The 212,247-nt window shown below is 40.3% G+C and overlaps 2 protein-coding genes across 6 annotated transcripts; both read left to right on the top strand.

Annotated features, from left to right (window-relative positions):
• Positions 1–29,966: 29,966 nt before the first annotated feature.
• CLMN (calmin) lies at positions 29,967–104,771 on the top strand (the record flags this gene model as incomplete). The annotated part of the gene is made up of 13 exons (XM_080619442.1): positions 29,967–30,048; positions 84,178–84,239; positions 87,196–87,291; positions 88,530–88,613; positions 91,227–91,319; positions 92,585–92,775; positions 94,579–94,772; positions 95,729–95,811; positions 97,260–98,570; positions 99,545–99,726; positions 101,251–101,311; positions 103,012–103,073; positions 104,618–104,771. 13 exons carry the CDS (start codon positions 29,967–29,969, stop codon positions 104,769–104,771), a joined length of 2,655 nt encoding a protein of 884 aa, XP_080475568.1.
• A 15,206-nt stretch (positions 104,772–119,977) lies between these two features.
• On the top strand, positions 119,978–188,009 carry DICER1 (dicer 1, ribonuclease III). Of its 5 annotated transcripts, none has more exons than XM_080617243.1 (29): positions 119,978–120,115; positions 136,049–136,114; positions 137,033–137,133; positions 144,631–144,823; positions 145,659–145,821; positions 146,240–146,370; positions 147,288–147,422; positions 148,201–148,361; positions 149,738–149,906; positions 152,017–152,489; positions 156,294–156,426; positions 157,404–157,646; positions 157,744–157,898; positions 159,317–159,449; positions 159,900–159,975; positions 161,149–161,288; positions 163,152–163,331; positions 164,181–164,394; positions 164,726–164,879; positions 165,920–166,102; positions 166,409–166,514; positions 166,615–166,790; positions 167,080–167,863; positions 169,279–169,434; positions 173,098–173,980; positions 176,014–176,282; positions 178,749–178,911; positions 179,003–179,078; positions 187,943–188,009. In XM_080617243.1, exons 4-29 carry the CDS (start codon positions 144,680–144,682, stop codon positions 187,962–187,964), a joined length of 5,622 nt encoding a protein of 1,873 aa, XP_080473369.1. In that variant the 5' UTR covers positions 119,978–120,115; positions 136,049–136,114; positions 137,033–137,133; positions 144,631–144,679; the 3' UTR covers positions 187,965–188,009. The 5 variants fall into 5 exon arrangements, 4 of the variants coding, with proteins under 4 accessions (XP_080473369.1, XP_080473368.1, XP_080473370.1 ...); XM_080617242.1 differs by lacking the exon at positions 187,943–188,009 and adding an exon at positions 179,364–183,799; XM_080617244.1 differs by lacking the exons at positions 176,014–176,282; positions 178,749–178,911; positions 187,943–188,009 and adding an exon at positions 179,364–183,799.
• Positions 188,010–212,247: the final 24,238 nt, after the last annotated feature.

The following is a 212,247-nucleotide window of genomic DNA, read 5'->3' as shown; positions in this document are numbered from 1 at the left end:
TCTTCAGTTGCGCAAAGCAGGCCAAGCGAGCTTGCCTGGAGGGCTGAGTGTAGCCTAACTGTTAATACTGCTACATTACTGCTTTCAGCATGGCCATTGCAGCCCATTAAGGATGAAATAGCTGGAGATTGTATTTCTTTCTTGCTCACGCCTTCACATGTATAGCAGATAAAATTCTTCACAGAATCCATATTGCTGAGTGTGGCTTTTTGACTGGAACATTACAATACTGGCAAAACAGTAAGTGACAAGACATGGTTTACACCAGCAAAACTGTGTGTTTTTAACAACATTATTTTTTTTTTCCAGTGGAGTACTAAGACATATTGGCAGCAATATGCTTTTACTGGTACAACTATGTCATGCAACAGGCTTTTTTTACATGCCTATATATCTATACCATGACACTCCTGATCAGCAATATTTGTAGTGTCAGGCTCGTCTTAGTGAATGCAGACACTAGGCAAGATGTTGGTAAGTAAAAGCAGTTTAAGCTCCTCTCTGTCTCAGCTCTGCTTGTTCCTCTCAAAATACGGGAAGATGATGAGAAATGTGGCCACTTTGGCATTATTGCTTAATTGACCCAGGGTGGCATCTTGGCCCCAGAAAAGTAAAATCACATTCAAAGAAAACAAAAAAATCATTCAACTCCCAAAACGTCCAAGGCAAAGCCAAGGAAATAAAAATAAAGGAAAGATGCAGCGGCAAGGTTTAAAAATGTAACAGAATAATAGCATTTATATATGGAAAATAAAATGGGTAAATGTCAAAGGAAGTGACAGCTTTCTAACAAAGGGAAGAGGAAAGTGAGGTGAGCTGCAGAGAGAAATGCCGCACCTGAGAGAAGAGGAACAACCCAGCACGGAATGGGCAGGAAGGAGAGGGCTACCCATGATGTCAAGTGCAGGGTTGGCCCAGCAGGAGGGTGACACAAGGGTGACAGCTTAATGCCACAACGGGACTTTTGTGAAGGCACGGGATGGGGCTGAGATCTCTGCTCTGCCTGTGGCTGGGTCACGGGTGTCCTCTGGTCTCTGGGGAAACCAGGGTCAAATCCTGCTGTCTCCAGGAAATCACTGCAAAAACTGCCCTTGGCTTTCATTGGTGTTGCAGTGCAATGGCGATTTCACACTTTAGGAATCTGGCTCATAAAAGTGAAGAGGAGCGGGGGGTGGCTCAATGTTTTCCATGGCCAGCTATGGGTACCTGACCTGCAGGAGACCCACGAGAGGCAGGACTCAGGGTTGGAGCGAAGGCACAGTCTCAGGCACAATGATGTACCCTGCTGGGTATGGGAACCCTATTCTGCTGCTTCCAGGGGATGCCAGTGCCACCTCCCTTCCACCCTGGATAGCCAAGGTGCAGTGAGACCTCCAGGAGCTGATCTGGAAAAAAGGGATAAACAGGGCTCCACAGTGCTTCCTATGGGTCTGATGAAATTGAGGTCCCTGATACATGCCCTGAAGCAGTTCTGGGTTTCCCAAGGGGAGAGGAGGCAGCAGAGTAGCATCTTGGGCAGTCAGGCTCCAGCGTGGGAATAGCCATCAGTGTGGAGAAGCACACCCACGCTGTGGATCAGCCTGTTTCCTCGGAGATGAGCAGGAAAACAAAATGCCTTCTGCTAACAGTCATGTCTAGAGATACTTTTTAACAACATCTCCTGTCAGGAATCACACCCCTTGTGGGAGGAATTCCAAACTGATCTTCCATGTTGTCGCTGTCTTGCTGTGTCTGGCTCTCCAGTCCTCTTTTGGCAGCTAGCCGGGGAAAGAGTGCTCCTGGCACAGGGGGATCCCCTTCCCCCATGGAAGAGCCAGAGGCTGCACAGCTGCTCCAGCCTGCCAGGCAGGGAACCTCGGGGCTGGTGTCCAGCAGACATTTAGCAGAACTAACTCAGGATCCTTATAACCAGCAGTGATTTAATGGCTCCAGTTTCCCTCCAAAACTAGCTCAACAGTGTTGTCCTGCAAGGCTGAGGCCAACAGAAATCAGCTTCTGTCCATGCCTCTTGCCACACAGCATCCACATGCTGTGTCTGTGCTTCCTGGGCTATCTCCATCTGCCTTGGACAGTCCCAGCCCTTCTTTCAGCCCCTGCCATGGGGTGCTGGTGAGGGGCAGCATGGCTGCATGCCAGCAGCACAGTCCTCTCCAGAGGGCACCCAGCAAATTCTGAGGAAAGCTAGAGGGGAAAGTGTGTTGGAGAGTAAGGTTAAATTCCTGCATGAGCGCAGTCAACCCTTGCTAGTGCCAGCCTGGGGAATGGTGGCCAATGAGTCTGGGTATCTCCTTTCGGTTCAGAGCAATACCAGAACATGAGCTTTCATCCCAGGATGAGCAAGCTTGGGCTCTCTTGCCTTCCTGGGGCCAAGTTTTGAGAAGAGCTCTTGTACACAGTGCCCTTTCTTGCAGTGATGAATGGCTTGTATTTGTCCTTGATAGAAGCCTGGCCTTGTCTGAGTAATTTTTACACTATTTATTTTAGGCACTAGCCATCCACCTTGGTTTTGCTGTGGGAATAGCTAAATGCAGCAATTAGATAAAAGTGGTGCAGAGCCACAATATTTCATGGTGTATTTTGCAGCCCTGTCCCCTACCTCCCCTGATGCAGTTGAGTGTGCTACCCTGTGAGCTGGCAAGGGTCACACAGGTGGGGATGGCCAATACATGCATTGCTGGGTGATTCCTCCATGACAGCAAAAGGGTGTTTAATTTCTTATGACAGAAAACAGGTTCAAGAGAAGAAGACTTGTGTTAAGGAGGAGGAGAAATATAAGCATATTCTTCGGTGCCACTTTCTTCCCAGCCTCTGAAAATGGAAGTCAGCATCCTGGAGAGCTGTGTTGGACCAAGCCGGTAATCCAAGGTAGCAGATGCTACTGTGAACACGGGTTTCATGCTGTCATTGTCTGGAGCTGGATGTCACATTGCTCTGGACATCTTTGCCTATACTTGGGGCAAAACTTGGGTTCAATAAAAACTGACACTAGGTGTATCAGGGCACAGGCAGTTCTTGCTTGTGCAAATCTGTTGACACTGGAGAGAGACAAAAGCCAGAAGATTTCTACTGGCACCTAACAAGTATCTAACAAAAATCACACTCACGTGTGCATGCCATGCTGCTCACTCTCTGCTCGGATGAGCACTGGTAGAAGTGTCAGCAGCTGGCACAAATAGGATCACTTCTATTGTTAAATCCATTCATGTTAGTCTCTTACCTGAACTGCTCCATATCCAGGGTCTTCACAAACAGGCATATTGCCATAGTGCTGGGCATTCATTCAATAGAAAAGTGACACATGAGAGGGGCTGGGACAGGACCATGATCTGCAGAATGAGAAATTTTCTGATTTTTTAATGGCTTGTGGGTTTTTTTGGAGGACACGGCTGATAGGACCCTTCTTGGAGAGCCCATGTGCTGACTTTGGATGCACTTACGTTCCCAGTTTATATCTCCAATTTGCACTGCTGCTATGAGAAGCTGTTCTGAGGGCACATGAGCGTGCATGCACACATGAAGCTGTGCATGCTTCTCAAGGGAAGGTGGCAGGCTCCATTTCCTCTACTCCTTTCATACCATGGCCTGAAACATTTGTGTTTAAATTCTGTCACATCACGTAAAACCTCTGTTTCAACTGGCCAAAACCAGCTGCTATTTCTTCTTTTGTTTGAAACAGCAAAGCAAAACAGTGTTTACTTTAATTCTTGAGAGTGTCACAGATAATCTGTGGGATGGAGCCCTCATTTTCCATGCACTCTGAAACCACTGAGCGTCACGCACAGCTGTCAGTACCACAAAAAATGAAATCAAGTTGCTCAGCTCAGACAAAAGCAGATTAAAGTTCTGTATGTGTTTTCCTACAAGAAAAAGGGAGGAAGGGATGAGAAGAATCTTAATATAAAAGAAATGTGAGGATTTTAGACACTCACTAGAGGATAAAAGAATCTGAAATCTGCCAGTAAAGAGGGATCTGTTGCCTTCCTGAAGCTGGGGATCTAATTACTCTTTCCCTCCCTTCATTATAAAGCAACTATTGCAGAACATAAATGACCTTGTAGACTCACTAGATATTCCTGCCAAAAAGCTTATCCATTATCAAGTAATACATTTTCTGCTTGTGTAGTTCCAGTGTGCTCTTTCAAAAAGCAGCAAGTTCTCTTCTGACTCCCTTATCACATTTCAGGATGCCTTTAGTCATGGGACTCTGCTTATTCAGTAGTTCCTGTCAAATTTACTTTTCTAAGCAAAACTTAGAGTTCTTTGAGAATTGCTTGCCTGTTCCCCAGTGAGGGAGGTGTTGGGCTTGCGCCTTCTCTCACTAAAACATATTTGAGGTTTGCTATTGATTTCGTGGAGGCCACAAAGGCACAAAACAATACTTCTCAAGACCAAATCTCTCTGGAGCTATGCTAATTCACACCATCTGAAATGTCTTTTTGCAAGAAACCAGCAGCAAAATCAGCATTTGGGAGCAGCACTTCAGAAAGTTAGAAAGCAATTCTAATTTACTGCAGAGTTCAAATCATCCTGGCTGGCTGTACGGCTACACAACTTGCATATCATGAAACCAGGGTCTCTGGTAGGAAATAACTTTAGAATGACATTCTGTGATTCTATGTGATCAGAAAACAGAGTAATTCTTGATAAACAGTAAAACCCTCAGTACTAGAAGCAATCTGAAATGGTGCAACTGCACCCCAGTGCCTTCAGGTGACAGTCATGACCAGCCCTCCCTCCTGAGCTGTTCTCAGCAGCAGCTCAGGACTGTGCTAGTTAGCATCAGCTGCAACCACACCATGGGCTATCCCAACAGATTAACCACATCGTAGACGACCAAAGAGTGGAAATGGTCACTGAGAAAAGAAGTACTATAAACGTATTTTAGATTCCCATGTTGAGGTAAATATGTTGGCCTCTGATGCCAGAACCTGCGTTTGAGTACTTTGCTTCGTGATACATTAAATGCCAAAATAATTAGAGATTATGGCTTTGTTAAGTGAAAAAAATATTCACTATTTGTGGCTTATTCACTATTTCTGGCTTACAGAGGAAGCATTTTGTTTGCTCAAAGCAACTCCTAAATGGGATTTATGCCCTTAAGAATATAGCTAATTGCTTTAATTTAAGAAAAATTAAAATTGCTATTTTTATTGTGTCCCACATTTTATTCAGTGATAATGGTACTTGAATTTTTATTGTTACTGTAAAATATTCAGGCATTTGAGTCCCACGGGGGGATGAAACACCAACCGTTCATGTGCGATGCATTGTCTATCGGCAGGTTTGCAACAAAAGAAGAGAAGAAAGAAGGGCTAGCAGCAAAAGCGTCCCAGAAATGCAGAAAAATGTTCTGTTTTTTTTTAAGATGTTTCTTGTTAGGATCTGTCAGTTATGACAGCCTCCCCAGCTTGCTGAAATACTGAGTGTCCCCATTCACACCAGGGTCATTAATGGCTGTCTCATGTGCTCTGTGCACCCAGAGGAAGGCATGGTATCTCTGCTGTTTTGTGGTTTCCCTGAATTTTGACACAGAGAAAGATGGTCTTTCTCTGTTCTGCATTAGATATTTCTGGCTTTTATTGGCCTAAGAAGTCCAGTGTCATCACAAGGCTGAGATTCATAGCTCTTCCCGCTTCCAGTCTCGCCTCCCACCCATTCTCTTGACACATGGGAAAAGGGCAACATCTGAGCATGGTTTAGTAGAAGTCCAAGTCGTTGCTCAACAGGCTACATAAATGAAGCTTGATGTGGATAAATAGTCCACTTCAGCGGCAAATACTTTGGTTTTGGCATTATTAAGGTTACTCTTTATTTCTCATTGCAGATGGGGCCAGAAAGTTTTTCTGCAGGATTTGGAATGACCAGTACCTAGCTCATTATGTTGTGGAAATAATAACAAATACTTGAAAGAAGATCCCCTTCAAGATTATTGCCACTGTCCCCACTTACAGAGGTACAGGGAGGTAACATAGGATGCTACCTATGTTACCTACTATGTTACATAGGAGATAACACAGGGTTTCCCGGCAGCACAAGGGCTTCAGGATGACAAGGCTGGTGTGACAGGTCCTTCATAAGAAGCCCAGTTTTGGGGGTGGGGAGCTTTTCTTGAGCCGAGCACCTTTCTTGAGCCAATGTCACCCCAGTGAACTGTGCAATGCTGCTCAAGGGAGAGAGATGCCTGGGATGGCACCTAACTGCTCAATCCCCCCACATGCTGTACCACAGTCGGCATGTGACCCAGCCATGGGCAAAATGAACCTGGTTTATGGTTTGCTTGAAGGAATCAATCAACAACCCCCACTGATTTTGCAGGAACGGGGCTTCTGGCAAAATATACAAGAACCACGCATGTATTGGACCAAGCAGTCCCTAACAGCTCGTCACAAAGCTCTCCATGTTGGTTTGAACAGAATGAATAAAAAGTAAGTATTTACAGCTTCTGTTTTCATTTCTATTGATCAGTTAAATTTTTTCTTCTTGTTTGCAAATTAGGCAGATAATATTTGTTTTTTAAACCAGCCTTTTCCCTATTGATAGTATCCCAAAAAATCTATTGATATTTTTGAGACTACTAATAAAATAAATGACATAGAATAGCTTTATAACTAGCTCTAAACTAACATCCACATCTATCAGCATCAGAAGCAGCAGATTCTGCTTTCAGGTGAATTTGCATCTTGTAGTGGATTTTTGGTTTTTAATCTGGGTCAGGCTAAAGCTGCAGCGTGTGTTTGTGAGGGGAGAGAGGACTTTATGAATGCCCTTAGCACCGGAAAAAGCTCAATCAGTGTTACCATTTATTACACACAGGATATGTTCTTCATCTGGGAAAGACAACTTAAATGATGGGTGGATTTTTATGTCTAACAAAGCATTAACTGTGATCTAAACTTTGCCTGCAGTTACAGTATTTAGAGTGTCTCTTTCCTGTGTGGGTTCTCTGATGTCTCTCTCCTCTACCTGGCTACTTATTTAACATAGAAATTGCAGGAGCATCTTATATTTGTGACGACTTCTTCTTGGTCACATCTGGTTGAAACTGGTCCATAAATTCAGAAGTTATTATGGGAAGGGCAGATAGAGAAGCACAAGCACACACACATGCGGAGTGTGATCACATAAGCCCTTTTATCCAAGCTAAAAATAGAAAACCAATGAAATACCCCAAAATTACTTGAAAAGATGAAGCTTAGGCTGGAGGCAGACTTTTTTTCATCTCCTGTATTAACCATCAGCATTTTTCTGTCTGCCTGTGAGGTGCAGGGCAATCCACTGGCCCAGCAGTAGTTTCTGTGGTGTGAACACTGTGCAATTGTACCTCAGCCTCATTACATGATGTTAGTACATGAATGCAATTGTCACTTTTGGGGAGGAAAAGCTGCTGGTCCTACCCTGTACAGCTAGGCTGCCAGATCATCCCTTCTGCACAAGCCCCTCCAGGGAATGCCACAGTCCCCCCAGCTTACATATTTGGACATCACAAATAGCCATAGAAGAGGGATTAAGCCAAGGCTCAGATGAGATTTTCTGTTGAAATCTGAATTGAAATCCTCACAGCATGGCCCTGTGGGGGCTGGGAGCATCCAGCTGATGTGCCTATGATGGTACACCACTCTTTACCCCTAGGACCTTCCCCAGGACAACAAACCCACTAACCCATAAGACACCAAGTCCATCTCTCTAAATGAAGATGACATACCCTTATGCACCCAAGTGGGGCATGGCTTATCCAAGCAAAAGCCATTGGGTCAGTTTATCAAAGAGTAGCTTTTTACAGACATTCAACCTGCTTTGCTTTGTCTATCAAAAGCCCAGGATTTCTTGGTTTTGTAGAGAACTCTTTGCATTCCACCTGCTGCCTGCCACAAAGCTGTATTTGTGCTGCAATGCAAAACAGAGGTGGCTGCAGAAAAGCACCCAGACTGCCCCCACAAAAGGCCCTAAATGTGAGGAAAACTTAAAAAAAAAAGAAAAAACAGGAGGTGTAGCTCAGCCAATACAAACATGTACGAAACAGCAAGGGTTCAGAAGAGAAACCAGATTGCTGTTGAAATAGCTGGTTAACATTTTTGTCTGGAAGCACAGCTTCAATAAAATAGGTAAGGAAACCAGCTAAGGACCCCCAATGGCAAACATATTTATTGAGAATCCAATAAAAGTCTCAGAACAAATAGCCTGAAGGACCTGTAGACACAGCCTCTGCTGTAATAAAAATGCAATACAAGGCATGAGGGAAATGGTACGGGAAAAGGGCTCCTCCATGAGAAAACCAAACAAGAATCCCAGAGCACAAGGCCTGGAGACACAGGCTGAGATGTAATAAAATAACTGCCATTGGGGAAAAAGAAAGGAAAACAAAACATCTAACAACGGCACAAAGAAGCCCCAGATACCCCAGCTAGTCTAGAAAATCACCACGAGTTGCCATAAAAACACATGGGAAAATAGGAAAAGAATAATGGCTGCAAAGTGATCAACTCCTGCAGGTACCTAAATGCAGTGCATAGGCGAAAGTCCACAGGAAGCCATGTCAGCTGCAGTAAACTCTGAGGGTGCCTAGGAGACAAAGCTGTAAAAGGTGACAAAACAGCGGCCTCAGAGAGGCTAAATCTCTGCTGTGGAGACAGCTTTACATTAAATGCAAATGCCTGCATTGCACAGAGCTGCGGCTCTTGTGTTATTAATTTTGGTCAGCAAAATATTTCAGTAGGTACAAAAAGATGCTGGAGAACTTATGTTATAAGTGCACAGGAAAAAAATGTTTTTAGAGATATCTGTTGGCTCAAAGGGTTCAATCTGTACCTGCTTATTATGACTTTTCATGTACCATAAAAGCACTCAGAAAAATGGGCACTTATCGGCAAAGTCAGTGTCATGCTAGGTGCTGTTAACAAAAATGGCATAAAATACAGGTTTGTAGGAATAAGCAAGATTTTTTATTAAGGCAAATGTGTAAATTGAGAAAGAGGGTGATTTTCATTTCCTGGCTTCAGTCGCACACTGCAGGTCATGGCCATAAAAGTGCAGTTGCCTGTCGCAAGGCAAGAACCAGCATTCTCAAGCTCTGCTGCTGCCTGGACCCCTGCCCTGTGAATGGAAAGTGTGTGTAGACAGAACAGGTCTATGCTGGCATGTCAGCAGCACATCCTCCTGCCTGATGGCAATTCAGCGTGCCTCACTGCAGAGAGATGTTTCATTACAGGTAGGTCTGCCCCAGATGTTCCTCATCGCTGGCCCTTGTTTTATCATCAGTTCTGCTTGGGTTTGGGTGAGGATGCCCTCAGGACAACCCAAGGTGCAGATGTCAGGTGATTTTCTCCAGATAAATGCCAGCCTTGGAGGAGCTGTGGCACATACTCATGCTATGGATAACACAGCTCTGCATCTGGGATTTCTGAGTTTCATGCCCAGAGACTTTGATTTTCTTTTTTTTTGTTGTTAAATACACATACTTCTCCTGGAACAACAGCAGAGTTAATTTGTTTAGAAATGCACTAAAAGTTGGCAGTAACAAAGTATAGTTTTGTTTACAAGCCTCTGAACCAGGAAACCTAACACTGACAGTGCTAGGTTAGACCCATGAATCCACTTGTCAGGTTCTACTTGCTGCCAAAGAAGTATGTACTTTTCCAACAGTTGTTCTTTCATCTGTCTGTCAGCTCTGTTCCTTGCACCAATCCCTCTCAACAACTTGTATTCCTGCAGTTGTACTTCCTGAACTGGGCTGCAGTGGCCCTGGGGCTTACTAGACACATGGTTTAATAGTATAGGATGGTATCTTTCAGATTTCTGAACAACTCTTTAGCTGAGCAGCTAGAGGGTGTTCCTCACGGCCTAGATCTCTCCAGCTCCCATTGACACCTTGGGGTAAGTTTTGCCCTCCTTGGGTTACTTCAGGTTATAGCCACTCCTTCCAGTTGTCAGTTCTCCTGACATGGATTTATCCATCATTACCCAAGTAGTTTCCATCTGCTGCTACACCACAAATTGCCCTGAGGACACAGCAGTGTCTGCAGTTCACAAAGCTATACGTGCAGGGGTGCTCTCATCACATGCAGGGCTGGAAGGAAGAAAACCCAAAAACATCACTTACAGCAGAAAGGTTAAGCTGTTACGTCTGTGGTCCAAAAGAGTGACAACCTGAGCTCATTCCACCAAGTCTCTTGCTAATCTGGTGCTCTCATGGGTGTGAAATATTATCAGCTGTTAGAGTTATTAACCAGTGTTAACCAGGTAGTGCGTGCACCAAGCTGTGTTTAAGGTTAACTATGCCATTAAGGGCTTACAAACTCAATTAAAGATTCTAGTGCTCAACAGTTAATAGTTAATTTCTGCAGATGTCCTGTTTTCAATTACTATTCATATATAATGCAAGCAGCATGGCATCACACTTCAACTCAGGCAGGATGATTTGTTTTTAAATACATTTTATACCACCAGAAGGTCTCATTTAATTGTGTAATACCCAATATTTAGTATTCCTGGAGTGTCTTTGAAATTCCTCTTAAACCCCAAGTATTTTCACCTTTCTTTTTCTATTACCATCACTGCTCCTCTCCTCACTTGTTCTTATCTGACCCTGCAGGGGTATGGAGGTGTTCTCTGTGTTGTGCCATGACCCTGCTCCCCGATGGAGAGGAAGGTGTGCTCAGAAATGGCCTTTCTGGTCCCCACAGCCACAGAGAGAGAATTGGAGACTTTCTTTTTTCCCCTCTCATTTGAAATGATGTGGAAGCTCACAGCCATCAAAGTGACTTGAGGAGCTCAAATGCAGATTTAAAAACTTATATTTCAGCCCCCTGAGTTTGGAAAATTTTAAACAATGAAAACCCTCTCGTAAGACTGACTCTGATAAGGGAACATTTGACTAAATCTGCAGATGGAGTTAACTCAAAGTTCTGAGTCCTGGAGTTCTACCCAGGTGGAAGGAAACCTGTTACTGTCAGTAAAGAGAAGGAGTGAATAAATCAGCTCTCAACTAATGAGACAAATAAATTCATAACTTGAATTACCCTTTAGGAAAAATCAATTCCTTTCTATACACACAATTGTGATATTCCTCCTGAGAAATACTCCTATTTCAGCGAAGAACATGAATGCAAGAACCTAACTGCACATGCAAATAAATCTAAGCTTATCATTAAATTTAAGTTAAGAATATAATTAAATTGAAATTAAATATCAAACGACTTAGGAATTACTCATGAGCTTGACATTCAGTCATTTAAATGCAATGTTGAACTGAGGCCTCTGGGAGGAAAGGACTTGGGGAGATGCACACTGCGCTAGGCTTCCAAAACCCTATGGGACAGTTTCACAAGCATTTTCAGCCATCCAGTGACTGCACTGTTATTAAAAAGGCATGTCCTGCCTCTTTTCCCTGCCATGCTTCCCCAGTACAGCAACCAACAGGTTGTTTGGCCAACAGCATCAGCAAACGGATCTGGACAAAAAGCAATCCTACAAAACCTCCAGCCATTTTCAGATGGGTGTGTGCTCTGATTCATCTAACTGCATGGCCATGCGATTGCAGGTGCTGGGGATGGGATGATCTCACCCCTTTGGGTGGCTGCAGAGTCTTCAGAAGGTCAGGAAATAAGGATAAGGAAACCTTTTGTGTTCTGAGGGCCTGTTACAAAGTTCATATAACTTGGGAAGTCTCCGCAGCCACTTCTAATCTGTTCTGTTGCTTGTGACATTGCGGCTCTTTGAGTCATTCTTCCAGGTAGAGGAGCTTTTTGGAGGATATCTAAGGAGATGCTGTTCTTTTAGATTCACAAAGGTGCAGCTTCAGTGCCTCCTGTGCCTCAGTGGTCTCTGCAGAAAAGGTGTGAGCCACTCAATGGTATCTACTTTCTTCTAAAAGAAACATGAACAGGAGTCATTAACCCTGGTGGCATAATTGTGCTCAGCCATTGTAAACTGAGAAAGATCGCTGGCAGTGTCCAAGGCCAGGCTGGACAGGGCCTTGGGCGACATGGTTTAGTGTGAGGTGTCCCTGTCCATGGCAGTTGGGTTGGAACTAGATGATCTTAAGGTCCTTTCCAACCCTAACTATTCTATGATTCTATGATCTGAACAAGAGGTTAATAGAAGAAAGGTACAACTTCAGCTATTAAATACAAAAGAGGCAACGCTAAGTTCCTGCAGTGGCTTATCTAAAAATTATCATAGATGGAGATAACAGACGGTTGCGGCTCAGAATTGCCTAGATGTCTCTGAAGTTTTGGGGTGAGATCCATCTTTACCAGATGTACACAGAGGTTTTACAGTGTGGGTAGAGCTGCCCTGGGCAGAAGTCTCACTCTGGTGGTTGTCCAGAAGCTATGGGAGAAATCAAGCAGGATGCTAGCACCCATCCTTATACTCAGTGTTCTTGCTCCAAACGTTAGGGGCACTTTTCAACTTTGGCATCTCCCACAGAAACACAGACTATTGGGCACCTCTAAATGTCCGATTTAGTCCCCAGAGGGAAGAGACCAGCCCACACAAGCCTGTAAATGGAGAGCAGGTGAGGGGAAGAATGACGCATGTATTTCCAACCCTAACTATTCTATGATTCTATGATTCTATAATTCTATGACAGATATTCAGCATGTTCTTCAAGGCATCCCTGGATGAGGTTAACTTGGGCCATGTGAGTATAAGCAGTGCAGAACAGATACAAAACCATAGGATTTATCTATTAAAAAACAATATGTAGCTGACTTTTGCCTTCACGTAAGCTAGTGAAAATGAAGGAACAGACAATCCTGCTTAAGGACCTGTTTCCACTTAGTGCAGAGCACCTCACTATGACATCTGTTTTTATCAAGCATTTATTTTACAATAGTGGTGGCACCTCTAACCAAGACCAGGCCACCAGAGAAGAGAATAACCCAGCTCCCTACAAAGAGACAAAATCAACTGGCAACTTGAAAGGGTTTCTCAGGCCTCATAGGATTTTTTTTTGCTTTTTTTCTTTCCCAGTGGAGACTCAGAAAAGCACTCAAGTGGATGGCAAAGTGTCTCACGAGTACCTTGTATAATCTGGCAGCCACCATGTTCCACATCTAATTTCATTACAGCATGTTGAATGTTTTTGGGTTTTTTACAATGGTTTTTGCACCTTTAACAACATGTTGATTATTGCATTCTGAAATAACTCACTTCTTTAAGAACAATTTAAGTGAAAATTTCATTTAGAATTGCAACACCTGGAGAAAATCAACATCATGTGACATGTAGGCACTTCTAAACAGGAAATACTCCATTTATTTTTTTAGCTGTGTTTGTGTAATAAAGTCTAGCATCCAAGTGTGAGGAACACATTTTCTTGTTTTATTAAACAGCATGAAAGGATTTATTACTTCTCCACTAAATGCACTTCTGGCACCAAATGGAGCTGGACAATAATTGTCAGGCACTGAGTTTAACATTATGAGAAAACACCTTTGGTGGAGTTCAGAGTTTACTGTGTAATGAAAAGTACACCTAGATGGTGAGGCTTCCTTTGAGAATTTGCTTGGTGAGTGTAATCTCAGGTACTGCTGCTTAATAAATCGGATATTTTGAAACAGAAATTAAAGCACTGAAATAGTATCTAGGAAGGATATTTTTCTTTTCCTCCTCCACTATGTGAAGTTCCTTGAGAAGGAAAATAAAAATAGAGGGAATAGGAGAACATTCCTTTTACCACTCAGCAGGTTAGGGCTGTAAGATGCTCTTGAGAGTGTGTATCCTGCTTGGGACTTTTCTCCCCCTCTTCTCTGATCTTCCCTGACTGCAATGGCTGCTCCTGTTCTTGTGGTCCCAACCCTGGCTGGAGCCAGTCATGAAGGACTTTCCTCTCTCTGTTTTATTTCCTGCATTGCAAGGGAAAGGTGCCCCAGGCAAGGCAGGAACCTTGAAGATGGGCTTGTTTGGAGAGAAGTCATCATGGGTGTCTTGCAGATCTGCAGCAGCATTCTTGTATCCTGAGGAGTTCCCCAGAAATGAGAAAAGGGAGAGATGTGGTTAAAATCAAAGTCCTGTTCTTCAGAAGATGAGCAGAGGGGACTGACCCACAGTGCTCTGCTAACAAGTTCCCTGCATCTTGTACAGGCAAAGGCGCTCATTCAAAGTTTGTGGAAACCATGGGCAGCAGAGCTTTATCCTGTCTTGACAATGTCACAAATGACTACTCAGGGTTGAAGTAAGAAGATGGCCCTATATATCTCTATGGACCTGGACTGACAAATCCTCCCCTCCAGGGTCTCAGTGGAGCGTTGCAACACCCAGCGCATGATTCGTTTTCCCCCAAGACTGGCAGTGCATGGGTTGGGGGGTTCGGGTTAACTACAGGAATGGGAAAATGCTTTACACAATCCCCAAATTAGGGGTCCTGACAAATGAAAAAGCTCACCCACTAACTGCTGTTCTGTTGGGCAGCAGGATCCAGGGACCACAGCACATCCCACCCAGCTGCCCTGGTGGGGAAGGCAGGAAGATGGGGAGGGGAGCATAGGTGGGCCTGGTCCCCCTAATGCAGGGAAACACTGAAAAGCTTCTTTCTGAGAATTACCAGAATCTTTGTCTTTAACACACAGCTCCTTTAGTGATCAGAAGATGAGTAAGTTGGGTTCTAACCAGGAAACCTCAATTTTTTCTGCATTGCACCTGATGTATCCCTATAGGGTACTTTTGTTGTGGTTTAAACCCAGACAGCAATTAAATATCACACAGCCACTCCCCTCACTTCCCCAGTGGGATGAGGAGGAGAGTCAGAAAAAATGGTAAACCCATGGGTTGAGATAAGAACAGTTTAATAATTAAAATAGGGCATAATCTAATGCTAATAGTGCAAAAGAAAATAACAAAGAGAGATTTAAAACAAACAAACAAACAAAACCAAAACCAAACAGCAGTGATGCACAGTACAATTGCTCACCACCCACTGACTGATACCCAGCCCGACTGGAGCAGTGATGGGTGGCTTCCAGCCAGTTTCCCCCAGTTTATATACTGGGCATGATGTGCTGTGGTATGGAATACCCTCTGGCTAGTTTGGGTGAGGTGTCCTGTCTCTGCTTCCTCCCGGCTTCCCATGGCTCTCCTCACTGTCAGAGCATGAGGGACTGAGAAGTCCATGATCAGGGTAAGCACTACTTAGCAACAACGAAAACGTTGGTGTGTTATCAGCATTGTTCTCAGACTAAAGCCAAAACACAGCACTGCAACAGCTACTAGGAAGAAAATTAACTCCATTCCAGCCGAAACCGGGACAGTTCTAACACCCGCAGCGCCGAGCGCCCCACGCCGCAGGCAGCTCGGGCCCCCCGAAGCAAGCCGAGATGCAGGCAGGCGCCAGGAGAGGGCAGCGGTGCCCGGGCCTGGGAGGTGGCGGCGGCTCCCCCGAGCTGCTGCCCCCGGAACCTGATATCAGGTCTGTCCATAGGCAGCTAATACCTAAAAACGCGTTCCTTAGCTCTAAACAAAGGAAATCAGAAGCAATGTTAAACATAGCGTGTCAGCTTTTATACCACTCTCTGTTTAAGGAACCAGGAAGGCTTCCAGCACAGAGCAGACCAATTCATATGCCTGCTTAGTAAGAGGTTCTTGCTTGCAGTTTTTGATTCTGCCAGTGCTAGTAACAATTCCAGAAGACAAGGTAGGACAAGATGCCCCTTCTGGCAGATCCCAGCTGACCAACCCTGTGCTCCCATTTTCCATGGTGAATAAGAGCTGCTAGGTATGTTTTCTTGCACTGGCAGACTGGTAACAACTGATGAGGAGAAGGCTAAGGTATTCAACAACTTTTTTGCTTCAGTCTTCACTGGTAATCTCTCTTCCCACACCTCTCGAGTGGATAGACCGCAAGAGACTGGAGAAGCAAAGTTCCTCATACTGTGAGAGAGGATCAGGTTCGTGACCATCTGAAGAACTTAAACACAGATAAGTCTACAGAACCTGATGAGATTCCTTAGGGAAATAGGAGATGTGGTTGCCAAGCCACTCTCCATGATATTTGATAACTCATGGCAGTCAGGTGAAGTCCCTGGTGACTGGAATAAGGGAAACTTTGCACCCATTTGTTAAAAGGGTAGAGTACCACGGGAACGACCACCTGTCAGCCTCACCTCTGTGCCTGGGAAGATCATGGAACAGATCCCCCTAGAAGCTGCACTAAGGCATGTGAATGAGAGGGAGGTGATTTGAGACAGCCAGTATGTCTTCACCAAGGGCATTCAAATGATCCTTTTCATTTGGGTGTACTACAGATCTCATTGGCCATGAAAGAGAACCACAAGAGAAACAAACTGGAAACAAAATAAAAACAACCTGCCTATTAATATCTGCTTCTTGTACTTACTGAAGGAAATACAGAAAATCACAGCTGCTAAATAAAGTTAAAAGATAAATGTCCAAAATTGTTTATGCTTTTACACACTAATATCTTGATGCAGAAAACAGTTATGCATCTAATTAATTTTACCACTATGATAACCCCAGTATGGCACATTTGCTGTAGGTATTTGCATTTTTATAGAAACAGAAGCCATGATAAAATCTTTCGGTGCTACCTCAGTTATTGCAGGATATTACATCCTTATGACCATGTGGGTAAGTGACATTTTGAGGAAAATTATGGTAATTAATAGATATTATACGATCAAGACCTGATTATAAATAACAAGGTCATTGCTAAAATGGGGGTACTTTCCTACCAGTTTTAAAATTTGTCTGGCAAAAAAATAGGTCAGGCCACCCTACATGGCATTTGCAATATGCTTCCAGGCAATTCTGAAATCAGTTTGGAGGAATACATTTAAAACTTGTATGGGATGTATCATATAAATTACAACCTTAGGGAACTCAGATCATATTTGTGTGATTCCACTCTGAGCATGAAATTGTTGTTTCAAAAAGCAGAATAATACCTGAAACTAGGAAGTCAAATGTGAGAGAGAGGTAGACAGGAAATGTCCTGAGAACAGTCTTTCTCCTATACTATAGGTATGTATGGGAAATGAATGGTGAACTTTCCATGGAGTTCGTAGGGCTATCCTCATTACCTTCATAACCCTGCCTCCTCACAGATCATAGATGTCTCCTTGTAATCAGACCCTGGAGACACTTATCCAGGACATCAAGCCTTCATTTGGCAGAAAAATTACTCCTTCTGAGTACTGCAGTTACACACACACAAAGGCACACACTGTATGAAGGCCTGTTCCTACGGAAAAATGCGGCTGGGATTCAAGCCATTGCTTATATTTATACTTGGTCTGTTTTTTCATAAGAGGTCTATCCTGTGGGATACTGGTGATAATTCTTGGGTGACTAGACAGCTCCGTGCCTGGAGACCTTTTCCACAGGCAGAAAACCCTAGCCTGATAACTCATATTGGCGACACTGAAGTCTGGTAGGAGTAAAAATAATTACAAGTATTTTTAAAAACGTGTCTACTTCCAAGTTTCTACAAAAAATCTAGAGCTGGCAACGCTTGTCATGTTTTAACAGACTGGACACTGCTCGTGTCTGACAGTTCAGCAAAGCAGCTAGGTGTCCTGAGATATGAATGACGGCAGGGATGGAGGGAGGGAGAAAAACATGATCAAAGGTAGCAGTTCTTCCTAGGTGGGCCTGGAGCCTGGAGGTATCTTGGTCTAGAGAGGTGGTCATTATAAAACAGGTGATTACATCACTGTTAACCAGAAAATGTTACCTCTCAAAAGGAGAAGGAATCAGGAAGATGCACATGGCATTGTCTAAATGTATAATGATCTAAATCCAAGCCAATAAATACACAGCCAGTCTCCAAGTCAAGTCCTCTCCAGGATCATCCCCACAAAACACAGGCACATTGCAATAATTCCATCATCCCAATGCCTGGGACCTGTGCAGGAAGAGGTTAATTCCCTCTGAGCCTTCATGGCACAAAGTAAAAGCTTTTGTTATTTTTGTTTTGTTGGTTTGTTGGGGGTTTTTTGTGTTGTTTTTTTTTTTTTTTTAAATTGTGTGGAGAAAAAGGCAGGCTTTAAATATTTGTGTAGGCTGCTTGGCAACAAATTGCATGTGATCTTCATAAAAACAATGAGTTCTCATAGAATTTACATTGTGTTCAAACTGGGTGCTAATGGCTCCTCACCAATGCTCAATGGCTGGTTTGTGGGAAGAAACAGCAAGAGACTGTTATATTGTGCATTGTGTGCTGCTACTCCAGCTCTGAGAAAGACAGAGCTGTCAGAAGTCAAGGACCAGGGTGGGAATAAAGCTGTGGCTTTTACAATACATAAAATGCATTAGGTGTGACCTGACAGTGGTTGTGGTTGTGGTTGTGCACTTAAGGCCATGGCTGTAGGGGGTAATCTGCTCACACAACATGGTGCTCCCAAATATAACTGATGCCTGCAGGCCTGTGTCCTTCATCCTCAGGAAATTTGCTGCCTACCCAGTATTTTTGCTTCAGAAATTATGTTCTACTTGTCTGTGGTAAACACACTCTTAAACAGATTGCAATCCTTCCCCTATCAAATGAGAACTGATTTAAACTGTTAGCCATGCAGGAAATGCAGAGCATAGCTGCACTTGCACTGCTCAAAGATCATTGAAATCAGCTCAGAGGAGTTCAGAAGGGTAGAGGGGTTAAGCATGTGCAGCACCAACTGGGGTTGTTCTGAAGGAGAATGTAAAAGGAGTTGAACATAGGTGTACCTGAATCCCTACCTTAACATCTGCATTAGTAAAATCTCTGTCCAGTGTTGCTTCATTTTACCAGTCAAAATACAGCCATTGCTTTATGATTACACAGATGATAATGAAACCACACAGCTTTCCTGAAAATTTCTCCACGTGAAGACATGCAAGTGTAGCAGCTCACAAAAGCTGGGAGAAGTAGGGCATGATAAGCAAATAACATCCAGTCCTGTAAATAAGATAATAAGAATCCAGCAAAGTTAAGCTACTTACATATAAACATGTATGCTCTAAAGTAGAGCCAAAGCCAAACTAATGTCTAGATTCTCTAAATTCAGGTGCTCTGAATTCAGTGAATGATGATGATAACTCCCTGTGGGTGTGTAGCTATTTATGCTTTAACTCTCAGAACATATTTCAACAAGGAAAAGGAGCTCTTGAAACTGTCATCCAGTAGCAGGACACCCACTGAGTATCTGAGCCTCTCTCTGCAGATACCACGTGAATATTCTGAGTCTTTGTGAAGTAGCAGGAGAGGAGCATGAGGTTCCTTGTGCACAGATGTGTACGACTGGTAGAATGGTGCTGAATGAGAGAAAACATGTTCACATGTTCATATTTCACCAACAGCATTCTTCTGTTTTCTCCCATATTCATTAATTCCATATATATGTGTATGAATGTACGTGCATAGACGATTTTATACACACCAATGACAGAAAGGCCATACAGGCTATATACATATTCTGGTATGAACTGTGCTATAACAAACATCTAACATCATGTAGTTTCCAATCTTGTGGCAATGGTTTTGTCTATAACTGCAGGATAACCTTACAAAAAATGGACTATGCGTTTTAGTGACTGTCTTGCTGAACCGATAGCAGAGGATCAAATTATGACTATCAGTCAAACCATTCACCTTTGTCAATGGATGTAATTGCAATCTGTTTGATAGCGAGGAAAAAAAAAAAAGCCATCTGACGGCAGCTTTGTAGGTTTGTGAATGACTAAATTAGTTCCCACTGGCTGAGCACTAACAGAAAACTCTTACAACTTCCCTGTTGCTGTTACTACTTTTGCATTACTCAATAGCTCCATTTTCCAAGGTAGAAATCTGTAAGGAATGGAATTAAAACTCTTTTGACCTAGTCTGTGTAAGACCTGGGAAGTGAAAAAAAAAAAAACAACAATACCTTTTTAAGATAAATCTTACTCACAAAACTAAAGGCAAAGGTCCATTAAGGCAGATCCTCTGGTATGGCTTTTATGTTACAAGCCATTACACTTCGCATGATCAACCTACTTTTGAATAAACTGCACTGTGTTTGAGTATGCCACATCTTCTAGAAAGGCATGCTCTGCCTCTGACGACATTAAGAGTTACCAAACTGTCATTTTTCTAGACGACTGGCTCACTATTAAAATCTTCTCATTCAGATTCATCTTGGCTTCAGCTTCTGGCCACTAGTTTTTGTCTTCCTTGTCCCTAGGGCATTTGAAAAACCGTTGATGCCTGTTTTCTTCGTAAGAAGAAAACTAACTATCTGTGAAGAGCCCTGGACATTTTGCTTCTTCATGAAACGCTTCAGTGATATTTCACCAGTCATAAGGAAGAGCTCCTGGACAGATACTTTATTATTTTTATTTTTTTTTAATCAGTTGCGCAAGAAGATGCAACAAGATGTGTAAAAGCAGGTAAAAATTGCTGAACATGAAAGACAGAACCCTCTAACATGATTACATGTGGCCACACTTTCACCTCATCCTGGAATCTCGAAGAGTTCCCATAAAAGTTTGCTAAAATCAAATAGGATAAGCCATTGACTTGTATAAAAACACATGAGGTGTAACAAAGAAAATCCTTGACTGTTCAAGCCCCTGGCAATTGGGCAGCCTTACCAGCTCTTATCAAAGCTAGGAGATTTGATAGTTTTTTACATCAGCAGTTCTACAATTCTGGAAATAGATACTGCTGTTGGGACTTCCATTCAAACCCATCACTTGCTACTGTGTTAGTTTTGGCTGGTAAGAGACTGCACCAAATGTCTTGTCTTTTCTTACCAGCTCTTCTAAGAGTGTTTTCCATCCCCAAACTTTATTTGCAAATTACACCAGCTGAATTTTGTACTGATACTATCTGCCAATCCAAGTCAAGGGAGCTACAGCATAACTGGATGTGTTCCTGAGCCTTTCTCAGAAGTGAAGTACAGACATTTCTGTCAAAGCTGACTTAAGAATATTTACCAGTGACGATGCCTCATACTCTTGTCTTCCTCCTTAACTGCTATTCATTTTTGCAAAGAAGTTATTAAGCCAGGGAAACCAATGCATAAATGCACAAAAATCCATCCATTTCTTAGCCCCTCAGCACTCGTCTCTGCAATTCAGGATTGACTGGGAAATAAAGGGGGAGGTTGGACAGGGGAAGAGGCAACTTTATGAAATCCCCATGCTGAATCACTTCACTCTGCATTTCTCTGCTCACGCACACACAAAATACCTACAAACTGAGCACATGAAGTTCCTTCTGGTGCCACACTCCTCACAGATGCCTCTTCGTTTTTTTTCCAGATTCTTCTGTTTACAGGACGTGTTTGAAAGCCAGAGCTTGATTCTTATCTGTTCTTGTCCCTTTTATGAAACACACAGTGATAGGAAGCAGGCAACCACTCCTCTCTAGAAACATGTCCTTGCTGGGGTGCTGCTCTCCAACTCAACACCAAGGGCCTTGCTGACCTCAGCAAAGCAGGGAGGTCAAAATTTGCTTAAGCAAAAGTTTGACTGTGTATTCTCTAACATGACTTTTGAAGTGATTAGTCCTTAATGATAGTGGTTAGAGGTTGATAAACCCTGATCATAGAATCACAGAATCATAGAGTCATAGAATCATAGAGTCATAGAATAGTTAGGGTTGGAAAGGACCTTAAGATCATCTAGTTCCAACCACCCTGCCATGGGCAGGGACACCTCACACTAAACCATGTCACCCAAGGCCTCATCCAACCTGGCCTTGAACACTGCCATGGATTCATTCACAAGTTCCTTGGGCAACCCAATCCAGTGCCTCACCACCATCACAGTAAAGAATTTCTTCCTTATATCTAACCTAAACTTCACCTGTTTAAGTTTGAACACATTACCCCTGGTCCTATCACTACAGTCCCTGATATAGAGTCTCCCTGATGAAGCATCTGATAGATCTCGCAGTTAACAGTGGTCAGGTGAAGTACCACCAACCATGATGCCTGAACTGCCATCTACAGCAACCACAAGGACATGTCTGACATCGGTTGTGCTCCTCAAGGTCACGCATTAAAACATGGTAAAGAGAAACCTTCAAATTCATCAATCTCCTTCTGCTAAGGAATGACTGATGGGTTTTAATTCTCCCTATTTTCAGAGGCTTCTGGCAGAACTGTGACATTAAATATTCAGTGAAATACAAGAAAGGCTTGAAAATGCCTGCTTTGAAAGAGCTTGGAACCATTAGTACATCTCGTACTGCAAAAATCTCTTCCTGGCTGGTTATGCATCAGTCATCCACTTCTTACCTCAAAAAAAGATCAGCTTATTTATCAGCTACGGGGAACTGCCCCTCCATTTGAAACATGTCACTTGCAAAGCTACTGCTATTTGAGAACGCCGGGAAAGGAATCTCTTCTCACATCCTTTTTCCAATCAAGATTGCTTGACATTGGATGTAAAATTGAAACTACTTCTTCAAATATAAACAAATAGGAGAAGGGTTGAATTACTTCTGAAGGGAACTGCATTGACAAGCGCTTTAGCCGAATGTTGCATTTGGAAAATACTTGACATCTCAAGTGCTGTGAAAGAGGTCAGGCAGTTTAAAAGGAGACTTCTTGCTTGCTTGCTTCTAAGAAACTCATTTTGTTATTACGATGAAGTACGCAGAATAGATCACACGTAATTCATTCTTCCACAAACATTTTATTGCAAAAGTATTCAGGTTGTTTTCTATAATATAAAATATTACTTCAGGGCTTGTAGATTTTGTTTCAGGCAGGTTAAGCCAGGAAATTACAGAAAATTGCAATGTACAAGAGATTTGAGATCAGCAGATGGAAAGCTGTGTATAAGAGCCAGCAATGTTATCATTACTTTACAGCATCTGCAACTGCAGTGTGTAAACACTAATAACTACCTGTTTCTCTGCTTCCAATCCTAGTATTCATGGGGTAAAAACGAGGCCATGCAATCTCCTTTTTCTATCTAAAGCATTTACTTCAGATTGGTGTTGGAGACAGCTGATTCATAATTTATACTGTGCTAAATATTTATAGCTATGTCCAGAAATAGTCTTTGCCAGTGAATACTGTTTCAGAGGCCTTGACCTGTAACTACTGTGTATATAGCAAAAGTACCCCAAGTTTCTCTAATCAAGATAATTCAGGCAGAAGAAGGTAACCTGAATAGCTAGGGTCACCTGAAGCAGAACATTGTGCAGCAGAGTGAATAGCCCTCAGCAATGGATGGATTGCTCCTTCTTGCGCAGCTTCAGCAACTTATAAAGCTCAACAGGATCTTGCCCTCAGGCATCATCATCTACAGAAATATCCACCATACCAAATCATTGCTCCACTGTCCCTCTCTTTCCATGAAGTAAGCCCCTACACAGCATAGGCTCCTCCATTTCTTGGGTCATTGTTCAAGCTGCTGCTTGTACCCAGCTGGCATCTCCAGCTTTTCACGGAAATCAGACAGGATGAAATGATGAAACTCGTGTTATGGGAGTGGGTTGTGAAGAGTTGGAAACTCCCAGGAGACATTCAAATGCTCTCAAGATGAAAGCCTTACTTCATGAGTCTTTTTCCTGGTCTTTAGGGTGCTATACAACAACAATAGCTGGAAAAATGATCCCCTTACTGCTACACATTGCAACCTTTGTTCAGTATCTACTGAAGCAACAAATCTTCATAGCATATTGAAGCGTACAGAAGGGAATCTGAAGGTCCTGAATTCAGCTGGTGACAGAGAGCAAGTCAGGCTGAAAGGCACAGAATTACACAGTACTTTCACAGAGATGAGGCCAACTCCATCCTGAATCCATCAGAAATGAGGAAAAATAGGAAAGAGGAAAAAGGGAAGAACAAGTTTTCAAAAATGAGATAAGTGTTTACTGTGTGAAGTCCTCTGTGAATCAAGGAAGTGTTTTCCCCTAGTAAAGGGAGAGATTTTGAATGAAAGGCCCATGGCAACAGAAACAAAACAGCTCCACAAGTACATGATATTCAAATGAGCTTTACATTTCTCTTTTTACCAACTTCAGACTTCATGACGGTACATCAGAAAAACAAACTGAATGTAAGAAAACCAGCCTGCAGGCCAAGGAAGGACTTTCGTCATTGCCTCTGTCATGCATGTTGTCAATAAATCACACCTTAAAATAAACCATGCTCACCAAAGCAAACGAAAAAACAACAACAGAGGAAGGTCTCGGAGTGACCCACACAACCCTGCTCCCACCACACCAGCTGCCCCAGTGAAGAATCAGAAGGACCTGACCTGCACAGCTCTTGCACGTGGAAGCTGTTCCTGATGTGAAACGATCACCCCAAAAGACACAGTCTTCAAAATACCACTGCTGACTGGAAAGCGCGTTTTGCTACTAAGTTGGTACACATAAACTTCACCTTGGTAGCAAGCAAATAAAACAAATCCAGCTGATCTTGCCCAAGGGAGAAGTCACCATAACTCCTGGCATTATTCAGAGATGTGTGTGATGAAACTTATTTACAGCACATAGAGACCTTTTAGCAAGTCCCATAGACTAATTATTGCCATTATGTGGCAACAGTTTCATGAATCAGTGTGGTTCATCAGTGTGTCCTATGTGGTGGACTTCTGGGCGTCAAGGAAGGAGGAGACAGACACAACAGAGTAAAAGAAGAGAAGCTGGTCAGCATCCAGAGTTTGTACGTGTGCTCAGCAGCACATTGAGGTAGGGACAACTGTCACCACACCTCTTCCTCTGCTAGCATATGAAAGGGACCAAGGGGAGGACTGGTTTAGTGAGGTTTCTCCTGTTTCTAAGTTGGCTTCTATTTTATTGACTATTTCACTCTTATAAATTAAGTCATTGCTTATTATTAACCTTTGGTTGGAGAAGTAGAACACACATCTTAGTGTACCTTCCATTGCCTTTAAAGAAGTCATGAAAATCTTATTTCATAGCTTATCTGAGGTTTTTTTTGCACATGACCTCACTTCTTCCACTTAATCCTACTATTACAATCTCTGTCACTGCTTTTGCACCTTTTCCCGAGTGTCTCTTGTTTACTAGGTTGAATGAGACTGTCTTTTTCCTCCTGACTTTTCTGGTGCTTCGCTTTGAAAGTCTGTTTTACACAGTACCCCTCCCATTGTTTACATGTGTGTGGGCAGACAAGCCAGACTAAGGGGTGACTGCTGTCAGACAGGGTAACAGAAACAAAACTTTCATGTAGCTATTCATCTGGCACAGCTAATGAGTCTTTTCTCACAGTTGGCACTCCTTCATGGTTCAGATATGGTCTAAACAAGGGAAATGAAGAGTTGATGAGACCTATGGTGGCATGATTATTGCCTTGAAATGGAGTCACCATTCAGGTCAGGCTGTATCTGTACCTATAAAATATGAGTTAAATATGAACTTGGATTACTTTCCTGTGTTACAGACTTCAACTTTCCTCCCTTACCTCATTCAGCTATAGGGTAAGAAAGCCTTTGTTTTCAGTTGTCTTCCAGGAAGACTTGAGAAAATCTAAACAGATTAAAAATCGAGTGAGATTCACTTTCTCTGTAGCCCCTTCAATGAGCCACAAGAGACTCCAGGGCTATGTCAGTAGTGTAGGGGCAGGACCCAAATGCCCACCACCTAAATAGTGTTTGCAGAAAACACTGGTTTGGGTTGAATATACACAATGTGCTCATATAGGCATACCTATTGCAAGATGGATGTCTTTTTCTGGTTACCATTAGTCTGGAACTGATTTAAACAAAGCCAGAAAATAATCCACTCCTGGAATGACTGTTCATATGGGAAACTCTGCTTATAAAGCCAAAGCAATTTAGCCACAATGGCATAAATATATTCCTTAATTCCATTAATAGCTTCCTTTGTGTTAGACATCCTCCCTTGCCATTTTAAGCAGGAGCCGCATGGTATTGTCCATCTGGACAGGCACAAAGTCTAGATATAGGAGTTGAGGGGTTTTTTGCTACTATCAGGCAATCTTTAAGTATACGTTTTCTTCTCAAAATGAGAATTCAACTCATTAAATCACTCACAGGTAAGATATGCAACGGACGGTAAACTAAAAGCTTTTTAATATCTTTATCCTACATACACTATAAAGGAAAGAGATGAAGGAGATGTAGAACAGTGGTAAGTTCCCCATGAACTTTCTATTAGACTCCCTCCTTCTCCTATGTGAGTAAAATCTTTTTCTAATAAACCTGTTATTATAGTTCAGAGTCTCTGCCAAGTGTTTACAGTGTTGCCCTAAGTAACAAGTCTGACTGAGCCAAGGGACTTAATTAAGTGTAACCTGCTTTTTCAGTTACGGAATTGTCCTTAAACATCAAAAGGCAAGTGGACTTCAGTAATAAAATCTGAAATCACTTTTGGTTTAAGGGAAGTTCTTTAGTCCTCACTGTATCAATCAGTTACTTCTTAGAAGGCATATAGTATTTTCACAGGTAGTTTCCCACAACCATTTACAGATTTTATGCCAAGTAACATAACGTTTGGAGTTCTGGCTTTATGTGAGAATCTCAGATTTCATACTTTCTTCTTGAGCTGATTCATAGACCACACGGTTGCAGGGAAGAACGTAAAAACTTAAACAAAAATGTTTTATAAAGGATGCCCCTTTTGATCTTACAATTTTTTTTAGTGTCCTTACAGTTTTAGAGTCTTAGCTTTTCATTTGGGAGCACTTAGTTATGCATATATTGCAATTTTTTTATGATCAGCTCAGAGGAGGTTCTACCTATGAGGGCTTCTGCTAACTGCAAAGTTGTTTTGGGGAAGGTGCTGAAGACCTACCTGGAAGTCTTAGATGGACATGCAGGTTACACGGCTGCTGCCTCCCTGGACAGAGCTGCACATCTACTAAGTGAAACTGGACCAGAGTTTTCATTCACAGTAGCTCATGGACCAGTGTATTAATGTAAGATGAGATCAGTGCAGCTTTTATTGATGTGCGGGGCAAGAAACTGGAGTGGCTGAACTTGCCAGGTAGGCCTGGACTCCTGGCCAAGGCTGAGGTCCTGATTCACTCACAGGAGAAGGGCAAGCTGCCCTGTTGCTTCGGCCTCCCATCTGCACAGGAAGAGTAGGCAGTCCCAGCCTGTGCTGCCTGCTTGGCCACGCTAGCCAGAGCCATTCTGCCTTCAGAGGATGAGGCTGCCCAGAGCAGATGCTCTTCCAAGTAAGAAAGTTTTAATGCCTTTCTCCTCTCCCTAAGCAGAAGTTTTAACTTCCCTGTGCCCACATTGTTAATAATTTACATCTTAAACCCAACCTCACTTTGAGACCCAGACTGTGCAGGTCAAATTCAGCTATACCTGGCAGGCCTGGAGATGTCAGAGGCACACTCTGCCACATGGCAGCGGAGCTGCGCAGCTCTCACACAGGGGCAGGGACAGAGTGAAGGCAGTAATTAGCCCCAGGAAAATACGAGAGAGCACTGAATCACAACTGTGACATCACACATCAGGTGGGGCTGGCAGTGGGGAGCTACTGGATTGCTTCCTCTGACCTTTGCTCCTTCTGCTGCACCTCAGTTTCCACCTTCTCCATCAGCAATAGTGCGGCCAGCAGGACTAAGGAAGTGATCATCCCCCTGTACTCAGCACTAGTGGGGCCGCACCTTGAACACTGTGTTTAGTTTTGCGCCCCTCACTACAAGAGAGACATTGAGGTGCTGGAGCGTTCAGAAAAGGGCAATGAAGCTGGTGAAGGGTCTGGAGCACAATTCTCATGAGGAACAGCTGAGAGAACTGGGGTTATTTAGCCTGGAGAAAAGGAGGCTCAGAGGAGATCTTACTGCTCTCTGTAACTACCTGAAAGGAGGTTGTAGTGAGGTGGGTGTTGGTCTCTTCTCCTAAGCAACAAGTGACAGGAGGAGAGCAAACAGCTTCAAGTAGCACCAGGGGAGGTTTAGCTTGCATATTAGGAAAAGTTTCTTCACTGAAAGGGTTATTGAGCGTTGGAACAGGCTGCCCAGGGAAGTGGTTGAGTCACCATCCCTGGAGGTATTTAAAAGACGTGTAGATGTAGCACTTAGGGACATAATTTAGTGGTGGACTTGGCACTGCTGGGTTTACAGTTGGATTTGATGATCTTAAAGGTCTTTTCCAACCTACACAATTCTGTGATTCTGCTGCTGAAGGTTGCAGTCTGTTCCACTTCTCCTTGTTCATTCACTTTCGTCTCATACCAACTCCCTTTCTCCAGCTGGCATACTGACCATAGTTAGCAGCCACTGGGAGGTCTCAGGAGCAGGAGCAGGACACTGCAGACTGGAACAGGCTATCTAGAGACCTCATGCAACCCCGGGTGGTGGAGGATGCCCACATATGTTGGGATAAAGCCTCAGCTTTCCCCATCTAGCACTGGCAGCAGCAGCGTGAACTAGGGACCTTCAGCCACCCCTTGCGGACAGTATTTCACTGATGCTGAGAAGTCTTTCACGTGCTTTTCCCACAGCCACACCGGCTCAGTTTCCACTTTCACCTCTAAACACAGTACTGATGCATTCATCCCACTTGGATAACAGGTTCTCCCAGTGCAAAATAAAGTCAAAGCACAGCACTGTGATTTGTGCCAATGCTGCCTGAGTTTAGAAGTTCTTTTTCCTTTTCATAAGCTTCTGCTTCTCCTTTTTGCATTCAGGTTTATAAACTCTCCAGCATGGTATTCTTAGGTTTACATGGTGTCCTTACCTTTGTGCAAAACTTTTGAGCTTTGATATGTAAACAGCTTGAAGATATATCTCCCACCCCAGCTCTTGGTGATAAAATTTTAGGATAGGTGACTGGTGCCTGTTATAGTGCTGACAAATAGTTCACCTATGAGATGCTTTATGGATGACTCCATTTGATTCTGAGATGTAATAGAGATTCACCAGTGTGGGCTGTGGGAAGAGTTCCTGAGCTGGGTGAAACAACTAGTTGTGTGTTTACTTGGGATCACATAAACATTTCCAACTTGAAAGAGCCTCAATTTCTAGATCCCACTTTGTTTATATGCAACTTTGTAGATCTTGGCTTGTATGTTTTGCTAGTCTAACTAATGATGCTATACTAGTCTGACTGGATTGTGTCAAAATTTGCTGTTTACATTATACAGTCTTCATGGTTTGAAAAGAAAACAGGCACAAAAGTACAAATAGTGGTACACTATAATGAAATGCCTTGCATGTAATGAAAATGCTCATGCTGTTCACCAAGTTTGTAGAGCACAGATGTTAGTGATACTGAAGAGCCTTGATAACAATTACTGTCCAATTTTGATGACAAACTGTGTAAATGAAGATATTCAACGTGAAAATTCACCATAAAGGAAATGTGACAGCCTAAACCGACTAGCAAGAGCAGGCTAAATGAGCATGCAAGCAGCATATTAGCCCTTTTAATGAATAGTAGTGCTTATTTAATCTCCACGAGGAAAACCCCTTTGCCGTTCATACTTTCTTTTTTCATTTCTGCCGTGGATGCATGACATTTATTCCGGAGGATGGCACTTCTCCCCGTCCAAGCGCGCAAGCAAAAGCGGGCAGAACCTGAGCACTGCTCGCAGCCCCCTGCTGCTTCAGCAAGAAAAACGTATTTATCCAGAGTGCCAACAGGCCGTTCCCGGGCGGGACGGGGCGAGAGGCCGGCGGGCGTGGGGGGCTACAGCAAGGCCGGGCCCGGACACGCCTGCGCTCGCGGGGGGGTGGCCGGTGCGGAGGGCGCTGATGGGGGAGGCGGTGTGGGAGCCTCGGCAACGCTGGCTGGGGGGGCAAAGAGGTGGTCGGTGCGCAGCTACCCCTGGTGTGAGGCACGGCCAAACCCCCGCCGCTCCGCTCCGCCCCAGCGCTCCTTCGCCCCCGGGCGGGCGGGCGGAGGGAGGGAGGGAAAGCGGGAGGAAGGCGGGCAGAAGGGGAGGGCCTCGGGGCGGGGCGGTGTGGAGCGGAGAGGAGCAGCCCCCCCCCCCCACCGCCCGCTCCGTGCCCGCCGTCGGTGCCGGTGAAGGCGGCGGTGCCGGCGCCGCTGGCTCCCGCCGCCCCGCTTCAGCCCGGCCTTGCGTCCCCATGGCCGGGCAGGAGTGGGACTGGTTCCAGCGCGAGGAGCTCATCGGGCACATCAGCGACATCCGCGTGCAGAACCTCCAAGGTAAACCGACACTCCCGGAGAAACCCCTCCCTCCGCCCCGCGCCCCTTCCTCTCCATCTCCCCGGCCTCCCTTCCGCGTCTCCCCCCGTGCTCTGCCGCGGGGCTGTCCCGGGCCCCCGGCCCCCCACGACGTGGGCGGTGCGGGGCTGGGGGAGGAGGACGGCGGGGCCAAAGTTTCCCCCGTGGGCGGCGCCGGGCCCGCACAGCCAGCGGAGAGCCCCGGCGCTGGGGCAAGCGGCACCGGGACCCGCCGGAGGGATGGGGCGCGGGGGCTCCGCGGGCGCTGGGGATGCGGTACGGCACAGCCCGTGTCCCCGCCCCGGGGCCACCCACCGCCACACACCGCTGCCTGCTGAGGGCTGTCGGGGGGTGTAGGCTCCTCTCACCTCGCTCCCTCTCGGAGGGACCGCGCCGGCTGAGGGATGCGGAGCGAATCGAGCGGTGCCGGGGGTCGCCCTCCCTCTGCCCGTTCTTCCTCCTGGAGCCTGGCAAAAAGGCGCTCCGGAGCCGGGGGCAGAGCCCACTTCGCCCGGGAGATGTGGAGGCACTCGGCCGCAGTCAGGATGCGGGTCTTGGTCCGTATCGGCACAGTCTGAAGCGAAGCCGACGGCTATCTGCGTACTTAATTTAATGTACCTCCCGTAAGCTACTGTTGGATAAACATGGGCAGAGTTTATAGATAAATCATCTACGAAATGCTTCCGTATTGTGCCACAGGCTGTGGTAGTGGAAAGGATGCAAATACCTAGGTTTGAATGTAGTTTGATATCAGTGTGGTAGTTCCTCCAAAGTTATGTTTGCCCCTCAGGAGCTGACTCTTCGTGATTGGCAAGGACAGCAAGAATCGATGAAAGAAGAAACAGCAGCAGTGGTTTATGGGAGAATGGTTGGTTTAATGTAACATACCAATCTCAATCAACAGCTCACACTATACTGCAATGTATCTTCATGTTCCATAAAATAATAGACTTGAATTACAGGTCATTATCTCTTCCTGTTTATGCATAATGATATTAAGGCACTGTCTACTGGCAGAGGCAGTGTAGTTGCTGGAAATTAGTTTTGGTTTGGCTTGATTATAGCAGATGTATAATTTATCAGAAAAGAGACTCCAATTAGCCATTCTGTCATCTCTGATGTTGTATCAATGCTGTAGCTGCTGATGGGTGCACTCCACAGTATTTTGACCTGTATCACCATAACCATTGAAATTCAGATTTTGAGTACTGCCAGGGCTGCTGATTCCAGGTTGAACTCCCCTTGGATTTTGTCAGTCTCTCATTACAGTGTAATTCTACATTTCTGACTGCTGGCTCTGTCTTTTTTGGTTCTCTGTGGTAGCGCGGATGGTCTTTCTCTGTCTTCTTGGTGCTCCAAGCTGTACCAATTGAACCTGGTTTAATCCTTAATTCATGGGCACTTTTTGAGAAGGAATAGAGAAGAAATCTGTTCTTAGAAAAAGTAGTATGGTTTTGGCTTTGACTCTCGGACATTTGTGTAAGAAGGAGTTAAACTCATTTCCCTTTCTGGAACTTAAAATGAATTTGTACAGATGCACACAGCCTTATCTAAAATTCCTATAGTTCTGTAGGAGAATGTCATCCTACAGAGCAAATTCCTTTGAATAACATGTTCATGAAAAAACACTCCTGTTCCTCTCTTACTATATGAGAGTTTAGTTGTCACTACTAAATAGGGTTAAAAGAAGTTTTATGTCCCATGTGGGCGCTTATAAGGGAGAAAAGGTCTTCTGAGATGCTGCTCCAAAGCAAATGATAATATCTGTCACTTACAGTGTACATGATTTGTAACACATTATCTTTTAGAGATGAAAAACATTTTACAGATGGTGAGTCTGATACCCGAAGAGTGTGATTTTTGTTACTCAGGAGCTCAGTGGCAAAGCATGGTGCTTCTCATCAGGATACTTTCTTGCAAAATGGCAGCATATGCTCTATGCTCATATGTAGTAATTAAACTTTTCCTGCTTTATAATTCAAAATTCATTCTCTCAAAACAATGAGATCTGGATCACTGCTAGTATCATAGTCTATCAGCTGTAGAGTGAATAACAGGTTTGTTGTGCTAGAAAGTCACGATTCTAGGATGAAAAACTAGCTGAGGATTAGGCAGAGGCTCCAGCAGCACTGTCAGAGCTGCTGCAGGGCCCTGCTGCTCAGGGCCACACAAAAGACCTTGGGTAGGGAGGGTCCCTGTCAGCTGCAGTGTCTCCTGCTCCTTCAGTGCTCCGTAAAGGCCAGCTGTATTTAGGGTATGGTTTGTCTTATTCCAGAACACTCCCTTGCAATGGGACATTTTTCACATGTGAATGTGGTTCCTTGTCTCTGGGAACCCCATGATGCAAATATAGACCTAGGAGGGAGTATGTTGTAAGGAGAGGACAGGAGGCAGCAGTTAAATATTTGTGGATATGAGTAATGCATGAAAACACTGGCATGTCTTTGTGCAGAGATGGAGACTTCTGCTGATACTCGGAACCAGTCAAATATAAGGTCTTTCAGGTCTGGAAAGCAGAATCATTACATTCATGCTGCATCTGAGCTGTCCTGCCCAGCAGCTGATGGAAGAGCCCAAGGAGATGAGTCCAACTGGTAATGACCATAAGAAACTGTACCAGTAGCACCTCAGCAGCCTAGCTGGTATGAAAGTTTCTGCAGGCATCATGCAGCCATCTGCTGCAGCAGTTTTCCATACCCTTTCCGCTTTCTTTTTTAAAAGCTAAAATTATTCATTTATCTTAAAAAATTCTTCATTATGCCTTAGCTAAGCTGTATAGCACTGCTGATGTAAAATACTATTTGAAGATGGCATATGCTGTTTCAGTCTGTTGCATATTCCCTCTCTCGTTTGGTAGTTCCACATCCAGGAAGGATCCAGGATTCCAGTTACTGGGAAGTATCTGCTCTCATGGGAATGGTTTTGCAGTGGTATGATCCCACCAAATTGAGATGTTCTAGGTACATGTGCTCGGTGTAGAAGTAGCCTCAGGAGCTGTATATTCTGTCGTGTAAATGATGAGAGAAATTATGGCATGTGTGGGGTTTTCTGCTTTTTCACAGGGAGACTAGAACTGACAGCCAGGGGTGAAATTTGCCAAATGGATTAGACTTAGGGGGGGAGAAAAAAAGGGATGGTTTAAAAAATGGAATTACGTTTTGGTATTTAGGCATAGGCATATGATGATGGGGCTTTTATTTTCCCTTTCCATCAAGGTCTAAGATTTTCCACTTTATTTTTCCGATGGAGGAAGTGATAGTTCAAAGCTGTTGCAGGTAAGTGATGCTAAAAGCCAGGCACACTGCTTCAGTTCTTGACAGAGGTAATTTCAGAGAGCAGAACAAAAAGTGGCAATCTGATGGAGGAGAGGGGAGTGTAAAGAGGGAATGAACAGAAATTATGGTCATGCACAGACCAAGTTGCTCACTCCAGGTCTGTTTGGTTTCTAAATGCATTTAATAAACTGATATTCTTGTGCTCTTTTTTTTCTGCTTGTATATTCTCCCTAGTGAATTTCTCCACATACCGAAAGAGAAAAATGGAAAGCCTCTGCCCAATGTAGGAGCACATCATCAAGCATTGGAATGCTCAATAATTAATTTCCTGTCAGGAGATGGGTTTTTTTCTCTTTCTTTCATTACACCACCAGTGGGAACATTTTGTTACAACGCAAGAATATTTTAAAACCTTCCCTACTGGAAGCTTGATTTAGGATCATGAAAAATACACTCCTTTATGTGATGGATTGCGCTTACTAGGAGGAGGCAACATCCTCAGCAGGAATCATTCTCTTTCAGATATTTTGGTCCTGTGCTTTGCAATAGTCTGAATGTATGTTTATAGTACGTATCTTTGCTTGCTTTCCTGGGAAAGAAATATGTGGAGATGAATACTTGTGCAGTCAGATGTTTTGTCCATCTCTGGCAAACAAGTGCTGTTACCACCATTGAAAGTAATTATGGTTTGAATGTTCGTTTTGCATATTACAATAGAATACATGGGCTGGGTGTGTAGAACTCTACTATTCTTCTATCAGAGGACTAGACAAAGAGCCCAGAGTCCTGCTCCTTGTCATTTTGCGACTCAGAGTTTGATCCAGAAACCACAGAAATACATTGATATTTATTCCTTGATTTCAGTAGGTTTAAATACTTTTCTGAGCCTCAGGCTTCCTCTGATGAGGGTTGCATGGCCTTCAAGCGTATTTGGAGGGCTGCATGGGAATATATTGTGTTAGAAATAATGCCTCCCCAAAACAGTGACAGGCTGGAAGAAATAAATGGACCAGTACCAGCCCCACTGGTTCCCCGTCCTTGCCTAAGTTTGTACTTTTGGGTGAATCAGTCATAATCTCCCAGGACTCTCTGATTTTGCCTGTCTTCCTGTTTGGATTGTTAAGATCTAGATTTTATAAGCTTTGGACAGTAGTAACTCTACTTGTCACCGATAGCTCAAAGGAAGCTGAGGTTTGTGTCAGGTCCCGAAGCCTTTGTCTTAAGAGGTAATACATATGCTTAACTCATAAAAGTTAACTCTGGGTGTGAAAGTATCTAGATATCTTTACTTTTAGGGGCTTAGGCATCTCTGATGGGCAACCAAAGGCAGGTGCTATAGTCAGTCTTGTTTCTGTCTGTATTTTTGTTTATCCATTTATGTATGAAGCATAATTCTTAAGACTTTTGTATTTAACTACAGAGAGTAGTATTTTTCTTAAATTACAGCAGCATTCAGCTGTTTGCTATAGTCTGACATGACTTTCAAACACATGGAAATTTGGCAAATAGGACACCTTTGTTAATGTATCCATTCCTTCTGACAAAAGTAAGGTGCTGTAACTGTTCATTACTTTAACTCCTCCATAACTTGTTGCCATATTCAGCAGGATTTCATTCTGTCTGTAGATGTGTTCATTTCAGTGGAGCTCTTTGTAGATTAGGGTGATATTTGGAAAGACTAAATTGCCTGGAGAACCACTGAGTGATCCTATTCAATATAAAAGTGGAGATAAATAGGCCTGAAAGTTACAGATGCAACCCCCCAAATAAAGATTCAAATCTGGTTATAAAGAGCCAAACATAATGCTGGAAACATAAATCTTGTGGTGGGGATGGTCTTTGTGAGTGCACTGTCATACCTGACAGTGTTTGTCAGGAATGGAAGGAAGACTCACCTGCTCCTGAAATAGGAAAACCTGGCAGTGAAATAAAGAAGCAGCGAGAGGTAAGGCAAAGTACAGATTGCATGTTTCAGCATGCAATTGTAATAAGGTCAGTGGCTGATTTCTCTGACAAATTAGAAGTCTGGGCTCTCTGTCCCATTGCATGGGTGATATTACACCAAATTCAAATCATGCCTGGTAGCTCTGCAGTCAAGTGAACTCTTACACCCACGTATTAACGCTTCATCGTATGAGAGACTGTGTTTGGCATCCAAGCATGGACCTGGATTGAGGCATGGGGTTGGTCTGCTGTCAGTTGCCAACATCACCTTCTCTGTCTTTCCTTGGTGAGCTGTTGTTCAAGCATTGACCAGCCTCAGTGTTTGGATAGCTGGTGACATCTCAGACCGTACTACTTGCCTGAGGTTGGATGGCATTAGTTTAAAAACGAGTTTAAAAACACTGTGCTAAAACTAGCACTGATTTAAAAATATGATATACTTATCATAGTTTCTTCTTGCTTTTTGTTTTTTTTTCCACTCACCTTGGACAGAAATTTAAACCATTTTATTTCTCCAAAAGAGAACTTCAAGGTTGTGTCACTTAAATCCTGAAGTATGCGTAGCATTTACTTTGAAAATACTACAAAAGGGTGACTTGATTTCCTTTCTCCACTTTGAAGACATTTCTATTGGACTAGAAAAAGCAACCTTGGATATTTTAGCTTGTCAGTGTTCATTTAAACATTATTTGTTTATGTCCTGTGCTGTTTAAACTCACTGTTATTATAGGGTAATTGTTCAGGGCATATGTCTAAAGGGAAAGAGTGAAATATTACCTGTCTTGCCATCTAGAAGTAAGAAAGATTCTTAATGTTATGTACTCAGGAGAAGAAATTACAAGATAAGCAGTCATATTTGTGTCACTGCTGGGGTGGTGAAGTCCTTCACAGCACCTTTTAAGAAATAAGGGTATTTTTCTACATGTCTCTTTACCTGCTATTCTATTTTTATGTTTGCACACTAGTTAAATACGGGGACTGTAGGTGGAGGATTGCAGGATGAATTTTACTTCATTATAATTGCGTATTTCTGTGCAAACAGCTGAGCTCTGTTTTAGCTGTAGTTTGAGGCTTTATAGCCATGAACGCAAGCTTAAGTTGGCATCTTCTAAGGAGGCTCGTAGTAGCAACAGCCTGGGTATCTAGAGAGAGAATGCCTGTGGGCATGTAAGTTCCAAACAGAGAGGATTTTTATTTTTTTTTTTTTATTTTTTTTTTTGCAAAATGAGAAATCTAACTTGATCTGAAAAGATGTTATCAAAAATACTTAAAAGACAACTCAAGTATCTATGCCCATTACTTAATTTGATGCCATCATTCAAGAAATATTTGTTGAAATAGTGTAATACTTTGAGGGATTCTATTAATTATTTTCCACTATTCCAGATGTGTATTAAAACATATTTTATGCTGTAGCATCTTAAAAGTTACTGGTGGGTTTGTGGCTTTTTGGACAAGTGGACTTCTCAGTTTTCCTTTTCGCTTTTGAGTTGGGTTAGAGACTTGTAGTTGGTTGTGAAATGAGTTTCAAATGTCTAATTAACCACCATCACAGTGGTTGTCATGGCGCTCCTTTTCTTATACTGGGACCCCAGGGTTGGTGCTCCATGTTTTAGCCAGATTTACATGGAAGCTCACATTTAGGTGCTGCACCTGAGGAACAGCTCTCCCAGGTGGCTGTTGTTCACTGGCTCAGCAGTTGCAGTCTCCAGGTTAACAAAGAGCCCTTAGAAAAAAGTATTTTGATGTTGCACCAGGAAGAAGATAAGGGAGAAAATTAACTTCAAATAAACCTCACATACATTGCCTACATGCATCTCCCACCACCACTGCCCAGTTTACAGTTGCTGTCAAGGATAATTCACTTGTTAGCACTTCTGAAATCTGTGAAATGCCTCAGATGTGCACTAATCATGCAATTGTCTCTTAGCTCTCCAGTGCTTACAGTAAGCTTACATTTTATTCTTCCAGCTGTTTTTCCTGTGTTTTCTTCAAGCAACCCAAATAACAGTACAATAACAGCCTCAGTGGTCAGGCAGCCATGTGCTATTCATATGCTTTTGGAGTCATATCACAGCCTGAACTGTCCGTTGCATGGGACTCCAGCTGAAGCTCTGAATTACAACCAAAGCACCTGGGACTGGTTATGTGCATGGGTTGTCTTTCTGTTGTGCACTATTGGTCAGACAGTACTTTGCCATTTTGGTTTAGTCTTTGCAAAGAACCCCCTAATGTATACCAGTAGGTGTTTTGCACATGCAGTCAGTGTAGTTCACATCTAAGAGCTGGTTATGCTTCTCGTGGCTCAGTGAAAAATGGGAAGGGCAAGAGAATCCTGGCATTATGACAAATGAAAGCAATGCCAACGAAGATAACTTTGTTAAAAACTGATCCTTTATATGACTGCATCTGGACATGTATGTAATTAAAACTGTCTGGTTCTTACTGATGTGCATGATAAACAAGAACTGCATTTATAACTTAATAAAGATATAGTATTTATAAATAACATAGTATGAAATGTCCACTTCAGACTTACTGTCTGTGATGTGTGTAAGGAAAGAAACATAAATCTGTCTGGGTTCTTTACTCAGGGAGAGTAACAAAGCAAACAGAAGTAGTCAAATAGGGAAGAGAGAAAATTATCAGAAACCTCATGATGGTGCAGGAGGGACTATGGCCAGACCTTCATGTGATACTTAAAATTGGTTAATCATAAAAAATCCTGCCGAGATTAGAAGATGATCTTTCAGAGTCAAAATTCAAGCTTATTTTCCCTTTTTGACAAGGGACTCAGTAGTCCTATTTCTGATACAAAAACCAGCAGTTACTGTTCAGAGTAGCTGGGAAGCATTTGGTCCCTGTCCTTGTTCTGAGTTCCATGCCAGGTAGGGGACTTCCTGGCCTTGGTGATTAATGCACCTGAACAACATTTAGTTCCTGTTACTCCCAGGGCTTGTATCTCTTTTTGTTTTCTTTTAAAGATTTCCCTGGGTACAGGGCAAGGAGTGGTTTGAAGTTACAGGGACTCTTGTGTGAGTTTTTCCATTTCTGCCCATTATAAACAAAAAAGTTGCTAAGGGACCTAATGTTAGTTAAAAAGGACTTGTGCTCAAGCTTCTTACAGAAGTTAATATGATTATTGACCTTGACTGAAAGAAGACAGAATATGGATTTTTGCTGGTTAAGCTGCATTTCTTCTTTTGAAGGTAGAGGGTCTTTTTGATGTATTCAGTGCTGGCCTTTAAAAACTTTAAAACATTGTGTGTTTATCAGAAGGATCAAAGAAGATACTATATATAATTGTCTCAAAAAACTGTGTGTATAGAGAGGAAGCACCATGTTTTCATTGTTCATACAGCTAAGGGACAGAATAAAGTCCTTCATCTGTAATGCTGCAGCTGACCGTATCACTCATCATGAGTTTATTTTAATGTAGGAACCTGGAGTCGTACCAGTGTGACTACTCTGAAGTTGGGAAGTGGCTGTGACCCTGTGGATGGTAGCCCGTGTCTGCAGGAGAAGGACAGCAGATGCTTCCTGTCCAGTCCCAGATATCACTGGGAGGAGCTATCTTCAGGTGCTGAGAGATCCCGATGTAGCTGGGGGGGGCCTGGAAAGCTAATACACATCTGTCTCCCAAGGCTGTTTGGAAACTAAATCGATGAAGCAAGTTATATTCAGTTTTGTTTCAACCAGTCAGATCTTGGGTACCTTTCAAGTCCTTGCCTTCCTTTAATTTTTGGGGAAGGTGATTTTCTTTAATGTAGGATCACAACTTTTTCATGCGTATTCAGTCCTTCACTTTTAATTTGGGACTGATTACAAAAACCAGTTGTAGAGATGGTCTGGATGCCTACAACAAGCTCAGATGAGACCCCTATGTTGCGTCATTCAAGCCGGTAGACAGCTTTGTCATTCAGGCACTTAATTATGAACTGAATGTTCACTTGAACTCTTATATTCCCATTTCACTAATGAGCCAAAACTTAGGAAGAGTGACTGACCACAGAGATCCTGCAGTTTGGGTTCTTCGAGCCAAACTTTCTGCTTGTTTCATTTGTCACACTAATGATCAGATTTAGAGGCTAAATGCAGGAAGTGCGTGGAAAACACAGCTTAATGTGCTAACGTGATGTCCACATGACAGAAAGATTGACATGGGCTACCCACTTCATTTTGGCTTGCTGGTCCTGCTACACATGTGTGTTCTCACATGTTGCATCTTCACAGGAGGATGAGGCTGTTACAGTTGTGGAAGTAGCATTTAATAACTGTGGGTTTTACACAGAGGGGCCAAGCTTGAGTTCTGGTACTTGGATAGTGTTGATGCCCATATAATATGATTCCCACTGATAATATGGGCTTTCTTGCAACTGTTTTGCATTTGACTCAAATAAATTGAAATGTGTTATTACTACATTCTAGCAGGGTTTTATTTCTCTTTTTTTAGTGTCTCATGGTTTTGATGTATTTCTCTAGATGACACCCTTGTGTTAGGGTTGGGGATCAAAGGCACATGAAAGCCAGAGGATTTTTTTCAAAGTTATCCAGACAACCTAATTACATATTTTTCTGTGTGTGAACATTGAAAGTTTTGGTGGAGCAGGACTTGAACCTTGGTATTCTCTTTTCAAGCTGACCATTGTAACTACCTGGCCAAATTCTTCACAACTTATTGATCTCTCCTTCATCATCTAGCATGATCAGTAAAAGCTAACAATATCATCCAACAATTCACATGAACTGTAATACGTGTATGCTGCCCTCTCTATCGTAAACTTCTACAACTTGATGATTCACATGAAGCTACAAACCCATCTTTTGTCTCAGCATGTGGTATTCTCATGTTCAGTGGTGTTTCCTTCTGGGTTTGCTCATGCATGTTGGTGTTCTCCCCAGCACACACCAGTTGGTGTGAAGGCTGACTGAGTGCAATCAGATTTCATTTTGGCTTGGCTTAGGGTTTGTTTTTTTTTTTTTTTTAAATGCAAGAACAAAATGTTTGTGGGATGGAATCAATCTGCTTGCTTCTACTTCTCTCTGTTTTGAAGATGTATTTTTTGAAGTCTCATGTTGATCGTCTTTATGAGTTACCATTTATCATCTTCAGGTAAAACCTTTTTTTCCTCCCTAAGTGCTTTGGAATTACCTCAGTCAAGATCTAAATCAGCTGTGCATGCTCTGCCTCTTTTTCCTATGCTTTCAGTTCAGTGAGTTTGTTCCAGGAGTTTTGTTTGCTTTGGTTTTAGTATGTGTTGCTATAAAGGAGATAAAGTGGAGCTGGGGAAGGAAGAAAACTTGCTGCTGTAAGCTGGAAGAGATTAATTCATGATTAACATCTCCAGGAACTATAATTTGTTTTCTTTGAGGAATGTATACTAATAAAAGCTTTTCGTTTGCATGCATAACTGAATCAGATTAAATTTTATCCCAGCCTGAACTTGCTGTCAAATCATGCTCTTCAGTTCTCTGAATCATCCAAATGTTATTTTAACAGAGAGCAGTGCTATATCCACTGTCCTGAAACCCTGTCTTCCTTGTGCAGGGGTCTGAAAGATCTTGGTGGGGTAGAGAGGAAGATCAAGGGAGAGCTTGCTTAGGGCATGGATGAGGCATATTTATTTTGCATCTACCTAAAGATGACTGCCTGGGTGATTTTATGTTCTGCAAGAGGAGGAAGTTAGGAAGTTAACAGAAACAAATTAGAAATAGGAGAGCAATTGGATTCTGTTTTTCTTTACTGCAAAGGTCATAGAGGAATGAGGCAGTTAATTGCCTCACCTTGAAATGTGGTTTATAAATGGAAGCTCTGTGATACCTGAGTGTGTAAGCTGCCTTGACTTGAAGCCAGTTGGAGCCGGTGTTTTGTGGAGTTAGAGCCATTCTGACCTGCTCCTGGGAAACTCCTTTCCTTCTTTGTTTTCTTTCCCCAGTTTCCCAAGCTCTTTGGTATTTGCCTGCTGATCTCCATCTAGGCTTGGCTTCATAGCATGAGCAGAGGGAAGTGTGCTATTTAGTCTCATAATTCTTAGAGATGAGTTACTAATATGTAAAAGAATGAATAGATGACAGGTGCTTTGCTGAGCCCTTTCCCCCCACTTTCTCAGTCTTTCCTGCCACCAGAGCATGGGAAGTGCTGAGACCTGGTAACTCTTCAGATAGCCTTGAGTCTTCCCTTAGCAGGGCCTTACCACTGCACATGGGCGCTATCTTGCGATCAGCATGTGCGTAGAAGCTGATCCATTGCTTAAGGCTTCTTTGGGAACCTCAAAGAACAATAATATCCTATTGACTGGGATTTTGCTATTTATATCCATCAGCTGAGCAGCCACCTCCTCTGCCTGCTCCCTAGTTGCCAACCTGGACCATGTTGTCAGTTGCATGGTTGACAATATAATTTTTAATTTTAAGGCAAATTTGCTTGAGAAAATTAGAAGGGCAAATGCATTGATGAAGAAAGGTATTTTTCATGCTTTGTTAACCTCATAGGTTTTTGGACATCAGGCAAAGAGACTGGTAGGAAGCTAACCTAAAAATACAGGCTATCATTAGAAAACAGTACAAACCTATAGCAATGCAAAGAGGAAAACAGGTACATCACTTATAGGTATGTTTGTGGAGAAGTGCTGACATATACCTGTCAGATTAAAGACTGGATCCTGACACCCACATACTCTCACAGAAATGTATTCCTTCCTTTCTTCTTTCTTTCTTACCCCCTGCCATATTTTTCTGAAGCAGATTTTCAGTATATTTGAGTAGAAAAGGTGTCATCTTCTTCCAGAAGAACCCTTCCCTGGCTTTGAAACATAGGGAAAAACATGTCAAATTTAGCCTGGTATTTTCTAGGCTGCTTTTTTAAAGGTAAGCCTTTTAAGAGAGCCTGTACAATTTCCTTCTAAGAGAAAAAATACAGTCAAACCTGTGGGAGTCTGCTCGGATGAAGTGAAAATACAGAATAGAAAGCAATTATTTCACTGTGAGCTTTTATGAAGAGTTTTTAGGCCCCTATCAGAAATGAAAGCATGTTAATAATGGAACTTAGTTATAAAGGGCAATTGCTTTGGCTTCTCTCCCCATTACAGGGAAAGGGTGTTAAACCTGGTCAGAATCAGAAGAAGCCACTGCTCCAACTTGGAGCTTTTTTCACATATATTAACACAAATCACGTAGTTCTTTGGTATTGCTTGACTGCCATCCTGCGTGACCAGAAACCATTTTCTTTTTTGAAGACCTTGCTAGCGTATCCACCAGGGAAGCACCATATAGCTCTTGGCTTACCAGTTCCTTCTCTGCAATTTGGGAATGTGGTTCTGCACAGCTTCCCTCCCCTGTGATATCACTCTCCAGCTCTGGCTTTTGAGGTTTGCTAGTGCATATATACATCCTCCTTGTTAAAGCACTGTGAACAAGATACAGGGCATGCTCAGCAGTTTAACATGAACTAGGAATACTCAGAGAAACAAGTATTTTTTTCTGAAACCATTTTTTAATTATAGTGAAAGCTTTGCCCTTATAGAAAGTTTGGAATATTTTTGGTACCATCTGGATACCTAAGCTTGGACAGCAAATCTCTTCTGCCATAATGACGACAGTGTATAATACTGTGTTCTTCTAACCCGTGTCTCATTAATGTGGAAACACATGGATTTTCCTGCAGAATGTTGATTCACCATCTGTGCTAGTATTCTTTGTATGAAATGAAAGACTGCCCTTTGTGTTGCAATTGCAGTGGATCCATTCTGCTTTTACTAACTTCTCTGCCAGTCACAGAAAAAATGAAACTACACCAAGCAGTACTTCCTGCTAATGTTTATTTACCTTACTTCCAACGTGAGAGCTATCAAAATTTATTAAAGGTGGACCTCACAAGATAAAGTGACATTTTGTTGTTGTTCTCACTTTGCCTTTCCCATGCTTTGGCTTTAATTTGTTTATTTGGCTTGTAAACCCCTGGTCTTGGGGAAACTGCGAATTCCTTGTGTATTCCTTGTAGGTATCAAAACCTAAATTGGAGACTGTGTAAAGTATAATAACATTTGTAGAGTTTAAATGGTATAGGTAGATTTAAAATAGTATAGGTGAGAGTTGCCCATTGAATGGCTTGCAGCTTGGTTTGAGTTGTGTTTCACCTCAATTATAAAGTGGCATAGAGGTTATTTACCTTCAGAGTTGGGCACTGGCATTTTGAGTCTGGTCCGAGTCTGCTCTAAGTCTGGGGATCCTCAGCTTCATTGTACTTCTCCACTGACATTTGAACTGCTCTTTAAATTCTTCTGCCTTCGTTGTGTGGCCTTTTAGATTTAAAGATTTATAGTTACGATTCTTACATAGAAGGTGTTCCAGGGCAGTCTTGTCTCTTCACCGTCTTGCGATTTGAAGTATCACGAAAAAGATGTTTTACTTGCTCAGAAACTTTATTGCATTATCATATAATCGGTAGCTTCATTCATACTCACAAGTACTGATGCTTTCCCATCAAACCCAGTGATCTTTAATCATCTTATTTTGTCTTCATCTCTTGCAAATTCTTCTGCTTTTTCGTATTCTTGATGCTGAGAAACAGACTGGACATCTTTAAGTCAGTAAACAAGCATATTAGCAATAAAAATGTAATCTGTTTCAGTAAATTCATCAATGTAGTATGACTTTGCACAGTACGATTAAGGGACAGATTCTGTTTTCTTGCACTTTCAGTAGTTTTACTTCTACAACATTCTGCTTTATGGAAGGTACTGATTTGCATTTTATTAAAGAGTTTTTAAGATAATTTTGATACATCAGTAAATACTACCAAAGGGGGAAGAAAGGGCTTAAAAAGAGATTCTTTCTGATGTGTTGTGAAAGGGATACAGGGCTAGACTTCTCTGAGAATGCTGCAGTAGAAGACAGTTACAACAAGATAGCCAGAAGAAGACTGCTCTGTAGGGGCTGGAGTCGGACAAGCTGGCAGAGCAGAAAGACAATTGATCCCCATGCTTTAGAGGCAAGTCTCATCTCTCTTCAGATGCAGTGAATGACTTGTAACTGGATTCAGTAACGAATTAGGAACAGCAATAGTGAGGCCTTTCTTAGGTCCTTGAGGCTAACTTCCGGTCCTGTCTAGCAAAGAGTAGTAGAAGCAGCAGTGGCTGGCAGTGGTCAGCAGGACATGATCAGAGAATTGGTTGGAATAGCATTTTCTGAAATGGGAGAATGTGCATAGGAGATTTGAACATGTAGGTAGATGAAAGCCTATGATTTTGCCTGCTGGGATGAGAAGATCCAAGGATGTTCACTGGGGACATGGAGGAGGAGGTGGTTATGGCATAGGAAGCAAAAAGATATTTTTATGCTTTGTTCATGACTTAGATCCACCAAATTGTGCACATGTGCAAACCTTTGTAACTGTAAGCTGTTACACTTGCCTACTTGTCATATCAATATCTTTGACTGCAACTAGGATCTGATTTTGCACCCACTGAATTTTTTGCTATTGAGCTCAGAGGGGCTAAATCTGGCTACTGCAGCAGAGGAGCTGCTCAGCTCTGCCTGTCTCATGTGCACAATTCTGCATGCTAAGGCTGAGTATGCAGTGAGGGTCCTCCAAGGGCTACAGCATCTATATTTATATAAATATATCTGCCTGCAGCCTAAAAACCTGAATATGTAGAAATACATACAAGAATTGGATACAGATCCTTGGATCAGCCTGATATCCCATGCACTTGTCCTTGGTTGGCATGTTGTCAGATGGGCCAGCAGCACATCTGTGCAAGAGGGGCGATGGGGAAGCCCCTAGGTGAATGTTACAACAGCTTTATGTGTGTATTTTCCTGAGTGTAGGAGTCATGATTGTGGCTTCTGGCTTACTTCTCAGCAAAGCAATTAGCGAGTCCGAAAGGTCTTGCCTCAAGGCTCTCACAAGCCATGAATTATGCATTAAATTCTATGTCCTGCCTTCCATTTCTCTAACAGGATCTTTCAGAAGATTGTGTAATGTCTTATTTTCCCCTCACATAAAACTGTGACAGCTTAGTGCCCAGATCCAGGGCACAGGAAAGCCTTCTCTTCACTTCTTTCTCTTTTTTATTCTTTTTTTCAGGTGGCATTTGTGAAAGAAAATGCTTGTTGCCAGACAATAATATCTTCAGGCTATTCAGTACCTTCCCATATGAGTCCTGAGAGCAAGAGCAATCTGCTGGGCATTCAGCAGCAACAGCTGCTGCCTGCCTGATACCACTGCAACACAGATTTAGTGTTTATTTACGGTACCAGAGAGCAATGAACCTGGCCACTGCTACTCTGATACGGAGCAGCTAAGAAATAATGTAGAGTGTGTTGACATGAATACACTCAAAAGTTAATCCAAATTAACTTCCCCAAAGGTTGATTGATTAAGCCACTTTGGATGCTGGTATGATGGTTTCTCTGCAGAACACAGGTGACTCTACCTCAGGTGCTTATAGTTAAATGTAAACTGAACTAGGGATGCTTTTTTCCTATGCTAGCAGTTTACTGGAGACAAGCACAGGTCTATTGCTGCCTGTTTGAAGTTGATTGAACTCCTGACAGTGGAGCTGGATGCAGAGCAGTCAGGAGGGTGGCAGAAGAGAGGACCCTGACCTCCGAGTTCAGGCTCTCAGGCCAAGCATGTGCTTTGTACCAGGATCAATACATATGGAGCTGCTCTCAGGCACAGTTGCTGGCACTGGAGGCTGTGCTGGGAGGGGCAGGCAGAGAAGCAGTTTAGCTGGAAAGGCTGAACACAGAGCCCTGCCGGAGCGGCAGGGCTAAGGCTAATTTGTGGGTAATTCTGGCTTTTGCATTTGTTGCCGCCTTGAGGCAGTGAGGAGGAGCTGTGTGGCTACTCTAAACAAAAATAGGCTAGGAAAGAAGTTTGTGTCTCACCAAGAAGCTCACTGAGGATGCCTGAGCTCTTCTTAATAACAAGGGTGCTGAAAAAGGGACACATGTCTGTTTGTGTGTCTATGCTTACTGTACAGCTGACAAAGCAGGGCTATATACCTTAATGTGCTTGGTTCCTGGAAACACTTCATTAATCCTCTCCCTTCTTTAGGATGCTCCAGGGAAAATTCTGCTTCCCTAAACTCTCCTGGGTAGCCCTACACTACCCCATAGCTGTACATTACCTGTTCATCTGCTGGTCCAGGGCATACAATTATTCCTCCAGCCTCACAGAAAATGCTCCCTTAATTCAGTGCTGTGACAGTGAATACGGAATGAAAAATGGCTTTCAGCCACTTCAGGAGCTTGCTGTTGCTTCTCAGGAGTCCCGGAGGAATCCTGAATGGCTGCGAGGGAGCCAGCTCGTTTCTCGCATCAGTTATTTAGGATACAGTCCCACTCACGTCAGCGATGGTAATTCCAGGCAGTGTCAGCTGGGAGGTAATTTGGTCCCAAGGCCCATCGTTTGCTGCTGTGGATTCTTTGTGGATGCTGGGATTGCAGCATGTGGGGGTGGAGGAACTCACAGATCCAATGCTTGTGCTGATAAAATTGCACAATCTTTCTTTTCAGTACCGGTGTTACCATCCCTTTGTTGCCTTTCTGCACTGAAAATCTTGTTTAGCTACAAAAATCAATGATAAACCGAGGCAGCTCTTGGAGTTCTACTAAATGTAAAATTTAATGGTTAGGATGAGAAGTATTTGGGCAGTGAAGTTGCTGCCGTGACATAAGCAAGGCAAGGTTCGTAGGGAGAGGTAATGTCTTTTATTAGGCTGGCTGATAAGTTGCTTTGTTGTTTTTCCAACTCCTGTTTGGCCTAATAAAAGCTCCTGCCTCACCTCAGACTTTTTTTGGTGACATGCTTAGCTGAGTAATAGAAATCACTGAAGTCAGCCTAGTGTAAGTGGTCATGTTTCCAGACTGCAAACTATGAAACAAACAAGTTCAATGTTAATTTATATAAATCCAGCTTATTTATTGCCTTGTTTATGTTGCTTTTGTTGTCCAATTTGTGACCTTTGAGAAAAAAATTATGTTCTTTCATTTATATAGAGTAATCCCTTGAAAATATGTCATTGCTTCATTAACATGACTACAAATAAGTAAGATTACAGCACTGACTGACTGAGAATGGCAAGTAACCACAAAGCACAGCCAGTGCTTAGCCTGACTGCAGTTGCAAAATATGATTTTTTTTGCCTTGATAAGTAGCAAATGGATGGATTAAACTAAAACTGTAAATAGGAGAACATTATTTAGCCAAGCTGCCATAACATGAGTTCTCTGAGGTCTGCCTAGTCCCTGAACGAATTCACCCAGCAATGTTCCATGGTAAAAAGCAATGCATAAAATGAACCTATGCAGTTTGCAGGCTTGTTAGTAGTTCCAGCATGTATAATGTATCAAAACAAGAAGTTTCCGTGCTTGAAATGTAAATATTACAAATCATACATACATTTTTCCTAGCTTATTTGACTGTGTAGGGTGAGGTCTATTTGAAGTTCATCCTATCTTTGTTGATGTATGCATGGAAAGTACTTGAGGAGTACTCCAGCAAGGGGGCATGAAGGAAGGCTGGGAGATGCCTGGGTGTTTCCCAAGCCCTCACCAGGCTGTTGACGTTGCTCCAGGATCAGACGCTCTGAGGAGCAGCGTTAGCATTGAATTCACCTTTTCTGTTCTTGTGATGGCTAGCAAAACAGAGTGGAAATGTACTTTAATTTACTAAAGAAAGATTGAATTTACTAACAAAAAAAACACATTTGGGAGAGCTTCAGTCTAAACAGCAGGGAGGTTGTTTGGACTGCTCACTTCAAAACTATTTTGGCAAACGTTTCCTTGATGAAAATACAGTCTACTTGTATCAGCATTCACTGTAACTGCCGGTATTACATACCTGGAAGGTCCCTTGTGTTGACTTAGCATTCATTAAAGCTGTGTGTTTCTCATAGCTGTGACTTAATGGCAAGCACCTTGAGTCATGGCATTTTGCAGTGGCTGGATGTGATTCCTGAACTGAGCTGTCCTGTCTCCTAAGACCCCTGACACTGCCTTTACAATTTGGGCTTAATGGGTGGCATTTCTCTCTCTTAAGCCCTAGTGGTCTGGAAGTTGGACTTCCTTAGCTGGTCATGTAGACTTCCTCTGGAGCTGTTATTTTTCCCTGGTTTTGATGGTTGTTTGCAGTATGTGGGAATATGAAATCATAAATGTTGGGCTGGGAAAGGACTTTCATTTGCTGTGAGAGAATTAGGCTCCATTTCTTGCCTCTGCTGTAACACCACAGACACAGAAAAAGATCTGGGGCCAGCAATGTAAACACGACGAATTGCAGTGCAAACCCTGCTGCTACTGGGATGGCAGAAGCGGCAGGGGGGAGGCAGAGGTCCCCGATTTCCTTTTGACAGAGTCAGCAAACACTAATCCTTCTCCGCCAAGGGGAAGTTACCCTACTTGCTCGCAGGGATCTCCTGGTCATGTCAGCCTGTGTTTAGGCACCACACATGGTAGGAGAACAAATAAAAGAGCAGAGTGCTCTCAGCTGACACCTCCTCTCTGCCATCGTACGTAACCTCTGCCTTGTTTAGGCAGCTTGGCTGGTCATTTTGATTATATTTTGCTGGCATAAGCTCCTTTCCTTTTTCTGTTTATACAAGAGTGTGATCCATCTATTAATTGTATGTGGTCCTTGCTTGCTGTGTCTGCCTTAGGAACCTCCAGGTTTGCACATGTGCACCATCCGTAATGTTACGGGTGAGTTGATTTCCCCTTGCCACTGTGTATTCCAAATTCAGTCTTATCTGCTTACCCACGTTCCTTGTTTTCTTTCCTAATGCAGTGTAAATATCAAGTGCTTATGGACATGTAAAACTGCACTTGTTAAAATTGAGTTAATCGGGTTAATACTGAATTAATGGGGCAACTAAGTGAAAAAAAAATCCTGGGTATGTTTGGGATGTTCATCTCTGGAGCAAGGCAGAGTTACTGACTTACTTGGCAAAGATCCATCATGTTTCCAGTAGGCCCAAAGAGCATTTTGCTATGGAAAAGAATAAGCAACTCTACCAATTCTGAGTTTCTGTTAATCGAAGAAAACACTTGCCAGGTGATTTCAGGTTTTGGCATTTTTCCCATGTTGATACTTTGTGCACTTGGCCTTTCTTCCCCATCCCACCAGCCTGTAATCATAAGGTATCATTAAATATCATTAAATAACTTCCGACAAAGTCGGAGCTCTGGTAGTTGCAAACCTGTCCTTGCAGACCTCGTTGCTTGTCATAGCAAAGCATGCAAGTGTGGAGCAGAAGGCAATTCTAGTCCTTCCTCCCACGTCGAAGAGAATTTTTGTGTGTAGAACTTGAATAATACTCAGAACGTAACTTTGTTCTAATGATGCTAACTGTTTTTAAACAACTACTGAACTGGTATTGCCAAAAAAACAGTGGAAAGCACCCACAATACCCACTCACATAGGTGCTAACTGTTTTCAAGAGCCGCCTAGCTATGGTCTCTCTGTCACTTCTGCCTTAGCATAGTGTGTCGCCTTGTACGTGGCTAAACTATGTTGAGCTTGTCTGGAAAGAGACCTGAAGTGCTTCAGGGTAGTGGCTCAGTGTGTGTGTGTGTATAGCTATGCAGTCTGGATCAAACTCTCTTTGATTTTAAGCTCTGCTAATAATTAACCCTCAGCTTCTAGTAACTATCCACCATAATGATAACCACACTGCTGGCTCTTGTCCAGAAGGTTATTAGGTACGTGCTACACAGCATATCCCTCCCACTCTGTGTCTGAGAGCTGACGTCTCTGAATGTGAATGAATGTAAGTCTAAATTAAGGACACTTCCTAGTGTCTTTTTCCGAATTCTGTTACTTTACAGGCAGATGTCAGTTCACCTATCCTTTGACCTGTTATGTCAGGCTTGGGGATCATTCTTCTTGCAGAGACTTCCTGAAAGCTCTTGAGCACACACTGTGGGCTGTGCTCCTGTGTTTGCGTTAGTGATGGTGCTTTTTCATGTCAAACTGGTTTGACTGTAAACTGTGTGAGGTTAAGTCCACATCTGTTTTATCTAGATCATTTTTTTCTTCTTCCATGTTATGTGAGGGTGGTTAAGCAAAACAGTAGCTGGGTTTCTCTGTTTCTAATCACACTTTTTCTCCAGCTGCTTGAGGTATGGAAGATGCAAACAGGCAGTAAATGTGTTTATTGCTGCCAGTCACTAATGCTTTGGCAGCTCACGTAGAAAACATTACTAAGAGGCACAGAAATTAATGTAGTTTTTGCTTAAAATATCATCTGCTTTAAATATCAGCTGCTCTTGCTGGTCGGATGTTTTATTTTCTTTGCCCTAGCTGTGTTCCCTCAGCTGATTGTCATCAGAGCTGAAATCCTGGCACAGTTGATTTGTGATTGACATTGACCCACGTTCTGGCGGCTGAAAACTAAGCAAGGACAAACTTTTCATTGCAAACCAGAGAGAGCTCACACAGTCCAGAAGGGGGAAGGGGAGCAGAATACTCATCTTCCCGCTGTGCCTGCTGCCTGACCCAGTGTGGTGACCCCACATCTTGCTCTGCATCCTGAGTCCCCCAAGTAGCCAACTTATGGCCTCTCCTTCAGTGCATGTGTGAAGTAAGGAGAAAACTGAGCTGTAGTTAATCTTGTGTTTCTAAGCAACCAGGTAATTCTCTGCAGCTGATCCCTAAAAGGAAATTCCTGTTTTCCCGCACCCCTGTTCAGCTGCGGTGAAGGACACCTTCCTCTCTGCCTTCTCCAGCTCCTGGGACATGAGGACCTGAGGCAGTGGTGTCTGAGGATGGTTACATCTTCTCAGGATTTCTCCAAATGTCGTGGGGGAGGGCAAGGAAGCACAAAAAGGGAGCTTTGTTAATGGTCTGTGACAGGTAAGGGTGAGTTCATTGCAAAATCAGTAGACTAGAGGGAGTGAAAAAAGTTTAAATGTTTTACTTGGAGCTGAACTGAAAGTTATAGTCACAAGTGGGGGCTTCCTCCGCCCCCAAAAGCATCACAATGTCTGAATAATGTGTTGAAAATCCTGTTTACAGTGAAACCTGTTTGCTGTGGAGTTTTGGTGATAAAAATGACTGAATTCTGTTCTGAGCCCCTTGGAATGATTTGTAAGGGATTAGCCTTTTATTAATAAAAGATTTCTGAACTTGATACTGTAGAAATAGGAGTTAGAGGAAATACAGATCAAATGAGATCTCTGAGCTTGCCTGCTGTCTGAAGAATATGGATGCCTGGTTGAGGCTTCAGAATAATAATTATTAGACCTTTTTTTAAGGAAGCCACATGAACAGTACAAAGCAGTTATACTGCAGGGACCTAAGTCTGCTCAGCTCCACCAGTGAAGGTGACATGTAGTGAGGCCGGAGGTGTGCAGGAATGCTGAAGGAAACTGGGCAATTAACCTGAGTCCCAGCCCCAGCAGGGAACCTCAGCACCTGTTCAGTGAAGCAGGGCTGGGGAACTTCAGAAATGCTCCCATGGGTCCAGGGATGTAGGCTGCCTCCTGAAGGCTGCCCATTTGACCAAATATAAATGCTGGTGAGACTGAGTGGAAAAACCAAGGAATACTATGGTAGTCAACAGGAGGGAATATGGTTAAGAGAAAGAGGTGTACCTTGGCCATGTTGGACAGGTGCATCATTGCCTTAGTGTTTTGGCTTTTTGACTTGCCTGGTGTTTGGTAATCTGAAACTCAACAGAGGACCAGTCCTGGTTGTCCTGTATGTTGACAAATATCTGCAACAGTGGCCAATAGCATATGAGATTCTGGATCAGATTGGTATTTAGGTCTGATCCAGCCTTATTGCTGTCCAGAAAATGCATGCTAAACCACCCTGCATGAGGGCTTTACAGCTTGGTTAAACAGATGCTGGGAACACATTTCTTTAGAATTTATTTAAGCCTGTAACAGGCATGCACTTTTACAGTGTGGAGTATTGGAGTACGTAAACTTTTGACAATATTGCCTCAAAGGGTATTGGATTCTGAGTTGTAATTTATGGGAAGGGTACTCATGAGATGAACTTGCCTTGGCTATGTACCTCTTCACTGACCCCAGGAGAACCATTAGAGCTGCACTTCTGTAATGGCCACGTAGCTTCTTCCCAGCATTGGCCTGGCACTTGACTGGTTTGCCTACTTGTAACACAGATAGATACAACTAGACAGGAGTGGCTGTCCTGCCCATCATGCAGCCTGCACATGACAATGCATGGAGGAACACAACCGGGGCTGCCCAGAGGGGGACAGTTTTTATTTCAAGGCAGGAAATGCTGTCAGGGCAGATTACATGAAACGGCCAGGAAATCTTCCAGTGAACTCATTTTAATCTTAGGTCTGGATATGTTTTATCTCTTTTCATGCAGCCATAGGAGAGCATGTATCAGAGGGCTGTGTGGTTCACAGCCTTCCACTCCAGTTTCAGTTGTGCAGCTAACATCAGCGTGGCAGGTCCTGTACCATTACGTGAGGCTATGGGTAGATAACCAAGGAGTAGTGTCTGGCTGATAATCTAGCAGCATGTGCAGAGCAGTAGGAAGCACAATGAGTTTCTTCCTCTTTGTAGCTTTGCTGACCATGGGCAAAGGGAAATATTAATGGGCAGGAAGTGCCTGAGAAGAAAAGAGAGATTAAAGCTGTTGTAATTTTGGTTTGGGAACATGGCAGAAGCATTCTAGCTGACACCACTGGAGCTGTATTCGAGGTAGCTGTTTTCTGTCAGGTGTGTCTCCTCTCAGCACTAGCATGGGCTTTCATCTGTCCTTAAATTAGTGATAATTAGAACTTATTATTTATTTTTTAAACAGCAAAATGCAGCTGAAAGCAATTACCCCGAATTGCTAATTTGTGTATGTACACCCAAAAGTGGAATCTCTTCATCTCAAGCCCCAGTTCTCTCTGGAGTCAGTTGATGTGTTGTTGCTACTGTTTTTTACTTCAGTCTTGGATTGCATGATACTTGGTCTTTTTAGTGGTTTCTCTGAAAGCTACAAAATATCTTCTTACAAGTGCTGTGATCTTCTTGAAAGCATGATCTCATTAACTGTTAGAGAGGCCTCAGTAAAGAGAAGATGTTCTTTGGTTTTGGAAGTAAAGCTTAAATTGCAGTCGTTGACATTGGGAATTACTCAATTCCTGCAATTTGTGACTAAAATCAACCTGAATTTCTATTGGATCTCAATTTCATCTGTGAACACCATCATCCTTTTTCAGCACACTAAAGGCCACGCAGACTGCTGTTCTTATGCAGATAAATTCATGGTATAGTTCAGCCCTGACCTCTGCAGCCTGAAGTCTCAGACTGTTTTGAACTTTAAAAATTTAATTCAGAGATACCATGGCTTCTCCTTCCATTTGCATATTTTTATCCTTGACAGTGTAGGAAAGACTCAAAGTTGCCAAATTCTGCCAGTGGGAAATGGCATTTCTGATACTGCAGGCACAGTCTTGTGGAACAGATTGTTAGGTGGGTTGAAAACTGACGGGACCACCTTTGGCTGGACTCCAGAGAATCAAAGGGCTTTCATCCAACTGGCACCAAGTAGTGAACAGAGTACCCAGGGCTCAGTGCTGGAGTCACATTGCTTGACATTTTCATCAGCAGACTGGTGAAGACAGAGTATGCCTTCCCCAAATGTCAGCACATCAATGTGGCACTAAATTAGGGGGAGAAACTGACATGGCAAATGGGAGAACCTAAATCCAGAGGGATAAACCTGGGGACTAGGCCAACATGAAGCTCATGGAGTTTGGTAAGAAAAAGTAAAGCAGTCTGTACCTTGGCCAGAACAGTTGCTTGCACTGGTAAAGGCTGGGAGGTGACTATGACTTGCAGCCCATCTGATCTGGATGTGGGTATTGCCATGGATGCCCGAAGATGCCAGTAGATGTGAAAGTTGTGAACTATCCAACAGTCCACCCTGATTGTGAATAAGGCAAACCTTCTACTAGACTACATTGAGAAGGTCACTGCCACCAGACTGTGGGAAGTTATCATGAGCTTCTACTTGGTTACTGGGAAGGCCACAGTTGGAGTGCTGTTTCCAGCTTTATCCCCCACCCCAGGTTAAGGGGGCTGTGGGGAGTGTCCAGTGGGGGACTACAAAGATGATAAGATGACTAGAGCATGTCGTGGGAAAATATATTGCAGGCTGGACAGAGAATGGATTGAGAGCAGTCCTGAGGAGAAGGACTTGGGGATGTTGGTCGACGAGAAACTGAACATGAGCCAGCAGTATGCGCTTGCAGCCCAGAAAGCCAACCGTATCCTGGGCTGTGTCAAAAGGAGCGTGACCAGCAGGTCAAGGGAGTGGATTCTCCCCCTCCACTCTGCTCTGGTGAAACTCCGCCTGCAGTACTGTGTTCAGCTCTGGGACCCCCAGCACAAAGAGGGATGTGGACTTGTTGGAGTGAGCCCAGAGGAGGGACATGAAGATGATCAAGGAGTTGGAGCACCTCTCCTATGAAGACAGGCTGAGAGCTGAGCTTGTTCAGCCTGGAGAAGAGAAGGCTCCAGGGAGACCTTAGAACAGCCTTCCAGTACCTACAAGAAATCTGGAGAGGGACTTTTTACAAGAGCCTGTAGTGACAGGACAAGGGGTAATGACTTTAAACTGAAAGAAGGTAGATTTAGGTTATATATTAGGAGGAAATTCTTCACTATGATGATGGTGGGACACTGGCAAAGGCTGCCCAATGAATTTATGGCTGTCCCATCCCTGGCAGTGCTCAAGACAAGGCTGGATGGGGTTTTGGGCAACCTAGTTTAGTACAAGGTGCCCCTGCCCATGGCAGGGGGTTGGAACTAGGTAATCTTTAAGGTCCATTCCAACCAAAACCATTCTATGATACAGGCTTCCAGAGGTCTCTTCTATCCAGCATGCCTGTGACTGCATGAGGAGTGACCCGATGTGCATTTGCATAGTCTGTATTTTCGTGCTGTTCTTGAATTTTGCCTGTTGGCAATTCTAAAGGAGACCTGAAAAAATATTAATATGCTAAGGCAGACAAAAAGCCAATGAGTAATTACCAATCATTAAAACAATTGCTTTTCTCTGTCTGAAACAGCCCAGTTTAAAAAAACAAAACAAACAAAACAAACAACAAAACCAAAACCAAACACCTGAAGGAGGAAATCCAAGTGTTTTCTATGCCACCTAATTTTAGCAATGTTACAGAACCACCTGCCCAGAACCAAATGCAGTGTTACAAGCACCTAGGAATGTCTTTCCAGAGATCCAGAGAACAAGACCTGCGCCTGAGCTCAGTGCCCACTCTGCACTCTGCCTTCAGGCTTCTGTTCCCACGACCAGGAAATGCCAACTGCAGCATGATTGCTCCTCAGAGAATATTGGTTGTGACTGATGCTGCAACATTTTATCCTGTAGTAGTGAGAACTCACTCATAAGTGGAGGTAGGCAGCAGACTCTTCCATGATCTGTTTTCCAGCGTTTCCCCCAGTTTACTAAGTTACGTATTTGGAGGAACTTTGTCTTCAAAAGCACTTCTGAGATTATTTTCCTTGTTTTCACATCCTTGTCTCAAATGATAAATCCACCTTTTAGCCTGAGGTATATCCATAGTACTTTTTGCTCCCACTAATGAAGATAAGAGCACTTCTGGCTACGCCAATGGCACTTAAAAGCTGCCAGGCTGGTGTGGAGGAAAGCGCAGCTGCCAGCTCTACTGCAGACCTTGCACGTGTCTGTGGGTAGGACAGCTAGCCTTCTCTGCTGCGCTGTAACACAGAGGTTTCTGAAGTAGAGAAGCTCTCTACTAGAAGTTCTAGCTCTCGCTCTGCCTGGGTTGGTGTGCACCGTGCTGTGTGTGCCCAGCCAGTCTCAGTGAGAGAGCCTGCTGGAGCTACACCACTGAGCCGCCGTGGAGGGGCTGCCAAGGATAGCAGCAGGCTTTGCAGCTTCAGTGAGAGCAGGGATTTTAGTAGGCTTCACCTATGGAAAGTGATTTTGCAGGCATGGTCTATATTTAGCTGGCTTCTGTTTGTGCAGCATGAAGTCATTGGAACAAGATAAGTTTATTGTTTCATTTCCACCAGTGTGGAATCTTGCAGCTAATGCAAGTCAAATCCCACGCTCTGAGCACAGCTCCTGTTTAACCATGTGGCACGTTTCATCCTGAAGCAGCTTATAAAGCTGAACTAAAAAAGAGAGAACCTTCATCTGCCTGTAACGTGCCACCAGCATGGGGAAAACAGGGCAGTTGTGCGAGTCCTGTGCAAGGCAGGGATGTGCCTGTGCTGTGAACACTTCACCCAGTGAGAGCCACAGTGATTCAGGACCAGTTTGTGTGCGTTTCACATGTCAACCTGCTCTGTGTGTGTCTGAGTGAGTGATCTTTGACTCTTCTAAGCTTTTTCTTACTTACGAAAGTCTTGTTCTGCTAGATGTTGTTCTGTTCCTAACTAAAGAATTAGTTTCTACAGAATACCTACTGCCTTTTAATTATTCATTCCTTCAGACATGAAATAACCAATATAAAGGATCCTTTTATGGTTAGCTCTATTTAAAAGGTAGCAGCCCCTTGTGATTTTGATATTTCATGCGTGAGCAGGGACTGATTTCTCCTATTGGGCCTCCTTAGATGGTGCATCAGCTGCTGCCTTTGGGCAGCCTAATGCGTAGATGCCCGAGGGGCATTTTGTTCATTTTGTCCTGACCTGAAATGTTATAGCTGGAGTGACTAACCTCGTCTAACCACAGCTATCTCAGAGCAGGATCAGAAATGGGTTATGCATTGTTCTGGTTGTCTGATAAGGAGGGGAACTACCTCTGTAGATCTGAGCCACTTTATCTGCTATGAGACTGAAAGAAAAAACAGAACGGAAGAGGAACAGATAACTGTGTACCAAGATTACAGACGAGATCAAAGACTGAATGGGGAAATCACCACCAGCAAAACAGGGGGATAAGAATGATAAATGCAAAGAAGAAAAGGAGGAAGGTACTTACATCTTCAGCCACTTGTGCAAAACAAGTTCCTCTGTACATCTTTCGGAGTACGATTAGGATGAGCAGCTAATAAAATGTGTAAATTAACTGTTCTAGATCAACAATATGCATACTTTATTCTGTGTCTTATCAAAGGGTAAGTAGAGGTAAGGACAGAAGGGAGAGAGAAAATGAATGAACTCTTAAGATGAGGGCTTCTCTTGTAGTACAGGCATGCTCTCTTGGAGCAGCCCTGCAGATCCACAGGAAAGAATGGACAGCCACCCTGTTAACATACATCACACTTATTCGGTTTATATCACAGCTCTATGTTATGTTTTTAAATGCTTTTAAAATTCTTAAGTTGTTGTCATGTTTTTTTGTTGGTTTTTTTCATAGACACAATCAAAAGATGAGCTCTCATCCTGAGACCTTACAAAGTGCTTGTGAAAGGCGGTAACACTGAGGCACAGACAGATCTATTTGTTTGCTTCTCTCATGTTGGTGGCATATCTCAGCCATCCTCTGTTCTAAATACCGGATTGCGAATATTTCTGAAAATACAGCCATTATATACAGCTGTTGGATCACTGAATGTTTGATTGGACATATCATAATTTTCCATCCCATGTGAGGACTCATGCTTTGTTTATGAAGTGTCTCCAGTCTGGACAGCAGCAAAAACTCTGTGTGATGTGTGTGTGACTCAGGAGACTAAACAAAATGGCTCAAGGGCTATTAAGGCATATTTTTACATACAGTTTAAATAGAAATAAGCCAGTGCTGCTGCCAAGACAGGCAGAGCTATAACACACCCTTTCCCCCTTGGCTCATACAAGTGTTTGTGTGACTGGATGGTGAATTGGATCGAGTGACCAAGTTAAAATAAACCCTTTTGTCCACCAGGTTAACTTTAGCTGGCATCAAATCCTGCATCTGGTTTGCCACAGAATCACAGAAGCATCTAGACTGCTCTTTCCTATCTCCCACTTTGCACAGAGCATTTGGGTTTGGGAATTGCTGGACAACAGTAAGCAAATCTTTGCACAGGGGTGCCCTCATTGGGTATGTAAGCTGTGAATCTGTGATAAAGGTAGGGAAAAACATACATCATTAAGCACTGGGTTTAGTCATGTAGCAGTTAGAGAGGTAGTTTAATGTTTTAGTTACAACCACTGTTTCCAAGACCAGGTAATAATGAATGATGTGATTGAGTTATAAACCTATTCAAATATGATATTCATATTAAAGTAATAGATAACACTTGTTTGCTTTTAAAGATGTCTCTCCATACCTTCTGTGAGGGTATCCCTTCCCTTGTGAATAAGCTCTGATCCAGGCTTTTGCCAGCCAGTATATTTACAGATATAAGGGCTTTAGGTTGCTTCTAGACCTTCACTGGCCAGGAGCTGAAGTGGAACAGACAAAATCTGCTCTTCTTGCTCTGTATTCAGATACCATCAGTTGGTATAAAAGGAAGTCTGAAGCTGGTCCTTGGTTGGATTGCAACTGGCTGGGCTAAAATCCGAGATGAACCAAGAACAGACTTGATGTTAAATTTTCCGCTCCTTCTGTTTGATACTAGGATGTGGTGCACAGGCTAATGTGTGACAGCCTAACTCATGAGGGAAGTATTTCCTAATGCCCCAGCTCATTAAAACCAGGGGTTATTTTAACACTGCCTAGCCCATTAGCTGTTAATATTGAATGTAGGTTATTATTGTATGATAAAACAACACAGAGGTGATGGAGATCACACATGGGCTCGCAGTTACTTCTCTGCTGAAGTCGCCAGAAGGTGCAACAAAGAGTTTGGCAGCTCTACACTTACATGCCAGCTGCAGGAGACCAGATACTAACTGATGTGGTCTAAAACTTGTTAAGGCAGAGTTAACTTGCAACTTGTTTTAAATAATAAAGCTGCTAGGTTAAGTTTATGTTAATTCAGCATTTTGTATGATGTGGGTTTTAATCTGGTTCTACAAGCTTTAGGATGTATTTACTGTACTGTTGAACAAGCAGCAAGTTTCCTTTGCTGCATATGCTATTTACTGTATTTATTTCTGAAGATAATGAAAATTAATTCAAAATTGACTTTACCTCACAAAGCTTTTAGGAGGCAAATTGTCGGCTAGGGAAACCAGCTTCGACCCAGTATCTTGGTGAATGATATTGGAAAAATTACTAAAACCTACATTTGGGACCCAAATTACTGTATGAAATGAAGAAATTGAATGCGTATGGGGAAAAATGTCTCTTAATTGTTTTTCTTGTCATGTGTCTTGGAATATCAATAAATGTTAAAAAAAAAAAAGACATTTTTGTAAGGGTGAGGGTGCATTTTTCTGAAACCATTAAGCAAATACTTCAGCTGTTTCAGAATGCAGCATAAAAACTAAGCTGGCAAGGGAATAAAAGATGATGGAAGTAATCCAGTTAAAAAAAAACCCCACCAAATGTGTCCAGAAAACACTGGCAACTTACTAAAGAAATACCCAGTGAATCATTTCAACAGTTTGTTAAACAACAGGTACATTGTTTGGGCTCCTAACATGTAAGTGACCTGAAATCTCCAAATAATACTTTCAGCTCTCGAGCTGCACCAGGATGCCTGTCCTTTCCCATGAACACTACCAGTCTTCCTGTGGCACCTTCTTAGCTCATTCTTTTCCTGCTTTTGTGCCAACAGAGTAGTCTAAGGAATATCTCTGGAAACATGGCTGCAGGGCTTATGGCCTACTCACAGTTTGAAGATATTTTTCAACTAGCAGGATTACGTTTGGGGTTTTGTAATTAAGAACTTCCTTCCAAGAGGAACTTTTTATTCCTTATGATTGAATATAACTCAGTACACTTTGCATTTAAAAAACCCCAAACTATTGTCAACACAAGATAGATAGCACTAACCAAAACTTACAAAATTAATGCTTCAGTAAATTGCAGTTGTATTGGATAATCTTTCTTTGGAGCTACAAAAACATCTGAGATGCTAACACTGATGTGAAGACAAAATCTAGAGACTGATATATACTTAATAATGTGCATGAATACTTCCTTTTCTCTCTTTCTTCCTTTCACTCAGAATCCTTTTTGCATGCAAAGTGTTATTTTCCATCATTTTGCAATTACATGGCTCTTTTTGATGTGTCACACTTGCACACTTTCCACAAGCTCTCTTACTAAGGAGTTGTTCCCAAATTCTACAACAGGAGTCAGTTGTTCTTTTGGAAATCTTAACAAATAGCATTTAGTCAGCTGAGGAATCGTGTACTTACTGATGAGAGTGATGCTTTTAAAAGGAAGTGTCAGGCATAGCTGTTTCCTGATTGTTTTGAACTGAAACTGAACATTTGAACTGAAAACAGTGATGCTTCTGTGGATGCTGCTTTAGAGAACCTTTCATGCCCCTGAATTATTTACAGTGTTGGTTTGCTGTTTTGCTTTTCTATCTACTTTTTGTATGTATGCAGAAAAAATGAAATATAAAATGCTTGTGGTTTGCATCCACATTTTCCCCTTGCCCTTGAATAAAAGAAGACAATTTTGTGTCACAGTAGTGTAAGGGGACATTCCTACTGGACATCAAATTATCAAACCTGGAGAAAGAGCCAGAGAAGTAGTGAACAAGAAACCACAAGAACTGCTAAAAAGCAAGATGGAGCAATTTGCTTTCAACATCAAGAAAGAAATACAGATTACAGAAAGCAGGAATTTGGAGAGCACCAAATCTGTGTGCCTAGTGAGATACTGTCTAACCTTGCAGTGTTTCCACGAGCTGGTCTTGGGAGTGTCCCAAGTCTTTCTGAAACCAGCCTTTTCTGATCTCTTCTGAAACGTTACGTTTTCTGGTACTTGGTATATGTAATAGAGTTGAACTTGTCAATTTAGCAAATAAAGAATAGAAAGAGAAAGCAAAGTAACACTAACTAGTAAGATTATGCATCCAGCAGAAACTACCTGAAAAAAAGGGCTTCTTGGCAGAAAATGCATGTGTACATGAGGAAGCAAGAGCAGAGCCTGAGTCAAGAGAGGACCACAGGGAGAAAAAAAACCAACAAAACACCTTAATCTTGTTTTCTGGTGGTAGAATGGTGAAGCAGATTACAAGCTGGTGAATTTTGCCTGTTCAAAGTATATGTTGCATCAGTTTTTAGTGGGGTGGAATTTTTTTTTTGGGAGGGAGAGAGAGAAGTATGCATGTTGTTTTTTCTTTTGTGACTTGATTCAAGAAGCAGAAGAGGGATGGATGGTGGGATAACTTGTGGAACGTGTAACTCTATATCCTAGAAAACACTGAGAATCAACCCTAGAGAAATGCCTGTAAATAGCAAAGGCAGGTGAACTCTTCAGGGAAGGGATAAAATAATACCAGCCACTAGAGTGGAAAAAGCTTCCAGGCTGCAATTAAAGGAGCGCAAAGAGATTAACAAAGATAAAGTAGCATCTCATCCACTGTGTGTACTTTAGACGGTGGCACTCAAAGTACGAAGTAAAACTCCTTATTGCAAGCTGGGGCAAGGGAGGGAGTAAGGACAGCACCATACGTGTCCCAGGATGGCAGAAATCTCTGCAGGGCAGTACTGGGTGGCTGCAGAGTCTGGGGAAACCTGGATCTGGGCAGGCACAGTGCTCCAACCATGACATTGATGCTCCTGGGGTCTGCCCTGCTGTGTTCTGGGATCTCCTCTCATGGCTCAGGTGGTTTAGCAAACAGGGATCATTCTGACAGAACTGGGTTAGCAGTGAGTTTCTCTGCAGTTTTTTGAGAAGAATTGGCAGGAGGGTACAAATCTGGGACAATGATCTGGGACACTGACAGTACTGATGTGGAGCACAAGGGCATGCATCTACAAACTGGCGCCCAGAGGACATGCGGATTGTTGAATTAGGCCTCATTTGGTCTGTAGCTTCATAACAAGTTAAAAAACTTCTGTCTCTGTCTAAAGCAACAGAGTAGAGGGCAGAAGTTACCCATTTCCAAGGACTGATATGCCTGGCACTGCCCATACTACTAGCTCCAGGCAGGGCAAAGGGTTTCACTGTTTTAAACTAGGAATGAGTATACTGGTTTGCAAAGCTAGCTGAAACACCTGCTATCACAAACTTGTCAATACAGACAACTGCAGACATTAACTTTGTTGATGAATCACAGTATCACAGTATCACAGTATGTTAGAGATTGGAAGGGACCTCAAAAGATCATCTAGTCCAATCCCCCTGCCAGAGCAGGAACACCTAGATAAGGTTACACAGGAATGTGTCCAGGCGGGTTCTGAATGTCTCCAGAGAAGGAGACTCCACAACCTCCCTGGGCAGCCTGTTCCAGTGTTCTGTCACCCTCACTGAGAAGAAGTTTCTTCTCAAGTTTAAGTGGAACCTCTTGTGTTCCAGTTTATACCCATTACCCCTTGTCTTATCATTGTTAGCCATTGAGAAGAGCCTGGCTCCATCCTCATGACACTCCCCCTTTATATATTTATATACACTAATAAGGTCCCCCCGCAGTCTCCTCTTCTCCAAACTATAGAGACCCAGCTCCCTCAGCCTTTCCTCATAAGGGAGATGCTCCACTCCCTTAATCATCTTTGTCGCCCTGCGCTGGACTCTCTCCAGCAGTTCCCTGTCCTTCTTGAACTGAGGGGCCCAGAACTGGACACAATATTCCAGATGCGGTCTCACCAGGGCAGAGTAGAGGGGAAGGAGGACCTCTCTCGACCTACTGACCACCCCCCTTCTAATACACCCCAGGATGCCATTGGCCTTCTTGGCCACAAGGGCACAGTGTTGGCTCATGGTCATCCTGCCATCCACTAGGACCCCCAGGTCCCTCTCCCCTACACTGCTCTCTAACAGGTCGTTCCCCAACCTATACTGGAACCTGGGGTTGTTCCTGCCCAGATGCAGGACTCTGCACTTTCCCTTGTTATATTTCATCAAGTTTCTCCCTGCCCAACTCTCCAGCCTGTCCAGGTCCCGCTGGATGGCAGCACAGCCTTCTGGCGTGTCAGCCACTCCTCCCAGCTTAGTGTCATCAGCAAACTTGCTGACAGTACACTCAATTCCCTCATCTAAATCATTGATGAATATATTAAATAATACTGGTCCCAGTACTGACCCTTGAGGCACTCCAATAGATACAGGCCTCCAACTGGACTCCGCCCCATAGACTACAACTCTCTGGCTTCTGTCCTTCAGCCAGTTTGCAGTCCACCTCACTACCTGATCATCCAGACCACACTTCCTCAATTTAGCTATGAGGATGCTGTGGGAGACTGTGTCAAATGCTTTGCAGAAGTCAAGGTAGACCACATCCACCGCTCTGCCATCATCCATCCACAATGTTATTTCCTCATAAAAGGCTAGGAGGTTGGTCAAGCATGACTTCCCCTTGGTAAAGCCATGTTGACTGCCCCTCATAACCCTCTTATCCTTGACATGCCTTAAGATGGCATCAAGGATAAGGTGTTCCATCACTTTCCCAGGGATGGAGGTGAGGCTGACCGGTCTATAGTTACCCGGGTCCTCCTTCTTGCCCTTTTTGAAGACTGGAGTGACATTTGCTTTCCTCCAGTCCTCAGGCACCTCTCCCGTTTCCCAAGACTTGGTAAAGATGATGGAGAGTGGTCTAGCAATGACTTCCGCCAGTTCCCTCAGCACCCGCGGGTGCATCCCATCTGGACCCATGGATTTATGGATGTCCAGATTGCTCAACTGGTCCCTAACCCATTCCTCATGGACTAAGGCAAACCGCTCCAGTGACCTGACTTCATCTGAGGTCTCAGGAGTACAGTGCTCTTCAGGACTGCCTCCGGCAGAGTAGACTGAGACAAAGGCGGCATTCAATAACTCTGCCATCTTAGTATCTTCTGTCACCAGGGCACCCATCCCATTCACCAGTGGGCCAACCTTGCCTCTGGTGTTAGTTTTATCAGCTATGTATTTGAAAAAGCTCTTTCTGTTGTCCTTGACCCCTCTGGCCAGATTTAATTCTAAGGAGGCCTTAGCCATCCTAGCTGCCTTCCTACATCCTCTAGCAGCAGCCTTATATTCCTCCCGAGTGGCCAGCCCCTCCTTCCATGACCTATAAACTCTGCTCTTCCACTTGAGCATACCCAGCAGTTCCTTATTCAGCCACGCAGGTCTCCTGGCCCTCTTCCTTGACTTCCTACATGTCGGGATGCTCAGCTCTTGAGCTTGGAATAAGCAATCCTTGAATGCCAACCAACTATCTTGGGCCCCTTTACCTTCAAGCAGCCTTGCCCATGGGATTTCCCCTAGCAATTGCTTGAAAAGGCCAAAGTTTGCCCTGCTAAAGTCCAAGGTTGCAATTCTACTTGCTATTGTACTGGTCCTACCACACAAGATCCTGAATTCCACCATCTCGTGGTCGCTGCAACCAAGGCAGCCCTCAACCTTTACTGCTTCGACCAGACCCTCCTTGTTAGTGAGGATGAGATCCAGCAGCGCTCCTCTCCTGGTTGGCTGATCCACCATTTGGATGAGGAAGTTATCATCCATACACTGGAGGAACCTCCTGGACTGTGGCTGGGTTGCTGAGTAGTCCTTCCAGCAAACATCAGGGAAGTTAAAATCCCCCACGACGACCACGGCCTGTGACTGTGAGGCCGCTCTCAGCTGCCTGTAGAAGGCCTCGTCAACTTCCTCACCCTGATCTGGTGGCCTGTAACAGACACCCACAACAGTATCGCCCCTGCCAGCCTGCCCCTTAATTCTCACCCACAGACTCTCAACTCGCTCGTCCCCTGTCCCTGGACAGAGCTCAGTACATTGCAGCTGCTCTCGCACATAAAGAGCAACCCCACCACCCCGCCTGGCTGGCCTGTCTTTCCTGAAAAGGACATAGCCCTCCATGACTATATTCCAGTCATGCGAGCTGTCCCACCACGTCTCTGTAATTGCCACCAGATCATAATCTCCTGACTTAACACAGGTCTCCAACTCCTCCTGCTTATTTCCCATGCTGCACGCATTGGTGTACAGGCATTTCAAGGAGGGAGCTGAGCTCACCAATTTCACCCTAGGATTATAGGAGGCCTCCCAGTCTTCATCAATCCTAGAGTGCTGCCCCACTGGGGCAAGCCCAGTTACAACCCCATCCCCCTTCGAATCTAGTTTAAAGCTCTCCAAATGAGCCCTGCTAATTCATGCCCCAGCATCCTTTTGCCTCTGTGAGTTAAACCTTTCCCACGTGCCATCATCCGGACTGGAGCCTTATAAAACCAGCTGTTATCAAAGAACCCAAAGCCCTGCCTAAAGCACCAGTCTCGTAGCCAATCATTTACAGACTGAATTTTCCCATTCAGTCCCACATCATCACCGGAAGATGGAAGAAGTGAGGAGAATCATGTTCAGGTACAATTTGAAGCAAGAAGTAGAAGGGGATCTGACGGAAAAAACATGGGTTGGTGCTTCCAAACTGAAAGTGGAAATTCAGGTGTGCTATATTGGCCACTGACCCCTCATTCATCCATGTTACAACCTGAGAAACTGTAAGCTGTTAAAAAAAATGTATTCTCCAAAATATGTGGATTGCTGACAGCATTCCTCATTGTGAAACAATTCCACCCTTTCACCTCCATGTCTGATGCAGATACGGAGTCTCAAAGCTGTAAGAAACTGCTGATGAGAGTGTCCAGACCAGTACAGGTCGTTTGAGGTTTAAGGACTACAGAGTGAGAAGTTCCTGCTCAAAAACTGCACGTGGTGGCAGATCCTGTGAAGGGGACATGTCCTTGGGAGTACAGCACAGGTGGCTTTGTGGAAAAAGTGCTTGGATGTGCACCTTATGTGTATGTCATGAGACAGGTAGTTGCAGCGCTTGGGGACTGAATTGCTTCCCTAATAAGAACACAGAGTCCATTTTGACAGCTGTGGGGTTCTTCTCTTTTGCTTCAGATGCTATTCCTGAAAAAATACCAGTTAAGAAATACTTTCCCCTCTCTCCGCCCCTGCCTCAGAGAATAGAGGCAGCAATGAGTTGCTTTGAATTGAAAGAGCATTCTCATGTAGCACCATGCTGGCAGAGTTTATCAGGGTGAAATTCTTAGCTTGGTAATTGACTGATAACTTCTCTGCCCAGAGCTTATTCCAAAGTTCCAGGATGCTCTTACAGGTCGAAGGCAAGTACATTGGTCAGTAGGTGCCGGCACTCCTGGTAGCTGCAGTTTTCTTTAAAAAACACTCAGTTGATATTGTAATGCTTCCTTTTTGAAGCAAGCAAATACCATGGTGACCTTGTCTGTGAAGCAACTACATTATTAGCGAAACCTTTAATAGCAGCATTTTCCATATCCCTAGCTGTTCAGCAAACCTACACTTTAAGCACAAGGATCGCTCCTTATGAAGAAAGGGGAAGAAGGGTGTTCATATAGCCTAGTCGGCCCAAGGCAAAGTAGCATTTTCTGATCTCTGAGATGCAATTAGGAGGCAGGCTGAACTAAGCAGACCTGCAAAGGAATGGAGAAATAAATCTCCGGAGGATGCTGGCATCAGTGGAATAGTGCTCACAATGAGGGTAAGAGAAAGTAACTGCCTTTGCATTCTAGTCCACATCTCAAGCAGGCTGTTTCTGTCCTAAAGATATTATCTGTGGTGACCTGTCTGAGAATAATTTTGTAGCGCTTTCCTGACTTTATTTCTGGTATTTGATTTCCCATAGAGATCTGGAGTCTGATGGATTAGACCTGTTTCTGGGAGTAACTGTGGCAGTCCTGTCTTGGCCAGGAAGGGCCCCATATCTGGAATGTGCTTTCCTTGGCAAGCTCTGGGTGGTGGCAACCTTCAGAGTGTGATAGGAGACCTATTTATTTACTTTGGTTCTTATGCTTACTGTAGGGGTTTTCCTGTGTGTGTTCAACTTTGGATGCCAGTACTTCCTTCCCACCCATGGGCTTAGTGATAGCTACACCCTGTAAGACATACACTGCAGAAATTTTTCATGGCTGTTTTATTAACAGACAGCCGGTTTAACAAGGCCAGCTGTTTTATAAATAGGTAATACATTTTGAATTAATAAAGTCATTTGTTAAAGCAGTTGACTATACCGAGTAAAAGTGAGTGAAAACCTCTTGGAGCAAGAAACCAAAAGGGTTGTCTTACCTAGGTTCTTCCACATCACCGCTTTTTTGTTTTAATGTTTTTGTCTGTCTAAGGCTGGGACCATCCAGAATCACTTAAAAAAGACTGTAAATTGATGTCTGTCTGGAATTGATGTTAAATTTCATATTTAAGTCATATTCTTACCTGCAGTGGTGGAAGCCCTACTGTAGAGTGGGCAGAGTGGGCAATAGTAAAAAAGAAAACCAAATGCAGACCTCTTACCTTCCCATGAGCACACAGATTGCTATACAAGCATAAAACTACACAGGTTTCTCACTTCATCCCTAACTCACAGGACCTTTTACCCAAAATGATCCTTTGCTTCAGCCTATGGCTATGACAGAGTGCCTTCAGCCCAAGTTCTCTCTGTTGTGTCCCACAGCTGAGACTCATCCACTGTAATACCTGATAGAAGAACATACTGGAGGCCATGCAGTCACACCAAAGATCTGTCTAGCCAAGTGTCTCTATCTGACAGTAGCCAAAAGCAGGTGCCTAGTATAAGTAGTTTTTACAATTTCCTCATCTACTTTGCCACCACTTGTAAACCAAGCACTTCTAGAGCCAGAAGGGAGTTCATTGTAGTTAGTAAACATGGGTCGATTTCACTTCTGTGAATGTGCCTCCACTTAAGCCCTCACTAAATGTGTTGAATCCACAGCATTTGGCAGTGTGCCCTTCCAGAATGCATCTATGTTGTGTGTGAAGAAACAATTCCCTTAATTTTGTTTTTAAACCCGTGGCCTGGTGTTTTCGTTTGACATTCCCTAGTTCTTTTGCTGGGAGAGACACAACAAATTAGTCTCCCTCAGTGCCATTTATGAGAGACCTCACACAGAGAGAAAGAAACCCTGTCAAGTCTCCCTTTCTCCAGATCAAATAATCTTACTCATGACACCTTCCTTGTATCACAAGGTAAGAGACTTGTTTGTCACTGAAAAAATCCATCTGCCAAGTAGCTAGTCACAAGAGATTAGCGTGATGTCTTCCAGCACCTCTGTTCTGGTAAAGCATAAAGAAGGCAGGGTAAAGGCTGGTATTACCCACCCACTTTTTTTCAGAGCCAGCTCTTCGTAGGCAGAGGCACAAAACAGCAAGCACTCTGCCAAACCCACTGCAACTTGAAGATATTGTTAGGAAACTTGCCAGGACCAGCGCTGCCTCCTAGTTGTAGGTGGATATTGGCAAGAACTTCAATGCAGGGTAACCAGAAGAGATGCTGGAAATATGCAGCTCTTTCTTCATCTTGCACTCTTAACAGTGAAGTATTCACCACCACTTATGCTTTATGCTTGAAAAAGCTAAGACTAATGCATACATTAGTGCCTGGGCAGGGAGAAAACTCATCTCCTGAAACCAAGCACCATGATGACTTCACAGATTTCCTCCACTGGTTCCCAGCAGCAACTCAGAAATGTGTATTTCATCATAGCTTAGCTGGGGCAGCTCCAGATCCTTCTTTTACAAGTGATTGTTGCTCCAGTGCGCCAGGCATGGTACAAAGTCAGGGTACAGTCCTTGTTCTGGAATGCCTGTGGTGCCTGTTCAAGTGCCAGCTGTCTCAGATTTGAAGAGCATTTAGCAGTAGTGCATCTCTGTTTTTAAGCCAGAGGTCAAAAATGCATGAGGACTTGCATCCATTGACTTTTGTAAGTAACTTGGACCACAGGCTACTGTTGTTGCACTCTCAGTTGTTAAAAATAGATGGATCCTGAGAAATTACAAGACTTGACTAGAGCAGGCAAGTTTCAGGGATACTGACTCAGCACTGATTAGCCCATCTCTGTACTTGAAGAACAAACTGTTAGTACAAGATATGAGTGGAGCAACTGTATTTAGAAACATGTTTCCAAGGAAACATTAGTTTCTCTGGAAGACAACCCTGAGACATGAAATTTTATGTGACTCTTGGGACAAATGTAAGTTTGAAGACTATTTTTTCTATTTTTTTCTTCCCCTCCCTACTTTTTATAGTGAGTACATTCTGCTCCAGATTTATTTGCTTCAGATCTGTATGGTAAAATCTATTTTAACTGCAGAGTCCGATATCTTGGTGACTTTCATTAAGAAAAGGGCCCACACAAGCTGCAGTTTAAAGATCCATTGCTTGCATTGCAACTGAAATCAGCACTTTCTAAGCAACCCTTGCACACCATGCAATGTGTGACTTAAAGAGAAAGGCTCAAGATTTAACTTGGCTTCTTGTATGACAATTGATAGGTCAAGTAACTGTAACTTGTTTGTAGAATTGGTATAGTGATAATTTCTTTGTCCCTAAAATTGCAAAGATGAATTTACTGAGCTTCTAGAAATCCAGAGAAAAAGGGCCAGTTCATACTGGCCCAGAGCTTTCTCTTTGACTAGCTCATCCTCCTGAAACCAGACAGTTTCATTCCTTATCCCCTTGGCAGCTTCCTTGCTGGGCAAGTTCTCTAGAAGTCTGTTGGCTGTCACTCAGTGCGCAAAGTTTATGTTCTTTATACCAAGGAGACTTCTGTTGAAATTGCAAAAGTCAAAGCTTTTTCTTGCCAGCATGTTGTTGTAAAAATGTGCCCTTTACTATGTAATAATACTTCTATACCTGGTTGTATCTTTGGTTATATATATATGGTTTTTATTGGAGACAGTGGTCTGGAAGTATGTAAGTGGAAGGAATTACATAACTAAGCTTTAAAATCCTATGTTCAGTGGACACAGAAGTAAATCAATTGGGTAATACTTTGCCAGCAGAGACATACGAGCCACTACTGGCATTTGTAAAAGTCAGCATTTATCTCCATTTTTAGGCCAAGGTAGGAGAGGGCAGATAAAGTTTGTTCTTGGGAGTTTGAAAAGCCCATGGTCCTTGCTTCCCATCTGTTAATGTCAAAGAGCCTTTGTTTGCTTACACGTGTGAAGTTTAATGTGACCCTCTGTGAAACAGCTATAAAATTAAACCTTTTCAATGTTGTAAGAACAGAGTAGCTATTGCTTATGTCATAATAAAATGAACTACAGATTAAATCTGTTTGTTTCAGCAGACAAATAAAAGCTAAATCGTGATGCCTATCTTTAGCTGTGGGTGCTGTCAAGGAAGAGCCTTTGTGGGACACAGCTGCTCCCAGAGTGCTGCAAGATGTGAGATGAGTGGGGGATGGAGGCTCTCCAGACCTTGAAGAGGTATGCAGCTTGTTGTGGTGTCATGGCATCAAATCCTGATTGAGTTATGTGCTTAGAGATTTCTGACAAGCTTTTCCTACTTAATTGCCACCCACATATTTTATCTGGGATAGAATTGTAAGTAATTATATTGCTGACTTTGGTCCATACTTGCTTTCTCTGCATTTATCACCTGCTGATCTCCAGCAAAGCAGGAAAAGACCTCTTCTAATGACGTGTCTCTACTCAGATGGTCCCCAACTACTCTGCACACACCACAGAACGTGAAAATGAAGTGTGTGCATGTTATCGGCATTGCTATTGCTGACCATTTGAAAACAAACAAGTGAAATAACTGGTCTGGCTGCCAGATGCAGCTGTTGTCAATCGTGTGAGCTGACTGGCAATAAAGCAGCATGGAGTAAAGTTATTTTTCAATCAAGTTTGGCTTTACTGTACTAATCCACTGAAACTGCAAAGGCTGTTTTCAGTAAACTCGTCACTTTATTAAATGGGAGCCAAAGCCAAAGGAAATCCACTTAAGAAAGAAAAGTTAAACAATGTAATTCTGCAGCTGTAGAAATAAATTGAAATGGAGAAGATATATTTTCAAAGCCATTTTTACAGCTAAATTGCAGTCATTATTATTATTAATGGAGAAATAAACTAAAAGATAATAATAATGAAAAGTTTCACTCTCTTCTTCCAAGTGAAGTTACACCAAACAGAATTCCCACCCTTACTTTCCTGATGACTTGCTTATGAATGTAATGTTGGTGAGCAAGGGAAGAATGGTCTGCTGATGAAGTTCACTTGTAACTTTTTCTCTTTGGTCACCTTCAGTATGATAGGGTTAGTAGGTAAAAGGTGCTTCTGTCTTTACAACTTTACTGCCCTGGGGTTAGGCTTAATACAAGTGCAAACAAAACTAGCATAAGAGTGGCACACTGTTGTGTGGCATTCTTGTTGGCATTCCTTTCTTTACTGTGTAGAGCACCTCCCATATAAAGACAGGCTGAGAAAGTTGGGTTTATTCAGCCTGGAGAAGAGAAGGCTGTGTGGCCTCATAGCAGCCTTCCAGTATCTGAAGGGGGCCTACAAGGGTGCCAGAGAGGGACTATTCATCAGGGACTGTAGTGATAGGACAAGGGGCAGTGGGTTAAAACTTCAACAGGGGAAGTTTAGGTTTGATATAAGGAAGACGTTCTTTACTGTGAGAGTGGTGAGGCACTGGAATGGATTGCACAAAGATATGGTAAATGCTCCATCCCTGGCAGTGTTCAAGGCCAGGTTGGACAGAGCATTGGGTGACATGGTTTAGTGTGAGGTGTCCCTGCCCATGGCAGGGGGGTTGGAACTAGATGATCTTAAACTCCTTTCCAGCCCTAACCATTCTGTGATTCTATTATTCTATGTTGTTCATCAGGAATTGTGATATTGTTAGATGCATCAGAAAAATCATGTCATGAATTGCTTATTTTCTAAACATTAGGGCCTGGCTGTGTAGTTGTCACCAAAGTATCTGCCTATGCAGTCAGTATTTGTAGGTTAATTTCAAGATCCTTTCAAAGCATGAATGATTCCACTCTTAAAGATGAGAAGCACAGAGATCATGGAAATTTGCCTAAGGTATGAAAGGGATTCCTCTAGACATCTAAGACTTGGAGCCTTCTCCTCACCATCTTCTACATAGTACTTTTTAATAGAGGTCATACCTTCCTAGCAGTATGTTGTAGCCAGATCTAAATGCTGTTTGTCTTTGAGAGTCCTTTTATGTTTTTTTAATGATACCTCAGTTTCAAAGTAGCATCTTTTGCTTAAAGACTTATTGTTTCCCTGCTACCATGCAAGAGGCTGCAATCAGGTAATTGCGTTCCTTTTTTTCTCTCTCTATGGAGAATTCATTGTGTTTCTAATCCTGAGGGGAACTGACCATGTGATCATGTTTTAGTCATGATTACTCAATTCTTTGGTCTGACTTTGCTTGTATCCAGTGTGCTGTGAGTGCTGTGATGAGGCTACACTTCAGACACTGCCACAGAGTCCTTGGGATACTTAATAATGTCTTTCCATGACCCCGAAATGACAGACATTGGGTATACTTGGACTCAGGCTCTCAAAACATATGAGTCAGGTCTCATATTTCTGAAGTGTTTGGTTTGCCTTAGGTAATTTCATACACCTGTAAAGGGTAGAAACTGTTCAGAAGAGTTAAACTTCTCACCTTAAAACCAGGCTCTCTAAGCAGGTGCTGAATGGTGTGAGCAAGGCACTGATCACTGCATACGACCTTGACCATCTGCAAAAGCTTCTCAGCTTAAAGCACAATGAGAAGACAGAATGGCTCTGGCATGGCTCTAATACAGCTCTGTGAGACACATGGGGTTTTAATAAGAATCTTATACACATTTTATCCAAATAGTACTAAATCAGCTTTGTGTAGGTCTAAGCATAAACGTGGCGCTAGTAAAGAGAACATCTTGTCATCTTCTGTCTCCCAAAATTCAATATCCATGCTTGTACTGGCTCAGCTGATCTCAGTGTTGTTGCTAAGGTGTTGCTGACATCAAAGGGTGTGTTGCATGCAGCTTTCCTGATGCTTTCAGTGTCTTTTCCTATTTTACTGGATTGTTAGCTGAGTTGCTGTAGGGAATTGGAGTGTGTAGTCCCAAAGCAGTGGTGTCCTCACTGTCCTGTTCATTGCTCATCCATCTCACATCATACAGATGAAGAAAAATGGAGGTCAAATAGTGATTTTTTTTTGTTAGAGAGCATGCAGATTCCAGGTCCGTAGGTACTTGCAGGCCTAAAGAAGGTGGTTATCTCACCTGTTAACCATATCCAGCACATAGCAGCAGTCCTCTGTGCTGAAACTGGCAGGTGTGCCTGTCAGAGGGAGAAAAAGAGGCAGAACAGGAGCTGACTGATAAGGCCTCTTCTGACTCCTACGGCAGTAGGAATGCTGTCAGTCCTCATGCTCTGCGTTATTCTCATTGCATAACATTCATGATTTGATGTGGGAAATTAAAAAAAAATGCAAGGAACACACACTAATCAGAATCCTGTCGTTCAGGCTTGAGGTGAGAGATGCGAGGCAATGCAAGAGCAATGCAGGGGGGAGAGTGAGCTAACGTGATGGTGTTTACAGTTATAAGTACTCTCAGGCCAAGGGCTGATGCACACTCTCGGCCAGCTCCGCTGCCGAAGCGCTGTTTGATGCCTTCTCTTGTGCTGGCAAAGTGTTTGCTAAGGTTCTTAGTGCCAGTGTGAAGCTGTACTATGTTAAAGGGTATGTGAAAGCATGCTTCTGCATGGTACAGCTTTGAAGTACCACCAAGCAGGCTGCAGTGACTGAACGGTTCCTTGTCTTCATCTCCCTAATAGTCTTGGGGAGCAGCCAAAAGCACCAGGAAGCTTGGAAAAAATCATTTTAATTGCCATTAAAAGAAAAATAAAAGTAGGGAACTGTTTCAAAGGCTGTAGAAAGCAGAACCTCTGACAAAAGCTCCTTCTCTTTCCAAAGTGCCTTTATTCCTTTTGTGCTATGGACTATGGCGTTTGAAGGTCCGCCTTTCTCTGCAATGTCTGATTACTGTTCTTCTGAATACGAGCTAACATTGCAAATAAAATGGCTTACATCCCAGTTTGAAGTATATCACTTAAATCCATCTCAGGAGGGATCGTTATGTGTGTTGAGCACAGTTCAAAGCAACAAAATACCTGTTCTTTCCATAAGGGATTTTTTCTTTAAGGAAACCCTTGTCTTTTGGAAAGATGAGATGCCATCTTAATACACCATTGAGTGTATTAAAAGAAGGGCCTGTTGCTTGCATTATAATTAGTCGTTGAAGTTCTTGGTGCTCCTGTTTTTTCCTTTGTAATAGGAGACAGTGCTATGTCTTGTTCCCAAGGATGTGAAAGTCTGATAATAAGGATCACAGAGCTCATCGGATTGAAGGTACAGTGCAAACACAGACTATAGCTATGTAGCAATGGGCTTTTGCGTGAAAGAAGTTTGTTGTGTTATGAGCAATGTACATGAGGAATGCCTCTGCTAAATTTTGTTTTTGGAAATGTCCGTAAATAACACAAATACTTACTTTGCACTTTAGTCCAAATTTTTTCATGTTTGCTTTTTCTTCTGGGTGGATATTCAGTGTGGGCCATGAAGGAGGAAGGGTGAGTTTTCATGGTTCCTGTCATGTTCTTGTTTGAATTTTGGAAGAGAGTTGCAAAAAATAGAGTAGCAGAAAGGTGGTTGTTGTGCTGGAGGTTACAGGTGAACTATTTAAGGACAGAGTGAAGAGGCACGAGAGTGTCAGTGTTGAAGATGCATACGGTGTCTACAGGTTTTTGTGCTCTGGTCTTTTCATGGCATTGGTTTAATGCCATAAAATGTTCTGAAATGTCTCTGAACCAGAGAACCTGTCTACATGTTTCTTTGGGTTTTCATCCTGGCAGATTAGCTGAAATATGCCTTCAGGCATACAGATAAAAATGTGGAGCTGCATCAAGACCTTCGGTCAGTCACTTTGAGGGCTGCATTGCCACATTCTGGGAGCTTCTTAGAAAGAACTGGGATCCTGAGTCTTACAGCAGGCCTCAATCCAAGCCTGGTCCAAGACTTACGGTTCCCTGTGCTACCTGAAGCAGTGCTCACCAACATGCAGAGGGGACCAGGCTTTCTGCTGTGCTGCCCACAAAGACTGTGTTAGGGTTACTGGGGAGCAGAGTTAGGGTCAGAGGCTCATGGGGGAAGCTACCTGACTGACTTAGCTGAGCACTAAAAAGCTTGCCATCCTTGATCTGCCTGTACTATCTGCCTGTACTATTCTGTGGCAGCTACCCTTTTCTTAGAAACATAGGTGTGCCTTTCTTGAAGCATACCTACTAGAAGATCATTTAATGGCAACTCCGCAGGGATATCTACTGGTCACCGCTAGGTTCTTGCATCTTAAAAAGGACTCCTACTGTAGTTTCTGCTTTTTAGCCATTTTAGTCTAGTTTAGGCAGCTGACACTCTGCCTTCATCTGTTTTTAAATGGCAGTTGCCTTGCTCTGTGGCACAGCACCTTACAGTGCAGCTCCAGTCTCTTAGGTTGTGGTTTTGGTTTTATTTTCCTCTCCATCCCTCCAAGAACGGTCTCATACTCTCTACCTCAGATCACGTCTCTGTCTCACAATAGACAAAGCTTATTCCTCCAAAGCTACAGGATTTGTGCGAGTTAATATTAATCTCAAAAAATCTCTTCAATCTTTTGCTCTTAGAGCTGCAGGTATTTCTGCAAGTTTCTAATATTCATCCGACTACCACGCTCCTCACTCAATTTCTTCTGTGCTGCCTAATGGCTTTTATAAGAAGACACCAAAGGGATATATAAGTAGGAGAGAGGCAGAACACGGTGATTTTTCACTAGGGAGACCCATCTGAGGTGGCTCCCTTTCTTAAACAAACCAGAAGGTTTTGGTGGTCCATGCAGTGGGTTACTCTTTTTGTGTTTTAATTCTGTTTTTGAAGTACTGCACACATATAATTAAGTTTTACTTCTTAACATCTTCTAGTGCTGGCTGGTACTGTTCAGAAGCATTTCTTGGTTTGGATAATGTACTGACCGGGTAGTGTCCCCAAGTTGTTTGGGGATAATAGGGGAAGTAGAAAAGAGAAATGCAGAAGCCACAGACACCCCAACAGGCAATTCTTTGTGATTTCATGGCTTCTGCAAGGTAATTCTGTGTTACACATTTGTGGTTGCCTTTCCTTACTTGATTGTAGAAAACAAAACTACTGTCTTATGAGTACAAGTTTCCCACAGGTAAAGAAAACTATATGTCTCTGGCAGTTGTCTCCTCAGCCCTTCTGTACCACCCTATAGTTCTTTGAAGGTCCTGGCTACTAATTGCGAGAGTTCAAATTTTGTGTTAAAGACTGACTCCTGTAAAGATGCTCATGAAGTTGCCCATGACTTTTGTTGGAAGTGGATGTGTTGCTGCTCTCCTGCACCTGTGTTTTCTTCCTTCCACTCACAGATTCAGTTGCAATGGTTTCACATGCATAAAAGTGCAGTTAACCACCACCCTATTAGCATTAACTGCCGAATATAGCAAGCAGTGGGACTCTGTGCACATGCTAGTTCTCATCTGACTCTGCATGTCAAGAAATAACCCTGACACATAGTGTGGGTTTTGTTGGGCTTCTTTGCTCATCTCAGATTATTCAGGCTTTAGCACTGTTGTCAGAACTGATGTAAAGCATAATATCCTACTGAATTTCAGCTTTTGATGTCTTAGCAAAATTAACCAGCCAAAAGGACTTTTTTTTTGCTCTTTGGCAGGAAAAAGCCACAAACAATAAGGAATGTTTCACATTCCACAGTCTAGGCCATCTAGGTTTGCCACAACAAATAAGGGTAAATGCCGAGCAGTGGAAATGCTGGACTTTGTTACTTGCCTTTACTTGGTTGAGGTAGGATGGCTTCTGGAAGATGTTGTTCTTTTCTTCTTATTTGAGCATTGAGATCTTCAGTTAGGAGTGATACGTAGATACTGGTGCAGATATTGGTATAGGTATGATGCATTCTCCATTTGGGAGGGAAAGGGCTGTGCTAATGCTAGTATAACCATGCTGATGTGAACTTGATTCAAGAGCCATTCCTCTAACTAACAGGAAGATGAGGCCAATTGGCACCTGGTGAAATGCAGTGGCTATAAATTTGTTAGGTTTAGAAGGGCACTCCTGATTTTATTTTTAAGCAAGTGAAAAGAATAAAGTCAAGTTGATAGAAAAGGTGCAAGGGGAGGTTGAAATTAAACTAAAGCATTTGAAGCAGAGTCCAGCAATGGCAAGGGTTGGACATTTTGCCCAGCGCAGAACTGGGGGCCTAAATGCCCCCAAGAAACATCAGCAGTCCCAGGAGGCGAACCATCGGTAGGAGCAGCAAACAGCACTGGAACATAGTGAACCCTGGGCTAGGAGCAACAAAAAACTAAGACGTTGTTGATGTGCATTGCTCCTAATGGCCATTGCTGGTAATAGGAAAACCTGTTTATTTTCATGTATGGAAGGAGGCATTATTTTCCTTGTACAGCATGGAATATACCACAAGAGGTAGTGTGCACAGTCTGAAAATCCCTTTCTGGGTCAACACTGAAATCACTCGTTAGATGAATTCCAAACCCATTTAATTTACCCTAATTAATGCTTTGTTGGATCCAGTAGCCTTTCCAGTAGACACTGATGTTTGTTTCATTCAAAGTATTCAGAACAAAATTGTATTTCTCTTTTTTAACATTATCAAATTTAGTTTCATAAGAACATTCCTGGTATGTAAATGAGAAATTTTGTTAATCTGTTCAATAACATTTTCCATGTGTATAAAAAGTAATGAGAACAAATATGTTTGCTTTGTGATTGAAGGGTACAGGGGGGAAATCTACCATCTGCCACTACCAAATTAGTTTTCAAGGGGGAAAAATAAATCCCTCTCATTGGAAGCTATTTTGATCATCTCTAATAGTAAAATTTTATGTAGGATTTCTCTTCCAGAGCTCTGTAGAATTTACAAGTAAATTCATCTTTCTGATACGCTGGTAAGAGGAACATCTGCCTCAGACATTGTGAGGATTAAAGCATGAAGAGTTTTTCCGAAACCTCATGTTCATCCTGCAATATTTGTTTGGTGTATATAATCCTAATATACCGATTGCAGCAGTAAATATTTCGCTGTAACCAGACCCTGACATCCAAAGGAAACCTGTTTAACTGCAGCTAATGAAAATGTAATACTCGTGATCCTGCAATGTTTGTGTTCTGCAGCACCAACCTGAGTTTTGAAGAACTTTCAGCCAGTAAGATTCAGCCTCTGCAACTTTGATGGAATGAAAAAGCTTCAAGCTTTCAACACCTGCCATAGAAGTTTAATAAGGACCCTAATAAATGGGTTGGTTTCAACAAACAATTAACTTAACAACTTCATCTGGAAGGCTTAGAGGCCCCATTTCATGGGAGGTAACTTGAGAGCAGTCTCATGTTATATAGTGCAGTTAATGTTTCCTTTAGAAAACCAGAGTTTTTAAGATTTAATATTTCATGTGCTCCAAATTACATAAAATTGGCATATGGTACACAACAAAGCCTTCAACCCCTGTATAGATGAAAAAGAAAATTTGTATTAATCTTCTTAGCTGTTTGAGAGTTTCTTAAGCACAAGGAAAATACACAATTCCCAGGAATTCAGAAGCTTATAAAATGAATTTTGTGGGCAATCTGGAAAAAAATATTCCCTATACTTTGATTGTGCCTTTAAAATTCACACTCCTACAAATATGGAGATTTTCTTGTAGGTACTGAGCAGTGTAGCTGGACTGCACCATATACACTTGAGAGGAAGTCTTTTCTTACGTTACCTTATGTTGTGAGCTATCTTTTCAGCCTCTTGAGAAACTACGTAATAGAGATTAAGTTTCTGAGGGTTCATAGTTCAATTTACTTAATGTAAGTCTGTATTGGGATGAAGCACTGCCTACTTTGCACATTTCATCTTAAACTCTCCATTTATTTTGCTGTCAGTTGCTACCCCACTCCCCAGTCTCCCTTTCTTACCACCCCTATTTTTTTTGCTCATCTCTAATCACACTTCCCATGTCAGATGTGTTGCTTTCATGTGCCCTGTCTTTTGTCTTTGTATCTGAACTTTGTCCCATGTGTTGTGCTTGAACAGTGAAAGGTCGCGTAGACAAGGATCTATGCTTCCTTACAGCTGTCAGTATCCTGTGCCTATTATCACCCTCCTGTACCTAATGCCTGACTGTTGTAAGTAATGGCATGGCCTGTTGCGTATACAATTACTTTCATCTATATACACACAAAAAAGGTAGAAGATGCTAGGATTCATGTGTCTCAGCTGTACTGTATACAGAAGCTCAGTGAGGCAGATCATAGTCCAATACCAGCCTCTTTTTTGACACCAAAATTCAGCCTGGCTACTCAATGCCATAGGTCTGAGTCTATGTAAAAATGCATTAATTAAAAAAAAATAAATAAAAACTGTTCTCTTTATCTAATGGTATTGCTGGGAGAGCCTTGTCATGATCTGTAAAACCATGTCTGGAAACACACTCTTCAGTGTTTGAGACACAGTAGCACAAGCTTGGAACATTGCAGGCAGCAAATGAGCAATTTTAGGTAAAACCATTTTCAAAGACGTCACTCTGTCTTCCTTCATGAACATAAAGTTTTCAGAGAAAACACTATTCAGAGTTGATAGTATGATGAGTAGTAATCAGAAATACTTGGGCTGAGTCACAGTGTAGGAACAGCATGAAGCCCAGTTTAAAATCCAGTTCTCATTTTATTTAGTGGCCTGAGTTTGAGTTGTTCAAAAATAGACTGTTCAATGTGTGTTCTTTAGAGACTGATCCATTGCTTGGCTGTGTGAACCACAGTTTTGGGGTGAGGAAGGTGAAAGGAGAGGGATTTGCATTTTCCAAGACAAGTGTCTGAACCACGTTTCATTTTGGAGTTAGGTTCTAGTATTTTAATATCGCACAGTTTCCCATATATTTTTTTTGTGTAATAGGAAGTGCCATTTTCTTCTGATCTAAGACTTCGGCAGAAGCTTGGATACCTCTGGAGCCATACACATTATAAGCTGGTCCTATGGTAGCCGTTGATTACTGATAAAGTGAATATATGATGATTCTCCTGGGAAGTTACTGCCTCTGAAGCCAAGGGCAGTCAAAACATCCTATTTCACAGTTAGGTGGCCAACACCACCATTCCTGTCATGAAAACTTGCTCAATGTTAATAACAGGTATATCTTGCATCTATAGAGGTTATAACTTGCAGTGGAAACAAGGAAGCTGGCTTTTGTGTGTGTTATAAAACCAGTAGTTAGTAAGATACCTTCCAGGTAAGTTGCAGGTGGGTCTAAAAGCCAGCTTGGCCTGTTGTGAAGGTTTTAATGTCATATGATGATGATATCCTGGATGAAATGCTAAGAGCTTTGGAAACGAATTCAAGTGAACTTCTGTAATATACATACATGGAAATCTAGCAGTTTTCTGAAGCTACGTAATTACATGCTGACAAGTATTCCACTCACATCAGCTTCCACATTTAATAGTTACTTGATGTGCCCAGCCCCATGGTGATGTGTCTCAGAGGAGTATTCATAACTGGTTCTGCAACAACAGAATAAATAGTATTTAAAAGTAAATCAATATTTGCCATCTAATTTGCTGTTGAATGTAGATGCTGTTAGGGGATTGGCTTCTTTTAGGTATTGCAACGGTAGTGACCTTTCAGGAGACTTGAAGAAGGAGGAAATGGTATTATCAGTAAATGGCTGAGGAATTTCTAGGCTGGTGGAGAAGGAAATAGTGCCGCTGAGAAAAGCAGCCGAACTCTGTTGTCCATTAATAACTTAACCTTGAATTTACCCAAGTGGTTTTTGAACTAGCTTAGCTTTACTGTATGACAAATGAGTTGCCTTTACTGTAAGATTTTAGGTCACAGTTGTGGGCAGAGAACTGTGTGGGTTATACGATAAGCTCATCATCCTACCAGTACACCTTTTGCTTCTCTAGGGGTTTCTTCCCTTCTAAATTAATGCAGCAAATGCCTGTCAGTGCCTTAACTGTGTACGTTGATATAAAGCTGTTCCTTTACAATATCTAAGACCCTACTGTAAAAGCATATTGCAGCTGAGCTTATTGGAAGAGTATGGAAGACCCAGCTTCTGTGTGGTGGTCAAAATTTCTCTTTGTAATTTTTCTCTTTTGTCAAGGTCTGAGTTGAGCTCAACCAAAATGGCAATTCCTAACTGTTTACTACCTTCCAGCTTTACATCTTTGAATCCAGCCCTCACAGCAGACATCCTTCTTTTCCAGCATAGGGTTTGTGTGCAGGCCAGCCATATGGTTTGTGTAATTATTATTTTATAATGGTGTTATTGCTCTCTAGCTGCCCAGTAAACACAGTGCAGTTTCAGTAAACTATATACATAGGCATAGGAACTTTAGACTTGAATGATTTTCTTCATTTTTATACAATAGTAGGTGTGAAGGAGAAAAAAAGATTACATTTAATTTATAGGAACTATATAAAGTTTATATAGTCTCTACAATCGTCTCAAATGAAAAGGTTGTGGAGAAGAGAGGCTGTACTGAAACTGGGAGGTCCACAAAGCTGGAGAAGAATAACAGTTAAAGGCTGAACCCAGGACAGGCATGTCAGTAAATACCTGTGCTGAACTTTTCCCACTAGCTCTATCATTGAGCATATGGCCTGCATTAGAGGTTTGTCTGCTTTACGGGTTTTATAAACACATTTCCTCCTCTTTCCTTTTGCCCATCCAGTTACTATTGCTTTAGACTATTATAGAATCAAATAGTGTCTGTTCTGGAGTCATCATTCTTACTTGAAAGAGGCTGCTTGCTGTAGGAAGGATCACTGATTGGCGTCAGAAACCTGGGTATACGTGCAAGTGCTTTCCTGAATGAGCCTTTTTGGGATTTTTTTTTTTTTTGGTGTGTGAGCTCCCTGAAGCAGTAATACCAGTTTGGCTCACCCATCCTTTGAGGCATATGTGCAGCTCTAATTTGCTTCCATGGTAGAATTTCTGCAGCAAAATTAGGAGCCAGTGTGTGCTCAGTTTCATGGATGATCTGTAAATAAACACAGCTCTCTTTTTCATCCTTATTTACCATGAAAATGAAGGTTGCCAAAGTGACTGGTGAAAAATTGGACTGAAAACCAAAAAGCCAAGGCTCTGATGAAATCAGAAAACATGAATTTTGCTTATGTGTACCTTCTGTGTTTCCTCTTTGATTCTGGTGAACAGTGGAATTCTGTATATCCATCCCATTTGATAAGCTCCCCTGTCCTCCCTGAAACATGGTGCTGCCCACCTGAGAATTCCTGAGCATTTTCAGACATGCTTAAGAGGCGGCCCTGTTGCCTGCCACTGCTGCGCCTGTTCTGTCTTCCCCTTTGCACCAACACATGCATTTGAATAAAAGTATATCTGGGAACAGATTTGGCTTAACATTAACCTCCACCCACCCTCAAAAGTTAATTTTAACAGATCAGTTGTGAAAATTGCACCCTAGGTGACACATAGCTGTGGATGAGTGAGTGCTTGGAAAGCCAATTCTGAGGTCAAGGTGTTGAAGGAAGGGAAGCCCAGGAAAGATGACACATCTCTTAGTTTATTGTACTTTGAGATTTGTAGGTGGTAAATGCTGTGGGTTTTTTATAGATATTCTGGAACTCTAATATAACTTACAGTTTCATTTGTAGAGAGCTGTTTCAAATCTGTGCATATTTTTCTAAGATATCTTAAAAGAAAAGCCAGCAGCAATAATTAGCTTGGCATTTTCCATGTTTTCTAAAGCATTTAAAGGGTAATGACTTTTTTAACCAATCTCGCATAAAATCAGGTTTTACAGGAGTAAGAGGACTTAAAAGGCCTGAACAGCCATCAGTGAAAGATGTGATTCATGCTGAAAGCTCTCTTCCAAGGCATCAAAATAAGGAAAACAATTATACATGTGATTAGAGACTGCTGACCTTTAAGTTAAAATGATCAAAAGGAACAATATTAAAATCTGATTTACATAAGCTACTACTTAGTCTACAATTAGTCTGACCAATAAAAACAAACCAGACTTTTACAGAAAGTGATTTCCCTGTAGGTAGGTTAGCTATTTTTGTAGGGCTGAAGAAACACAAAATGGTTCTAAAATGTATTTGATACGCTCTGTGAGTAAATTGAAATACAGCATATAACTAGTTTTAATGGGTTTTGTTCATAAATTGCCAGATTTCCTTAATTCAAGTGAAATTTGAGAACCACTTGAGAATAATTGTCTCCACAATGAAATATTACTTTGTCAGTCTACTTCATTTATATTAGATATATGGTTTACTTTTTTATATTAGAAAGTAAATGAATGTTGGTCAGTAATATGATTCCCCTTACACTTTTGCTGTAGTTCACTATGGAAATGGATTCAGGAAATGGCAGATGTGATTAAAAACTCTTCAAGAGCTGTTTGTACAGCACCTAGCCTGTAGCACTTCTGGCAGGGAGCAAGCACTCCTCCTCTTACTGCAATGAGTAATCTTACTGTAAAATGATTCTTCAATGTAGGGACTTGGAATTTTGGTTTTAAGTGCACTAGTTAGGAGACTGGGAAGATGAGATTTGATGAGGTTTTTCCATTCATAAGAATGAAGACAAAATTGTTGTGTGGCTAATGTGGTCCTGTTCCTTGTGCATACAAGTAAGTACATTGGAATCCACGGCAGCCCAATTTGCATGAGGCATCAAAGCAATAATCCTATAAATGGACATAGAAGGGTCAAGCTGCCTGCTCAGAGGCATCACTGGGGAGCTGTGCACGACACGTAAATATTCACCTCCCAAAAGCTGCAGTGAAGATTGCGAAACTGAAGAGAGATTTCTAGATTTCTTCCTACATCCTTTAGAATGCATCTACAAGTGCACAGCTCATGTCTGGGCAAAGAAATTGTATAAAACACCATAGCTCAACCTTATATTTCCTGATTTGGAATATATTTGTTTTATTCACAGGGCTCTCATGAATTCTGACTTCTTTGTGCATCAGTTTTTGAAATTTCCTACAAGATTTTCCTCTTCTGGAAAATTAAGTGCTGTTTTTTTTGTTTCTGGTATTTCTAGTGGAACGGGAAAATGTACAGAAGAGGACCTTTACCAGATGGATAAACCTACATTTGGGAAAGGTAAGACTGACAAACAGCCTAGATATTGGGATACAAGGACCAAACCATAGATGTATTGCAGCCAATGTCTTTTAAAGCAGTTTAAATTTGGAAACAAAGTTGACTTCCGTGCATATGGGGATGTTTGGAGGAGAATGAGGGGAAGCTGAAAGCGTATTTCTGGTTAAAAAAACAATGCTTTTCAGGCACAACAAATGCTTGACTGGCTTTAGTTCACCTCAGGTGCATTTAAGCCCGAGTTTAATGTTGTCATGAGGCTAGAATTTTCCCATAGAACATACTCGTATAAAGTCAAGTATGGCTGAGACTGCTCTGAGGTGATTGTGTTCTTCCCTGGACTGGAAGTTCAAACATTGGAGGCATCATGGCCTATGTTCTTCAGAACCCGGCTTCATCCCACAGTTGCATATGGGAACCGTTCATTACTTGTCAGTCATGAGGGCAGGAGGGCTGTATGATGGGATCTTTATGTATCCCCTTCCACTAGAGAACTAATTTTTGGCCATCATATTTTTAAGATGTGATTGTTTCTTAATCACACCCTAATATGGCTATTAAACCTAATTTACTTTTCTTATTGATAGTAGTGATAACTCTCCTGAGTAGTCTGCCACTTGGAGAATGATTTTCCTGCTGTTGAGGATGGAAAGAGAAAAGAAAACATTCTAATATTCCTGACACAGAAGCAATGCTTAGTGCAGGATCAAGGAATGAGACCAGCTTCCTAATCTAGAAAAAGTCGTAACTTGGACTGGAGTTTGAAATTCACAGTGCTTTTAGTATCTGTGTCTGAATTTCATAAAGCACAGACTGGGAACAAGTTTGGGCTACAAGCTGACTCTCAGTATAGTTCCTGTAGTTCTTGGGAAGTGATTGCATTTCAGACATAGTAAAGTAAAGGAGTTCTAGAAGAAAGCCATCACATACATAGTTGCTTAAGTCCTCTATTCTGCACTGAGTCTTGCTGAAGAAATAAGGGGATCCTCACTGGAAAGTCAGAATAAGGCTAGTAGGAAATGTTTTGACTAGCAGGTGCTCCCAAAGGTCTCTCAGAACAAAGGCAGTGTTACATGATGCCTTTGTGAATTGGGATCTAGGGCTTTATACTAGCAGTAATTTTGGAAGTTGAATGAAAAGGTTGTCAAATATGTGAATGTGGAGAAGGTCTTTGATTTACAGAAGAAATTAGATCATTAAAAGGCTATAGGATGCTGTTAATTCTGCCTTGCCAAACATGTGAAGTCTTAGAATCTGAGTGGGCAGGTGGACTGTTTTCTCTGGATTCAACCAAGAAAAGTGCTTCTCTGAAGAAAGGGCAAAAGTCTGCCCCTACATTAAATGTTTTTCCTGGAAGTGGCGTAGTAAATGTACCTGTGTAAATAACCAAAGCTTTGCTAAAGCTCTCTCTAGTTACAGGTGATTCTCTGAGGACACCCACTGAGGAAGGTGACCTTTATCCTCAAAGGAGCACTTCTTGCAGAGTGGCTTGTTTATTTTAAAAACAGCAGTGAAGTCTTCTTGTACTTCTTCAGGAAACTTACGGTGTGCTGTGTCCTCTTTTGGGGCAGACAATCCCATTTGGGTCATCTTTTGAGAGGAACTGGCTCTGCTGGTCATGGGATAATTAGGAGTAGACTGCATCTTCCAAGTTCTGGTTGCTCTTAAGTAATGAAAGGAAAAAAAAAAAGGTTTGGGTTTGAGGCTTTCAGATAGGTTATTTGATTTTTAAATGAAGGATACTTTGCTTTCTTTCAGTATGGAGCATTGTTTAGTACTCTTGGCTAGATTAAAGGCTAGTAACAAAAACACATGGTCCCAGTTTGCCAGAAGCAGTGCTTAATCGAACAGTAGTGCATTGCCCAACCAGAGATGAAAAGATTGTGCTCTTTAGGGATATGTAAGTGAGTGACACCTGAAAAGAGCATAATTGCTGCAGCTGGGACTACTCCTAAGGGCTGAGCTGACTTGGCTGTGTGCCTCATAGCACACACATCATGAGACACTTCGGTGAAGTGAGGAGATGGTTCCCTTTGGAGAAATCTGCTGAGAAGAGAGAGACACAATAGAAGAAGCTGCTATTTAAAGTAGGAAAAGAAATGGGCAGCAATGGAAATGAAAATACTGGGAAACAGAATGACGCCACCAGAAACCTTATAGAGGAGACATTGTGGATTGCAGGCTTATTTCAACATAAAGTGGGATTTGTTTCTTCTGGACTTGTCGTAGTTTGAGGGATCAGCACCCAACCCTTGGGTGGTTACTTCCTAGGCAGACTGTTTAGGGTGAGACTCTGTTATGGGAAATCTGGAATAAGTCCATGTCTGATCTCAATTACATGAATACTGTACCTCAGTTCTAGCTCTGACATTCCTAGGCCAGAATTGCCACTGATATGAAGAATAGAGCACCTCCCGTATGAAGATAGGCTGAGAAAGTTGGGGCTGTTCAGCCTGGAGAAGAGAAGGCTACGTGGAGACCTCATAGCAGCCTTCCAATATCTGAAGGGGGCCTACAAGGATACCAGAGGGAGACTCTTCATTAGGGACTGTAGTGATAGGACAAGGGGTAATGGGTTTAAATTTAAACAGGGGAAGTTTAGATTGGATATAAGGAAGAAGTTCTTTACCGTAAGGGTGGTGAGGCACTGGAACAGGTTGCACGGTGAATGCTCCATCCCTGGCAGTGTTCAAGACCAGGTTGGACAGAGCCTTGGGCAACATGGTGTAGTGTGAGGTGTCCCTGCCTATGGCCTAGGGGTTGGAAGTAGATGATCTTATGGTCCTTTCCAGTCTTAACCATTCTGTGGTTCTGTAGTCAGCCCTTTCTTCCTGCAGGCTAAGTTTTACTTCTAGTATCTCAGTCTTGTAAAATTCTCCTTCTTACTCTCTGAAATCATAGTGACTTATCAAGCAGTACTGCTTTAAAAGCTGCCTGGGTTTTTTTATTTTCTACACAGCGCAAGCCTCCTCTGAAGGTGAAAGATTTGTTTGTTGATATACAAGATGGCAAAATCTTGATGGCACTACTGGAAGTCCTGTCAGGACAAAAGCTGGTATGTATACGTTAATGCTCACATATTCCATTTGGAGATCACCCAAGTCATGCTACCAAGAAAGGGTATATTTGCTGTATTTTTTTTATTAATGAATTCTGTTTCTATGTTGTCTGATATACGCTTAATAGGTCTGCTGATGCTCGATGTAGTTGTGCGTTTAGTTCTGGTATCCTGGCTAAGACTTCATTAGTCTTACTTATAGGGTATAAATCAGAAGAGCAAAGCTTCACTTACCAGAATCTTTTTCCCTCCTCCTTTCTTTGTAAGAGCTGTGGAAAGTTGTACATACCAGAAATGGAAACACCCAGTACAAATATAAATGACCAGCTAGAGTTAACTTAATGTTTTCTTTCTCCTCAGTCCTGTCAGCAAGTACTCTCTTCTGTGTGGATATCACACTTGGATAAGAGGAAACCTGTTCTGCAGCTGTCTCACCACTGCAGATGCACTCAGCCGATGATGCTCTACAGTGACTGAGCCATCTGCATACTGCAGCACGAATGGCCTCTGCGGTCACACATTCACAACTGCTTGTTTTGTAATACTCTTGCGGTTTTGGGGAGCTGTAGCAGAAGCATCACTGTGTGTGCATTCACAGAAATTGCATTGAAAGCCAGGCTGGAAAGGAATTGAAGGGGGTGACACCTCATGGTAAAACTGAGGCTGTGCCCAGCAGGTCAGGGAGGAGAGCAAGGAAGGAGGTAAGGTCAGCTGGCTGGACTTGTTGCACTGGCAGTTAGGTGTTCCTGCACACGTGTGATGGAAACTGTGAGCTAAAGTGGAACTGCAGGAGACAGGCATGCAACAAATCTGTTTCATTTCTGCCAAAGTGAAGTTATCTGCCTCCCACCTGCCTGTGCCTGCAATGAAAGCTGCTCACACTTCCTAATTAGGATCATACAATTCAGTTCAATTTGAGAAAAAAGATAAATCCACTATTATGAATTTTCAGGTAAATTTGATCCTGTGACTGAACATGATTGGGGCATGATTACATAAATAATCAATGTGGCAGGTTGAAGAGAGTGATAACATCTGGAAAGCAGGAAAGCTAGTTGCTAACCCTGTTTTGCTACAGCAAGGGCAGATCATGTAGTTGAAGCACTTTATTGATCAGCAAAGATGACAGTAATTTTACATAGGTAGGTTACCTTAGCCTTATTTTGCCTCTGTGTCAATAGTTTTTAAGCTTCATATGACATGTTTACAAACAGTGTGGCTTTTATTTTTTCTAGATGCACGAATACAAATCATCAAGCCATCGCATTTTTCGTTTGAACAACATAGCCAAAGCACTGAAGTTCTTGGAGGACAGTAATGTGAGTATTTCCAAAGGTCTTAATGTTTTCTCTCCACGTATGTTGCAAATTGTTATTGAAATTGTAATTAGTCTGATGTGCTGCGTGTAAGTAAGAGGAATATACCACTTAAAGGCATTATGACTTACCTTAGCAGCAAGGCTGAAAAGCACATAAAAATCCGCAGCGAGAACACCTACAGAGTCTAAAACAAGGATTATTTCTTCATTTTATAATGTAAATGTTCAACAGGATTAAAGGATCAGGAATCCGGTATTAAAAGGAAGTAAAAAGAAATGCAAGTAATTCTTATGAACTGGGTCTTAGTGGCATTGCTTCAGTTCTGCTGAAGGTAGATGATTTTCTTTTGTCATTAATACTTATAGTATTACAAATCATTTATTTGTCTGGCAAACTCCTGCAGCAGCTGATGGTGAATCAAAGGCAGGAAAAAAATAAATCTGAGAACATGACATAAAAGTATAATTCCAGGAATCAAAACCTTATAAGGATATAACTTCCTTCGTAGTCAGTGTGGTATTACTGCAACATCACTTTCTATTGTAAGTGACAAAGCAAGATGAAAGCCTGTAGCTTGAAATTATTCATTCTTATTTATTTATTTATTATTTCTCCCATTAGGGCTTTTTTTCAAAGCCCTGTGGATGTGGCTTGTGTTTTGAAAAATTGCTGTTCTTGAAAAATGCAAGAAGCAATGGGGTCAAGAGAAATCCCAGCCATGTAACAACTCATATATATGGTATACCTAGATCTTTCAGAAGGAGAAAACAATTATGAGACTATGTTCTACAAAGAACTGCAGTAGGGTTTAAATTTTATGGGTGAGGAAAGATCCAGTGTGTGCTTATGGGCAAAACCCTGCCTTGCATGGAATGCCACAACAGCAACTGATGTCACTTTGCTGCTTCCCTACAATGAGCTTAGCTCTTGCTCCGGATATTGTGGCGCCATGCTAGTCATGCAGGAGAGTCACTGAGAACCCTCTGCGGGAATGAACATGATGTGAGGTTCTTAGTGGATCTCTTACAACCTCATGGATGTGGGAGGTTTAACCTCCTTTGCCTTTTTCCCCCGGAGATGATGTGAAAGGTTAAGAAGTTGTCCAGTAACTTCGAGGTATTCCAGTCTCCTTTTTGAAACTCCATCAGTAGGGGCTAATCTGGCCCTCAAAGTGTATGTCTATGTGTCCTCCTATAGAACTGCTGAGAAATATTTCATATGTTCACGTATTTCTTAACAGTTTCCCAGTTGATGCTTTCTACCCAAATGCAGCTCAGTCCCACTGGCAAATGATGTATTTTTCTCTTGGTTGATATTACAGAGCTGCAGCTGGAGCATGTCTAGTTGTCAGGAACTCACTACAGGACAACCTAGAACCAAAATGAGCAAGGCCAGGCCTTGCTCCAGGAGGAGCCTTAGACACAGGCAGCCTTTTAATTAGTACTGCTGAAACACCTACTTTTCTATGGATTTCTTGTTTCCTTAAGGGTAAGCATCCAGTATCTTGTAGCCAGGTATCTCTGCTGAGCTGGGTGACAAACATAAGCAGCAGTGCGAGAACAGAGCTGACACTGAGAGCAGTTTAATGATAAATGCCACTCACCATTTTGAAGAAACTGCTATTCAGACATACTAGGTCTTAAAGGTCTTCCTATGCCAAATACCTTGGAGCTAGCAAGAAATCTGAGCCTTGAAATACGACAGCTAGAGGTGTCTTCTTGCTAAGATTGAAAACTGTTGTGCAAACCACTAGATAAAAGTTATTTTGCTTTCCTTTTTTCAGTTTAACCAAACTGGTTAGTGAAGGGTGGTAATGAAAGTGTTGGCAAAATGCCTTGGTTGCCAAGAGCTTCAGGGTTAGATATTAAACCACAGTGGATAGAACTCATCAGTGAACGCTTCTGTAGAACCAGGGCAGCAGGGTAAAGCGCTGCTAAGTGATTCTTCATGCACAGGATTTCTTAGTGATAAATGAGCTGTATGCTGGGCTTTAACTCTGTCTGGGTGCCATGTGTAGTACAGACAGCTTCCTTGCTTCCTCCCTTCTCCACGACCTTTGCCAAAACCAAGTCTGTGTCGTCGAAGAGAATAACATCCTGGTGTTATCAGGTGGAACAAACCACAGTGTGGGAAAGTTTGCTTGGATTAGGCAACCCTATCCTTTGCTAACTGATTTAACCAGAACTCTGTGACAAGCTATGTGAGGTGAGATAAGCAAGGAGAAGGGAGATGCGTAGCAAAACAGAAGTAAGCAGAACTTACTAGGATTTTATTTTTGTATGAGAAACGACTCTACTTTTTAAGAATAGGATCCCTTGGAGGCGGCACCGTCTTGTTCAATTTTTATAAGGAGGAAATGCATTTGTGGTCCTCAGGATGCAGAATTGGGCTCATTTCTGTTCTGCAGACTATGCTGGGGGCTTGAGATAGGAGTTCCATGAGCAGGGCATTTGTGATCAGGGCAAATTACCAATAACGTAAGGTTTCAGAATTGCTTTTTGCGTGCTCAGTCAGTGGCAGAAGTGTTCTGGACATGCCCGGAAGTCTGGGTGCATTTTTTGCATTTACCTTGCTTCTTTGAATTTGGCTCTGAATTTATGATCTCTTCTACAGGTAAAGCTTGTTAGCATCGATGCAGCAGAAATAGCAGATGGAAATTCCTCTCTGGTTCTTGGACTAATATGGAATATAATCTTATTTTTTCAGGTAATACAACTTGAATACTTTAATCATAAGTGAACAATCTTCCTGATATCAATCTATTCCAGCTGAACACTGCTTTTCAAATTTATTTTTCATCCTAAAGAACATAATTAAACATGTCAAACCTGAGCTTTTGCCTCCTGATTTTATACCTGCAGCTGTTTCATTTTACTTCGTTTGAGCTATTTTGGTGTAAATAGGAAACAATTTAAGCCTTCGTTTGACTTGGACGAGAGTTAGAGCTTCAGATTACCACTTTCCCTTCTCTCCTGTGCCTTGTCAGGGTTCTGTTCCAGATTCCCTGGATCTGAACCAATGTCTTGGGTTTGGTTCCAGGTCACAGTTTATTTTCAATAACCTTTTCTGGATTTGGTACAATGTGGTGGGAAATTCCATGTAGAATCACTGATCTCCAGAGGCTTACTCAACATGGCAAAAATTTGCAACTGATGTAGAAGACCAAATGAAAGATCTTGAAGGGCCTGGAATTGATAAAACTGATTCGAGCTTGAAAATTGATTTAACCCCAGGCTTAGATTAAAACTGGTCTATAATCTACATGTATTTTGAAAATTACCTTCTAGACAATACCAAATTGTAATGAACAGAGAGAGATGGCAGAAGGGTTCTGCAACTCTTGTAAGACAGTGAGGCTTTTCCTTCTCTTTCATTTAAAAGATGACGATAGGTTTAAAAATTCATCTCAAAGTTGCACTGGGGTTTCTCTCCCTGGCTAAGCTCCTCAGGCTGAACAATGCTGCACATCACCAGTTTGGCCAGATGGAGTCACAGGCAGGGATGCTGCAACCAGAATCTGCTGTGTCAGCAGCAGAGGGCACGAGAGACCTAAGAGCAGCAGAGTTGATAATTTAGAATCAAATGTCAATGCTGACCAAGGACAGGAGTGCTGCTGCAGGTCACCGTTTCCTGACTAAAAATATTTCACTCAAGCAAGACCTGTGAAGAGAACAATTTCAGTTAAACATTTTTGTCAAGGACATGTTTCTGTGCTTTTTTAATACAAGTTTGCTCAGTTCAGCCTGCACTGGTACCTTGCCCTTTCTGTTTCCCAGGGTTGGCAGCTGGGCTGCTGCTGGCTGTCATGCCTGTGCAATGCAAGTTGAGAATTATAATGGGCAGGTCTGTAACTGCCTCTTAAAATTCAGTTATGCCACTGTTATCTTTAAAGTTTTCATGAGAACAAGTACCGAGTTCTCTATGCAGCCAGTGTTAAACAAGAGCACTGTGTGTTTTGCCTTTTATTGCAGATTAAGGAGCTGACAGGCAACCTCAACAGGAACTCCTCCTCCTCCAGCCTGTCCTCCGGGCCCAGTGGTCCAGAGTCAGACACATCCCACCCCAGCACTCCTAGCGTGGAGAGAAACATGTCCATTACAGTGAAGGATCAGCGGAAAGCCATCAGAGCCCTTTTAATCTGGGTACAAAGGAAAACCAGAAAGTAAGCTAATAAACCCGTGTACAAAATCGTGTTTTGCCACCTGCCCTCTTGAAGCTGAAACTTCCTTCTCTTTCCTTTCTCTTCCTCTTTGCCCTGTGTGTGTGTTACTGTTCATGGTGGCTCCTTCTGCTTTCTAAGTTTGGAGGCGCAGGGTCTCTGCAGGGGGGTATTACTGCTATTACCATGTGTCTACAGCAGCCATCTGACCTTGAAGCTGTGTATGCTGCTGGCTTAATGATTTGAGTGTTAAATGTTAACTTGCACTAATCTGCTTGGCACTGTCTAAAACAGGATAGTTCCCTCCTCCTCCTGCCCCCTGGCTTTCCTGCAGTCTGTTTGATATCTTTCACTAAGTAAAGGGTAGGCATAAACAAGGGGTGAACTGAAAACACAAGTATATTGAAAGACTTCAGCAACAGCCTTTTAAATTAAGCGGCAGCCCTGAGGCAGCTTCTCATGTGCTGCAGAGTGCCTTGAAGGACAGAGCCCCTATTAAAGTGGCTCTTTCCTCAGAATTAGAGAGGGGAAGGGGTGAATCTTAAGTCGCTTCTCATGAACATGTAATGTTTGGATGCATTTCCATCACTCAACACATCTCTCTATAATAAAAAGGCAGTTCTTTCACCAAAGCATTTTGTAGAGTAATGCTTTAGCCTGGCAGAATTAGGTTAAAAAACTTTAATGTAAGACGTCTAGTGCACGTGTAAATGCCTAGAATGTATTTTATATGTATTGTTACCTGAGGTGATGACTGCCAGAGAGTATTAAAGAGGGCATGGGTCAAACTTACTTGTAAGTTGGATAGCTGAATAGTTGGCATTTCTGTTTGTTGATGGATTTTTATGTCCAAATCTGTCTATGAACACAAATGTTCTGTGTCTAGTATTGAAAATACAAATCTATATCTTAAATACTTGGTCCTGCAGGTCACATCATCCCTTGGTTATCTTCAGTGAAGCTAACGGTGCTTGTTCTGCAAATAAACCTGTCCCATCAAGATCTGTAGTTCACTGCTGCCAGTGCAGACCATAAAGAAACCACAGGTTTAGTCCCAAAATAATGCTGATACTGTCATTAACAAGGAGGTGGTACAAGGAGAGTGAGGACGAGATAAGTAAAGGCCGTAGGCTTTTCAGTTCAGACAAAGAGTACAAATTGAAAACATAGGAGAAAATTGTTCTTGCAACTTCACTATTAGAAGCATAATAGCATCATTATAATCCTGTTATGCAGTGATCTGTGCAGAAGTTTCTGTTCTGGGGCTGTACTTCATTGCAAGTTTGACAGTTGTTTTTTCCTCCAAAACTTTGAGCATCTAACACACTCGTGGTTTCTACATATACTGGCACCATTTGCATTTAGCAAAGCAGAGTTTGCTGCTGTAGAAGGCCAAGTACACAAGAATGTGAATCATTCATGCTTATGTTTTTAAGTATTTAAGTGTTGGCAGTCTTCCCAAGCTATGGCATTAAAATGCTGGAGAGCAACAGAAACAGGAATCACACAGACATTTGGTTTTGTGAATGTTAAATGTGGTTGCTGAGTTCTCGAGGGCTTTGTTTTTACTAACTGCTTCCTACAGGCAGGTTGATGTCAGCTGTTGGCCACGTTGATCCAGTTTGTGAATCCATGTGTTTTATGGATGTATTTTGTGTGTTTCAAAATCCAAAAAGATCTCAGATGTGACTAGTGCAACTTCAGCAACCTTACTTCTAACCTTCAGGAGGCTTTGAAAATGATGATGCTATTTCTTTGGATTTTGTAACACAACCATCCATGTGAACTGTGTGTAATTCTGTTTAGGTACGGTGTTGCAGTTCAGGACTTTACAAGCAGTTGGAGGAGTGGTCTTGCTTTCTTAGCTGTCATAAAAGCAATAGACTGTACTTTGGTAGACATGAAGCAAGCACTGGAGAAATCAGCTCGAGAAAACCTGGAGGATGCTTTCAGCATAGCACAAAACAAGCTGAGTGTTCCTCGGCTCCTAGAACCAGAAGGTAAAACGCCTACATCAACCTTGTTGGGTAACATTCAAATTATAATGAATTCATGAATATTGCATTGTGATACCTACCAAAAACCTCCCAGTGATTAAGCTATTGACATGATCAGTGTGTTAGGCTGATTGATAAGAAAAATAAAAAAGAATTGGTCACTGGCTTGTAGTTGTATGCTTCCAGTCATGTTTGTAAACTACTTGAGGGCAGAGATTTTACTACCGTTTTAGTTGCATATGGTGGTCTTGGTTAATGTTTAGATGCTATGTGACATCTGCATTACTAGTGGGCATTAATCACCACCCTGTTGTGCTGAGAGGTTTCTCAATACATGAGCACCGTTTTGTAAGACCTACATTCTGCAGACACTAAACGTCACTCCAGGATGAAGTGTATCAGTCTGCCATACCAGGAAAATACCTATTCAGATGTGTTTTCATCTCCCGGTTTTTCCCTTACAATGCATATCTACACGTATATATATTTATATATGTAAACATAAGTATACATGTGTGCATATAAATATATGTATATAAATTAAGCTTCTTGCAGTGTTTTTTACTGAACTGTACTAGACAGGTATTAGGCCTTGCTTATATGACTGAAAGCACAGATTGGTTATGTTTGCTTTCATGGGTCACCTGTAAGGTGATTGGGCCATCCTGCTAAAAATAAACCTCTGTGCTGTCACTCAACAAGATCACTGTCTAGTGACAACAACATAAATGACAGTATGAAGGTGGATGAAAAGGGACCCTGATCAGGGTTCGGTATGTGTTTGGAAGTAGGAAAAAATTGATAAGAGATTGAGAATTCTTTCGAGTACCATCAACAGTGAAAAGTACTTCTTTTATCTGTCAGAAAAGTGTTTGTAGCTGCTATTTCTTTCATCATGAAGGCAGGATAAATGTTTGATGATCTGTTCCTCTGCAAGCACCTTGTGTCTGTCTCCATAGATATCATGGTGGAATCACCCGATGAACAGTCAATTGTGACGTATGTGGCACAGTTTCTGGAACACTTCCCGGAGCTGGAAGCGGTATGTGTTTAGTCCTACATCGTGTCATTTTTTTTTTTTTTTTAATTTGCTTTGGTGTACTTAATAAAGTCAGACATTGCTGTATTTATCTTCTAGGTTTCTATTTAAAATAAACCACAAACTCAGGTTTAATTTTTCACAATTTTGTTAAATCCAGTCAAATGGACTTTCATTGGTGATTGCTAAAATGCTTTATGTAGAATTGTGCTTTTAAACATTTACATGCAGTTATAACTTTCAGAAATTAGACCTGGTTACGTAGGGTTCTGCTAGTGTATTAGGCTTAAATAAGGCTGAATTTTATCGCTTCATCTATGATGAATCATTGGACTTTAAATTTCATTTAGACTTCTATCTTCTCAAGTTTGAGGACCACAATCAATCTGAATTTATCCAGTATCAGACACAAGATACCAAAGGCTGGATCTTGTCAGTGCAGCAGTCAAAAGCCCTCACTGTAAGCATGAAATACGTTGCAGCTTAAAGGGCCAGGACTTCAATGCAGACTTTATCAAAAACAAAGAACTGAGGAGTAAGTAAGGGCTGACAGTGTCAGGGATTGACAAAGGTCTTTTGGAGAAACAGAGGGTAAATTTACAAAAGAATTAAGGGATAGGAGACAGAAAATGCAAGTTAAAATGGGAAGTCCCAGGAACTGGGGAAAAGATTTGCGTAAGTTGAAAAACTCTTCTGGAGGCTACTTGTAGTTCCAGACAAACCAAGTTCAACATAGTCTTTTTGGTTTGAAAGGATCCCTAAGGGACTCAGTGTCCTTCTAGTATCTGGGTAAGTTTGTTGCTAGAGTATATGCACATAAATGATTGCTCCTGCACGAAAGGCATTTCGTCTCCTTTCTTGACTGAAGGTTCCAGTTGGTATGAATTTTGTAGTTTATAAAATTGATGGGCATTACTAAAGTCACTGGAATTAAAATTATTATAATAATCTAATTACTATTTTTAGATTAGATGAGCAGTAAGATTTGTTGGCATTAAGTCTTGTGGGCATTTTAATGGACAAAGAAAAAGACTACTTTTTTTTAAATACAGTCTATTGGAATGGAATGAACTACTATATTAATGTATTTCACAGTGAATTTAGTGGGCTTGTTAGATTTATTTTATTGCCAGGGTTTGGGATTGTTTCAAAAAGCCATGTCAGTTGTCACTACAGGTGCAGCAGGGAGAGATGAATACACTAACAACTGAGGAGTAGCCTTGTCTGCATTCTAATCTTTCTGTACAAGTGGCTTCTTGACGCTCAGCTTTGTTCAAGCCTCTTGACTTGCCAAATTGGTTTCTCTACTTTCAAAATAAGTGAGTCATGAATTGGCCATTCACAGGGTAGTGAGGTAATGAGCTAAGCAGTTATTCTTCCTGTAGTGTTTGGGAAAAGTAAAATGGTATCTGAGGTATGATTGTCTTTTAATGGTGTATCATCACTTGTAGGAGGACTTTACAGATCCTGACAAGGAGCTTCCAATTGAGTCCACATATGTTCATATCAAAGATACACCATCAGAAAAAGAAAGCAAAATCTTGATTTTAAGTGAAAGCGAAGAAAACATGTATACTGTTAATCACGAAAGGAGTCATCCTGCTCCTCCAAAGGTTCATATTCATGACACCCCTGACAGAATCCTGTCAGAAACCGTTTCTGAAAAATGCAATGGGAAATTGAATCACATGTCAGGTGATTCACAGGAAACGTTTGAAGAGGAGCCTCAGAGGCCTACCTCACTGAAAATTGCAGGATCTGTCAGTTTAGAATCCAGTTCTTCTTGGGAGGTTCTAAGTGACAAATTCACACCAGGTGAAGGGGGCATGTCTGATGATCCACTGAAACAGAATGATGACCTTTCTCCAGCTGTTCTGACAGATCAGAAAAATTCTGTTGACTCTTTCGAAGACTACTCTGAAGAATTAACTAAAGAAACCTCTACTGAATATGACAATGAAACTAAGAGCCTTTCAGCCAATACTTCTTCTTTAAGTCCATTATCTTGGACTTCAGGTATACTTACAGATGAATCTATAAATAAGGTAGAAGAAAGCAAACCCCAGACTTCAGTTCTTTTACCAAAAGATACCTCAAAACAAGAAGATACGCGTAAGTATGTTCTTCATCTTCTAAATGAGGAAATACTGAATATTCCACAAAATGAGCATACAGAGCAATCACCTACCTTTGAGACGATGGAAACTAACCATTGTTCACTGAATGGTTCTGATCTCAAAAGCCAAGAATTATCTACACAGCATGAAACACCTGATGACTCTCTCTCAGATATACCTAAAAGTCCAGAGGACCTGGACAGCTGTGATGAAGTTGAGTCTTCAGCTGAAGTGCTGCCAAGTTCTTCGAAAGTATCTGTAATACCCCATGATCTCTTTTATTATCCACATTATAATGTTCCCATATCAGCAGTTTTGAACGCTTACCTTGAGCCCTGTATTGAAGATTATGATGCTGGAAATGATAAAGCTTCTTCTGCAACAGTGACAGATGTTTTACAGGAGGAGGGCTTACCAGAACAGGACCACAAGGAAGATGCTCCAGAGCCAGACTTAGGGAATAAGCCAGATGTCCCTTCATCCAAAACAGATAGTGAGAATGGCAAGGAGGAAACAACAGATATTAACAGTCATGTGAATTCTTCCAGTGAAAAGGAAGTGGCATTACTAGAAGAGTTAGAAACCGAAGAAGATGGCAAAAAGGTCACCAACCATCAAGATTCCACTATTCTACAGCATCCTGAGGTATTTTATTTTTTGTTACTACCAGCATTTCTTTGTGTGTATATAGGGGATTCACATCTGACTTTAGTGGTTTTCATTTGTTTTAATTTTGCCATGTTTTGTAGAAATATGTAACATATACTTGGTTTCTTGTCCCGTAACACTGTTTGCCACAGCCCTCTACTGGAATGAATGGAATTGCAGATCCCTGAGAAGTTCTGACATTGAAAGAGAGAGTAATTCCTAATATTAAGAGTACTGCAAAACATATGAATTTTAATTATATTTAAAGTAGTTTGAGGCTCCTGTATAATCGTTACACATAAAAATTATCACAGAGGGTATTTTAATAACATGCAATGAGATGAACAGAAACTATCATTGCTGATGTAGAAGGATACAGGCAAAGGTAATTTTTGGCTGAATCTGAATAAATTTGCCTACAAAAACTTAAACCAATTTGAGTAGGATAAGTTATATGGGTAAAATGAAGGCTTTTCTACACTGAAGGAGGAGGAGGGGAGATTTTTTGTAATTATTCAATATATTGGATTTAGGCAATTTGCTACTGCAGCTCTTCTTGCAGACATTTACTGTGAATTGACTTACATGTTTTCCAGTGCAGTAATTTTAGACAGTATTATTCAGGAATGAGTGTCTATTTGATGTTGCTCTGCATGTTGCTTAGACATGCTGGGCATGTTTTGGTCCTTACACTTACTAGTGTACTAAAAAACCTAACTAAAAACTAAACTAAAACCCTACATAAAAAGAACTGACAACTAATTGTATGTATGTTGAACTGATGATGCCTTATAGCTGAATATATCCAAAATGACTTTCAAGAAATGAATTGCTTTTTGTTTTTTTTAGTGAGACTTTCAATCTCGTACTACATGCAATTTAGCATCTGAGTAGGCTGCACCAGTAAAATACTTGGAAAAGTGAGGAATCAGCGTTGTTGTCTAATGCAAAATGTTTCTTAATTCCAACAGGATGTAGTAGAACATGTAGAGGATTTATCAATAGACATAAAGAGATCAGAAGAAGGTAGTAGTGGGGAGGAAGAAGAGGAAAACATGATAGAAGAAGACAACTTGCAAATCTCAGAAGCTGCCACAACTACTCTGTCACAAGATAAACTGGAAGAAATTGCTGGTTGTCAGGAATTGACCAGGTATTTCACATAAACTTTGTCTTAAATGCACCTAACTGGTATGAATGCCTGGTCTTTTGGAGCGTTCCCTGTCTGCTGGATGTTTCTTGCAGACTTCTCTTAGGAGCAGTGTACTGGGACTCATTGGCTTCTTCCTCTGTTTCTCTTAAACATGTTGAATGATTTATTGCCAATGGGGCTTGATTTGACTTTGCTATACAAACTTTGCTACACAAAACCCAACTGGAACTCCATGCATTTTGAACATGGCAGTGTTACAACTGTTTTTCCAACAGAAAGAGTTTTTTCTAACATAGATGAAATAATCTATGTGCATTATGACACTATGTAGAAGCGTGACACTGCTTCACTCCAACAGATATTTGTTAGACTTTTTTTCAGTCTGTGAACAAGTCAACAGCCTTGTGGTAGATTGACCTTGCCTGGCCACCAGGTGTGCACCAGGCCACTCTCTCTCTCCCCACCCTCAGCAGGATAGGAGGAGAAAATAAGGTGAAAAACTGATGTGTTGAGGTAAAAGCAGTTTGCCTCCTTACCTGATGAAAAAAGCAAAGGCCACATGTGGAAGCAAAGCGGAAGGAGACAAGAAAAAAAAAATTATCTACTTCCAGTCAGCAGGCAGTGTCCAGCTACTTCCTGGGACGTAGAACCTTGACAGGCATAGTGGTTGCTTCAGAGGACAAATGCCATACTAACGTGTATGTGTCCCTCTGCCAGCTTACTCCTTTCTCTTAGTTTCAATTGCTAAGCACAGCGTCATATGGTATGGAATATCCCTTTGGTCAGTCATGGTCAGCTGTCCCGGCCGTGTTACCTCCCAGCCTCTTGCCCAGACCAAGCCTGCTGGCCATTGAGGCAGGGGGTTAGAGAGACAGCTGAGGTGCTGTTCGAGCAGTGCTCAGCAAAAGCTGAAGCATTGGTGTGTTAGCAGCACAGTTCTAGCTATAAATACAAGGCTTAGCGCTACAGGGGCTGCTATATTGAAAGTTAACTGCACCCCAGCCAGACCCAGTAAAGCTAATTTTATTCCATTCTTCTGTTCCCTCTTACATTCTAATTTAGTTCTTAGGTAATGTATTTGAGTGGGACATGAACTATAATTTGTTGATGCTTATCACTGTGGCACTCTAGTGAATTTGAGAAAATTAGAAAAACCCACTGTCTCCTTCAAGCTTTCTGTTCCCTACAAAGTCTGTCAATTCTTTATTTATAGACATCCATAAAACCTGGGGTATACTCTCACTTAGATGTCAGTGATGTCAAAGATGCAAGATACCATCAGATACCATTTTTCAGAAAAGATTGTAATTTGAGCATATGGATTTTTTATTGTGGGTCAGATTTCCCAAAGCCATTTTTTATATTACTGATAAATTCAAGTCCATATTCTAATACATGCTACCGTGCATATTCGTGGGTTTGCATAGTTTGAAACTAGCATGTGCAGTTGCAGTGGCTGTCTTTGAAGTAAAAACAAAACTTAGCTTTATGAATTTAAAAACTTTGCTTTTACATACATTTCAGAACCAGTGATGGTGATTCCAACATTTATCTCCGAAAAAGATCTCCTAATACTTCTGAGGAGGTAAGTGTGTGAAATTTGCCTATCGCTGTTTCTCTATTTCTCTTAAACTCAAAAAAAATTCACATACTGGAAGAGTCTACTCTATATAGAAAGCTCTGTAATAATACAAAGCTGTGTGACTTCTAATAATTCTAGTGCCAAAACCAGGCATAGCTGGAAAGCTTTATTGAACTCTCCTAAATATATGGAACTGAACCTTATTGAACCTTGAACAAACCCACAAAGAAGTAGCTAATACTACAATTAAATGTATTGTAACTTTGAGGCTTAATTTGTCCTAACCACTTTGCTTCTTTGAAGCTGCCTTGATTTGCTGCTCGAGTTTTGTTTTGTTTGTACATTCTTTGCATGTTTGACGGTGTGCTGGTCACAGCCCTGCTAAAATGCTGAGTGTCTTTTGAAGTGTACTTTTTAATGAAAAATTGGGTTCTTTCCCTTTACTTCATAGTAGTGCTGTATTATCTCAATAGGAGCTGCTAACCCTAGAAGAATTTTGGTTGTAATGTGAAACTGCATCCTCAATGGCAGATGTAATTCATAGAATCATAGAATCATAGAATAGTTAAGGTTGGAAAGGACCTTAAGATCATCTAGTTCCAACCCCCCTGCCATGGGCAGGGACACCCCACACTAAACCATGCCACCCAAGGCTCTGTCCAACCTGGCCTTGAACACCGTCAAGGATGGAGCATTCACAACCTCCCTGGGCAACCCATTCCAGTGCCTCACCACCCTCACAGTAAAGAATTTCTTCCTTATATCCAATCTAAACTTCCCCTGTTCAAGTTTGAACCCGTTACCCCTTGTCCTGTCACTACAGTTCCTGATGAATAGTCCATCCCCAGCATCCTTGTAGGCCCCCTTCAGATACTGGAAGGCTGCTATGAGGTCTCCACACAGCCTTCTCTTCTCCAGGCTGACCAGCCCCAACTTTCTCAGCCTGTCTCCATACAGGAGGTGCTCCAGTCCCCTGATCATCCTCGTGGCCCTCCTCTGGACTTGTTCCAACAGTTCCATGTCCTTTTTATGCTGAGGACACCAGAACTGCACACAATACTCCAAGTGAGGTCTCACGAGAGCAGAGTAGAGGGGCAGGATCACCTCCTTCGACCTGCTGTTCACGCTCCTTTTGATGCAGCCCAGGATACAGTTGGCTTTCTGGGCTGCGAGCGCACACTGAAGCCGGCTCATGTTCATTTTTTCATCAACCAACACCAATTCATACTGGTTTATTGAGAACACACTATACAACTGAGCTCTGGATTTTTATTTTCTAAGTCAGAAGGGAGGGACAGCATCATTAATCCGGGCATGCTCAGCAAGGATAGGAATATGGCTCTTTTTGGCACAAAATAAAACACTGAGCATCCCAATGTTCAGTGAAATGGAGATTTCACATAGATGCTTTAGGTTTGCAGTGCTGTCAGAGCTACTGACATATATATGAATGAGGAAGCTTTTTCAGATGAATGAAAGCACTTGAAAGCAAAAAAATATCTTATTTCACACTTTTTCCCGTTCTGTGTGTGTACCAGACTGCGGTGGTAGATGTCCTGGCAGGGAATAAATTTATATGCACACTTTTATTTTATTTGAGCAAAAGTTAGACTTACTGTGCATAGAACACACACACAATTACCATCTTTGTGAGATTCTGGTTTATTTCTATTTTTATATAATCTATTCCTGTTTTGTTTAAGGAAACCTACGGTGTAAACGAGCAGAAGATGACAGATATGGGTGAAGATCCATTGATCATCAGGTGAGTGATTCTTATTCAGAGAAGCCTTTTGCATGGAATCCATAACTCCTAGGTACTTCTAACAATGCTACAAAAGGAAATTACCTGTAATGGTAGAGATGACGTCATGTCTTGTGTAATGGTTCAGAGTCCATATTTCCCGTAGGTATAATGTACAAAACTTCTTTACTGCTTGATCTCCCCCTTGACTAAAATGCTTTCTCTTGACTTGAGAGGAAAGCTTCACCTGTCTAAGCAAGATTGTGAGCACTTTCCCCACATGGTGGATATTTCAGACAAAGACAAGAGTGGGGTGACTTCAAATGTGAGGTCTTCAGACAGTGATTCCTGGTTCGGAAGACTGTCTAGACAATGTTTAGTGTGGTCAGTGCTAAGGAAATACAATACTTCAGTGGAGTTCTGGCCTCTGTTAGAGCACACAGGAGTTTTTATTATTTGTATGTGTGTTTAGTTTAGACTTAGGGTGATGGATCCTGCATGCAGAACTTGTATCCCTTTGGTATTAGGACTTACATATCTATGAGAAACAAGGATTGATTTAGATTTCCCCTCCCACCTGATACTGGTTAGTACCTCCCAGAACTTCTAGTTAAAATAATGGTTGCATTAAATGCAGAAAACACAGAAAATATTGTTGGGATCCAGCATCCCGGTCTCACTTATGCTTCTGTTAAAAAAAAGCAAGCATGAATATGTGTCACAGTTATGCCTGTTTGCAGACTGCTGATATTGAGCAAGTTTTGTGCAATACTCAGGTATATATCCAGTATAATATCTGAGCAAATAGGATGCCTCAAACCAGAAAAAAGGACTCATTAAAACAGGCCAAAAACCAGTTTTCTTCAAAAGTACATTTACAAAAAGTCTACTAGAGGGTGATCCATATAGTATTACAAAATCATAAAATGAGTGTACCATCTTGTGCCTTTTTAAGTAAGTCCTTTTCTTTATGAGAGCTCAGTGGGCTGACAGACTCCATCAGGCTTTGCCCTTATGAACTGCAGCTGGAATTTCATAAAGCTGGAATTCTGGCGTTGTCCTGCAAAACCCCAACTGCTAGTTGGTTTCTCAAAGCCTTAATTTTACTTTTTTTAATGTTCTGGTGTCTGACATGAGAAGCTCTGAAAGTAGATGGCTTCAGGAAAAGGTATCAAGTCAGATATAGTGTATGAGTAAAATTGTGAAAGTGTGGTATGTGTTGCCCATAGCTATGTTTACTGTTCTGGATATAAAAGGCATCTTTTTAACTGATAGAAATTGCCTTAGGTCAAACAACTGTACTGTAACAGCATGTGTTTAAAGTACCTGAGAATTTGTCTGGAGTTTTCAGAGGATTAATGGCTATGTACATTGGCTCCTAAGGGAGCGCACTGCTGAAGCCCATTATGCACTTCCTAGTCTAGCTTGGACTCCAACTGACTATACTGAAATGGTTCATTAAAGTGTTGTCTTTTAGTCGGCCTTTGATCTTTACACTAAATATTAACAGTGAGGGGAGTTTTCTTCTTTTCCCTGCCTTTTACCAAATTCTCTCCTGTTTTCAGGAAGAAAAAGGACTTAGAAGCAAGTGAGACTCCAGCACCAACTCATGAAATTACAATTGTTGAGCAGCCAGAGCTATTCTACTTCATCATTTTCTTCTGGGTGCTGGCCTACTGCCTTTTACTCCTTCCACAGCTTCTTAGCAACAAAGTTTGATCTCTATGATGTGTGGAAAAGTAATGGATGGTGGCCGGATTGCTTTGTGTATCTGCATATGAATATGTTCCTTCAGGTGAAGCACAAACAGAAATGTAGGACCTGGTATTTGTCTTTATTATCAGGTTGTCCTCAACTCCTCTACTGTTGTGCTATGACAGTGTCTTGGCACATTTTATATTATGATAATTTTGTAAATATATATAAAAATTACCTGATTTAGTAGATGCAATTTTGTACATTTGTGCCTTGCTTTATAAGATGCTAAATAAAACCAGATAGTTATCAGTAGAAATATAAACAATTCAGAGCTCTAGTCTTCAAAAATTATACTTTATGGCTTCATTTGCTTATGTAGGGCCTGACAGCTGTGGGAGAGGGGTAGTGTTGACTTGCCCATGAATCAGCCCACCTGAATAGAAATGTTTCGTCATGTTTTCCATGGAATTCTTCAAGAGAGCTAGAGGTAGAGCGGAGCTGCAGGTGGTGGAACACACCCCAAGAATTGATTACAATTCCAATGGCAATCCAGTGGAGCAACAAAATCAGGTTAAGGGTTTTATTTGGGTAGGGGAGTTTGGGTTTTTAGGATTTAAATTAATTTTTATTCTGCATCTTCTGTTATGTTTAATTTTCAGGAATAAGTTGGGTGTAGAGAAGTGTGAAGAACATACATGCTAGCTGCTTCGTAGGAGGGATCATATGGGAAATCTTAGCCCAGAAACTTCTGTAGAGAATACCTGAAGAAATACATGTTTTATATGTTACTGATAGTGGCCATCTTTGGAAAGATGTTCAAGAAGCTTAATAATTTATCAGGAACAGATACCATGGGTTTTAGGGGTTTTTTTGTTGTTTTGGTTTTTTGCTTTTGTTTGTTTTGGGTTCTTTTCTATTTAAGCACCTCACTGCTTCTGAGGCTGCTTCTGCTTCCTTTTCTCTGCTGCTTTTATTTACCAGATACGTGAAGATTTCTCATTCTTGAAGATACAAAAAATAATAGGTAACCTAATTTACTGAGGCTACTGTTAAGGTGCAAGTGCATGGTAAAAGGATTAGAAATATCCTTTAAGTGCTCAAGTCAATAGGGGAAAAAAAAAGACATATGTAAAACTAAATACGGAGAAATGTTGACAGCTGGTATTGACTTTCTAGTGCAATTGAATAGACTCCTGCGGCTTGTCCATGAACACTGTTGAGCCACTTCTGCATCTTGTAATTTTTGTCCACATAGTGATCACTTTAGGATATTTGATTTAGGATTTTTGGCAGAGAAGGTGTACCGATGCATTACAGGATAAAAGGGAAGTTTTCAAATTCAGTTTAGTAGCAGTAACTTTTCTCCATGTGACTTACAGTGAAGTCACTGTTTTGCATCAGCACATTTTTAGTTTCATAGTATGCTTTATGAGACTACATCGTGTTGCTGCTTCCACGTGAAAATTTGTTAGGTTGGTTGCAGTGTGCTTCATAAAACGAGGGGCTTCATAATTTACACCGTGAGAAAGTTACAACACATGAGTAGAAGTTTTACATATTTTGTTTTAGCATAAGGTATATCTCTGCCCTGGCTTAGTTTTCAGCTAAAGTACCTGGGATTGGGACACATCAGATATATAGCAATTTATTTGCAGGTATTTTAAACCTGTTTGTAGTTATGTTACCTGCTGGGGTAATCCTAACTGTCCACCACACTTCATTGTTCTTTATAAGCTTTTTGTTTCCCTGGGATTTTTCTTCCAAGTTAGAATTTAGTAGCAGCAATGCATGGCAGGAGATCTTGAACACTGAAGATAAAATTCTGATCCTCTTTCAGTCAACATAAAACTGAGATCTTTCCTATTTTGCCCTGTCACTGTTGACTAGAGATTAAAAATAAGATCTTTTGTGCTTGTTGAGAAAGAGATCCAAACTTCCCAACTTAATTCAGTGTAAATCAACATAAGTAAAAAAAAAAGTTTTTCATTTTGCTGAAGAAAATTTTCACTATTTTGAGTCATCTGATTTTGTAATGCATGAACCTGTTTGTGCTTGTTGAAGAAGACAGTGGTACTTTCTTCCAAAAGGAAACCTTATTAGAATTTTTCAAGATGCTTTCTTGAAGTAAGCTAAAATATAACATTGAAGGGCCATTGCTTTTTCTCTGAGAGAATAAAACAATACAAGAAACTTTATATCCTTAATCTGAAAACCAGTGAACACCAGGCTGAGGTACAGCAGCTATTTAATAGCAGCAAGTAGCAATGTACGTTAGTTCAGAGCAAAAGCATTGACAGCTCTTCATTATTTGCCACTTTTCGAAGGCTCATTTCATTTCTGACAACTTTTTCTGAGCCTTTTTCTTCTTTCCGAGCCTCTCTGATTCTTCCATGTTTCTTAGTCTTCAGCAGAGATTATCTGGGGTTAGATTACAGACTCTTCATGGAGCTTTACAGCTATCAAAGTTCAATCAAGTAAGCTCCCTTCTGTATTCTTCCTGCTATGAAAATGAATCAGAATGAAGAGGTCTTTGGCTGTCTCATCTGAACAACTGTCATCCATAAACAATGAAAAAGCTAATGGGAATGCAATGATGCTGGTAATTTTATTACACAGTATTTTCTTCCAAGAGGGAGAAACACCAAGGTTTTCTTTCTTACCTCCCACTGATGAACAGTGACTGAAACAGCAAAATGAGCAGTTTAAATGTCAAACAGCATCCAGCAATTGTCTTGATCATCATCTCTCAATATTGAAACTCATGTACGCTTTCCAGCCTATCCCATTAAGAAATGGAGATTGTTTCTTCCATACAAAATAGATTTAAAAAGTACTAAATTGGTCCACAATTTGGACTGAAAGTTGCTTTCCATATTTGGGGTTGTTTGTGGTTTTGTTATAACAGAGGCAGTGGACCTCACTCAGCTGTCCCATAGGTAAGAATATCCAGGATAAAGAGTTAAGATTGATTATACTGGTATGGTCAACTGTGCATAAGAAGAGACTGTACTCTTCAGGAGTTTTGCCATTACTTCGCACTGCAAAAATGGCATCTGCACAAACAAGCAGCTTCTCCCACTTACGTTGACTTGTAAGCCTGCATCTCTTCCACAGTGCAAGATCCAAGCCCTGTGTAAGTGCCCTATTCTGAAAACATTTCTTGTTGTCGAACTTCGTGTCCTGTTCTGAGCTAACAGTCTAAAAGCCTGACTGTGAAGCATTCATTATGGCAAAGCCTATTTTAACTTGATGGCTAGAGCACTGGCTTGAAGTAGTGGAGGTTTTAAAGGCTGGTGGATGATCCATCATCAATCCATTTTCCATAACATATGTCTGAATAAGGAAGTTTTTCCTGAATATTTGTCTGGGTTTTTGAAAAATGCTAAACTTGAACTGACTGCATTTGGTATTTTGATTTAGCATCAAATTCAGATACACAAGGGCACTGATCTGTTAAGACTGTTTCTAAAATCCATTGTTGTTGAAGAAATGTGTGGGTAGCAGAGTATTGTGAAGTGTAAGTGTCAGGAAGTGCTTGAGGATCACTGGATAAAGGATTGTGTTCACAGAAGTGCCATTAAAGACTGAGAAACAACTATGCTGGATGGTTCAATGTTATTGTAGTCATGTAACTTAACTGCAAAATGTTTCATTGTGATTTTATTGGAAGTGCAAGGAAAATACGCTATTGAAGACAGAACCCCACTAAAAATTTATGGGACAGACGTCTTAGAGTTCAATAAATTATTTAAACAGTCACATAATCTACAAAAAATTGAACACAGCCTTTGCCAAATTGTAGGAAATGGTCAGTGCAAAGATAGGGCAAGCACAGATTACAGTAAAAAATGACAATCACTTTTCAATGCCATGAATATTTTTGACGGTTGAGCTCTAAAATGTATTTTTATTGAGTTTCTAGATTGTCATGAATGTGTCTACAGAATTTTATGCAAAGCTTGGGAGTTCAGCTGTTTAAAAATGATTTTTTTATATAGCAGTGATTATTTTATCTATATATTTAATAGTACTGTAAAACCATTTTAAGAGTACCTATAAAATTCAATGTATGTGATATGATTATTTATTAATTACAACTCGTGAGAATGAACATTAAGCTATGCATCGATTGTGTCATCCATTTGAAAACTGGAACTACAAATAGTAGAAGAGTTTGTAATGAACAGTAACTTGAAAAATGTGGGAAATGATTGAATATGATTGTGTGATTCTTAAAGCTGCATAGCAATATATTATTTTGTGATGTTAAACTTTCAGCTACAGTTGCAAAGTATACTGTGATTAAGCTACTTTCTTCCATTAAAACTTTCTGAGGCTGAAATTTCTACATGTTGGTATTTGGTGTCTAAATACAGTTAAATCTTCTACATCTTCTGGAGACTCTCAGTTTACTCCAGCCCACTAGACCGACTGTAACTTCTTTATGCAAGCAGTGTTCCACTGAATTTACAGGGGTACCATGCAATACCCAGTGATTTTGTTTTTTAGGGTTTTCTGCATCAATCCTTCCAGAATGAGAGCTTTAGAAGATTAATTTGACCAGTGTATTTGGGATCATACTCACCTGTCTAACAAGATAATAGTTATAATAGTGCATTATCACTTATGCTAGCTTTAAGTACTTAGAGTCCCTTCTTGCCAAGTGCAAGCTTGAATGCATTTAGTGATGTGTTCAGCTCCTCAACTTCTGTGGAAGTCAATGCAACCCATCTTTCTGCTAAGCACACACTACAGGATCTGTCCTTGAGGGAACTTAAACTGGGGTTGATAACACAGGCTAGGAAATAGCTGTAGCCTCTGCATTGCCCTTAGCGCAGGATCCCCTCAAATCCAATGTACACACACAGTGCCACTGACTTCAGTTAACCCCAGTATACGAATACATTTGTTTGCCTAAATTCTGCAGGATCAACCCTCTCTTTCTTTTAGGAAGTTAACAGCTACTTCCATTTTCTATTAAGAGAACAGCAGCAGGGAACAAATGGCTGGAAGATGACGGTGAGGTTATAGGCTGGGATGTGGACATTAAAGTTCCCAAACCTGTACAGCTGAAAGCTCTTACCTTGACAATAGTTTGCTTGCTGTTTTCCATTGAACTCATAGGTAGTGGACCTCAATAGAAGTAAAAAACCCTTAAGTTTTGTTATTTCCACACTCTGCAGTTTTTTGTCAGGTAAATAACATCAAATTCTTCCCCTTGACATGTCAGTGATAACACTAATTTACAGCTGCCCAACTTAGGATTGTTCACGTTACAGGTTTGTATCTAAACAGGAGTTGCAGTATGGCTTGTTCCCACCCCAAGATCATGAAATTATTCATGCAGGAGGATGGGAGGTAGATGTATGATTTGGAAATGATTTGGAAAAGTCATATTCTGAATGGGATGGCTTGCTTATTCTGTCCATTGCTTGACATGACTCCAGAGCTAACAAAGGGTGAAAAATTAACCCTTTTATTTTCAAGTGCCATGTTCATTTCAGGGTTAACTAAAATTGTGGAACATCAAAATATTTCTTTTCTCCTCTAAATGTTATACATGGGAAACTTCCTTCCACCTCAGTGGCACTTTTGATGACTCCTTTCCAGGTAGCTGCTACTGCTGATATTGGAAAATGAGACCTGTAGTATTTTCTAACCATGAGGGGAATGTTTCTGAACATAAAATGGGCCCTCAAGTGATCAGTATACTTCTTTTGTCATGAAAAGGTTAGAAGGAACAATACAAAAAATTTTACCTCGGCGAGAAATACTAAAACCTACCATTCCAAAAAAGGATCCATCCTCACTGCTGTGTTAGTTCAGGTAATATTTTATTCCCCAAGTAGTTTCATTACTTTCACTGGGCCTTCCTGGAATCTCCTTGATTCATGGAATAGATTTCCTCTGTGTCTGAGGACCAATTTGTACAGGGGGATCCTGATCTATGGCCATTATTAAGACTGTAAGAGAAAATCACTACTGTTTACTTAGAAATGACTGGTCTGATTTAAATCAAGTCACTTTCAAATTCTATGCTGCTCATTTTTTTTTGAGAGAAATAATGCAATCACCTTTTTATGTCAAATAACTTACACAGGTCAAATAAGTATATTTTTATTGTAATAAAAACTCGACTTCCTTGTCTTAAACATATTTTAGTAGGCATACCACTGTGCTATTGTATTCTGCTGTATAAAAAGCTGAATAAACATTTTTACCCTTCTTGTTAAGAGTTCTCCAGTTTAAAGTGTACTCTGGAGTGCTAGTTTGCTAAAGAGTTAATGAGGGACTTCTTATCCTGGAGAAATAATTTATAAGGAAGGAATGTGGTATTTAAAATAAATGTTTCTCTTTGGCAAGTGATGGAGAATGATAGTTATTTAAATGAGAACAAATGCTGGGAGGATTTGAGTGGTACCAAAAGATACACTGAAGGAGATGCATTTTAATGTACTTTCAAATACATTCCTTCTGAATGCTTTCAGTCAGTGGTATGTATTGAGTGTTTGCACTCTGTTGCTCAAAGCTAATTTTCGTGAGAAATATAGTCTTCTGTATAACTGGTACACTAGAAAAGAAAATGTTTTTAGAAACTGTTATGCCATAATAAGAATAGTATTTACTAGTGAATAGTTCCAATTTATTTTATAAAATCTCCAATTTTGAAATAAATGGACAGGCTTCCTGTATACAATCTGTTATCTGTGCTTTTTTCCTTTTCCTCATGAGAAAATATCTTCAAACAGCTCAGGAGAGATCACCATTTAGTTCTTATTTAAAAAATAAAAATTATTATTAATAATATAATAATAAATTGGTTTTGCATTATGTATAGTACTTATTTTATATATTATATTATATATTCATTTTCATGCCCAGAAATATTTCTCACTTTTTAGCTGAGAAGATTTTAGTACATAAACACAGCAAATTCATAAAGTGCATTGTTTTCCTACTTACCCAAAAAGTGACTTTTAATTTTGGCAAGAATCTAAACTTTTATTCCAGACAACAAACAGAATTAATTTTAAATTTTTATAAAGGTGAAGATTTATTAATTTACCGATGCCTAGAAATTGGCATTATAAACACAAACCATGGGAAAGCTTACAAAACCAGTTATGCTTAATTACTGACTGTTCTTACAATGCAGTTTATCTGGTGTGTTTCTATATAAATGCTTAGACATGGATTAACAGATTACTAGGTGCAGTACTGATTCATATTTACTATATCCTTCCCCCTACACCTTAATTCGCTTTGCAGTATATGAGAAAATGAAAATAAAGTACAACAGAGATGCAATACAGTTCAGAATGAGCCCCATGATGATGAAAAATATATCTAAACTGGATAGAGCATATATAGTATATGGGGAAGGGAGGAGGAGTGCTGCTTCTCTGAAAGTTTGGTGGTCATCACGCTTTAGGAATTGTAAATATTCTTCTGTTCCTTCTACAAAATCAACCACCTCACATGCTTTGAATGTATTTCTTACAACAGCTGGAGTAGCTGGTGCCTGCCTGTTGAACCATCCTCTCCCACACCTAATCTTTGTAGGTGGTAAGAGAATATTCATAATGCTGTTAAGAATTTGGGATATTTGCGTCCAGTCCTGTTAGCAGTGCTGACTTACTGAGTCATAGAAACATGGAATGGTTTGGGTTGGAAAGGACCACCAAAGGTCATCTTGTCCACCCCCCTGGCAGTAAGCAGGGACACCTTCCATTAGATCAGGTTGCTCAGAGCCCTGTCCAACCTGACCTTGAATGTTTCCAGGGTCGGGACATCTACCATTTCTTCATTACCGCATCTTTGAAGTTTCTAGATACAATTTCAGACCAGTTACTTTTACTGGTGTCACAAGTGATACTTAAGTAGATACTGAAGCGGAGAATAAAAAGGTTGTAATGTTGGGGTTTTTTGGGGTTTTGGTTGGTTGGTTGGTTAGGCGTTTTTTTAATACTGTGGTTAGGAATTTGCACGTGGACTGCGGGGAGTGAAGTTCAAATATGCAAAATGGTTCAGTTCAGAACACAGGAGTAGAGTAAGCTTTTACAAGTGTATGGGATCCAAACTTCAGTTCAAATTCAAATACAGTAAGATAGGAATTGTTGGACTTGATTTAACAGCACTGGGATAAAAGTCATTCTGATAGAAACTGCAAAAATAATCTCCCTTACTCTTGCTGTGTAAACACAAGTTTTGTAGCTTAGACAAGATGCAGATGCAGCATAGGAAACATACCCATCTGGATCATGGCAGCAGTAAAAATAAGCATAGTGTTTATTTCAGATAAAGAACCATATGCCAGTGTGTGTACCCAGTATGCACACTTTGGTTGTGTAGGAGCCCAGACCTTCCAAGTACGACCCATGAACATCGCACATATATTCTGGTTGGTAGCATGTACTGAAACCTTGGTTCTCTTTTCAGGGCTTATTTTACGTGATCAATAAACAAAAGCCAGCAGGGACAGGAGTTCCTTCAAATCACTGGGCAGATATAATGAAGCCTTAGACTTGAGCAGTGACTTCTATTAAGGTGCCAATATACAGCAATAATCTTTTCTTAAGCTGCTGTTTCTATTGATGTTACAACAGTTATTTCCAGAAGTTAATTACAATACATTTATGAAATGCCTTCTAGAGCCTAACTCCACTTCTTGGTTAGATGGCACCCCAGGCAGTTCTCTATCCTTGCCAAACCATATGCCTTACCTTGGAGTAACATGTAACATATGATCAAAGCAAAATGTATAGCTCCATCTGCTTTAAATACTTTGAACTGGTTATTTTTGCATTACTTTTTTATGGATGATCTGTAATCTGGGGAACTGATTTATCACTTTGCTTATAGTATTTTCTGCATGCTAGCAAGAATAAGGATAAATACAACAGCTAAGTATACCTAGACATTGCAAAGTGGTATTTCTTAGTTCTCAGGCAAAAAAGGAGCATAAAAAAATATTTCAAGGATATTAGGAACGTTTGTTAATTATTGTATGATAGATCTTTTGCACTGTGTCATTGCAGCTGCTTGTGAAATGCAGAAGTTACATGACTTGCTTAAGTCAGTGGTGGATGGAAAGACATTCACAGTTATGCTTCTGCAGAGCAATGGCTTTCCACCTTCAGGCACAGCAACACTTTTTTTAGGCATTTGTCACCAATGCCGTGTCTTTGCATAGGAAGAGTGAATGAGTTGATATCCCGTTTTTAATGCGGATTTTAAAAGGTAAACCCCAAGTTTAAAGAGGACAACACCACCCTCCATCTACCCCATCCTCCTCCTCTCCCCCCCAACACTAAAGCAGTTGAAAATATTGAAGTTCCTCTTGCACCAGGGAAAACACCCTTACTCGGAGTTATAAAGTCTGGGTCACTGAACTGTGAAAGCACAACCAAAACCCCTTTAAAATAGGTAGGGGTAAAAACATGTTTGTGCAACCTAACACCTGTTTAAAAACTAAGCTCCAGTTTTAAGAATGGAATCTTTGCAAAATAGACTTTTTCTTTCCTTCTTCCAACTTCCTCCTCTAAAATCATACCGGCAGCCTTTTCTCATAATACATTGCAGGTGTTATTATTAGCACTGTGGTTTCAAATGTTTGCAACTGCTCTTTTCTGCAGTGATTCACAGCTATGAACTGAAAATCTGGTAGCCAGACCAAGGGGCTGTCTGAGACGAGTCTCAAGTTAAACTTTGTCAAGCGGAGTGCAGGGCAGACACATCCTTTCTTGGCCAGAAACTTGAACACAACACTCTGGCCCGTGTATTTTTGGTAACTGCCAGCTCATTTCCCAGTGCATTATTGAAATAGTGTGTGATGCAATAACAAAGTAGCATCATGGCAGGTACCAACAGGAGGGAACAACAGAGGTCACCATGGTCTCACGGGAAGGAATCTCTTCGGAGTCCATTTTAGAACCTTGTGAGATGTGTAGAGCCAAAAAGTACACAGCCTGGTCTCCACTGGCATGATTATACAGTTCTATGGCATGAACAAAGACAACTACTTGTAACACAGTGATTTATTTTCTTTTAGTTGCAATTTTCCTCTTTTCTAACCCAAAGGGATTTTTTTTTCACTCTTACCCAACAGGAAAAAAAACAAAACCAAAAACAAATCAAAAACCAGAACGCACACACACACACACACACACATGCCCATCTCTTACCGATAGGTTTTTTTTTTAAGGGGAGATAAATGTCTCTGTTTTCTTGTTGCTTTATGACAATTATCCCATAGAGCAAAAATCAGTATTTCCAGTACTAAAGATATGGGGAAAACTGTAATTTGTTACATTATTACTTATTCTGTTCTGGATTTTAATTAGTTGGGCTATTCTATTCTTTTCATCCAACGGCCTGTTTGTGGTTTTTACCAAACACTGAATGCCAAGCACTGTGAAATACATGCAATTTTTTTGTATATCATATTGGTGACTTCATCTTACTTTAAAAATCTTTGTCAGAAATTTGTGAAGTCAACATAAATGTCATTTTTCTTCTTCGGGCTTAAACTCTGAAACTCAGCTGTCACTACACAAGCATAGGACATACCCCTTCCATATAATGGAGAGAGGATAGTGGTGATAGAATAATAAGGAAGAGCACAAATTTTATCCTAATGTGCTTTTAAATCAAAAACTCCTGTCAGCAGGCAGGCTCAGGGAGGAAGTAACTGTGGAGAAATATACCCTTTTTTTTATATATCAAAATAACTTCCAGAATTCTCCTGGCATTCATGTGTTTTGTTTTCTGTGTTTTAAGTATTCTGCTTGCCTTCTCTTTGAACCTACCTGAATTGGATAAAATTCATTATTTAATCATGGCCTGCAGAGGATTAGGGAGGGTTTCTCTCTGCTCTATTTTATGTTAGAAAAATCAAGAATGCCAATTTCCTTCAGTACTTCAGCAAAAATTGGAAAAATAGACTCTTATGTTCTCACAGCTCCCACTGGATAAGACTGAACAGCTGCTCCTCTTCCTAAGCTTTTGTCACAGTATATAATTATTCTTCCATCCATAAAAACCAGAAGGATGCCCCTTCAATGCTATAAAAATACCTAATGCAGTAATATTTAACAACATGGGCATTACAGAAGACGTGCTCTAAATAGCAATAGCAGTTTGAGCCAAGAAAACACTTAATTTGATAAACCATGGGCCTCTATATCACTTTTAATCTGAAATAATTTTACTAAGGTTGGTTTAAATGAATCTCAGAGTGCTGCACTTAGTTTTATCTCATACTGATTTTGTAGGCACAGTTATATGAAGGAAGACACTAAGTCCCTGACAGGGCGCAGAGGAATGAGGGAGGCAAGACCTACAGTGGCAGACCTTCTGTTGCATACACATTGCCTTCAGCACAGCTTGAAAGGAGAGTGGCTGGCCAGAAATGGCCTTGCATTGCATTTATGGTCGTAGTCTTCCTCTTTAGTGGGCAACGAGGATGATCTCCAGTCCCTGTGCAAGTTTGTATGACCTCTCCATACAGAGAGGATAATCTGAAGATCCAAACACTGACACTGACAAACATTCACTGACATTGCAAAAGATGAGTGCAATCTATTGAAGAACAGCATGATTTCAATCAGATGCAGTTTTTTCATGGTCATTTCCAAATACAGCTCTTCAGGATGAAGCAGCAATTTTGTGCTCTATTACTATTGTAACCGACAGGTAGATATTCAGGTGAATGATTCCCCTCTGGTTCCATAAACTGCCATTTATTTGGGGACGTGATTACTGCCTTCATCTCTCTGATGATCGATCAAGACTTACACTAGGCCAAGGAACTTTCATAGAGTAACAGAATCATAGAATGGTTTGAGCTGGAAGTGACCTTAAAGATTATGTAGTTCCAACCCTCCTGCCATGGGCAGGGACACCTCCCACCAGGTCAGGCTGCTAAAAGCCCTGTCCAACCTGGCCTTGAACACCTCCAAAGAGGGAACACTCACAACTTCTCCAGGCAACCTGTTCCAGTGCCTCACCACCCTCATAGTAAAGATTTTCTTTCTAACATCTAAATCTTCCCTCTGTCAGCTTAAAGCCATTCCCCTTGTCCTATCACTACATGCCCTTGTAAAAAGTCCCCAGATTTCTTATAGGCCCCCTTCAGGTACTGGAAGGCTGTTCTAAGGTCTCCCCAGAGCCTTCTCTTCTCCAGACTGAACAAGCTCAGTTCTCTCAGCCTGTCTTCATAAGAGAGGTGCTGCAGCCAACTGATTTGTGGACTCCTCTGGACTTGCTCCAACAGGTCCACATCCTTCTTACGTTGGGGGGCCCAGAGCTGGATGCAGCATTGAAGGTGGGGTCTCACAAGAGCAGAGTAGAGGGGCAGGATCACCTCCTTCGACCTGCTGGTCACGCTCCTTTTGATGCAGCCCAGGATATGGTTGGCTTTCCGGGCTGCAAGCACACACTGCCAGCTCATGTTCAGTTTCTTATTGACCAACACCCCCAAGTCCTTCTCCACATGACTGCTCTGAATCTCTTCCCTGCCCAACCTGTAGCTGTGCCTGGGATTGTCCTAACCCAGGTGTAGCACCTTGCACTTGGCCTTGTTGAACTCCATGAGGTTGGCACTGGCCCACCTCTCAAGCCTGTCAAGGTCCCTCTGAATGGCATCCCTTTTCTCCAGCATGTTGACCACACCACACAGCTTGGTGTCATCAGCAGACTTGCTAAAGACACAATCAATCCCACTGCCCATATTGCCGACAAAGGGCCAGTCCCAGTATGGACCTTGACACTGTTTGTCACTGGTCTCACTTGGGCATGGAGTCATTGTCCACAATTCTCTAGATGTGACCATTAAGCCAATTCCTTATCCACCAAGTGGCCTACTCATCAATTCCATGCCTCTCCAGCTTAGAGACAAGAACGTTGTGCGGGACATTGTCTTGTACAAGTCCAGATAATGTCTCACCTTTAGTATGTGATTTCAAACTCCACATTTTCAAGAATTACCCATTTCATTGCTTGCCCACAGCATCTATCTGCTCCAGGCTGTGGCTATGGATCTAAGTCATGCAGTAAGCAAGACTGCAGGTTTGGTTATTAGCTACATCTCTGTGAGGAGGGTTCAGTCTTCTCACCAGTCACAAAGAGAATGATGTTGGTAGGTGATGCCATGGGAGGTGGGAATGATGGAATTAGAATTAACTGAGATTGGAATTAAAAAAACCCTGTAAGGTACCTCCACATGTGCTAGTTCTTGTAAATTGATCCACTCCAGCCCTATGTCCTACCTTAGTGACCAGTTATTCACACTTACACCTGAACCTTCTACATCAGGTGGTGCACGGCAGTCTTGTAAGAGCCTTCTCATTGTCTTACATTTCTCCAGTTTCCTAAAGACACAGCTTCCAGACTTTTATGTCAGTTGTAATGAAATGAAAGCTGGAAAATGGCAGCATTAGAGGCATAAGAGAATTATGCTGCCCTGTTTTGGCACCACATGTTTCCCTTCGGTTCTGAGGCTGACGGGTTTGATAGCATAAAAAAGTTACCCTACATCAGCTGTTTAATCTGGGCACTTAAAAAAAAAAAAAAAAAATGGTTTAAGTGTTCAGCTGTTTAAAATGCACTTAAAAAAAAAAAAAATAGTAGCAGCCAGGAATGTCACTCAAACAGGTGAGTGTTGACAGGAAACTGGAGTAAGACTCCTCACTGGAGTGAGGTCCAGCTAGTCAAAAAGCTGCCCTAAACAACAGCAAAAGCAGATGCTGCTTGGGGAGTACACAAACTCAGCGACCTCCAGTGGTCCTTTCTTCATAGAATCATAGAATAGTTAGGGTTGGAAAGGACCTTAAGATCATCTAGTTCCAACCCCCCTGCCACGGGCAGGGACACCTCACATTAAACCATGCCACCCAAGGCTCTGTTCAGCCTCGCCTTGAACACCACCAGGGATGGAGCATTCACAACTTCCCTGGGCAATCCACTCCAGTGCCTCCTCACAGTAAAGAATTTCTTCCCTATACCCAATCTAAACTTCCCCTGTTTAAGTTTGAACCCGTTACCTCTTATGTGGGGGTTGGAATGCATCGAAACTGTCAGAGACCATGGGAAGGAGGAACTACAGCAGGCAATTGAGAGTGACCCGTCCCTGACTGGTGCTTGGAAGATGTCGGAACTGGCAAGGAATAAGGATGTCAGAACTGGATAGAGGATGTTGATGAGAAAAATCAGGTAGACCTTTTGCCTGAAGTCGTAAATGTAACTGCAAGGCAGACACAGATGTGCTTGGCTAATTGCTTGGAAGCATATAAATATCGTGTAATCCTTGTAATAAATGATCCAGCTTCTACTCTACCTCTGACTCCGTGCCTTCCATCCTCACACTCTCGTCCTATCACTACAGTCCCTAATGAAGAGGCCCTCCCCAGCATCCTTATAGGCCCCCTTCAGATACTGGAAGGGTGCCATGAGGTCTCCACGCAGCCTTCTCTTCCACCTTCTGGGCTTAGCACCAGCAAGAGCTGAGCGCGCCAGCTCCCTGGTGGAAAAGCAGCACTTTGCCTTTGGCAGGAAGGCCATTCCTGATGGAAATGACGGCCTGCAAGTATGGGAAGGTGGGATCTTGTTACACAGCGATGACCCGGCATGGTTCTGCCCACACGCTGTCAAAAGGATCGCCTTTCTCCTAGGGCTTGCCTGAAGCCCCATGGTAGGCCAGCTCTACCCTCTCTTGCCTCCGTGGGAAGAGCGCTGTCCTGGAGGCGGCCTCAGCAGCTCCACCCTCCACCCCCCCGAAGATGGCGGGTACAGCCGCCATCGCCCCAGCACTGCCGCCAGCCGCTCCAGCGCTCGCGAGATCAGCCCCAGCGCGTGCGCGAGGACAGCGCCGCGGACCGAGAGCCTGGCAGTCCTCCGGTGGGGGGAAGGGAGCGCGTACGCACGTGAGCCTCTGGACCACCCGGCGGCTCCCCGGTCGTGGCTGTATCCCGCTATCCCATTGGCTGCTTTGTGAACCTTTCACCTTTTACCCGGCTTTCGCCACCAATTGTCTGGTTTCTTTCATAGCGTGGGGATGCGGAGCGTGTGAGCGGCGCAGGGTGGAATTCTCGGAAAGGGCTTGCGTTGCGGGCGCTGGGCGGCCTCCGTTGGTATGAGTGGGAGGGGTGGGGGAGGTGCTCCGTTTGCGTAGACCCGGCAGCGCAGGGGAAGGGAGGGGGAGGAGGCTGTCCCGGGCCCAGGTGAATGGAGGAACCTGACAGTTGGGGGGAGTGAGGCGGCGGCGGCTGGGAAATGGCGGCGGCGGCGGCGGCGGCAGCACCACCAGCACCACAATGAGACGCGGCCTGTAGTGCGGGGAAGCACCGGGCTGGGTCCCGTCCGAGCAGGTAGGAGATGGCGCCCTGAGCTCGCCTGCCCTTCGCCCTGGGAGCTGCATGGCTGCCAAGCGCGGGTGTCGGCGCTCCCGCAGCCCCGGTGCCGCTGCCTAGCGGGCTGGGATGGCAGCAGTAGCTCCCTCCTCGTCCTCCCTCCGTCAGAGCCTGGTTAGGTCTGTCCTGCCTCCGTCCCTGTCCCAGCGGGTCCCGGGGCTGCCAGCACCGGCCTCTGGGCTCGGCCTTGGCAACTTCCCGCGGGCCCCGTCGCCGGCAGGGCCTGGGCCTCGCGTGTGGGGCGGGGGCGGAGGCTGCGCTCTGGCCCCTCTCGGCTTTGTCTCCTCTGGCTCCGCGCCCTCGGGCAACCGCGCTGGAGCCACGCCGAGGCGGGCGCTCAGGGGGCTGGCACCTGGCCTTCCGGAGGGCTCTGGAGCCCTTCTGCCGTGTCGTGGTAGGCTGAGGAAAGCCGCGCATGGTAGTAAAAGAGTTTCCACTCTGTTGTGCTCACGTTAAAGGCGGTGTAGGAAACTCGTAGCTCTTCTCTTTGCTTCCTTTCCGTCCTCTTCCAGTTTAAATGAAGGAAGTACATGGAGTGAAAAAAACATAGTGGCGGCGTGATTAAGGCAGATCTTTCGCTGTGTGGCCTTACCTTGAAAAACAAAAGGTTACAAAGGTGAAGGATTTTCCACTGGAGTTTGTTGCTGTATTAGGTAATCTAAAAAACCACGAGTGAATACAAAATGGTTTGTGATACATTTGGAAAAAAAAAAAAAAGTTATTTTTTGTGTATTATCATTAACCAGATATCATTGTTTTAAAAAAGTGAGACTTTTAGTATTTCAGTTAACTTTGTTGAAAATCTGGAGTATGATTGGCACTTCAGATGAGCAGTTTTGAGTATTTTTGATGAAGAACTTCGAGTTACATGGTGAAAGTGCGTAGGCTGGGTGATAACCATATTCAGAGAAACAAAACAAAATGAAAAATCGAAACAGTTTTGCACTCAGTTTACACTGTTTTACACTTTTAATAAGGCATTTTGGATGCTCTGTTGAAGTGCAAACTGCATGTGTATGTTCAGTAGGTTGGGTAGTGCTTGTTTTAACAGGTTGATATAGATACAAATGGAAACTGCCTTCTATTATGCCATAATTACTCTCCTAAATTCTTCCCTTAAGAGGGTCTTTCCCATTGTCTGTCTGTACAAGATATGTTGTGGTTAAATAAGCTTTGAAGGTGTTACTAGGCTGGAAAATGCTTTTACATGTATAATCATTGGGTTGTTATTTTGTTATTTATTAATCCAAATTAACAAAATACATGTTTATTCAGAAGTGCTGAATTTGGAATTAGCTACTGCAGTTCATGAAAGCACCTTGGTGATACAGTTCTGTGAAAGCAGCAGCTCAGTACTCAGCAGTCAAAAATTGACTAATGCTGCAGTTAATGATTGCATGAGAAGAAAGTGGCATCAATAAGTCACAGTATAAATCCTTTCTGAGGCCATATGGTTAATACTAAATACCGTTTGGATATTTTCCCTTCTTTTCTACCTCTAAAAAGAGTCATACTAGTCTAAAAGAAAAAGAGATCAAAAATTGACTAGTGCTTTTCATCCAGGGAAAGAGGTACCAGTGGAGGGATAACAGACATTCAAAACAAAGGAGATGCTCCTTTACACCATGTGTAACTAAAACACCTGGTGTTGCAGCATGTTGAGAATGCCAGAAGTTTACAAGGAAGTTGAAACAATTAATTTGTAGGAAAAATCATCAGTCTATCAAACACAGGAGGATCTTCTCAGACTCCACAAACACCATGGTGAGTGACTGGTCAGTGGAAGGTATTCCTGCTTGCTCTGCTATTATACTTCTTCATATATGTCATCCATTGGTTACTGTCAGAGGGAAGCCAAATAGATGTTTCTAATTTCGCACTTCAGGAATTTGTAAAGTACTTTTTCCTGTTTTTCAGAAAAGTTAATGGATTGCACAGAGTTGCTTTAGCGCAGATGGTAGTCTCAGTATCTCCACTTCATATTCACTTTCAATATGAACAGAGTAAATGTACACTGATCTGTAACTGAGTGCAAATTACTAGCAAAACCAAATACAAAAATGTGTATCCCTCTTCAAAGAGCAAGGACCTATTTAAAAAAATGAATGTGGAGAACTTGCAGTTGAAATGCTTGATTTCTCTTCAGATAAGCTGTAGAATATAAGTGAGCAAGAGTTCAGGAAGATTTTTGAAAATAATTGTATGCTTTAGGAACGACAAGCATTATAGGAAGTGCTAAGACTACAGACAGGAATTTTACTTCAGGGTATAATCTGGTTGATCAGGCACCAGATAGAAGGTCAAACAGTCTTTGCGATGGGTTTTTCTATCACTCCCTAATTCTCTGTGAGGAAACATAAGGTGGTTTTTTTTGGTTTTGTGGGGTTTTTTTGGGGGGTTGGTTTGTTTGTTTGGTTGGTTTTGGTTTTTTTGGTTGGATGGTTGGTTTGGTTTGTTTTTTTTTTCCTCTGATGTAGGTGGTACAAACTAGGGAGTATACTGAGCTTAATAGGTTGTTGGCAGAACAGTGAGATGGTTCTTATATGCTAAAGCCTGGCAGTGTAACCACTGATCATCTGTATCTCATCACCTTCATATGTTCAACAGCAATTTCTTCAGACTGATAGAACAGAAATTTCGATTTATTCCCCCCCCCCCCCCGGAAGTGGATCCCTTTAAAGCAATTATAATTATAGTATTATATAGAATAGGAACTTCTCTATAATTGTGTGCAGTATGCTTTTAGAACACTCTCTGCTTTTAGAACACTCTACTCTGAAGGCTAAGAATGATCAGAGTAGAGAAGGCACGATTTTTCTTTACACCACCCAGGTGTCTTCATCCTCTAGCCTTTCATGACTTCCATATGTATTGCAATAAACCAGAAGAGCAAAAATCCTGATATATAGTAAAAACTTAAAGTTTATTTTTTAGCTGAAGTTACTGCAATCTTTGGTAGGGATTTCAAGGTTTGATGTTCAGATTGTGTTGATGATTTGGGGGGATGGGGTGAATATAGAGATGTAATGAAAATAACCACTCTAAAAGACCGAATGCACAGGACAAGGCAGTGCCCACTTTAATGTATGCCATGATATTGTATTGGGTGAACTCTTGGTTTTAGTAGTTCTTGCATGTACATCTCAAATTGCCGTGTTATTTTTGCTCTATATTGCAGATTACCTTAGTTAAGTAGATTTTCCCTGATGTTTGTCACCTTCAAATTTCTGCAGCTTTTGGAATCATGAAGCAAAGAACTGAAACTACTGTCTAGGAATTTACTTGCATTGTTGCACAGCTGGAGGTGTTGAAATGTCCTCAGGTGGGAAAAGAAGGAAAAGCAATATTCTCCAACTTCTTGCATAAATGCATCTGGATCTAAGAGACTTCAGTACTGTTTGACACGGCTTTTACTGAAATGCAACCCATTAATGAATCTTGTTTCTGTTGGCACAGATGTTACTTTTCAGTCCTGGAAAAAGAACCAAAACTGTTCTCTCTTGATCCTTGTTAATGCATCATAGTATTGTAGAAAAGCTTGGTTTCCTCTGCTCTTTTTCTCAGTACTTACGGCATTTAAGTTGTCGTGATCAGTTTCTGCCGATGTTTTGCATGTTCTGTTACTCTTCATAGAGGATCAGTTCCTTTAGGTTCACTGAGTAAGTGTGCATTTTTATCTGAGGTGCAGCAGAGTGGCTGCTGGCTTTAGGATTGGTTGCTGAAAAAAGTGATGGTCAGGTTGGGACTATTTTAGCAGGCATTGGGATTTTATTTATTTATTTTTATTTTATTTAATTGCTCATCAGTATCATCTTGGTTTTTCATTTGTAAAGAAAACAAAACCCCTTACTGTTATTAAAACTCAGTTTCCAGTGCCATTCTCCTCTTTTGGAATCTGATTCCTCATAATTTGTCAAGCCATGTAGCAGCCTTTTTCTCAGCAGAGATGCTAATAGGTAGATAGTGGTTAAAAAAAATCAGTCTCCTTAAACTTAAGGGTCTATGTTTTTTTTAAATTATTTTCCTTAGTATTTTGTTTATAGTTTGGAGTTTTAGACCTGCCCACTTATTGGTAGCATAAATTTCCTCCCCTTAGGAAGTGAGGGAAATGCAGCTTTCTTTTTAATTTGTTTAACTCCATTGAGATGATTTGCCTATGCAAACATGTCTGGGCTGGCTAACTTTGCAATTCATGTTTTGTTCTTTTGTTTGCAAAATCTGCTTTGTTTCTGATGTAGATCAGGTTTCTTACAGCTTTCTTGCAACTGTTACTGGCTTTTTATGATGACTTTGGCTCTGCATTTTCTTGGTCAAGCAGAAATGAGCAAAGAATACATAAAGATGAAGTTGCTAAGAGGTGATTTAGTGATTAGGACATTGTCTAGGATTCAGAGGACCTGACTTCTCTCACTGATTTTTGGCAAGTTAATTCAGGGATCTGTATTTTCACCACCTCCTTTAATTCTCAAGTGTTTAAATCAAAGACTCTTTTTAGATGTTTATATTCTGTCTCTGTACATTAAGACATTGAGTTGTATTTATACTGGTTATTAATTATGGCTTTATGAATCCATAATGTTCATTGATTATATTTGATCGTCTTATATTAGTGCCTGTGATCCGTTTCAAGTAAAGACTTATAGTTTCTCACTTAAGCTTTGTATTTCTGAGCAGACAGGCCTCTCTGCCTTGCTACCTTCATGGTCAATGGCTAGTAGGCTTTTGTTTTTGAAAGAGGACTTAAAATGAAAAAGTGCTTAGAAATATGACTAAAAGCTTTGCCCTCTAATTTTTTCAGTGACCCTAAAGTTTTTTCTATGTTTCTGCTAAAGCTAAATGCATATATTGTCAATTTTTCTATGTAAAGTTATTAAGAAGTGATATGAGGTCTATAGAAATACTTGGGGGGGGGGGAAGTAAGACATGATCTTGTGACATGTGACTTCTTAAAGCTGTCTACTGTCTGGTTATTATCTCAGTGGATGAGGGTCTACAAGGAATTACTGGATGGTTTTAAGGCATGTAGTGACTGGCATAATGATGAAGCAGGTGCTGATTGCTGGCAAGCATTTTGAGTAGCATGCCAATAATGCTACTAATGTATACATTGACTGCCAACTATTAACAGTTGTTAACATCTTTTATCCATCCATTGTGTTACTGCTATCTGCTGCCACTAGGTGTTTACTTTTGAGGCTTTCAAATAGTTTTGGACTAGACAGCAAGAAGATTTGGTATTTTCAGGTTTATTGTCATTAGTGTAACAGTTCAGCAACAGTTGGCAATAGAGAAGAGAAACTGGTCTCTGGTTTTGAGTGACAGTCAAAACCGCTTTGAATCCAATTTGCTTGTTTTCTGTAATGTAGGCAGTCTAGTGGCTGTCAAAATGGATGACAGCTATCTTTTCATGCCAGCTCTAAGGCTCATCTGATCGCCATCAACTGTTCAATTCAGCTTGCAGAAAACTTGTCTAGGTCAAGAAAAAAAAAAATCCGAAACACTTGTTAGTGTGCTGAACTCTTTTTCTCCCAAAGACTCAGACAACTGTCAAAGCTGTTTAGGGAACAGGAGGAGAAGTGAGAGTGGGGTTACTTCATCTAGCACTACGTTGCCATGGGATTGGATCTGCAGTCTTATAAAATCTGATCCCAAAATCCTACTTTCCACTTGATTGTCTTCCTTTATGAATATTGGTTTCTCTTCTCACCTATGAATTTAAACAGTTGTTTCATATTTTTCTCAACCTTCTACTTTTTTACTTATGGTTAATACCTGCTGTTATAAAAAGGTGTACTATTACAGTAATCTTTTGGTTTTGTATATGAAAATCAGCTGTGGTAAATCCAGGATATGAACAAAGTAAGGGAGGGGAAGGAGGAGAAGCCTATGGTTTGTTATGAAAATGAAATAAAAATGCAGTTGGATATAACTACATTTCTTTACTATTCTGAGCTTTTAACAGCTTTTTAACAAAGGTAACAACCATCAGAGTGCAATAATCAAGATGGAACACTTAGACTCTAGCTCTTAGCTTGGGAAATTCAGCTCTGGACTTATGCCTAGTTTAAAACCTCTCATTTTTATGTAGCAGTAATTCATAGTCGTGACTCCATAATTAGGGAGCTGTGCAAGAAACTGCCTAAAATAAAAGTTTTCCTCTATCCAGCTTCCTAGTCTTCTGAAAGCGATGGAGGTTTTTTTGGTTGGGTTTTTTTTTTTTTTTTTAGGTTGGTTTGATCTTTGATCAAGAATATCGAAAAGGTAAACAATGTGTCTTTCAGTGTAATGAGTTCAGCACTTAAAGTGCGGGCTAAACTTTTGTATCCCATTGGATTTATGGGATAAACACTATTTACAAGTTTCAATTTACGGGAACACTTCTAGGAATATTAGTTGACAGATGTGTAATTTTCATACGAAATAATAGCCAATACTTAATGCAGAAGTATTTGCACTTGATACTATGATACTGTCTAGAGGATTAATTAGAAATGCAGAAAAGTTTAATGTAAAATATTTGTATTCAATTTAGGACAGATACAATCATGGAGATACTACTCCAAATAGTAAATCCTTCTTCCTTTTAGGCATTTGAGGTGCACAAGCTGTATCTTGGTGGTAGTTTGACATGCATTTTAGATAGCATTTCTGCCTAGAAAGAGAAGACCTGTATCCCCAGGTAGTGGTATTTGTTGTTAAGCTTTATTGGTGCAAGCATTTCTGAAATTATGTGGTAAAGTAGATTAAGGAGACTAATTAAGAAACAATTTTATTCTGTGTGATTTCCTTATTCTGTTATGGTCTGTCTCTAGATCTCATAAATTACCTGGAAACAGTTGTGTCAGCATAAGACAGGGCTTGAGGTGACATGCTGGTTGAAGGGAGAATAAGAATGATGATTTTGTGTGTATAGCAATGCCATATTAAACGCATGTTAAGCTGTGATCTGGGAGTCTTTATCATACAGCGTTTTGTCTCACTGCTGAGTGAAAGTGAAAGAAAAGTGGTAAAATGCAAAGTGACTTTTCTGTATTTTGTGTATACCAGAGATCATATTCTTCTGTGATTATTTTGGAAAAGTTTGTACAGCCAGACACAGATTTTGATGAGCATACTTGAGAGTGTTAAAATTGAAATGCCAATTTGGTGAAATTATGGCATGTTAAAACTCTGCATATGCTCTGTGTTTAATCTTCGCCTGTTGGAGAGGATGCAAGGTCACTCTTTCAGTGACAGCTTTCCCATGAGGGTTTAACACACTTACTTTTTGAATGAACTTCATTGCCTTAGTTGATTAGTCTCAGTTTCTCTATGCAACCAAATCAAACTTTAATTACTTCAATATACCTTTAAAATTTTTTCAAAACTATATTTATATTGCAAGTTTTAAAGGCCTAGACTTAGTACCCTGGGATTTGTTTTGGTTTAATTTGTTGGGTATTTTTTCTTCCCACCATTTAGTTTTAGTGTGTGTTTGAAAGATGTTGAAGTACCTTGAACTGTAAATTATGAAAGTGGTCAATTTTGAATGAATTACATCTAGTTATGGAGAAAAGGAATGGGTTTTTTGTGTGTTGGAATTATATCTGTCCTTCAGTAAGTATGTCTATTCAGTCTTTAAAAAGGTGAAAGCTAGCTATGCAGTTTTCCTAGAAATACTACTTTTGATTTTTATTGTGCAAGAAAGGTATTGTTGTTCATCTGTTAACTAAAGAGAAATGAGAGATTCCTTTACAGAGCTGAGAAAGAAGTGCTAAGGAAGAAATGGGAAATGATTCAGATCTCTGTTCAAAGTTAGGTAGGCATGTACTCTGCTTAAATCATTCTGAACATCATACCAATCAATTACTGACTCTTTAGGCATCTGGGTACATCTGTTTATGCCTGCTCAAATAAGGCAGCGTATTAGCTGATAAAAGCAAATGGTTAGTCAATGAAATTGAAAGCCAGTTGTATTTAAATATTTATTTTGCATAATTTAAAGTTTTAATTATTATTATAACTTTAAGATATATTTGCATTAATTGAGTTGTAAATTCTTTCCAAAGGCACAATAGGCATAATAAGCAGGGGAAAAATTATACTACATAATGGAATATACCAGTTAATAAGCTAAACGGTATAATTACTTGAATATTAATATTGGCTGTGACATTACCCTCCTCATTAATCAGATGCCTGTATTTGATAGCTGCAAATCAAGGTAAATAATGTCAATGAGGCAGCACTTGTTTGTAAAGAAAACTGCAAACCAAAATGCTTCTAACTGATAGAAAGGTTAGCCATGTAAGGAACATTATGTGTAAGGTTTCCCAGTATAAATCCAGATTAAATTATGAAGTGTTAATACTTTTGATCTAATCAGGCTTGCTGTATTGGGGTGTTAATGGTAATTTACCTTAAAATGCTTGATTATTTCCTACTTTAAAACTCAATTATTTGGTCTCAAGGTTTTTAGTAATTTTTTGTTTTCCTTTTGTAAGCAGAATTATCTCAAATTTTCCAAGATTTTTATTGCATTCATGTTTTTCTGGTTTACTTCCAGAAGCTTGCTCCTTTTCTTTGATTGCCTCATAACTAGATTGAGTTCTTTGTCATTTAAATGCTGGCAGTGCTTCTTCTGATTCTGCCTAACAGGCTACCTATTCATTAGAGCTGCTTTGCCCTGTCCCCTTCTGTGCTGCTTTATGGATCTCTTCAGAGAGTCTGGGTTTGATTGACCTCTGAAGAGCTACATAGTCAGTCTGACCTGCTGGAATTGGTCATCTGCAAGGCAATGCAAGGATAAATGAGGAAAAGAAAGTACTCGTAATTCAGTTCTCATCGCTAAGTGAAATTATTGAAAGTCTCTGCAGAGCTGCCCAGATTGAAAGAAGGATACAGTCATAACTGCATTAGATCGTGTGTGAATCTTATTTTTCTTTTCTCAAATTCAAAATGGAGGAGATGTGTTCTTCTGCTTATCTGATTTTCCTGTCATTTCCCAGCTCTTGTGTTTGTTCAGTTGTTTTTGGGTTTGGATTTCTGCAGCAAATGTACCTGCCAGGCTGTCACATATTTTTTGTAGGACTTAATGTATCCAGAGCAGAAGCTTATGACACCAGCAGAAAGCAGAGATGGTTCAGGCTCTGCTGTTGCAGCTGTCAGGAAGACCTCACAGAATTTGGCTGCTTTTTTTTTTTTTTTTTTTTTTTTTAAACTTTTTTCCCCTGAAAACTCTGAACTAATGAAACAGTAAAACACCTCAGTTTTTATTGATGGTTGCTTGATGTTGACTGTTTAATGTTGCTGCAATCAAGCAACCTGTAAAATGACTGCTATTATACTTCTGGTAATTAGATTATGTTAGGCATTGACAACTTCTGTGGAAACTACAACTGGTGTGGTAAGAACAGGACAGAATTCTCTTGCTTCATATTTTTTGTTGATACTACTGTTACTTGATAACCAGTGTTGTGGAGATGGTAATTCCGGGTAAAGGAAAATCTATGGTGATGTTTTTAGACAAGAAATTAAAACTAGTATATTTGTGTTCTGCCCTGAAAATGCAGTTCAGGACAGATAGAATTACAGTGTTAAAGAATTTTAGCATTACAGAGTGAAGGAGTTTACTTCAGCTGATGGTTATGGACTTGAATCCTGTAGGTATGCCTGTCTTTCAGTGCAATACTGTGCCACTTAGTCTGAAATGGAAAGAATCATAGGAAATTGAGTTGTGCTCAGCAGAATTAATTGACAGGTGCAGTACTGTATTAATTGCTTCCAGAACCCAAGCTAATGTCAGAAACCCTCAACTGCATTATATACAGGGATTTAACTCATTTAAAACATAATTTCTCAACCCTGAGTGGTTTTAGAGAATAATATAGAAAATGTGGAATTTTTCAGCAGTATTCCATTACCTTTCCTTCTAACCTGCCTCAATAATAACTGAGTAATGCCATATTCAGTAAACCATGCTTTGATGTCTGGAACAATCCTTTCATTTGCATACTGGAGAATGCTTTTGCCTATATGCTGTGATAGCTTTCACGCTATTCTGAGAAAACGCTGCTAAAAAATAAACTTATCTTTGCCCTTCAGGTTTTGAAGCTTTTATACCGTTCAACAAGGAGTAGTAGCTTAGCTTCTTTTTTATTAGCCACATAGTATAATATCCATTCCTATATATGTAATGTGCAGAGCTGAGATGAAAAATTGTACTGAATTGGTCTGCACGGGACTGAAGAGATTCTTTAATGTAGACTTGGCATCAGGCAAAGATATCTATTAATATACCTAATAATATAATTCAGAGAAATCTCTCAAGGATACCTATTTTATCTTCAGTTATTCTTTTTCATCTTGCATTTGTTCTGCTACGGTGAAAAAATTGACAAATGGTTGAATTGGGAGTGGGTCAGTTTTCTGGTTTGTGTTTGCACTGGAAGTGTTACTAATGCTTAGTTGCAAGTGTTGGTGGTAGGGGTTACATCGTAACTCTTAACATGGTAGGCTGTTCTGCTGTTTGACCTTGTTGCTTTCATAGGTGATCAGAATGTGAAAAGCTTTTAAAGGAGTAGGGGAAAAAAAGCTTCTAAATTTAAAGCTTCTCAGTTATATTTTTAGACATCTATGATTCCACATAATGGGGAGAGGAAGCTGTTCCAATTGAATATTTTGGGTATTGAATATTTTTATTTTTCAAAGTCAAATCATGATTATTCCATATTTACTCTTAAACCCAAGACTTCCATTTAAGGCATCTGTTAAAAATAATGGGATTTTTTTTTTTTCTTTTAAATCAATTAAAAAATTATACAGCACAAGGTGAAGTCCTCAAATCTTTGCAAACTATTCCAGTTTTTCTTACCTATGTAGCTCAGGGCTGAGAAGAATCAAAACAAGCATGTCTCATCACGTACTGTTACTTTTTTGCCACTTTACCTCAGACAGGGACTTCAGCTCCCCCATGGCTATCTTTTCACCAGGTAAATTCTTGGATATATGTGAATCAGTTTCAGTGTCATCTCAGTTGTTCTTGAAGGTCAACAGTGTTACGAATAACTCTAATAAGAAAATACTACATGAAGCTTCTGCCTTTATATCCTTAAAAAATGTAGTATCTATGACTTCTCACCAGTTTTGAGCCACATACAGTATGTAAATCTGTGCTTTATGGGGCAGTATTGAAAAGTGCAAGATTGATGCATTAAAATAAATAAAAATTGTTAATTGATGTGACCTGCTGACATCTTATATTAGTTTGTTTAACTGTAAAGAATGTAAAGAAACAATAATGTTCTATTCTAAATGCATATATTTACATGTAAGGAAACAACAGTATCTATAACATGCTGTGGCTTACTAACATGATGTTCATTGTATTCAACTAGGTATGTATCATTCAAGTAGCTGCTTGTGTGCTGAGGCGTAATGCTTCAGTATGATATAAAAGCAGTTCTTTTCAGTTTGACTCAAATTGAGTCAAATATAAAGCATTAAGTTACAGGTTATTTCAATTTTTATAAAGGGGAAATTTAAAATACCTGGAATACCGTAAAGTGCTTCATTGTGCAAAGTTTTTTTTTAGCATTGGTCCGTTAATGCTGCAGAATGCACCACACTTGTTAATTTGAGATTAGAGTCATGTAGATAATTAACACTGGCCGGGTTGATTCTCGACTCTTAAAACAAGAAATGGCTCCACATAAAAGCCTTTTCTGATGGCTTTGCACATGAAGTTGGTTAGCCAGATGGATAAAATGCTAAGAATTTCCTTTTCTAATGGCCTTTTCCATTTTGGAATCAATTCAGATCATTTTACAGTCAGGCACATGTATTCTTGTCTTGCAATTATAATGTGGGAAATTCTGTCCCTCATCTTGTGTGAGAGCTCTTGCAACAATGTTTGTATTCCAGGATGGTTTTATCTACACCTTTAGACACTCTTACATACTCTGGTGCTAGGAAATGTCTTTCCTGTGGTTCAATATTGGGTGGGTGGGTTGGTTGATTGTGGGTGGGTTTTTGGTTTTCTTTTTCCCAATAAAATGTAAGAATTAACAAAGTATGGGGGTGTTTTGTTTTTGTTTGTCATGTCCTGTTCCTCCCTTCTCATCCTTCACTCTCCTCATTATCTCTCTGTAGATTTGATTCTGTGGCATCTGAGCAGCTTTTGATGTCTTCAGGGAGCAAAAATAGTCTTTATACCACATATTTTATTGAACTTAATGTTGACTTCAACCCAGCTTCACATGAAAGAAAATTCCAGCTGGCAGCTTCTTTAGAGGGGAAGAACATGTGCAGACACATAGGTTGAGAAGCCTTTCTTTCTTAGGAAGTTAGATTAAAAGCTGCAAAGCCCAAAATGTAATTGAAGTAAATAATGTGCCAACCAGTACATAATACTTATGTATTTTAAGGTTGCATTAGGATGAGTTAGTTTAATGCATCATTAATAATAAACATTCTTATAAAAAAAAAAAAGCCTATCATTTGTATACTGATTCTTGGGTGATACAGAAACTGATATTATGACCATCTATAGATTTGAATGCTAATTTTAGACTCGGTGGAAATTCTAGAGGGTGACTTAAAACCCAAATGTCTGCAGGTCTCGCATCATGCAATTACTGACTTAGAGACAGACTTTTGTAATGTAGGAATCTTGGTAATTTTGGATGTACTGGCACAGAGATAACAGAAAACTGTCGAACACCCATTCATGTTTTGGGAAACTTGACTTTATGCCACATGGAGAGAAAGGATTTATGTTTATGCAAATAATGGGATTGAAATCCCCACATGGGGTTATATTCAGGAGGCAGCTGCTGCTTTTACTTATACGCAAGAATAATTGGTGCTTTGGAACTGTACTTGCCTCACAGCTTGCTCCCAGGTTGGGGAAAAGCGAATTCCCTGCCCTAATGTGGGCTTAATTGCCTTCCTGTCGAATGACGTAGACGCCTGAAAAGCTTGAAGCTAACCTTTAAATAAGCTATGTCACAAGCAAATAATTTGTTACCCATGTAAAGGACCAAATGATAAATAAATTCACAGATATGGTAATTTATTCCTTTTTTGTGATAGTGATATAATAATAGTGTAGTTACCTATATAAATTAAGATCTATAAACTTAGATGTGAATTTTTTTTTCTGTGGGTTAAGCAGTAGCTTGAAAGTAACCCTGAAAATGTTCCATGAAATAATTTAACTCTAATTGCTGTTAAATCTATTGTATTTGAGGGTTCAGATTTTTTTTTTTATTTATGTTCAGAGTGTAATTTTTTATTATTGATTTATTTTTTTTTTCTTGACTTCCATGGAGAAGGCTTAGTTCTTTAGATGCTAAGAGTATTTTGTTTTGGAGTTAATCTGAGGCAGTAGAGGGTTTGTATTGTGGTTTCTGACTAACTTTATTGTTTGTACCATAATAAACAAAAGAAAAATATCTCAAATATAAGGTTGCTGGAATACGCTTGGAAGAGAGGATGAGTCCTGCTTTATAGTCAGCCCTTCCCCCCCCCCATCATCTGCAACCAGCTGTAATTATAGAGAGACAGAATGCCGGCCCAGACAGACTTTTTCTTCCCAGTCATAATGGTAGTTTTTATACCTTACCCTCTGCTGCAGGGATTTGATTCTTGCTGGAATTCATTTGTATTTGCACAATGATAATTCACTTCACCACAGTTCTGTTGGGAGTTTACGAGTCCAGTTGCATAGATCTTCTTGCAAGATAAGAACTTAATTTTCAAGTTCTTAACAGTTTGAATAATGGTTTAAATATTAACATCATTACCAAGATGAAGGGAATAGTTGATTAATTTCAAACTGTAGATGTTGAAGAGCAAGAACATTGATAGTCTGTGTTTCAGGCTCAGCCTGTTGCCAGTAATATTTTCTGTAGGTCTTTTTTTAATAGCAGCAGTTAGATATCATATTAACATGATTATTTTAAAATACTGCATTACAAAGCCTGTTGATATATTCTGTATGCTCTGGTATATTTAAGTACTTGGGTTTCATATTGGCAAATGTTAAGTAGCAAATAGCTAAGATACTTGAAGATCTTGGCTGAGATTCAGAGAAGTAACTATTGGTTAATTGCAGATTTCTAGGGCACTGGAGCTTTGTGGAAGTGAATGGTGTGTCACTTCTTGGATGCTTCTCTTGATGTCTTTATAAGAACTGTTTGGTTTTGGTTTTTGGTTGAGTGTTGGGTTTTGTTTCATGCATTATTTTGGGTTTTTTTTATGTTGCTGCTGCTTTCTTAGACTATTTGGTGTGTTTGTGGTGTGTCTAGCTAGACACTCCAAATGGCTCATTATCTTGGAACTCTCACCTTCTACCTTTTGATAAAATATGTGAATGTTGAGCTCTTAACAGTTCTTAATAGCTGTTACTTTCTTTGCTATGAAAAAGTAGGGTTACTGTTCAGTAGAAGAGATTCTAGAAACCTCGCTGATTTTCCCTTTTCAGCCCTTTGATTGCTTTTAACAAGGTCTCTGGTCACTCTAAAGTAAAAAGATTTTCCTTTTTTAATGTGGTAAAAAACTCTTATGAGGTTGGACTCCAACGCTGTAGTTAGTAAGTGCTGAAGGGGTTGGTTGTGTTGTTTGCTGTGGTAAGCCCTGGCTGTGCTCATGGTCCTCTAGGGTCCTTGGGAGGCTGCAGATGCCTGTGGCCTGCAGGGTTACGTGGTCAGCTGTGCCCCGCAACAGGCTTTTGTCGAAGTGGGCGCACCACTACCATTTAGATGCTAATGTGATATAAGCTTGGCGTTTTGTACTAGAACTTGACTGCATCTCAGGAATGTGGCCTGTCTGGTTTTATGTTGGCTTCAGCGTTAAAAGGGGCTACTGTAATTCATGTCTGCCAATCGATTAAAGCTGCAGTCTCCTGTTGTACGGCTTTGATGTGCCAAAGGAAATTGTTGTGGTTGGTGGAGAATTACGTGCTTTTTTTGGTTCTCCCAGATATTACTTACTTATGTGTGCTTTGTGTTTGCCATCTATGAGGAGGGAATAAAGTAAATTTACTATGCGAAGCTGTATATGGCATTAGCTTTACTGACAAGACTTGAACCTTTTCTTTCAGTTCATACTTGTTATATAGTGGGGTAACTAAGTGTTGTATTTATTGTTCATTTCTGGTTTTCTTGCAAATACAGAGTGGAATATATTTCTCTATTTTTACTGTAGATGTGACAGTTTTCCATTCAGTTATTTTCTGGTTCAATGGAATGCATATTCTGGCTCATGTTTTAGAGGCAGTGAATAAATGAATAGGCATAACAGGAACATTTACTGTAAGTTTTAATTGCTGCATCTTAGCAGCAATTTAATGTATTTTGTGCAGGAAAAAAGGATGTATGTATGGTGCAAACACAAATGCAAAATGCAGCCCTGGGAATAAAATTTGTGAAGGTCAGTTTTGTACATGAACTCAGCACTCATCAGATTTTCTGTGCTGTGCTCCCTACATATTTTTGTTGTAAAAGAAAACAATAGCTGTTTGTTTATTTTGTTTTCTGGAAACACATTCTTTAAGATATCTTTTTAAAATGTGCTGAATGATAATTTTCTTCAAGATTTCAGTACTGTATTAGCTGAAACGTGTGGAGGGAGCACAGGGGAGATAAACTAAACCTGGTTGGGCTCAGCTAGCCATTACTTTAGCAGATAAAACAAAATATGCAAATATCTCCTGAGCACTTAAAGCTGATCTTGCAGACACTGCCTGTCTGTACCCAGACAAAAAAGGACATATGATAATTCGATTTTGAAGGACCATGTGCTATTGCTACAGAGCTAAATATTAAAATGCAGGAAAGCAGACTATAACATGGCACAGTTGATTTTATGGTAGTTCATGTTAAAATGCTTTCTTCTTATATTGCCTTTTAGGTTACCTAGGGTGAAACAAGATTACAGGCTTGGAGACTCTGGAAAAGCTCAGCATCAGCGTTTGAGGTAAAAATGAACATGCTGAAGTAATCTTGGGAGTGTCCTCCTTGTTAACTTTATGGAACTGATTGGAGTAGAAATTTTCATCAAGATTTTTACATTTAAGTTTTCAGTATCGATTTAAAAAAAAACTTGACTTAAGAATCTCTCTTTAGGTCTGGGAAAACTCATACTTCAGGTGAGTATATTGTAGAATTTTTTAATTTTAGATCTTGAACTCTGCAGGTCTGTTTAAATATGGTATTTTTGATATAAGTTGTTGTTTTATGGAATGGTTAATATAGCTATGAAATTCTTTGTCATGAATGACCATCTTCCCTAATTTTACTTGTTTAGCTAAATGTGATTTTATGTAAATCACAATCTTAATTGCACAATATTTTTACTTTTATTAAAAAATGTGTTAATGTGCTTAGGAAGAAATGGTTGTTGCTTTTTCATGAGTTTACTGTACTTAGGCTTTCAAATTGAAATACTTTAATGAAAGAATGGATTACAAATTTATTTATTTTTTTTTTACATTTAAGTCAACTGAAATGAAAGTACATGTGCATGGAGAAAACAGTACAGTTAAAGAGAACATAGTAAAATCAGATGGAATGTACTGCTACTGTCTTTCTCACACGAACAGGTTTTCATAGTAACCTGTAAATAGGATTAGGGAAGTAGGCTTCCTTGAACATTTAAAGTACCAAAAATTGGCTTTTAAATCACACTTTTAAATTTTTGTTTCTAATACTAAATAAAAATAATTTATGTTCAGAATGGACTTAAATTGCTCATTTTCTGTCAGCAGGTTATAGTGTAGTCTTGACACATTTAAATGCTTATAAGCAACCAGATCACTACAGTTAACCCTGCTATTGTAGTTCCCTTTTGAAACGACTTCTATACTTCATGAGTTTTGTTGTTGTTGTTTTTAAGAGCCGAAGCTTGCAAATTATGTGATAAATCTACAAGCTGATATCATGCTGTCAAAGTGCAGTTCGCGAAGCGTAAACACAGAGACTGCGGAAATTAAAACGGTAAGGTTATGCTTTGCAGTATGGGAGAAGCAGGTTTTTAAGCATTACTTCACTGCATTCTTCTATCTTATTTTTAAAGCTTCTTCAGGACCATAGAGTAAAGTAACTTCTATATATGAGATTACAGAAATCTATCATGAATGTCTTGGAAAAGAATAATGAAAGTAGCTACTTTATTTTATCTGTAGGTGGTTAGGTGCAGCAGTGGCACAGATAAAAAAGATGTTTGTCATGAAACATGTGCTTTGATATTTCTTATGAAGCAGAGTACTGTTAGAAAATATGCTCAGTTTCTTAAAACGGGGTGTGTATGTGTGTAAATATTTATTGTGGATTTTATATTCAATTGCAGTTGGTGAAATACAATCAATTTGGGGGAAGAGAAAAGAGGAGTGATACAAAGGGTTAGAATTAGAATTGAATTTATATGTTGCTCCAGATAGAATATACAAAATAAACATTGAGGGAAGTAAATGGCAGGTAAATTGTTAAGGCCTTAGTTTAAATAGTGTGCTTCAGTCTGAAGTACAAGTTCAGCAAAAACAGGGAAAGATGCTAGCCAATTAAAGAGGCATAAAACAAAAATCGGTATGTGGTTTGAGAACATAGTAATGAACACACAGAAATGTATCTGACTTCTCTGGTCCTCACCTTGCCAGATGCTTAATGTTTTATCTTGTGTTAAGGAGGCAAAAGCAGAAGAATCTGCATAGCGTCAGTTTCCCACCACTGATTAAGCAACTACCTGGTTAGAACTGTTGCACTGGGCCTTATACATATCATTTTGAAAAATGAGAGCTTGTTCCAGAATCTGGTTGCATGTCTGAATTTGTTAAAGGAGAAAAAGCCACTGTTGTAAACTGTTACTCTGAATGCCTCATGTGCACGGGTTGTCATGATAGGTATGCTAGAAAACTGAATTTTATTTTCACATTTTATTTCTATACTAGTAAATGCCGTACAGCCCGCATATGTTATGCTGATATATAGTGATATAATCCACTATAGACTGTTGCAGTGTACAGCAGCACAGCTTTGTTGGTGTGAACTGTGATCTTCTGGTTCTGTTAATAAAGGTGGACTAATTGCAACAGAAACTGTTTATTAGGCTTTTGCCTCAAATGTGGGTTTGGTCATACTGGTGAGTGAACACTAAATTTAGGACTTGAGGGGTTGTGCATTTTTCTGAGTCTGTTAAGTGTTATGTTTACTCCGCTTCTCTTCTGTTTACAGACATTTAGGAGGAGTCTTGACAGAAATTCCAGCTGTTAACTATACTGTAGATTATAGAAATGCTTCAGAAGAAGATAATCTCTTTAATGAAACTTTTTTGAACAACAGAAAACAGCCTTTGCTGCTTTGGTATGCTATTAGAGACCAGTGTTCTGCTTGTGCTGTTAGACTGTTTGTGTATCAGGAAAAATAGAGCAAATTCTTCTAGTTAAAGATGGACATCCACAATGAATATTGATGATTATGTTTAAGAATCAGCTTCCCTGGTTTCCCTTAGGGATGCTCACATTTGAGTTTTGTAAGCATTTGTGCATTCTGTTTGCCCTTCTTGAAAGGGAACAGATCTTAAGTATGAGTTTATATTTAATAAGAATATTCTAAGACCAAATATAAAAATTGTTGCTAGGCAATGCATGTGGTAACTGTCTTTGAAGGGTAACAGATGAGTGCCTTGTGCAACTGCATTGTACATTAAAGGTAGCATAATATTTAAGAGATTTCTCATTCATCTTATTGAGTAATACTGTTTGACAGTATTTCATTACTTTAGACCTTCTGGGCCTAATGTTGTTGTTTACAGACTTTGAGTTTTGAGTTGGGAACAGAAATCTCAATGTGCTTCAATTTCGGAGTATACTAGATACCAGCTGCTAAATAAAGGGGCAAAAAATCCTTCCCATGAAAGTGAAACTTGTTCATTTGTTTCCAAGATGTTTGAGTTTTGGACAGTTCCCCCCAAACCCCCCACACTCCCTCTCTCCTCCCCCCCAATAAAAACTGTGTGTGGGTTTGGGTTTTGGGGTTTTTTTTTCTAAGTTCTCTGAGAGAACTGAAGTTACTGGAGTAATATTCACAAAATATGCTTGCGTGATGCTTTTAGACTATCACAGGAAAAGGCAAATCCTTTTAAAAAGTACACTTCTAAAAGCAGATTTAGAAACCAGGTGGTGTCAGAATCCTTGTATGTTTACCATCACTTGGGCAAAACCAATTTTTGCCACTGACTGCTTATAGTGTAAGTAGAAGTCGCTTTACTGCAGACTTCTGCAGTAACTCATACAGAACATTCTCAGTAAATATTTTTATTTTGTAAATTAACATTTACATTCATTTTCTGCTCTGTATTTCATATCTGTAACATTTCACAGTTTTCTTTCTGTTTGGTCCTCCATTACCGAAATAAGAATTTTCTGTGTTATATCTTTCAACAACTTAACATTTCATGTATCAGTTGGACATAAAGCTTACTTATAAAGAATGTGGTATTCAGACTCTTCAGGGGTTCGTGTAAGAGAATATTCAAGCAGCAAGGGTTTTTTTTCTTTTTCATAGATCATGGTTTATTTGCTTTAGAGTAAGTGGATTTTTTTTTTATCTTTAACCCATTGAGGCTGACATTTATTTTTTTTGCTGATGCTGAGAGTGTCTTTAGAGCATTTCTGATTTTTGTGTCACAAGGACTATATTGGGTACAAATTTACAAATCAGTGCTAGTGATGAAAGCAAATGAAATAAATTGCACGTGGCAGTAATAAATTTTTGTTCGTAATAGGAGATAGTTGTAGCTTTGCATTAACTTGATAATGAATATAATGCATGCACATGGTGGTGAAAACTTGAAAGATACATCCGCAGGGCTCTAGTCTCTTCTCTGTTTACTTCATGTCATTCCATGTTTTAAACAGTCCTTGGAGCAGGACTAGATCTGGGATGTCTTATTTCAGGTGAGTGCCCTGCTTGGTTTGGTTTGTATTCCTTAGTGCAGTAAACCGTGATTTTTTTTTTTTTTTTTTTTTTTTACAGCGAAGGTCTGCTTCAACTTGGATATAATCCTGTGACTGAAAAACCTACAGCACAGTTCCAGATTTACTGTAGTCTGGAAGAAATGGCTGTTAAGTGTTGTTGACTGTTCATTCCCAACCTTGTGCCCTTCTGAAATTAAGTTACTTAATTAGTAGAACAAGGGGTTAGTTTTAGCTTTCCAATTTACTGTTCACATAAATATGTATTGAAGTAAGGACACAGAGTTGTGGATATTGTTCTTAAACCTATGATGAGTAATGGTCATAAAACTGGACATTTCAGTATTATTTTAGTAGAACAGGTAAGCTTTGGCACTGTGCTGTTTTATCCAGCTTCTGTAACCTAGTCTAAAACGAAACAAAACAGGACTTGTTTGTGCTGTTTCTCCCTCCAAATCTGGATTCAGCAAGTTCTTACAGTTTCTTGGTCTATCAGTTTTCAAAATAGCACAGTGAATAATATGGAGCATCTTAGCAGGTATGTTTATTACTCTGGCTGAGCAGGACTACTTTGGTTTTTTCTCTGCTTCTGTGTTAGCTGGTTTCAGTTGGCTAGGTTCAGTTGACTTCTGTCCACGGATTCTGGATGCAAGTACTTGCATCTCAAATGTTTTCAATTTAAAACCTGTTCTTCAAGTAGATGTGTGTTTTCCCTTTGTTATTTCTAGATGGTCCTGTACTCCTTTTCTTTCATTGAAGAGCGTGGTATTTTTCCTTGCTATTGAAATAGCAACTTACAATGATACAATTACTTCATTTTCTGGCTTACTCCTGTAATAATGTTGACATTGATCTTGTCAGATCTTGTATACTTAACAATACAAATCATACAAGTGAAGGCCAGGACTAGGAAACTTCAGCATAGCAGGAAGTAACGTTGATGGTTTAGGCAGGAGAACTTTCTCTTTTTACCTGAGTTGGCATACAGTGGAAGAGGATTTAAGCTATATCAAGTGTGTTCTGCTTTGCTTGTGCTTACTCGTCAAGCTACAAATGTGCACGTACTTCTTTCTTTGCACTTCAGAATTTTTTTCGACAGTGCTTTTTGATTGTACTTTAGGGCACGTCTTTCATAAGAAGATACACAGAAACCGAAATTGTAGTATATGTTGTTTCACAGCTTTTCCAGATCAAGCTGGAACTGTACATAAGTATAAATCTTGCTTCTTGTGGTGGGGTAGCTAACTTAGTATCACTGTGGTGAAGTGTGTAGCAAAGGAAATGAGATTATTTGTGAATATTAGATTCTATGCTTTTTTTTTATTAGCAGCTTTCTAAAATAAGGTTGGTTTTCTTTCCTTCATTCCCTCTTGGTGATGTGATGCAGCTGTTTTATATGTTTCCAAAGTTGTATTTATGATTTGGAAAAGAAACACAGAATAGGTGGAATAATAAACAAGGAGCTGACCTGAAGTGATTTATGAAACTAAAGTAGCTGGGTTTAGATAAAAGGATGCTTGAGGAATTGGCTTTAACTTTTACTACACAAAAGGATTGTTCTGTTTTTTTTCCTGGTCCCTTCTAGCTTTGAGCAAGTGTGACACTGATGAGTTCTCATTTTAAACAAAGTAAACAGTGATTGTATTTCCCCATGAGTTGCTATATGTAAGTAGAGAAGCAGGCCTGAGACTGTTTCAGTGAAATACTGTAGTCATGATAAACACTTCATGTTCTTCAGAGGATTTTTTTGTTTGTGTTGCCAATTAGTGTGATGCTTATTGGAATATAAAAAGGGAAGCTAGATACATCAAAGGGGAGTTTCATCTATAACCTTGGGGAGAGAGCTGGGGATGACACCTTTCCCTATGTTTTCTCCTTTCTCCCCTCCTCTCATACACATAAGCTGTCACTTCATAGAAGAGCTTCACTTACATTAGCAGTGCCCAGAGTTTCCAAATGCTTTCAACGAGGGGCTGGGAAAGATGTGTATCAAGCTACTGTCCTTGCCACATGACTGATCTAATCTGATTAGTCACATACTGATTAACATTGGTATATTTTATGTGCAAATGCTCAGTAGATCAGAATGTCAAGGGTGACCATCTTTGCTGTGTGCAATTGTATAGCACACATGCATGTGTCCTGCTGGTTGTGTCCCAAGACCCAGAGCTGTGGAATTGCAGTGGAGGAACAGTCATGAAGGCACTAGTTCCAAAGAGGGAGTGAACCTAACATCTAAAGTTGTGCCAGATTTGAACTGTATAAAGTTACTAGTTGAATTGTTAGAACAGAACCTGCGTGTGTTTGTATGCATTGTTTGAAATGTATAAGACCAATTTAAAAATCTGCAGGAGTCTTTTTGTATTAAACTGAACTGAGTAACTGTGTTACTGATTTTATGTGTGTAGACTATGCTGTTTTCTATTTGCAGCTAAATAAGACAATATATTGACGCATTTCATCTGTTCAGATAATCCGGAAGACTTGGTAGCTTAGGTTGCCAGACTGAAAAAGTAAATGAGAAGATTTGCATGAGTTTGGAGATTCATTCAAAAGCCACTGAAAAAAAAAATCGATAAAATGTCAGGAACATTCTTTAGTATGTCTATTGAAAATATACATTCACCCCTTTTCTTGTTTGGGTGTGGGTTTTGTTGTGTTTTGTTTGTTTGTTACATTTAAATGTGCTTTTCATAAAGAAATACTATATTTGATAGAGGGGGAAGTATATTTATTATTGAGCCAAAGACCAAGAGGGTACAATTACTCTCTTTCACTAAATAGTGTTTACTGGTGAATGTTTTGTCTTCAAAAGATAAATAATTATTTATAATGGAATTCTTTTTTTATGGAACAGAACAATGTTGCTTCAACCTAACCACACTGTCCTTCAGGACTTCCCCTTTGGAAAAAGCAGAGACAAATTTTTATATCTGACTATTTTCTATGAAATGGTATTACTTGTACATGAATCTGCAAGAGGAGGGATCATGTAATTCAATGTATAGCCTTCTCTTTATTTTACAAAATATGCCTGAGATGAAAAACTAGAGAGAACCAGTTTGATCCCTTTTGTCAGTGATTCCCATAGCTATTTAATATTAGTTAAGTTAGAGTATAAATCAGTGTTTAGACATGACCCAATTATAATACTTAAAAATGTGAATGTACGATAAAGAACTAAAATGTTGTATTAGGTGAAGACTGTGGTAAATAAAATTTCATCTTGAAAAGAAATCAATACCTTTAATTGTATGGCTTTACTTGCAATCTCTCAAAGTGATTATTTCTCATAACCATTAGTGGTTAATATTGTCTATTAGATAACATGCACTTTTCTCAGTTGTTTTTTTTTTTTTTCTCACTGCACATTTGCAAAACTTAACCAACTTTTCTGTTCTGTAGAAAAGCAAGGGTGCAATAGAATGATAGTCAGCTTTTTCTCACTTATGTCTAATGAGTGATCAAATTTGAAAACATCAATTTTATGCATTTCTCATTTTGAGGTTGCTAAAATGAATATAGAGCATCTGGGAATTTTCAGGGAAATCAGATTTTGAAAATACTGTCTTGTTGAATAGGGTATTTCTTGGATTTGAATTGAGGGAATTTTCTGAAGATTTGATGTAGTATGCTTGTATTCTACTTCAGCAATATTTTTTATATTGTCAGGCCTTAATCAGTTTCTGTGGGCAGGGTAGATATTATTTTTTTTTCTAAACCTCAGTCATTCCTGACAGATGGCAAACATTTTAAGAAAAGCCCAGTGATGAGAACTTCACTGCCTTAGTAGGAAAGTGTTTTCCATAATTGTCATCAAGTTGTGAATTGTTTGTTTATCAATTAGAATATCTTTCTGGAAATTGGTGGTTAACCTGATAAGGTTCCCTTTCTCCATTAATCCTTATCAGAGTCGGCAGCGATTATTTATAATTCTTCTGCCAGTCCGTAAACAGATAAGCTTATCAGAATCTGTTGATTTGAAAATACTGAGGTTCTTGTGTAGTTCCTGTTCTTTTCCCACAGATTAGGATAAAGTTCCTGTTTGTATGTATATAAAGCTTTAAGTGGTCATAGGGACATTTTGACTGGAAAGAAAAATGGAAAATGTGATGCTTATTTATGCCTGTGCTCTAGAAAATTAATATTTTTCTTTCCTGAAGTAAAGGTAAAACAGCTTTATTATTTAAAAAAAATCTGTTCTTAAATATATTTTAAACGGGATTCTGTCAGAACATTAATGGAACTTTATATTGAAATGTATTTGTGTAAATTCAAATGCATAGAATGAATTTTGCTCTCTAAAGTACATATTCTTTTTAATTTCTTTCGTACCTTGATGCACACATCTTTTAGTAGAAAAGCACCTGTAGATTTCAAATTAACATTTTCTGCTGAAAATAATATGATATTAGCACGTACTGGAACTAAAAGCAAGTAGTGTCCTTTTCTTACACTTAAGTTTTCTCTTCTTGCTTTATATTGTGACTGTGTTTAATACTGTTCCTTTTTCTTCTTGTAGTAGGCTGTGCCGGAACAAAAATGCAATGAAAGAAACACTGGATGAATGAATGAAAAGCCCTGCTTTGCAATCCCTCAGCATGGCGGGACTGCAGCTCATGACCCCTGCTTCCTCCCCAATGGGTCCATTTTTTGGACTACCATGGCAACAAGAAGCAATTCATGATAACATTTACACGCCAAGAAAATATCAGGTACAAATGATAATAGTAATACAGTAGCATCAGAAAAAATGTACAATGAAATCCATTAACTTAATGGGAAAAGAACTAGAGCAGCTGTAGAATGTGCAGTGTTGTGCACAGTCTAGGCGTGTGTTCCTCGCACCTCCACCTGTTGGGAGTTGTTTCCCTTTTCCTTTTGCTTGGCTGTGTTCTATGTTTGCAGTATTCGCCATTCCTCCTCCTTAGTTTGCCCTAATGAACAGAACATCTATTAAACTGAATATTCCTTTCTTGCTTTCTGCGATGCTGTTAGGGACAAATACGGTAAACATTACACTGCCTCTCAATTGTATGCATACAATCATGTCTTCTTCCACCTCTGACCTTTTGTCTTCTACAAAGTAAATCTTGGTATTTTTTTTTATTATTATTTTTTTTCCACGTACTGGTCAAAGTAGCTCAGTAATGTCAGAAAACCCTTCAGAGCACTCTGATTTTCATTTTGTTAAGGAGAGCTATTTCTGATCTCTAGAATTTCAGTTCTCTTTGCACTGCAGAGGTGCCTGAAAGCTAGCATTTGGTTAGTATTACTGAAAAAAGTTGGATCACCTTGAGCTAATATACTTGCTTATTTGGCTGAACTGATATATGCAGTTAGACTTAAAAGCTCGGGCTTCGTTCTTCACATAATGTATTTAGCAACACAATCATCTATTAAGAAGATAATAGCTACTTAAAATAATAGCAAATTTGCTATTGTCTAGAAATAGTACTGACTTGTCTGTAGTTTTTTTACTGCTTGTATTATTTCTGTCAGTGTTTTTGTTGCATTGCTGCAAATAAGGACGTTGTTTTTTAAACCTAGGTTGAACTGCTTGAAGCAGCTTTGGATCATAACACAATAGTCTGCTTAAACACTGGCTCAGGGAAGACTTTTATTGCAGTACTACTCACTAAAGAGCTGTCCTATCAGATCAGGGGAGATTTCAACAGAAATGGGAAAAGAACTGTGTTCTTGGTCAATTCAGGTAAGAGGAAAAAAGCATACTGAATTCCTAAGCATGTTGCTAATATCTTCATTCCTTAATAGAAATTGTATAAAAGCAAAGTTGAGACAAACTTTATGCAAAAGTCTTCAATAGAAAGCATGTGATACCTTTCATCTTTTGCTTCTAATCAATTTAATATAACCTGTTTATGTCATCTTCTGTTTCCTGGTGTGAAATTAAGACATTGAATCTGAAGTATAATTTAGTTACCAATCTGTTCTCTTGCTGTGATTTTACCTGGAGGCAGTTCTCATGAATGCCTGACTTAACATTAGTCTAAGCTAAAGATTGTTATCACACATGGTGCTAGGTACCTTGACACTCATCTTGAAAATTAATGTATGAAAAGACCTTTATGTGATTCAGATTTTTTTTTTTTTTTTTCTTTTTCCCCTAGCAAATCAAGTTGCTCAGCAAGTGTCAGCTGTCAGGACACATTCAGATCTTAAAGTAGGAGAGTATTCAAGTTCAGAGGTAACTGACTCATGGACGAAAGAGAAGTGGAGTCAGGAATTCTCTAAGCATCAGGTAATTTATTAAGTGTAAATTACACAAGCAGAATCTACAGTAAGTTAGGCTTGATCTGAAGTCATTTTTTCTGATTATATGTTAACTTTTTAAAATTCAACATATTTGTATTATTTGTACGTGAATTTTCTGGCAAAGCATGTGTAGGCATTCTCAGCCCTCTCTGTTATAATCCCTCCTCCCTGCTTCCCCCCCACCCCTCCCCTTGAAACAGGTATCCTGCAGTAATGCAAGTATTTGTAATTTCTGTGTTTTTCTCTGCAGTGTTTAGTAGTGGTTGATGAAATGTCTGAGGAACTCTGAAAAGTGAAAGTGTTGTTATACTTAGTGGAGTTCAAAGTCAACGTAAAAATAGCACATCATTTTGTTTAGAAACTTTTTATCTGTGACAATGTATGAGTAATGAGTTTTCCTTTAAAAAAGAATTTGGTAATATCCTGCTTTTGTAACCATTGCAGGTGCTTATGAGTTTATGAAGAACTATCTTTCTTGCCGAGGACATGATGACACATAAGGGACACTAACTTATTATGGATTTAATGGCATTTGTTCTGTGTGTTCTTGCTGCTGTTAATATCATCTGTTTGTTGTATTTGGTATTTTGCTCTGGTGTTTTGGTTTTTGTTGTTTTGTTTTTTTTTTTTTTCCCTAGGGATGTGACTGGTGGTATATGTGTGTGTGTGTGTCCCAAATATATCAATCCTTCATACACACACACACACAAACTTCAGACGGAATACTTTCTCAAGTAAAGAATGTCTTATTATTGCTTATCCTTACCTTTAGTATATAGATGAATCACAGAGGGATTTTTGCTATTACGTCTAGCAAGACCCATAGAACACTTTCCTACTTCACTTTGACCTAATACAGCTTGAACTTTTCTTATACTGACACTTGTTTTTTCTTTCATCTAGGTTCTGGTTATGACATGTCATGTTGCTTTGACTGTTTTGAGAAATGAGTATTTATCCCTGTCAAATATTAATCTTCTGGTGTTTGATGAGTGCCATCTTGCAATCCAGGATCATCCATACCGTGAAATTATGAAAGTGGGTTTCCATTGTGTTAGTGTTTTCATCCTTGGTTGAGGAGGAGTCTGGAGAGCAGGAGGGGGCGCTGGGCAGGCCTGAAGAAGTGGGAACCATATAAGGCACCTTTGCTAGCAAAGAAAGATATCAGTGGAAAAATATTTCAGCTGTTGTCATGAGTTAGGACTTCAGTAGTATTATGAGATGCACTGTATTTTACAGTGGGGATTGAAGAAAAATCTGGCATTAACAGAGAAGATAAGTTATCTTTATAGAATTGGGAATTTTACAAATTCCTTGATAAAATACTTGAATTTGGAAATGGGATGTACTAATCAGTTGTCATTATTTTTAAAATACTGATTTCTGGAGATGTTTGTAGGGCTCCTTCTGGGATATTCTTGGCTTTATGTGGTATTTGGCTTATACAATACAAGAAACCTGTATAATAGATGACATTTCAAATCTCTCTTCAAGTTTATCAAGATCATGTGTCTTTTTTAAATGATAGTTTAGTTTTTAGATGGTGTGGAAGTATTATGTGTTTTGTAGATGTGGCAAGGCTATTCTGTGTAATGCTAACTCTTTATATTTTTCCATGTTGTGAATATTTACCTTTCCAGATGTTTGCTGTTAAATGCTACTCAGTTTCTAGTTTAACTTCCAATCAGTAGAATAGAAAATATTGATTCAACGTTCAGTTCCTTTTCCAACTAAGCATCTAAGTTTGCAGTCTACTAGCTTGATAGTATGTTTGCAGGATAACTGTCCTAAGGTATTTCATTCTGTTTTACTTAAGATCTGTGAGGATTATCCATCATGTCCTCGGATTTTGGGATTAACAGCTTCCATTTTAAATGGAAAGTGTGATCCTGCTGAGTTAGAGGAGAAGATCCAGAAACTGGAAAAAATTTTAAAGAGCAATGCCGAAACTGCAACTGATTTAGTTGTCTTAGACAGGTATGTTATCCAATTTTGGGTTTTAAAGTGATGCCTGAGTTTTCATTTTAGATAGAGGAGTAACCCAGTAGAAGTATTTCCTCTTAAATTTTAGAAAACTGTGTATATGATACCATTACTTCTCTTTAGGGTTAGGAGGGAATGTTAACTTGTGTTTTAAGAAACCATTGTTGACTGATTGACCTTGATACTCAGAGATTTTTCCATAATTGCTAAGAACAAACCAAGCAAAAAAATAAAACCCAAATAAAATCCACAAACAAACCAAGGCACAGAAACAAACCAAAACAAGAAAAGAACAAAAAAAACTGAAAAGAACCCCAAAACCCCAAATAAACCAAAGAACCCAATCAAACAAACAAAAAAACCAAAACCCAACTTACCACCAGCATAAAAAACCACATTCCACAACACATTTTGAACTTGTAAAATGCACTGTCTTATGTTTGGAGAGTAACTGGTTCATGTTAAGTGTATGCCATAATGTTGCAACATTTTTCTAAATTAAATAGCAACATCCACAGTACAAGATGGTCTTAATGCCAGAAAAGTTGTATGATTCCCCCCCACCAATGAGTAAACTGGGTTTATAGAGGCTGAAAGACAGTGGGAGATCAGAGGAAGTAATGAAAACAATATAGAAATATCAGAACAAGTGGGTGTTTTTGAAAACTCTGTTCTTATAGAATGTATAGTCCTGTGAATGTTGTTTATGATAAAGGTGGTGGTAATGTGGTGATTTGTTGTGGGGAAAACTAGTGTGAGATGATTCATATGTAACATGTTTTCTTGCACTAGCTGTACTATGTCGTTGAGTTTTGGACAAAATTAAAGATGGTTATTCTTTATGTTCTGGAACAGGTATTTTGTAGCTGTTTTTTAAATGCAGTTTATAAACTTCGTAAACCATGTGCTTTTAAGAATTTTGCAGTTACACCTCCTCCATTCAAGACTAATAATTATTTTACTTGTGTAAGCATATGCATAGACCTAATCTTATGTTATGTAGATAGCTTTTGTTTGGTATATCAAAGAGTATACTCTGGAAAACCGAAAGTGAGGACAGTCACATAAATTCAATCTGGTTAGCTTTAAATTTTTCAGTACGTGAAACTAAGATAATAACCTCCTTTTTTAGGTAGTGTATTAGAAAGAACAGTATTTTAGAATTAACTAGTTCAGTATTTGGGGTGGTGGAGGTTTTTCTACTTTGAAAGTATTTAGCTGTGTATGTATTCATCATTATTAATTCATGGTGAGCAAAGAAATGTACTTGAATACACTTCCAAGTTGTTACTTCCTGTATAACCTTAACAGGCTGAAATAGCTCTGACTTTCAGAAGCTGTATTTAACTTGATCTTTGCTCTCAATTAAGATACACTTCTCAGCCATGCGAGATTGTTGTAGACTGTGGACCATATACTGACAAAAGTGGATTGTACGGAAGATTATTAAACGAATTGGATGAAGCACTTACTTTTCTAAATGACTGCAACATATCCGTACATTCAAAAGAAAGAGATTCTACTTTAATTTCTAAGCAGGTAAGAACATCAAGGTATGTGTAAAAACCTGGGGAATAGAAATCTTATTACAGTTTTTCTTTGCCATGTATGTTACATTACTGAAACTTTCTAAGCTAGCCATCGCAGACTGTCTGAGCAAAAAGAATTCTGATTTTTTGTGCTCACTAACAGGGCAGGTCTTTTAATAAATGAATGGGGCTTGAATGTCAGCCGTTTATTAGAACTTCATCTAGTTTGAGATTTAGATTTGCTTAAGGTAGTAAAACAGTTCTGCACCCTGATGTATTGAGTCCTTATTTCTGAAGTCAAGGATTTGACATCTTTGTGGTTGCCTGTGACCTTTGAATAACTCAGTCTAGAAGAGGAATTAATGCCCCAGGAAGTATTTGGAAAAAATGTGTCCAGGTATAATGAAAGATGATAAGAATTGGGAAAAAGTTCCAGCCACAGATCTAAAATATCTACAGTTCATCTTGGAACAGTATTGGACTAGTGCTACACCTTGCTGGAACGGAATTTGAACCTCTAGCTTGTCCCTTTTTATGTGTTTGCCCCCTGTTGTCATGTGAGATGGCAGATCCAGGAGGCATGGTGTATTGACCTATCACACATGGGGTCCAAGCAGCTTTTGTTTCCCTTTTGGGCTTTGTCTTTTGAAATTGCCTCCTGAGGTACAGCTATGTAGATATGTAAGCCTTTGCTCAGCAAGAAGTTTGTAGTGAGTCGTACTTCTTTAATAGTCCATGAGGAAGTTGGAGAATATATTTTTCTTCAGCCCAAAGTGTTCCGAAGTGTTCTTTAACATTCTTAGAAACCTCCTTTAACATTCTTAGAAACCTCCTTTAACATTCTTAGAAACCTCCTTTAACATTCTTAGAAACCCACCACTCTTGATGCTGTCCAGAAAACAATTATTGGCCAGATACATAGGGAAGCCTGTTGCAGCTGAGTGGGAAAAGCAAATCCTGCTTACTTTGTGCTAAACTTAAAATGCAGAAGGCTGAAATACATAAGGAATGCTGGGAAGTGGGGGAAATCTTCAGAATTTGCATAATCCAGAAGAGTGGATTAAATGCTATGCTTCTAAGGCACATAACCCTGTGTGCTTGTTTCTGATCAAGTAGTTCTCCAAGTTGAAGGCACTCATATGAAGAAAAAGAATCAGTTTTCAGTTTGAGGGGCCTTTTTCTTGGCATGGGAAGACGTCAAGCCTCCATGTAGAGTTACAATAGTTTAGATAAATTTTGCTCTTAAGTCTTATAGCCAACAAACTTCAGGGATGATAGTGTAAAGAGGGTGATAACCTATTCTTCCTCACAGAATGGAAGTAAGATAAATTAAAGCAGCAACTGAAACTATGAACGTGATGGTTGTTACGGTTCTGTTGTAATTCTTCTGTTGTAATAATACATCCAAATCATAAGTCTTTTTAATGCTATTGTCAATGTAAATTATCAACCAATTTCTGGATTCCTAGTTTATTGTTTAACCACTTACCTTTTGTGGAGGAAAAAACTTGCTATCAAAAAAGATGTTGATGGTACTCAAATGCGTATGCTGTTTTCTCAGAGTAGGGTATAGTTCTGTGTTTTTTCTGTTCCATCCACACATGCAATACGCTAATTTTTTACCTTTGAGAGGCTAGACTTGCTGAGATTACCCTAAGGCCACTGCACAACTTTCTGGTTGGATGCTTCTGAAACTCTGGTAACTATCAGTAACAAAGTAAAAATGCTCAGTAAAGCATTAATTTTATTAGTTCTGTGTTAAATATAAAAGTATTCTCCTTTTTACCATAATTATCTTAAAGTAAATTTAAAGTTACAATCTCTGCAAAAGAACTGCAAAATACTCTTTTAAGCTAGTGGTATTTTTGAGATTCAGAAATGTACAAAGTTTAAAATTTAGCTGTAGTAATTTAAGGGGGAGGGAGGAAGCTTGCTCCCTTAGAAACAAAAGTTGCCAAGGTCATTTAAATAACAAAAGCAGACTACTAAATATTCTTATAATAGAACGATTGTAATAATCCTTGCAATGATTGTGCTATGTAAGAAACAAGATCCCAGTCTTAAATGAATAGTTCATGAATGTACTCCTTTGAACTGATATTTGAATTCATTTGTTGTAGATATTGTCAGACTGTCGAGCTGTGTTGGTTGTTCTGGGACCCTGGTGTGCAGATAAGGTAGCTGGGATGATGGTGAGAGAGCTACAGAAGTTTATCAAACATGAACAAGAGGAGCTGCACAGGAAATTTTTATTGTTTACAGACACTTTCCTAAGGAAAATACATGCACTCTGTGAAGAGCACTTCTCGCCTGCCTCACTTGACCTGAAATTTGTAACCCCAAAAGTAATAAAGCTGCTTGAAATCTTGCGCAAATATAAACCGTATGAACGGCAGCAGTTTGAGAGTGTTGAATGGTATAACAATAGGAATCAGGATAATTACGTATCTTGGAGTGATTCTGAAGATGATGAGGAGGATGAAGAAATTGAGGAGAAAGAGAAGCCAGAGACTAATTTCCCATCTCCCTTTACTAATATTTTATGTGGAATTATTTTTGTGGAAAGAAGATACACAGCAGTTGTTCTAAATAGGTAAAGCTTTTTGTTTAAAGAAAAAAATAAAATCTTTTAAAGAATGAAGAAAGGCAGACTCAGCTGCCAGCATATGGGTGTTAATATCATGAATATATAGGGAATTGTCTTGTATTTTCAGAACTGTATTTTAAAGTTGGTTTAGAAGATCATACTGGATCTGCATAAGGAATAACAAAAAAAGTAAATCAGACTATGTGCATATGGGGTGGATGAGAAGAATATATGTCTTTGAAAATTGTACTCACAGGCTTGTTTTGGACCTAAGTTAGTAACTTGATTCCTTTAGAAGGCAACATATGAAACACTGTTTTTAGCCTATAAAATAGGTGTATCCTGATTTGGTTTAACCAGTCTTTAAATTTATATTTGCAGTGGATGCTGGAAACTTCTTTAGCCTACTGAGTGCAGTACTTCTGAAAACTTTACCATTACCTTTCTAAATCACGATATTATATGATCCAAGTCTACAGAAAATCAAATTTGCCCTTGCACAAATATCTCTTAAGATTTATCACTACTACTTTAACAGTTGGAGTTTATAAAATGCTTATTCAGTCAAACACTAAGGACTTTCTTACAGTCTCCACCGAGAAAAATGTGAACCCTAGAATATTTGCCTATTTGCAGTACTGTATTTCCTTATCAGTTCTTATTCCTGAATGTGATCTGTTTTAGTTATGTATAACACTTAATTGTTAAATGCTATATTTGACAAACTATGAATGACATCCGATTTATTCACCTGTCTTGATTTGGGGTTTTAATAGTTTTTTTTGATAGTGTGCTAAATGTCCTGTGCGGTTTGTTTATTGCATCCTGGATACCTCTGAATCTGAGCCTGCTGTTAACTTTTTGTCAGTCAGTAGTCATAGAGCATGTAATATCTTCTTTGATCTGCAGACTTGCCTGTGTGTTTACTTTTTTTTGTGAGCTTCATCTTTTATTCTTTGCCTTTTTTGCATTTATAAATGTTTTTGTAAATATGCAATATGAGGCAAACTAACCTATTCAGTTAAATGAACATGTTTTGTTAACAGCTCCTGAAGAAAGAACATTAACAGATTCTTATAAACTTTTGCTGAGCTGAAAATGAGTATTTCATTATCCTGTGGGAGAGAAAAGAACTGTGAAAGATTTCCTCCTCTGTTTATGAATGTGATTTAAACTACGCTTTTTCCACTGTGCATTCTTACAGACTGATTTATGCACAATACTATATACTGCCATTGAACCTGACAGAATGTAATCTTTAGATCAAATCAGTAACCAAATTCTGCTGTCTGTAAGCTTTAGACATCTTTGGAGCAGGTTATTGGTAGCAAAAAATAAAACTTTGTGTAACTTTTTATCCACTACTGAAAGCTAGCTATAGCAGGCTTTTGTTTACCTCATGTAACACACCTGGACTCAAAATACCTGGGTGATCAGCACGCCTGAGTTGTTGGAATTAAGTCTGAAAGCCTTCAGTGAAGAACCTGACTGTAACATGACTTCTGTTGAGTGGGTTTAGATCAAGGGCCTCTGCTGAATGTAACTATACTTAAATTGCATATAAAGGTGGAAAAACTGTCTCCATTGAACAGGGCAGTGATGAGTGTTTGAATTTGTGTATCAAAGCCACTCAAGCTTCAAGTAATCCAATATAGATCATTATGCAGAACTAAGTTAAAGCAGAAAGTATATTTTTTCTTAAAATATATTTATTATGGTAGTTACTTAGAGACTAGAATCTCATTTTATGAAGTCCGTGATGACTGAGGAAGGGCAAAAATCATGGCATGTGTTGTATTTCGTGGGAGAAATGGGTAGAAATTTTCTTTGAAGTGGTAATCGTTGCTGATATCTTTCTTTAGAAATCTTTAGCAACAGCCACTGCACGTATTGTAAATACTGCAAATTAGAAGGATAAAAAAAATTAACTTTATTATTACACACAACTGATGAAGTAGGTCATTTACTGTTTTATTTTGTGTACAGAGTTGACTTCTGGTGCCTATAATCTCCTTTTCAGAAGAGGAAGCATTTTATAAAAGAGTTTTTAATTTTCACTGCAGTGCTCCTCAGCTCCCTTTGGGAGGCATCTGAAAGCAGTTCTTTTATGCATAACACCTGTTACCTACCACTAATGGTACTTTATTAACCACAAAGTTGAAGTCTTGGGTGCTTCCCAAGAACTTGCCAAAGATGTGCAGAGATAAATGTTTATTCATATTTTTTTAATTGTCCATGTCTATAATAAGTGCAGTACAGTAAGAATGTTTGAGATGCTTAGTAGGTACTCAGACTGAAGCTATATGACTTGACAGAAATGCCATGTGGAAAAATAAATATAAAAAAAAAAAAAATAAGGGTTTTGTCCACTTGCTAACCTATGCTTTCTTAGTATTTCTGTCTCAAGCCTAGACTACATACGGACATGTGAATTAGTTTAGCCTTGAACTGACAAGTTGCATGCATTTGGGTACAGGAGGCTTCCATAAGGACAGCAAGCTGTTTGCCACTTTTCTCTTGCCTGTACTCCCTGTCCATTCCAGTTTTAACAGATTGCAAAGGACTGAAGTGGTCAAGGTGCTCTATATTCCAATCGAATCTGTTTAAAACAGACCAAGAAAGAGGAGAGACTTTGGTAGTTTCTGAGTATAGAAGGGGCAGGGAGAAGTTTGCCATTTGGTTTGGCAGCAGTTTGCAGGGCAGGTGGTAGACTGACACGTACCCATCTTTGTCTATGTGAGGCAGAACTGCTAGAGGTTTAATTGGGAAAGGTTTGAATTGCTGCTGGAGTATGCAGAGGCAGGCTGTCCTTTGGACATGAGGAGCACCTGGTAATGGACATGATGGATGTCGTGTGAGCAATGTGGTGCTGGAATGCCTGTATTAAAATGTGCAAGGGATGTAAATTTCTTTGTATGATCCCTTGATTTTTATTGGCTCAGCTGCTCAAAGACCTGTTACAGTTGAGAAATCCCAGGTTCTGTCCATGCTGAAAATGGACAACTAAGGATACCACAGTGTAATTACTTTGCACAATTATGCTTTTAAATATGTAAATGCCTAGTTCTGGATTCAGTGTATTATTTACATGAGCAATCTTCTACCTTGTCTATGAAATCAAAACATTGGAGAAGCTATGCTCTTCTACTTCCGTAACCTAAAGAAGTACATAGGGGAATAAACTGAGAGCGTGGCTGATCCTTACCTCCCTGATCAGTGTTCCTTTTGAAGAATTGGATTAAATCCTCCAACAGTAGATGAATTTGGGTTAATTTCAGAAGTAGTAAACATCTCACTGGGTAAGCTGAGCATCAGTCTTTAGAAACAGAGGTCAACATTTTGTCATTAGTATACCTGTACAGAATATGTATTTTAATATTAAGGAGAATAACATGTATGTTTTAACCTAAAAATTAAAAAGTTATATTAAGGAAACATGCTGTGAGTTAGCAGTTACAGGTCTTCCTGCTAAAATTACTCATAATTTACAGAAAGTTGGATTTAACTAAAGCAATTGTGAGTAGGGTGCTTTAACAACAAGGAGCCTTAGGGCTTGGGTTTTACCGTTGTAGGTCTGAAATGTATGATACATGCATACTCATGCTGTATATGTATGCAGATCGTCTTTTATTCTCCTGACAAAGGTTTTCACTAGAACTACTGTTTTTAAAGAAGGCTAAGGTCAGTTTGTGTTAGCACAGCTTGATTGTCATGCTTCCTTTCTTAATTTTAATGTAGATCTTGCAAACAAAATATTGTTTTCCATTTGGTGGGCTATGCAACTTCTAAAAATGCGTGTAATGTTTTTAGGTTAATAAAAGAAGCTGGCAAGCAAGATCCAGAACTGGCTTACATCAGTAGCAATTTTATAACTGGACATGGCATTGGCAAGAACCAACCTCGTAACAAGCAGATGGAAGTAGAATTCAGAAAACAGGAAGAGGTAACTTCAAGAAAAATAATTGAAACTATAGTACTTCCAGCACCTTTTATTTTCCTTTTTTTTTTTTTTTTCATCAGCAAGCAGTGTCTGGGGTACAGTCATTGGAAGTCCAGGGGATACACTTGGTTTAATGAATAGGCATACTTATTGGAGATAGAGGTGACTTTCATATTCAAAGAAACAAAACATGTTTGGGGACATTGCTATGTCATATTACACAAGCAGAAATTGAAACTTCATGTAAAATGACTGTGTCTAGTCAGATCATCAACCATCTATTTTTTTTTTATTACTATTTTCTTCTGCATTGGGTTAGTAGTAGCCCAGTAATACTGTAATGAAAATGAAATTTATTTACATTTTCAACAGTTAAGTTGGTTTTAATATTTATCTTTGCTAAAAGTGAATTTGGTTAATCATTAAATGATATAAAGCCCCATGATTTTGACCTCATTTAAAGCATTCACAGTATTTTGAAAGCAAATGCATTTATCACGTACTCCTGGCTGGATTGTCCTTTTGACTACCCCATCTCCCACAAACCTTGCCTTAGTGTTGGTTAGTAAATAGTATAAATATCAGAAGTACCAGTTCTAGATTATGCTCTACTCTACCAAGAATGTTTTGACTTCAGAAACGTTTGGAAAAGCTGCTGTCCTGAAAGCAGCATATTTTTTTTAATATTACAGCTGAAAAATTGTAAATAAATAGGTGGAATCTTCTCCATTGTTAATGGTTGTAGTAGCTTCTTGGACTCATGTAATTCCACTTACCAGATTTCATTCCTAGAAAGCTACCTGTTCTGATAAATAGTCTTGCTGTGTTTCTGGAAAGCGTTTTTCTAATAGTATTCTATCTGCATATTTAGACGAATTTTTAGGACATCTGATCCACTCTGTTTTTATTGGTTTCTGAGGTATCTGATGGTTGAAACAGATCTCAGACTCATCTCTCAAATGTCTTCATTATTTTTTCAGGTTCTTAGAAAATTTCGAGCACATGAGACCAACCTTCTCATTGCTACTAGTATTGTAGAAGAGGGTGTTGACATACCAAAATGCAACTTGGTGGTGCGTTTTGATTTGCCCACAGAATACCGTTCCTATGTGCAGTCAAAAGGAAGAGCTAGAGCGCCAATTTCCAATTACATTATGTTAGCAGATACAGACAAAATCAAGAGTTTTGAAGAAGATCTGAATACATACAAAGCAATTGAGAAGGTATGAGGTTAAACGGGTGTGCCTGATCTTGTTGAATATGTCACAGTATTTTTTTTAAGGGAGAAAGTCTCTTATGTTCTGTTTTTGAAATGTTAAGATCCTCAGAAACAAATGCTCAAAATCTGTTGATACCAGTGAAACTGAAACTGAACCCATTGTTGATGATGATGATATATTTCCACCCTACGTGTTGAAGCCAGATGAGAACAGTCCAAGAGTTACTATAAACACTGCTATTGGACACATAAATAGGTAAGAGGCATATTAATGTTTTACTCCTTGTCTTTGAATAAAAACTTCCATAGTCTGTTTCACATAGGTGGGGGCATTGTACACGTTTCCTCTTAGGAATCTTAGAATCATAAAATAGGTAGGATGAAAAGGACCTTGAAGAACTTCATGATAATCTTCTCTCCTGAAGAAAGTAGTCGCAGTGGTTTTAAGGAGTAATTTGCTTTTTGCCTCTTTATCCTACAGAGGTTCTTGCTCTGATAATAGATGTAGCAACATCAATTCCTGTTTAATTTAAAGCTGTCATGAAAATGTTCAGTTTAAAAATGGGTATTAAGATTATTAGGGTGGGTTTGTTGTTTTTTTTCTCTTGATAAGCTAGCTTAAAATAAAAATCAAGTGACTTATTAAAACTGTAATAAAATCTTCCAATTCTAATATTTGCATCTTATGTCATAGAAATCTGTTGTCATATATAAAAACAAACATACAGTAAGCTGACCTTACCAGAAGTCCACAAGACAGGATCTTTGTAAGCCCATGGCATTCAGAGGATGTCCTCAGTGACAGGAAAAGTTAAATGTTATGACACTTCAAAAAAGGCAAGGAAGAAGACCCAGGAAGCTACAGACTTGTCTAAAACTTTACCATAGTCATAGGGAATATTATGGACTGAGTCCTCATGGAAGCACTGTCGAGGCATGTAAAAAAAAAAAGAGGGTTGGCAGCAGCCAGCAGTTTTATTAAGGGCAATTTTAGCCCAACCAGCTTTATTGTCTCCTGTGTGATGAAGTGACTGACTCCAAGATGGGGAAGCACAGTGAACGTCATTTACTTAAGCAAAGCTTCTGATGCAATTGCCGTAGTACCTTAGTAGCCAAATTCTTGAGATGCAGACCATTATGGACTGCCTGGTAAATAAAACCTGTCAGAGCAGTCAGATTTGAAGAGTGTAACGGTAAATGGTTCAAAAGCTACCTGGTAGCTGGTTATATGTGGCATTATTCATGGGCCGTTAACGAGGTTCAGTATGGTATAACATTGGCATGTTTGCAGTTGATGCCAAGCTGGGAGAGGAGGAATTGAGTGCAGTGGAGGAAAGGCTACCATTCAGAGGGAGAGCCATGACAAATAGGAGGAATAGGGCAACAGTAAACTCAGGAGATTAAGCAAATGCAAATTCTGGGACCTGAGATGGAATAGTCCAGTACATCACTGCAACCTTGAAACCACCTTGCTGGACACTAGCTTTGTAGTAAAGGACTTAGAAGTCTTCTGCTCAGTAGTTAGTAGAATATAAGTTAGTGTACCCTTGCAGTGCTCATTATGGCCTGAAGTCATCTTCTAGCATTTACACCAGTAAAGCAAGGTTCCACTGAAATATGTTTAGGTTTCAATTTGCAGGTTTTGACGAGTTGTAAAATGTTTCGTCAACTTAGGTACTGCGCTAGATTACCAAGTGATCCATTTACACACCTAGCTCCCAAGTGTAAAACACGAGAACTACCTGATCATACGTTTTATTCTACTCTCTACCTGCCAATCAACTCACCTCTTCGAGCTTCAATTGTGGTACGTATTTGGGGAAAGAAAAGCACGGAACTAAGTGAAATACATTGGTATTGATGTCTGTGCTCTTTCTAGAATTAGTTTCATAGTATTTATGTAAATCACTTTTTCTTTCCCTGTATTGTGCTCTATAACTGTATTTAGATCAATGTTTTAATCCTTTTTCATGTAGTTACTGTTTATTCCAAAGGCAAAAATATTTAGATATTCTTTGCCCACGCATTTATGTAAGTTTTATAGAAAAATGTCCTTTATTGGGGAGTTCTTGTTATTTTGTAATTCTGGCTTCTGTGAAAAACCGCATAAGCCTGAACATCTTCACAAAACTGTTGTCAATGTATTTTTTTCAAAAAGAATTGTTTACCTAATATGTTTTTGTTAAATTAAACTAAACAAACATATAATAAGTAATGTGATAACCAAAGTTTTTAAGACATATTTTAATGTTTATAGGGTCCTCCAATGAGCTGTGCAAGACTGGCTGAGAGAGCTGTAGCTCTTATTTGCTGTGAAAAACTGCACAAAATTGGTAAGAACTGGAAAAACAGTACCTCTTTGGTAAAGAATATTTTATAATTGAGAAATTGAACATGGAACAGGTGTTATGCATATACATGCATTTCTGTCGTAGGCTTCTGCTATAATTTCCTTTCTCTCACCTTGTTTTGCAGTACAGTCATGTTACTAATTTAGCTTGCACCTTGTAAGCTGAAGTTAGATTTTCCAGGGGAAGCTTGTTATTTAATATATCTTGTCTTAAACAGCAAATGTAACATTTAATATGAAATATGCAGATTTTGACAATGAATGTACCTAATAGAGGGAAAATGAGTTTTGTTCTCTAGATGATGCTGATTATAGTCAGGGACTATATCCTGCAGCCAAAAAATAACTTTTTTTTTTTTTTTTAATTATAATAAATTAAACTATGGAATACACCGCCCCATATTTATTGTATTCTCTACTGTATCTGAAGTCATGTTCCAAAAATAGGAATTGCATAGGAATTGCAGGATTACTTCAGCTCTCTTGTCTCTAGTAAGTGTAATGCAGCTTTTTTTTTTTTTTTTTTTTTTTTTTTTTGTAGCATTATTTATGAGTGCTTTGATGAAGTACAGAAACTTTTACATGTCTTTAAAAAAAATAAAATTAAATCTGTAGGTCTGGGGTTTGTCTTTCCTCCCCCACCCCCCCAGTTAAATCTTTTGATCACTGAATTCATACCAACAAGTGTAAAATACCATGGTAGCACAACTCAGTATTGAGAGTGAACATTTAATGGTAGTAAATCCCTTTTTAGAATGATAGATGAATATAACTGTTCCATCTTTCTTGGCATAACTCCATGTGAGTGATTTTTAGATGGGTATTTCAGTCCCTGATTGTTTTCTATGGGCAAAAAATAGTTTTGTTTTCTTTGAAATTTTCATTAAATTTTACTTAAAATTTCAGAGGGTTTTTACCATAAATGAGTTTGGGGTTTTTGTTTGTTTTTGTTTTTGTTTTGTTTTTTTCTCCAGAAATTCCATCTTTATCACTCTTTCCCCAAAGTTACACATTCTGATCCTTGCAGTAGTAAGGGTATTTTAAAACCTTAGGTGAGGTGTTTTTACAGGCAATCACATCTGCTGTGTAGTATCTGAAAGTACCAAGATTTGATTGTTCATAATGCCTTTTCTTTCTACTCTTTCATAATATTCAGGTGAACTGGATGATCATTTGATGCCAGTTGGTAAAGAAACGGTTAAATATGAGGAAGAGCTTGATTTACATGATGAAGAAGAAACCAGTGTTCCAGGAAGGCCAGGCTCTACAAAACGGAGACAGTGCTATCCTAAAGCTGTTAGTATCTCTCACTTTGTTCAAATTGCCAACTCTTAATCTTCTCAGATAAGAATCTTTTACAAGTCTTGCATTTATAGTGGAATACTTTACAGTTTTATCTGCATGGAAACTTGCACTGTTACCTGAATGGGCTTATGGACCATATGCTTTGGAAGCATTCCTGAAGTTCAAAGAATACGCTTTCAGTAAAACTCGCTGACTGTGTTTGCCTAGTATAGAAATAACTGGGAGGAAAAAATGCCTTGCATTAAGAATCTGTGAAATCTCTTAAGTTATCTGGTAAATATACAACAGCAAAGGAAGAGTTACTGGCTTTTTAGACAAAGAACTGAAGATTGAAGGAGATTCACAGGGGGTCGAAGTTGTGGGTTTTATTTTGGTGACTTTACTGGTTAAACACAGAACTTCAGAATTTCGTGGAGAGCCGATAGCCTTTGGTTACCTGTAGGAATGTCAGTGTGTACATTCACAGTAGTAGGCTACAAAACTGTATGTTCAAATGCAGCCTCCAGTTATGGTGATAGACTATAAGTAATGCCATTACTGACATCCTCCATGTGCTCCAATTTTATTAGTAGTTTAAATAATTGCTTATTAGGAAAGCTTAGGAAAGGATACCATGGCATCATATTACAGAGGGAATGACAGATGAGAAAACCTTTTTCTTGCAAGACTTCACAAACAGTTTAAATCTTTGCACAGTGTTTCTTGGTGCTTCTTGTTACAAGTGCCTTTCTCAGTACTCTTGCCTTACTAGTGATTGTTAGAATAGGGATGACTCGTAAAATGCCTGATCATGGTATCTCTCATTCAGAGGAGTCGATTTGACAAGTGATGCTTCATTCTTTCTCATTTATTTTTCAATACAGAATCCAAGAATACTTTCCCTTGCTTTTGTCCCAATTTTTCACATCTGGAAAAGAAGCTTTGGCAAATGTTTAAGGTCTACAAGATCCTTTTGGGCTTAATGCAGTTATTAAACTTATGAGTAATTTTCCATTAAGCCAAGGCCATAGTTTTGCAACAGTTCAACTTTTAAAATATAGGACATGTATTGCAATTTAGTTGTTGGATGAATGGGAGGATCCTTTTTGGGACATATGAAGTAATGAACTTCCTACCAAACACAAAGCATGATTTCTTGAGGTCTATGACAGATACAAGCAGCAGAGTTAAAAGTATTGTGGCTAGCTAGAATTGTTCATAGAAAACTTAGGTGGTGTAGTGCCTGGGCAAAGGGGCAATGTATCAAATCTTGTTTGTGTGCTTGTCCCAAGTGTAACAAAAACATTTTGATACTTTCAAACAGTTCTGCTGAAAAAAAGAATCCATGTTAATGAAGCTGTAAGTTCAGCCATACTTGTATGAAAATTGAATTACTGGGATGTAGGGTTTTCCTGTGTGTACTTTTTTTTCTGCTCTTAAGGTCTAAAGAATGTTGATCATAAAGTGCTCCAGAGTTACTGGCTAAATACGGAAATTGGCATCAAAACTTCAATTGTGTTTATGGTGAAGTGCTGCCTGTATTCTACAGTTAGACTTGTATTTCTAACACAGGATGGATGTAGAGGAAGTTTAAGGATGAATACAGTTGCCTCTTGGCAAATAGAGAAATCTGGGAGTATCATGCTCCCTTGATGCAAGTGTTTGGACAGATCTCGTGGTTGCCAGGCCAGGCTGCTGGCCAGTCTTTCTGCTTAAGAAAGAAAACATTTGTTAAGTCCTGATTAATTGGTTTTATTCCTCATTTTTAGCAGTACCTTTCCAAATAAACGTGTGAATTCTTGTTCAAAGGACAGTGTTTGGGTGAATTTTGCTGATTTGCATTAATTGGTGGGGCTTTTTTTTTTTCATTTTTAGATTCCAGAATGTTTGAGGGATAGTTATCCCAAACCTGATCAGCCCTGTTACCTGTATGTAATAGGAATGGTGTTAACAACTCCTCTACCTGATGAGCTCAACTTCAGGAGGCGAAAGCTATATCCTCCTGAGGATACAACAAGATGTTTTGGCATATTGACAGCCAAACCTATACCTCAGGTAATTAATCTAGCTTCTTTCCTTACTCTGCATGCCCTACAACCTGTCATTTTCCACTTACGCCCCACCCCCAGACTGAAGAAGTGGAAATGTCCTTAAGAACTGCTTGATACAAAGTAACCTCCAGAAAATAACCAGTCTAATCTCTACTTCATTTTGTGTCTTTAGTGATGGAACAATCTGTTCTATTTTTGCCAAAATTTTGGTTTACAGTTTTATTTTTTATTATTTTGCAGTGGCAAATTCAAAATGTTTCTCCTTTTGTATATGAGGTATGATAGGAGTGGTGTACCAGCTATAGAGGAGGATGCAGTGCTGCCTTATCTATATGAAAGCTATGGTAACAAGTCCTCTCAGCATTCCTAGTCTGCAGCAGAAGAAAAAGTAGCCCATGTTAATTGAAATTGGCACCTCTTGCTTCAGAAAACTTTACTAGAAAAGCATTTACTGTGAATGAGACTCAGCTGAGGAAGATTTTTTCAGGATATATTTTCTATTGTTCTCAGAAAATAACATTTCAGGAATATTGCTGGTTTTCTTCCACATTTATTCCTTCATAACGGAAAAGACTTGCATTTTTATTTGGTCTTATAGAAAGAGAAGAGCTATAAAACACAAGAAGAAGTATTATATATAAAAATTAAAAAATCAGTCATTCTTTAAGCCTTCAAAACCTTATCAGCAGTTGAAGGTCATCAAAGGTCCAAATTCTGATCCAGCTTGCTTTGGCAAGTGCCACCTCAGCATCTAAACTGAACAACCACTACTCTGTAAAGGAATTCTACTATGCATTTTTTCTTTTGACTTCTTTTGTGGGTTTGTTTTTTTTTTTTCTTTTTTCTTATTTAGATTCCTCATTTTCCTGTGTATACTCGCTCTGGAGAGGTTACAATATCTATTGAGCTTAAGAAATCTGATTTTACTCTGTCTCTGCAAATGCTTGAGCTGATAACACGACTTCATCAGTATATTTTTTCGCATATTCTTCGTCTCGAGAAACCTGCACTAGAGTTCAAACCCACAGAAGCTGATTCAGCCTATTGTGTTCTACCTCTTAATGTTGGTAAGAAGAGAGCTCTTGTTGGTTTATATTTATGTTAAATTTTAAGTGTTAGCTGTAGAAATAATACTGTATGTGGTATTTTTATACTACATTTTTATTATTTCTCCACAAGTCCAAATTTGTTTTAACTTGATGATATAAGTTGGTTTATAGTAGGTTTCAGCTGACTCTATAGGGATCTGAGATCGTATATATGTCTCCTGATAAGTTTTTTTTAAAGTAATCAAGTAAGTTATGTAGAATAAGGAAAAAAATCTGTAATTTACAACTTCTCAGAAAACCTCAGCCTGGAAAACTCTTCTCTGAATAGTTACACATTTTCCTTTCTAAGTTGATGACTCCAGCACTTTGGACATTGACTTTAAGTTCATGGAAGACATTGAGAAATCTGAAGCGCGTACAGGCATTCCCAGTACACAGTATACAAAAGAAATGCCTTTTATTTTCAAGTTAGAAGATTACCAGGATGCGGTTATCATTCCACGGTGAGTACTGTATACATACTTCAGGTATGTACCTATTGTAGGTATGGGAATCATAATATGGTGATTGTAATTAAATTCTTCAGATGAGGCATGACTATGAATAAGGTAAGATAAAGAAGTTTTCAGGAAATTCTTTTAACCAGCGTGTTCTTCAGTGAAGCTCAGACAACCTAATAATATGACTTTCTTGATTTTTCCCTCTGGAAAAAAGCTATAAAGACTTCTTAAAAGTGTGTTAGAGTCCTTAATAGCGTATTAATTTTATCTAGGGATGTATATTTAGATATTTGAATAGAAGCTTAAAATAATAGATGCAGATCAAGGATGACATAAGCTAATACACAGTTCTAAGTATTGAATATTGATTTAATTTCTTTTATTTTCCTTTGCATCTTTAGCACCATAGCATCCAATGAGCATCAATAGCCACAATAAAGGGGTTGCAGAATTCTGGCTTTATTTTTCTAACATTCTTGGTGGATTACAAGAACTGCATTGACCTTGGAATGCTTGTGAATTTGCCTTACATATTTGGAGTTTGGTATTTTAACTTTATTTAGACGATGGCTTGGTTAAAATACCAGTTTAGATGAGAGGTAGTACAGTCTTCACATGCAGTAGACCTCTATTTCTATTGATAGCAGTACATAGAAGACTAGACATTAGAAAGCCAAATTATCAAGTTTAATTGTTAGTTGTTTGGAATTAAGAAATTACCATTTGCAGCATTATTCTGAGATTGTTCTCCAAAGCTTAATTTTTGTCTTAGATATTGAAGACACAAATTCTTCATTTAGTTTAAATGTTTCTGTTGAGGAAATTTCAGAGATTTATAGATTGACCTTAGCACACTTCTCATTTAGTGTTTGAGTTGTGTAAACAAAAGGATTTTATAACCAAAAAAACCTACCAATCAAAACTCTCGAGCTATTTAATGGTTTATACCTGACCACATTAGAACATTAAGAACTTAGCCTAAACTTTACCGTAACGCTATAACATATTAACATATGCCTATTTTTTTTAATTTTTTTTTTTAGGTATCGAAATTTTGATCAGCCTCATCGATTCTATGTTGCTGATGTATACACTGACCTTACTCCACTCAGTAAATTCCCTTCCCCTGAATATGAAACTTTTGCTGAATATTATAAAACAAAGTATAATCTTGACCTTACTAATCTCAACCAGCCACTGCTGGATGTGGACCACACATCTTCAAGGTAACAGCTGTCATATTTGTGTCTGAGGCTTGTAATTTGACAGTAAAGTGCTTTGATTTTTTTTAATTATAGGATAAAGCTGAGGGTTTGTGTTTTCCAAAATAATTACCAATAGTTTTTCTTAAGAGGTACTTAATAGGCTGTCACAACTGTAACTTGATCCCATTTTTCTTCCAGAGGTAACTGTGCTGTAACTTCACTAAGGTTGAATGCTAAGAATTAAGTCATCGCTTTAGAAAGTTTAGGCTAGTAAGTTCTATTAATTAATTATGTACTTATATTAAAGTATTTTTATGTTGGTTTTAGACTTAATCTTTTGACTCCTCGCCATTTGAATCAGAAGGGAAAGGCACTTCCACTAAGCAGTGCTGAGAAAAGGAAAGCAAAGTGGGAAAGCTTGCAGAATAAACAGGTAACATAGAAGTATCTAATTGAAGTTGCCTCTCTCTTAACAGTGATCTGACAATTACTTTTGCAGGTAAAATTCTTTCCTTCTCTCCTCCTCTCCCCAGATACTGGTTCCAGAGCTCTGTGCTATACATCCTATTCCAGCATCTTTGTGGAGAAAAGCTGTTTGCCTCCCCAGCATACTTTATCGCCTGCACTGCCTTTTGACAGCAGAGGAACTAAGAGCTCAAACAGCCACTGATGCTGGTGTGGGCGTTAAATCACTTCCTGCAGATTTCAGGCATGTATTTTTTCAGGATGTGTTTTTCAATATGATATCTGACTTCGTTGGACAGTAAGGTGAAAACTATTACTGTGTTAATTTAAAACTGATACCCTTTGTTTAACTCACATCAGTTTTCAGTGAAACATAGCTTAAAAGGACTTGATTATGAATGGTGAAGTTAGATACTGCAGTCACTGTTCTTTTCAGAAGAATCTAGCTTTTTTTAAACATGTGTGTGCATGGAGAATCTTCCTGTCTCGTGGCAATATTTTTTTGTTAACAAAATCAGCATGTATCTTTTCAGATACCCTAACTTGGACTTCGGATGGAAAAAGTCTATTGACAGCAAATCCTTCATCTCTGTTCCTAACTCCTCTTTAGCAGAGAATGAAAATTACTGTAAGCACAGCACAATTGTAGTCCCTGAAAATGCTGCACATCAAGGTGCTAATAGAACCTCTTCTGCAGAAAACCATGACCAAATGTCTGTGAGTTACAGAACACTGCTCAATGAGTCACCCAGTAAACTCCAAATTGATGTCTCGGCAGAACTTGCAGCAATTAATGGTGTTTCTTATAATAAAAATCTTGCCAATGGCAATTGTGATTTAGTTAACAGAGACATTTGCCAAGGAAATCAGCTGAATTACTGCAGGCAGGAAATACCTGTACAACCAACTACCTCATATCGTGTTCAGAATTTATACAACAGTGAGAACCAGCCCAAGCCCAGCAATGAATGTACTCTACTGAGTAATAAATACCTTGATGGAAATGCTAACAGATCTACCTCAGATGGATGCCCCAAAATGGCAGTGACCACCAGTACTTCAAAAGCTATTAATCCTTCAAAAGACACAGCAGATTCTGAAACAAACCCTTCCAATGGGTACTCCTCAAAAACTCTTGGTCCTAATCCTGGTCTCATTCTTCAAGCTTTGACTCTTTCAAATGCTAGTGATGGATTTAATCTGGAGCGGCTAGAAATGCTTGGTGATTCATTTTTAAAGCATGCCATCACTACGTACTTGTTTTGCACTTACCCTGATGCTCATGAGGGACGGCTGTCATATATGAGAAGCAAAAAAGTAAGTAGTAATAATCCAGTGATGGTATGTAAAAGGCACGTTGTAACCAGCCATATGCATAAGAATTTTGCTAGAAGATTGGATAGCAACAGGTTGATTTAATTCCACCCCTTTACCGATTATACATTGGGTAGTATGCATATAAGAATAAAAATACTGGACTACAGGATTAATGTTGTCGTAACTGTGATTGATTGAAACTCTTTTCTGCAGTTCATTTTGAAATCTGGACTAGTTTATTACCAGCCTAAGAAAGGATAGGACTGAATAAAAGTTCTAGGTTAGCAAGGATAATTGATGGACTGAACACTAGAGTTATATTGAGTTTCTTTAAGAAGAGTGCTTGAATGAAAGGTTGAGTTAGCAGCACAGAGCCTTCGGTTGTAGCTTTATTTGACTGTTCCTTTGTTTCCTCAATAAGTTACTTTCCTTGAAAACTTTTGCTGTGATCTTACAGGAATGCTAAAAATAAATCAACAGCACCAATAAAAAGATCTTACAGAAGTGTTGCATCAAAACATTTGAATGTATTTTAAAGTAAATGTAAACAGTACAGAACAGAGTCTTCAGTTCTGCTGCTGCCGTTTTTAAGTTCTGGAATAATCAATCATGCGAAAGTGTTCTGGGTTTTTCTTTTCCCCCACATAAAGTGATAACTTGAATTAAATGATGAGGATTTGATTGGCTGTCTCTGATAATAGTTTAATTCTCAGTGATGTATTTTGAGTAGTTTAATCTTGGAAAATAAGGAGGGCTAAATAAATTGCACAGTTCAAGTAAAGGAAGTGATTGAAACAGTAAAAACAAACATGGAAAGTGTGTTTAGAATGAGAAATGAAGCTCAGAAGTTGATAGTTAAAATGTAAAAGGAAATATGTTTGCATGTGAGTGCCTTTTTTTTTTTTTTTTTTTTTTTTCCCCTCCCTTCCTTTTAAAATATTTAAAAGAATTATGGAGTCTATGAAAACAGCATCTGTGTTATGACTTAATAAGATTTGTTACATGGAACTGTTTTAACACTTTCTACTGCCAAGGTTTAGGTGAATCTACCCATAGTAACAGTAATTTTTCATTTCAAATCTAGCCTGAATGTTGATCATTAATAATGGCAATTAATGACACTCGTACAGGTCATTTTTACTGTTATTTTAAGAGAAGCAATAATTTTGTTTTGCAAATAGGATTTCATCTATCAGATTTCTTTAATTGAATTTGACACATCTAATGTGCTTAGCCTTAAAAAAATAAAATTAAAATAATCTATTTTAAGAAAGCTAAAATGCCTTTTGAGATCTAGACAAAAATGCATGATGGTGCAAGATCTGGCTTGACATGTAAACTTGTTTTGCTCCTTTTGCATTTTAACCTATTTCTATGTATGTCCAGAGGTTTATGAGAATGTGTTTTTCTTGAAGGTCAGCAACTGTAACTTGTATCGCCTTGGAAAAAAGAAAGGACTGCCTAGTCGTATGGTGGTATCAATTTTTGATCCCCCGGTCAACTGGCTTCCTCCTGGTTACATAGTAAACCAGGATAAGAGCAACACTGATAAGTGGGAGAAGGATGAAGTGGTAAGACTTGATTTAACTATGCTGAGGAGTAACTATTCACGCGTCTGTTTTCTCTCCCCCCTACCTCCTTCTAACCCCCAGATATTTTGCTAAAAAAGTAAATCTGAATCTTTGTTTCCTTTCTATAAAACTTCATCTTAACTTACGGAAAATTAGGGGAAAACTGATCCGCAGTAGAACTTGGAGTAAGGAAATTTACTCAACATCATCCAATAATGAGTGTGTGTATTAATGGAAAAGCAGAGAAGAAAAGATGTTTTGTTTGTAGTTAGCATACTCTCAGGAGTTTTTCTGAAATAAGTGGGTTCACCTTCATAGAATATATGAAAGGGAGTTGGTTTTCATAGTGCTGAGAATGAAGATTGGAACTGGCTTGAGAAAATGTTCAGTATTGGTTGCTGTTAGCTTACACCATGGGTATGGCTGAGGGTTACTTCGTATCCAAAATACAATGTTAGCCACCCTCACTGTCTAAAGCTTCAAAATGACAAATCTTAATGAGGATCAGTTCCAATTATTTTCTGACTAAACTCATTGTATATTGATAGTAGAAGTGTGTGTGCAAGAAATATCACTGATCACAGCAGTCAGTAATGTAATCTTTAAGTGTTTCTAGAATGATTTGGAGGTTGAGGAAGGAGGTGGAGGTATTTTTTTTTCTTTTTCCCAAATCTGAAGACCACACTCGATTGTAAAACCACCAGAGGGCACATGAGAGGACTGTTTGTTAGATGTACTGTGCAAATAAATGTTTATTTCAGAATAAATATTTCAACCTGATTATTATTGTTCTGTGTGTGCCAAGATTTCCATTTCAAAGAAACTACTGCTGTACCTTTCTAAAAGTAAGACAGTACATTTGGGACAGGAGTTAATAATTGTTTTTTAGAAGCTTTCAGTTCACCATAACATTTTAGTGGCCTCTTTCTCCTTGGTAGACACTGTTTATTTGTAAATAAAATATACAATTTCAGACCAAAATGCAGACTGTGGCGCAATTAAGTAGTGCTGGGGTTTGTGCCAAGTAGATATTTTGCTTTCTTGCATATAATTTTCATTCTCTATCCATGGGCTGATGGACTATAACTGGGGCTAGAAAAACTCATATTATTATAACAAATTATTACAAAAACATCCTAGTCAAATATTGGGTTTTTTGTGTTACCAGGCTTTATTAAGGGGAAGGATCTTCCTCCGTTCATTTGATCAGATAGCTTATTTCCAAAAAGCATGAAAGAAGCACTTACATGCATTTATCTTGTAAGTGGCCATAAGTTACTCAAAATCAATCAGGTATTCTTTAAGAAAAGGTTCGTTTTTCTGAGGTTCATTGTTGATTAATTTTTTTAAATGCTGTCTGATGAAAATAGTGACCTATCAGACTTGCTTCCTGGCTCCTTTAGCTACTGTTCATTCTCATCACTTAGACTTTTATTACTTTTTTTTATACATGAAACTGTGCAAACAATGTTAGGGTAGTTCATGTAGCTGTTCTGCTAATTAAAATGAGTTTAATTTTAAGAAAATTGTGAATGAAAATATAGTAAGAATTAAATTTATCACTTGTTAAATCTTTGTGAAAGCACACAGCAATCTGTTTTGAATCATCTAGCTAGACATGTCTCAGTGTATTTTTTTTCAGTGACAGATATGACAGGTGATATGTAACAAGAAAAAAAATCAGCACTAGCTGTACTTGGGACTGGTTAAATTAGTCTTACTTTGAGCATTATACTGCTACTAGTATCCAAAACAACTATGTCAAATCAAATTTTGCTGTCTCTTTCTGATCAATTACATCTACAGAAATCCCAGTTGTGTATATGCGAGATGGGTACTTACAGCAGCAGAAATTCTTTTGGCAAATGTCTAAACTGAATTCCTGTAGCCACTTCCCCCCCCACCCCCAATCACTAAATCTCACTAAGCCTGCTCTGTCCTGATGAGGAATGCTGTGATCTGTTTGATCCTTAGCTGGTTTCAGGTGTTGCCTAGTGCACCTTACAGCTGCCACCGATCCACGCATCTAGAGAGTTGTGCATTTGGCCCAGAGGGAGAGGTCCCCCATCTGGTTCACAGATATGCAAGATTAAGTGTCTGAGACCTTTAATATGACATACATAGATTGAGGGCAGATATGAGCTGTTTCACTTGATTCAAAATGGTGTTGGTTTTCAGGACCCAATCCAGAAAAGCACTTTAAATCTGATCTTGCTTCTGTCAAATTAAGTGGCAGAATTCCCGCTGACATCAGTGATGCTGGTTTGAGTCTGTGAATAGTCCTTTTGATGTTAGGAAGACTACTTGTGCATTTAGCTAATATGTTTAAGTGCTCTCCTGGATTGGGGCCATGGCGAATTATACAGCATTGTATAGCTTGGGCATATCTGTGTTCAATTTATAATTTACATCAGTCCATACCAGTTTGCTTAATATGAGCTGGGGAAAGACGTGAGACATCATTAGTTTTGCTGGTGTGAGTATGTAAGTAAGTATTAGAAAATTGGTAACAACTTGATTAGTTAAGGCTATAAGTACAGCCTGAAACAACCCAAAACTTTAAGCCAGTGTTTACTTGTTAAAGGATTAATACTATTTGCCTTTGCATCTACTTCATGATTTCATTAATATGTTAATATTCAGTTTAGAAACTGCTTTTACATTTTTAGACTTGCCATGTTGAAATCCTGGTGATATTAAATTAATGGAAAACTGGAGAGAGAGCATATTGGTTAAAATTGAGAATTATTAACTTGTACTGTGGTTCTTGCAGAAGAAAAGAATTGTTCTATATCTACGATATGATAAGCAGCCAGATCACTTCTCGAATCCCCAACCCATGCAGTGAAGACAGTCACACACATTAGCTGGCAAGAAACTAATGCTTACTAGTATTAGACTTCCGGTTTTGCTCTGTAATAAAAAAATCACCTACATTGATACACTAAACTTACTTTCTACTAGTTTGCCAAGTAGACTGAATTAATTAGCAGCTAACTGTGTTTGAGAGCACAGAGAAAGATATTTTGCTGGTTCAGGTGATTACTATTGAAGAACTAGGGTAAAGGAGTTCTTACAGTTTTTACATGGAATGCATTTTCCAATTATGTGTCCAGAAACTGAGATTATCTTGATTATGACTATAGCAAGTCCTGCAAATCCCTTAGTATTTGCCATAGAAGGATGTATAAAGAATCTTCAGAATTGCTTTGGTTCGGTGTTTGTAATAGCCTTACTTAGCAGCTAGAGAGAAGGATGCACCCAAAAAATGTTCCTTGTACTTCTCCAGATATTGTTAATATAGAATTCCTTTGTTTACTTGGTGTACAATTGCATAATGTTTAGTGGATTTAGTTAATCGTAGGTGCACCGTATTCTAGTATAAGCATGAGTTTCCATGGAATGCTGCATGTTATATGTAGAATATATGCTATTATAGCTTAGTAATAAGGGGTTTATATTCTAAGACAGTTATTCTAGTCTTAGAATGCTAGTGTAAATTGAGGTTGTATTGTGCATCTGATCAGACAATGTAATTAGAAACGTGAAAAAAATCAGTCATATTGCTAGCAGACATTACTCAAATCCCACACTTCTGACAGTTCTGGAATGAAAGTTTCTCATTTCCCTCTTTGGTACCATATTTTTTGTGTTCTTTCATAGACAAAGGAGAACTTGTTGGCTAATGGCAAAATTGATAATTATGAAAATGATGAAGAGGATCAAAACCTAATGTGGAGGTTACCCAAGGAAGAAACAGACTTTGAAGATGATTTTCTGGAGTATGATCAGGAGCATATCAAATTCATTGATAATATGTTAATGGGATCAGGGGCTTTTGTGAAGAAAATTTCTCTCTCTCACTTTTCAACCACTGATTCAAGCTATGAATGGAAAGCACCCAAGAAGTCTTCCCTGGGTAATGTTCAGTTTTCATCAGATTTTGATGATTTTGACTATAGCTCGTGGGATGCTATGTGCTATCTGGATCCTAGCAAAGCTGTTGAAGAGGATGATTTTGTAGTGGGCTTCTGGAATCCATCAGAAGAAAACTGTGGTGTTGATGCGGGAAAACAGTCTATCTCGTATGACTTGCATACAGAGCAGTGTATCGCTGACAAAAGCATTGCAGACTGTGTGGAAGCCCTGTTGGGCTGCTATCTGACCAGCTGTGGTGAAAGAGCTGCTCAGCTTTTCCTGTGTTCACTGGGGTTGAAGGTGCTCCCTGTAATTAAAAAGACTGATTGGGAAGGCACTTTGTGTGCTACCAGAGAGAATTGTAACACCGAGCAGAAAAATCTTTCATCAGACTCTATTTCTGCTTCTATACGTAATTCAGAGACTTCTCTGTATAAAGACCTAGAGTATGGTTGTTTGAAGATTCCACCAAGGTGCATGTTTGATCACCCAGATGCTGAAAAAACCCTAAATCACCTTATTTCTGGTTTTGAAAACTTCGAGAAGAAAATAAACTACAGTTTTAAAAACAAGGCTTATCTTCTTCAGGCATTTACTCATGCCTCGTACCATTATAATACCATTACTGGTAAGTAGTCTTAAATGAGTGGGGTTTTGCCCCATATTGTAAATGCAGGAGAAGCAGTATATGGTGTGTTCCCATACATAGGTTTTTTTAGACAACATGTTTCTTAAAAAAGACAATAGTCTCTGAATATTAAGTCTTTGAAAATACTATCTTGCTCTTTATTTCAGGAGGGGGATATGTGTTGAAGCTGTATCTCAGTGATTATTCATATTTTGATTTGATGTAGATAGAAGACTTACTGAAGTCTTAAGTTTTGGGAAAGAGCAGTATTTTTCATCTTGGCTGTATCACTAGTTGCGTGTGACTGACATTAGATCCTTATTTAGCTGAAATAAGTTCTTGTAGAACTCTGGAAAATTGCAGTGTACTTCTAGAAGTAGCAGTCATGTTTTGCAAATATATTTAGCAAATTTGTCCATAATTTAATCCCAAGAATATTACCTTTTGACCATACTTCTGAAGATTAAAACTATACAACTTTAATTAGCTGAATAGTCTGTAGGACTATACCATATGGAGACTTCCTCTTGAAGTTGTGAATTAGAAGGCATAATTTAAGTCTAGGCATTGTATTGAGTATATATTTAAAGTCCAAGTTTGAAGCAATTGACTAAATCAGGCTAAATATTAATTTCAGGCTAACTGCTTAATGTTTCTGTACATGCTCTCATAGAAGATTTTACAGCAGTACAAATTTGTATTTCTGTGATCTTCTTGAATAACTTTTGGTTATACCAATTAGCATAGTATTTGTGCATTCTAAAACTTTAAATATTTTCCTATTATAAACAATTAAAAACAAACTATGGTAAATTCCAACACCGTTAGAAGTGAATGGCAAATTCTTGTGCAGTCAGCAGTCTGAATTTTTCCCCAAAGTGAATTGGTTCTTCATACCAAGAAGTAAGAAAGCTCTGCTTTAATTAAAGAAGTTGTTTTGACAATGTTAGTACATTGAAAAACAGTTCACACTGTACGCTGGAATGCTCCTTTAGCTTTTTATTCTAGGTAATACTACCATCTATGTATTTACTTTTCACAAATATTTCACAAAACATATAGAAGGTAGATAATCCCTTTACACACATATACATGCATACTAACAGAAACCTTGAGGCATAGAGTCTAGCTGAAATTGCGTTGTTGGGTCCAGAAGTTTTGGTTCTATTTCTGTTTACCAAATAAGGCAGCTATGAATTGCTGTTGCTTGTAACTTTTTCTGTTAAGGAGTAGCTAGTAATCAGCATCTGGCAGTATCTTAGGTACAGCTGCTATAAAAACAACTTAGTACTAGCCATTTCACTCTCATGTTACTTTTGTAGTAATTCTGTTTTTCTTCCTTCCTTTCTATCTACCCATCCTTGTTTGCTTTCAAGACTGCTTTTTGCTTTCGTTTATATTCTAAAAATAGATTTGCATAGCTCTCCATTCCTGTCCCCTGCCAATTTTCCAAACAGCCAATGCTTGGCGATTTTAGTTTCCAGTTTAAAAGACCCATTCTTAATGGGAATCTTAGTTCCATGCTTCTTGAGAAATCTAAGTGTGTTGTGAATTAGATGAAAAATCTGAGATTGTATGTTCCTCCTGCTTTTGATGCATTGTTTTCTTATGAATTTTTTTGAGGTTTAACTTACCATTTTCAGATCAACTTGCTAGTGGAATCCCTTAATTTTACTTTTTTTGATCTTTCTTGGTGCAGTCGTGAAGATTTTGAGTAAAAGCATTAATTGATTATAAACACAAATGGTTTGCTAGCCTGACAAATTAATATTTAGTTAAAAAATGTCAATTATTAGATGTAACTTCTGGTTTTCCTGATTTTTTTTTTTTTTTTTTTTTTTAATACAATAACTGATCTCTCTGAACACAAAGATACCTGTTTTTAAAAAACAGATTGTCTCCTCTGAGAATTGGCTAGTTTGCAGAATTTAAATGGCAGTGTACCAGACCTCTTACCTAGAATGGCCTGGAAAGAATGTGTGTGTTAAACTTAATTGTGGTGTTGTACATTCTTTTATTTCCGATGCTTTAAGATTGTTACCAGCGCTTAGAATTCCTGGGAGATGCAATTCTGGACTACCTCATAACCAAGCACCTTTATGAAGACCCACGGCAACACTCTCCAGGAGTTCTTACTGACCTGCGATCTGCTCTAGTCAATAATACCATTTTTGCATCATTAGCTGTTAAGTATGACTACCACAAGTACTTCAAAGCTGTCTCTCCTGAACTGTTTCATGTTATTGATGACTTTGTGCAGTTTCAAATGGAAAAGAATGAAATGCAAGGAATGGATTCTGAGGTTAGTGGAAGTAGAAGAAATGTGTTCAGTATCTGATTTGAAACATGCTACTGGATTTATTAGTGGTGGGCATTTTTGTAATACTTTAGTTTTATGCACACAGCAGCCAAAGAAGCAGGGTCCCAGTAACAAAGCATACAATATGCAAATTAAAATACAATCTTTAGAAAGTATAAAGTAAGAACATTCATAAAATAATTAAATTGAAAGCAGTTTGCCTCTAGATTTTTGTGACACTTGATTTCAGTCACTATTTTGCTTTTGTGTTACTGTTAGAACAGTATGCGGGCAGGGGGGAGCAGGACCACTTAGCCTGGAAGCTACTACTATATCATAAAATCATGACAAAGAGTTAATAAGTCATATACCACTGACTTAGTATAGGATATCCATGCAACATCATGAGCAATACTACCTTGGGACTATGTGGAGATTATTTAATGTAGCACACTGACAGAGGTTTCCACCGTTTTATTTCTGACCATTTCTGCTGGAGCAGGTGTTATTGCACTGTGCTCAAGTATGTGTGACATGCTCCTGAAGGCTTTATATCTGCTAGCCAGGGAAACATTGCATGCGTCTTTCAAATAAACCACTTGAAAAATAGTTTAACTGAAGACCTGCAAGCACAGATCCTATCTATGCTATGCAGGAAGAAAGCTAATGATAATGAACATCTATTAGTCTAATTCATTTAGATAAGCTGCTCAGCAAATGTATGATAGCAGGGGTCTTGTGAGTCAAATTCTAATCAGGGTCCTGCAAGAGATGGACTTTCTCATTATCGTTTCTTTAGAAGTGTTATCCAATGCATAACCCTCATAGTTTGTCTTCTGAAAAACTGTGACCGGTCTCTTGGAAAGTATTCTATCTGAGAATACTCCAGCACTAAACAAACATGTTATCTTTGTCTTTAGTAATTTCTTCTTTTTGCTACACAACTTAGAAGCTTGGCAATCAAAATACTTCTGTTACAAATATGTTTTTACAGCCCTTGCACTGTGTTGCAGAGTGAAATCTATATGAGTGAAAAGGCTAAAAACTTATTTTAGGAGCTCAGAGTAGTGATTTTTAAGTTCGTTCAGTTTTTTGCTGGTATGCAAAAAGATTGCCTAGAAACTTCCTCCAAAGTTGCAACCAAATTGTGTGATAGCTGTTTCAAATAAAATTCTTGTTTCTCTGTCCCTGCGCCTGCTCCATATCTTGGTCTGGCACTGAATTACTGAAACTCTTATTTCATCAGAGTTAATGCAAGAGTCTTTGTTTCTGCAGTTCATGCCAGCTAGACTGGTTTCCATGTGTGTCTCCACATCATCTGCTTTGCTTTTTTCAAATATCACTCTTGAAACATCTGTTGTCCCTTGCTTTATAGCTCTTAGTTTCTCTCCTGTTATTTCAGTATAACTCAAAAGTGCTTCAGTTTGCACTTGGTATGAAATACACTATTCAGAAGAGTTGAACTGGGTTTTTAACATCAAAATTCCTGTTTGTAGTGTTTACACATCAGCTCTGACTTCTTGTTTGATTTATTTTGGGTAGAAATACTGGGTGGTACTGGTTCATGAAGTATTTTGGTGGCTATTAAGAGGACTGACATTGGCCCCTACCTTGGGGTTTAAACCCAACAGAGTGAGAAGGTAGTTGCTTGGAGAAGAGACAAATTTACTTCCTTTCAGGCAGAGGAGTGTTATGGTCAAAAATTTCTGTTTCAGATCGCTTTGTTTGGACTTAGGTGAATGTATATCTATTTGATGTATTTCTCGTAAAGGATTAGATTAACTCAAGACCTTTAAAACATAGACTGAAAGTCTAGCTTTAATAATGAGACTATCTTATTGTCTTAAGATAGTAGCATAGAAGAAAATACTGCCTGCTACCTTTAAAAGATAGCTGCGTGTGCCAGCTAGCTCAGTCTCACATTGATGGTTATCACTTATTAATGGCTCAGTTTACTGGTGCTTGTTTCATGCTTGTCTTCTGGGGTAAATGAGATAAGGAAAAGTACACCCAACTTTCATCCAGAGATTTTGGACCTTTCATACAGATTTTTGAAGCTACTTCTAGGAGATGCCTAATGTATGAAATCTTCCTTTATTATGCGTAGCTTTCTAGTATTAACTGATTGAGCCGAGTCTGTTTCTTATTTGAAAAACCAGACCCATGGTAAAATCCTACAGAAATACATGAGGAATTCACAAAGCACATAAGGTCTCTGTATACAATGGTGTTTGGAAATTCTTTTATTTTCGCATTTGAAAAATGACATATCCAGCAACTTGGTTTCATTGTGGAATAAAAGAACAATTTCACTGTGGGAAATTGTTAGTGAAAAGCTTAAAGGAAGCAGCACAGGATAGCATGAAAGAGAGCTTACATTTCTAAAGATCTTTTTATTTTAAAATATGCAATTGTTTCTTTCTTCCTCCTTTCTTCCCGCATCCCCCTGCTTTTTTTAATTGCTAACAGCTCAGAAGATCTGAAGAAGATGAAGAAAAAGAGGAAGACATCGAAGTACCAAAGGCCATGGGGGATATATTTGAGTCTCTTGCTGGTGCCATTTATATGGATAGCGGAATGTCTTTGGAAATGGTGTGGCAAGTGTACTATCCAATGATGAGGCCATTAATAGGTATTGGCTGCTTTCAGAAAAGAAAATAATAATTAAGTGCCATCTGCTATGAAGAGAAGAAAGCTAATTTCTTTTTTCCCCTTCCAAACAGAGAAATTTTCTGCTAATGTGCCCCGTTCTCCAGTGCGAGAGCTGCTGGAGATGGAGCCAGAGACAGCCAAATTTAGGTAAGAATATGCTTCCTTTGGTACGCACTGCCATAAAATATTTTTAAGCTGTGCTTCATAAATGGCTGAGGATTTTTAAATGTCAGAAATCAATATCTTTTGCACTAAGCAGCTAGCATGATCATTGTGTTCACTGATTTTGTTTTTTATTGCATAACTTTGATAAAAAGTAACAATTTCTGTTTAACTATACTGCTTTAACTTCTGTAGAAAAGAGAATGTAGGTCTCTTTATTTCACATTAACTTACCTAGGGAGTAAGTAATTCTTGTGTATATTTTTGCAGTCCTGCAGAAAGAACTTACGATGGAAAGGTCAGAGTAACAGTGGAAGTTGTAGGAAAGGGAAAGTTTAAAGGTGTTGGCAGAAGCTACAGGATTGCCAAATCTGCAGCTGCGAGAAGAGCACTACGAAGCCTCAAAGCAAATCAACCTCAGGTCCCAAACAGCTGAGACTCCTCTTAAAAATAAAATGGGGGGAAAAAACACAAATGAAGAAAATTTTTAAAAATGTTGATGTTGAGAGGAACAAATTGGAAGACAGAATTTAAAGTTTGTTTGATAACAGAATAGATAACAAAACATTTAACATGTATAAAATTTTGGAACTAATTGTAGTTATAGTTTTTTGCGCAAACACAATCTTGTCTTCTTTCCTCACTTCTGCTTTGTTTAATCACGAGAGTGCTTTAATGATGACATTTAGCAAGTGTTCAGAATAATTGTTGTCAGGTCTTCATGGTTTACTTTTATTGTCAGTACAGCTTTGCTTAGTGTTAGAAGGCCAGGGAGCTTATGCCTAATGCAGTTGCTAGATTTATATATAGTAATCTTGAAATTCTTCAATCTGTGCACTAGTGCCAGTCATAAAGCAGTTGATAAACTGTGCTGGATGATTGGGTATAAGTAAGAATAAGTGTGCCAGTATTCTCTCTCTCTCTTTATTTTTTAATTTTAATTTTTCTTTTTTTATCTCTCCATGTCATCTTTTTACATTAAGATGGCATTCCTGATCATTATTGCACTTATTTGTTAGGGACAGATTCTAATTGAAAAGGCTGGCATACTGGTAGAATGAAACTTCAGTTTCATTATACCACACAGTCTTGCATACAAAAAGGTTCTTGCCTTAAAAATAAATAAACCCTCATTAATAATCTTTTGATTTCTGATCTTTTTCTGAACAAGCTGTTTTACATTCCCTTCATTTTATTATGCATTTTACAATGATACAGCTCTATATTTACAGTACAACTCATTACTATAGCTGTGACTTATTACAGGATTATAATAGAAATTGTATTCATATATATATAATTAGGTTATTTTTAACAATTCTGAGGAGGTGGTTAGTCGAAAGTTGAGGGTTTTTTTATACCATAAACAAATATGGTCTTTGGTTAAAATTCCAATTTTACACAAACATACAAGCTAGATAGTTCCAGTACTGGAAACAGTAATGAATAATTGCACAGTGCAAACTGTCACTCTAACAAAATAACCTTTGACATATCACACCTTAAATATGCTGCAGATTTTATAGTTAATTGGTTACGTATTTAACAAACAGAGCACCTTTACACTTAAAGATATTTCCACATAAATTTCTTACTGTACTTTTCAGAGTTGCATGCATGTTTCGCCTACCAAAGCTGTGCTGTTAAATAACATGAAAGTTGATGTTTGAGATATAACTGCCGTACTTTTGATACATCTGTGATTTAGGTCCTTAATTTAGAGAAACTAGCTCACTGGTGTTTTGGTCTACTGGGGGCAGGGGTTGGAAATCATACTTTTATTTTTTAGGCTTTGCCTATACTTCTTTAATTAGATTTTTGTAGGCACTCTTTACTTAAATACCTCAGTTCTTTTTTTCTTTTCTTTCCCCCTTTTTTTTTTTTTTTTTTGCATGCATTGTTTTTCTGTTTTGGTGCTATGTTTATATATTATGCTTGAAATTTTAATTTTTTGCACTGTAACTATAATACCTCTTAATTTACCTTTTAAAAAAAGCTGTGGGTCTCGTATTCCCACCAGTATCAGTAGAGGTTTGCTGCAATTTTGCCCTGTTAATTATGCTTGAAGTTTGAGAAAGCAGAGCAAGGTGTTTTAACGTTTTCCAGCACAATAGTTTGAAGTTGATGCTGTGTCTTATGAATTAAATTACAAATAAATACTGTATTTCCTGCTTTTAAACCCTTTCCCTTTCCTCACAAATGCACACTAAAACAAAACGAAAACTGTCAGCTCTTGCTTTCTTAACAAAAGATAAAATAAATGCCTTAGTGACAAGGGATAGACATTAAGCTTTTCTGAAATACAGTTTTCAAAAGTTCATGTTTTCTATCTCAGTCATTTTTCATTCTGCAAAAAGGACCATTCTTATATTTGAAAGCAGCATTGTTATAGTAGTGAGAACGAGAATTAAAATACTAGCTTATAAAAAATTCTAGCATTTGTTTGGTACTTCAGTCATGAAAATATAACAGGGAAATACAAGACCTGCGAGTCTTGATGTATATAAAACAAGTGTAAATGAGATGGAATAGTAAAAACACACAGTCTGAATTTTCAAAGGTAAATTGTTTTAACTGGGTTTTTGTTTTGTTTTGTTTTGCTTTTAAAGGTCACTGATTTAAGTTACAGGTCTTTTTTCATGGTAGGAGTGAAGTTTTCTAGCAAAAATACATGATTACTAACATTAACAATTCTGTGTTTCTGGCCAGACATCAATCGGCAAATGAAATCAAACCATCTAGAAAGTCTTAAGTAGTTTTAACTGCATTATGAAAAACTAAAGTTTAAGTTAGTCTTTGAATGCCTAAAATTTCTTACTGATTATTACAAGGTTATAGATTCTCAGGGGTTTTGGGTAATTGCTAGCAGTAAAGTGCTACAGAGTGTCTTGATGCAAAGAAAATTAACTGAACTTGTTCTGTGTTTCAGAATAGTTTAATGATTGCTTTGTTACTAGATAAAGCCTATGAATTGGAAATCTGAAATGTGTAGTGGCTGACTATAAAGTAGTTTCTGCTGCTGATGCGTTTTTAAACGTGTTTTAAATGCCGTAATTATTTCCAGTGTGACCTCATCGAAATATTTTTTATCCTTTGAGATAGAAAATTCTTATTAGTTTCCATGTTATACATCTGTGTGTTTTACCCTACAGTTGATATGATTTTGATATTGGACATTGTATGCTATTAAAGACCTAAATCTGATCATTTGAAGGTTGGGATAGAAATCACTTGACATGCTATAAGCACAAGTGTGAGTGGACTGTTGTAACCCATCTTCAAAAGCAACCACACAGGCTTGTCATAGTGTGGGGGTTAGTTGGCATGAACCTTGTTTGGTTTGGTTTGGGTTTTCTTTAATCTAGGTCCTGTTATACTGTACTTTAAACAGTCCTCCTAACTATGCTGCGTTTCTATTTTTATGGCTTTTTTTTTTTTTTTTTTTGCGCTGTTCTGTTCATGTAGCACAAATAAGCATTGCACTTGGTACCATGCTTTACCTCATTTCAAGGAAAAAATGCTTAACAGAGAGGAAAAATGTGGTTTGGCCTTGCTGCTGTTGTGATTTACTGAATTTGAAAAAGATAATTATAATGCCTGCAATGTGTCATTTACTTGCACAACTGAGGTCATTTGTAATGTCTGTGGCATTTTTACTGTATGTGGAAAAATACAACAATGATGTGTAACAACTCTTGATTGTATTTTAAAGCTCTTGTCTTTCTGCTACATTGTTTTACTGTTATGTGAAGTAATTAAAATTAGAATGACCTCTGACACTCCAATAATTATCTCTGAACAAACCAACATATTATGTGTATAATGTAGTTTTTGCGAGTACACAGCCCCTAGTAATTTGGTCAACCTCAACTAAATCTCTGCTCAGTCTGAATGTTGAGTGCGCAGTAGTGACTTTCTGAAGTGTTTGTTCAGCTTGGTGCTGCTGAAAGTCCATACAGAAAAAAAGCCTACTATTTTTAAGTCTCATTACACAATACTAAGTTGTGCCTGCAGAGTACAGAACTTGGACAAGAACCAGTTTCCGTTCTGGGGAGGAATATAGTGGCGGCCCAGGGATGAGGTGCCAGATCCTCAGCTGGTGCAAAATGATGTTGTATCATTTTAATCAACGGAACTGAATTTTTTTCCATACCTGAAGATCTTGTGTTTATATGTATGTTGCAGATTGGGTTTTCCTCCTTGTAAGGAAATACAGAACCCTAAACTGGAAATTATGGGGGTTTATGTTATTGCATGCGACATAGCTACATTACATGCATTTATTTGCATAGAAGGTGAAATCTTTATATCACAGTCACAGCAGCACATGTTATCCAAAAATGAGGAGTAGCATCGTGGTCTGCTGTGATACTGTACTTGCCTCTCTCTGACAGTATTCTGGGTTTGTATGTTTTTGGGGGCGGTCCCTACAAAAACATTCTCATGGAAATATCTGTATATATTAAATGAGTGAATCACAGAATCATAGAATAGTTAGGGTTGGAAAGGACCTTAAGATCATCTAGTTCCAGCCCCCCTGCCATGGGCAGGGACACCCCACACTAAACCATGCCACCCAAGGCTTCATCCAGCCTGGCCGTGAACACAGTCAGGGATGGAGCATTCACAGCTTCCCTGGGCAACGCATTCCAGTGCCTCACCACCTTTACAGTAAAGAATTTCTTCCTTATATCCAATCTAAACTTCCCCTGTTTAAGTTTGAACCCGTTACCCCTTGTCCTGTCACTACAGTCCCTGATGAATAGCCCCTCCCCAGCATCCTTGTAGGCCCCCTTCAGATACTGGAAGACTGCTATGAGGTCGCCACGCAGCCTTCTCTTCTCCAGGCTGAACAGCCCCAACTTTCTCAGCCTATCTTCATACGGGAGGTGCTCCAGTCCCCTGATCATCCTCGTGGCCCTCCTCTGGACTTGTTCCAACAGTTCCATGTCCTTTTTATGCTGAGGACACCAGAACTGCACACAATACTCCAAGTGAGGTCTCACGAGGGCAGAGTAGAGGGGCAGGATCACCTCCTTCGACCTGCTGTTCACGCTCCTTTTGATGCAGCCCAGGATACGGTTGGCTTTCTGGGCTGCGAGCACACACTGAAGCCGGCTCATGTTCATTTTCTCATCAACCAGCACCCCCAAGTCCTTCTCTGCAGGGCTGCTCTGAATCTCTTCTCTGCCCAGCCTGGGATTGCTCTGACCCATGTGTAGGACCTTGCACTTGCCATGGTTAAACTTCATCAGGTTGGCATCAGCCCACCTCACAAGCGTGTCAAGGTCCCTCTGGATGGCATCCCTTCCCTCCAGCATATCAACCAAACCACACAGCTTGGTGCCATTGGCAAACTTGCTGAGGGCGCACTCATTCCACTGTCCTTGTCACCAACAAAGATGTTGAACAAGACCGGTCCCAACACCGATCCCTGAGGGACACCACTCGTTACCGGTCTCCAGCCGCACATTGAGCCATTGACCACAACTCTTTGCGTACAGCCATCCAGCCAGTTCTTTATCCACCGAGTGGTCCACCCATCAAATTGATGTCTCTCCAATTTAGAGACAAGGATGTCATGTGGGACAGTGTCGAACACTTTGCACAAGTCCAGGTAGATGACGTCAACTGCTCTGCCCCTGTCCATCAGTTTCGTACTCCCATCATAGAAGGCCACCAAATTGGTCAGGCAGGATTTCCCCTTAGTGAAGCCATGCTGGCTGTCACCAACCACCTCCTTGTTTTTCATGTGCCTTAGCATGCCTTCCAGGAGAATCTGCTCCACGATTTTCCAGGCACAGAGGTGAGACTGACTGGTCTGTAATTCCCTGGGTCATCCATTTTCCCCTTCTTGAAAATGGGGGTTATATTTCCCTTTTCCCAGTTGTCAGGAACTTCACCTGACTGCCATGAGTTTTCAAATATGATGGCCAGTGGCTTAGCAACTTCATTTGCCAGGTCCTTCAGGACCTGCGGATGGATTTCCTCAGGTCCCATGGACTTGTGTATGTTTAGGTTTTTAAGATGGTCTCAAACCAGATCCTCTCCTACAGAGGGCCTAGGGTCTTCATTCTCACAGTCCCTGTGTTCGCCTTCCAAGTCTTAGGTGGTGTGGTCCGAGCCTTTGCCAGTGAAGACCGAGGCAAAGAAGTCATTAAGAACCTCAGCCTTCTCCAAATCCCAGGTAGCCAGTTCTCCTGATAACTTCCAGAGGGGGCCTACATTGTCCCTAGTTTGTCTTTATTCGTTATGTACCTATAGCATCCCTTCTTGTTAAAGATAAGGCAATTTTATTTCTAACTGGGCCTTAGCTTTCCTAACCTGGTCCCTAGCTTCCCAGGCAACATCCCTGTATTCTTCCCAGGACGCCTGTCCCTGCTTCCACCTTCTGTAAGACTCCTTTTTCCTTTGAATTTTCCTGAGCAGCTCCTTATCCATCCAAGGAGGTCTCCTGGCCCTCCTGCTGCACTTCCTTCTAGTTGGGATGCAACGCTCCTGAGCTTGGAGCAGGTGATCCTTGAATAACAACCAACAGTCTTGGGCCCCCCTGCCCTCTAGTGCTATATCCCATGGAACCTTACTAAGCAGGTTCCTGAAGAGGCCAAAGTCTGCTCTCTTGAAGTCCAGGGCAGTGAGCTTGCTGCACGCTCTTCTCACTGTCCTGAAGATCTCGAATTTGACCATCTCATGATCGCTGCAACCAAGGCTGCCCTGGAGCATCACATTTCCAACGAGCCCTTCCCTGTTGGTGAGCACGAGGTCAAGCATGGCACCTCTCCTTGTTCGTTCCTCTATTACTTGCAGAAGGAAGTTGTCTTCCACACAATCGAGGAACCTCCTGGATTGCTTGCTCCGGGCCATACCATCGTTCCAACAGGTATCAAGTCCCCATGAGAACAAGGGCCTGCGAGCATGAGGCTGTTCCTATCTGCCTATAGAGCACTTCATCCACAGATTCCTCTTGATCAGGCAGTCTGTAACAGATCCCCACAGTAATGTCCCCCATTGCTGTTCTCCCTTTAACCCTGATCCACAAGCTCTGTTGACTGCTCAGCTGTCCCCAGACAGAGTTCCATACTCTCCAGCCTATCCCTAACATAAACAGCAACTCCTCCTCCCCACTTGCCAGGCCTGTCTTTTCTAAAGAGCCTGTAACCGTCCGTTCCAACACTCCAGTCATAGGAGCCATCCCACCATGTTTCTGTGATGCCTACTATATCATACTCCCATAGACATGCACACATCTCTAATTCCTCTTGTTTGTTCCCGATGCTATGGGCATTTGTATAGAGACATCTGAGCCGAGCTCCAAATGAAGCCGGCTTATTTGCTGGAGCATCTGGAATATCTCTATGTTGCTCCAAGTATTTATTATAGGTGCTGGCAACTGACTGGGTGTGTTGGGATGGAATGATGTCCCCCCTCCCCCAACACATCTAGTTTAAAGCATCCTTGTCCAGTCTGGCAAACCTCCTATCAGAACTGCTCTTCCCCTTCGTTAGACCGGCTCCACCAGCCCCCGGTAGACCTGGGCTACTAAATTGAGTCCCAGGCAAGAAGGGTGAAGCAAGAAGGATTTTAATTTTTGGTACTTACTGACATTAATCCTTTTTTCAATTGTTCTAATTTTCAAGAAGTTCATTTCTTTATGTTCAGATTGGGTTTGAAACTCAAAACACTACAGTTTGTGACCATGAAATGTAATCTAAATATCAACTGCAACTCCATCTGAATTCTGTTAGCAAATATCTAGAGGTCGTAGTAAACTCCACTAGCAGTTAAAATTAACTTCTGTCAAAGCTGACTACATTTTTAAGAAATAAATGTTATCCAATAAAGCCCTTGGGGTTTTTCCTCTTTTATTTGAATGGCAACCACAGACTACTTTGATTGCTTTGTAGATGCACTCAGAATTTACTGCAGCAGCAAGTTGGAGAGAAAAATGTTTGTGAACAAGAGTTGGAAATAGCAGGCATTTTTATTGTAAATAGTTTGACTGAGAAGATGGTTAAAATCAAGTAGAATGAATGGCATATAATTTGATGGACAATAAAATACTTACCATCACATGCTGCAGCTGTCTGTAAGGGACATAAAATGTAATTCATTCATACTGTAATCATGCTGCAGAAGTTTGCAATCTGCACCTTATGGATCACAATTACCTTTATTAGTTTTTTGTAATAATTGTAGCTGAGTATATCTCCAATAAAGTTATGGTCTGTTCACCTTGTATTGTCTTTTTGATTTTGTTTCTTAGTTCCTCTTTAATCTTTCCATAAATCTTTTAGAATTTGCAAAAAAATCCTTTTCAGTCTCAGTCTAAAAAAAAATATAATTTGTGAAAACCTTATTTCTTGACCTTGTTTAAAGACAAGTCTGCTTGTCTCCTTCCTCTGATGAATGAACTGTCTTCATAGCTATGTGAAGACTCTTAAGGGACACTCATGTTAAAAATGATGGTGTACGAGCTACAATTGGATCTCTGTGTTGACCATTATACGTGCAAAATTTCTGTTGGAGCTGGGAGGCCCCAGAGCACAAGGGTTCAGTAACACAGCTTTACACAATTCAGCACGTTTTAAAATTAGCATGTTAGTACTAGCTAATAGTCTCAACATTAGTAACATTGACTTTAATTATTTTTCCCATTTGTTTTCCATTAGTATTTCACTTACCCTGAATACTGAAAGCATATTTTTACAGTGTTCTGAGCACACCAGTGTCATGCCTATGTTTTATGGAGACCAGACAGACCTGCCAGTCTGTTTTGAAAACTTCCCAGTTCAGCAGTCACTTTCTTGGCACCTGCAATGGGCAACATTCAACTGTATGTTTCCTCTTAGATTCCAGAGAAAAGCCTGCTGAACTGCTGATAGGCATGGTGGTGCCTTCTGCCAGGACTTGGAGGAGAGATGAATCACCTAAGTCTTCAGTGGTCTCAGTTTGTTCCTTGTCTCAGGTGAGAATCCTGAGGAACCTTGTGTATCTTCTGCAGCTTTCCAGCAATTTTTTTCTTTCCCCAGCTAGGTTCTACTCTGGCTCTGATGGCACTGGTAGGTAAAGCCCTTTAAGTTCCATATGTAGGCTAGTAACCTGCAGTAGGGGAGGACAATGCAGCTGTCACCTGCCAAGTTCTAGGAAGAGGATCAAAGACGATGCCTTTATCTTCCTGCTCATTGTGGAAGAGTGACATGAGGGATGGCCATCTAAACCTGTGTCTCAAATTACTACCACATTACTACCCAGCAAGGAATGAAGCCTCTTGAATTCTCCAGAAAGGTTCTTCTTCAAAGGCAGGTGACCATATTTTTTTGCCATTATTGAGAGCATCACCTACTTAATTCAGAATTTGAGTACAGCTTAGTAGCAATGGTGTTGAAACAGCTTAGCATAAGATAAGGATTCTATTAGGTTTCTAAGTTTGAGCTACTCAGAATGCAGCCGTGATTCTTCCTCTCCCCTCCCCCGAAGCAACATCAGGATTGATTTAAAAAGGGGAATAATTAACTGTAGTAAATCTTATACCATCAAGACCCAAATTTTCAGGGTAGTTACTATTTGTCATTCTGATAAACCTCTATGGCCACTCTATAAGAATTGGAAAGAGACTACCTTTATGTCCATCTGAAGAAGAGTTTACAGGTACTGGTTTCTCATCTCATGAATAAATGTGCTTCATAATTGCATCAATAGAGCTAAGATATGTATTTAGTTAGCTGCTGTTCTTAAATGAAACCATACAGAAAAAGGAATTTGAGTGAAAACTGAGGGGAATAAGTTTTTGAATATTCTTGCACGAAAACAGTTAGTAACAAAGCTAATCATTACTTAGTCCAGAAACACAGAGGAGCATTTGATGCTTGGCTGGGCTTCCCTTAACACTTCTGCTGGATTCCAGGTGCAGGATCTGTTCCTTAGAGGAAATCTTCATGTCAGTGGACACAGGCAGTACTGACAAGTAAGTGGGTTTTGCTTTTCTCATACCTGTGATTATGTCCTTTGTTATTGTAGAACATGAACAATGCTTCCATTTTGGTGTGTAAAATAACCAAGGACCTTCCATACGTTAGGAAAACAGTATCATTTATTCTGCAGTTTAACCACCGCCAGCTACCTGGCTTATACTCTTTATATGTATATTTTATTGGAAGCCTCATGCTAACTCTTAAATTGAAGTAATTTTCTCCTGTTAACTTGAAAATTTCCTGTAGTTTTAAGTTCCTGTCCAGCTCCCACTGAAGTCACTGGGAAGACATCCACTTGGGCTCTGTAATTTCTGTGCATTTGAAGTTAACATGAAAGTCCTTCAGACATAATGTGTAAATTCCAGATGTCAAGCAGAACTTGAGAAACACAGTGATGTGGAGAGGCAGCCTCTTTTGCTTCTATTTTTTCAAGCTCTTAAGAAAAAAGGATGGCACACTCACCAGCTACCTGCTTTGGAGATAGCCACCTACTGCGATGAATACCCAACTGATTGCTCCATTGTTTATTTTGGGGGCAGTTCTTGCCACATGGGCAAGATTTAGAAGGGAGGAAGCAGGGCTGTCTGTCTTAGCTTTTAATAACATCTAGGATGCTTCAGCTGATTTAAGGTGTGCACTTTGCAGCCAACTGCATCTGGGCTAACTGCCACCCATTTCTTCTGCTGTCAGTGGAGCCACATCAGCAGGTGTAGGGCACTGGTTTTCAGAGAATCACAGAATGGTTTGGGTTGGAAAGGACCTTAAAGCTCATCCAGTTCCAGCCCCAGCCCCCCTGCCATGTGCAAGGACACCTTCCACTAGATCCAGTTGCTCAAAGCCCTGTACAGCCTGGCCTTAAACACTTCCAGGGATGGGGCAGTGTGCCAGTGTCTAACGACCCTCATAGTAAGGAACTTCCTAATGTCTAATCTAAGTCCACCCTCTCAGTTTAAAGCCATTCCCCTTGTTGTATCATTTACAAAAAATTCCTCTTCAGCTTGCTTGTAGGCCCCTGTTAGGTACTCAAAGGCTGCTCTAAGGTCTCTGTGGAGCAGCAAAGGTGATAAACAGCACCAGTCCCAATACTCACCCAATACTGCTCCTCACTGGCGTCCACTTGGACTTCAAGTTGCTGACCACAACTGTTTGAGTGTGAGCATCGAGCCAGTTCCTTATCCACTGAGCGCTCCATCCATCAAACCCATTTTTCTCCGATTTAGAGACAAGGACACAAGCCAGGACGGTGTCAAGTGCTTTGCACAAGTCCAAGTAGATCATGTCAGTTGCTCTTCCTTTATCTACCAACACTGTAACCCCATTGTAGAAGGCCACAAAATTTGTTGGGCACAATTTGCCCCTAGTAAAAACATGTTGGCTGTCACGAACCACCTTGTTATTTTCCATGTGGCTTAACATAGTTTCCAGAAGAATCTGCTCAGACAACATCTCTCTGTTCCTCCATGGAATTCCACGTGTCTTTGCTTCCACCCTGTATAGGCTTCCATTTTGTGTCTGAGTTTGTCCAGGAGCTCGTTTTTCATCCATGCAGGCATTTTTTCACAAGTTCCTCTCTGTTGAGATGCGTTGCTCCTGAGCTCGGAGAAGGTGATCCTTGAATATTATCCAGCTTTCTTGGGCCTGCCTTCCCTCCAGGGCTTTATATCCTGGCACTCCACCAAGCAGATCCCTGAAGAGGCCAAAGTCTGCTCTCCTGAACTCTGGGGTACTGAGCTTGCTGTGTGCTGCCCTAAAGATCTGTAACTCCATCATTTCATGGTTACTGCAGCCAACGGTGCCCTTGAGCTTCATATTCCCCACCAGCCCCTCCTTGGTGATTGTCATTGTTTAAGCCCTGTCGGCAAGTCAGCCACGCAGTTTCTACTGCCCGCACCGTCCCCCCCGTCCTCCCCACCCCCCCCCCATGGAGGGATGGGGAGGAGAATCAAAAGAATGTAACTCCCATGGGTTGAGATAAGAACAGTCCAGTAACTAAGGTATAACACAAATCACTGCTGCTACCACCAATAACAATAATGATAAGGGAAATTACAAGGGAAGAGAATACGATACCATCCACCGAAACAAGCCCGACAGAGCAGAGCGTGCCCTTCCGGGTAACTCCCAGTTACATCCTGGGCATGACATGCTGTGGTATGGAATACCTCTTTGGCTAGTTTGGGTCAGGTGTCCTGTGCCTACTTCATCCCGGCTTCCCCTCCTCCCTGGCAGAGCATGAGACTCACAAAGTCCTTGGTCAGGCCAAACATCAGTGTTATCAGCTCTGTTCCCAGGCCGAAAGTCAAAAACACAGTGCTGCAACAGCTACTAAGAAGGAGAAAAACTGACTGCTACTGCTGAACCCAGGACAGTGGTGAGAACAAGGTCCTCTCTCCTCTCTTACCACTTGGAGAATGAAGTTACTATCAATACATTCCAGGAACTTTCTGCATTGCTTATGCTCTGCTCTGTTGTCCCTCCAACAGATACTGGGATGGTTGAGGTCACCTCTTGCCAAGGTGAAGATGAACCTCTGCTCTTTACTGCCACTTGGCCTGAAGCAGGATTATGTGTGAGTATGGACTGTTGCAGCTGTTCCAGCTTTGTAATACACTGTAAACCTCACTTACCTAACTTTAAGCTCTGAGATTCGTAAGGGGACTGAAGGAGCACCAGTCCAGTCCTCAACTGTATGTTCCTTTAAGCACATAGTTTTCACAGAAGTATGTGAGTGGTGCTTTGGTATCAATTTTAGGGTAGGGTTTTTAACTTCATTTTATAAATGAGAATCTAAGTAGCATAGAGGAGCACTGCTGTGATTGTACGAGTTGCTTATTTCATAACTACCAGCATTAGCACAACCATCAGAGAACACAGGTATCATTAAACAAAGACATCTTTTTCCATGTTCTTATATCATAGCTCCCTATGCCAGTCAGTTTTTGCTTTTATGTATTCACTCTCCAGTCACCTGAATTTAGGCAAGACCCTGGTGTCAGAATGAAACGCTTCCTGAATTCAGTACAGCCTCAGTATCTTGATAGCCAAGATCTGGTCTATTCTCACACATCTATAGCAATTAATAGTATTTTGCAGCATCAATTTTAAGTTAAGAAATTATTGCTTTCAAGGTGATTCTAGCTGGAATAGCAGGGCATTATATTCCTGCCAGCAGCACTCATCACCTTCCTTCCAGCTTTACATAGTACATGTGCTCCAGGCAAAAGAGACCTCATTATACAAACAAGCATGGCACAGGCAGCTGTATTCCCTGTCTGGCCAACCAGCTGCTGTTCAGGGCCATGCCAGCACAAAGCTTGCTTAAAACAAGGGCAAAAGTTCCAGGACTCTGCCTTAACAATAGTGTTGATGTCACCGGTGGTGGATGGGAAGGGATCTATGAAAGATGTAGTAACCATTTTTCCTGGACTAAATGCCTTTGCTAGGCTTTAAAAAGTTGCCCTTTCTGTGGAATCCATGAGTTAGAAGGGTTCCTGCACTGAGCACTGCCTGCCATGGAGGGCTGAATTCCCAAGGAATGCTGCTGTTTCCAGCAGGTAATGCAAGGCGGAGAAGGACAATTCAAAGCCTTCTGACCCACCTTGTAGAGCTGAATCAAGCACACATACTTGTGCCTGTGCATTTCAAGGGTACTCCTTATTTTACTTGGTTGCCTATTTTAGTTACTTAGAGGCCACTAAATTAGTTTAAAATAACCACACAGCAATCTCTGTGGACAGTTTCTTGTAAAATGATGTTGGTTTATTGGCAGTTTAGCTAAGGTGAAGGTTTACTTAGTGCATCAGCTAAATAAATTGCAATAGAGTCTATGGCACATAGGCTGTTCCTACATAAAAATAAGTACATCGCCTATGCTGGATATATAGCAACTGCTTTTACGTAGGATATAGTGTATTAATGTGTGTCAGGAAATCCCAGAATGTGCAATGGCTCAGATAAGGAGTGATGGGGGACCTGCATAAACTCCTGAGATGTATCAACAAATAGTGAAAGCTGTACGATGGAAATATTTCTGAAGAAATGCCAGGATTCACAGGAAAGGGAACAGACCTGGGCAGCTTGGCTCATAAATCAGCTCCCCAGAAAGGGGTAACCATTATGGAGGAGGTCTGGGTGTTGATGGAAACAGAGCCAAAGCTTGCGTATTCCAGCCTGAAGTTTTAAAATGGCGGTGGGACACGAAGAGGGGATAGGGAAGAAGAGGCCAGCTGAAGTAGAGCCTTGCATGAAGCAGAAGTTGAGCTTGGCCACTGGGTATTGCAGAAGTCACTTATCAGTTTTTGCCACTTCCATCAAACTTTAAGCCTCAGGTATCCCTGAACTTAGTCTTCTGAGGTCTAGAACAAGTCCTGTGAAGTTTGTGACTCTAGACGTCACCCCTGTGAGGACTCCATGTTTCAACTTCAATAGTGAAAGCTCTGACTTGCATCCTAAGCAGGCTTGTTGTGAGAAGAGCTGTCTCTCTCCGCTGTGCCAAGTAAAAGTACAGTTTCTGTGCCAGCCATGCCATGGACATCAGGCACGGGAGGGTTGTGTTTGATAGGTGGGAAATTGGTTTTGCTGTTAGAGATAAGACTAGTTCTGGCCTTCTGGTATCACTTGGTGATTTTTCATCTTGTCATGATTGCTCACATTGAAAGCTGCGCTTTTGCTCATACCGCACACTGGCATGGTCTTCTGTCTGTTTTAAAAAAGCATCTCTGCCCTGAGCCTTCGCTGGTATAATATGTCTCAAAGAGAAGCAATTGCAACTTAGGGTTTTGGTTCTCTGGTTGAAGTCTAATAGGCAGGAATAAGCCCATTGATGGCAAGTTTCAGGGGACAGCTTTAAGCATTTGACTGATTTCCTTGTAAAGCTAAATCCAGCCTAATGTTCAGAAGCTGATTTTTTGCTGTCATCAAACTGGTTCTAAGAAGATCCTGAGTAAGGCCAGGCTGGGGAGATTTGGAGCTCACATGAAGCCACAGGAGACTACTTTGGCAGTTATGGCAACTATGAAGAAACAGATGAAGCTGTGATTGCAGTCAGCTGAGGACCACAAACATCTTTCAGTGGTGTAAGAGCAGTCTTCAGTGGCCAAGTTCTAACTGGGTCAATAGCTTAGCCATAAATCCATGTACCTGCCTGAATTTTCCTGATATTGCACTGGTTTTGGACAATTTCACACAGTCACCCACTGCAGAGGCCTCTGGTCAGTGGGCTCCTGTTGTCCCGTGGTTCCCTTGAAGGCAGCTGGGGTTATTTTTGGGGAATCTGGGCAATGAAGTGTGATGTTACTAGAGATGCAGCCTTCAAGCCTTTGGCTCAAATCCCTTGGCAGCCAGGAGCTCATCCCTTTCCCTGACTCGCTGCCTGAAGGTTGGAGCTCAAGCTCCAGCTTGGCCCTACAGGACTGCTCACCAATGAGGGCTACCACAAAAATACCCCAGGTCAGCGCATGTTCTACCACAGCTGCCTAGACTCCTCCCTCACCTGCAGCTGGGGTTATGCCTTTTATATGATGCTCCTGAGACTTTGGCATAATTTTCTCGGCTCCCCATCCCCAACCATCTCTCTTGACTGTCAGTGTTTATAACCACTGTGCACAATTACCCTGCTCCCCTAACCCCCCACTCCACCCCAGAGGCAGCTGTATTTCCACAGCGAATGAAGCAATTCCTGTATGTATGATTTTAAAGTGCTTTGGGACCCTCTGGGAGAGAAGGTGCTATTGTACAAGTACAAGATATTATTAAAACAGGAATCTGTGTAATGGGTGATAAATTTTGATACTGTATGTTTAATATAATATGACGGTTGTAAATCCAGCAAATTACCATAGGTATTTGCTGTGCAGTGTGTTTATGAATTGTTTGGGCAGGTGTTTTTCAAGTCTCATTTTTTCACACGAAATGTGAGTTATAGGACCATTTAATAATGTTCCTTACTAGACTCAAATACGCCACAATTAGCTGCAGAAATGTTATCACTTGATGACTGAGCTTGCTGGCTGATTAAATTCATGTACGAGAAGGTAAATGAAAAAAGCAGCACAAAGAGTTCTGCAGAAGTGAACTTTCAGATCTGTCTTTGATCTCTTACAAGCAAATATCTTTTAAAGCTGCAGAAATCAATAGTTTCGGTATTGTCCATCTGTATATTACATGTGCTTCCGTATAGGTTAGAAGCAGTTTATTTTGATTGCAATCATGAAATAGTTCTCTAAAAGTTTATATTCAATAGTTATATTATTAGTACTTATTGATGTGAAGGAATACCTGCATTGCACATGTTATTTGAATCAAGCCTTGTTGGATAGTTTTTAAATCACGTCCAAAATAACGTAATTCAGGATTACATAGGGTCAGATTTTCTTATTTTTATTTTTTACTGACTTCCACATAAAAAAGACTTATAAGGCCTTGAAAAAAAAAATGTTTCCCTTTTCTGAAGAAGTGCTGTATTTCAGTCTTCCATCTGCTTTTGTACTATGAGATGAATCTCATACTGAGCTGATGTTTACACTAAGCAGCACAGCAGTAAACTATCTAGAGTTAGGGCTCGGTAGAGGATTTAAAGCTCTGCATCTGAACAACACATCTTCTCCATCACTATAGGATTTTGTGAGTGTAAATTGGAGTGTCATTAGTTTTATTAAAACCTATTGCCAGTGTTCTTTTGGCTGTGGATCCCTTTGCTTTTCATGTAGATATGCAGCTCTAAGGGGTTTGCTGTGACTTATGCACCTCTGTTGCCATTGCTGGCATCTTCCACATGAGCGAGACTCAGGTCTATTTTTTAGAGATGCTGCACTCCCGCCATTCCAGCTGACACCCAGGGTGGCTGAAGGTGCTGGGCATCACCACCCGCCTCTCCAAGCACCATCCCTCCATGGCTTGTGCCTTCCTTGAGTGCCTGGGAGCTCAGCACCAATGGGATCAGTCCCATCATTGAGAGTGGGTGGATCTCACTAGTGCAATGCTACAAGCTGGTAGCTCGGATGGAGGTTTACTTAAACATTTTCTTTCCCCTTGACTGGTGTAGGGAAGGCATCTGCAGCCCGTCCCCCTCCCCGCACCATGCCTTGTGTATGTGTAAAAGCTGCCCTTGGCCCCAAATGATATGTTTGCATTTCATAATTAATGCTGAACACGACTTGAAGCAGATACCAAAGGACAATTTTTTAAACAGATGTTGCAGGTCACTTGTAAGTTATTTGTCAAATAAGTTTCAGAGCTCAAACCACTGCTTTTGCCATTGTAACCAAAGGCGTATGCTGTTCAGCAGCAGTAATTACAAAGCCAGGGCAACGCAGGGAAAATTCATCTTATTTAAAAGTGTTTTAGTGTCACCAAACAGCTTGCTATGCCATTAGGCAAGTTTTGCTAGACACGTTCAAGTTGAGGGTTTTAATTTGTTTGAACTATTCTCTAAAACAGAATTATGTTGGAGTTTACATAAAATGAGAGAATGACATGCAAAGTTTTAACTTAAGCAGCAAAATAAAAAGGCTAATCTTATTTAAAAGTAATATGTGTGTCTTGATTGAGTGCCCAGATACACTCAACTGGGACATTTTAGTGGAATCGGTTCTAAGCTGTTACACTGAGTTATACAGAGTAGGTTTTCCTGAGCTCATATTGCCAGACCTGAAATACTCTTGTGGCTGCATTTAATAAAGAAACGAAAGTCTTGGGTAAGGGGATATGATTTTTTATGACAGAAGGAATGCAAATAACTTTTAGTCTCATTGCCTAGACCGGGTTTGGTCTGATTTGATGGAGTTTAATAATGACTTATAACCTGTGCTGACAATGTGCAGACCTGCACAACGTCATTTAACTCATTTATTCTGCTTGCTGTAAAAACAAAGAGATGGCAAATAAATATATGGAAAGTTCATTGTTTGTCAGAGGGCCCAAGCCAAAAGTTTTCAGTGACCTTTTAAAATATGGTCCCAGGCTAGTACTAAAATGTCTGTCACTCAGCGCACACACTTGCACAATTTGGCCTTTTAACCCGTGCATCTTGTTTTTCTCTCTTTCAACTGGTTGTATGAATTTCAAATCAGCTGCAGCTATTTAAGTTTTTGCATTGGAGGATTACTGTAAATTGCAGTCTGACAATTACAATGTACAGCGCACAGGAGAGTTATTAATGGATAGGCCTACTGATGGCCTTTCAGCGCTGACGAGGGCCTGGTGTTCCTCACCCATAATTAGATCCAGTGGTCGGGGTCTGTGCGGATGAGGCAGAGAAGGAGGTTGGCTGCGGAGCGCTGCTTTATCAGAGGAAGATATCAATTGATCAGAGATAGTTACTATCGGCAACGTCTAAATCTCTAATTCACCTTCTTCTTAATGACTTGTATTGGCTTAAGAAGCTAAGTTACTTGACAGCATGGAGCTCGGCTGACAAAGCCGCGCAGGTGGTTTTAATAGAGGATTTCTGTTGCTTGAGATTTCACTAAAGACGGAGCAACAGTTCAACAGACACAACAGAGGCCAGTAAAAACCCCGGTCTGCTCCGCTCTGCTCTGCTCTGCTCACAAGGATACCAGCGGGGCCCAGGCTGCAGCGAACCACCACTCCCATTTACGCGGCACTTTTTTCCTTTGCAAACCCCGCACAAAGGTTTTCTCTGAGGTTTCAGTATTTATTTTAAGGAATGAATCTTATGTGGGCATAAATTATATTTGACAAATGAAAACCCTTTTAGGGGGACATTTTCTTTAGTGCCCTATGAAAAACATTTTCCAGAACATAATGTTCCTGAAAAATTATATATACTTTTTAGGGTGAAGGGAGAGCTCAATGCCCAGGAAGAACCAGTAAGCTTTGCAAAAGTTTTAGACAATATTATTTACCACTGATAAACCCAGAAAATAAACTGACTGCAGGCCAAGTGCTTAGATTAGACATGGCATCATGAACCAGAATTTCAGCTTTTTAATGAAGTAACCCAAGGAGCAACGGTCCTTTGCTTAGATTATCATAGTGTAAATCCAATAAGAGATGGGCATCTAACTCTCCAAGGTGCTGCTGATCCAGCCCTGATCCTTTTCAGAAGGATTACAACCACCTGCTGGGAAGTTTTCCATGCAATAAAGCCTGTAGCCAATCTGATGTTCACAGTATGTCCCTGAGGTTCTTTATTATTATTCAGATTATGTATACCCATGGCAAATATAGGTTTGAGTCTGTTAAGGCTCTTTCTCGGGGTAAACATTTGTGTAAAATCTTGTTCCAATCTCTTAACACATATTGAAGTAAAATCTAATTGAGCAGATCACTGGCATAGGCAGAACATTCTTCTTGTTGTTCTTGAGGGACAGCTCAACAGAAAAACAGGTCTGTGAGGCTGCCTTTTAGCCTTGAGTGGAAACATATTTATCAATACAAAGAGTGCTTTTTTAAGCCATCCTAAAACTATCAAAACTGATGGACCTGTCTTCTGGTTTCACTACCAGGCTTGTGACCTCACTCCCAATACTACTTCTGGCTCTGTGTCATGGTTTCTACTTGTGAGCACTAATTTACCATTTCTACTTAAACAGAACCTGCAACCCGTATCTGTTGCAAGTCGCACTGAACTTGCAACCCTAGGAGGCTTTGCAGCTTGCAGGTCAGGGACACTGTGTACCTGTAGCATGCTGTTTCTCAAGATCTCAAAGTGCTGTCAGAACTTGCTAATTATGAGCTACAGCTCTGATTGCTCTTGTCAGAGGAGAAAACAAAGGCAGAGTGAAAAAAGTAACTCTCTCAAAAGCAATGAATTGTGAAATGGTTCATTAGGTGATTTGCCCAGCTGCTGATACAGACTGAGCTAGAGCATGAATTGAAATCCTGATCTTTTGATGCTAATGATGAGAATCCCACTGGCTTCAGTCTTGTCAGGAGCCCACTGGCATGGTTTTTGCTTTTTTGAGGAAAGCTCCCAGGAGCCCAAGTTACAGATGATTTACCACATAATTATAAACTTTCCTCATTAAAATGAGAGCTGTCATTTTGGAGCTGACTGAGCTAGTTAGCTAACTGAGGTGTCAGTGTCACTCTGAGACCTGAATTTAATGTGGATAGACCAGCAGAAAGCTAACTGGAGAACGGTGCCGAGGTGGAGGGCAAAGCAAAAGCATGATGATAGTCATCTCCAACCTGAAATGTACCTATTCTACTGTGGACAATGAGGGATGTCCAACAAGTCCTTTTTGGAACAGGTGTGTAGGTCAGCTCTTTGCTATAAAACATGTTTTTATTTTATATTTGCATGTGCTTATACCCTTAGGCTTCTTTTTCTCTTTGAAGTTACTTTGTGCAGTGCAGGTTTTTTCACTCCCTTTTGTAGAGTACCCTGCCCAGTGTGAAGATATTACTGACATCTTTGGATGCCACTCTTCATTCACAAATGACTATTGACGGTGGGGGCAATAAGCAACGCAGCTCTACAAAATTCCAGTGTACCACAGAAAGGTGTTTTCCCCTTATCCTATGTCTTGTGTGAGCTGCCAGGTATCAGTGTTGGGACTGACCTGAATCTCCACTGCGCTGTCTGCAACTATGTGCCAAATAGGCAAAAGTTAAACTTCTCAATGAAGGCTCTGGCATGAAGAATCAAGCACAGTCCCTTCTCTTGCTGTAAGTCTGTCTTTTTTACTATTCAATTTTCCTTTAAGTGTGGACTGGAATGTTTCAATTACTTTATTTTACTTTACCTGTGTTCAAGGACTTGCCGAAATAATCATCTTGGATGTAAAGAGCAAACCTTGATCACACAGCCCTCGAAGGTGACAGTTTTGGCACGTTTGGAGGGTTCAGAGCAGTGAGGCCACATTTTTTGTTCTTGTAAAAAGGAGAACCTGTGCTGACTCAGTCGAGCTCTGTTCATTTACACAGAGAAAATAGGGCCCAGTGGTTTGCTCTATAATGGTTTCCATAAGAGACAGCTCAGCTCAGTCCTGTAATAGTCTGTGTGGTGTGAATAATCACCAAGCTGTTAGCAATTTCAAGCAAGCCTGTTAGCACCATGATCGGATCAGCTGAGTTTTGCAGAGAGGAGTTGCTGAGCCGTACTGTCACTCACAACCGCATTGCTCTTGCAGTTCATGTCTTTCTATGGGGCAGTGTAACGTGGGAGCTGCTGGCATTGGGGAACTCTTCTCCCTTTTGCTGGACAATTATGACCATGTCCCACCATGTAATATTTCAGTTCAAACATGCTTATTCACTTCAATGACTCTGTAAGTACTTTTTGTCCTGCTTAATGCCCATTTGATGATGACATTGGGGGTAAGCTGGTCAAAAGAAGGTACATGTTGGTGATCTTATTCTACCAGTTTGCCCATAAACCAAGACTAAAATATGATCTTTTTTGTACATTGGAAAGTGTATCTATACACCATGCTTCTTCCCCAAGTAAAAAAGTTTACTAATTCAATCTTTAGTGTATATGTGTCTATATTTATATGCACACACTATACATATGTCAATGACTTGCTCACATGACTTGCATGTCAAGCCGTCTGACAACAAAGCAAACAACCAGCTCCACAGCTTCTGACGTGAAGCTCTGCTGCAAGAAGCATTATAATGAAAAACTGACTTCTTAGTAGTGCCTTCAATCTTTTTGTTCCTTTTTCAAACAAAGTCTCTTTTGACTGCTTTGCTATGCTGTTAACAGACAGATACCTTCAAAATGCTGGCAGTTATGTTCAAGGCTGGATTAATATAGGTTTGCTATTTTACTAGCATATCCAAAGGCAAATACTTCTACTGGTCTCCACCCTTCAGCTGTGAAGCAGATTGTAAATCAGTCCCTTTTTTGTTGTTTTTAAAGTAGTTTAGGGGCTTAAAAATGGTATTTAACATTATTACAGTCTGCTTGAATATTGTACAATTTCTATTTCTTCTTTTCTTATATCCACTTTTCTGCCACTCAGAAGCTTCTAAAGAAAACAATGCAGTCACTACCAATGCCAAGGTGTAGCAGAAGTGCTTATAATGTTCTTAATGACTGTTCTCCACCAAGCATTCAGGTACAATAATTTCTAGCTTGCTAAGAAACCGTAACATTTACAGAAGGAAAGAGTGAAGGTCAGGTTTTCAGACTTTATCCCTTTGTCTTTGAGGCTGGAATGGATAAATTTGCCCCTGCTTCCTCCCTAGAAAAGCTCCAGTAGATGCACAGCCAGCTGTCACTGTCTTCCTGCTGCCCTCCTGAATGTACCACTTTGGAAAAAAGTATTCTGCGCCTGGAAATACAGAAGGAAATGGCTACTGTGTCAGGAGCCAGCAGTTCTGGTGCTAGCACACATTTAGCCGCATCCATCAAGCACTTCGTGACCTGTGAAAATTATGCCCTAAAATATCCCTGTTCATTTATTTGTATTTTGAAATTGTCATCTCTGGGTTTATTCTTTTTTGTCAAAGTTAGAGCAATGTAACCTGAATGCTGGAGGAAACTTGTTTGAGCTGATCTTGGATTCTTGTCTGATTCTAAAAATAGGGCTCTTCCTATCCATTAAGATAAGACTGAAATGCTGGTGACATTAAGCATGGCTAATAGCCTTGGTGTTCTGGTCTGCAAAAAACTGTCCATCCTCTCTGGCAGGGCCATTGTGTCTGTCTGGTTTCTCAGATCTCGATGAGAGGTTCTGGTCTATCAAGTGTCACCTCCTACCATGTCCTAGCAGCTACTGTCTTTTGGGAGGCATCCAGCAAATAGAGCTCTTGTGATAAAGCTTGTGTACCCTAGAAGATAAATCTGTTTCTACTTCAACTTATCCTCTTCTGATTTCATGTCCGTGAAACCCCCTGTGCTCTTTTCTCTGCAAGGCTCCTTTTATCTGGACTTCTGCTGGATGTTGTGATCTTTAACGTCCCTTCCAACCCAAACCATTCTGTGAGTCCATGATTCTACGTCTCATTCTTCTTTGTACCCTGCCCCTGTGCTGGGGAGTGTTGTAGGAGTGACTCAGCATGTGCTGAGGAACACTCAGCCTCAGCGACATACCTGCATCTGCACGCAACATGCTGTGGCAACCCAAGGTTGCTGGCCATGTCAGAAGCATGTTTAGAGCTTCCCAAATGTAAGGATCAGCGTTGGTTCTCTGCCCTGCCCTTCCAGTGCTGTGTTCTTTCCTCTCCCCATGCACCAGCAGCAGTGTTTGCGGAGTGCACGCAGAGCTGGGTGAGGGAAGTATCACCATCACAGTGTATCTTTGGGTATTTTCCTGGTATATACAGTCACGTTAACTTTCAGCTGGATTAAGTTCTTCATCTGACCTACTGCATAACTTCAGGAGCACCAGCATCAACACGAGAGAAAGCAGGGCTGCTGAAGGTGGGGAAAGCATGAGCTGATGCCAGTCTCTGCTCCACCTGCTTGCTAGCTGCTGCAAGACCACTGGCTGTGTCCTCTCCACCTCTGTATCCTGTCACACCAGCCATGGGAGTCTCACCAGGACCAGCTCCTGACCAGGTGCTCTTGTTACTTGACAAGCCAACGTACCTGCATGTGGCCGCACCGTCCCAGCATAAAACGGCATTGTAAATGGACGACAACGGGCAGGAGAGGGATTGCGAGGCCACTACTCTTGGGAGCAGTTGGCAGCTGAGTCAGACTACATGGGGTGTGAAACCAAGCCCATGTGGAGGCATGGATCAAAGCACTGTCTCAATGTGTTCATGTCAGACACAGCAAGTGTTCAGCAATTTACTTCAGTGGTGAGATAGAAGGAGTTTGCTTAATACTTCTGGAAGACATCAGTCTGTGTGCTGTGGCTCACTCTCTCTTGCTGCCTTCCCCTTACACTATGCGCTCCTACAGATGTGCACGCACACACACACAGAGTCTTCTGTTGGCATGGAAGAATGCTCTGTGGGGAGCTGCACATCCCAGAACACAGCTCCGTTTGCATCTACAGTCATGATGGATCACCATGGGGAACCTTAAATCTCTGCATCCCTCAGATTATCAAAAATAGGAGCAGCTGGAGTATGCTCCATTTAATGCAAACTACATGCTTAGTTGGATTCCTTACCACCTTGTCAATGCCACCCCCAACTGCCAAGATCTGAGAGCCCCTGAGTCTACTGAAACCAAAGGGAGGTGAGGATTTTCTTTGACTTGGATGCAGGTTTTTTAAAGGGACCTTAGGAAATAATTAACACATAATTAACCTGTGGAACTTTCTGCCAGGAAGTATTAATGAGGCCAACCACTCTGCAGGGTTAGGAATTTATATGAATAATAAGAAGTCCAAAGTGGAAAAGGTATCAGCCTTCAAAGCAGAGAGGACGTCATTAACCAAAATGAGTTAAGGAGATAGTTTTCTTATGGATAAATTATTTCCTAGTGGTCTATTATGGGATGTCTTGTGCCTTCCTGTGAAGCCTCTGGGAATAGCTACTGATGAAGACAGTAGAGCACTGGTCTGATCCACTCTGGCAAACATGTTTCCTATTAAATATACAGTATTGCAGATGTTATGCTGTACCGTTAATAGAGCAGTGCTCACCCTGGTTCCTACTGTGCTCCAGAAAATAATTGCTTTTTCAAAGGATTTAAAAGATATATATTATCTGATCCTAAATCTGTTGCTCTTGTAGATTGCCATTATTGGAATGATTCATTGTCACTTCATTTCACTGGCAAGTTGTGCATTGGAAATTAAACAAAACATATGGAGGAAGCCAGTCTATTTAAGGAGTGAACTACATAAGGGTGTGACATAAAATTGTCAGAACAGTTCAGACTGAAAGGCTACCCTTTTGCATTGACCGCTTCCATGTGTGAAAGTTCAATACATCCTTGTCTTTTACTGCCCCTGATGGACTTTCTCCCGCATGCTTGTTGCTTTTCCCTTTTGCAGAGATTCATGACATGGGGGCACTGTGCATTTACACAGTGGGGTGGAAAACACTGTAGTTGTGTTTTCCTAATCCTAAGATCATGTTTTATTTTTAGACCATTGTGAATCCCAGAGCAAATACTTTCAGAGAATAAGCCACAGTGAGGCCCAGTTCTATTTCCTAATAGCTCCTGAGCCTACTGAAGGAGCGCAGCTCCAGAAACAACTCCTTGAGATAACCCCTTGTGCACATTTTCACTGGGGAAATGAAAAATGGTTCTAACCTTTTCACAAGAATGCAACTATGGCCATATTAGATCAGACCAGAAATGCATCTTGCCTGCAGACCTCTCTTTCTGATAGTGGCTTGTGGATGCATAAGGAGAGAACCAGGCATTACACTGTGTTATTTTCTCTATATATTTTCCATGTTATGCCAGGCTGTGGCTTGGAAACTTCTTGGCCAGGAGACTGCATCTGTTTTGGTTCTCAGAGTCCCTGAGGGATCTTTGTTCTGTTCACTTTCACAAGGATTTTTGAATACCTTTTTTTTTCAGCTATTTATTAACCTGCAAAAGGAACTTGCCCTTAACCTTGAAGAGCCTAGGTCTAAGGGGTATGACCTCTTGGCTTCTGACCTTCTTTTGAAACTCCAGACTCGTTCATCTGACAGCTGTAATAGCCACTGGCATTTCTTTAAAAAGTATCTTTTTCTAGTATAGTCTCCTTGTCCATTTGTCTGTCCATGTCAGAAGCCCAAGGGGACTGCGACTCATAAAAGCCCTCCAACCTAGCTTGAAACTAGCAGCCTTAGAGCACTGGGAGACCATGGCAAGGCACATGGCTCTCGATGGGTTATTCAGACTTGACTACATCATTATCAGTACCCAGCAAGCCAGATGAAAACTAGCTCCGCTGTCTGCTCAAGTTGCAGTCACACCTCCAGATTGCAGTAGACACCCCCTCTGTCTGAGAGTGTTACACTACATGAGTTCTTCCAGTTATAATAAATTTACAGTGAAGTATTAAACACTGGCATATACATTTTTTTTGGCAAAAAGAAGCAAAAGCTGGAGTCTGGATTTAGAGCTGTAATGCAACAAGTGAACATACAGATTTATGGGCTTAACAAACACATACAACTTTCGAGACATGCCTAGCAGACATCATGCTTTTAAAATGTCACAGTTCATGTAGCTGTCACTTCAAACACTAAGGAAACTGGCACTCCCAAAGTGCTAGCAAGCTCTGGCTGGACAGTAACAAGACTCAGAGGTTTAAAATAAAAAACTGTCCAAGAAAACGTATAACTTCTTAAAGACCTCATTCTGAATCTTTTATACCACACTCCAGTTTGCAAAGAAATGGTTGTCTGATCAGCTAAATAGAAATAAGATGTTTCCACCACACCTTTGGTAGAGGAAACAGAGCTGTTTGTAATGGAGCAGCTTCCACAGGGACTGTTTTGAGCCCTGCTGACTGAAGAATGTCTTCTATGAGGTTTGCTTGCTTTTCTCTGGCAGATGTCTAATCAGTGATGCTGACGTGTTTTACGCAGTGGCCCATCTGAATGTCACTGATGAATAGGATGTATTCTAGTTCTGCAGTTATCAAAAACCTCATTTCAGTTCACAAGTCAGATAATTTTTCTTTCTGCTACAGCGTTCAGCTTGGAAATCTCACTGCAGTCTGTTTCAGCAAACAAGGTACACTGACCTAATTGAGATCTCTGGTATAAACAGACAAAACTCTCCAGGTCTGGAGACCTGCAGCCCTTCTCCTAACAGCAGCAGACAGAAAACTCTATGGAAGCAGCTCTGTCCTGCTGAAATCCACCAAATCATTTGATAAATGAACCTTTTTCTTCTGGTGCTCCAGAAAGTTAAAATAAATATCAGAACCCAGAATACAAGAGCACGTATTATGAATTTCAAGCAGACTTCGCTTTTAGAAAAAACGTGTTTGTGTTTGAGTTTTGGGACTTAAAAATATAATTTTTATGGTTAACTAAGACAGGACAACTTTGGAGTGAATTTATTCTCTGCTAACAGGATATTCTGCTGATGCACAGCATTAAATAATTGTAGATCAGTGGTTTTAAATGTTATTTTCCACATACTCTGACCAACAGTGAGAGACAACACTCATTTTTGCTGTGTCCCTTGGTGACATCGCACTGACTACCTTGTTCCACTGAGTTCCTTGTTTCTCTCAATGGCTTCAGTCATGCTTCCAAGTCAAAGGTTACTATTGGATATGGTGGGACTTTGCACTTTAGCTTAATTAAAGCACACAGGAGAAGCACAGCCAAGTCTTGTCTGTGAACGTGGAAATATGCTTGAAGCACAGTTTTGTTGTAGTTCCCTTTCTCTTCTAAGAAGAGTTCCACATGTGAGACAAATAGAAATAAAACAGAAAGGAAAATAAATAATGTTCCCCATAGGAAAGAAGAAGAAATAATCGGAAGTCCTTTAAAATCCTAGGACTGAAAGTAAAAAGATGAGAAAATAATTAATTCCTGCATGGCCACCAAGGGACACAGCAAATGTGAGAGCTGTGTCTCGCTGTTGGTAAAGTTCCTTTTGTCTCCCCATAAGGAATAGAAGATGGCAGCAAGAATCACAATACCATTGCGCTTCTCAGGTTTACTGGTTTCTGATTTTCCCTCTACCGAACTGCCAGGCTCCTCAAAAGCCTTTTCGTTCATGAAGAGTTCCTGGATAGCTTGTACATAGAAGGCTGAAATAAGAGATTTTAATTAAATTCCAGACAAGTTATTGTCACAACAGAATATTTTGGTTTGGAGTTTATTTATTTTTTTTTTCCCAGCAGAAAACTAAAGTAAAGCAAAAAAACCTTCTTCAATAAAATGAGGAAAAGAGGAATCTCCAGTCTCTGGGTTGTCAGTTTGTCTTTGCTCAGAGTTTTGTAACAGGCACATGGTGGTATACAATGCAGTACAGTACTGTCTGAACAATACTAGACAAATGCTTGAGAATAAACAGTTCCTGCTTTCATTTGGATCATTCTTTCTTCTCATTCGGGTGGGCAAGGCTCCTTGCTCTTGACTACAGCTGGAGAGTTACTGCCCAAAACACAGTAGTAATTTTATCAACTGGGTCAAAATGTACGCAATCTCAGCTGAACATAAGGATTTGCCTTTCCTGAAGTAGTTGCCAGGTGAGCCCGTGACAGGCTTTTTAACATCTTTCCAGTATTTAGGGCTACTTTTCTCAGACTGAGTCCCTCAGTTGGATCCTTGAGAACACAGCTGCCAAAAATGTGAATTCTCCATGTATGACCACACGTCCTGCATGTCCTTCCCCTTCCAGTGCATGTGTATCACAAGCCTTCTGCTTCCAGCTGGGCTGATTAGGTGTGTGGCTAGAGTTGACCGGCTAGTTGGGATGATTTCTTTAGTTTCTCCACTGGGAAGATTAAACTATTTCCCTAGATGTGTCCAATGGGCTGGCCATGTATTTGACACCCTCTATTTACAAGGAGATGACAAGGCAAAACATTTGGTATAGGGTGTAATAGATGGATGGATTATGCAGAAATTTGGAGGCAGAGAAAGCAACATGTTTAAGAGAGGTACAAATGTGTAGATTGCAGTTGTAGCTTACCTTAAAAGCCTATGAAAGATTTAAGTCCTTTTATTCTTGTGCTGCCCTAGATACCAGCACAAGAGTGAAAAGAGTGACTCATTGGGGGTGTTTTGGGTTCCTGGAGTAACTTCCCACAGACCAAGAGAGTTTTGAGGCTGGCTTAAGGCAAAAAGGGAGACTTGTGAGAGACAGGGGATCACTCACAAGCCATTGGTCATTATGGTGTCAAGAGCAATTTCTGGAGCATCTAAAGTCTCTTCTGACAGCCCCATGGGCTGCTGGGTAGATCAGGATAGATGTTTGCACCAGCACCTTCCAGCGCTGCGTGAGTGCTGTGCTCACATCAACCCCCCAAAAGTGTCCAAAATAAGCGGCTGCTCTCCAAAGATTTTCTCTTTGGCTAAGGGAATTAATAAGAAAGATGCAGAGAAGGAAGGCCAAATGCCCAGCTGAGCAGCATGGTGTGGGCAGTCTGCATGGTGACAGCCTCTCCTCTGGGACACCACATGTATGCCTGGGCAGACCTAACATGGGACATGGCCCCTATTACCCTCTGCTCGGCAGTGTACATTTGTCACCACAAGGCATTACATGTTTAATATCTCACAAGACTTGTATGACTTCCAAGGCCCATATGTCACGAATGAGATGAAATATATTTCAAAGTGTAAAACCCCCCTTTAATTCCAGGAACAGCAGCCCTGGATTTTAACACTGCTTCTATCATAGGTTTTTCCTGAGTCCAGAAGTCTGCGGTTTCTCTGGTTTGTCCATTAAGCTTTTTCATGACCCCTTTAGTGGCCCACAGGCTGTCTAGCTGAGCTTGGTCCTGCTTCACCAGGTGGGGAAGCTGCAGGTCCTGCTGGTAGTGCCTACTGAAATAAATGCAGAGTGGCTCACACTCTCTGGAGTCGTAAAGCACTCCCGTAATAAAAAAATGTATTTATAGACAGGAGATGCTTGTGTGGTATATTGGTAATAGCTTTTTCCTTGTAGAAATATATATTCAGAAAGATATAAAAATGATGAGCTGTCAAAAAACTGATGGAAGCAGCTACCTATTTTCTTTCAGGGAAAAAAATGCTCATTTGTCAGTGACCATCTTCTCTTGATGTGGTTATCCCCAATTAGGCTGAAAGGGCCAGAATTACAATATAGTATCTGCCAATTTAGTTTTACAATGGCTTGATAATTATAGAGCAAGAAAATGGTATGTCTGGAAGGGTGTTAACTGAAGAGCAAGGGGCTGTGTAAATAAACTTGACAATGATATTCGAAAGCAAGAAAAAGACACTACTAGATAATAGCCTTACGGTGTACAGGAGTTATTTACATACAACCAGAGCTTGTCACAAATAATGAGAATTAGAGGAAAGTGCCTGCCCTTGCATGCCAGGCTTGCCGTGGAACCTCTTTGATTCAAAAATGCAAACATGGGAGTTTAATTTGCGCTCTGTGTTGCACAATGCAGGAAACTGTGTCTGGAAAACTGGGCCTAAACTATGGTCATGGTTTCAGCCTCCACCTACCATCTCTTCAGGCAAGTTCCTGTTTAGAGGTCAATCAGCTCCACAGAAAAGTGGAAAGGTGATATGGGTCATGGGGAGGGGGACTTTTTGGTGGAAAGCATGGGGTTTGGGTGGGGGGGAACTCCAAAATGCTGTAAGGTGTCATAGTAAAAAACACAGGAGTTAACTAGATACTACTCTGGCCTTCCCTTCATCATCAAATAGCACTTACAGAAAGCTTAGATAAAACTTCTGTTGATTTCTGGTCCAAAGGTTGGTTAAAACCCTTTTCACAAGGAGTCACATGGAGAAGTCAAGGGGTGGTGAGCACAAGTTACTGCTGGGGAGATTCTGACTGGACACGAGGAAAATTTTCACAATGAGAACAATCATTTGTTGGATAATCTCCCCAGGGACATGGTGGATTCCCCAACACTGGACACTTTAAAGATTCAGTTGTACAGGGTGCCGCGGACATCCAGTCTGGGTCATGCTCTACTAAGGAAGTTTGGACCAGATGATCCTTGAGGTCCCTTCCAACCTGGTATTCTATGATTTTATGGATTTCACCAGAGACCTTTATGGTCTTCATAAGACCATGAAGACCTTCAGAAGGTCTTAGGTTCCTTTATGTGTAAAAGATATTAAAGTGCAGCACAAAATACCTCATCTTTCACCTGTTTAAACTAACAGCTTCTGTAAGCCGCTTGTGGAAGTTGTCTACATGTGAGCCTGGTCTGCCTGTTTTCTGAAGCAGTTTAACATTGCTCTGTGGAAAGGCGAGCTTTCTCTGCTACGGTCTGCCTTCACCAGAAGTTATGATTATGCAGCTATATTAGTTATCAAAAAAATAGATTATCAATAAATGCAACACTGTATTAACACGACCTCATTGCTGTTAGCCTGCTCTGAGCATGTGCAGAGTGAGCTGATGTTTGCCATGAGAACATTGTGTAAAGCTTCTTTTCCCTAAATTAAAAAGAAAGCTTGTACAGCATCCAACAGAAGGTCCTGTTCTGTGGCAAGGTCCTGATCTACACCAAACAGTAAACAAGGATCTTATCCATAGCTAATAAATATCTTCAGGATTTGGCCCACAAAAATGATTAATGAGATAGGTCTGTCAGATTGTATGATGTACGTAAGATTTGTCATTTTTTTTCCAACTGTGTGGAAACACTATGCCAAAAACCTACCCAGTATCATGATATCCAGGATATTGCATAATGCTCTATTTTGTCAGGAGTTTAAAAAAAAAAAAAGCAAACCAAACAATATTCCTCTCCTCTGAATGAAGACATGCAAATTTTTAGATGTCATGGTGACACAAGAAGCATAAAAAAGCAGAAGCAAGCTCACTCTTCAGGACTGAACAGCAGGACAGCAGGCAGCAGTTGCCCTGCACTTTTAAGTAAATCAGTCTCATGAATTATCTTTAAGTCACTGTCCTGATTTTGTGGGGCTGCACTGCTGTTCTTACACAGGCAGGATGCATCCCACTGCCTGTTCCCCCCTCTCTGGAATCATATTGCCTCCCTGTGGTTTTCCAGCAAACACTTCGACATGGGAAAAGTAATGTGCACAGTTCCACTTTTTGTTTATTTCTTTTAATGCAATGTAGCACCTGGGAATAAAGGTGGAAGAAAGCCTGTGTCAGCAACCAGCAGATTCCCCCTGGATTGCCAGGGACTAGCACAATGCAGTCTGGTAGTGTTCTCACCTACAGATGGTTCAGTAGCATCTCTTGTAGCATCCCAGGTGAGAAAAGCTTTGCCTCTCTCCTTAAAAGCCATTACCCTGCTGAGTTAGTCTCATACTGAGAGTTTCCAGGAAAACTGCAGTTATCCAATTCACCCCATTAAGCACTGTTCTCCATCAAAGCTGTCGATGCTCAACTGTAACCAAGGTTGATGCTTGCACTGGTGGTGAAACACTGCCTGTAAGTGTATGCAGTAATGTTGCACTAAAATGGCTGGCTGTATGACTTGAAGCTCAGCCTAGTGGGTGCTTTCACCCACTCTCTTATTCCTATCCCCACTTTATACAGTTCTTGCCCTCAACTGTGATCTCAGAGCTACCTGTATGGCTGCTTTGGGCTTGAACAGAGTAAATTGGTGTGGATAAGAGCAAAATTTGAACACCGGTTTTCATCTGGGGAGTGCACACAATACACTTCCACAGCTGTGCTACATTGAATGTCTTCCAGTCTTCTCCTCTAGTCAGGTTTCATATCTCTATCTAGGGATATATAAATATTTCTAAATCTGACTTTAAGTGATGAAGATGCCTCAGTGCCATCTATTTTCTTTGAAACAGGACATACTCTTCTTGACTTCTTCATGCTGAGATATCACAGCTGAACATCCTGGTCCCATGCTGTCCCACAAAGGTTTGTGAGTCCTTATCGACACTCTCTTCTGCTCCTCCTGTGTTGCTCTGTGCATCAAGCCTGGCAGTGTGCACTGAGCAGCAGCATGGGGATCTGCAACCCTCCAGCCCCACACAAGTCATATCTCTGGGTGGATACTTAAACCTCACGTAAAGCAGAACCTGCACACCGCAGGAGCCATCTCCTCTCCCCCTACTTTACTGCTGTCCATTTGTCCCTCACCTGCCCAAGACTGAAGCTTCCTGCCTGCCTTCTGGGCAGATTTGTGTTAGTGTGGCACCTATCTCAATGTGTTTGTTTGTAGGAGACCTTGAGCACCATATAGCAATTCATGTCATTCCTAGTGGTTTCATGCAATTGCAAACTGTGTAAGAATAGAGGTGTGTTTAGAGGTGTGTTTAAGGCTTGAAAATGTCATTCAAGATAACTGCAGGCCTGAGACAAGCTAAGGTCTCAGAGACTTCGAGGTTTCGCATTAATGCCTCCTGGTGATGCTCTCAGAAACAGAGAAGTCCGTTTCAGGTCCTGTGCTTCAACAAAGAAAGACATGCCCTGCTTTATATCCTTCAAAAGTTGGTGCTATGATGCATTAAAATGGCAAAAATGCTTAGCTGAATCTCAACTGTTAAATCTTCCTGTCCTAGCATCTTTCTCAGATTTTTTGAGTTCTTCCTTCTCTCCTCATGCTCCCATGATTTGGGAGAGTCAAGCACATGGACACTTAAAAAAAATCTTCCTAAGAGTCGGCCTGCTTCTCCAGGCATTTAAATACTTACAAAACTCTGGCCTGTTAGCACCCTAATGGGTTTTATCTCTACATATTTCATCTATT

Source organism: Psittacula echo (genome assembly GCF_963264785.1).
Source record: "Psittacula echo genome assembly, chromosome: 5".
Classification (NCBI taxonomy): Eukaryota; Metazoa; Chordata; class Aves; order Psittaciformes; family Psittacidae; genus Psittacula; species Psittacula echo.
The sequence above is the reverse complement of the archived record's forward strand: the minus strand, read 5'-3'. Positions and strand labels throughout refer to the sequence as shown.

What these genes read in the sequence shown, in the direction of transcription:
- DICER1 (XM_080617242.1), top strand. Translation starts at nt 144,680, where the DNA reads ATGAAAAGCCCTGCTTTGCAATCCCTCAGCATGGCGGGACTGCAGCTC. An exon ending in GATTTAGTTGTCTTAGACAG is followed by an intron (nt 148,362 to 149,737) that starts GTATGTTATCCA and finishes CTCTCAATTAAG; the next exon opens with ATACACTTCTCAGCCATGCG. An exon ending in CATATATGAGAAGCAAAAAA is followed by an intron (nt 167,864 to 169,278) that starts GTAAGTAGTAAT and finishes TTTTTCTTGAAG; the next exon opens with GTCAGCAACTGTAACTTGTA.